The sequence below is a fragment of the Thalassophryne amazonica genome, chromosome 10 (assembly GCF_902500255.1).
Source record: "Thalassophryne amazonica chromosome 10, fThaAma1.1, whole genome shotgun sequence".
In the NCBI taxonomy this organism is placed as follows: Eukaryota; Metazoa; Chordata; class Actinopteri; order Batrachoidiformes; family Batrachoididae; genus Thalassophryne; species Thalassophryne amazonica.
In genome coordinates, this window is record NC_047112.1 from 49,002,227 (window position 1) to 49,290,584 (window position 288,358).

General features: G+C 43.9%; 4 protein-coding genes and 1 long non-coding RNA gene across 5 annotated transcripts; 2 read left to right on the plus strand and 3 right to left on the minus strand.

The window, feature by feature from the left end:
- Positions 1-28,102: 28,102 nt before the first annotated feature.
- On the minus strand, positions 28,103-161,073 carry LOC117518103 (5-hydroxytryptamine receptor 3A-like). The gene is made up of 17 exons (XM_034179165.1): positions 160,927-161,073; positions 160,801-160,845; positions 160,581-160,687; positions 150,610-150,779; positions 125,130-125,293; positions 123,993-124,203; positions 122,865-123,068; positions 122,569-122,744; positions 114,335-114,443; positions 113,691-113,851; positions 110,707-110,751; positions 102,921-103,030; positions 102,465-102,634; positions 100,271-100,431; positions 99,950-100,160; positions 32,157-32,434; positions 28,103-28,351 (listed from the first exon to the last, which is right to left on the minus strand). Exons 1-17 carry the CDS (start codon positions 161,071-161,073, stop codon positions 28,103-28,105), a joined length of 2,718 nt encoding a protein of 905 aa, XP_034035056.1.
- LOC117518758 lies at positions 107,646-108,266 on the plus strand. Its single transcript, XR_004563067.1, has 3 exons — positions 107,646-107,795; positions 107,980-108,067; positions 108,135-108,266. It is a non-coding gene; the product is annotated as an uncharacterized LOC117518758 (long non-coding RNA).
- Positions 161,074-171,161: 10,088 nt separating the features above from the next.
- si:ch211-276k2.2 (receptor-transporting protein 3) lies at positions 171,162-173,381 on the minus strand. The gene is made up of 2 exons (XM_034179979.1): positions 173,204-173,381; positions 171,162-171,562 (listed from the first exon to the last, which is right to left on the minus strand). The coding sequence occupies exons 1-2, from the start codon at positions 173,350-173,352 to the stop codon at positions 171,232-171,234; spliced, it is 480 nt and encodes a 159-aa protein (XP_034035870.1). The 5' UTR covers positions 173,353-173,381; the 3' UTR covers positions 171,162-171,231.
- Positions 173,382-179,760: 6,379 nt separating this feature from the next.
- tctex1d2 (Tctex1 domain containing 2) lies at positions 179,761-197,194 on the plus strand. Its single transcript, XM_034179980.1, has 5 exons — positions 179,761-179,959; positions 183,347-183,480; positions 189,052-189,121; positions 196,915-196,978; positions 197,064-197,194. The coding sequence occupies exons 1-5, from the start codon at positions 179,913-179,915 to the stop codon at positions 197,109-197,111; spliced, it is 363 nt and encodes a 120-aa protein (XP_034035871.1). The 5' UTR covers positions 179,761-179,912; the 3' UTR covers positions 197,112-197,194.
- Positions 197,195-216,377: 19,183 nt separating this feature from the next.
- Positions 216,378-231,884, minus strand: nmur1a (neuromedin U receptor 1a). Its single transcript, XM_034179981.1, has 3 exons — positions 231,773-231,884; positions 219,886-220,827; positions 216,378-216,846 (listed from the first exon to the last, which is right to left on the minus strand). Exons 2-3 carry the CDS (start codon positions 220,799-220,801, stop codon positions 216,461-216,463), a joined length of 1,302 nt encoding a protein of 433 aa, XP_034035872.1. The 5' UTR covers positions 220,802-220,827; positions 231,773-231,884; the 3' UTR covers positions 216,378-216,460.
- Between the last annotated feature and the right edge of the window lie 56,474 nt (positions 231,885-288,358).

Genomic DNA, 288,358 nt, shown 5'->3' on the forward strand with positions numbered 1-288,358 from the left:
TGACAGAAGATTGGGCCATGAAAAGAGTTGCAGCGAAATTCATGCCGATGGTTTCGGCACAAAGCTGCTGACGGAGCAAAAGCGCCACTTTGTTGAAGCCTCACAGGACATGTTGTGACATGCCCAGCTCTTCCACCATTTCTCGGATAGTCACATGACTGAAAAGCCACCGAAAGCCGTCTGAATCTTCCGAATGGTGGAAGAGGTGGGCATCATTTTTCGGAGTCCAGCATGTCCTGTCAGACTTCAACACGGTGGGGTATTGCTCCGTCAACAGCTTTGTGCCAAAGCCATCGGCATGAATTTCGCTGCAACTCTTTTCATGGCCAAATCTTCTGTCACAGTGGAATGTACCAAAAAAGTGCTGATGTCCACCTCTTCTGCAATTTCTCGGATAGTCACACGACGGTCCCACATCACCACAGTGTTCACTTTGGAAATGATCTGGTCATTTCAGCATGTTGATGGCCAACCGGAGCGCGGAGCGCTCTCCACCGTTGTGCGCATGTCTTTAAACCGGTTGTACCGCTCCTTAATCTGTGTGATGCCCATAGCATCGTCACCGAAAGCCGTCTGAATAATCTGAATGGTTTCCACCTGGCTGTCGCCCAGTTTCTGGCAAAATTTGATGCGGTCGCACTGCTCCAGTTGTTCCGCCATTTTCCTTGCAAAGAAAATCCGATGAGAGACTACACCCATCCTCACACAAAGGCTGCTTACAAGCAAATGACGCAATGGACAGGCGTGAGAAAATTCACGCATGCGCACGAAGGTTCAAGGTTGACTCATGCAAGCACACGTGATTCAAATCCATCAGGATTTTGAAAAAATAAAAAGGTTGGATGCTTTTCTAACAGACCTCGTATATACACACATTTTTCAAAGCAGCAACACCCACACTGTCCAGATAAAGTCTGGAAATTTTTTTAAATTTCAGAAATTCCTTTCACAACAAATGCAGATAGATGAATGAAATCAAATCAAACGTATCTTTAGGAAACTATTCAGTTTTTGTTTCACATAATTAATAATCTACAATAAAACCTTAAAATATCATCATATTTGGGGGTAGTTTGAAGTGTGTATTATCAGAATTCCTGCTTAAAGGTTTCAATTAATTATCATGTTTGTAACAGACCTTTTTTTCATTTTACAGTTTGCAAAAAAAAAAAAAAAATCTTTCAAAGGATTCAAGGATTCAAAAGAATTTTATTGTCATATGCACAAAGGAACATGTTCCCTGCACAATGAAATGTGCATTTCTGCAATTCTGCATTTAACCCATCCTAATTGCCAGTTAGGAGCAGAGGTCGCCTTTAGGCGCCCAGGGACCAGCTCCAGATGTATATCCTGCCTTAGGTCAACAGCAGGGCTGAGCAAACCATGACTGGCCTCATGACGACAGACGACACACACATAACACACAACACACATAAGCCGGCCCGGTACATGAACACATATAAAAAGCACACACAAGGTAAAACTTGGGAAAGAAAAACCTTCATTGCTGCTGCATTGAATCATGCAGCAGCAATGCAGGAAAAAACCCATCAGCACAATGAACAATGATCACACACAACAACAGGACGAGAGACGATGACCGAGATTTGTAAGAGTCCAGTTATCAGACAGAACACCCGGAGGCCGCCTTTAGGCGCCATCAACGGCCTTGATCGTCCATTCTGGAGGGAGGAGGGGCCCAGCCCTGAACAGTCCACTGTCCACAGTCAACGTCAGAGCTGGAGAAGCTGAGGGCGGGGGGAGACCAGGGGAGTGAGGCATGAGCGTTGTTCTTCTTCCAGGAGGTTTTTATCACAGCGGCCTTGAAGTGCAGCTGTGTTTTGGGAAGCCAAATGAAAATCCAGATTAGCAGACACCTGAAAGATTCCACAGTCTGAGACAGAGTGGCTTTCAATACATCTGAATTAGGAGAGGAGATGTGGTCATTACTGACGATCAATGCGGTTTTCCAGTGCAGCCATTCTTCCCGAGATGGTATCCAACGCGCGGTTAACACCTGCCGACTGAGCTGACACTGCCCTTCCAATCGAATCAATTATGTGGGGCAGCCTGAACGGGCCAATTATTACCGCTTCCACTTTCTTAATTTTCTGGTAAACCAGCGCTATGCCTGCTCCACACAGCAGGAACCCGGTCACCACTGTGCCAAATATATACACATCTTCGACGTCCTCCACAGACAGCGTGTAAAGGCACATGACCTGCCATTTCCTCCAACTGGCCATCACATAACCCATCACATGTGTCCCGGCAGGACAGGTCGGGCCCTCCGCTCCCAAGTGTCTTGTAGAAAAAATAGTGTCAATTGCATTCAGAGACCACTTTAACAGATCCATTTTTGCTGTTTCCAGAAGAGCAAAGCTGGCAGCCTCACAGACAACATGCCACAGAAGCAGGAAAGATAAGGAGGGAGGGAGAAGAGAAAAATGCGACCGTCTTGGCCGAGAGCAAGGAGGCAAAATGCTGTTCTTACCATGGAACAGCATGAAACCGAAAATGATTTCCTCTGTGTGATTTTCTGCTTTCATTTTCATCTGTTCCGGTGTTGGTGAGTTGTACTGTCAGATTCTCCAACTCGTCAGTAATGGTGTATTTTTACGTCTCCTTTAGTGGTTAACGTTGACTTCGCATTGCATCTCTGTTCTCAGTGTTTAGGTTTGCTGTTTGCAGAGTGCTTAGATTGTGTGACAGGGTTTTGTTGTATCTTCAGGCGGGGTTCAGATTTTAGCATTACCAGATGTCTTTTTAACTTACTGTATGACTGTGACCGCCAAAGCAAACATAACAGCACACATGTAACACTGACATTCAAATATTCTGCAACGTGACGATTTTGTACAGTGATGCTTTTGGACATTCATCATTTAAAGCGTTTCTTTTTTAAAATCTGTGAAAAATCTGGTGAGAAAGGCAGAATGAGCAGTCGACTGTCCAGAAAGCATCAGGAAGTGGAAAAAGTGTGAGTGACTGGGATCCAACATCAATAGGTGCAAATTCTATATAAGAACCTGAGTGAGGGTGGGTCTAATCAACAAACTGTTTTCAGACTGGGGTTTGGAAATTTTTTGGCCATGGCAACTGCCTTGTTGTTGTTATGGACACTGACTCACTAATGCAACCTTTTTCTTTTGGGTGTCATCTCTTGCTTGTTATATTTGCAGTTATCTCACCAATGCAGATAATGACTCATATATGTTTACTGTGTGTTCTGTCAGGTCTGTATTGTGCCTTTTATTTCATTTTATAAGAATGGTCACACCACTGACTCTGATCTGCTAGAGGATTTTTCCTTTAATTAAAAATGCTGAGGGTGTTTTTCTTACCACCAAGGGTGCAATGTGAACCACCAAGGTTCAGTTTGAATAAACAAATTTAGAAAGATTTTGCCAATTTACCTTCACAGATTTTCTGAATATTTTCTGGAAATCATGTATTGCACTCACTAAATAACAATGAAAAACTAGGACTGCAAGCAGTCATGGACAGGCCCTCGCGTCCCTGCACCACTGCCTCCCCGGGCCAGAGCGATTTCAAGAGGGTCCTCGTTGGAAGACTTTTAGTCGTCGCCCAATGGTGCAAGAGACTTTTTTGTACATCTATGCAAGTCACATGTGTACCAATTTTTATCTCCCTACTCCAAAAAAACCCTATGAGGAGGGGTTTCTGAAAGTTGCAAGGGGGCGCTATAGAGGCATTTTGCCCCGCCAATGGGCGATGCCCATATCCAGAGGTCAAATCCGGCTTCAGAAAGTAAAAACCCTCCCATGTGTAGCTTCTACCTGTGCACCTAAAACAGGTGATCTCAATAATTAGCTCATCCACCTGCCCAAAGAGCTGAACTAATTACAAGCAAGCAGGGGCGTAGCACCAAATTCTGGGCCCTAGGTACTAGCCATATTGAAGACCCCCCCCCCCCCCACTGTTATGTTCTTTTTTTATTAATGCAAACACCAAATTTCTAATGCGTAGTCAAACCAGGTCTAAATCACGTATACCTTAGATCACACCTGGGAGTCAGAACCCTTTTTAAAGTTGGGGGAGCAATATTGAGTCGGGGGTCTGAGGGACCAAATTGCACCATTTTCTAGAAAAATGGTGCAATTTGGTGCATTCCCATCTGTTAAAATGCACAGGAATGCACCAAATTGCACCCCCAGTGCGACGCCCCTGCAAGCAAGTGGTTTATTGGGAAGATGGAACAAATATGTGGCTGGACTTTTACTTTCTGAAGCTGGATTTGACACCTCTGCCCATATCACATGTAAGAGGTTGTCATTCTTGACCTGTGTATCAATTTTCATGATGATATAACAAAATTAAAGCCAACGAAAGTTATAACGTATTTTCATGGCGAAGGATTGATATTTGACATGCAGCCACACTGCCGCCTTTACTTGTAGCTTCACGGCGGTAATCATGTACGTTCACCATCTTGTTCTGCATGTTTTAGAAGTGGAATGAAGTTGAATGGGTTAACTATATGATATCAGTACTTGTTAAAGTATAAAAAGGACATTTCCTGTTATCACCTGGGGGCGCTATGAGTTAGGTGGGAAGTTAATATATGGGGATGTTGAGGGTGGAGCCCTCATGTCCAGTAAGTCTCAGTGAAGCATGGTGGTGGCAGCATCATGCTGTGGGGATGTTTTTCAGCAGCAGGAACTGGGAGACAAGTCAGGATTGAGGGAAAGATGAATGCAGCAACATACAGAATCATCCTGGAAGAAAACATGCTCCAGAGCGCTCTTGACCTCAGACTGGGGCAATCTGAATAAACATCTCTGGAGAGATCTGAAAATGGCTCTGCATGAAAATGCTCTGGGTCATGAACAAACCACAACACATGTCCACTTTCCCACCACACTGTCACTTTTGTCTTTGCATTTTCACTTTGTTTGCGTGTAATTTGCCCAAAAACTCGTAGAAAATTCAGTGTTTTTGTCCCTGGAAGTAGAGAAATTACATCATATGTGCCATATTTTACCCCTTTAGCGCCCGCCCTCAAATGAGACTGCGCTGCCCAATTGCTCCCAAAGGTGCATCAACAAAGTATTGAACAAAGGGTGCAAATACTTATGTACCTGTGTTACTCTGCAGCTCTAGTTTCACCATCAAAATTCCAGTATTTGCCTATACATGTATCCACTAACAGATTACTTGGTTAGTAAGCCCATTTGCCTGCTCCCTTGTTTTCACTCCGGGTCACCACAGCACATCCCAGGTGGATCTGCAGGTTGAATTGACATAATTTTTATGCTGGATGCCAAAGAGAATAATACCCCACCTCTTGTCAAAAGTTTGATGGATGACGTCACAGCCAATCAGAATCGACTACATCACTAAGCCCCACCCCTAACCCCTCCCCTAATCCCACCCCATGATGTGTCACAGTAAATCACAATCGACTGTCACTAAGCCCCGCCCCTAACCCTCCCTAATCCCGCCCCTATGACATGTCACAGCCAATCAGCGTGAGCCCGCCCATAACCCCTCCCCTAATCCCACTCCTATGACATCACAGCCAATCAGCGTGAGCCCGCCTCCTGAGTCCCGCCCATCCATAATTAGTTCACACACAGTTGTCATATCAGCCCAATTTGCATTGAATGCTAGTCTGAGCATGTATGGGCATGTCTGCCCAATTTGCATTGACTGGGGTTCACCCCTTCCATGACGCTATAATATTATAAATAAAATAAAGATTTATAAAATGTAATTATTTAATTCTTTGTAAAATGTAATTACGAGGTCTGTGAGAAAAGTATCGTACCTTTTTATTTTTTTCAAAAACTATATGGATTTGATTCATATGTTTTTACGTCAGCCAAGCTTGAACCTTCGTGCGCATGCGTGAGTTTTTCCACGCCTGTCGGTTGCGTCATTCGCCTGTGGGCAGGCTTTGAGTGAGCACTGCTCCACCCCTCTTGTCGTTGTTTCATTGCGAGGAAATGGCGGAATGATTTGGGCTTTTTTTCCATCAGAATTTTTTCAGAAACTGTTAGAGACAAGCAGCTGGAAACCATTCGAAAAATTTATCTGGCTTTCGGTGAAAATTTTACGGGCTTCACAGAGAATAAGGACTGTTACTACAGCTTTAAGGATGCCCCACAATGGCGCACGACGCGCCGCGCTCCGAGCCGCCATAGAGAGGCAGAAAACACCACATCATTTCTAAATGGATGGCTGTGTGGAGCTGGGACCATCGTGAGCAATTTCTCTGGTTATCACAAGAGCTGGACATCAGCCAATTTCTGGCAGATTTCACTTTTAACAAGAGATTTTGTCATGGAAAGCTGCGCAGAGGCTTCGCGCGTCACGACCGATTCGCTGATCGAGCGAGACAAAGGAACACCTCCGTTTCGGAGTGCCAGGGGACAAGTTGGGACATGCCTATCTTGGCTTTCAATGCTTACCAGCCCAGTGAGTATAAGAGAAATTATGGAGAGCTGGGCATGTCCCAACTTGTCCCCTGGCACTGATGAAGCCTCACGGGACATGTTCTGGCATGTCCAGGCATATCCACAATTTCTCGGATAATCACTCGATGGAAAAACCACTGACAGCTGTCTGAACACCATCTCAAAGCCGTCCTGTGAGACCAAAACGGAGGTGTTCCTTTGTCTCGCTCCATCAGCAAATCGGTCGTGATGCGCGAAGCCTCCACGCGGCTTTCCATGACAAAATCTCTTGTTAAAAGTGAAATCTGCCGGAAAATGGCTGATGTCCAGCTCTTGTGATAACCAGAGAAATTGCTCACGACGGTCCCGGCTCCACACAGTGATCCGTTTAGAAATGATGTGGTGTTTTCTGCCTCTCAATGGCGGCTCGGAGCGCGGCGCGCCGTGCGCCATTGTGGGGCATCCTTAAAGCTGTAGTAACAGTCCTTATTCTCTGTGAAGCCTGTAAAATTTTCACCAAAAGCCAGATAAATTTTTCGAATGGTTTCCAGCTGCTTGTCTCTAACAGTTTCTGAAAAAATTCTGATGGAAAAAAGCCCAAATCATTCCGCCATTTCCTGACAATGAAAATCCGACGAGGGGGCTGGACCATTCCTCCCACAAGGCGTGCTCACAGGTGAATGACGCAACCGACAGGCGTGGAAAAACATGCATGTGCACAAAGGTTCAAGCTTGGCTGATGTAAAAACATATGAATCAAATCCATATAGTTTTTGAAAAAAATAAAAAGGTCGGATACTTTTCTCACAGACCTCGTATTCATTAAACAATTGTTTAGTCTGGGAGCCCCGTGGGATTAAACCTTCAAAAAACGGTTCTGACAGAAACGCTCATTGCAGGTGGTGTGTGTGTGTGTGTGCGTGCGTGCGCGTCTCCCTTTAAAGCTGGTGCTGAGGTGGAATATCTCGCTTTTCAAACCGCGATGGCCCGACGTGTTTTAACTTCGTGCTGCATAGCCAAAACTCCGGTAAATATTACAATGGTCTCTAACGATGGGGCAGCGCCCAAGAAGGTAAAATTATACATAAATCGTGTAAAACCGCCTCTACCACTCGACCACCTGGCTGGGATAGTGAATTTTGAGTAATAAACGAATAAACGTTTTAGATCCGTGTAGCACTGTTTGATATGCATACAGTACCGGGGTGTGATGATTACAGCTCTGACCTGTCTGGAGCGAATAAACGTTTTAGCTCCCTGTAAGAGGGTGAGGGACATATACAATCTTCATTTAGCCAGAAAACAGGGTCGAAGCAGTCGCTCTGAGAGATCTCCACACATCCACGTTAAAAGGGGTATTTTCAAAGTTTGGTTATATTTGCGGGTCTATACTCTCAAAATGTTAATAATCATCTCTTCCAACTAGAAATTGAAGCTTCAAGCGTGAGCGGATTCTGCGGTGAGTGTATTTTGTAAATTGACTTTACATTCGTTTTTACAGCCTGTTTAATAATAATTATCTTGTTTTTTGTCTTACCTAATTATTATTTATATATGTTAGAAATTTGTTTAGAATTGTTATTGCAACCTGTGTAAAATATATATATTGTCTCGCCTGATAATTATTTTATATGTTATTACAGATTATTTAAAAGCGAGTTGTGTAAATAAATTGTATATTTGTTCTGTGTTTTAGAGAAATCTACGCAGACATTACAAACCTGTTTCGGACGTGCGTCAGCCGGGGAGGTATTTATTTATTTATTTATTTGTGTATGTATTTATTTTTTAGCATTTGAGGAGCGCATATAATTCTTTTAAGACCCACTTATTCTAATCAAGGGTCTCTCTCTCTCTCTCTCTCTCTTTTTCTCTGTCTTCACTTTTAGAATTCAAGCCTGAAGAAAAGGTGCTAGGTTTATTTATTTGTGTATGTATTTATTTTTTAGCGTTTGAGGAGCGCATATAATTCTTTCTTTCTCTCTCTCTCTCTCTCTCTCTCTCTCTGTTTTTCTCTGTCTTCACTTTTAGAATTCAAGCCTGAAGAAGAGGTGCTAGGTAAATTACCCTCCGTTCATAAAAACTTTCTTTCTAATGAAAAGTGAACTTGTGTAATAATTATTTTACTTTCTATCATACCTAATAATTATTTTACTTTTCGGTACTGATTCAGCAACCCTGAACGATGTTCCTGAACAGCTTAACAGAGCCTCTAAGCAATAATATTTATTGTTTAATTCTGTATAAGGTTGCATACCCTATACTTATAAAAATTCACATACATGTCTGTGTTAAAGAACCAGTGCAGACCTCTCCTCAGTCGAACCTTCAGGGGTGCAGGCAGCCGTTGACGCCCGAGGATAGATCCGCGTTCTTTGGTGAGTATTTGCAAAAGCGTTCTGTTGACATGACATGTAATTAAGCGATAATTTATTCATAACACGTAAAATCTGTATATTTCAGCCAGGAGACGTCGAGCAGCTCCCGGAGAAGGAGGAGACCTGTTGACCGGCGCTCAAACAACTTCCAGATCCAGACCTTGTTTAGCACATTCATCACAGCTGAACTGGTATTAACTCAAAAACTGAGGGATACTGATTTTTCCATTGTTTTTCAATATGTCAGAGGACAGTCAAGATAGGTCACCTGAATCACGAGTGAATCCTTATCTCACCACCTTAATTTCAGAAATAAATAATGCTTTAAATGATACGTGTCAGCCTGGAGATCCCCTACATGAGTCACCAGAGAGAACACCCCCGCACCGTATTAATCAGGCTGAATTCCAAAACCGTATACATTTGACCCCTTTAACAGAAGCGCTAAATGGTTTAAACCCTCCTTCACTCGAATCAGGAGTGAATCCTTATCTCACCGCCTTAATTTCAGAAATAAATAATGCTTTAAATGATACGTGTCAGCTTGGAGATCCCCTACATGAGTCACCAGAGAGAACACCCCCGCACCGTATTAATCAGGCCGAATTCCAAAACAAAATACGTCTGACACAGTTAACAGAGGCGTTAAACGGCTTAGCCCGGCCCGTCGAAACTGGCTTGGACGGCGAAATACCAGGAGCCTCCTCACAACCCCCCTTCCAATCAGCATGGTTTCCTCCTCGAGGGGAGAAGACGAGAGACCAGGAACGTCATCACTTCTGCGCAGTGAATTAGAATCACACCGTCAGAACAGGGATCGTGCGGGAGGGGCACCTGTCATGAGCGGGGCAGGGAGAAATCTTGTTACAATAATCAGAAACAGGTTTAATAACGTGGAAATCCGGTAAATGTTAAATTTCCATGCAACAGGTACCCCAAACTTTGCTCAGTTTTACAATGGTGTCATGACCACCTTTCAAAGCTCTGTTGAAAGAGCACTATCATATGCCAGGGAGGGTGACATTGTACAGGCAGAAATTAGAGGTGAAAGTCTCCACAATCAGGAGGCTCTTATCAGGACATGCGACGCCGATGGTGATTTGGCTGGGTTCCAAAATCTTCTTGAGCGCCTTGTTCAATGAAGCGCGAATGTGTTATCTGGCAGCTTGCTCGAATTGGTTGTTCAAGTCGTACATAATCCCACTAGTGGGGGTTATAAGCGTAAAATAACCAGCCTTCTCGACGATGAGCTGATAGTGAAAAAGGCCCGGTGTCTCAACATTGTGCGTAATGTTGATAATCAGCTATGTTTTGCAATAAATCTCATCTCACTACCCAGAAAGCCACTGCCAGGGCGTACGAGTTACAAAGTTCCGTTGGATTATCGACGAGCACACCCGTGTTGTTTGACCACCTTGGAAAATTTGAATTGGCTCTCGATTGCAAAATTGTGGTGTTTTTTAGAGCTGACGGGGAAAGAAAGCTATCCAAATTCCAGACAGCGCCGATTAATCACTCCCCTGAAAAAACAGCATTTTTATTTCTTTTCAAAAACCATTATTACGGTATCATGAACGTAAAACAGTTCCTAGGGGTGAAATATTTCTGTGATTTTTGCTTTACCGGATATGAGTGTCAGCGGGGGCACTCCTGCTCGCGGCACTGTGGTGTATGCGAGACCCCCGACTGTGGAGACAATGATGAACACCCTATTTCCTGCGCTGATTGTAACAAGAACTGTCGGTCTGAGCTATGCTATGTCAGGCATAAAGAACCGAGGTTGCGACCTGTCGCAGGTAAATCTGTAAGCCTGTGTGATTACAGGAAAATATGTCTTAAATGCAGAAGAGAGTATTATGTACCCTTCTCTAAAAAAAAGCAGCCCTCACGTCTGTAAGCACCTGTCATGTCCGTTATGCGGTGAAAAGCTTGAGGAGACAGACGAGCCCCACTTGTGCTATATGACACCAATCAAACCAGCAGAGTCTTATTCTGACAAATACGTGTTTTATGACTTTGAAACATTTATGAATGATGTCGGAGAACACGTCCCGTTTTATGGCAGCACCTAGACGATGACTGGCCGCATCTGGAAAGCATGGGGGACTGATTGCGTTGCTGAAATTTTCAAACATTTTAGAGCAAAGAAATTCGAGGATCACATCTTCATAGCGCACAATTGTAAAGGATTCGACGGTTATCTCCTTCTGCAATATTTAATCAGTCAGGGTATCACTCCTGAACTGATTATGTCAGGGAGTAAACTTCTGCAAATGTCTGATCGGGCGTTCAGGCAGAAGTACACTGATTCGCTGTCATTTTTAACCATGCGCCTCGCTCAAATGCCGAAAGCTATGGGTATCGAAGTGGAGGCGGGTATGCGGAAAGGTTACTTTCTGCACCTGTTCAGCTCAGCAAAAAATTTGGATTATATCGGTCCATATCCTGATCCTGCTGCGTATGCCGTGGTGAAAATGTCTGAGACAGAAAAACGGGAATTTGATGCGTGGTACAAAACCAGACAGAACTCCGTTTTCGATTTTAAAGCGGAGGCGATGATGTACTGCGATAATGACACTAGAATTCTTGCAGCAGCATGCACTAAATTTATGAAGGAATTTGTCAGCGAAACACGCGTGGACCCTTTCAGCTGCACTACAATTGCCCCAGCCTGTATGAAAGTTTTTAAAACGAACTTTCTTCCACCTAATACATTGGCCTTACCGTCAGCCGACAATTACCGCTAACAGTATAAAAGAGTTTCAGACGGTTCGATTCAATGGTTAGAATGGGAAATGGAGAACCGAAATATTACAATCGCTCACACACTGAACCAGGGTGAGAAAAAGCTTGGGACGTATACCGTTGATGGTTATGCGGAGGTTAACGGGGTGAAAAATGTCTGGGAATTCCTTGGTTGCTTTTATCACGGTTGTCCAACCTGTTTTCTGGCCCATGAAAAAAATCCTCTTCTGAACACCACATTCAGTCAGCTGTACGTGGTGTGTCAGATGAAATTAGCAGCTTTGCGGGCGATGGAGGGTGTCAGTCTTACCATTATCTGTGAGCACGAATGGAATAACATAAAAAAAAATAATCAGACAGTCCGACAATTTCTCCAGCAGTACCGAGTCCCGAAACCCCTTGAACCAAGAGCTGCTTTGTACGGGGGACGGACAGCCCCTGCGCGTCTGCGGTACACGTCAGGTCAGGGTGAACAGATTCATTATGTTGATGTGACGTCTTTGTACCCTTACGTTAACGTAAATTTCACATACCCCACAGGACATCCGAAAATCATCGTCGGGGATTTCCAAGACCCTCGTTCATATTTTGGTCTCATCAAAGCTAACGTGTACCCGCCGCGCGGGTTACATTTCCCCATTCTTCCTTACCGGATGCCTCAGGGAAAGCTAGTCTTTCCTCTTTGTCGCCTGTGTGCTGATCTCAACAACCAAGATGAATCATGCACACACAGCGATCAGGAAAGAGCTTTGAACGGGACGTGGCCGACCCCTGAATTTCACAAAGCTTTGGATAAAGGTTACATTGTGGCAGAGATTAACGAGGTCTGGCATTTCAAAACTAAAAGCAATAATATATTTGTGGGGTACATAAACACGTTTTTAAAACATAAACAGGAGGCATCTGGATATCCACCGGAATCTGATAAAGACTCTGAGAGCAGGGAGAAATATGTCGAGGACTACTGGATCAATCAAAAAATCCGATTGGACCCGGGGAAAATTTCCCTCAACCCTGAAAAAAGACAAATGGCAAAATTATGTCTGAATTCCTTCTGGGGGAAATTCGCTCAGAGGAATAATCTCATGCAAACCAAACTCGTCAGGAACGCTGAGGAATTTTTCAGGTTTCTATTCTCCGACCAGTATGACATCACCTATTATTCATTTCTGAATAATGATGCGGCTATGGTCCAATGGCGGTATGGGTCACAATACATAGCTCGTCCGGCTAAAGCAGATAATATATTTATTACGGCATTCACCACGTCATATGCGCCCTTGACTCTGTATGGATTTATGGAAAAGGTGGCGACCCCAGAGAGGATCCTGTACTATGATACAGATAGCCTGATCTATGTCTGCAGGGATGGTGAAACCCCGTTACCCACCGGTAATTATCTCGGGCAGTTAACAGATGAGTTGAGTGGGGACACTATTGTTGAATTTGCGGCGGCGGGACCGAAAAGTTACGCGTATAAAACCTTGAGTGGAAAAACTGTTATGCGCTTGAAAGGGATCACACAAACTGTGCTAGCTGTCAAAAAATAAACTTTGACAGTGTCAAAGACTTGATCGAGGGTTATGTAAAAAATCCTGCCAATGGGTCCATGATCAAAGCGCCACAGCAGGGTATCAAATGTCATAAAAACGGCTTCAAGCTGACAAACGCGTCATTCCAGAAAACCTTCCGAGTTGTGTATGACAAACGACGTCTTTTGCCTGATGGTCTGACTGAACCATTTGGATATTGAAAAGCATGTCTGATTTTGGAGAGCCTATCCTGTTTGACCCGAGATTGCAGACAACTTTTTCATGCCTCGTAATAGGACCACGTGGATCAGGAAAAACTTTTTTGTTAAATCATTATTGGAGAACTGTGATCATGTAATGAAAGATGTGCCGGAAAATATTGTATGGATTTACACCTCATTCCAACCCATGTACTCTGAACTGAGGGCGAAGAATAAAAACGTTAAATTTGTGCGAGGTCTGCCTGATTCTTTCGAAGACGAAAGCCTTTTTCCTGCTGGTAAGTCTCACCTGATAATATTGGACGATAATATTGGACAATCTCATTTTTCAGGCAGCTGATGACCCCGGAGTTGTGAGAGTATTTACACAGTACAGACACCATAGGAATATGTCAATAATTTTAATAACTCAATGTGTTTCATCAGGGGAAATACAGCAGAACAATCAGTCTCAACACAAGCTATATGGTGCTCTTTAAAAACCCACGTGATAAGCTGCAGATGAATATTTTAGCTCAACAAATGTTCCCCTCAAAAAAACAATATTTTTTGGACAGCTTAGAAGATGCAACCAGCGAACCATAGGGATATTTATTCCTGGACTGTACAAAATCAGTGGCCGGCTGTTTATACTGCAAAATCCAGCAGGAGACCATGAGCTCACTTTTAAAAAGGAACGCTGACATTCTTAAAACTCTAATCAAAGCCAGCCCACATCAGCGTTAAGACATTTTGAGAACGACGGCTCCTGACCTTCTGCGTGCCTTATCTGAGATTGCTCTGAATATTTTAAAGGGTAATATCATCCTGAACAGGAGACAGTTCAGCACCCTGAAAAGGAGGAGAAAAGCTTTACGGCTTTTGGCGGCTAAAAAGACCAGCTTAAAGAGGAAATGCAGGAGTCTTATACAGACTGGAGGATTTCTGTTGCCACTACTGGCTGCTGCACTGCCGATTATTACTCAGCTCATACGATGATAAATGACGTCAAAATAGACTCAGAACATATTTCTGTTAACACCCCAGCAACTTGAACAGATGACCTCAAATACGCAACGGTTGAATCCTGGTGGTGCAGACAACAGACAGTCCGCTGAAAATGATTTGGATTTTAAAATGAGGGCAGTTATAGCTGAGGATGGACAGAGTCCTTATGAGAAAATTAAAAAATAACGAGGCTCTCCGGCAGCGTTATTTAATGCTTATCAGGTAAGGGGAGAATGAAAAGTGGGCACGTGTTTCACCCTCTGAAAAGGAGTCCGTTATTACACCGAAAGAGGAGGAGTTCACGGGTACCATGAGGGAGGTGATACAGAACCTGCCCTCGAGAGACCGTAAGAATGCAGAGTATATTATGAGGAAGATTTCCACAGGTAATGCTACTTGGACCGCATCGGGTGAATTTATTTATAACAGGCGGGCAGTTAAGGGTTCCCATGCAATGGATTTCATGAAATAGCTCAGCTCTTCCTTCAAAAAATCCAACCCTCCAACAGGCTGGGGCCGTTTTCTTACTGTTTTGAATGAATATAATATTCCTGTGACCTGGATTTCAAACCCTGCAGCCCGTGAAGAACTGCAGAAATTTAAAAAAAGCCAAAGTATATCGCCGGATGAGTCACCACTCGCAACCAAATCCCCCAGCAAGAAGAAAAGAAAGGTGAAGCCGATCATTTGGGAAGAATTTCCTGCATAAACACTGCTTTCTGAGGCTAACCGGATCAGCAACATGGTCAGAGATACCCAGGCGTCAGAGCCGGTGACACTTCCAGCATGAAAGAAGATCACAGAGTTTTCAAATAAAAGAAGCAGACCTTGTTATTGTACTAATCATTTATTTAATATATAATTTGTTGTTATACAGCATGTTTATCACCACAATAAAAATCTTTACAAAAGTAACAGTCTACAGCAATTTCATTCAGTGTAAATTGTAACAGGTTTTAAACGCACGAAAACAACATGAACACTGGTTACACAAGCTCTTACAGCCTGTTCTGGTACATTGCTGATATTCCTTCACAAATTCAAAATCCATATCATCGTTCCTAACAGTGTTGCGGGTGTATAAAGACAGCACATCTTTGTAGGACAGCCCGCAGGCTCTTTTAGATAAATAAAAGACAGTGTTGCCCGCACACATCTGACATTTCATGTTGTAGCTGTCTATTATGATAGAAAATCTTTGTAATCCCGCGTTGATTTTCCAAATACTGTAGGATACCTTTGGGGTACAGATTGAAGTCCGGGCTAAATCCGAAGGAATCAAAAAACATAGCTCCACCATTTTTTTCAACAATGATCGCCAGCCAGTGTTCACCCGGTAAATGCGTCGGGTGGGTATTTACTATGAAAAAAGCAGGCGGTTTCGCTTTGATGCGATCTAATTCATCACAGTCCCACACTCCTCTGAAAATGTTTCCTGCTAAATGCCTCATCACAGCCTCCAACTCGAGGGTGTTCATGATTCAGTAAAAATCAACCAACACTTGCCGTTTGAGTTAATTTCCAGAATGGAGTCGTACCACGCGTAGACCACTAGCGTTATCGTATGCGGAGTCGCCACTATGAAACACATTTCCAGCTTTAGACTGCCAGTAGAAACTGGTGACAATGCCCCCGTATCCTCCTCCGGACTCAGGTTAAAGGCGTACAAGGCGTATCCCAGTGGGAAATCGTCACGAGTTATACAGATAGGAAGATCCTTCAAATGTCTCCCTGTGGCTGTGTACAAATGATAAAACTCTCTGACAGAGATCCCGTTGTTAAATTGCGGTTGGAAGGGTTTAGAAGGCACCTGTCTCCCATTTTGGCTTAGAGCCAGATATTCCACATTGTAGTTTTGGAAGTTAAATGGGGATAAATCCCTTTTTCCATTGATCGCATTGTGGTTCACCATACCCAGGATGATGTATTTTGGCATGACCCCCAGAAACAGATTTTCCTGATTGCAAATTCTGGAATTGTGAGGGATAACATAGGTTTTCACATTAATCCGTGATAACGGATACAGGGCGGTCCCCTTCAATAACGCCGCATTGTGGCCGAGACGAACTGCTGGGGAGACTGAGACTTTTTTTAACAAAAAGAGACGTTCCCAGGATGTTTAACTTAAAAGTGCTGTTATCAGCACACATCAGGCTGAAAGTGTCACCTGCGCGAATCATCTTAACTCTAAGGTCAACATTATTAAAATGACCTCTCGCAGAAAAAGATGTCTGCGTGTAACGAACCAAGCAGTTGGATTTCTCTCGACCGAGCGGTGAGGTGCACTCTGCTCACTAGACCTGCGTTGGGCCCATCCTCAGCCGTCACGGCTGAATCCATTGCGCCTGCCGTGTCTCTGAAAAAAAGGCCTGCTGTGAACTGAGATTTGAGTGATTCAGCTGAGAAGTTCAGTAATGTTTCAATCATAGCCCTGTAAGTATGTGTGGCGTTGGACTGCGAAATTAACCGGTCACCCAGAGTGACATCGACCTGTGAAAAAATTGTGCTCAGGGGGTAATTTATTAGCCCCATGCTGGCGTCAGCAGCCAGATTACTACCGTCAGCATTTGTAATTTTCACCCGGAGATGAATCAGCGTGTTATTTAAATCCAGGTATCTTTCTCCGTCTCCGGGGATAAAAAATTCGATCGGCCCGGTGTCAGTCAGCGCCGATATTGGAGTTATTTCCACATATTGACTGCCCTCTATCGAGAGTTGTGTCGCAGGGACGGTAAACAGGTCTAGCTCGCTCATGGCGCACTCGGGTGAATTATATCGTAACAGTCTCATCCTTAAGAAAAAATATCACGAGATGGTCTTCTCTTCTTGGCATTCCGTCGGACTGTCTCACGTTTGTGCAAGACTCTTCGTTTTTTTACCCCTGCCTATGCGTTTCCCGGGAGGGCGTTTCCTGGGGCGTCGCGAGAGTACCATGATCTCGGATCTTTCCTGCATGCCGGCTTCCTGAGGACGGGACACCCTTTCAACCACATGGCTCACCACATCGGACGCGATATTTTTGGCGGCGTTTTTCAGGTGAGGTTTGATAAGTGCGTGTTTAAATAAAGGTGTGACAAACTTGAATAATTTTGAAAATATGTTACCCAACCTTTCCTGTACATAACGGGGGCGCCGGAAAAACAGTGACCGACCTGATTTTCATAAGGAATGAATCTATAAATATCAGGTTGCATTGTTTGTGTTTTTAACCCGTCGGTTTAAAGTGTAACGTGACAATCACTTTCCCGTATGTGAATTTAAAGGGCTCGTCTTGATCTGTATGAATCTCAACACGTATCTTTTCAATATGTCTTTTAGAAACTGGAATATAATAAGCAGGGTTGAATCTTTGCGTGATAATTTCTCCAAACTTCCCTTGGATCTCGAAACAGCGGAGCAGAGGAGCAAACTGTCACCCACAACGTCTGTGTAACAGAAAAAATTATATAACCCGCCTTTTATATCAGGGAAATGCGGGGAGGTCACGGCCCCGGGCCCACATCTCAACCACTTATCAGGCTGTAACCCCAGCATGTACGCTATTGGGGTTTCAAAATGTACGTGGCAGGTACCGTCTCCTTCCCACACAACATTTTTTTTGAATATCGTCATATTTTAAAGAGATCTTTGGATCTATATTCTTCAAACGAGAGTTTATCTGCGTTGCAATAAGGTCAAAGTTGTCATAATCCTGCCTCAAAAGAAGTTGAGTGAATGGAGTTTTTGTTCTTGTTTTTGTTCTTTTTTCACCTGAAACGTAGAGCAATGCTTTTCCGGAATAGTGAGGCTAAGTGTGAGGCTAAGAAATCTCCGTCAGCGCCACAACCCACTTTCCCTCTAAATCCAGGTGTCAAGCCAAGTCCACCTGGTAGCATGAAATCGTGTTATCTGGGAATACTTTTTCATATGCCTGTTGAAGATAGATGTCATCACATTTATATGGCCATCAGTTGGTCTGCAGGAACCCAGGAGTTAAATTTTTCAGGCCAGTTCTTCCACCTGACAAATACAAATTTCTTCCCCTTGGTAAAACGTTCACAAATAATTTCTTGAACCTGATACGGTTTGTCTTTTGATATTTTAAATTCTGCAATTCTGGTTCATAAAATGAACCTTCAATGATCTCGCCGTCGTAGTCCGTTAATTTATACGCAGGTGGGAAACGTGGAATACATTCTGACACTGTGAACATTTCATCTGTAAAACTCTGTTGATATTTTTTTTTTTATCAAAAACTCCCCTGAGCTTGGAGATCCTGACTATATCACCAACCTTATATTTAAACTTCATAGGCCTTGTGCGTAGGGAAAAGTCCCATACAAATTTTGAAACACTTGATCGACATTTTGAGCATTAACCTCGTTCGGACTCATCTTAATGCTTTTATGATAAGACGCATTATAGGCTTTAAGCAGATCCTGCAGCACGTCGATGTAACGACGTGTATTGTTTTCAGTGAAAAACCTCCACATCTTCAGATCGCTGGCATTGAAAAATGTTTTATGCTGTTTTTTTTCATGAGGGCTGAAAAAACCTTGTTGAAAAATTCTTTCCCAGCATCAGTCTGCAACTTCTGTGGGACTCCGCTTTCTCTTGTAAAACGGTGGGCGAAAGCTGTTTGAGACCTCACGACCTGTTTTCGTTTTGAGAAGCCTGGCATATGCTTTTTTTTGAAAATATGTCTATGACTGTTAAGAGATACTTATAGTCGTCGTTATGAGCTGATAAAGCCTGCATATCGCAGAGATCAGCCTGGAATTGTTTCATAGGGGCTGTAACAAACACCCTATTTCTGATAAAATTCATCCTTGCGGGTTTATGTAAAGTGTAAGCATCTTCCCTGGACAAGAAGTACTCCACATCTTTCCTGGAAGGTTTAACCCCGGATTCGGCTTTGATAGCCTTCTGTGAGCGTTCCACACCGCCGAAGCTTCCAGGATTTGAAGGGTCATAATACACATTTCTCATCAATCTTTCTTCAGCCATCATGTAAGGGATCAAGTATGTGAATGACGAAAAAACAGGCAACCCTAGTTTATATATATATAATTTTATTACAAACACATGCAACTCAAAAAACAGAAATGATTGTTTTACACATTTTTTATCATTCAATTAAAAAAACAGAAAAAGAAGTTACTATTTAATCATCTGCAGGGTTTGGTGTAAAACATCCCCGCCATTATTCAGACAAATCGCTGTATTAAGTGTCTGTAGGATGGTCAGGACTTCAGATCTCTCCAGGATTTGTCTTACACTGTGACAAAGGACGTCCACGATAAATGCGTACAGTGTAAAGAGGTGGTAGGGATTAAATCGAGGAAAATTGTCAGTAACCATAACGGAAATCCTGCATAAGACAATGTAGGCAGAGTTATCCTCTATTTGCGAAACGGTTCTTAGCACGTTTTCCTCCCAAAACTCTGGAGCGGCCTGATTTTTAACGGAGGCCAGCACCCTTTCCAATACAGAAGACATTGTAATATTGTTCAGCCTGCGTGTGACAGCCTGATTTAAAAGATGCGACAGTTCATGAATGACATAACAATCCCTTACACCTCGACACAGATTAATCAAATAATTTCCCATGATAAATTGAACGTTGACATATTTTCATGCTCCAAACAGCTGGATATCTGCTTCAACACTCCACCAAAATTATCACAGTGTTTCAGCTCATTCAAGATGTCTTCAACCACACCCTAGACTCTCGCCGGTGAGGGAAATATGTAATGGATCGCCAGCAATTTGAGCACTGCAGGAATAAACCGCTCCGTCCAGAGGCTTTTTATCACATGATGGAATTGATTGGTAAAAGAATTCAGATACCTCTTCCAGGCATTCTTGCTGCGTCTGACTCGGATGCTCGACCTGACAGCCGTAACAGAGTTCCTTTCTACAGTTCGCAATCACTCCAGCCAGCAGATGGATGATGGCCAGTTTCGTTGTTTTCAAAAATTCGTCGGAGAGAAGTCCGTCCGGCTGGTCACCGATGACTGGTGTGATGTACGTCTCACCACACAGCGCTTCTTGTATCAGGTGGGGTGGAGGGATGTTTTCACCCCAGACCCTCCGCCGGAGCCGTAGGTTGACCCCAGACGTAAACACTGGGGGGTGATCCTGGTCCGTCGACTAAAATTACACGATGGTGACCAGGGTACACCCTTGGGCTTCTTCGCCCCACATCACTGATGCTTCAGCCGAGGAAAGCTCGCGGTGACCCGGCCAGGATTCTGGTGGTGAGGTGAAGAGGTCCTACGAGCAGCCTTCTTCCTCGTAGCTGGTGTAATGACCCTCACGATCGACATCCTCCTCGGGCGGGGGTGAAGCTGGAGGAATGTGAGCTGATGTGAAAGCTTGAGTCATGATGTCGGTTCTCGAATGATAGCAACATCCTGGCCCGCTGATGAATACATATAGTCGGACGGTGGGGAGTGGCCAGATTCCCTTAACAAAAGAAGGGGTCAGGTTTCTTCGGACTTCTGATCATGTCTTTATATTCCAGCCAGTGCCTAAAAAACCCGCTGATTCTGTCCTCATATGCTGAACAACTTTTTTCCCACATCGGTACCGGGGCGTTCTACAACGGCCCGCTGATTACCGTGGATGTGTTCCAAGGTCATCCGGCCGTAGTGGGTATGCCAGCAGGATATCTACAAAGGTCACTTTATACAGAGAGCTGGCGCCGGTCCATGTAATCTGAAAATACTTTTTTGTTCTCAGCACAGATTGTCTGAGGAGCTGCTAAAACATCCCCTCTCAAATAAGCAGCGACCACGGTGGACATAACGCTTTCATATAAAAGCGTTAAGTCACATAAGTCACTTTCAGGGTGTGGGGCTCGATCAAGGGTAACATGTAAAAACTCAGGGTTTCTTTATATGCTTTGAAAATATACCCCAGACAGGCTTCTGACTCAAAATTCACTACCCCAACCAGGTGGTCGAGCGGTAGAGGCGGTTTTACACGATTTATGTATAATTTTACCTTCTTAGGCGCTGCCCCATTGTTAGAGACCGTTGTAATATTTACTGGAGTTTCGGCTATGCAGCACGAAGTTAAAACATGTCAGGCCATCGCAGTTTGAAAAGCGAGATATTCCACCTCAGCACCAGCTTTAAAGGGAGATGCACACAGACGCGCGTGCAGGTGCACGCGCACACATCACCTGCAATGAGTGTTTCTGTCAGAACCGTTTTTTAAAGGGTTAATCCCACAGGGCTCCCAGACTAAACAATTGTTTAATGAATTAAATAATTACATTTTATAAATCTTTATTTTATATATAATATTATAGCGTCAGAGACTCATGGAAGGGGTGAACCCAGTCGATGCAAATTGGGCAGACATGGCCATACATGCTCAGACTAGCATTCAATGCAAATTATATATGACAACTGTGTGTGAACTAATTATGGATGGGCGGGACTCCGGAGGCGGGCTCACACTGATTGGCTGTGACATCATAGGGGTGAGATTAGGGAAGGGGTTAGGGGCGGGCTCACGCTGATTGGCTGTGACACATCATAGGGGCGGTATTAGGGAGGGGCTAGGGGCGGGGGTTAGTGATGTAGTCAATTCTGATTGGCCGTGACATGTCATAGGGGGCGAGGATAGGGGCGGGGCTTAGTGATGTACTCAATTCTGATTGGCTGTGACGTCATCCATCAAAGTTTTGACAAGAGGTGGGGTATTATTCTCTCTGATGCCCTTCCCGATGTAACTCGACATTACATGGAAAAATGTGGCAGGGGTGATGTTTGAATTGGGAACCTTCTGCACTGAAACCAAGGGCACTAACCACTTGGCCACCACCCCTGCTAACAGATTATTTGGTTACTAACCAATAGTTATTGGCACATTTAAGCACTTGTATTTTCTGATATTTTACAATTTAGGGTTTCTTCCTTGTTGAATTTACTTAGCTTTCATGACTTTACTTGCACTTTTTTAATGAATTACATTTTAATGGGCAAGTTCAATTTTTTTTAGCAACAACCACAGATACCAATTAAGCCTCTAATTGATGTGATCATCAAAGGTGAGGTACAGTGCATCAGCTTGTAAGTTGTGTTTATGATGTGATTTAAGGAAAACTTCCAACATTCACCAATTTTTGGGCATTTTTGAGTTTTCTTTTTTTAATAGATTTATGAGTGGGTCCAGGGCCTGTGGTAGGAGCCGTGCAAACAGACTATGTATTCAATACTGAGTGATATTTCATTAATATGAAGCAGTTTTAGTTTGAAATAATTACATTAACATTATATTGTTTAACTCCACAATTTGAAATGCTGTATAATTCTAATTCATGTAACATGATATCATTTCGAGATACTCCTTTATTATTTCAATAATGGGGAAATATGCAAGATGTGTGGGAGGTGGGAGTATTATGTGGAGGACATTAAACCACTTTTGGCTTGTAATATTCCAGTCAACTCGGTGATGGAGACGTATGTCTATCTCTCTGCTGTGACAGACAGTGAAGGTTGATGTAACGACATAGGAATTGTTAAATGCATTTTCATGTTGAAATGTTATTTCCTTATTTCAGCCTTGGAATCCAACTTGTTGGGAAGGTGTCGTAGCACGGACCCACAACAGGGGGCGCAAATGAACGGACAATGAGTAAGCCAAAAGGTAACAATTTACTGTTGTGACAATACACAACTAAACATACAGAAATTACAAAGTCAATGAACACCAGGTGACGTGTGGCAGGCTCGAAGATAGAAGACCCCGACGATGAGAGAGACCGCGTCCCACACGGCCTCCACCACCAACGGTCTGAAGAACACCGAGCCGCCAAGTCCCGAATCCCCAGGTGACCTCTGTCTTCGGCTGTCGACCCTGGGACTGCTGGCAGAAAGCAGGAAAAAGATGAATGAGTGTAAATCCTTACACTCAGCCGGTCTATAGTCTGTACACAGTAGGAGGAGAACCTCCACCTCCGAATCACACACTCGTGCAGCTCCTAGTTGTGACCACTTATCTGTAGCGCGGTTGTCGTCGTCACGCTCACGCCACTTCCCAGATAAGGGTGAACACCACAGGATACCGGCTGCAACAGAAGTTCAGAATCCTACACAACGTGTTAATCAGCAGAGAGATTACCTCACGGTAGTCGATTTCTCGGCGAGGAGTGGGAGTCACAATCCGGCTTTTTAAGATGGTGATGATGATGATGAACGAGTGGACAGCTGGTGCAGGGGATGAATGACAGCTGTCACTTCTTCAGGGTCCGGCGCCCTCTCGTGCTTGGAGCCCGCACTCAAGCAGGGCGCCCTTCTGGTGGTGGTGGGCCAGCAGTACCTCCTCTTCAGCGGCCCCACATAACACAACTAAACCGCGCTCATTTCTTTTTTCCCCATTTACTGGCTTTAGCAGGTAAGTGAGATGTGAGATAATGTGAGATTTTCAGAAGTCCCTCTTAGAAACATAAAAATCTTCTTTGGTGTTGCTGATCCCAGCTTCCTGATTGGTTGCCTCTGCCGTATATGGGTGGGTGGAGTATCCTCATTTGGTGTTTTTGTGGCACTATTTATGGTTTCACTCTTTTATTCAACTTGTGCTGATTTGCATACGGTACAGGCAGAAGTCAGCAGGACTGCACATCTAATTTATGCAAAAATCTGGATTTTCCAGCATTTGCTGAATCTGACATTGCTCACTCTCACAAGCCCACTGTACTAAGAAAGACAGCGGTCGGCACAATTCCAATAATCATCGAAGATAATGTCTTCATTATCGGACTATCTTTTTAGCTAACTTTAAAAACCATTATCGGACTAATTATCTTGCGATAAGTTTTTGTCAGATAATTTTTAGACCGATAAGATGATAAATAAAGCTGAACAGCTACAAATATTTATAAAACTTAAAATCAGTTGAGCACCTACCTGTTAAATGTTTCGTAACTGATGTGTAGTTCTACCCTCTGCAAAACAGAGAAAAGCTGCTTTAAGAAGAAACTGCTCTATCCTCTGTAGGCAAAGGAGAACTGGTATGTTACTGAGATCTCGCAGGGCGGCGAGTGCGCGTTTTACAATATAATAAAACGTGCGCACATCATAAAACGTGCGCACACAATATAATAAAAGGAGCGCATATTCTCTCCACATGCAAAACATTTTGCGATGACACTTCCTGGGCCAAATAAAAAACTGGAATACGAGGGCTGTCAATAAAGTATAGGTCCTTTTTATTTTTTTCAAAAACTATATGGATTTCATTCATATGTTTTTTACGTCAGACATGCTTGAACCCTCGTGCGCATGCGTGAGTTTTTCCACGCCTGTCGGTAACATCATTCACCTGTGAGCACTCCTTGTGGGAGGAGTCGTCCAGCCCCTCGTCGGAATTCCTTTGTCTGAGAAGTTGCTGAGAGACTGGTGCTTTGTTTGATCAAAATTTTTTCTAAACCTGTGAGGCACATCGAAGTGGACACGGTTCGAAAAATTAAGCTGGTTTTCGGTGAAAATTTTAACGGCTGATGAGAGATTTTGAGGTGATACTGTCGCTTTAAGGACTTCCCATGGTGCGAGACGTCGCGCAGCGCTCCCAGGCGCCGTCGTCAGCCTGTTTCAAGCTGAAAACCTCCACATTTCAGGCTCTATTGATCCAGGACGTCGTGAGAGAACAGAGAAGTTTCAGAAGAAGTCGGTTTCAGCATTTTATCCAGATATTCCACTGTTAAAGGAGATGGGACGCAGCCGGCGTGGTCGGCACAGGAAAAACACCTCCGTGTTGATAACCATTTGTAAAATCCAGGCGGCTTTTGATGGCTTTCAGTGGAGTGAGTACAACCCCTGGCAAAAATTATGGAATCACCGGCCTCGGAGGATGGTCATTCAGTTGTTTAATTTTGTAGAAAAAAAGCAGATCACAGACATGACACAAAACTAAAGTCATTTCAAATGGCAACTTTCTGGCTTTAAGAAACACTATAAGAAATCAAGAAAAAAGATTGTGGCAGTCAGTAATGGTTACCCTTTTTAGACCAAGCAGAGGAAAAAAAATATGGAATCACTCAATTCTGAGGAAAAAATTATGGAATCACCCTGTAAAATTTCATCCCCAAAACTAACACCTGCATCATATCAGATCTGCTCATTAGTCTGCATCTTAAAAGGAGTGAACACACCTTGGAGAGCTGTTGCACCAAGTGGACTGACATGAATCATGGCTCCAACACGAGATATGTCAATTGAAACAAAGGAGAGGATTATCAAACTCTTAAAAGAGAGTAAATCATCATGCAATGCTGCAAAAGATGTTGGTTGTTCACAGTCAGCTGTGTCTAAACTCTGGACCAAATACAAACAACATGAGAAGGTTGTTAAAGGCAAACATACTGGTAGACCAAGGAAGACATCAAAGCGTCAAGACAGAAAACTTAAAGCAATATGTCTCAAAAATCGAAAAAATGCACAACAAAACAAAAGTGGAACGAATGGGAGGAAACTGGAGTCGTCTGTGACTGAACTGTAAGAAACCGCCTAAAGGAAATGGGATTTACATACAGAAAAGCTAAACGAAAGGCATCATTAACACCTAAACAGGAAAAAACAAGGTTACAATGGGCTAAGGAAAAGCAATTGTGGACTGTGGATGACTGGATGAAAGTCATATTCAGTGATGAATCTCGAATCTGCATTGGGCAAGGTGATGATGCTGGAACTTTTGTTTGGTGCCGTTCCAATGAGATTTATAAAGATGACTGCCTGAAGAGAACATGTAAATTTCCACAGTCATTGATGATATGGGGCTGCATGTCAGGTAAAGGCACTGGGGAGATGGCTGTCATTACATCATCAATAAATGCACAAGTTTACGTTGATATTTTGGACAATTGAAAGGATGTTTGGGGATGATGAAATCATTTTTCAAGATGATAATGCATCTTGCCATAGAGCAAAAACTGCGAAAACATTCCTTGCAAGAAGACACGTAGGGTCAATGTCATGGCACAGGGTCAATGTCAACGAGCAGATCTGATTTGATGCAGGTGTTAGTTTTGAGGATGAAAATTTACAGGGTGATTCTATAATTTTTTCCTTGGTCTGCCACAATATTTTTTTCTTGATTTCTTATAGTGTTTCTTAAAGCCAGAAAGTTGCCATTTGAAGTGACTTTAGTTTTGTGTCATGTCTGTGATCTGCTTTTTTTCTACAAAATTAAACAACTGAATGAACATCCTCCGAGGCCGGTGATTCCATAATTTTTGCCAGGGGTTGTATATGAGAAATTGTTTAACAGCTGGACATGTTCCAACTTATCCTTAAGGCTTACAACAGAGGTGTTTTTCCTGAGGCGGAGTGTCGCAGCGGCTGCGAGCCGACGCTGCAATCCGTCCGCACGTCTTTCATTAAAAAAAATCTCCTTTAACAGTGGAATATCCGGATAAAATGCTGAAACCGACTTCTTCTGAAACTTCTCTGTTCCCTCATGTGTATATATATATATAAATATATATATATATATATATATATATATATATATATATATATATATATATATATATATATATATATATATATATATGCCTGATACCTTCCAAGATCCTGATTGTATCAGTCCCAATTTCAGTCACTCAGGAAATTCAGTCAGTTTCAGTCAGACAATAGAGAGCCAAGTGTTTCTAAAATCTGGCTTGAAGCAAGTAGGGTCACACACAAGCTTAAATCTTTCCGTCGAAATGGACATGTGAAATTCTGCATTAACGTCCAACATAACCCCTCTGAATCAAGATAGTAGCGGTACTGTTTTGACGCATAATGGACAACGTTGTGATTCTGGTGACAATAATGAGCAAATTATTTATAGTTGTAAAGAAGCCTCCTTACTTTCCCAATCAAACATACCTCAGTTTCTAGAAAATGAATGTATACCCTCAGCAGAGGGTTCAAGCATGTCTGACGTAAAAACATATGAATGAAATCCATATAGTTTTTGAAAAAATAAAAAGGACCTATACTTTATTGACAGACCTCGTATTTTACAAAAGCACATTTATCTGTAAACAACAACACACGACACACGTCACATTAACGTGTTGGCTTACATAATGAATGACTTAACCAATCAGTGTTTAGCAGAAGAGGCACATTTTACCCAGAATCCTTTGCGATCTGTCTGTGTTTTTTTACAAAACTTCAGAATTAGTGCATTATTCAACATTAAAAGATATATGTTATATTTTAACTTTGTACAAATGACAGAATTGACATTAATGGAGTTATTCTATCAGTATTCATTTTATTTATACACCAAACCACAAGTCAGCATGGCTTTATTTCCAAGACCTCCGCCTGACCGGAGCATTGTGATTGGGTAGAGAGCTGGGCTTTGCTGCTGCTCTCAGCTTGCTTCTGTGGTGGAAGCCATGTAGTAAACTGGAGCTTCTAGCAGGGGGCAGGATGCTGAAAAACAAAAGTGCTGATTCATTGTTTGGGTCTGTTGTCGCTTTTGATGCTACCACAAGCAATTGTGGTGTTAAAACTCAAATTCAGTTTGTTAGTAGTTGCAAATGTACCAGAGACAATACTGGAATTTATCAGTTATCGGTAACTTCCGATACATTTTTGGGTGGTTTATCATTTTACTTTATCAAAGATAACTTTTCAGTTATCTGATTATCTGTTATCAAAGTTAATTTTTTGGTTATCTGTGCCCACCACTGAAGAAAGGTAAGAGAACTTTAAGAGAAGTTTACAAAAATGTTCTTGCACGAGGCTCTTGTTTAAAAATGAGTAGGGATGTTAAAAAAAAAAGAAAAAAAAAAGTGAAGTTATCCTTTCATTTTGGTCAGACTCCAGTCAGGAGTGGCTGATCCAGATGCACCACATGCAGATGATGACCAGGGCATAGCAAGAGATGAGCAGAAGGTAGATACGGAAGAGCAGGAAGTCCAGGATGTAGGCTACGTGGCACCACTGGTCCTGCAGTTCGCTCTCCTTCTGCATTGATGCCAGGTGGGCATGAAGTTCACTCAGGTACTGGCAGATCTGTTGCAGCTCAGGCGGAGTAGCTGTACCTGTTGCAGAAATGGAGGGAGAGTGAGGTTTCTTGTTGTATTGGTGTGTTAAAAATGTGAATACTGATGCTGTGGTGGTCAAAAGGTGTGGTGCAACATAGAGGGGTCCTATCATCTGATATCTTATAGATGAAGGAAAACCAATTTTGGACAAAAGTTAAGTCATATTCTCAAAATGTCGACAAGATGGTGAAGCAAAATTACAGTGTTTTAACTGAGTGGTGCAATGCTTCTACTGGGTCATTCCAGTGACGCTCTTGTCAAAACTGTAATTCCAATAGTCATGGTGATGGATGGGAAAGTCCCACTAAAAATGACAAATTTGTTGTTGGTTTTTTCCTCCCACAAATTCAATATATCTGTAATGTCATGAGTTTTTCTGTACACCATGTGACCCGTATAGCAGAAAAAGTATTCACATTGCAGTTTTTTACAAAATAGGGCTTTTTCACCTAAAAAAAAACATTTCATGTGAGCGTAAAAATGTTTTCAAAATATACATGCGTATATTCAATTTGCTACTTCAAATTGCGCCATTTTTGTTCTAATCCTAACTCCAAACCTGATCCTACCCAATGCCCTCATGCAAGATTGTAAATGTTAAATGCAAAACACTCTTATACATGCATGCAAAAATTAACAGGACTGTGCATGAAATATTACATTTTACTTTTCAATAACATATGAAATGCACCATGAGAATTCAGTGGTTATTTTCACACACAGCACCCATATTCTTTAAAAAACAATTGCACTTATTCTTATCTGTGCACTGGTGGGCTTTTGGTTTGAAAATGAGGTGTGGACCTGGTGCATTGATATAATTTTTTTTTTTTTTTTTTTTTGGAGAAAGATGGGGAGCACACGGATGCAGCGGCTTTTAGCTCTACAACTTGGTGCTTGTTTTTCTTACTTTTTGCGTGTATATTCTTCGAGTTTCGTAAAGCGACCCACAGCTTCAGCCGCCAGAACCATATCCACCTCGGTCTGAGGTACAAACTGTCGGTTACATCCTGGAGGACATAACGAGAACACCGGGCTCTCTGTGGATTACCAGCCTGCCCAGCAGGCAGGGAAGGCGGCGTAGAGACAGGAAGCAGAAGCGAGGATGTCGGTCCAGCTCTGATGCTAGGCTACGTAAACAACCACACAGGCCAGCATTACCGAGCCTCTTCCTCTCAAACGCCAGATCCATCACACACAATATGGATGAATTGGAGCTACAGATGGCCACAAACAGCTTTGTGCGGAACTGCAGCGTTATTTTCATCACGGAGACGTGGCTTCACCCACTGATTCCCGACGCTGCAGTCGAGCTAGCAGGCCGCACGCTACACCGGCAGGACAGAACCAGTGATTCGGATAAGTGCAGAGGTGGAGGGCCCTGTGTTTATGTGAACCGTGAGTGGTGCTGTAGCAGCAGGATCATTGACTCTCACTATTCTCCTGATTTAGAGGTGCTGGCAGTCTCGTGCAGACCTTTTTATCTGCCAAGGGAGTTCACAGTAGTCATTGTGTTTGCTGTTTACATCCCACCCGATGCTAACGTTAGCACGCCCCTTAGCCTCTTGCTTGCCTGTGTAAATAAACAGCAGCTGGCCCACCCGGATGGCATTTGTATTGTCGCTGGTGACTTCAACCAAGCGTGTTTAAAGACTGTGCTCCCTAAGTTTGTCCAGTATGTGAAGTGTGCCACCAGAGGGGGAAATACTTTGGACCATGTTCACTCAAACATTAAACACGCGTACAAAGTCACTCCACTCCCCCATCTCACCGGATCTGACCATCTCTGCCTGTCCCTCACCTCCACCTACACCCCCCTGCTGAGGCGAACAAAGCCACAACGGAAGACAGTCCAAACCTGGCCTGAAGGAGCACTCACCCAGCTACAGGACTGCTTCTCACGGACTGTATGGGATTTATTTTTCAGCCACAACCTGCAGGAGTACACCGACACCGTACTCTCCTATATTAAGAACTGTGTTGACACTGTCACCGTCAACAAAAGGGTCAGGGTTTTTCCAAACCAGAAGCCCTGGATGAACAGTGTAGTCCAGTCCCTATTAAAAAGCCGCAACACTGCCTTTAAATCAGGGGACAGGGCCCTGTACAGTGCGGCCAGGTCCGATCTGAAAAGAGGCATCAGAGAGGCCAAGGCTGCCTACAAGGAAAAGATAGAGGGCCACTTCGCTGTAAATGACCCCAGAAGGATGTGGCAGGGAATAAATCATATAACCAACTTTCCCATCTCTGTACCCATCCCACAAACACCATCATAATGTTTGCGGATGATACCACCGTGATTGGGCTCATCTCAGGGGGGGATGAGACCGGCTACAGAGATGAGGTAAATTGACTCATGGTGGTGGCGTGGTGTTCAGCTAACAACCTGCCGCTGAACACCACAAAAACAAAAGAAATAATCCTGGACTTCAGGAAGCCCAGCAGCAACTCCACTTCCTGAGGGTGCTCAGAGAAACAATCTGGAGGAGAAGCTGCTGGTGTTGTTCTACAGAGCCACCATCGAGAGCATCCTGACGTACTGCATCACAGTGTGGTATGGGGGGGTGCTCAGCAGCAGACAGGAGAGCGCTGCAGAGGGTGATCAAAACGGCCCAGGGGATCACTGGTTGCTCTCTGCCCAGCCTGGAAGACATTGCCAGCTCTCACTACCTCAGCAGAGCTGCCAGCATCAGCAAAGACACATCCCACCCCAGCAACCACCTGTTTGACCTGCTACCCTCCGGTCGATGTATAGGTCAATCAAAACTAGGACAAACAGACTCAGGGACAGCTTTCTCCCCAGAGCGATCACTGCTGTGAACAAAAACAAATCACTCTAATTCGCATGTTCAAGTTTCTTGTGCAATATCTGTAAACCATGTGCAATATTCCTGTGCAATATGATTCCACAATTGTATATAATTCTTGTTTTACATTACCTTATGTTTATATTAGTTGTACATATACTCTGAATAATTTACTGTTAAATTTCACTATCTTTTATTTGGCTAAAAATTACCCATACCATGGAAAGCACCTTTTTTTTGGAGTTGCTCTCAAATCTCATTGTAATGCAAATTACAATGACAATAAAGGCGATTCTGATTCTGATGAAGCTCTGGAAAACAACCACACCACAGACCATCAAAAACCTGGTCTAAAGTCAGAACAATATTCAGACACACCTTACACAGGCGATTTCATGACAGGAGAATTTTCTTAAAAAGATGACCTGAAACGTCAGCTACAATTTGACAGAATGCACATCTGTGATGCGTAGATTTGATGTTTTGGTGAAAAGAAAACCCTCCTCTATACCACTTCATCATGATGCTGTATAACTGGGGATACAAAATGCAAAACATGCACTATGCACAGTTTCTCCAATCACAGCCACAGAAGCCTATAATGTCTTCTGGGTTGTCTGGGTGTCTTGGTGGCTTCTCCTTCTTGCACAGTCACTCAGTTTTTGAGAACTGTCTACTCCACACAGATTTACCATAGTCTTGTAAATGTTCATGAATCCATCCTCTGACTTGTCTGAAGAAAACTGGCAATAAAACTGATTATTTACAGGTATTATACCAAAGGGGCCCATTACTTATGCAACTCATCATCTTGGCTTTTATATTTTTAATTATTTTATATCTAGTTGTAGAGATTTGCTTTGAGTTTTAATTTAAGGAAGATCATTTTAGAAATTTTTAGATTTAGAAGCCTGATTTAGTTTTTGTATTTGAAATGGCATAAACAAATTAAAATGTGTGAAATACCAAGTTGCCCAATACATTTGGAGGGCACTGTAGTTCAAATATGATGTTATTACCCCCGACGCCGGTTGCATTTTGTGTGGGCTGTTCAGTTCTTGGGTGGATGATGCATAGGCCTGTATTATCCTCCAGTTTTTTAGATTTGTCCTCCTGAGGTGGGGGTGGGACGTCCTCCGTCCATTGGTAGCAGATGAGCTTGCTGATGTGTTTTAGCACGACCACCCTCACCCAGTGTGGAATGTCTTTGTTTTTCATGGAGTTGTTATGGAGAACATTAGTAATGATGACCGTCTCCAGCAGGCTGATAACCATCAGGGCCAGACACACCGAGAAATAGATACCTGAGAGGAAGGATGCACATTGGAGAAGCAATTCACTGCAGCACACTGAACAGGAATTTAGTACAATTTAGCTGTAAGTCTATCAGGTTTGACAGAGACATCGTTTACTGAATAATTCAGAGGGGTCCGGTACACAGAAAGGCAGATCAAAATCAGCAAACAAACCCAAAACATCAGGCGTTAGGCATGGTCAGAAAAACAGGCAGGTGGTCAAAACACAACATGGAAGCAGGACTAGAAAACATGGTATACAGAGCTAGCAGAGAAGGCACAAGGTGTAATGAACTGACGGAGAACTAGTGCAACCAGTGAAGCTTATATACACCCTAGTGATGAGTTACAGATTTGAAACAGGTGTGTGGAAAACTCCAGAACAGGGTCTGGCCCAGACAGTGTGCACTGCTCAAGACCAAGCACCAAGAGAGACAGACAAGAGAGATAGGGACAGACAGATCCCAAGCAGGAAGAACCCAACAAGAGAAATCACACACCGAAAAAAACAATCAAAACTAAACTAAGCAGAACTAAACATGATCCAAAAGTCCAGATCATGATTCTATCTATCTATCTATCTATCTATCTATCTATCTATCTATCTATCTATCTATCTATCTATCTATCTATCTATCTATCTATCTATCTATCTATCTATCTATCTATCTATCTATCTATCTATCTATCTATCTATCTATCTATCTATCTATCTATCTATCTATCTATCTATCTATCTATCTATCTATCTATCTATCTATATACATCCATTTTTAAGACCCACTTATTCTAATCAAGGGTCTCTCTCTCTCTCTTGTGCAACTGAACACATCTTAGTAGGTTTGCATATGGTTATATTTAGATATTTATATACTTATTTATTTATTTGCCCTTTGCACACTAGTTTTAAGCTGACCATCTTTTTAGTGGTTTTAAGGTTGTGAGTCCTTGGTGGTGTTTGTTAACTTGTTTTGTGTATGTTCTTTGTTAGTATTTTTAGTGTTTTTTATTGTTGTTGTTGTGTTGACTAACATGGATGCCTTTTTTCTGTTTTCTGTTTGCTGCAAGCCAAATCTACCTACGGGTACAAATAAAGTTACCTGAACCTCTCTCTCGCTCTCTCTCTCTCTCACTCACACACGCATAAATTTGTCTGAGTGCTAAAAGTGTTCCAATTCAGGTCGTTACAACACCTCTGCATTATTTTTGCAATCCATTATACCCTTGTCACACAAGAGCAAGAATGAGCCCGAATGCCGCATGAATGAGGATTCAACCCACATTCGGGCAAATTCGAGGTGCAGTTGAAATCCTCGCACACCATTCTTCCAGCAGTCGGCACATTAGTGCAGTTACAGCACATGCACGCTACACTTGTGGTAGAAAACATATTTAACGGCAGTCAAGGTGCAGTCATAATATTTGTACGGCATGGAAACGTAATTCAAAGCATTTGGAGAGTGTTCGAGGGGCTGTTTGAAATGCTGGGCGCGTCAAATTCTGGCCGAATGTCTCGAATGTGCATGAATGCACCTCCTTGTCAAAATAGAGACCGAATGCTACATGAATGATCATTCGGGCAAATTCGAGACGCACTCAAAATCAGCATGCTTGAGTGCATCCCACACAGTTGGGCACATTTGCACAATCAGCCCAAATATAGGGCACATGCACACCTCTGTCAAGGTGCATTCGAGGTGGGGAAAGTTTGAACAGTGGTCAAAGTGCAGTCTGACTGCAGTCTCAGCAGTTGAAACACCTGAATGGTGTCAGTTGCCATATCACAATGGCCAGCCAGTACAGAACTCAGCCGAATGCCCTGATGTGGCATGGATGAGCCGGAATGCACCTGAGTGTCCCCACAATGTTCCAAATGGGGGCCGAATGCAACACTGATGAGAGTTGCATGGCCAATGTGGCACCCCAGTGCAACATGATTGTGAGCCGAATGGCCCGAGTGGTCCCCCAGTGCAACATGGATGAGGCGGGAACCAGCTGCCTGTGCTTAGACCGTGAACCACATTGACTGCAACAGTGGATAGTATTGAAAGAGGGGACGCTAGCGCCCCATCCAGTGTCCGCATTGAATACCAATTGATCAACGAGAGAGAGAGAGAGAGAGAGAGAGAGAGATTACATGAAATGTCTTGTGCATTTTTTTAAACACATTTAGATACAGTTGTATGCAAACGTTTGGGCACCTCTGATAATTTTCATGATTTTCCTTTATAAATCATTTGTTGTCTAGATCAGAAATTTCAGTTTAATATATCATATAGCAGATGAACACACTGATATTTGAGAAATGAAATGTTTCTAGTATTTACAGAAAGTGTGCAATAATTATTTAAACAAAATTAGGCAGGTGCATAACTTTGGGCACCCTTGTCATTTTATTGATTTGAATACATTCAGCACTAATTATTGGAACACAAAATCGGTTTGCTAAGCTCATTGACCCTTGACCTCCTTACACAGGTGAATCCAATCATGAGAAAGGGTATTTAAGGTGGCCATTTGCAAATGTTTCTCCTCTTTGCATGTCTTCTAATGAGTGGCAATATATATATATATATATATATATATATATATATATCCGAGGTCTGTCAATAAAGTATAGGTCCTTTTTATTTTTTTCAAAAACTATATGGATTTCATTCATATGTTTTTACGTCAGACATGCTTGAACCCTCGTGCGCATGCGTGAGTTTTTCCACGCCTGTCGGTAACATCATTCACCTGTGAGCACTCCTTGTGGGAGGAGTCGTCCAGCCCCTCGTCGGAATTCCTTTGTCTGAGAAGTTGCTGAGAGACTGGCGCTTTGTTTGATCAAAATTTTTTCTAAACCTGTGAGACACATCGAAGTGGACACAGTTCGAAAAATTAAGCTGGTTTTCGGTGAAAATTTTAACGGCTGATGGGAGATTTTGAGGTGATACTGTCGCTTTAAGGACTTCCCACGGTGCGAGACGTCGCGCAGCGCTCTCAGGCACCGTCGTCAGCCTGTTTCAAGCTGAAAACCTCCACATTTCAAGCTCTATTGATCCACGACGTCGTGAGAGAACAGAGAAGTTTCAGAAGAAGTCGGTTTCAGCATTTTATCCGGATATTCCACTGTTAAAGGAGATTTTGATGGATTGCAGCAGATGGATTGCAGCAGATGGATTGCAGCGTCGGCTCGCAGCCACAGGAAAAACACCTCTGTTGGAAGCCTTAAGGACAAGTTGGAACATGTCCAGCTGTTAAACAATTTCTCATATACTCACTCCACTGAAAGCCATCAAAAGCCGCCTGGATTTTACAAATGGTTATCAACACGGAGGTGTTTTTCCTGTGCCGCCGCACCGCGCCGGCTGCGTCCCGACGCGCGGACCCGTCCGCACGTCTTTCATTAAAAAAATCTCCTTTAACAGTGGAATATCCGGATAAAATGCTGAAACCGACTTCTTCTGAAACTTCTCTGTTCTCTCACGACGTCCTGGATCAATAGAGCCTGAAATGTGGGGGTTTTCAGCTTGAAACAGGCTGACGACGGCGCCTGGGAGCGCTGCGCGACGTCTCGCACCGTGGGAAGTCCTTAAAGCGACAGTATCACCTCAAAATCTCTCATCAGCCGTTAAAATTTTCACCGAAAACCAGCTTAATTTTTCGAACCGTGTCCATTTCGATGTGCCTCACAGGTTTAGAAAAAATTTTGATCAAACAAAGCGCCAGTCTCTCAGCAACTTCTCAGACAAAGGAATTCCGATGAGGGGCTGGACGACTCCTCCCACAAGGAGTGCTCACAGGCGAATGACGTCACCGACAGGCGTGGAAAAACTCATGCATGCGCACGAGGGTTCAAGCATGTCTGATGTAAAAACATATGAATGAAATCCATATAGTTTTTGAAAAAAATAAAAAGGACCTATACTTTATTGACAGCCCTCGTATGTATGTATGTATGTATATATATATATATATATGACTGATACCTTCCAAGATCCTGATTGTATCAGTCCCAATTTCAGTCACTCAGGAAATTCAGTCAGTTTCAGTCAGACAATAGAGAGCCAAGTGTTTCTAAAATCTGGCTTGAAGCAAAGTAGGTCACACACAAGCTTAAATCTTTCTGTCGAAATGGACATGTGAAATTCTGCATTAACGTCCAACATAACCCCTCTGAATCAAGATAGTAGCGGTACTGTTTTGACGCATAATGGACAACGTTGTGATTCTGGTGACAATAATGAGCAAATTATTTATAGTTGTAAAGAAGCCTCCTTACTTTCCCAATCAAACATACCTCATTTTCTTGAAAATGAATGTATACCCTCAAAAAGAGATTCAAAGTGGTACCTTCCCCCAATCCTGAGTGTTCTAGTTCTGGTGTCAGTCAGTGTATTGAGGGTAATGGCGATAACAAACAAAGAGTTAGTGCTGAATGTTGTTTACCTCTAAACCCTTAAGAAATACATAGAAACATGCCTGCTGTAACTTTAGCCTCCGCTGTGTGCCCAAGAGGGTCCCACGGTTCCAATTCATCTCCGCCGTGGATCCTGAAGGGTCACACAGATCCAGCTTGGTCTCCGAGGTGGGGCCTGGAGAGACACACTACCTCAGCTCAGTCTCCACTGTGGGCCATGAAGGGTTGCATACTTCCAGTTCCGTCTCCGCTGTGGACCCTGGAGGGTTGTATGTATCCAGTTTCATCTCCACCGTGGCCCCTGGAGGGTTGCATGACCTCAGCTCAGTCTCCGCTGTGGGCCCTGGAGGGTCGCACAGTTCCAGTTTTGTCTCCGGTGTGTGCCAAGGAGGGTTGCACAGCTCCAGCTTCATCTCTGCTGTGGGCCCTCGAGGTTCGCACAACCTCAGCCCTGCCTCAGCTGTGGACCCTAAAGGGTCGAATGGGTCCAGCTTCGTCTTAACCGTGGGCCCTGGGGGATCACACGACTTCATCTCTGCTTTAGCCATGGACCTTGGAGGGTCACATGGATCCAGCTTTATCGCTGCTGTGGATGCTTGAGGGTTGCGCGGACTCCAACCCTGCTCCAACGTAGCCTACAGCCTGCCTATGGCCGGTCTTCATTTGTTGTAATGAACTCCTGTTGGTTGAAGAGCCAGTCCCTTTCTGGGCTGGTGCACCCAGGTTCGGGGGTGTTCCCACCTATCCGCCGCCTGCCTCACGCCCATGGTGGGGTTTTTTTGGGAGGTGGGGTTGTTTTTGGATTTTTTGTTTTGTGTGCTTGGTTTTGTCTTGCGTCCGCTGTTTTTGTGTTTTTTCTCCTGTTGTTTTTTGTTTGTTTTGTTTTTTGGGGAGTGGGGGGGTGTTGAGCTCTGTGTAAGCCTGATCCCATCAGTTCTCAGAAGCTAAGCAGTGCGGGACCTGGTTAGTACTTGGATGGGAGACGTCTTTGGAACACCAGCGGCTGTGTGTGTTTCTCCAGGTAACACTGGAATTGCGTTAGGAAGGGTGTCCGGCGTAAAACCTGTGCCAAAATATCAATGCGGATCTGGTTGTATCTGCTGTGACGACCCTGAACACAAAACAGGAGCAGCCAAATGGACTGAGGTTGAGCTGTCAGGGCCAGGTCTTGGAGGGGTGGGGGTGGGGGGAGTTCTGTCATGGTGTCATCCGTTTCTGGGGTTTTATTAATTTTTGTGTCATGCCTGTCCTCTGTGTGTCTGTTTCACTGCTGCTTGTCCGTGTGTGTGTGTGTGTGTGTGTGTGTGTGTGTGTGTGCGTGTGGGGCATGCCCCTCATCTGTCAGTTGTGTATGCTTTGGTCCTCCCTCTTCCTGCATGGGTATGAGAACACTCCTACTGTTCTGTCTTATCGGCATGTATGTGTGTTCCAGCCAGCTCTATGTCCCTGCTATTGTTGTGAAAGTGTAGTGACACGGACCCACAACAGGGGGCGCAAATGAACGGTCAATAGATGAGCCAAAAAATAACAACTTAATGTTGTGAAGGTGCACAACGAACATACAGACAATCTCAGAATATGATTACAGTCAATCCACAAAGGTGACGTGTGGCAGGCTCGAGGATAGAAGACGTCTGTCCTGAGAAGAGCCGGAACCACACGATTTCCGCCGCCACCGAACCTGGTGAATACTGGAGCCGCCAAGTCCCGAATTCCCAGGTGATCACCGTCCCCGACTGTCGGATCTGGTACTGCTGGCGAAGAACAAAGACAGTCAAATGTGGGTGTGTGTACACCCCGTAACAACAACGGTGGGAATGCCACCTCCACCTCTCACTCAATATGCTGCAGAGTACCGCAGTGATTCCTCAGGGGAAAAGAGTGCCGTCCTACACTCACTCAGCTTCCACAGAAAGAGGGACCGGTACTCCTGCAAACACTCACAATATACAGATATATTGCAAAACACAAACGGCTGAGTCTATTACCTCCAAAGAAGTACGATATCTCGGCAACGAGGTGGAGATGACGTCTGGTCTTTATGGAGTGAGATGATGTAGAGTAGATGGGTGACAGCTGTCAAGAGATAATGAGTGACAGCTGTCACCCCCGGCTGTGTCCGTGGCGGCAGCGCCCTCTCGTGCCTGAAGCCCGCACTTCAGGCAGGGCGCCCACTGGTGGTGGGCCAGCAGTACCTCCTCTTCTGGCGGCCCACACAACAGGACCCACCCCTCAACGGGCACCTCCTGGCGCCCGACCAGGCTTGTTCGGGTGACGGTGGTAGAAGTCGGCCAGGAGGGCCGGATCCAGGATGAAGCTCCTCTTCACCCAGGAGCGTTCCTCGGGTCCATACCCCTCCCAGTCCACCAAGTACTGGAACCCCCGGCCCATCCGACGGACGTCCAGGAGCCGGCGCATCGTCCAAGCCGGCTCCCCGTCGATGATCCGAGCAGGAGGCGGCGCCAGTCCGGGAGCACAGAGGGGTGAGGTGTGGTGAGGTTTGATCCGTGACACGTGAAAAACCGGGTGGATCCGCAGTGAAGCCGGGAGTTGGAGCTTCACTGCGGCAGGACTGAGGACTTTGAGGATCTTGAATGGTCCGATATATCTGTCCTTAAGTTTCGGGGAGTCCACCTGGAGGGGGATGTCCTTCGTGGAAAGCCACACCTCTTGCCCGGGCTGGTAAGCAGGGGCCGGGGATCGCCGGCGGTCTGCATGGGTCTTCGCCCTCGTCCGGGCCTTCAACAAGGCAGAACGGCAGAGCGACACACCCGACAGGCACTTCCGCAGGTGGGCCTGGACCAAGGGCACACCGACCTCTCCCTCTACCACGGGAAACAACGGGGGCTGATACCCCAAACACACCTCAAATGGGGAGAGGCCGGTGGCAGAGGACACCTGGCTGTTATGCGCATACTCGATCCAGGCCAGATGTTTACTCCAGGCCGTCGGGTGTGCGGACGTCACACAGCGCAGAGCTTGCTCCAATTCCTGACTGGCCCGTTCTGCCTGTCCATTGGTCTGCGGATGATACCCGGACGAGAGGCTCACAGTAGCCCCCAGTTCCCGGCAGAAGCTCCTCCAGACGTGTGAGGAGAACTGGGGCCCATGATCAGAGACGATGTCGGTGGGTATCCCATGCAGACGGACGACGTGGTGGACTAGGAGGTCTGCTGTCTCATGGGCTGTTGGGAGCTTCGGGAGGGCCACGAAGTGGGCCGCCTTGGAGAATCAGTCCACTATCGTGAAGATGGTGGTGTTGCCCTGGGACGGCGGGAGGCCCGTGACGAAATCCAGGCCGATGTGGGACCAGGGGCGATGAGGCACAGGTAACGGCTGGAGAAGTCCTTGGGACCTTTTATGGTCTGCCTTGCCCCTGGCACAGGTGGTGCAGGCCTGGATGTACTCCCGGACGTCGGCCTCCATAGACGCCCACCAGAAGCGCTGCCGGACGACTGCCACGGTCCTTCGCACCCCTGGATGACAGGAGAGCTTGGAACCATGACAGAAGTCCAAGACTGCAGCTCTGGCCTCTGGTGGGACGTACAAACGGTTCTTCGGACCTGTTCCTGGGTCCGGGCTCCGTGCCAAGGCCTCCCGGACGATCTTCTCCACGTCCCAGGTGAGGGTGGCCACGATAGTGGACTCAGGCAGGATGGGCTCCGGTGGATCCGACAGTGCAGTTTTGACCTCCTCTTCGTGTACCCGGGACAAGGCATCCGACCTCTGGTTCTTGGTCCCGGGGCGATAGGTGATCCGGAAGTCAAAACGCCCGAAGAACAGTGACCAGCGGGCTTGCCTGGGGTTCAGCACGCTTGGCGGTCCTGATATACTCCAGGTTCCGATGGTCAGTGAAAACCGTGAACGGCACAGACGCTCCCTCCAACAGGTGTCTCCACTCCTCAAGAGCCTCTTTCACCGCAAGGAGTTCTCGATTGCCGACGTCATAGTTCCGTTCAGCCGGGGTCAACCTGCATGAAAAGTAGGCACACGGGGTGAAGAACCTTATCAGTCTCTCCGCTCTGGGATAGCACGGCTCCTATCCCTGAGTCAGAGGCGTCCACTTCAACCACGAACTGGCGGCTAGGGTCGGGCTGCACCAAAACTGGCGCAGTAGAGAACCGTCGTTTCAACTCCTTGAACGCGGCTTCGCACCGATCTGACCAGGTGAAGGGGACTTTTGGAGAGGTCAGGGCTGTCAGGGGGCTAACTACCTGACTGTAGCCCTTAATGAACCTCCTATAGAAATTAGCGAAGCCGAGGAACTGTTGCAGCTTCCTACGGCTTGTTGGTTGGGGCCATCTCTCACCGCCGCAACCTTGGCCGGATCAGGGGCGACGGAGTTAGAGGAGATGATAAACCCAGGAAGGACAAAGACGTGCGGTGAAACTCGCACTTCTCGCCCTTCACAAACAGTCGGTTCTCTAACAACCGCTGCAGGACCTGACGTACATGCTGGACATGGGTCTCAGGATCCGGAGAAAAGATGAGAATATCGTCCAGATATACGAAGACGAATCGGTGCAGGAAGTCCCGCAAGACGTCGGTAACCAAGGCTTGGAACGTCGCGGGGGCGTTGGTGAGGCCGAACGGCATGACCAGGTACTCAAAGTGACCTAACGGGGTGTTAAATGCCGTCTTCCATTCGTCTCCCTTCCGGATCCAAACCAGGTGATACGCATTTCTAAGATCCGCTTAGTAAAGATTTTAGCTCCATGCAGGGGGGGTGAACACGGAATCCAACAATGGCAACGGGTATCGGTTGCGAACCGTAATCTCATTCAGCCCCCTGTAATCAATGCATGGACGGAGTCCGCCATCTTTCTTGCCCACAAAAAAGAAACCTGCGCCCATCGGGGAGGTGGAGTTCCGGATCAGCCCGGCAGCTAATGAGTCCCGGATGTAGGTCTCCATTGATTCGCAATCAGGTCGTGAGAGATTGTACAGCCTGCTGGACGGGAACTCAGCGCCTGGAACCAAATCAATGGCACAATCGTACGGACGGTGCGGGGGAAGGGTGAGTGCCAGATCCTTGCTGAAGACGTCAGCAAGATCGTGGTACTCAACCGGCACTGCCGTCAGATTGGGAGGGACTTTGACCTCCTCCTTAGCCTGTAAACCGGGAGGAACCGAGGATCCTAAACACACCCGATGGCAAGTTTCGCTCCACTGAACCACCACCCCAGACGGCCAATCAATCCGGGGATTGTGCTTCAACATCCATGAGAAGCCCAAAATCACGCGGGAGGTAGAAGGAGTTACAAAAAACTCAATCTCCTCCCGATGGTTTCCAGACACCACCAGAGTTACTGGTTGTGTCTTGTGTGTGATTAAAGGAGGAGGGTGCCATCTAGTGCCCGCACCTGCAATGGCAAGGAAGCGCCACCAGAGGGAGCCCTACCTCCCTTGCCCATCTGCTGTCTAGCAAATTCCCTTCTGACCCCGTGTCCACCAGTGCTGGGGCTTGAAGGGCTAAATCCCCGCTCAGGATTGTAACTGGGAGTTGTGTGGCAATCTGTGTGTGTCTCACGTGAATGTTTTGACCCCCCCTTAGCCCAGTCTCTGAGGGCGGCTGTTGTTGTGGCCGTTTGGGGCAGTCTTTCTGTATGTGCTCCTTTGAGCTGCAGAGAAAACACTCCCCGCGGACCAGCCTCCTCATTTTGGGCCCTGTGCGTTTTCCCTAACAACGTCAGCAGGGGGAGCTGTTGCCCACGAGCGCTGCGGCTGTGGAGCGTGGGGAGGGCGGTGTTATGTGTCGGACCGCAGCCCGGAGAACCAACCAGCGTTTGAAGGACCCAGTATAAAATAAGCAGAGCACGGTACAAAGGATAACAGAGTTTAATAAACATAACAGTGATGTGATAATACAACAAATAAGTGCGCGGTCTGCGAGGTGGTAATTACGGTGCGCTCCCAGCTGCACAAACGGTCCAGAGCCAGAAACAGTTCGGACCCAAGGACCCCGCCCGACACCCCCCAGGTGGCCGCGACAAACCGAGTCTGTGAAAGAAGAAATCATCATGTGAGTCCACACTCCACACACAGAGAGACCGCTCAAAGGTGTACAAACAGCAAACACTTCCTGGCTAATTACTAATCAGCTTCCCTCCCTGCAGGCATGGAACAGCCAGTTCACATAACTCAACTGCAAGTGGAAGCTGATTAAAACGACTAACATAACAGCTCAATACAATAAGGTGTGAGGGACACCACATTACTGACTGTACAAATGTTAGTCACAAAACCTAACGTACCTCAGGAAGTGTGCTGACGAGCGTGAGACCTCACCCCCTCCTCTTCACAGACCATGCATCAAACCTGGACGTTCTCTGCATCCACTGATGATGAGATGGCTCTCGAGACGACGATCTCACCCGTCTGGTCACAAGGTCGAGTCTCTGGCAATACACACTGTGTATTCCAGACTTAAATGCCACCATGTTCCAATCCGTGTAGATGCACCACAGCTGTGAATCCTGACGAGCCGCAGGTGATCAGGGTGAGGTCCTGATAACTCAGCCACACAGCCACTCAGTCACTCCCAAAATGCGCACCACCTGGAAGGAAACCAAAAGACAGAAACAAAGACAAACAAAAGCCAGCCAGGCATGCCAGCCACAACAGGCGGCCCCTTTTCGAACCCGGAAGGGAGAGGGACGGCGCGTATCCGGTCACGTCCTTCGCCTCGCTCCCGACGGCGTTCCTCCAACCGATTGTCTAACCGTATAACGAGATCGATAAGCCCATCTAAATCCCGCGGTTCCTCCTTAGCTACCAGATGCTCCTTCAGGACCGATGACAGTCCGTTTATGAAGGCGGCGCGGAGCGCAACATTATTCCAGCCGGACCTCGCAGCTGCGATGCGGAAGTCGACTGCATTTTCGGCTGCGCACCCAGCGCCCCTGTCGCATTGACAGCAGCATTGTTGAAGCAGTTCTCTCCTCTGTTAGGGTGATCAAACACTGTTCTGAACTCCCCCACAAACCCAGTGTATGCTGATAACAACCGTGAGTTCTGTTCCCAGAGCGCCGTAGCCCAGGCGCGTGCCTTACCCCGAAGCAGAGCAATCACATAAGCTATTTTACTAGCATCTGACGCGTACATGACGGGACGTTGTGTGAAGACGAGCGAACACTGCATGAGAAGTCCGCGCACGTCTCCACACAACCTCCGTACGGCTCAGGAGGGCTTATGTATGCTTCAGGGGATGGTGGGAGGGGTTGTTGAACCACCACTGGAACGTTCATATCTTGCACAGGGTCGGCAGGAGGAGGAGCTGCAGCAGCGCCCTGAGCGCTCACCGCCACCTGCGCGGAGAGAGCCTCCACCCTGCGGTTCAGGAGGATGTTTTGCTCGGTCATTTGATCCAACCGAGCCGTAAAGGCGGTGAGAATGTGCTGCAGCTCACCAATCATGCCTCCTGCAGGACGCCTGCGCTCCCTGCTCTCCCATTGGTCGTTCAACAGCCGGGGTGACGCCCTCGGAGTCCAGACGCTGGCCGAGATATCCTGTTGTGAAAGTGTAGTGACACGGACCCACAACAGGGGGCGCAAATGAACGGTCAATAGATGAGCCAAAAAATAACAACTTAATGTTGTGAAGGTGCACAACGAACATACAGACAATCTCAGAATATGATACAGTCAATCCACAAAGGTGACGTGTGGGCAGGCTCGAGGATAGAAGACGTCCTGTCCTGAGAAGAGCCGGAACCACAACGATTTCCCGCCGCCACCGAACCTGGTGAATACTGGAAGCCCGCCAAGTCCCGATTCCCAGGTGAATCACCGACCCCGACTGTCGGATCTGGTACTGCTGGCGAAGAACAAAGACAGTCAAGTGTGGGTGTGTGTACACCCCGTAACAACACGGTGGGAATGCCACCTCCACCTCTCACTCAATATGCTGCAGGTACCGCAGTGATTCCGCAGGGGAAAAGAGTGCCGTCCTACACTCACTCAGCTTCCACAGAAAGAGGACCGGTACTCCTGCAAACACTCACAATATACAGATATATTGCAAAACACAAACGGCTGAGTCTATTACCTCCAAAGAAGTACGATATCTCGGCAACGAGGTGGAGATGACGTCTGGTCTTTATGGAGTGAGATAATGTAGAGTAGATGGGTGACAGCTGTCAAGAGATAATGAGTGACAGCTGTCACCCCCGGCTGTGTCCGTGGCGGCAGCGCCCTCTCGTGCCTGAAGCCCGCACTTCAGGCAGGGCGCCCACTGGTGGTGGGCCAGCAGTACCTCCTCTTCTGGCGGCCCACACAACAGCTATCCTACTGTGTTGTGGTGTGTGTGTGTGTGTGTGTGGTGTGTGTGTGTGTGTGGTGCACATTCCTCCATCCATTCTCTTTTGTGTTTGCTGTCTATATCCTCCCCATGTATCTGTGAGCTCGGTTTTTCTGTGTTGTTATAGATTTAGGGTAATTTCTAGTGTCTATGTTTCCCAGATCATTCTTTGATTGTGAATCTTTCTGTTATCTCTTCATGTTTGCATCTCTTCACTTAAAGGGGTATTTTGGTTAAGTGTCTCTGTTATGTTCTACTATGGTTTAGATGCATGTGTGCAATTTGGTGGGGGGATAGGGGGGACATGTCCCCCCCACCTTTTCAACCAGGGGGGACAGAATATGGTATGTCCCCCCCACCTTCTGACATATATGTGTGTACTTGAAACATGCTATGCCGTCTTATGTGCAAACCATGTCAGTCTTATGTGCAAAACCATGTCAGAATAGTATCTTTGTTTCTGCAAGTTTGTGTTTTTAGTAGCATTGACTTGTTTACACCAACTGTTTCTTGTTTGTCACATTCAGAATTTTCTGGGACTGCATTGCCCAGATTTGAAACCAAAAATAGTTGCCTCTAGGGACTAGTCCTCTACACATAAGTATCAATGGACCATATGCTAATTTACTAAATTCTGAAAGTTAGAAAAGGAAATCAGGAAAAGCTATCTGGGACCTCAGAAAGCCCATCTGCAATTACTGCTTGATCTCCAAAATCAGCCTATGCAAGCGAAATTATATTCAGCATGAGTGTTGTCATTAGTGTTGTGAAAGTGTAGGAACATGGACCCACAACAGGGGGCGCAAATGAACGGACATGGAGGAATCAAATAACCTGTTTTTACTGTCGTGAAAAAGGCACAACAAATACAACCGATTACAATATGGAGATTGAGTCTAATTACAACGGTGTCGTGTGGGCAGGCTCGACGATAGGAGACGTCTGTCCAAGTCGACCGGAACCAACCCGATTTCCTCTGCCACCGAACCCGGGGAATACTGGAGCCGCCAAGTCCCGAATTCCCAGGTGGCCACTGCCTCCGCTCGGTCGGATCCGGTACTTGCTGGCAGGAAACAGAAACAGTCAGGTGTGGATGCGCTGCACCCAGCAACACGGAGGGTGGAAACACCACCTCCACCTCTACTCAAAATAGTACTGTAGGATTGGAATGTGAGTACTTATCCTACTTCGTCCAATACGGTCTTCAGCTGACCTAAGCACAAGCAACACAGTATTAATTCTCAGAATAATACAACTGGCTGAGTTCGTTACCTCTTGGTAAGGCGATATCTCGGCAAATGAGGTGGAGATGCCGTCCTGCTGATATACCCTCCTTATTGATTGGGATCAGCTGTCTCCAGTGATGGGTGACAGCTGTCATCCTGGCTGCTCCCGTAAGGGCGGCAGCGCCCTCCGGTGCCTGGAGCCCGCACTCCAGGCAGGGCGCCCTCTAGTAGTGGTGGGCCAGCAGTACTCCTCTTCAGCGGCCCACCAAACAGGACCCCCCCCTCAACGGGCGCCTCCTGGCGCACGACCGGGTTTGTCAGGGTGGCGACGGTAGAAGTCGGACAGGAGGGCCGGGTCCAGGATGAAGCCCTTCTTCACCCAGGAGCGTTCTTCGGGGCCGTACCCCTCCCAGTCCACCAGATACTGAAAACCCCGGCCCATCCGTCGGACGTCGAGGAGCCAGCGCACGGTCCAAGCCGGCTCTCCGTCGATGATCCGGGCAGGAGGTGGCGCCGGACCCGGAGTGCAGAGGGGTGAGGTGTGATGGGGTTTAATCCTGGAGATGTGGAATACTGGATGAATCCGCAGTGAGGCCGGAAGCTGGAGTCTCACTGCGGCGGGATTGATGACCTTGAGTATCTTGGTACGGGCCGATGTATCGTTCTTGCAGTTTTGGGGAGTCCACTTGAAGGGGAATGTCCTTGGTGGACAACCACACCTCCTGCCCAGGACGATACGTGGGAGCCGGGCCCGCGCCGGTCTGCATGGTTCTTCGCCCTCGTCCGTGCCCTTAACAAAGCAGAACGGGCGGCACGCCACACCCGACGGCACTTCCGTAGTGGGCCTGACCAAGTGGCACACGACCTCCCCCTCAACCACCGGAAACAACGGGGTTTGATAGCCCAAGCACACCTCGAAAGGGGAGATGCCGTGGCCTGATGACACTTGGCTGTTGTGGGCGTACTCGATCCAGGCCAGGTGGGTACTCCAGGCCGTCGGGTGCGCGGCTGTCACACAGCGTAGGGTCTGCTCCATCCTCCTGGTTGGCCCGTTCTGCTTGTCCGGTGGTCCGGGGTGGATACCCGGACGAGAGAGATGAACCGTGGCCCCCAGTTCCCGCAAAAGCTCCTCCAAACATGCGAGGAGAACTGGGGACCGCGATCGGAGACGATGTCTGATGGTATCCCATGCAGACAGACGACGTGGTGGACTAGGAGGTCCGCTGTCTCCTGGGCCTGTGGTAGCTTCGGAGGGCCACGAAGTGGGCCGCTCTTGGAAGAATCGGTCCCCCTATCGTGAGGATGACGGTGTTTCCCTGGGACGGCGGGAGACCCGTGACAAAATCCAGGCCGATGTGAGACCAGGGGCGATGAGGCACGGGCAGCGGCTGTAGCAATCCCGATGTCTTGCGGTGGTTGGCCTTGCCCCTGGCGCAGGTGGTACAGGCCTGGATGTAACCCCGGACGTCGGCCTCCAGGGACGCCCACCAGAAGCGCTGCCGGACGACTGCCACGGTTCTTCGCACCCCAGGATGACAGGAGAGCTTAGAACCGTGACAGAAGTCCAGAACTGCAGCCCTGGCTTCTGGTGGGACGTAGAGTTTGGTCTTCGCCCGTTTCCGGGGTCCGGGTCTCGTGTCAGGGCCTCCCGGACGGTCTTCTCCACGTCCCAGGTGAGGGCGGCCACGATAGCGGACTCCGGGATGATGGGATCCGGGGGGATCCGACGACTCCGTTTTGACCTCATCTTCATGTACCCGGGACAAAGCATCCGATCTTTGATTTTTCGTCCCGGGACGGTAGGTGATCCGGAAGTCAAAACGGCCGAAGAACAGTGACCAGCGGGCTTGCCTGGGATTCAGCCACTTGGCGGTCCTGATATACTCCAGGTTCCGGTGGTCAGTGAAAACCGTGAAATGGCACGGACGTTCCCTCCAACAGATGTCTCCACTCCTCAAGAGCCTCTTTCACCGCAAGGAGCTCTCGATTGCCGACGTCATAGTTTCCGTTCGGCTGGGGTCAACCTGCGGGAAAAATAGGCACAACGGGTGAAGGACCTTATCGGTCTTCCCGCTCTGGGACAGCACGGCTCCTATCCCTGAGTCCGAGGCGTCCACTTCAACCACTAACTGGCGACTAGGATCGGGCTGCACCAGAACAGGTGCAGACGAGAAGCGCCGTTTCAACTCCTTGAACGCGGCATCGCACCGATCCGACCAGGTGAAGGGGACTTTTGGTGAGGTCAGGGCTGTCAGGAGGCTAACTACCTGACTGTAGCCCTTAATGAAACTCCTGTAGAAATTAGCAAGCCTAGGAACTGTTGCAATTCCTACGGCTCGTGGGTGGGGGCCAGTCTCTCACCGCCGCAACCTTGGCCGGATCAGGAGCGACGGAAGTTGGAGGAGATGATGAACCCCAGGAAGGACAAGACGTGCGGTGGAACTCACACTTCTCGCCCTTCACAAACAGCCGGTTCTCCAACAACCTGCAGGACCTGACGTACATGCCAAACATGAGTCTCAGTCCGGAGAAAAGATGAGTATATGTCTAGATATACGAAGACGAACCGGTGCAGGAAATCCCGCAAGACATCATTAACTAATGCTTGGAACGTCGCGGGGGCGTTTGTGAGGCCGAACGGCATGACCAGGTACTCAAAGTGACCTAAGGGTGTTAAATGCCGTCTTCCACTCGTCTCCCTTCCGGATCCGAACCAGGTGATACACATTTCTAAGATCGAGCTTGGTGAAGATTTGGGCTCCATGCAGGGGTGTGAACACCGAATCCAACAGGGGCAACGGGTATCGGTTGCGAACCGTGATCTCGTTCAGCCCCCTATAATCAATGCATGGACGAAGTCCGCCGTCTTTTTTACCCACAAAAAAGAAACCTGCGCCATCGGGGAGGTGGAATTCCGGATCAACCCGGCAGCTAATGAGTCCCGGATGTAGGTCTCCATTGATTCGCGCTCAGGCCGTGAGAGGTTGTACAGCCTACTGGACGGGAACTCACTGCCCGGAACCAAATCAATGGCACAATCATACGGACGGTGGGGGGGAAGTGTGAGAGCCAGATCCTTGCTGAACACGTCGACAAAGTCGTGGTACTCCACCGGCACCGTCCCCAGATTGGGCGGGACTCTGACCTCCTCCTTAGCTTGGGAGCCGGGAGGAACCGAGGAACCTAGACACACCCGATGGCAGGTCTCGCTCCACTGAACCACTACCCGGACGGCAATCAATCCGGGGATTGTGCTTCAACATCCAGGGAAATCCTAAAACCACATGGGAGGTGGCCTGAGTCACAAAAAACTCGATCACCTCCCGGTGATTTCCTGACACCACCAGAGTTACAGGTGGGTCTTATGCGTGATCGGAGGGAGTAGGGAGCCATCTAGTGCCCGAACCTGTACGGGCGAGGTAAGCGCCACCAGAGGGAGCCCTATCTCCCTGGCCCATCTGCTGTCCAGCAGATTCCCTCAGAGCCCGTGTCCACCAGTGCTGGGGCCTTCAGGGTTGAGTCCTCATAAAGGATCGTAACTGGGAGTCGTTGGCAATGTGGGTGTGTCCCACGTGAATGTCTCGGCCCACCCCTAACCCAGTTTCTAGGGGGGGCGTTGGAGTTTAACCGCTCGGGGCAGTCTCTCATATGGTGCTCTATTGCACCACAAACAAAACAAGCTCCGTGGGCCCGTCTCCTCTGTGCATCTGGTGCCCTAAATGTTGCCCTACTCGTGTCCATAGCTTCGTCAGTAGGGGAGCTGTGGCCCCACGGAGCGCAGGGGCCGTGGAGCGTGGGGAAGGCGGAGCGTGGTCGGAACCGGAAGGGAGAGGGACGGCGCGTGCCCGGCCACGCCCTTCGTCTCATTCCCGCCGACGTTCTTCTAACCGGTTGTCTAACCATATGACAAGATCGATGAGCCCATCTAAATCCCGCGGTTCGTCCTTAGCCACCAGGTGCTCCTTAAGAACCAAAGACAGTCCGTTACAAAGGCGGCGCAGAGGGCAGTGCTATTCCAGCTGGACCTCGCAGCCGCAATGCGGAAGTTGACTGCATAGGCAGCTGCGCTCCGACGCCCCTGTCTCATTGACAGTAGCACGGTTGAAGCGGTTTCGCCTCTATTAGGGTGATCGAACACGGTTCTGAGCCCTTACAAACCCATCATATGTCAGAAGGAGCCGTGAATTCTGCTCCCAGAGCGCTGTAGCCCAAGCGCGTGCTCACCGCGAAGCAGGTTTTACATAAGCTACTTTACTAGCATCAGTCGCGTACATGACGGGACGCTGTGCGAAGACAGCGAGCACTGCATAAGAAAATCCGCGCACGTCTCCACACAGCCTCCGTAACGGCTCTGGGGGGCTTATGTATGCTTCCGGGGAAGGTGGGAGGGATCGTTGAACAACCAGTGGAACGTCTATGTTACTACAGGGTCTACGGGAGGGAGAGCCGCAGCGGCGCCCGAGGGCGCACTTCCACCTGCGCGGCGAGAGCCTCCACCCTGCGGTTTCAGGAGGACGTTCTGCTCGGTCATCAAATCTAACCGAGTCGTGAAAGCGGTGAGGATCCGCTGCAACTCACCGATTACCCCTCCTGCGGACGCCTGCCGTCCTGTTCTTCCATTGGCCGTTCAACAGCCGGTTGACGCCCCTCGGGATCCATGACGTGGCCGAGATATCCTGTTTGAAAGTGTAGGAACACGGACCCACAACAGGGGGCGCAAATGAATGGACAATGGAAATCAAATAACATGTTTTTACTGTTGAAAAAGGCACAACAATACAACCGATTACAATATGGAGATTGAGTCTAATTACAACGTGTCGTGTGGGCAGGCTCGACGATAGGAGACGTCTGTCCAAGTCGAACCGGAACCAACCCGATTTCCTCTGCCACCGAACCCCGGAATACTGGAGCCGCCAAGTCCCGAATTCCCAGGTGGCCACTGCCTCCGCTCGTCGGATCCGGTACTGCTGGCAGGAAACAGAAACAGTCAGGTTTGGATGCGGCTGCACCCAGCAACACGGAGGGTGGAACACCACCTCCACCTCTACTCAAAATAGTACTGTAGGATTGGAATGTGAGTACTTATCCTACTTCGTCCAATACGGTTCTTCAGCTGACCTAAGCACAACCACACAGTATTAATTCTCAGAATAATACACTGGCTGAGTTCGTTACCTCTTTGGTAAGGCGATATCTCGGCAAATGAGGTTGCGCCTCCTGCTGATATACCTCCTTATTGATTGGATCAGCTGTCTCCAGTGATGGGTGCAGCTGTCATCCTGGCTGCTCCCGTAAGGCGGCAGCGCCCTCCGGTGCCTGGAGCCCGCACTCCAGGCAGGGCGCCCTCTAGTAGTGGTGGGCCAGCATACCTCCTCTTCAGCGGCCCACACAACAGGACCCCCCCCTCAACGGCGCCTCCTGGCGCACGACCGGTTTGTCAGGGTGGCACGGTAGAATCGGCCAGGAGGGCCGGGTCCAGATAAGCCTTCTTCACCAGGAGCGTTCTTCGGGCCGTACCCCTCCCCCACCAGATACTGAAACCCCGGCCCATCCGTCGGACGTCGAGGAGCCGCGCACCCAAGCCGGCTCTCTCGTCGATGATCCGGGCAGGAGGTGCGCCGGACCCGGAGTGCAGAGGGGTGAGGTGTGATGGGGTTTAATCCTGGAGACGTGGAACTGGATGAATCCGCAGTGAGGCCGGAAGCTGGAGTCTCACGCGGGCGGGATTGATGACCTTGAGTATCTTGTACGGCCGATGTATCGTTCTTGCAGTTTTGGGAGTCCACTTGAAGGGGAATGTCCTTGGTGGCAACCACCTCCTGCCCAGACGATACGTGGGAGCCGGGGCCCACCGCCGGTCTGCATGGTTCTTCGCCCTCGTCCGGCCCTTAACAAAGCAGAACGGGCGGCACGCCACACCGACGGCACTTCCGTAGTGGGCCGGACGAGGGCACACCGACCTCCCCTCAACCACCGGAAACAACGGGGTTGATACCCCAAGCACACCTCGAAAGGGAGAGCCGGTGGCTGATGACACTTGGCTGTTGTGGGCGTACTCGATCCAGGCAGGTGGGTCTCCAGGCCGTCGGGTGCGCGGCTGTCACACAGCGTAGGTCTGCCTCCTCTCCTGGTTGGCCGTCTGCTTGTCCGTTGGTCCGGGGGGTGATACCCGACGCGAGAGCTGACCGGGCCCCCAGTTCCCGCAAAAAGCTCCTCCAAACATGCGAGGAGAACTGGGGACCGCGATTGGACGATGTCTGATGGTATCCCATGCAGATGGACGACAGTGTGGACTAGGAGGTCCGCTGTCTCCTGGGCCGTTGGTAGCTTCGGGAGGGCCACGAAGTGGGCCGCCTTGGAGATCGGTCCACTATCGTGAGGATGACGGTGTTTCCCTGGGACGGCGGGAGACCCGTGAAAATCCAGGCCGATGTGAGACCAGGGGCGATGAGGCACGTCAGCGTGTAGCAATCCCGATGTCTGCGGTGGTCGGCCTTGCCCCTGCGCAGGTGGTACAGCCTGGATGTAACCCCGGATCGGCCTCCAGGACGCCCACCAAAGCGCTGCGACGACTGCCACGGTTCTTCGCACACCAGATGACAGGAGAGCTTAGAACCGTGACAGAAGTCCAGAACTGCAGCCTGGCTTCTGGTGGGACGTAGAGTTTGTTCTTCGGCCTTCGGGGTCCGGGTCTCGTGTCAGGGCCTCCCGGACGGTCTTCTCTCCACGTCCCAGGAGGGCGGCCACGATAGCGGACTCCGGGATGATGGGATCCGGGGGATCCGACGACTCCGTTTGACCTCATCTTCATGTACCCGGACAAAGCTCCGATCTTTGATTTTCGTCCCGGGACGGTAGGTGATCCGGAAGTCAAAACGCCGAAGAACAGTGACCAGCGCTTGCCTGGATTCACCGCTTGGCGGTCCTGATATACTCCAGGTTCCGGTGGTCATGAAAACCGTGAATGGCACGGACGTTTCCCTCCAACAGATGTCTCCACTCCTCAAGCCTCTTTCACCGCAAGGAGCTCTCGATTGCCGACGTCCATAGTTCCGTTCGGCTGGGGTCAACCTGCGGGAAAAATAGGCACACGGGTGAAGGACCTTATCGGTCTTCCCGCTCTGGGACAGCACGGCTCCTATCCCTGAGTCGAGGCGTCCACTTCAACCACTAACTGGCGACTAGGATCGGGCTGCACCAGAACAGGTGCAGACGAGAGCGCCGTTTCAACTCCTTGAACGCGCATCGCACCGATCCGACCAGGTAAGGGACTTTTGGTGAGGTCAGGGCTGTCAGGGGCTAACTACCTGACTGTAGCCCTTAATGAACCTCCTGTAGAAATCAGCAAAGCCTAGGAACTGTTGCAACACTTCCTACGGCTCGTGGGTTGGGGCCAGTCTCTCACCGCCGCAACCTTGGCCGGTCAGGAGCGACGGAGTTGGAGGATGAACCCAGGAAGGACAAGACGTGCGTGGAACTCACACTTCTCTGCCCTTCACAAACAGCCGGTTCTCCACAACCGCTGCAGGACCTGACGTACATGCCAAACATGAGTCTCAGATCCGGAAAAGATGAATATCGTCTAGATACGAAGACGAACCGGTGCAGGAAATCCCGCAAGACATCATTAACTAATGCTTGGAACGTCGCGGGGGCATTTGGGGCCGAACGCATGACCAGGTACTCAAAGTGACCTAAGGGGGGTGTTAAATGCCGTCTTCCACTCGTCTCCCTTCCGGATCCGAACCAGCTATACGCATTTCTAAGATCGAGCTTGGTGAAGATTTGGGCTCCATGCAGGGGTGTGAACACCGAATCCAACAGGGGCAACGGGTATCGGTTGCGAACCGTGATCTCGTTCAGCCCCCTATAATCAATGCATGGACGAAGTCCGCCGTCTTTTTTACCCACAAAAAAAGAAACCTGCGCCCATCGGGGAGTGGAATTCCGGATCAACCCGGCAGCTAATGAGTCCCGGATGTAGGTCTCCATTGATTCGCGCTCAGGCCGTGAGAGGTTGTAGCCTACTGGACGGGAACTCACTGCCCGGAACCAAATCAATGGCACAATCATACGGACGGTGGGGGGAAGTGTGAGAGCCAGATCCTTGCTGAACACGTCGACAAGGTCGTGGTACTCCACCGGCACCGTCCCAGATTGGGCGGGACTTGACCTCCTCCTTAGCTTGGGAGCCGGAGGAACCGAGGAACCAGACACACCCGAGGCAGTCTCGCTCCACTGAAACCACTACCCCGGACGGCCAATCTCCGGGGATTGTGCTTCAACATCCAGGGAAATCCTAAAACCACACGGGAGGTGGCCTGAGTCACAAAAAACTCGATCACCTCCCGGTGATTTCCTGACACCACCAGAGTTACAGGTGGTGTCTTATGCGTGATCGGAGGGAGTAGGGAGCCATCTAGTGCCCGCACCTGTACGGCGAGGTAAGCGCCACCAGAGGGAGCCCTATCTCCCTGGCCCATCTGCTGTCCAGCAGATTCCCCTCAGAGCCCGTGTCCACCATGCTGGGGCCTTCAGGGTTGAGTCCTCATAAAGGATCGTAACTGGGAGTCATGGGCAATGTGGGTGTGTCCCACGTGAATGTCTCAGCCCACCCCTAGCCCATTTCTAGGGGCGGCGTTGGAGTTTAACCGCTCGGGGCAGTCTCTCATATGGTGCTCTATTGCACCACAAACAAAAAAAGCTCCGTGGACCCGTCTCCTCTGTGCATCTGGTGCCCTAAATGTTGCCCTACTCGTGTCCATAGCTTCGTCAGTAGGGAGCTGTGGCCCCACGGAGCGCAGGGGTGGAGCGTGGGGAAGGCGGAGCGCGGTCGAACCGGAAGGGAGAGGGACGGCGCGTGCCCGGCCACGCCCTTCGTCGTTCCCGCCAACGTTTCTTCTAACCGGTTGTCTAACCATATGACAAGATCGATGCCATCTAAATCCCGCGGTTCGTCCTTAGCCACCAGGTGCTCCTTAAGAACCAAAGACAGTCCGTTTACAAAGGCGGCGCAGAGGCAGTGCTATTCCAGCTGGACCTCGCAGCCGCAATGCGGAAGTTGACTGCATAGGCAGCTGCGCTCCGCCCCCTGTCTCATTGACAGTAGCACGGTTGAAGCGGTTTCGCCTCTATAGGGTGATCGACACGGTTCTGACTCCCTTACAAACCCATCATATGTCAGAAGGAGCCATGAATTCTGCTCCCAGAGCGCTGTCCCAAGCGCGTGCCTCACCGCGAAGCAGGTTTATTACATAAGCTACTTTACTAGCATCAGTCGCGTACATGACGGACGCTGGCGAAGACGAGCGAGCACTGCATAAGAAATCCGCGCACGTCTCCACACAGCCTCCGTACGGCTCTGGGGGGCTTATGTATGCTTCCGGGGAAGGTGGGAGGGGTCGTTGAACAACCAGTGGAACGTCTATGTTACGTACAGGGTCTACGGGAGGGAGAGCCGCAGCGGCGCCCGGAGGGCGCACTTCCACCTGCGCGGCGAGAGCCTCCACCCTGCGGTTCAGGAGGACGTTCTGCTCGGTCATCAAATCTAACCGAGTCGTGAAAGCGGTGAGGATCCGCTGCAACTCACCGATTACCCCTCCTGCGGACGCCTGCGCGTCCTGTTCTTCCATTGGCTGTTCAACAGCCGTTGACGCCCCTCGGGATCCATGACGTTGGCCGAGATATCCTGTTGTGAAAGTGTAGGAACACGGACCCACAACAGGGGGCGCAAATGAACGGACAATGGAGGAATCAAACACTGTTTTTACTGTTTGAAAAAGGCACAACAAATACAACCGATTACAATATGGAGATTGAGTCTAATTACAACGGTGTCGTGTGGGCAGGCTCGACGATAGGAGACGTCTGTCCAAGTCGAACCGGAACCAACCCGATTCCTCTGCCACCGAACCCGGGAATACTGGAGCCACCAAGTCCCGAATTCCCAGGTGGCCACTGCCTCCGCTCATCGGATCCGGTACTGCTGGCAGGAAACAGAAACAGTCAGGTGTGGATGCGGCTGCACCCAGCAACACGGAGGGTGAAACACCACCTCCACCTCTACTCAAAATAGTACTGTAGGATTGGAATGTGAGTACTTATCCTACTTCGTCCAATACGGTCTTCAGCTGACCTAAGCACAAGCACACAGTATTAATTCTCAGAATAAATACAACTGGCTGAGTTCGTTACCTCTTTGGTAAGGCGATATCTCGGCAAATGAGGTGGAGATGCCGTCCTGCTGATATACCTCCTTATTGATTGGGATCAGCTGTCTCCCAGTGATGGGTGACAGCTGTCATCCTGGCTGCTCCCGTAAGGCGGCAGCGCCCTCCGGTGCCTGGAGCCCGCACTCCAGGCAGGGCGCCCTCTAGTGGTGGTGGGCCAGCGTACGTCCTCTTCAGCGGCCCACACAACAATTAGCGCCATTTTGAAAATTAAATTCATGATAAATAATTTATCCTAAACTTATGATCTGTTGTTTTTCAAACTTATGCAAAAACAAATCTTGAGGAAAAAAAAAAGTATGCGATAGTTAATAATTATTAAGACCTATTCTTTCATATTTATGAATACATTTTACCATGTTGCAGTTGTTTTTTTTAATGAAAACTCAACCTCATTCTTTTTGAGTTCTACACATGTGGTGATACCTTATTTACACCAGGATGTTAATAAAATTAATGCTGGCTATTCTCAAATAAAGTACTTATATCCACAGTTTCAATTGTATAAGTCAATGGTGTCCACTTTATGGTCAACTTCAATCAATCAATCAACTTTTTCTTATATAGCGCCAAATCACAACAAACAGTTGCCCCAAGGCGCTCCATATTGTAAGGCAAGGCCATACAATAATTATGAAAAACCCCAACGGTCAAAACGACCCCTATGAGCAAGCACTTGGCAACAGTGGGAAGGAAAAACTCCCTTTAACAGGAAGAAACCTCCAGCAGAACCAGGCTCAGGGAGGGGCAGTCTTCTGCTGAGACTGGTTGGGGCTGAGGGAAAAAACCAGGAAAAACATGCCGTGAAGGGGGGCAGAGATCGATCACTAATGATTAAATGCAGAGTGGCATACGGAGCAAAAAGAGAAAGAAACAGTGCATCATGGGAACCCCCCCACAATCTACGTCTAAAGCAGCATAACCAAGGGATGGTCCAGGGTCACCCGATCCAGCCCTAACTATAAGCCTTAGCAAAAAGGAAAGTTTTAAGCCTAATCTTAAAAGTAGAGAGGGTATCTGTCTCCCTGATCTGAATTGGGAGCTGGTTCCACAGGAAAGGAGCCTGAAAGCTGAAGGCTCTGCCTCCCATTCTACTCTTACAAACCCTAGGAACTACAAGTAAGCCCGCAGTCTGAGAGCGAAGCGCTCTAATGGGGTAATATGGTACTACGAGGTCCCTAAGATAAGATGGGACCTGATTATTCAAAACCTTATAAGTAAGAAGAAGAATTTTAAATTCTATTCTAGAATTAACAGGAAGCCAATGAAGAGAGGCCAACACGGGTGAGATATGCTCTCTCCTGCTAGTCCCCGTCAGTACTCTAGCTGCAGCATTCTGAACCAACTGAAGGCTTTTTAGGGAACTTTTAGGACAACCTGATAATAATGAATTACAATAGTCCAGCCTAGAGGAAATAAATGAATGAATTAGTTTTTCAGCATCACTCTGAGACAAGACCTTTCTGATTTTAGAGATATTGCGTAAATGCAAAAAGGCAGTCCTACATATTTGTTTAATATGCGCTTTGAATGACATATCCTGATCAAAAATGACTCCAAGATTTCACAGTATTACTAGAGATCAGGGAAATGCCATCCAGAGTAACGATCTGGTTAGACACCATGCTTCTAAGATTTGTGGGGCCAAGTACAATAACTTCAGTTTTATCTGAGTTTAAAAGCAGGAAATTAGAGGTCATCCATGTCTTTATGTCTGTAAGACAATCCTGCAGTTTAGCTAATTGGTGTGTATCCTCTGGCTTCATGGATAGATAAAGCTGGGTATCATCTGCGTAACAATGAAAATTTAAGCAATACCGTCTAATAATACTGCCTAAGGGAAAGCATGTATAAAGTGAATAAAATTGGTCCTAGCACAGAACCTTGGAACTCCATAATTAACTTTAGTCTGTGAAGAAGATTCCCCATTACATGAACAAACTGTAATCTATTAGACAAATATGATTCAAACCACCGCAGCGCAGTGCCTTTAATACCTATGACATGCTCTAATCTCTGTAATAAAATTTTATGGTAAACAGTATCAAAAGCAGCACTGAGGTCCAACAGAACAAGCACAGAGATAAGTCCACTGTCCGAAGCCATAAGAAGATCATTTGTAACCTTCACTAATGCTGTTTCTGTACTATGATGAATTCTAAAACCTGACTGAAACTCTTCAAAGACCATTCCTCTGCAGGTGATCAGTTTAGCTGTTTTACAACTACCCTCTCAAGAATCTTGAGAGAAAAGGAAGGTTGGAAATTGGCCTATAATTAGCTAAGATAGCTGGGTCAGTGATGGCTTTTAAGTAATGGTTTAATTACTGCCACCTTAAAGGCCTGTGGTACATAACCAACTAACAAAGATAGATTGATCATATTTAAGATTGAAGCATTAAATAATGGTAGGACTTCCTTGAGCAGCCTGGCAGGAATGGGGTCCAATAAACATGCCGATGGTTTGGATGAAGCAACCAATGAAATAACTCAGACAGAACAACCGGAGAGAAAGATTCTAACCAAATACCGGCATCACTGAAAGCAGCCAAAGATAACGATACATCTTTGGAATGGTTATGAGTAATTTTTTCTCTAATAGTCAAAATTTTGTTAGCAAAGAAAGTCATGAAGTCATTACTAGTTAAAGTTAATGGAATACTCAGCTCAATAGAGCTCTGACTCTTTGTCAGCCTAGCTACAGTGCTGAAAAGAAACCTGAGGTTATTCTATTTTCTTCAATTAGTGATGAGTAGAAAGATGTCCTAGCTTTACGGAGGGCTTTTTTATAGAGCAACAAACTCTTTTTCCAGGCTAAGTGAAGATCTTCTAAATTAGTGAGACGCCATTTCCTCTCCAACTTACGGGTTATCTGCTTTAAGCTACGAGTTTGTGAGTTATACCACGGAGTCAGACACTTCTGATTTAAAGCTCTCTTTTTCAGAGGAGCTACAGCATCCAAAGTTGTCTTCAAAGAGGATGTAAAACTATTGACGAGATACTCTAACTCCCTTACAGAGTTTAGGTAGCTACTCTGCTCTGTGTTGGTATATGACATTAGAGAACATAACGAAGGAATCATATCCTTAAACCTAGTTACAGCGCTTTCTGAAAGACTTCTAGTGTAATGAAACTTATTCCCCACTGCAGGGTAGTCCATCAGGGTAAATGTAAATGTTATTAAAAAATGATCAGACAGAAGGGAGTTTTTCAGGGAATACTGTTAAGTCTTCTATTTCCATACCATAAGTCAGAACAAGATCTAAGATATGATTAAAGTGGTGGGTGGACTCATTTACTTTTTGAGCAAAGCCGATAGAGTCTAATAATAGATTAAATGCAGTGTTGAGGCTGTTTAATCTGCGCAGTTAGATGATCTAGTTATCTAGATTACGATTTGTTTCCCAGTGTAATCTTTACGTGCCTTAACTAAAGCACTCATTCTGCTGAATCACCTCTAAATTATTCACATTATTCACTTTGCGTGTTTTTAGGAATCCGCTAGCTTAGCGTAGCTACTAGCTCTTAGCCGATTTAGCATGGCGGCTTCTCCTGTCTCTCCCGCACTTTTCTGCTCTGGTGTGAAATGTTTAGTTATTCCTCGGCCTCCTTTAGCAGTAATGGTACTTGTAAGTGTAGCTTATTCGTAGCTTTGGAGGCCAGGCTGGGTGAATTGGAGACTCGGCTCCGCACCGTGGAAAATTCTACAGCTAGCCAGGCCCCTGTAGTCGGTGCGGACCAAGGTAGCTTAGCCGCCGTTAGTTCCCCCCTGGCAGATCCCGAGGCGGGAAAGCAGGCTGACTGGGTGACTGTGAGGAGGAAGCGTAGCCCTAAACAGAAGCCCCGTGTACACCGCCAACCCGTTCACATTTCTAACCGTTTTTCCCCACTCGACGACACACCCGCCGAGGATCAAACTCTGGTTATTGGTGACTCTGTTTTGAGAAATGTGAAGTTAGCGACACCAGCAACCATAGTCAATTGTCTTCCGGGGCCAGAGCAGGCGACATTGAAGGAAATTTGAAACTGCTGGTTAAGGCTAAGCGTAAATTTGGTAAGATTGTAATTCACGTCGGCAGTAATGACACCCGGTTACGCCATCGGAGGTCACTAAAATTAACATTAAAACCGAAAAAAACAATCAAAACTAAACTAAGCAGAACTAAACATGATCCAAAAGTCCAGATCATGATTCTATCTATCTATCTATCTATCTATCTATCTATCTATCTATCTATCTATCTATCTATCTATCTATCTATCTATCTATCTATCTATCTATCTATCTATCTATCTATCTCTATCTATCTATCTATCTATCTATCTATCTATCTATCTATCTATCTATCTATCTATATCTATCTATCTATCTATCTATATATATACATCCATTTTTAAGACCCACTTATTCTAATCAAGGGTCTCTCTCTCTCTTGTGCAACTGAACACATCTTAGTAGGTTTGCATATGGTTATATTTAGATATTTATATACTTATTTATTTATTTGCCCTTTGCACTAGTTTTAAGCTGACCATCTTTTTAGTGGTTTTAAGGTTGTGAGTCCTTGGTGGTGTTTGTTAACTTGTTTGTGTATGTTCTTTGTTAGTATTTTAGTGTTTTTTATTGTTGTTGTTGTGTTGACTAACATGGATGCCTTTTTTCTGTTTTCTGTTTGCTGCAAGCCAAATCTACCTACGGGTACAAATAAAGTTACCTGAACCTCTCTCTCGCTCTCTCTCTCTCACTCACACACGCATAAATTTGTCTGAGTGCTAAAAGTGTTCCAATTCAGGTCGTTACAACACCTCTGCATTATTTTGCAATCCATTATACCCTTGTCACACAAGAGCAAGAATGAGCCCGAATGCCGCATGAATGAGGATTCAACCCACATTCGGGCAAATTCGAGGTGCAGTTGAAATCCTCGCACACCATTCTTCCAGCAGTCGGCACATTAGTGCAGTTACAGCACATGCACGCTACACTTGTGGTAGAAAACATATTTAACGGCAGTCAAGGTGCAGTCATATTTGTACGGCATGGAAACGTAATTCAAAGCATTTGGAGAGTGTTCGAGGGGCTGTTTGAAATGCTGGGCGCGTCAAATTCTGGCCGAATGTCTCGAATGTGCATGAATGCACCTCCTTGTCAAAATAGAGACCGAATGCTACATGAATGATCATTCGGGCAAATTCGAGACGCACTCAAAATCAGCATGCTTGAGTGCATCCCACACAGTTGGGCACATTTGCACAATCAGCCCAAATATAGGGCACATGCACACCTCTGTCAAGGTGCATTCGAGGTGGGGAAAGTTTGAACAGTGGTCAAAGTGCAGTCTGACTGCAGTCTCAGCAGTTGAAACACCTGAATGGTGTCAGTTGCCATATCACAATGGCCAGCCAGTACAGAACTCAGCCGAATGCCCTGATGTGGCATGGATGAGCCGGAATGCACCTGAGTGTCCCCACAATGTTCCAAATGGGGGCCGAATGCAACACTGATGAGAGTTGCATGGCCAATGTGGCACCCCAGTGCAACATGATTGTGAGCCGAATGGCCCGAGTGGTCCCCCAGTGCAACATGGATGAGGCGGGAACCAGCTGCCTGTGCTTAGACCGTGAACCACATTGACTGCAACAGTGGATAGTATTGAAAGAGGGGACGCTAGCGCCCCATCCAGTGTCCGCATTGAATACCAATTGATCAACGAGAGAGAGAGAGAGAGAGAGAGAGAGAGATTACATGAAATGTCTTGTGCATTTTTTTAAACACATTTAGATACAGTTGTATGCAAACGTTTGGGCACCTCTGATAATTTTCATGATTTTCCTTTATAAATCATTTGTTGTCTAGATCAGAAATTTCAGTTTAATATATCATATAGCAGATGAACACACTGATATTTGAGAAATGAACTGTTTCTAGTATTTACAGGAAAGTGTGCAATAATTATTTAAACAAAATTAGGCAGGTGCATAACTTTGGGCACCCTTGTCATTTTATTGATTTGAATACATTCAGCACTAATTATTGGAACACAAAATCGGTTTGCTAAGCTCATTGACCCTTGACCTCCTTACACAGGTGAATCCAATCATGAGAAAGGGTATTTAAGGTGGCCATTTGCAAATGTTTCTCCTCTTTGCATGTCTTCTAATGAGTGGCAATATATATATATATATATATATATATATATATATATATCCGAGGTCTGTCAATAAAGTATAGGTCCTTTTTATTTTTTTCAAAAACTATATGGATTTCATTCATATGTTTTTACGTCAGACATGCTTGAACCCTCGTGCGCATGCGTGAGTTTTTCCACGCCTGTCGGTAACATCATTCACCTGTGAGCACTCCTTGTGGGAGGAGTCGTCCAGCCCCTCGTCGGAATTCCTTTGTCTGAGAAGTTGCTGAGAGACTGGCGCTTTGTTTGATCAAAATTTTTTCTAAACCTGTGAGACACATCGAAGTGGACACAGTTCGAAAAATTAAGCTGGTTTTCGGTGAAAATTTTAACGGCTGATGGGAGATTTTGAGGTGATACTGTCGCTTTAAGGACTTCCCACGGTGCGAGACGTCGCGCAGCGCTCTCAGGCACCGTCGTCAGCCTGTTTCAAGCTGAAAACCTCCACATTTCAAGCTCTATTGATCCACGACGTCGTGAGAGAACAGAGAAGTTTCAGAAGAAGTCGGTTTCAGCATTTTATCCGGATATTCCACTGTTAAAGGAGATTTGATGGATTGCAGCAGATGGATTGCAGCAGATGGATTGCAGCGTCGGCTCGCAGCCACAGGAAAAAACACCTCTGTTGGAAGCCTTAAGGACAAGTTGGAACATGTCCAGCTGTTAAACAATTTCTCATATACTCACTCCACTGAAAGCCATCAAAAGCCGCCTGGATTTTACAAATGGTTATCAACACGGAGGTGTTTTTCCTGTGCCGCCGCACCGCGCCGGCTGCGTCCCGACGCGCGGACCCGTCCGCACGTCTTTCATTAAAAAAATCTCCTTTAACAGTGGAATATCCGGATAAAATGCTGAAACCGACTTCTTCTGAAACTTCTCTGTTCTCTCACGACGTCCTGGATCAATAGAGCCTGAAATGTGGGGGTTTTCAGCTTGAAACAGGCTGACGACGGCGCCTGGGAGCGCTGCGCGACGTCTCGCACCGTGGGAAGTCCTTAAAGCGACAGTATCACCTCAAAATCTCTCATCAGCCGTTAAAATTTTCACCGAAAACCAGCTTAATTTTTCGAACCGTGTCCATTTCGATGTGCCTCACAGGTTTAGAAAAAATTTTGATCAAACAAAGCGCCAGTCTCTCAGCAACTTCTCAGACAAAGGAATTCCGATGAGGGGCTGGACGACTCCTCCCACAAGGAGTGCTCACAGGCGAATGACGTCACCGACAGGCGTGGAAAAAACTCATGCATGCGCACGAGGGTTCAAGCATGTCTGACGTAAAACATATGAATGAAATCCATATAGTTTTGAAAAAAATAAAAAGGACCTATACTTTATTGACAGCCCTTGTATGTATGTATGTATGTATATATATATATATATGACTGATACCTTCCAAGATCCTGATTGTATCAGTCCCAATTTCAGTCACTCAGGAAATTCAGTCAGTTTCAGTCAGACAATAGAGAGCCAAGTGTTTCTAAAATCTGGCTTGAAGCAAAGTAGGTCACACACAAGCTTAAATCTTTCTGTCGAAATGGACATGTGAAATTCTGCATTAACGTCCAACATAACCCCTCTGAATCAAGATAGTAGCGGTACTGTTTGACGCATAATGGACAACGTTGTGATTCTGGTGACAATAATGAGCAAATTATTTATAGTTGTAAAGAAGCCTCCTTACTTTCCCAATCAAACATACCTCATTTCTTGAAAATGAATGTATACCCTCAAAAAGAGATTCAAAGTGGTACCTTCCCCCAATCCTGAGTGTTCTAGTTCTGGTGTCAGTCAGTGTATTGAGGGTAATGGCGATAACAAACAAAGAGTTAGTGCTGAATGTTGTTTACCTCTAAACCCTTAAGAAATACATAGAAACATGCCTGCTGTAACTTTAGCCTCCGCTGTGTGCCCAAGAGGGTCCCACGGTTCCAATTCATCTCCGCCGTGGATCCTGAAGGGTCACACAGATCCAGCTTGGTCTCCGAGGTGGGGCCTGGAGAGACACACTACCTCAGCTCAGTCTCCACTGTGGGCCATGAAGGGTTGCATACTTCCAGTTCCGTCTCCGCTGTGGACCCTGGAGGGTTGTATGTATCCAGTTTCATCTCCACCGTGGCCCCTGGAGGTTGCATGACCTCAGCTCAGTCTCCGCTGTGGGCCCTGGAGGGTCGCACAGTTCCAGTTTTGTCTCCGGTGTGTGCCAAGGAGGGTTGCACAGCTCCAGCTTCATCTCTGCTGTGGGCCCTCGAGGTTCGCACAACCTCAGCCCTGCCTCAGCTGTGGACCCTAAAGGGTCGAATGGGTCCAGCTTCGTCTTAACCGTGGGCCCTGGGGGATCACACGACTTCATCTCTGCTTTAGCCATGGACCTTGGAGGGTCACATGGATCCAGCTTTATCGCTGCTGTGGATGCTTGAGGGTTGCGCGGACTCCAACCCTGCTCCAACGTAGCCTACAGCCTGCCTATGGCCGGTCTTCATTTGTTGTAATGAACTCCTGTTGGTTGAAGAGCCAGTCCCTTTCTGGGCTGGTGCACCCAGGTTCGGGGGTGTTCCCACCTATCCGCCGCCTGCCTCACGCCCATGGTGGGGTTTTTTTTGGGAGGTGGGGTTGTTTTTGGATTTTTTGTTTTGTGTGCTTGGTTTTGTCCTGCGTCCGCTGTTTTTGTGTTTTTTCTCCTGTTGTTTTTTGTTTGTTTTGTTTTTTGGGGAGTGGGGGGGTGTTGAGCTCTGTGTAAGCCTGATCCCATCAGTTCTCAGAAGCTAAGCAGTGCGGGACCTGGTTAGTACTTGGATGGGAGACGTCTTTGGAACACCAGCGGCTGTGTGTGTTTCTCCAGGTAACACTGGAATTGCGTTAGGAAGGGTGTCCGGCGTAAAACCTGTGCCAAAATATCAATGCGGATCTGGTTGTATCTGCTGTGACGACCCTGAACACAAAACAGGAGCAGCCAAATGGACTGAGGTTGAGCTGTCAGGGCCAGGTCTTGGAGGGGTGGGGGTGGGGGGAGTTCTGTCATGGTGTCATCCGTTTCTGGGGTTTATTAATTTTTGTGTCATGCCTGTCCTCTGTGTGTCTGTTTCACTGCTGCTTGTCCGTGTGTGTGTGTGTGTGTGTGTGTGTGTGTGTGTGCGTGTGGGGCATGCCCCTCATCTGTCAGTTGTGTATGCTTTGGTCCTCCCTCTTCCTGCATGGGTATGAGAACACTCCTACTGTTCTGTCTTATCGGCATGTATGTGTGTTCCAGCCAGCTCTATGTCCCTGCTATTGTTGTGAAAGTGTAGTGACACGGACCCACAACAGGGGGCGCAAATGAACGGTCAATAGATGAGCCAAAAAATAACAACTTAATGTTGTGAAGGTGCACAACGAACATACAGACAATCTCAGAATATGATTACAGTCAATCCACAAAGGTGACGTGTGGGCAGGCTCGAGGATAGAAGACGTCTGTCCTGAGAAGAGCCGGAACCACACGATTTCCGCCGCCACCGAACCTGGTGAATACTGGAGCCGCCAAGTCCCGAATTCCAGGTGATCACCGTCCCCGACTGTCGGATCTGGTACTGCTGGCGAAGAACAAAGACAGTCAAATGTGGGTGTGTGTACACCCGTAACAACAACGGTGGGAATGCCACCTCCACCTCTCACTCAATATGCTGCAGAGTACCGCAGTGATTCCTCAGGGGAAAAGAGTGCCGTCCTACACTCACTCAGCTTCCACAGAAAGAGGGACCGGTACTCCTGCAAACACTCACAATATACAGATATATTGCAAAACACAAACGGCTGAGTCTATTACCTCCAAAGAAGTACGATATCTCGGCAACGAGGTGGAGATGACGTCTGGTCTTTATGGAGTGAGATGATGTAGAGTAGAGGGGTGACAGCTGTCAAGAGATAATGAGTGACAGCTGTCCACCCCCGGCTGTGTCCGTGGCGGCAGCGCCCTCTCGTGCCTGAAGCCCGCACTTCAGGCAGGGCGCCCACTGGTGGTGGGCCAGCAGTACCCTCCTCTTCTGGCGGCCCACACAACAGGACCCACCCCTCAACGGGCACCTCCTGGCGCCCGACCAGGCTTGTTCGGGTGACGGTGGTAGAAGTCGGCCAGGAGGGCCGGATCCAGGATGAAGCTCCTCTTCACCCAGGAGCGTTCCTCGGGTCCATACCCCTCCCAGTCCACCAAGTACTGGAACCCCCGGCCCATCCGACGGACGTCCAGGAGCCGCGCATCGTCCAGCCGCTCCCCGTCGATGATCCGAGCAGGAGGCGGCGCCAGTCCGGGAGCACAGAGGGGTGAGGTGTGGTGAGGTTTGATCCGTGACACGTGAAAAACCGGGTGGATCCGCAGTGAAGCCGGGAGTTGGAGCTTCACTGCGGCAGGACTGAGGACTTTGAGGATCTTGAATGGTCCGATATATCTGTCCTTAAGTTTCGGGGAGTCCACCTGGAGGGGGATGTCCTTCGTGGAAAGCCACACCTCTTGCCCGGGCTGGTAAGCAGGGGCCGGGGATCGCCGGCGGTCTGCATGGGTCTTCGCCCTCGTCCGGGCCTTCAACAAGGCAGAACGGGCAGAGCGACACACCCGACGGCACTTCCGCAGGTGGGCCTGGACCAAGGGCACACCGACCTCTCCCTCTACCACGGGAAACAACGGGGGCTGATACCCCAAACACACCTCAAATGGGGAGAGGCCGGTGGCAGAGGACACCTGGCTGTTATGCGCATACTCGATCCAGGCCAGATGTTTACTCCAGGCCGTCGGGTGTGCGGACGTCACACAGCGCAGAGCTTGCTCCAATTCCTGACTGGCCCGTTCTGCCTGTCCATTGGTCTGCGGATGATACCCCGGACGAGAGGCTCACAGTAGCCCCCAGTTCCCGGCAGAAGCTCCTCCAGACGTGTGAGGAGAACTGGGGCCCATGATCAGAGACGATGTCGGTGGGTATCCCATGCAGACGGACGACGTGGTGGACTAGGAGGTCTGCTGTCTCATGGGCTGTTGGGAGCTTCGGGAGGGCCACGAAGTGGGCCGCCTTGGAGAATCAGTCCACTATCGTGAAGATGGTGGTGTTGCCCTGGGACGGCGGGAGGCCCGTGACGAAATCCAGGCCGATGTGGGACCAGGGGCGATGAGGCACAGGTAACGGCTGGAGAAGTCCTTGGGACCTTTTATGGTCTGCCTTGCCCCTGGCACAGGTGGTGCAGGCCTGGATGTACTCCCGGACGTCGGCCTCCATAGACGCCCACCAGAAGCGCTGCCGGACGACTGCCACGGTCCTTCGCACCCCTGGATGACAGGAGAGCTTGGAACCATGACAGAAGTCCAAGACTGCAGCTCTGGCCTCTGGGTGGGACGTACAAACGGTTCTTCGGACCTGTTCCTGGGTCCGGGCTCCGTGCCAAGGCCTCCCGGACGATCTTCTCCACGTCCCAGGTGAGGGTGGCCACGATAGTGGACTCAGGCAGGATGGGCTTCCGGTGGATCCGACAGTGCAGTTTTGACCTCCTCTTCGTGTACCCGGGACAAGGCATCCGACCTCTGGTTCTTGGTCCCGGGGCGATAGGTGATCCGGAAGTCAAAACGCCCGAAGAACAGTGACCAGCGGGCTTGCCTGGGGTTCAGCCGCTTGGCGGTCCTGATATACTCCAGGTTCCGATGGTCAGTGAAAACCGTGAACGGCACAGACGCTCCCTCCAACAGGTGTCTCCACTCCTCAAGAGCCTCTTTCACCGCAAGGAGTTCTCGATTGCCGACGTCATAGTTCCGTTCAGCCGGGGTCAACCTGCATGAAAGTAGGCACACGGGTGAAGAACCTTATCAGTCTCTCCGCTCTGGGATAGCACGGCTCCTATCCCTGAGTCAGAGGCGTCCACTTCAACCACGAACTGGCGGCTAGGGTCGGGCTGCACCAAAACTGGCGCAGTAGAGAACCGTCGTTTCAACTCCTTGAACGCGGCTTCGCACCGATCTGACCAGGTGAAGGGGACTTTTGGAGAGGTCAGGGCTGTCAGGGGGCTAACTACCTGACTGTAGCCCTTAATGAAACCTCCTATAGAAATTAGCGAAGCCGAGGAACTGTTGCAGCTTCCTACGGCTTGTTGGTTGGGGCCAATCCTCTCACCGCCGCAACCTTGGCGGATCAGGGGCGACGGAGTTAGAGGAGATGATAAACCCCAGGAAGGACAAAGACGTGCGGTGAAACTCGCACTTCTCGCCCTTCACAAACAGTCGGTTCTCTAACAACCGCTGCAGGACCTGACGTACATGCTGGACATGGGTCTCAGGATCCGGAGAAAAAGATGAGAATATCGTCCAGATATACGAAGACGAATCGGTGCAGGAAGTCCCGCAAGACGTCGGTAACAAGGCTTGGAACGTCGCGGGGGCGTTGGTGAGGCCGAACGGCATGACCAGGTACTCAAAGTGACCTAACGGGGTGTTAAATGCCGTCTTCCATTCGTCTCCCTTCCGGATCCAAACCAGGTGATACGCATTTCTAAGATCCAGCTTAGTAAAGATTTTAGCTCCATGCAGGGGGGTGAACACGGAATCCAACAATGGCAACGGGTATCGGTTGCGAACCGTAATCTCATTCAGCCCCCTGTAATCAATGCATGGACGGAGTCCGCCATCTTTCTTGCCCACAAAAAAGAAACCTGCGCCCATCGGGGAGGTGGAGTTCCGGATCAGCCCGGCAGCTAATGAGTCCCGGATGTAGGTCTCCATTGATTCGCAATCAGGTCGTGAGAGATTGTACAGCCTGCTGGACGGGAACTCAGCGCCTGGAACCAAATCAATGGCACAATCGTACGGACGGTGCGGGGGAAGGGTGAGTGCCAGATCCTTGCTGAAGACGTCAGCAAGATCGTGGTACTCAACCGGCACTGCCGTCAGATTGGGAGGGACTTTGACCTCCTCCTTAGCCTGTAAACCGGGAGGAACCGAGGATCCTAAACACACCCGATGGCAAGTTTCGCTCCACTGAACCACCACCCCAGACGGCCAATCAATCCGGGGATTGTGCTTCAACATCCATGAGAAGCCCAAAATCACGCGGGAGGTAGAAGGAGTTACAAAAAACTCAATCTCCTCCCGATGGTTTCCAGACACCACCAGAGTTACTGGTTGTGTCTTGTGTGTGATTAAAGGGAGGAGGGTGCCATCTAGTGCCCGCACCTGCAATGGCAAAGGAAGCGCCACCAGAGGGAGCCCTACCTCCCTTGCCCATCTGCTGTCTAGCAAATTCCCTTCTGACCCCGTGTCCACCAGTGCTGGGGCTTGAAGGGTTAAATCCCCGCTCAGGATTGTAACTGGGAGTTGTGTGGCAATCTGTGTGTGTCTCACGTGAATGTTTTGACCCCCCCTTAGCCCAGTCTCTGAGGGCGGCTGTTGTTGTGGCCGTTTGGGGCAGTCTTTCTGTATGTGCTCCTTTGAGCTGCAGAGAAAACACTCCCCGCGGACCAGCCTCCTCATTTTGGCCCTGTGCGTTTCCCTAACAACGTCAGCAGGGGGAGCTGTTGCCCACGGAGCGCTGCGGCTGTGGAGCGTGGGGAGGGCGGTGTTATGTGTCGGACGCAGCCCGGAGAACCAACCAGCGTTTGAAGGACCCAGTATAAAATAAGCAGAGCACGGTACAAAGGATAACAGAGTTTAATAAACATAACAGTGATGTGATAATACAACAAATAAGTGCGCGGTCTGCGAGGTGGTAATTACGGTGCGCTCCCAGCTGCACAAACGGTCCAGAGCCAGAAACAGTTCGGACCCAAGGACCCCGCCGACACCCCCCAGGTGGCCGCGACAAACCGAGTCTGTGAAAGAAGAAATCATCATGTGAGTCCACACTCCACACACAGAGAGACCGCTCAAAGGTGTACAAACAGCAAACACTTCCTGGCTTAATTACTAATCAGCTTCCCTCCCTGCAGGCATGGAACAGCCAGTTCACATAACTCAACTGCAGTGGAAGCTGATTAAAACGACTAACATAACAGCTCAATACAATAAGGTGTGAGGGACACCACATTTACTGACTGTACAAATGTTAGTCACAAAACCTAACGTACCTCAGGAAGTGTGCTGACGAGCGTGAGACCTCACCCCCTCCTCTTTCACAGACCATGCATCAAACCTGGACGTTCTCTGCATCCACTGATGATGAGATGGCTCTCGAGACGACGATCTCACCCGTCTGGTCACAAGGTCGAGTCTCTGGCAAATACACACTGTGTATTCCAGACTTAAATGCCACCATGTTCCAATCCGTGTAGATGCACCACAGCTGTGAATCCTGACGAGCCGCAGGTGATCAGGGTGAGGTCCTGATAACTCAGCCACACAGCCACTCAGTCACTCCCAAATGCGCACCACCTGGAAGGAAAACCAAAAGACAGAAACAAAAGACAAACAAAAGCCAGCCAGGCATGCCAGCCACAACAGGCGGCCCCTTTTCGAACCCGGAAGGGAGAGGGACGGCGCGTATCCGGTCACGTCCTTCGCCTCGCTCCCGACGGCGTTCCTCCAACCGATTGTCTAACCGTATAACGAGATCGATAAGCCCATCTAAATCCCGCGGTTCCTCCTTAGCTACCAGATGCTCCTTCAGGACCGATGACAGTCCGTTTATGAAGGCGGCGCGGAGCGCAACATTATTCCAGCCGGACCTCGCAGCTGCGATGCGGAAGTCGACTGCATTTTCGGCTGCGCACCAGCGCCCCTGTCGCATTGACAGCAGCATTGTTGAAGCAGTCTCTCCTCTGTTAGGGTGATCAAACACTGTTCTGAACTCCCCCACAAACCCAGTGTATGCTGATAACAACCGTGAGTTCTGTTCCCAGAGCGCCGTAGCCCAGGCGCGTGCCTTACCCCGAAGCAGAGCAATCACATAAGCTATTTTACTAGCATCTGACGCGTACATGACGGGACGTTGTGTGAAGACGAGCGAACACTGCATGAGAAAGTCCGCGCACGTCTCCACACAACCTCCGTACGGCTCAGGAGGGCTTATGTATGCTTCAGGGGATGGTGGGAGGGGTTGTTGAACCACCACTGGAACGTTCATATCTTGCACAGGGTCGGCAGGAGGAGGAGCTGCAGCAGCGCCCTGAGCGCTCACCGCCACCTGCGCGGAGAGAGCCTCCACCCTGCGGTTCAGGAGGATGTTTGCTCGGTCATTTGATCCAACCGAGCCGTAAAGGCGGTGAGAATGTGCTGCAGCTCACCAATCATGCCTCCTGCAGACGCCTGCGCTCCCTGCTCTCCCATTGGTCGTTCAACAGCCGGGTGACGCCCCTCGGAGTCCAAGACGCTGGCCGAGATATCCTGTTGTGAAAGTGTAGTGACACGGACCCACAACAGGGGGCGCAAATGAACGGTCAATAGATGAGCCAAAAAATAACAACTTAATGTTGTGAAGGTGCACAACGAACATACAGACAATCTCAGAATATGATTACAGTCAATCCACAAAGGTGACGTGTGGGCAGGCTCGAGGATAGAAGACGTCTGTCCTGAGAAGAGCCGGAACCACACGATTTCCGCCGCCACCGAACCTGGTGAATACTGGAGCCGCCAAGTCCCGAATTCCCAGGTGATCACCGACCCCGACTGTCGGATCTGGTACTGCTGGCGAAGAACAAAGACAGTCAAGTGTGGGTGTGTGTACACCCCGTAACAACAACGGTGGGAATGCCACCTCCACCTCTCACTCAATATGCTGCAGAGTACCGCAGTGATTCCTCAGGGGAAAAGAGTGCCGTCCTACACTCACTCAGCTTCCACAGAAAGAGGGACCGGTACTCCTGCAAACACTCACAATATACAGATATATTGCAAAACACAAACGGCTGAGTCTATTACCTCCAAAGAAGTACGATATCTCGGCAACGAGGTGGAGATGACGTCTGGTCTTTATGGAGTGAGATAATGTAGAGTAGATGGGTGACAGCTGTCAAGAGATAATGAGTGACAGCTGTCACCCCCGGCTGTGTCCGTGGCGGCAGCGCCCTCTCGTGCCTGAAGCCCGCACTTCAGGCAGGGCGCCCACTGGTGGTGGGCCAGCAGTACCTCCTCTTCTGGCGGCCCACACAACAGCTATCCTACTGTGTGTGTGTGTGTGTGTGTGTGTGTGTGTGTGTGTGTGTGTGTGGTGCACATTCCTCCATCCATTCTCTTTTGTGTTTGCTGTCTATATCCTCCCCATGTATCTGTGAGCTCGGTTTTTCTGTGTTGTTATAGATTTAGGGTAATTTCTAGTGTCTATGGTTTCCCAGATCATTCTTTGATTGTGAATCTTTCTGTTATCTCTTCATGTTTGCATCTCTTCACTTAAAGGGGTATTTTGGTTAAGTGTCTCTGTTATGTTCTACTATGGTTTAGATGCATGTGTGCAATTTGGTGGGGGATAGGGGGGACATGTCCCCCCCACCTTTTCAACCAGGGGGGACAGAATATGGTATGTCCCCCCCACCTTCTGACATATATGTGTGTACTTGAAACATGCTATGCCAGTCTTATGTGCAAACCATGTCAGTCTTATGTGCAAAACCATGTCAGAATAGTATCTTTGTTTCTGCAAGTTTGTGTTTTTAGTAGCATTGACTTGTTTACAACAACTGTTTCTTGTTTGTCACATTCAGAATTTTCTGGGACTGCATTTGCCCAGATTTGAAACCAAAAATAGTTGCCTCTAGGGACTAGTCTCTACACATAAGTATCAATGGACCATATGCTAATTTACTAAATTCTGAAAGTTAGAAAAGGAAATCAGAAAAGCTATCTGGGACCTCAGAAAGCCCATCTGCAATTACTGCTTGATCTCCAAAATCAGCCTATGCAAGCGAAATTATATTCAGCATGAGTGTTGTCATTAGTGTTGTGAAAGTGTAGGAACATGGACCCACAACAGGGGGCGCAAATGAACGGACAATGGAGGAATCAAATAACACTGTTTTTACTGTCGTGAAAAAGGCACAACAAATACAACCGATTACAATATGGAGATTGAGTCTAATTACAACGGTGTCGTGTGGGCAGGCTCGACGATAGGAGACGTCTGTCCAAGTCGAACCGGAACCAACCCGATTTCCTCTGCCACCGAACCCGGGGAATACTGGAGCCGCCAAGTCCCGAATTCCCAGGTGGCCACTGCCTCCGCTCGTCGGATCCGGTACTGCTGGCAGGAAACAGAAACAGTCAGGTGTGGATGCGGCTGCACCCAGCAACACGGAGGGTGGAAACACCACCTCCACCTCTACTCAAAATAGTACTGTAGGATTGGAATGTGAGTACTTATCCTACTTCGTCCAATACGGTCTTCAGCTGACCTAAGCACAAGCAACACAGTATTAATTCTCAGAATAATACAACTGGCTGAGTTCGTTACCTCTTTGGTAAGGCGATATCTCGGCAAATGAGGTGGAGATGCCGTCCTGCTGATATACCTCCTTATTGATTGGGATCAGCTGTCTCCAGTGATGGGTGACAGCTGTCATCCTGGCTGCTCCCGTAAGGCGGCAGCGCCCTCCGGTGCCTGGAGCCCGCACTCCAGGCAGGGCGCCCTCTAGTAGTGGTGGGCCAGCAGTACCTCCTCTTCAGCGGCCCACACAACAGGACCCCCCCCTCAACGGGCGCCTCCTGGCGCACGACCGGGTTTGTCAGGGTGGCGACGGTAGAAGTCGGACAGGAGGGCCGGGTCCAGGATGAAGCCCTTCTTCACCCAGGAGCGTTCTTCGGGGCCGTACCCCTCCCAGTCCACCAGATACTGAAAACCCCGGCCCATCCGTCGGACGTCGAGGAGCCAGCGCACGGTCCAAGCCGGCTCTCCGTCGATGATCCGGGCAGGAGGTGGCGCCGGACCCGGAGTGCAGAGGGGTGAGGTGTGATGGGGTTTAATCCTGGAGATGTGGAATACTGGATGAATCCGCAGTGAGGCCGGAAGCTGGAGTCTCACTGCGGCGGGATTGATGACCTTGAGTATCTTGTACGGGCCGATGTATCGTTCTTGCAGTTTTGGGGAGTCCACTTGAAGGGGAATGTCCTTGGTGGACAACCACACCTCCTGCCCAGGACGATACGTGGGAGCCGGGGCCCGCCGCCGGTCTGCATGGTTCTTCGCCCTCGTCCGGGCCCTTAACAAAGCAGAACGGGCGGCACGCCACACCCGACGGCACTTCCGTAGGTGGGCCTGGACCAAGGGCACACGACCTCCCCCTCAACCACCGGAAACAACGGGGGTTGATACCCCAAGCACACCTCGAAAGGGGAGAGGCCGGTGGCTGATGACACTTGGCTGTTGTGGGCGTACTCGATCCAGGCCAGGTGGGTACTCCAGGCCGTCGGGTGCGCGGCTGTCACACAGCGTAGGGTCTGCTCCATCTCCTGGTTGGCCCGTTCTGCTTGTCCGTTGGTCCGGGGGTGATACCCGGACGAGAGACTGACCGTGGCCCCCAGTTCCCGGCAAAAGCTCCTCCAAACATGCGAGGAGAACTGGGGACCGCGATCGGAGACGATGTCTGATGGTATCCCATGCAGACGGACGACGTGGTGGACTAGGAGGTCCGCTGTCTCCTGGGCCGTTGGTAGCTTCGGGAGGGCCACGAAGTGGGCCGCCTTGGAGAATCGGTCCACTATCGTGAGGATGACGGTGTTTCCCTGGGACGGCGGGAGACCCGTGACAAAATCCAGGCCGATGTGAGACCAGGGGCGATGAGGCACGGGCAGCGGCTGTAGCAATCCCGATGTCTTGCGGTGGTTGGCCTTGCCCCTGGCGCAGGTGGTACAGGCCTGGATGTAACCCCGGACGTCGGCCTCCAGGGACGCCCACCAGAAGCGCTGCCGGACGACTGCCACGGTTCTTCGCACCCCAGGATGACAGGAGAGCTTAGAACCGTGACAGAAGTCCAGAACTGCAGCCCTGGCTTCTGGTGGGACGTAGAGTTTGTTCTTCGGCCCGGTTCCGGGGTCCGGGTCTCGTGTCAGGGCCTCCCGGACGGTCTTCTCCACGTCCCAGGTGAGGGCGGCCACGATAGCGGACTCCGGGATGATGGGATCCGGGGGATCCGACGACTCCGTTTTGACCTCATCTTCATGTACCCGGGACAAAGCATCCGATCTTTGATTTTTCGTCCCGGGACGGTAGGTGATCCGGAAGTCAAAACGGCCGAAGAACAGTGACCAGCGGGCTTGCCTGGGATTCAGCCACTTGGCGGTCCTGATATACTCCAGGTTCCGGTGGTCAGTGAAAACCGTGAATGGCACGGACGTTCCCTCCAACAGATGTCTCCACTCCTCAAGAGCCTCTTTCACCGCAAGGAGCTCTCGATTGCCGACGTCATAGTTCCGTTCGGCTGGGGTCAACCTGCGGGAAAAATAGGCACACGGGTGAAGGACCTTATCGGTCTTCCCGCTCTGGGACAGCACGGCTCCTATCCCTGAGTCCGAGGCGTCCACTTCAACCACTAACTGGCGACTAGGATCGGGCTGCACCAGAACAGGTGCAGACGAGAAGCGCCGTTTCAACTCCTTGAACGCGGCATCGCACCGATCCGACCAGGTGAAGGGGACTTTTGGTGAGGTCAGGGCTGTCAGGAGGCTAACTACCTGACTGTAGCCCTTAATGAACCTCCTGTAGAAATTAGCAAAGCCTAGGAACTGTTGCAACTTCCTACGGCTCGTGGGTTGGGGCCAGTCTCTCACCGCCGCAACCTTGGCCGGATCAGGAGCGACGGAGTTGGAGGAGATGATGAACCCCAGGAAGGACAAAGACGTGCGGTGGAACTCACACTTCTCGCCCTTCACAAACAGCCGGTTCTCCAACAACCGCTGCAGGACCTGACGTACATGCCAAACATGAGTCTCAGGATCCGGAGAAAAGATGAGTATATTGTCTAGATATACGAAGACGAACCGGTGCAGGAAATCCCGCAAGACATCATTAACTAATGCTTGGAACGTCGCGGGGGCGTTTGTGAGGCCGAACGGCATGACCAGGTACTCAAAGTGACCTAAGGGGGTGTTAAATGCCGTCTTCCACTCGTCTCCCTTCCGGATCCGAACCAGGTGATACACATTTCTAAGATCGAGCTTGGTGAAGATTTGGGCTCCATGCAGGGGTGTGAACACCGAATCCAACAGGGGCAACGGGTATCGGTTGCGAACCGTGATCTCGTTCAGCCCCCTATAATCAATGCATGGACGAAGTCCGCCGTCTTTTTTACCCACAAAAAAGAAACCTGCGCCCATCGGGGAGGTGGAATTCCGGATCAACCCGGCAGCTAATGAGTCCCGGATGTAGGTCTCCATTGATTCGCGCTCAGGCCGTGAGAGGTTGTACAGCCTACTGGACGGGAACTCACTGCCCGGAACCAAATCAATGGCACAATCATACGGACGGTGGGGGGGAAGTGTGAGAGCCAGATCCTTGCTGAACACGTCGACAAAGTCGTGGTACTCCACCGGCACCGTCCCCAGATTGGGCGGGACTCTGACCTCCTCCTTAGCTTGGGAGCCGGGAGGAACCGAGGAACCTAGACACACCCGATGGCAGGTCTCGCTCCACTGAACCACTACCCCGGACGGCCAATCAATCCGGGGATTGTGCTTCAACATCCAGGGAAATCCTAAAACCACATGGGAGGTGGCCTGAGTCACAAAAAACTCGATCACCTCCCGGTGATTTCCTGACACCACCAGAGTTACAGGTGGTGTCTTATGCGTGATCGGAGGGAGTAGGGAGCCATCTAGTGCCCGAACCTGTACGGGCGAGGTAAGCGCCACCAGAGGGAGCCCTATCTCCCTGGCCCATCTGCTGTCCAGCAGATTCCCCTCAGAGCCCGTGTCCACCAGTGCTGGGGCCTTCAGGGTTGAGTCCTCATAAAGGATCGTAACTGGGAGTCGTGTGGCAATGTGGGTGTGTCCCACGTGAATGTCTCGGCCCACCCCTAACCCAGTTTCTAGGGGCGGGCGTTGGAGTTTAACCGCTCGGGGCAGTCTCTCATATGGTGCTCTATTGCACCACAAACAAAACAAGCTCCGTGGGCCCGTCTCCTCTGTGCATCTGGTGCCCTAAATGTTGCCCTACTCGTGTCCATAGCTTCGTCAGTAGGGGGAGCTGTGGCCCCACGGAGCGCAGGGGCCGTGGAGCGTGGGGAAGGCGGAGCGCGGTCGGAACCGGAAGGGAGAGGGACGGCGCGTGCCCGGCCACGCCCTTCGTCTCATTCCCGCCGACGTTCTTCTAACCGGTTGTCTAACCATATGACAAGATCGATGAGCCCATCTAAATCCCGCGGTTCGTCCTTAGCCACCAGGTGCTCCTTAAGAACCAAAGACAGTCCGTTTACAAAGGCGGCGCAGAGGGCAGTGCTATTCCAGCTGGACCTCGCAGCCGCAATGCGGAAGTTGACTGCATAGGCAGCTGCGCTCCGACGCCCCTGTCTCATTGACAGTAGCACGGTTGAAGCGGTTTCGCCTCTATTAGGGTGATCGAACACGGTTCTGAGCTCCCTTACAAACCCATCATATGTCAGAAGGAGCCGTGAATTCTGCTCCCAGAGCGCTGTAGCCCAAGCGCGTGCCTCACCGCGAAGCAGGTTTATTACATAAGCTACTTTACTAGCATCAGTCGCGTACATGACGGGACGCTGTGCGAAGACGAGCGAGCACTGCATAAGAAAATCCGCGCACGTCTCCACACAGCCTCCGTACGGCTCTGGGGGGCTTATGTATGCTTCCGGGGAAGGTGGGAGGGATCGTTGAACAACCAGTGGAACGTCTATGTTACGTACAGGGTCTACGGGAGGGAGAGCCGCAGCGGCGCCCGGAGGGCGCACTTCCACCTGCGCGGCGAGAGCCTCCACCCTGCGGTTCAGGAGGACGTTCTGCTCGGTCATCAAATCTAACCGAGTCGTGAAAGCGGTGAGGATCCGCTGCAACTCACCGATTACCCCTCCTGCGGACGCCTGCGCGTCCTGTTCTTCCATTGGCCGTTCAACAGCCGGTTGACGCCCCTCGGGATCCATGACGTTGGCCGAGATATCCTGTTGTGAAAGTGTAGGAACACGGACCCACAACAGGGGGCGCAAATGAATGGACAATGGAGGAATCAAATAACACTGTTTTTACTGTTGTGAAAAAGGCACAACAAATACAACCGATTACAATATGGAGATTGAGTCTAATTACAACGGTGTCGTGTGGGCAGGCTCGACGATAGGAGACGTCTGTCCAAGTCGAACCGGAACCAACCCGATTTCCTCTGCCACCGAACCCCGGGAATACTGGAGCCGCCAAGTCCCGAATTCCCAGGTGGCCACTGCCTCCGCTCGTCGGATCCGGTACTGCTGGCAGGAAACAGAAACAGTCAGGTGTGGATGCGGCTGCACCCAGCAACACGGAGGGTGGAAACACCACCTCCACCTCTACTCAAAATAGTACTGTAGGATTGGAATGTGAGTACTTATCCTACTTCGTCCAATACGGTCTTCAGCTGACCTAAGCACAAGCAACACAGTATTAATTCTCAGAATAATACAACTGGCTGAGTTCGTTACCTCTTTGGTAAGGCGATATCTCGGCAAATGAGGTGGAGATGCCGTCCTGCTGATATACCTCCTTATTGATTGGGATCAGCTGTCTCCAGTGATGGGTGACAGCTGTCATCCTGGCTGCTCCCGTAAGGCGGCAGCGCCCTCCGGTGCCTGGAGCCCGCACTCCAGGCAGGGCGCCCTCTAGTAGTGGTGGGCCAGCAGTACCTCCTCTTCAGCGGCCCACACAACAGGACCCCCCCCTCAACGGGCGCCTCCTGGCGCACGACCGGGTTTGTCAGGGTGGCGACGGTAGAAGTCGGCCAGGAGGGCCGGGTCCAGGATGAAGCCCTTCTTCACCCAGGAGCGTTCTTCGGGGCCGTACCCCTCCCAGTCCACCAGATACTGAAAACCCCGGCCCATCCGTCGGACGTCGAGGAGCCGGCGCACGGTCCAAGCCGGCTCTCCGTCGATGATCCGGGCAGGAGGTGGCGCCGGACCCGGAGTGCAGAGGGGTGAGGTGTGATGGGGTTTAATCCTGGAGACGTGGAATACTGGATGAATCCGCAGTGAGGCCGGAAGCTGGAGTCTCACTGCGGCGGGATTGATGACCTTGAGTATCTTGTACGGGCCGATGTATCGTTCTTGCAGTTTTGGGGAGTCCACTTGAAGGGGAATGTCCTTGGTGGACAACCACACCTCCTGCCCAGGACGATACGTGGGAGCCGGGGCCCACCGCCGGTCTGCATGGTTCTTCGCCCTCGTCCGGGCCCTTAACAAAGCAGAACGGGCGGCACGCCACACCCGACGGCACTTCCGTAGGTGGGCCTGGACCGAGGGCACACCGACCTCCCCCTCAACCACCGGAAACAACGGGGGTTGATACCCCAAGCACACCTCGAAAGGGGAGAGGCCGGTGGCTGATGACACTTGGCTGTTGTGGGCGTACTCGATCCAGGCCAGGTGGGTACTCCAGGCCGTCGGGTGCGCGGCTGTCACACAGCGTAGGGTCTGCTCCATCTCCTGGTTGGCCCGTTCTGCTTGTCCGTTGGTCCGGGGGTGATACCCGGACGAGAGACTGACCGTGGCCCCCAGTTCCCGGCAAAAGCTCCTCCAAACATGCGAGGAGAACTGGGGACCGCGATTGGAGACGATGTCTGATGGTATCCCATGCAGATGGACGACGTGGTGGACTAGGAGGTCCGCTGTCTCCTGGGCCGTTGGTAGCTTCGGGAGGGCCACGAAGTGGGCCGCCTTGGAGAATCGGTCCACTATCGTGAGGATGACGGTGTTTCCCTGGGACGGCGGGAGACCCGTGACAAAATCCAGGCCGATGTGAGACCAGGGGCGATGAGGCACGGGCAGCGGCTGTAGCAATCCCGATGTCTTGCGGTGGTCGGCCTTGCCCCTGGCGCAGGTGGTACAGGCCTGGATGTAACCCCGGACGTCGGCCTCCAGGGACGCCCACCAGAAGCGCTGCCGGACGACTGCCACGGTTCTTCGCACCCCAGGATGACAGGAGAGCTTAGAACCGTGACAGAAGTCCAGAACTGCAGCCCTGGCTTCTGGTGGGACGTAGAGTTTGTTCTTCGGCCCGGTTCCGGGGTCCGGGTCTCGTGTCAGGGCCTCCCGGACGGTCTTCTCCACGTCCCAGGTGAGGGCGGCCACGATAGCGGACTCCGGGATGATGGGATCCGGGGGATCCGACGACTCCGTTTTGACCTCATCTTCATGTACCCGGGACAAAGCATCCGATCTTTGATTTTTCGTCCCGGGACGGTAGGTGATCCGGAAGTCAAAACGGCCGAAGAACAGTGACCAGCGGGCTTGCCTGGGATTCAGCCGCTTGGCGGTCCTGATATACTCCAGGTTCCGGTGGTCAGTGAAAACCGTGAATGGCACGGACGTTCCCTCCAACAGATGTCTCCACTCCTCAAGAGCCTCTTTCACCGCAAGGAGCTCTCGATTGCCGACGTCATAGTTCCGTTCGGCTGGGGTCAACCTGCGGGAAAAATAGGCACACGGGTGAAGGACCTTATCGGTCTTCCCGCTCTGGGACAGCACGGCTCCTATCCCTGAGTCCGAGGCGTCCACTTCAACCACTAACTGGCGACTAGGATCGGGCTGCACCAGAACAGGTGCAGACGAGAAGCGCCGTTTCAACTCCTTGAACGCGGCATCGCACCGATCCGACCAGGTGAAGGGGACTTTTGGTGAGGTCAGGGCTGTCAGGAGGCTAACTACCTGACTGTAGCCCTTAATGAACCTCCTGTAGAAATCAGCAAAGCCTAGGAACTGTTGCAACTTCCTACGGCTCGTGGGTTGGGGCCAGTCTCTCACCGCCGCAACCTTGGCCGGATCAGGAGCGACGGAGTTGGAGGAGATGATGAACCCCAGGAAGGACAAAGACGTGCGGTGGAACTCACACTTCTCGCCCTTCACAAACAGCCGGTTCTCCAACAACCGCTGCAGGACCTGACGTACATGCCAAACATGAGTCTCAGGATCCGGAGAAAAGATGAGTATATCGTCTAGATATACGAAGACGAACCGGTGCAGGAAATCCCGCAAGACATCATTAACTAATGCTTGGAACGTCGCGGGGGCATTTGTGAGGCCGAACGGCATGACCAGGTACTCAAAGTGACCTAAGGGGGTGTTAAATGCCGTCTTCCACTCGTCTCCCTTCCGGATCCGAACCAGCTGATACGCATTTCTAAGATCGAGCTTGGTGAAGATTTGGGCTCCATGCAGGGGTGTGAACACCGAATCCAACAGGGGCAACGGGTATCGGTTGCGAACCGTGATCTCGTTCAGCCCCCTATAATCAATGCATGGACGAAGTCCGCCGTCTTTTTTACCCACAAAAAAAGAAACCTGCGCCCATCGGGGAGGTGGAATTCCGGATCAACCCGGCAGCTAATGAGTCCCGGATGTAGGTCTCCATTGATTCGCGCTCAGGCCGTGAGAGGTTGTACAGCCTACTGGACGGGAACTCACTGCCCGGAACCAAATCAATGGCACAATCATACGGACGGTGGGGGGGAAGTGTGAGAGCCAGATCCTTGCTGAACACGTCGACAAGGTCGTGGTACTCCACCGGCACCGTCCCCAGATTGGGCGGGACTCTGACCTCCTCCTTAGCTTGGGAGCCGGGAGGAACCGAGGAACCTAGACACACCCGATGGCAGGTCTCGCTCCACTGAACCACTACCCCGGACGGCCAATCTATCCGGGGATTGTGCTTCAACATCCAGGGAAATCCTAAAACCACACGGGAGGTGGCCTGAGTCACAAAAAACTCGATCACCTCCCGGTGATTTCCTGACACCACCAGAGTTACAGGTGGTGTCTTATGCGTGATCGGAGGGAGTAGGGAGCCATCTAGTGCCCGAACCTGTACGGGCGAGGTAAGCGCCACCAGAGGGAGCCCTATCTCCCTGGCCCATCTGCTGTCCAGCAGATTCCCCTCAGAGCCCGTGTCCACCAGTGCTGGGGCCTTCAGGGTTGAGTCCTCATAAAGGATCGTAACTGGGAGTCATGTGGCAATGTGGGTGTGTCCCACGTGAATGTCTCAGCCCACCCCTAGCCCAGTTTCTAGGGGCGGGCGTTGGAGTTTAACCGCTCGGGGCAGTCTCTCATATGGTGCTCTATTGCACCACAAACAAAACAAGCTCCGTGGACCCGTCTCCTCTGTGCATCTGGTGCCCTAAATGTTGCCCTACTCGTGTCCATAGCTTCGTCAGTAGGGGGAGCTGTGGCCCCACGGAGCGCAGGGGCCGTGGAGCGTGGGGAAGGCGGAGCGCGGTCGGAACCGGAAGGGAGAGGGACGGCGCGTGCCCGGCCACGCCCTTCGTCTCGTTCCCGCCAACGTTCTTCTAACCGGTTGTCTAACCATATGACAAGATCGATGAGCCCATCTAAATCCCGCGGTTCGTCCTTAGCCACCAGGTGCTCCTTAAGAACCAAAGACAGTCCGTTTACAAAGGCGGCGCAGAGGGCAGTGCTATTCCAGCTGGACCTCGCAGCCGCAATGCGGAAGTTGACTGCATAGGCAGCTGCGCTCCGACGCCCCTGTCTCATTGACAGTAGCACGGTTGAAGCGGTTTCGCCTCTATTAGGGTGATCGAACACGGTTCTGAGCTCCCTTACAAACCCATCATATGTCAGAAGGAGCCATGAATTCTGCTCCCAGAGCGCTGTAGCCCAAGCGCGTGCCTCACCGCGAAGCAGGTTTATTACATAAGCTACTTTACTAGCATCAGTCGCGTACATGACGGGACGCTGTGCGAAGACGAGCGAGCACTGCATAAGAAAATCCGCGCACGTCTCCACACAGCCTCCGTACGGCTCTGGGGGGCTTATGTATGCTTCCGGGGAAGGTGGGAGGGGTCGTTGAACAACCAGTGGAACGTCTATGTTACGTACAGGGTCTACGGGAGGGAGAGCCGCAGCGGCGCCCGGAGGGCGCACTTCCACCTGCGCGGCGAGAGCCTCCACCCTGCGGTTCAGGAGGACGTTCTGCTCGGTCATCAAATCTAACCGAGTCGTGAAAGCGGTGAGGATCCGCTGCAACTCACCGATTACCCCTCCTGCGGACGCCTGCGCGTCCTGTTCTTCCATTGGCTGTTCAACAGCCGGTTGACGCCCCTCGGGATCCATGACGTTGGCCGAGATATCCTGTTGTGAAAGTGTAGGAACACGGACCCACAACAGGGGGCGCAAATGAACGGACAATGGAGGAATCAAATAACACTGTTTTTACTGTTGTGAAAAAGGCACAACAAATACAACCGATTACAATATGGAGATTGAGTCTAATTACAACGGTGTCGTGTGGGCAGGCTCGACGATAGGAGACGTCTGTCCAAGTCGAACCGGAACCAACCCGATTTCCTCTGCCACCGAACCCCGGGAATACTGGAGCCACCAAGTCCCGAATTCCCAGGTGGCCACTGCCTCCGCTCATCGGATCCGGTACTGCTGGCAGGAAACAGAAACAGTCAGGTGTGGATGCGGCTGCACCCAGCAACACGGAGGGTGGAAACACCACCTCCACCTCTACTCAAAATAGTACTGTAGGATTGGAATGTGAGTACTTATCCTACTTCGTCCAATACGGTCTTCAGCTGACCTAAGCACAAGCAACACAGTATTAATTCTCAGAATAATACAACTGGCTGAGTTCGTTACCTCTTTGGTAAGGCGATATCTCGGCAAATGAGGTGGAGATGCCGTCCTGCTGATATACCTCCTTATTGATTGGGATCAGCTGTCTCCAGTGATGGGTGACAGCTGTCATCCTGGCTGCTCCCGTAAGGCGGCAGCGCCCTCCGGTGCCTGGAGCCCGCACTCCAGGCAGGGCGCCCTCTAGTGGTGGTGGGCCAGCAGTACGTCCTCTTCAGCGGCCCACACAACAATTAGCGCCATTTTGAAAATTAAATTCATGATAAATAATTTATCCTAAACTTATGATCTGTTGTTTTTTCAAACTTATGCAAAAACAAATCTTGAGGAAAAAAAAATACATATGCGATAGTTAATAATTATTAAGAGCCTATTCTTTCATATTTATGAATACATTTTACCATGTTGCAGTTGTTTTTTTTAATGAAAACTCAACCTATCATTCTTTTTGAGTTCTACACATGTGGTGATACCTTATTTACACCAGGATGTTAATAAAATTTAATGCTGGCTATTCTCAGAATAAAGTACTTATATCCACAGTTTCAAATTGTATAAGTCAAATGGTGTCCACTTTATGGTCAACTTCAATCAATCAATCAACTTTTTTCTTATATAGCGCCAAATCACAACAAACAGTTGCCCCAAGGCGCTCCATATTGTAAGGCAAGGCCATACAATAATTATGAAAAACCCCAACGGTCAAAACGACCCCCTATGAGCAAGCACTTGGCAACAGTGGGAAGGAAAAACTCCCTTTTAACAGGAAGAAACCTCCAGCAGAACCAGGCTCAGGGAGGGGCAGTCTTCTGCTGAGACTGGTTGGGGCTGAGGGAAAAAAACCAGGAAAAAGACATGCCGTGAAGGGGGGCAGAGATCGATCACTAATGATTAAATGCAGAGTGATGCATACGGAGCAAAAAGAGAAAGAAACAGTGCATCATGGGAACCCCCCCACAATCTACGTCTAAAGCAGCATAACCAAGGGATGGTCCAGGGTCACCCGATCCAGCCCTAACTATAAGCCTTAGCAAAAAGGAAAGTTTTAAGCCTAATCTTAAAAGTAGAGAGGGTATCTGTCTCCCTGATCTGAATTGGGAGCTGGTTCCACAGGAAAGGAGCCTGAAAGCTGAAGGCTCTGCCTCCCATTCTACTCTTACAAACCCTAGGAACTACAAGTAAGCCCGCAGTCTGAGAGCGAAGCGCTCTAATGGGGTAATATGGTACTACGAGGTCCCTAAGATAAGATGGGACCTGATTATTCAAAACCTTATAAGTAAGAAGAAGAATTTTAAATTCTATTCTAGAATTAACAGGAAGCCAATGAAGAGAGGCCAACACGGGTGAGATATGCTCTCTCCTGCTAGTCCCCGTCAGTACTCTAGCTGCAGCATTCTGAACCAACTGAAGGCTTTTTAGGGAACTTTTAGGACAACCTGATAATAATGAATTACAATAGTCCAGCCTAGAGGAAATAAATGAATGAATTAGTTTTTCAGCATCACTCTGAGACAAGACCTTTCTGATTTTAGAGATATTGCGTAAATGCAAAAAGGCAGTCCTACATATTTGTTTAATATGCGCTTTGAATGACATATCCTGATCAAAAATGACTCCAAGATTTCTCACAGTATTACTAGAGATCAGGGAAATGCCATCCAGAGTAACGATCTGGTTAGACACCATGCTTCTAAGATTTGTGGGGCCAAGTACAATAACTTCAGTTTTATCTGAGTTTAAAAGCAGGAAATTAGAGGTCATCCATGTCTTTATGTCTGTAAGACAATCCAGCAGTTTAGCTAATTGGTGTGTATCCTCTGGCTTCATGGATAGATAAAGCTGGGTATCATCTGCGTAACAATGAAAATTTAAGCAATACCGTCTAATAATACTGCCTAAGGGAAGCATGTATAAAGTGAATAAAATTGGTCCTAGCACAGAACCTTGTGGAACTCCATAATTAACTTTAGTCTGTGAAGAAGATTCCCCATTTACATGAACAAACTGTAATCTATTAGACAAATATGATTCAAACCACCGCAGCGCAGTGCCTTTAATACCTATGACATGCTCTAATCTCTGTAATAAAATTTTATGGTCAACAGTATCAAAAGCAGCACTGAGGTCCAACAGAACAAGCACAGAGATAAGTCCACTGTCCGAAGCCATAAGAAGATCATTTGTAACCTTCACTAATGCTGTTTCTGTACTATGATGAATTCTAAAACCTGACTGAAACTCTTCAAATAGACCATTCCTCTGCAGGTGATCAGTTAGCTGTTTTACAACTACCCTCTCAAGAATCTTTGAGAGAAAAGGAAGGTTGGAAATTGGCCTATAATTAGCTAAGATAGCTGGGTCAAGTGATGGCTTTTTAAGTAATGGTTTAATTACTGCCACCTTAAAGGCCTGTGGTACATAACCAACTAACAAAGATAGATTGATCATATTTAAGATTGAAGCATTAAATAATGGTAGGACTTCCTTGAGCAGCCTGGCAGGAATGGGGTCCAATAAACATGCCGATGGTTTGGATGAAGCAACCAATGAAAATAACTCAGACAGAACAACCGGAGAGAAAGATTCTAACCAAATACCGGCATCACTGAAAGCAGCCAAAGATAACGATACATCTTTGGAATGGTTATGAGTAATTTTTTCTCTAATAGTCAAAATTTTGTTAGCAAAGAAAGTCATGAAGTCATTACTAGTTAAAGTTAATGGAATACTCAGCTCAATAGAGCTCTGACTCTTTGTCAGCCTAGCTACAGTGCTGAAAAGAAACCTGAGGTTATTCTTATTTTCTTCAATTAGTGATGAGTAGAAAGATGTCCTAGCTTTACGGAGGGCTTTTTTATAGAGCAACAAACTCTTTTTCCAGGCTAAGTGAAGATCTTCTAAATTAGTGAGACGCCATTTCCTCTCCAACTTACGGGTTATCTGCTTTAAGCTACGAGTTTGTGAGTTATACCACGGAGTCAGACACTTCTGATTTAAAGCTCTCTTTTTCAGAGGAGCTACAGCATCCAAAGTTGTCTTCAAAGAGGATGTAAAACTATTGACGAGATACTCTAACTCCCTTACAGAGTTTAGGTAGCTACTCTGCTCTGTGTTGGTATATGACATTAGAGAACATAACGAAGGAATCATATCCTTAAACCTAGTTACAGCGCTTTCTGAAAGACTTCTAGTGTAATGAAACTTATTCCCCACTGCAGGGTAGTCCATCAGGGTAAATGTAAATGTTATTAAAAAATGATCAGACAGAAGGGAGTTTTCAGGGAATACTGTTAAGTCTTCTATTTCCATACCATAAGTCAGAACAAGATCTAAGATATGATTAAAGTGGTGGGTGGACTCATTTACTTTTTGAGCAAAGCCGATAGAGTCTAATAATAGATTAAATGCAGTGTTGAGGCTGTTTAATCTGCGCAGTTAGATTGATCTAGTTATCTAGATTACGATTTGTTTCCCAGTGTAATCTTTACGTGCCTTAACTAAAGCACTCATTCTGCTGAATCACCTCTAAATTATTTACACATTATTCACTTTGCGTGTTTTTAGGAATCCGCTAGCTTAGCGTAGCTACTAGCTCTTAGCCGATTTAGCATGGCGGCTTCTCCTGTCTCTCCCGCACTTTTCTGCTCTGGGTGTGAAATGTTTAGTTATTCCTCGGCCTCCTTTAGCAGTAATGGTACTTGTAATAAGTGTAGCTTATTCGTAGCTTTGGAGGCCAGGCTGGGTGAATTGGAGACTCGGCTCCGCACCGTGGAAAATTCTACAGCTAGCCAGGCCCCTGTAGTCGGTGCGGACCAAGGTAGCTTAGCCGCCGTTAGTTCCCCCCTGGCAGATCCCGAGCAGCCGGGAAAGCAGGCTGACTGGGTGACTGTGAGGAGGAAGCGTAGCCCTAAACAGAAGCCCCGTGTACACCGCCAACCCGTTCACATTTCTAACCGTTTTTCCCCACTCGACGACACACCCGCCGAGGATCAAACTCTGGTTATTGGTGACTCTGTTTTGAGAAATGTGAAGTTAGCGACACCAGCAACCATAGTCAATTGTCTTCCGGGGGCCAGAGCAGGCGACATTGAAGGAAATTTGAAACTGCTGGTTAAGGCTAAGCGTAAATTTGGTAAGATTGTAATTCACGTCGGCAGTAATGACACCCGGTTACGCCAATCGGAGGTCACTAAAATTAACATTAAATCGGTGTGTAACTTTGCAAAAACAATGTCGGACTCTGTAGTTTTCTCTGGGCCCCTCCCCAATCAGTCCGGGAGTGACATGTTTAGCCGCATGTTCTCCTTGAATTGCTGGCTGTCTGAGTGGTGTCCAAAAAATGAGGTGGGCTTCATAGATAATTGGCAAAGCTTCTGGGGAAAACCTGGTCTTGTTAGGAGAGACGGCATCCATCCCACTTTGGATGGAGCAGCTCTCATTTCTAGAAAGCTGGCTAATTTTCTTAAATCCTCCAAACCGTGACTATCCAGGGTTGGGACCAGGAAGCAGAGTTGTAGTCTTACACACCTCTCTGCAGCTTCTCTCCCCCTGCCATCCCCTCATTACCCCATCCCCGTAGAGACGGTGCCTGCTCCCAGACTACCAATAACCAGCAAAAATCTATTTAAGCATAAAAATTAAAAAAGAAAAAATAATATAGCACCTTCTACTGCACCACAGACTAAAACAGTTAAATGTGGTCTATTAAACATTAGGTCTCTCTCTTCTAAGTCCCTGTTGGTAAATGATATAATAATTGATCAACATATTGATTTATTCTGCCTAACAGAAACCTGGTTACAGCAGGATGAATATGTTAGTTTAAATGAGTCAACACCCCCGAGTCACACTAACTGTCAGAATGCTCGTAGCACGGGCCGGGGCGGAGGATTAGCAGCAATCTTCCATTCCAGCTTATTAATTAATCAAAAACCCAGACAGAGCTTTAATTCATTTGAAAGCTTGTCTCTTAGTCTTGTCCATCCAAATTGGAAGTCCCAAAAACCAGTTTTATTTGTTATTATCTATCGTCCACCTGGTCGTTACTGTGAGTTTCTCTGTGAATTTTCAGACCTTTTGTCTGACTTAGTGCTTAGCTCAGATAAGATAATTATAGTGGGCGATTTTAACATCCACACAGATGCTGAGAATGACAGCCTCAACACTGCATTTAATCTATTATTAGACTCTATTGGCTTTGCTCAAAAAGTAAATGAGTCCACCCACCACTTTAATCATATCTTAGATCTTGTTCTGACTTATGGTATGGAAATAGAAGACTTAACAGTATTCCCTGAAAACTCCCTTCTGTCTGATCATTTTTTAATAACATTTACATTTACTCTGATGGACTACCCAGCAGTAGGGAATAAGTTTCATTACACTAGAAGTCTTTCAGAAAGCGCTGTAACTAGGTTTAAGGATATGATTCCTTCTTTATGTTCTCTAATGCCATATAACAACACAGTGCAGAGTAGCTACCTAAACTCTGTAAGTGAGAGAGAGTATCTCGTCAATAGTTTTACATCCTCATTGAAGACAACTTTGGATGCTGTAGCTCCTCTGAAAAAGAGAGCTTTAAATCAGAAGTGTCTGACTCCATGGTATAACTCTCAAACTTGTAGCTTAAAGCAGATAACCCGTAAGTTGGAGAGGAAATGGCGTCTCACTAATTTAGAAGATCTTCACTTAGCCTGGAAAAAGAGTCTGTTGCTCTATAAAAAAGCCCTCCGTAAAGCTAGGACATCTTTCTACTCATCACTAATTGAAGAAAATAAGAACAACCCCAGGTTTCTTTTCAGCACTGTAGCCAGGCTGACAAAGAGTCAGAGCTCTATTGAGCTGAGTATTCCATTATCTTTAACTAGTAATGAGTTCATGACTTTCTTTGCTAACAAAATTTTAACTATTAGAGAAAAAATTACTCATAACCATCCCAAAGACGTATCGTTATCTTTGGCTGCTTTCAGTGATGCCGGTATTTGGTTAGACTCTTTCTCTCCGATTGTTCTGTCTGAGTTATTTTCATTAGTTACTTCATCCAAACCATCAACATGTTTATTAGACCCCATTCCTACCAGGCTGCTCAAGGAAGCCCTACCATTATTTAATGCTTCGATCTTAAATATGATCAATCTATCTTTGTTAGTTGGCTATGTACCACAGGCTTTTAAGGTGGCAGTAATTAAACCATTACTTAAAAAGCCATCACTTGACCCAGCTATCTTAGCTAATTTAGGCCAATCTCCAACCTTCCTTTTCTCTCAAAAATTCTTGAAAGGGTAGTTGTAAAACAGCTAACTGATCATCTGCAGAGGAATGGTCTATTTGAAGAGTTTCAGTCAGGTTTTAGAATTCATCATAGTACAGAAACAGCATTAGTGAAGGTTACAAATGATCTTCTTATGGCCTCAGACAGTGGACTCATCTCTGTGCTTGTTCTGTTAGACCTCAGTGCTGCTTTTGATACTGTTGACCATAAAATTTTATTACAGAGATTAGAGCATGCCATAGGTATTAAAGGCACTGCGCTGCGGTGGTTTGAATCATATTTGTCTAATAGATTACAATTTGTTCATGTAAATGGGGAATCTTCTTCACAGACTAAAGTTAATTATGGAGTTCCACAAGGTTCTGTGCTAGGACCAATTTTATTCACTTTATATATGCTTCCCTTAGGCAGTATTATTAGACGGTATTGCTTAAATTTTCATTGTTACGCAGATGATACCCAGCTTTATCTATCCATGAAGCCAGAGGACACACACCAATTAGCTAAACTGCAGGATTGTCTTACAGACATAAAGACATGGATGACCTCTAATTTCCTGCTTTTAAACTCAGATAAAACTGAAGTTATTGTTCTTGGCCCCACAAATCTTAGAAACATGGTGTCTAACCAGATCCTTACTCTGGATGGCATTACCCTGACCTCTAGTAATACTGTGAGAAATCTTGGAGTCATTTTTGATCAGGATATGTCATTCAAAGCGCATATTAAACAAATATGTAGGACTGCTTTTTTGCATTTACGCAATATCTCTAAAATCAGAAAGGTCTTGTCTCAGAGTGATGCTGAAAAACTAATTCATGCATTTATTTCCTCTAGGCTGGACTATTGTAATTCATTATTATCAGGTTGTCCTAAAAGTTCCCTAAAAAGCCTTCAGTTAATTCAAAATGCTGCAGCTAGAGTGCTGACGGGGACTAGAAGGAGAGAGCATATCTCACCCATATTGGCCTCTCTTCATTGGCTTCCTGTTAATTCTAGAATAGAATTTAAAATTCTTCTTCTTACTTATAAGGTTTTGAATAATCAGGTCCCATCTTATCTTAGGGACCTCGTAGTACCATATCACCCCAATAGAGCGCTTCGCTCTCAGACTGCAGGCTTACTTGTAGTTCCTAGGGTTTGTAAGAGTAGAATGGGAGGCAGAGCCTTCAGCTTTCAGGCTCCTCTCCTGTGGAACCAGCTCCCAATTCAGATCAGGGAGACAGACACCCTCTCTACTTTTAAGATTAGGCTTAAAACTTTCCTTTTTGCTAAAGCTTATAGTTAGGGCTGGATCAGGTGACCCTGAACCATCCCTTAGTTATGCTGCTATAGACGTAGACTGCTGGGGGGTTCCCATGATGCACTGTTTCTTTCTCTTTTTGCTCTGTATGCACCACTCTGCATTTAATCATTAGTGATCGATCTCTGCTCCCCTCCACAGCATGTCTTTTTCCTGGTTCTCTCCCTCAGCCCCAACCAGTCCCAGCAGAAGACTGCCCCTCCCTGAGCCTGGTTCTGCTGGAGGTTTCTTCCTGTTAAAAGGGAGTTTTTCCTTCCCACTGTAGCCAAGTGCTTGCTCACAGGGGGTCGTTTTGACCGTTGGGGTTTTACATCATTATTGTATGGCCTTGCCTTACAATATAAAGCGCCTTGGGGCAACTGTTTGTTGTGATTTGGCGCTATATAAAAAAAAAATTGATTGATTGATTGATTCTCAGCATCTGTGTGGATATTAAAATCGCCCACTATAATTATCTTATCTGAGCTAAGCACTAAGTCAGACAAAAGGTCAGAAAATTCACAGAGAAACTCACAGTAACAACCAGGTGGACGATAGATAATAACAAATAAAACTGTTTTTTGGGACTTCCAATTTGGATGGACAAGACTAAGAGACAAGCTTTCAAATGAATTAAAGCTCTGTCTAGGTTTTTGATTAATTAATAAGCTGGAATGGAAGATTGCTGCTAATCCTCCGCCACGGCCCGTGCTACGAGCATTCTGACAGTTAGTGTGACTCGGGGTGTTGACTCATTTAAACTAACATATTCATCCTGCTGTAACCAGGTTTCTGTTAGGCAGAATAAATCAATACGTTGATCAATTATTATATCATTTACCAACAGGGACTTAGAAGAGAGAGACCTAATGTTTAATAGACCACATTTAACTGTTTTAGTCTGTGGTGCAATTGAAGGTGCTATATTATTTTTTCTTTTTGAATTTTTATGCTTAAATAGATTTTTGCTGGTTATTGGTGGTCTGGGAGCAGGCACCGTCTCTACGGGGATGGGGCAACGAGGGGTTGGCAGGGGGAGAGAAGCTGCAGAGAGGTGTATAAGACCACAGCTCTGCCTCCTGGTCCCAAGGCTGGACAGTCACAGTTTGGAGGATCCAAGAAAATTGGCCAGATTTCTAGAAATGAGAGCTGCTCCATCTAAAGTGGGATGGATGCCGTCTCTCCTAACAAGACCAGGTTTTCCCCAGAAGCTTTGCCAATTATCAATGAAGCCCACCTCATTTTTTGGACACCACTCAGACAGCCAGCAATTCAAGGAGAACATGCGGCTAAACATGTCACTCCTGGTCTGATTGGGGAGGGGCCCAGAGAAAACAACAGAGTCCGACATTGTTTTTGCAAAGTTACACACTGATTTAATGTTAATTTTAGTGACCTCCGATTGGCGTAACCGAGTGTCATTACTGCCGACGTGAATTACAATCTTACCAAATTTACGCTTAGCCTTAGCCAGCAATTTCAAATGTCCTTCGATGTCGCCTGCTCTGGCCCCCGGAAGACAATTGACAATGGTTGCTGGTGTCGCTAACTTCACATTTCTCAAAACAGAGTCGCCAATAACCAGAGTTTGATCCTCGGCGAGTGTATCGTCGAGTGGGGAAAAACGGTTAGAGATGTGAACGGGTTGACGGTGTACACGGGGCTTCTGTTTAGGGCTACGCTTCCTCCTCACAGTCACCCAGTCAGCCTGCTTTCCCGACTGCCCGGGATCTGCCAGGGGGGAACTAGCGGCGGCTAAGCTACCTTGGTCCGCACCGACTACAGGGGCCTGGCTAGCTGTAGAATTTTCCACGGTGCGGAGCCGAGTCTCCAATTCGCCCAGCCTGGCCTCCAAAGCTACGAATAAGCTGCACTTATTACAAGTACCGTTACTGCTAAAGGAGGCCGAAGAACAACTAAACATTTCACAACCAGAGCAGAAAAGTACGGGAGAGACAGGAGAAGCCGCCATGCTAAATCGGCTAAGAGCTAGTAGCTACGCAACCTAGCGGATTCCTAAAAACACACAAAGTGAATAATGTGTAAATAATTTAAAGGTGATTCAGCAGAAGGAGTGCCCCAATCAAGGCACCAAACAGGCCATGAAGCAGGCCAGGCAACGCACGACAACGGTGCTAAAATAAAATAAAAATCAACTAAACACGCTGTGGAGCAGCACAGATAACGCACGACAACAGTGCTAAAAGAGAAAAAAAAAATAAAATAAAAAAATAAATAAAAAAAAATAAAATAAAAACGAAAGCGTTGGCAAGCTAACTAGCTTGCCAACGCCGTTAGAGGTCTTCCTTAGGCGTTGGAGCACAGTAAAAAAAAAAAAGAAAAAAAAAAGTAAAAAGGTAAAAAAGTAAAAAAGTCTTGAAAAAGACTGTTAATTCAAGTCCAAAGCAGCAGGTAGCAGTCTCTGTGTAAACAGTCCCAAAAGAGAGCCAAAATTCTGATGCCAACACCATCTCTGGTCTTCTCAAAACATTTAAATTACTGTTCTGGATGCTCAGAATGCATCTGAGCTTATCTAGAAACCATTGGCTTATGGGGGTCTAAAGCTGCCCCCAGACCCCCAGCCTATGGGCTTTGGCCCTGCGGGCCTCGCACTTTATCCCCCCAATTTCTAGTTCTAAATTGCGCCCTTGTTTAGATGTAACTGTTTTCTGCCCCCTGGTGTTCAGTGGTGGGCACACTTCTGATAATTATCAAAGATAAAGTTTTCATTATTGGATTATCTTTTCAGATAACTTTGAAAACCATTATCGGATTAATTATCTTCTGATAAATTTTTGTCCGATAACTTTTAGACCATTAACGTGCTAAACAAAGGTGAACAGATGTGTAGTTCTATCCTCTGCAAACAGAGTAGAGCTGCTTCTAGAAGAAACTGCTCTATCCTCTGCAGGCAAAGGAGAACTGGTCAAAAAAAAGACTCATTTCTTTTAACCCCATACTGATATGCGGCCAATATCACCCAAGTCATCCAGGGGCATAGATTTTTAACTTATGTAAGAGCCAGGCTGAGAAATATGCTTTTGCTTTAAATTTGTAGCAGCCACTACAACTTATGGTTCAAATTTTAACCAAACTTATTTCGTACAAGTTATTTAAATTAACGTTACTTCTGAAGTTTTATAAAGTGAAAATATCAGATATATGTTTTAGTTTTAAAGTAATGTGCTAATTTTTAAGGTTTTAGTGTGGGCATGCTGTGTCCAGGTGCATTATGGGTGATAGGGTAATCTCAGTACGTTCACAACAGGAGAATGCATTTGAGACACTCTGATCAGGACAACAGCATTAAACTCTAGTGCCTAAAACTCTTGTGAATATATTCTCTGGATTTATAGATGTTGTTATTGTGTTTGCTTTTATTAAATTCCATGCATCGTAGCATAAACGTAGCAAGTAGCAACACAGATTATCTGGAATTTTGTTTTCAAGGACTATACTGCCATCTACTGGACAGTAGTGTTCATGGCAGTATTCAGACTGAAGCTGGGCAGACATTTATTTTCAATCACTGTACTCGGTTCCAGCTCAGCTGTACCACAGAACCGCAGGGTGTAAAAGTTCAGAGCGCCTGATTTATGTTCTCACACACGTACGTTCAAAAACCACACGTCGGACTCATGTTTCCAGAAGCAAAATGTAAACAGAAGCTTTTTTTTTCCAAACTTAATTTACAAAAACTCTCGATGGGAGACATCAAAGTTAAAAAAAACAACAAAAAACAAAACAAAACAACCACAACAACAACAAAAAAAACATTACAAGAAAGGTCTGTGATGTTTGCACAGGCACAGTGTGAGAGTTTGGACGCTTGTAGTGCTTCAGCAGCGGGATACCCTCACAACGACTGACCAGAATATCAAACGGGTTTGATTTTCATCTGACTATACAATTGGTGATCAGGAGGTGGTCGTGAGATGTTAAATGCAGCTCGTTACTCCATGTATACTAAACGATGCAGGACGCATGATTAACCTGAAACTTAGTGCGATCCAAAAAATTCTCGCATGAATGAAAAATCAGCCAAAAAAGGGCCAAAATTCGCACTGGCACCAGTAGCTCATGGCAGTGTTCTATTTATTTTGACACCGGTTATATCAGATGATTATCTAATTACAACTTGGCTTTTTTTTTTTGTTTTGAAAATGGCTTTTTTTTTTTTAAATAAAAAATGGCATAGTTTACAAGAGTACATTTATCTGTAAACACCAACACACGACACACCTCACATTAACGTCTTGGTTTACATAGAATGAATCAACCAATCAGTGTAGTGGAGGCACATTTTACCCAGAATGCTATCTGTCTGTGTTTGTTACAAAACTTCAGAATTAGTGCATTATTCAACATTAAAAGATATATGTTTTATCTTAACTTTGCACAAATGACAGAATTGACATTAATGGAGTTATTCTATCAGTATTCATTTTATTTATACACCAAACCATAACTCAGCACTGCTTTATTTTCCAAGACCTCGGCCCGACGGCAGCACTGTGATTGAGTAGAGAGTTGAGCTTTATGGCTCCTCTCAGTTGTGTCTGTGCTGGAAGCCATGTAGTAAACTGGCGCTTCTAGCAGTGGGCAGGATGCTGAAAAACAAAAGTGCTGGTTCATTGTTTGAGTCTGTCGCTTTTGATGCTTCCAAAAGCGATTGCGTGTTAAAACTCAAAATCAGCTTGTTAGTAGTTCCAAGTATACCGGAGACAATACTGGAATTTATTGGTTATCGGTTATCTGTAACTTCCGATACATTTTTGGGTGGTTTATCATTTTCTCTTTATCAAAGATAACTTTTCAGTTATCTGATTATCTGTTATCAAAGTTAATTTTCTGGTTATCTGTGCCCACCACTGCTGGTGTTCCCTTTTTGTTAGCACATGTACAAGGTCTGTTAGCAAAGTATCGGACCTTTTTTTTTTTTTTCAAAACCCTAATGGATTTGAATCACGTGTGCTTGCATGAGCCAACCTTGAACCTTCGTGCGCATGCATGAATTTTTTCACGCCTGTCGATTGCGTCATTTGCTGGCAAGCAGCTTTTGTGTGAGGACATGTGTAGTGCTCTTGGCAGATTTTCATTTCAAGGAAAATGACGGAACGACTGGAGCAGCACTACTGCATCAAATTTTGCCAGAAACTGGGCGACAGCCAGGTGGAAACCATTCGGAACATTCAGACGGCTTTTGGTGACTTTTCAGTCGTGTGACTATCTGAGAAATTGTGGAAGAGGTGGGCATGTTACAGCATGTCCTGTGAGACTTCAACACAAAGGTGCTTTTGCTCCGCTGTCAGCAGCGTCGGCAGGAATTTCACCGCCACTCTTTTCATGGCCAAATCTTCTGTCACAGTGGAATGTGCCGAAAAAGTGCTGATGTCCACCTCTTGTGCAATTTCTCGGATAGTCACATGACGGTCCCGCATCACCACAGCGTTCACTTTGGAATGATCCGGTCATTTCAGCATGTTGATGGCCGACCAGAGTGTGGCTCGCTCTCCACCGTTGTTCGGCCATCTTTAAACCGGTTGTACCACTCCTTAATCTGTGTGACGCCCATAGCATCGTCACCGAAAGCCGTCTGAATCTTCTGAATGGTTTCCACCTGGCTGTCACCCAGTTTCTTGTAAAATTTGATGCAGTAGCGCTGCTCCAGTCGTTCCGCCATTTTCCTTGCAAAGAAAATCCGCCGAGAGCACTACACACGACCTCACACAAAGGCTTCTTGCCAGCAAATGACGCAATCGACAGGCGTGAAAAAATTTACGCATGCGCACAAAGGTTCAAGGTTTGCTCATGCAAGCACACGTGATTCAAATCCATCAGGTTTTTGAAAAAAAAAGATCTGATACTTTTCTAACAGACCTCGTATTTGTCTGCCTAATCAGTACACCTGTGTCGAATTAGTTCAGCTGGTTATTTAAGGTCACATTTTGTGTTAGCCTTCACGGGTCCATTGTTGTTCGTACTTCTCATGTGTTGGTGGTATGTATATCCAATATTACAGATCATTGGAATTCTTTATGTTCAATTGTTAGTTTGTGTGTTCAGTTAATTCCCAGGTCAATCAATCAATCAATCAATTTTTTTTATATAGCGCCAAATCACAACAAACAGTTGCCCCAAGGCGCTTTATATTGTAAGGCAAGGCCATACAATAATTATGTAAAACCCCAACGGTCAAAACGACCCCCTGTGAGCAAGCACTTGGCTACAGTGGGAAGGAAAAACTCCCTTTTAACAGGAAGAAACCTCCAGCAGAACCAGGCTCAGGGAGGGGCAGTCTTCTGCTGGGACTGGTTGGGGCTGAGGGAGAGAACCAGGAAAAAGACATGCTGTGGAGGGGAGCAGAGATCGATCACTAATGATTAAATGCAGAGTGGTGCATACAGAGCAAAAAGAAAAAGAAACAGTGCATCATGGGAACCCCCCAGCAGTCTACGTCTATAGCAGCATAACTAAGGGATGGTTCAGGGTCACCTGATCCAGCCCTAACTATAAGCTTTAGCAAAAAGGAAAGTTTTAAGCCTAATCTTAAAAGTAGAGAGGGTGTCTGTCTCCCTGATCTGAATTGGGAGCTGGTTCCACAGGAGAGGAGCCTGAAAGCTGAAGGCTCTGCCTCCCATTCTACTCTTACAAACCCTAGGAACTACAAGTAAGCCTGCAGTCTGAGAGCGAAGCGCTCTATTGGGGTAATATGGTACTACGAGGTCCCTAAGATAAGATGGGACCTGATTATTCAAAACCTTATAAGTAAGAAGAAGAATTTTAAATTCTATTCTAGAATTAACAGGAAGCCAATGAAGAGAGGCCAATATGGGTGAGATATGCTCTCTCCTTCTAGTCCCCGTCAGTACTCTAGCTGCAGCATTTTGAATTAACTGAAGGCTTGAAGTATTTTAGTCTTTTTGTTTGCACTCCCAGTTTTGCTGGTTTCTTCTCCGTTTCTTCTTCTGCGGTCAGAGTTAGGTTGGATTTCGGTTGAAACCTTCCCCACTCCTGTTGTGTTTTGGATACCACCCCCGAATTGGATAAAGACTGTATTTTTGTAGACACATTTCTCACACCTGTTTTTGTGCTTTTGACTCACTGACTGTATATTAAACTTTGGCTTCTTTTTTTTTAACTCATCTTTGTCGTCGTTGTTCTGCATATTGGGGTTCTACCTTTGATTAGTTCCTAGCTCCAAATACTAGCCATTCTTTCAGGTATCTATAATATAACTAGATAGGGTCTCTTTGAAAAAGAGTTTTGAGTATCTGGCTGACAAACCATGTTTCATTTTGAAATTTTACCTCTATATTCCCTGTAATTGCCCTGAGGTGACTAACCTGAATAAAAAAAAACTGCTTTGACAGTTCAGTAGTCACAAAAAAAATGACAATAAGCTCAAAATACAGTTACCGTATATCAAACTGGGGTCCATGTGGACCTCATGAGAAAAACATATTATGGAGCCAAAAGTATTTAATCAAACTGGATCAAAATTACTGAACTTAAAAATAACCATATAGGTGATAATTCCATAACATTTCAGCTGAATACATTCACAAAATATATCAATAGGGTTTATGCAACATTTATGGCAATTTGTGTACCATGTTACACCTTAGGTTTCTACAGCAGATTTCTCTTTGAACACTTTTATTTAAACTGCTGTTCAGCCTGTACTGGAAGTGTATATTTTCTGTACAGTATGTGAATTGGAAATTCTTGATTTGGACTTGGACCATATCGGAATTCTGTTTGAAAACTTAAATATTTTGATAATACTTTTTTTAGTCATTATATTTGTATATTGATTGTATTACTGTATGATTATGTTTCTGATATTTTTGGAACATTTGATTCTAACCCGGGTCAGGTTGTAGGCAATATCACCACAACTGACCTATGATGGGCGTGCCATTGGCAGTGCTGGGCAGGAGGTCATTCATGATGAGCAGGAAGACGGTGTATCCCAGAATGAGGGTCATCTTGAAGGAGGCACGGTCCACGCTGTGCGGCGGGAGGTAGAAGGACAGGATGTCAATGAGCATGAGGAAGGAGCTGGGGATGAGCAGGTTGACCACATACAGCACCGGGCGCCGCTTTATCACCACCTAGCCATCATCCAGGGGATGACAATAACATTAATGTAAAACATATGTGAAATATGTACTTGTGTTTGTGTGACTGCAGCACGTTGTCATGCGTTCAGCTGATTTCTCACCCAGAAAGTGATGATATCCCATTCATCGATCCCAAACTGGAGAATGGACGTTTCTCCCAGGATGTCCACCAGCTCCCATTCCCCACTGGCTTCCAGGTAACGCTTGGAGTTTACAGACATTTCTTTAAAGGACAGAGCTGGACTGACCCTCACGTCCTTGACTGCAAAAGACAGACACTGTGCCAGTCGGACCAAATAGGGAAATAAAAACAGTAAAAACATTTCCACTTGTAATAATGACTTAAATCACCTGTGCACTTTTACACACTGAATCACAATGTGAGAGAATTCTGTCATGCAGTTTTTCAAAATGGTTGGTTATCCATTTGGCTGCTCCAATTTTTTTGTGTTTGGGGTTGCCACAGCAGATACAACCAGATCCACATTGATATTTGTCACAAGTTTTACGCCGGATGCCCTTCCTGACGCAACTCCAGTGTTACCTGCAGAAACACACAGCCACTGGTGTTCCAAAGAGGTCTCCCATCCAAGTACTAACCAGGTCCAGCACTGCTTAGCTTCTGAGATCTGACGGGATCAGGCTTACACAGAGCAGAACGTTTACACCTAATTTGAAGGAACTTTTTACAAGGTCCAGTGGTTCCAAATATCAGAACTGTGAACTCACTGATCATCCCAATTTTTGTTGGTGTGCACGAACGAAATAGAAACCAAAGCCATCTGTAAAATTAAAGTAAAACATGCACATTACCCCTGTCTGCAAAGATTACATCTGATTATTTACATTGTTTGGATGATGGGTGTTGGCCAAGTGATTAAAGACGCTTGTTTCCAGGACAGACAATTCCTGTTCAAGGCCACATCTTGTGCCGAATCAACACCTAGCTCCACCTCATATATGCTGTGGTGACCACAAGTGAGAAGCTGAAGGAACTTCACTCTTGTAGGTCATGATGTTTTTGAACATGTTCAAAATTTTCCCAATTGGCCACTAGATTCTGCAAAGCCACTATTACCACAGATTACACACTATAGCATGCCCTGACTGAGTGACTGGTTTTAGCCTTATTTTAGACTTATAAAACACTGAATGGACCTGCACCACCTTATGTGAACCCGTGGTCTCAGGAGTCAGGTTTACTCTGTTCTTCAGGCTAAGAAGAAATCAGCTGGTTGGGAAACTTTTCCCTTATTAAATAGTCTGCCGGTAGATGGGCTGAATCTAATTTTTTCTGTTATTTATAATATTCAATCATTTACTATACCCGCTTATTCCAATTAAGGGTCATGGGGGAGCTGGAGCCTATCCCAGCAGTCAGTGGGAGAGAGGCAGGGTACACCATGGACAGGCTACCAATGTATTGCAGGGCCACATATAGACAGACAAAAACACCTAGGGACAATTTAAAGTTTGTAGTTCACCAAACCTGCATATCTTTGGAAGTGGGAGGAAACCTGTCAGAAAAAATTGCAGTTTGTGAGTACGGCTGTAGGAAGAGATGACAGACAGCTTGCTTCAATTGAAGTCTTTATTGCCCGGGGAGTGAGCAGTATGAACTTGTACTTCCTCTCACTAAAGAAGATTACTTTCTTAGGCTTATATACAGTTCACAGATAACATGGATGGTGGTTACCTTAGCAACAGTTTTCAACCAGTCATATATGATAGCCCCCCCATAAGAATGTTTCCTCAGCCCACAGCTGCTCAGTTATCTACCCAAGGCCAGATCTTGAGGTCTTCTCTCTTTTGCAATAAGTTTGCACTTTCACATGAAGCTTCAACAATGAGCAGTCTCATTAAAATGCAAGTATTAACAAGGGATGTTCGAATTACTTATAATCACACAAAAATAAGTGACACACACATTTTCCTGACATTTCACATAACCCCATAATGATAAAAAAATATACATTTTCTTAGAAAACCCATGCTAACTCCACACAGAAAGGACCACGTGGGAAGCGAACCCACAACCGTACATCTGTGAGGCAACAATGCAAACCACTAATCTAACCATGTATAATATACATGTTAGATTTTTACCTAAAAGTGCGATGAAAACTGAGTTATTATTATTCAATTTTGGCTTCTGCTGCATCGATTCTTTGTTGTGCATAATGTGAGGAAACATGAATATATAAATATAGATTTTCATTTAGCAGAATTTTCTTTCAGAGGAAGATCAGCTTTGTAATCATATTATTAGCCTAACATTTACAGGGCTGCTCTTACTTGTGTGCATGTAGGAGCCAAATGTAAATGTGCAGTTCTGCACATCAAAGGGAAAACAGAAGATCTTCAGGTTGCATGCTGAGACCAGGCGCAACATCCTGTCCCAGCGGATGTGACCTGTATGGTTCACATAGACGTAAGGGCACGCTTGGGAGACGTCATCGTCCACACTGAATATTTGAAGGGTGAAGTAAAAGAAATTAACAGAAAATGCAGTGATTAAAAAACACAGGAGGGAACCTATCATACATTACATTCACAGTTCACACAAGATGATTCAGACATCTCAGAAAGGATGGATGATTTCCTACATTTCTATTTGGTTTGGAGTCCATTCTGGACCTCCAGAAACAGAACAGTCTGAATCTGTTATTTTGGGCACCACATCAACATCTCACTCTCTAATGCTAAACCAAATAGACAAACAAACACATTGAACTTAATCAGAAAACTCACAACTCATAAACAATGATATCTGGAGACCAGAGGTCATTCACAGGGAGCGAAATCTTGGTGACACCATCACACTCATCAGGATCCCAGACCAGGAACTCATGGTGCCAGTACTGCAAAGCAACACAAATCAGGAGCAATACGAACTATTTTTTAGATCAGTTACACTTTCTATACACTGGGTAAAATAAGTAATGAACACGTCACCATTTTTCTCACTAAAAATATTTCAAAAGGTGCTATTGACATGAATTATCCATCAGATATGAGTAACAACCCAAGTAATCCATACAGTGCGTCCAAAAATTGTTCACAGCGCTACACTTTTTCCACTCTACCATACAGGCCTGATTGGTGGATTGCTGCAGAGATGGTTGTCCTTCTGGAAAGTTCTCCTCTCTCCACAGAGGAATGCATGGAACTCTGATAGAGTGACTATCGGGTTCTTGGTCACCTCTCTGACTAAAGCCTTTGTCCACAATCACTCGGTTTAGATAGGGGGCCAGCTCTAGGAAGAGTTCTGGTGGAACCGAACTTCCTCCACTTATGGATGATGGTTGCCACTGTGCTCATTGGGACCTTCAAAGCAGCACAAATGTTTCTGTACCCTTCCCCAGATTTGTGCCTCGAGACAACCCTGTCTCTGAGGCCTACAGACTATTCCTTTGACTTCATGCTTGGTTTGTGCTCTGACATGCACTGCCAACTGCGGAACGTTATAAGTAGACAGATGTGTGTCTTTCCAATCATGTCCAATCAACTGAATTTACACCAGATGGACTCCAATTAAGCTGTTGAAACATCTCAAAGATGATCAGTGGAAACAGAATGCACCTATGCTCAATTTTGAGCTTCATGGCAAAGGCTGTGAATACTTGTGATTTCTTAGATTTTTTTTTTTTAAATAAATTTGCAAAAATGTAAAAAAAAAAACAACTTTTGTCATATTCTCATTATAGGTTATTGTGTGTAGACGTCTGAGGGAAAAAATAATAATTTCATCCATTTTGGAAAAGTATGGAAAAAGTGGAGTACTGTGAATACTTTTGGGATGCACTGTAATACAAAGAAATCAAACCACAAATATCTATATGTATATTAAGTTATGTATAATAATGTGAAATGGCACAGGAAAAAAGTATTGAACACCTGAAAAAGAGAGGTGCAATGAGACACTGAAAGGCAAGACACCATCTGAAATCTATCAGTAACTAGAAAGCAATCCAAAAATTAATATCAGCTGGTTCAGTCCAAAGTGATGGACTATAAAAAGTTGTCTCATCACCAAGGTGTCACACAAGAAACATCTCATGATCGGCAAATACATGCGGGAAAGTGATCAGCTGTTCATGAATGCACACATGCAGCTGAGTGCACGTGTTCCAGCCTCAGACACGCACGGCGGTACAGTTAGCTGTCCTAAACACACACACACACAATGTGGTGTGTGGATGAACCACCCACACATATGTGCAGCGCTTCGATCAACTGTTATCCTGGCTGGACTGAAAGGTGCAGGAGGGGCACCACAAGATCGCTGGAGGCCTGTACAAAGTGCCGGACACCTCCAATTTCACATGGATGCGGCCATGGTGCCAACTACGTATCATGTTACTGATCCATATGTAATGACTACTGACACATCTGTCAAAAGGGAGAATAAATAAAAGTATAAAGATGATTAAATGTTTGCCCACTTGCACCCCCCCTTGTGCCTTTCACTCCAGCCCGGCTGCAGGCTGGCTGGCATGCACCGAACGGGTCCATCTGGAGCTATTCCAAAGGTGACTATTTATTGTATTCATACTGTGATGGCTTGGTAATACAGTTGTGATGTCAGCCCTTCATATGTGTCACTGTGAAATGATCACTGGGTTGGATGTGATGTGTATTACAGAGTACGAGGTCACTTATCTAACATTCCTCAGCAGTCGAGTGGCTATGGTTCAATGGAGGTACGGTCCTCGGGATGTCACCCGACCGGGTAAAGCCGTCAATATTTTTATTGCGGCGTTTACAACAGCGTACGCTCATTTGACCTTGTACGGTTTTATGGAGGCTGTGGCAAATCCTGACAGGATCCTGTATTATGATACTGATAGCCTGATTTACGTTTGTAGGCAGGATGAAACCCCGCTGCCTACCGGTAATTATTTGGGTCAGCTCACCGATGAGTTGAGTAGTGACGTCATCACAGAGTTCGCAGCAGCAGGGCCTAAAAGTTACGCTTATAAAACCGCAGGAGGTAAAACAGTCATGCGGGTGAAGGGGTTCACTCTAACACATGAGAGCTGTCAGAAAACAAACTTTGACAGTGTCAAAGATCTGGTTGAGGGTTATATAAAAGACTCCGCCCTCGCAGTATCTATCAAAACGCCGCAGCAGGGAATTAAATGTCATAAAACCAGTTTCAGTTTGACAAACATATCATTTCAAAAATCCTTCAGGGTGGTGTATGACAAGTGACGTCTTTTAAAGGACGGGGAAACCGAGCCATTTGGATTTTGAAACATGTCTCACTCTGGCACTACAGTTGATTTTGACCCCAGACTTCAGCCTCCATTCTCTTCTCTCATCGTTGGACCGAGTGGGTCGGGGAAGACTGTGTTTGTGAAAACATTGCTGGAAAATTGTAGCCACGCTATGAGATATGTGCCTGACAACATTGTATGGCTGTATACGTCTGAACAACCTCTGTATTCTGAACTGAGAGTGAAGAATAAAAATATAACATTTTTACAAGGTTTCCCTGATTCCTTTGAGGACGAAAGCCTTTTCCCTGAAGGTCAGAGCCATCTGGTTATTTTGGACGATCTCATCTTTCAAGCAATGGATCATCCTGAAGTTGTAAGAATTTTTACCCAGTACAGACATCATCGGAATATGAGCGTTATCATGATCACACAGAACATATTTCATAAAGGAAAATACAGTCGAACCATCAGCTTGAATTATAATTATATGGTGCTGTTTAAAAACCCCAGAGACAAGTTACAGATGAACATTCTGGCTCAGCAAATGTTCCCCGGCAGAAAACAATTCTTTTTGGCGGCTCTTGACGATGCTACGAGCGTACCTTACGGGTATTTATTACTGGATTGCACGCAGGACTGTCCAGATCACTTCAGACTGAGATCGGGATTACTCCCGCATGATTGGCCCGCAGTTTATTTACAGAAAGATAAATGGATATGAGCTCTCTTTGAAAAAGGAACGCCCCCGCAGCGGCAGCACATCCTGAAGACGTGTAGGTCGGAGCTTCTGAAAACTTTATCCGAGATCGCTTTGAATATATTAAAGGGGAATATCGCATTGAGCAACTCTCAATTCCGTACCTTAAAAAAACGAAAGAGTGTTTTACGTCTTCTCACAGACAGACAAGCCAGTTACAAAAGGAAGCGCGGAGCGCTGATTCAAACAGCGGCTTTCTCCTGCCTCTGCTAGCCGCGGCCTTGCCCGCTATAATGAGTCTAATACTGCCCAGAGGACAAAGGCGTTCAAAGCAGAGCAAAAGATGTTTTTACTGACTCCTCAACAGCTGCATCAACTCGGCCATTCCGTCCTGCCGAGCAGTAATAACATCAGACAGACTGCTGAAAATGATCTAGACTCACAAATGCGGGCTGTGTTGGAGGAACGCACTCACTCCCCTTATGAAAAAATTAAAAAGTATGAGGCTTTGCTGCAGCGCTGATCAAATGGGGAACACGAGTCGCATGTTTCAGCCCCGCAAGAGACACGCGTTGCTAAACAACCTGAGAAGGAGGGGGAGGTGGGGGATGAGACTGTCACAGAGGTCCTGAAGAACATTCCCTCCAGAGATTGTAGAAATGCTGAATATATTATGAGAAAATTGTCGATGGGTGATACGCGCTGGAGTTTGTCGGGGGAATTTATTTACAAGGGGAAAGTCATGAGGGGGTCTCATGCCATAGATCTTATGAAACATCTCGGATCTTCGTTCAAGAAATCGAGCCCCCGTACAGGCTGGGAGAAGTTCCTCAATACTTTACAGGAGCAGAACATTCCAGTGATGTGCGTATCAAACCCGCAAGCCCGTGAGCAGTTTCAGAAGCTTTAAAAAGGATGGAGCAGCTCGCCGGATGAAATCCGTCTTTCAACCAAGTCGCCGGCCAGGAAGAAACTTAAGAAAAAAAAAGACTTCCAACACTAGGAAGGTTTCTCGCCATAAAAGGATGGCTGTGTGTGTGTGTGTCAAATAAGAAACAGACTGGATATTATGATCAAGATTTTTTTTTTAATACATTACCATCAGACATGTTTTTTTACCTTGTTACTAATAAAACATCGACTGAAACTAATCATCGGTTTTCATCACTTTTAATCGGCAGATGGCTAAAAACAACTTTCAACATCAACACGTCTGTACTTAATAACAACGTTTTAAATTATGCAAACGTGATAAAACTTTAAAGATATGATCAAGAGGTTCTCCTAAGACAGGGGTTACATTTTCACACGAAAAAAACATTAGTTTTGAAGATTTGACAAGCTTTCCTGTCCGGCCCCCCACTGCAGTATTTTTCCTTCATTCCAGCTGCTGGCCGCTGACCGCAGCAGACGTTCATTTAATGAACTCGGAATGAAGTTTTCTTTTTCTTCAGAGTGCGAAAGTCTTTCATGGTAAGTGATTTAAGTAATCTTTTGATAGAAATGCTTCTGGTTTTTTTTTTTGTTTTTTTTACAAGGATCCTTGGTGGTAAACATTTTTTAAATGATGTTTTTTGTTAGATAGAGCCCCACAGAGAGAAAAGTTTATTCTGGTTACGATGGAGCAGAAGAATTCACCCCGACAAATTAACCCCAGAGGATAATTTAGATGACACGACGCACCAGGGAGAGAGTCTCCTTTATGAGGTAAGAAAATCAGGTCATAACTTTTTTTTTAAGTGTAAATATTTAATTAATAAGTATCGTCTGTGTTACAGTTTGTGGATATTCTCTGTTAGGAGTTTATTTAACGCTGTTTAATCAAGCTTTTCCCCAGACACAGCAGCAGAGATGTAAACCCTCTGAAATTTCATTTACATTAAAAATACAGGTTAATAACGCAGAGCTGATGTGTTATAACCGACAGAGGTCTATCGAACCGTCAACAGAGCGCCGCAGGGAGGGACTCGCGTTACACGGTAAGAAAAAAAAATCATGATGTTTTCTAAAGTGTAAATATTTATTAAGTCGCATCTTTTCTTTCAGTTTGTGGCGAGGTGAGACCATCGCTCCTACACGATGCCCGGAGGTTCGAGGATATTTTGGACTGGTATTAATAAATGTTTTTGAGAGAGAATAATTGCGATGCATAAAAAGTTTATTCTGGTTTAACGAGAAGAAGAAGAAGAAGAAGAAGAAGAAGAATTCAGCCCGACAAATTAACCCCAGAGGGTTATTAGACGACACGAGGAGCCAGGGAGAGAGTCGCCTTTATGAGGTAAGAAAAAAAGAAAAACATTGATTTAATATTGTAGCGGGATGAAGGACCCGGGTCCTGATTGAAAAGACGTTCCCGCTAGCTTGGCTAACGGGGAATTCCCCTTTGGCTGACCTGGTAGAGGAATGGTCTTTAGTGCCATCCAGGTTTGATCCCACCACCGTCCCGGCCACAAAGGTCCTGCAGTCATAATCTAACTAAAGTGTTTAAAGGTCCATAATGTAAGAAAAAAAACATATTGGCTATGTAATGTCAGACGTTTCCCCTCTCAGACAAAAATTTATGCCGTCAGCATCAGCTCAAAAAGTAAGATTTTGTGGAGCTTTTCACAACCAAATAACCATTTATAACATAAAACCCTCCGCTAGTTAGATTTCTCAATAAATGACCGCTGACAGTTTAACGATACTATCAAAGATACGGTGTGTGTGAGTTATGTGAATTGTAAAATTACATGTTCAGTGTGTTTTCAGGGGAACTTCTGCAAAACAACCACATTTAAATCTTTATCCACATTAAAAACGGCTTGAGATTTATAATTACACTCTGAACAAATGAACAGATTCTACATGACACGCTTTCCTCTTGTCATACTGACAGCAGTGTGTCGGCTCCGAGGCTTTTAATGTTTTTTGACAGAATTTGTCAGAAATGTGTAACTTTCAAGTGCTTGGTGCAGACTTTTACAAATCATAAAACAGCAGAGTAACAACAGCGAATTTTAACATTATAACCAAAATATGTAAAATATAATAAGTTGACTTTACTAAAAAAATATGCGAGCTTGCTGCCTTATAAAAATACCTTTGAGCAGACTCGCCACAGGGGATTATATGCAGCTGGAGACATCATAATCATCTGTCAGCTAATTGGTGACGATGGTGACCCTTTAATAAACATGGACGCATGCTTTTTTCTTCATGTGAGTGGACCAAATACTTTTTTCTTAATGTTTTCCTTCATGTATGTTGTGTTTAATAAACATGAACATGTACTTTTTTCTTCATATAAGTGGAACAAATACCTTTTTTCTTAATGTAAGTTGGGTTTAGTAAACACAAACGTATACTTTTTTCTTCACGATTCCCTTTATGTAAGCGGGCTTTAATAAGTGTGAACAGTTGCTTTTTTCTCTGTGTGTGACTTTAATGAATGCAATAAACCACATATTCTAAAACTTATACAGCCTGTGTTCTTTCCTATAATATTGTTGAAAAGGCTAAATTGTTTTTCAAATGAGGTTTTTTTTGTGAAAAAAGGTTCTCATTTGAAGTATGCATGCACACACACACACACACACACACACACACACACACCATCACTGCTGTAAAAACAACCCCTCCCTCTCTGCCATTCGGTGTGATGTACACACACACACACGCCCGCACCTCCCTGTTCTAAACCCCACCCCCCCTTCCTGTCTACCATTTGGCATGACACACACACACACACACACACACACACACACACACACACACACACACACACACACACACACACACACACAGGGTCATGTTCCGGGGTATTAAAATATTCATGTTTAATTAGTAAATTAAAGAAATCCTCTCCTAATTGCGTAAAAGATAAGGGTATTTTTTAAATTGTTCTTTAATTCAGGAATTAAAAAATATAAAAGGATATGCTTTAATTTAAGAATTAACAATGTATGAACAACAAATTAACAATGTAAAGGGGTATTAAAATATTAGACGCTGTTTTAGATATTCAGGTTTAATTATTTCATAATTAGTTCATTCTTTAATTAATACATAAAATCACCCCATAATTACATTAAAAAAAGATTCGGGTATTTTTTAATCGTTCTTTAATTCAAGAATTAAAAAATATAAAAGGATATTAAAATATTAGATGCAGGTCGGAGGGGCGGGGAGGTGGGGCTTGAGGCGGCGCTTGGAGGTGGGGCTTGGAGGCGGAGCGACCTTTGACCTTTAGGTCGTAAATCAGGGGGCCCAACCCTTTGATGTGACATAAGGTGGGTTAGTTTTCTCTCTAATGGGTCAAAATTACACCCGAGTAATGAATGTCACTAATTTCTCTACACAGGAGGTGTTTTGAAGCTGTCTTTACCAACAAAGGCTTTTGTATGAAGTTTTAAATAAATTTCAGTAAGTGTATTTTTCACTGCATCATTCCATTTTATTACACATAACTTAAGTTCTGTTCTTATTTATTTTGGTTTCTTTGCATCTGGGGATTACTGGGGTTACTACTGACATCTAGTGAAAATTTCAAGTGAATAGCACCTTTAGAATTATATTCATTGAGAAAAATGATAATGCGTCCGATACTTATTTTACCTGCTATATATAATTTTCTTACCAGCCTCAGCCAGAGGAAAGTAGTGAGTATCTGAGTCTTCTCATTCTGAAAGGCAGAGTAGAAAAGTAAAGCTGTACCAGTTCCACTTTTTGCTCAAGTCAAAAAACACGTTTATTTCACACAATTACCTCCACCAAGAAGGTCATGTTTTCACTTGCTTATTTGTTTGTTAGCTGCATTACACAAAAACCAGTAAACTGGTGTTAATGAAACTACGAGGTCTATTAGAAAAGTATCCGACCTTATTATTTTTTTTCAAAAACCATATGGATTTGAATCACGTGTGATTACATCAGACATGCTTGAACCCTCGTGGGCATGCGAGAGTTTTTTCACGCCTGTCGGTTACGTCATTCGCCTGTGGGCAGTCTTTGAGTGAGGAGTCGCCCACCCCCTCGTCATTTTTTCATTGTTTAGGAATGGCTCAGAGACTGCTGCTTTGTTTGATAAAAATTTTTTCAAAACTAAGGCACAACTGAGTGGACACCATTTGATAAATTCAGCTGGTTTTTGGTAAAAAAAATTTAACGGCTAATGAGAGAGTTTGGTCTGTAACTGTCGCTTTAAGGATGGCCCACGGCACCTGACGGCGATCTGTGCTTCGAGGCGGCAGCGTCTCGCCGTTTCAAGTTGAAAACTTCCACATTTCAGGCTCTGTTGATCCAGGAAGTCGTCAGAGAACAGAGAACTTTCAGAAGAAGTCGGCATGAGGAGTTTATTCGGACATTCCATTGTTAACTGACATTTTGTAATGAAAGAACGTGCGGGCAGAGTCGCGTGTCGGGCCGGACCCGACTGCGGGGGGTCGCGACAGGAAAAACACCTCCGTTGGAAACCTTAACGGGCAAGTTGGAACATGCCCAAGCTGTTAAACAATTTCTCAGTTACTCACTTGTTGAAAGCCATCAAAAGCCGCCTGAATTTTACAAATGGTTTTCAACACGGAGGTGTTTTTCCTGTCGCGGCGCACACAGATTTGCCGAGTCGTCACGGAAACGACTCGGCGAATTTGCGCGCACGTCTTTCATTAAAAAATGTCCTTAAACAGTGGAATGTCCGCATAAAGTCCTCATGCCGGCCTCTTCTGAATCTTCTCTGTTCTCTCACGACGTCCTGGGTGAATTAAGCCTTAAATTAGGATGTTTTCAGGTCGAAACAGGCCGACCGCGACGGTGCCTGGAAGCGCTGCACGACATCCTGCTCTGTGGGAAGTCCTTACAGCGACAGAAACACCCCATAATCTCTCATCAGCCATTAAACTTTTCACCGAAAACCAGCTTAATTTCTCGAATAGTGTCCACTCGGATATTCCTCACAGGTTCAGAAAAAATGTTGATAAAGCAACGCGCGCCGTCTCGAGCAGCGTGTGAAACAAAGGAATTCAGCCGAGAGTGTTATGTGTCGACGCGGGTTGAGGAGCGGACCTGCGTCAGACGGAACCCAGCGCTACAAATAACCAGAAAAGCGGTTCCAAAAACAATATATTTATTTCACCCGCTGTGTTTAAAAGGTGTAAAAACAAAAATAGCGTCCTTCTGGTGGAGTGACTGTTGGTACGCTCTCCAGCGCCCGCAAGGATCAAAGCCCGGCGCTCCTGGACCCACTACCACCGCCAAACACCCCCCAGGTGGACACGACAAACCGACTCTCTGTGAAGCAAAGAAGAGGCGAGGTAAGTCAGCAGTTACAACAATAACTTTCAAAAGACACACGCTATCAGCAACACATTCAGGTCTGTATCTTTTTAACTTTATGCAAATGAGCAGCTTCTCACAACAGGTGGAGGATCACTTATCCTGCACGCCACAGCAGTGAGAAGCAAGCTGCACAATTCTCATCACAATTCAAGTATACTGTGTAACAAAACACCAAGTTACTATCAACAATTAGTCAAACACTTAATCACCTTTGATGTGTGCTGACAGCAAGTGTCCTCACCCTTCCTTGCTTCACGGGCTCGATGTGTCAAACCCAGGCGCGGTCCTCAGCGTCTCACAAACGAACATCACAAGGTCGAGTTCCCGGCAGTTCTGCTTGAATCACACATGCCTTAAATGCAGAACGCCATCCAATTATCTGCTTCAGCTGAAAGTCTTTAAGGTTGCATGTGAGCACCAGTCACAGGTGCTTCACATGATGTTGATGAGGATGAGGACTCTTCAGCCAGCACCTTCTCCACAGAAGAATCAGTTTCCATGCCACCTGAAGAGCAAAGAAAAGAAAAGAACACCAAAACATCCAGCCACACCCCCCAACACACAACAGAGAGGGTGGGACCACATCTCACTCAAGGCCTGCCCACAGGGAAATGACGTCACCGACACGCGTGAAAAAACTCACGCATGCGCACAAGGGTTCAAGCATGATTGGTGTAATCGCACGTCATTCAAATCCATATAGTTATAAAAAAAAAAAAGGGTTGGTTTATTATCTAATAGACCACGTATGTGCAGGGGTGGGGCACATGTCAAGAAAGACCTGTTAAATCAGGGGTCACCAACCCTGCTCAGGTGTGCTCAGCCAGTCAAGAGTAAGGAAACTCCAGGCTTGACTACCCAGGCCCACATGGAAAACATGCAGGACAAGCGATCTGAAGGAGCAGGGTTCATGACCTCTGCATTAAGTCTGGGTCTGGATCCCGATGAAGTCACAGATCCACGAATACTTTTTGCTTTCATTAGCATTATCAGACATGATATTTTTGGATGTTGTGAATAATTTCACCAAAATGAATGTACTGATTTTCGTGAGAAAAACCATCAACATATACCCCGTGTTTGTTGATCCATAGGCATACATTGATCTAGATCAAGATAACGGTCCAGATCTGGTGGTCTTATGAATCATCAGTGATGTTTGTAATCTCCTGGTCTGGATTACAGCAAACATGTTTTTTTGCTGACAGTCCCTGGAGGTCTTCAGCACTTCTGGCTGCATTTTCCTGCTCATTACTTTAATTATGAGTCATAAAGTGAGGGACTCACCACGCCCAGAACAGCATACAGGGTGAAGGAAATGTTGGTTGCTGTGGGATTGCTGAGGTTGACCACAGGCCTAAAAGGTTTCAGGGTAAACACATCCAACAAGGACTCATACGTTGGTCCACTGGTGCCTTTACAAGGCAGTTTACCGTAAGACAGAGACACTGTCGAAAGACAAACATCAGCTGAAAGGTTTTCTCTATAATTTAAAATGCATCAGTATTGTTGCAAGATTTTTAGGCTTTTTTTTTAATTTAGGCACACCGATGTGCAAAGCAACAGTCAGATCAAATCAAATTTCCATGCGCAAAGTGGAAACGATGACAAAATTAGCAGATTTCACTAAAAATAAAAAATGGAATTGTTGGATCAACATAAAATGCTTTAGTTGGTAACAATCAATTCAATTAGCTTGATTTATTGTAATCTTACACATTATATTTGTACCTAATTTGTCAACTTAATTTGGACAAACTTCCAAATTCCAACTTGTTATCAGTTGAGTCATTTAGGTTTTCTTTTTTACAGTGTAGCACAAAAAACAAGTTGCTAATGGCTGAGAAGCAGAGCGAAAAGTAATCAACTAAAAAAATCGACAGAATATCAAACTAGAAGCAGCAAAGTGCTAAATGAAAGAATATTATTACCTAACATGAAGAGAAAAGCTGCTATGAAGCTGATTTTGTGCTGTGATGAACCCATTGCTGGACGGAATGTCCTCCACCAATCAGATGACATGGACAGCGAGGACAGCTGCTGTGCACAGATACAATACGTGAGGCTACAATTAGTCACCCAATTAACACTACCAATATGCATTTGTAAAAGGTTCAAAGTCAAATTTACATTTACAACCTGATTAAAAATGAAAAAGTGAATCGTCATATTCAGAAATTTTCAAGAACATGATTTTTGAGACCAAAACGAAGCCCTTACCTGTGCCGAGCTCGTGAAACACAAGGACAGAGGGTTCTGACTCATAAACACACAGGTACAACTTGTTTTCCAACACCTTCAGTAACCACTCAGCCACTTAATTTTTTTTAACACCTCCACCTATGAGGGTTACGTTCACGTCCGACCTGCCATTTTGTATACTGTAGAATGTTAGTTCTGTTTAAAGTTGTTTTTCCTAATTTATACACTGTGACACGATTACTTCAAAACATTTAAGTTTAGCTACCTCAGATGATCCAACCAGCCAAGCTAATTTTGATGTAGTAAAAGAAATGTGGCTATTTACAAGTAGTGTTAAAATATCTCAAATGGTAAATGGACAGCATTTATATAGCGCTTTTCCATCTGCATCAGATGCTCAAAGCACTTTACACACTAATGCCTCACATTCACCCCGATGTGAGGGTGCTGCCATACAATGTACTCACTACACACCGGGAGCAACTAGGGGATTAAGGACCTTGCCCAAGGGCCCTTATTGATTTTCCGGTCAGGCTGGGATTTGAACCGAGGATCCTCTTGTCTCAAGCACAATGCTTAACCACTAGACCATCACCTCAAATGAGCATAATAATGTAATGTCCTAATAATCTTAATGATTTTGCACACTACATGAAAAAAACAAGCATAGGGAATGATCCAGTGACCCTTTGGATTTCTTCAGTTCAATTCAAATTATTTACACAGTGTCAAATCACCATATAAGCAGGGGTGCACATAACTGGTACTCATTGTGCTCGCGTGTGCTAAACATCATTGATGCACAGCAGAGGGAAACACCTTTCCTACAATCGGTCATTGCTTTCCTCTTATGAAGTGCTTCCCTCGTGTTCTCTGCTCCGTATAATTTATTTTTAACACACTCAAGCACCATGAGTACCAGTTATGTGCATCCCTGCATATAAGTCACCCCCAAGGCACTGCACAAGAGTCTTGTGTAGTCTTACCCACCCCATGAGCAAGTACGTTGGCAGCACTGGTAAGGGAAAAACTGCTTTCTTTTAGTTATGCTGTGTTTACACATAACGCCGACAAGTCACGAATGCCACAAAGTATACATTCTTGGCCGCTGAACACGAATGTGATGATTCGGGGCAGAGGCGTCAGGTCTCTTCAGGAATTGCTGCAACCTGTTACCATGCGTTACGATTCATGGCACATGTTGGTGAATTATCAGGAACCATTACGCATGGTCAAGAATAATGTACCACGCTGTTGCGCACTGTTCTGCGTTGTTCCGCACTATTGCGTGTAACAGTGCATCGTTACATTCTGTCACATTGGGAATGAGGTGAATTGTCTACACACACACACACACACACACACACACACACACACACACACACACACACACACACACACACACACACACACACACACACCCATATTCACCCTACCATCAGCTGCTGAGCATTTCAGATTGCTCCAGTTTGCTCCTCAAAATCTAGATTAAGCCACAGCAGAAGAACTTTGTGATTGCATGCTTAGTTGGGCTCTGTGCCATGGAGTGGTGCAGAGAGGAGGAGGAGACGGAGAGAGAGCCAGCTGTGTGGCTCCACGCGGCTCTCGTCTCACTCGTTTTCCAAATCATCAGGCGCAGCAGCAGCAGGTGGAACACCTGCAGGAGCGCACTGATGACCATTGGAACGAGACTTAGCTGACTTGGTGTCACTGTCCTTCTTCAGCATACTGCAGCAATGAAACTGAATGCAGTGCAGCAGGGTTTAATTGTGCGCACGTCAGAGAAGAACACTGTCATGCTCTATTAAGGATCAACACTAATCAAGACAGATCAACACGCTCAGTTGCGATCTCCACGACATGAGGCGAAATGAGGGTGGTGCGTGACATTCATGGATTTTTTGAGAGGCAAAAACATGCTCCATGAAAATCACGAATATCACACATCAACACACACTATTAAGAAACCTATTCAGATGTGTTAAGTCATGTTAAGAATGTCAGGAATGTGCCAAGAATGAGGCAAATATGACATTCGTAATGCGTCCTGCCTATGTGTAAACGCAGCATTACCGTATTTCCTTGATTAAAAGCCAGAGTGTTTATTTTCTTCCCAATGCTGCTTCCTGCCTGCACTGCAAAATGGTATTAAGTTTCACACATATCCCTGGCTGTGGTGAACCAAAGACAACCACTCAATCAGAGCCCTCTGCGTGGCTGCGAACACTCTCTGTAGCCTGACATGCACCTGCTAAATGAAACCGCTAAGGGCTGTGATTGGTCACTTTTCTGGTTTCACTTCGTCCTCTCCCGTGCTATTTATAGTTTTTGCAGTGCGCCCGTCAATTACATTTTGATCATGGATCAAATACGTTTTGGCAGAAAAGTCCGCAAATATGACCAACTTTACAACACGGAGTCAGAATAAGACGATCAAATGATGTGCAATTCATGGAGGAAAGTTGCACGTACTGGTAATGTTAGTTTGGAGATTGATGAAGGAGCTTATTGAGGGACAAACTGACCAAATTTAGTCCTTTTAATGCACATAATGTCCGGCGCTTATTTGAGGCAGGCGTTTATTTTTTTCAGATAAAGTTTTGACCTGATCATTAAATGAGGCAGTTCCCGATTAAAGGTTAGTAATTTAATCAAGGAAATACAGTATATGATGAAACCTCAAGCAGACCAGAATCAATCAATCAATCAATCAATCAATCAATCAATCAATCAATCAATCAATCAATCAATCAATCAATCAATCAATCAATCAATCAATCTATCTATCTATCAATCAATCAATCAATCAATCAATCAATCAACTATGAGTCAAATGATAACCTGTGTGTTAGAGGAAATAGAGTGCTTACATTGGCAGCCTAAAAAGAAGAAGAATGTTGAAGGGAAAAAAAGATTTTACATAATGTATTAGTTTAGTGTATTTTATCACTTTGATATTTTGTTAACCCTTGAATGGTCACTCAATCATTGGGTAGAGCATATTTATCTACTACATACTATTGAAAAATGTGAGGATATTAAGGTTTTAATCACAAACACGATATTCACAATGGAAGGATATGCTACAGGGCCGTAAGCTAGCATGCTAACAATGTTCATTTCACTCATTATCCCGACATGCTTTAGGAAACTGCAAAGAACACTCAAAACAAAAAACTCACACGTTATTTGGTGCTTCCAGTATCCCAAATAGGATTTTTTTTTTTCCTGTTATATTCATTCTGTGTCATCATAAATCCAATTTATTTAGATTTTGGAGTCAATCAATCAATTCAATCAATCAATTTTATTTATATAGCGCCAAATCACAACAAACAGTTGCCCCAAGGCGCTTTATATTTTAAGGCAAGGCCATACAATAATTACGTAAAAAACCCAACGGTCAAAACGACCCCCTGTGAGGGAGAGAACCAGGAAAAAGACATGCTGTGGAGGGGAGCAGAGATCAATCACTAATGATTAAATGCAGAGTGGTGCATACAGAGCAAAAGAGAAAGAAAAACTCAGTGCATCATGGGAACCCCCCAGCAGTCTAAGTCTATAGCAGCATAACTTAGGGATGGTTCAGGGTCACCTGATCCAGCCCTAACTATAAGCTTTAGCAAAAAGGAAAGTTTTAAGCCTAATCTTAAAAGTAGAGAGGGTGTCTGTCTCCCTGATCTGAATTGGGAGCTGGTTCCACAGGAGAGGAGCCTGAAAGCTGAAGGCTCTGCCTCCCATTCTACTCTTACAAACCCTAGGAACTACAAGTAAGCCTGCAGTCTGAGAGCGAAGCGCTCTATTGGGGTGATATGGTACTATGAGGTCCCTAAGATAAGATGGGACCTGATTATTCAAAGCCTTATAAGTAAGAAGAAGAATTTTAAATTCCATTCTAGAATTAACAGGAAGCCAATGAAGAGAAGCCAATATGGTTGAGATATGCTCTCTCCTTCTAGTCCCCGTTAGTACTCTAGCTGCAGCATTTTGAATTAACTGAAGGCTTTTCAGGGAACTTTTAGGACAACCTGATAATAATGAATTACAATAGTCCAGCCTAGAGGAAATAAATGCATGAATTAGTTTTTCAGCATCACTCTGAGACAAGACCTTTCTAATTTTAGAGATATTGCGTAAATGCAAAAAAACAGTCCTACATATTTGTTTAATATGCGCTTTGAATGACATATCCTGATCAAAAATGACTCCAAGATTTCTCACAGTATTACTAGAGGTCAGGGTAATACCATCCAGAGTAAGGATCTGGTTAGACACCATGTTTCTAAGATTTGTGGGGCCAAGTACAATAACTTCAGTTTTATCTGAGTTTAAAAGCAGGAAATTAGAGGTCATCCATGTCTTTATGTCTGTAAGACAATCCTGCAGTTTAGCTAATTGGTGTGTGTCCTCTGGCTTCATGGATAGATAAAGCTGGGTATCATCTGCGTAACAATGAAAATTTAAGCAAAAAGAACCCTTACTTTATTGACAGACCTCGTAGTGCTATGTGACAAAAACGATTAATCCAGGTTTTGAGTATATTTGTTATTGTTATTGTTACATGGGAAACAAGGTACCAGTAGATTCAGACCAAGACCAAGACCAAGCATTCATGATATGCACACTCTTAAGGCTATTAAATCAGGCTATTAGTAAAAAAAAAAAAGTAGAAAAGGGGGTGTTCACAATAATAGTAGTGTGGCATTCAGTCAGTGAGTTTGTCTATCCATGAAGCCAGAGGACACACACCAATTAGCTAAACTGCAGGATTGTCTTACAGACATAAAGACATGGATGACCTCTAATTTCCTGCTTTTAAACTCAGATAAAACTGAAGTTATTGTACTTGGCCCCACAAATCTTAGAAACATGGTGTCTAACCAGATCCTTACTCTGGATGGCATTACCCTGACCTCTAGTAATACTGTGAGAAATCTTGGAGTCATTTTTGATCAGGATATGTCATTCAAAGCGCATATTAAACAAATATGTAGGGCTGCTTTTTTGCATTTACGCAATATCTCTAAAATCAGAAAGGTCTTGTCTCAAAGTGATGCTGAAAAACTAATTCATGCATTTATTTCCTCTAGGCTGGACTATTGTAATTCATTATTATCAGGTTGTCCTAAAAGTTCCCTAAAAAGCCTTCAGTTAATTCAAAATGCTGCAGCTAGAGTACTGACGGGGACTAGAAGGAGAGAGCATATCTCACCCATATTGACCTCTCTTCATTGGCTTCCTGTTAATTCTAGAATAGAATTTAAAATTCTTCTTCTTACTTATAAGGTTTTGAATAATCAGGTCCCATCTTATCTTAGGGACCTCATAGTACCATATCATCCCAATAGAGCGCTTCGCTCTCAGACTGCAGGCTTACTTGTAGTTCCTAGGGTTTGTAAGAGTAGAATGGGAGGCAGAGCCTTCAGCTTTCAGGCTCCTCTCCTGTGGAACCAGCTCCCAATTCAGATCAGGGAGACAGACACCTTCTCTACTTTTAAGATTAAGCTTAAAACTTTCCTTTTGCTAAAGCTTATAGTTAGGGCTGGATCAGGTGACCCTGAACCATCCCTTAGTTATGCTGCTATAGACGTAGACTGCTGGGGGGTTCCCATGATGCACTGTTTCTTTCTCTTTTTGCTCTGTATGCACCACTCTGCATTTAATCATTAGTGATCGATCTCTGCTCCCCTCCACAGCATGTCTTTTTCCTGGTTCTCTCCCTCAGCCCCAACCAGTCCCAGCAGAAGACTGCCCCTCCCTGAGCCTGGTTCTGCTGGAGGTTTCTTCCTGTTAAAAGGGAGTTTTTCCTTCCCACTGTAGCCAAGTGCTTGCTCGCAGGGGGTCGTTTTGACCGTTGGGGTTTTACATAATTATTGTATGGCCTTGCCTTGCAATATAAAGCGCCTTGGGGCAACTGTTTGTTGTGATTTGGCGCTATATAAAAAAAATTGATTGATTGATTGATTGATCAATTTTGTGGAACAAACAGGTGTGAATCAGGTGTCCCCTATTTAAGGATGAAGCCAGCACATGTTGAACATGCTTGTCTCTTTGAAAACCTGAGGAAAATGGGCCGTTCAAGACATTGTTCAGAAGAACAGCGTAGTTTGATTAAAAAGTTGAATGGAGAGGGGAAAACTTATACGCAGGTGCAAAAAATTATAGGCTGTTCATCTACAATGATCTCTAATGCTTTAAAATGGACAAAAAACAAACAAACAGATGTGTGGAAGAAAACAGAAAACACCCATCAAAATGGATAGAAGAATAACCAGAATGGCAAAGGCTCACCCATTGATCATTTCCAGGATGATCAAAGACAGTCTGGAGTTACCTGTAAGTGCTGTGACAGTTAGAAGACGCCTGTGTGAAGCTAATTTATTTGCAAGAATCCCCCGCAAAGTCCCTCTGTTAAATAAAAGACGTGCAGAAGAGGTTACAATTTGCCAAAGAACACATCAACTGGCCTAAAGAGAAATGGAGGAATATTTTGTGGACTGATGAGAGTAAAATTGTTCTTTTTGGGTCCAAGGGCCGCAGACAGTTTGTGAGACGAACCCCAAACTCTGAATTCAAGCCACAGTTCACAGTGAAGACAGTGAAGCATGGTGGTGCAAGCATCATGATATGGGCATGTTTCTCCTACTATGGTGTTGGGCCTATATATCGCATACCAGGTATCATGGATCAGTTTGGATATGTCAAAATACTTGAAGAGGTCATGTTGCCTTATGCTGAAGAGGACATGCCCTTGAAATGGGTGTTTCAACAAGACAATGACCCCAAGCACACTAGTAAACCAGCAAAATCTTGGTTCCAAACCAACAAAATTAATTCCTCGCAGATGTGAAGAAACCATGAAAAACTGTGGTTATACAACGAAATACTAGGTTAGTGATTCACAGGATTGCTAAAAAAAAAAGCAGTTTGAACATAATAGTTTTGAGTTTGTAGCATCAACAGCAGATGCTACTATTATTGTGAACACCCCCTTTTCTACTTTTTTTTACTAATAGCCCAATTTCATAGCCTTAAGAGTGTGCATATCATGAATGCTTGGTCTTGCTGGATTTGTGAGAATCTACTGAATCTACTGGTACCTTGTTTCCCATGTAACAATAAGAAATATACTCAAAACCTGGATTAATCTTTTTAGTCACATAGCACTACTATTATTGTGAACACTACTGTAAGTCGCATTTGCATTTGAATTGGGAAATTTTTCTGTATTTTCTGGTCTATTATTAGACAAAACAAGTATTCTAGGGATATTAAATATCATTCAAGAGAATTGGAAATGATTCAACCAAATACCAACATAAAGGGTAATTTCAAAATGAACAATTTTTACAATATTTCACCACTTTTTCTTCATACTTGGGTAATTTTTCAGTGTCATGGAGAAACTTTCTTGGATCCTGTGACAAAAAAGATGCACAGTTCTAAATGTAATTCACAACATGATTTGCCAAAAGACAAACAACAAAACAAAACAACAAAAAAAAAAAAAACGCTGAGTGAACCTGTGGTTATGAGAAGTATCCGATTCCTGGAAGACAAACTGAAGCTTCCAAATATTTGTTATTTAACTGACAGCGAGTAGGCAGAGCAGAAAACCAACATCTGATAAAGTCAATGAAAACCCTTCAGAAAACAAACATTGCATGAAGACATCATAAAAAAGAAATGAATAACAGAAAAGCAAAGAAGAAAAAAGCATCTTTTATGCATTAAAAATGACATACAGAAAATACCTGACTCAAATGTAAAACTACACATCGTGTTTAATCTTTCATTGCTCATTAAATAGACTGCAAATAATCACTCACTCAAAAAAGTCAAAATCAACTACAAAAAATCATGAGACATTGCGTGAGTTCACCCAGATGATGATGGTGAGGAAGCTGACAGATATGAAGAGGATGTAGAGGCCGAACAGCAGGCAGTCTGCAATGAAACCCACCTGGTTCCAGTCCTCCGAGTCCTGGTTTCCACTCAAGTACTGGTCCACGTGGACTCGGATAGCCTGGAGGTCTTTGCTCAGCCTCCTCAGCTCCTCCGGGCTTGCGTTATCAGCCAACGGCCCCTTCTCCTCTGAAGTCTGATGCTGGTCTGCAGCTAGCTGGGAAATTTCTATTCCTGTTACAGACGAGGCGTTAGGATGTTCAAGAGATAAACATTTCAATCATTAATCACAATCTCTGAATAAATCATAAAAACACCTTTTTATTTGATGACTTTTTTTGTCTGATGTCCTACCTTGTGTGACAGGATTTTGATGGACTGAGCCTTTTGGTTTTCTGGTCTTCGGGGGAAGCAGCACCATGTGCCCCAGGATGTGGAGAACAAACACCCTGAGCCAGCGAGGGACTGGAGACCGTTTGAGAGAGCCACACAGCAGGTTTGTAATGAGGATGAACAGACTGGCCACCATCAGGACCAAGCGCAGAGACAGGAAGACATCTGAAACAAGAGCAATCAGAGATTTCTGATGTCCACCAATCCGGATCCAGATCACCTCCAAAATGCAGTGGAGTCTTCCATGCCCTAATATCTATCTATGGTGCAAATTTGATGAGAATCCGTGAAGTTATTTTGCAATAATCCTTCAAAGTCTATATAAAGTGAAATCTTGATCCAGATCTGGATCACCTCCAAAATTCAGTGGGGGCTTACATGCCCTAATATCTATCTGTGGTGCAAATTTGGTGAGAATCCGTGAAGTAGTTTTGATGGAATCCTTCAAAGCCTATATAAAGTGAAATCTTGATCCAGAATCTGGATCCAGATCTGGATCGTCTCCAAAATTTAATGGAGTCTTCTTTGGCCTAATATGTGTCCGTGGTGAAAATTTGGTGAGAATCCATGAAGTCGTTTTTACGTAATCCTTCAAAGCCTATGTAAAGTGAAACTTGATCCAGAATCCGGATCCAGAACACCTTCAGCATTTAATGGAGTCTTCTATGGCCCAATATGTATCTGTGGTGAAAATTTCGTCAAAATCCGTGCAGTGGTTTTGATGTAATCCTGCTAACAGTAATCCTTCAAACCCTATATAAAGTGAAACTTGGCCCAGAATCCGGATCCAGAGCACCTCCAGAATTTAATGGATTCTTCCATGGCCTAATATGTATCTGTGGTGAAAATTTTGTCAAAATCTGTGCAGTAGTTTAGACGTAATCCTGCTAAGTCAGACAGACGGTCAAGATGATTTTATTACTTCCTTGGCGGACGTAACAAAAGGCATCAGAGCTCTAAAAGCTCTAAAACCCTCTGATATAAATATACAAGTGTGCCAGCTGACCAAACGTCAGCAGCAGGAAACACAACACAGTGACACAACAGAAACACAAGCGCAAAAATGAAAGAGTTCAGATTTAAACTGACTGATGAGAGGTGTGCTATTTCCTGTGATGGGCAGCAGGTCGTTCATGATGAGCAGGAAGACGGTGTAGCCCAGGATGAGGGTCATCTTGAAGAGGGATCGATCCACACTCTGAGGGGGCAGCATGAAGCCGAAGAGGTCCACAGTGATGAGGAAGCTGCTGGGGACCAGGAGGTTGACCAGGTACATGAGGGGCCTCCGCCTCACTGAGACCTGATGACATGTTGGCAAAAATACATAAAACACGCAGTAAATGCTGCATTTCTATAATGGCAGAGTATGACACCAACCTTCGAGGAAAAAAAAAAACCCATTACAGAATTCCTGTATCATGACAGCAGTCTATATTTATGAAATATATTTTTATTTTTTATAAAGTAATGCAAGTTTGAAGGCATGAAAATGTGTTTTTATGAGAGATTAGACCCCCAACCCCAAAAAGGTATTACTCAAAAACAATGCATCTAAACTTTTAAAAATAATTTTAAAAATGGCAAACTATCGAATATTTATAAAAATGTGAACAACTAAAATATGTGATGACTTATCTTTAAAAATACAAATAAAATAATTTGCCATTTGAGGTTTGCAACTTGAGCAGTTTATTGAAATATGTATATATTGTAATAACATAAATATAATGAAATAGAAAAAAGTCACATTTGATTTTTGTTGGAATATGAATATTTGTGCATTTAAAAATGTATTTCTCTGTTTACATGTTAAGGATGAACTCCACTACCCCACCCCCACTCTCCCTCAAACTCTTCAGGTCCAATGTTACATCCAGTATGTGGTGATGGGGAGGGGCCTTTTTGATGGGATTTTGAGAATTAATGGGATGAAGGAGGCAGTGTTGTAGCAGCAACATGTCACTCCAGGAGCTGAGGTGAATGACTGCTCCCATAACCACTTGTTTGCTGTGATATTTTGTGTGCAGATCTGTGTTCTTGCCAGAAAACCTCTCACTTCTCTGTCATTTTAATCACAGTGCACCAGGTTCCTGTGCAGTCAGTTCATAAAGATTCTCTTTGACAGATAAACAGCAAAGTGAAGTTGGCTCTACATGTTTAATGTCAATGCTGCATTTAAGGTGAATGTTTAATTTAAAAAACTTAAGTTGTAAAGTAATTTCTTACGTAAAAGCGAAGCTCATCAAAGAATCCTCCAGTGGAAGATGGCAGTTGGCGTTTTTCTGCTGTGATTCCAACTAGTTCCCATTCACCTTTTGTTCCCATTGCTTTTTTAGAATTTTGCAGAATTGTCTCTGTGGTTTTTGAAAGTTCAATCTGTAGAGAAGACGCTGGCAAGAAAATATAGTCAAAATGTGAGTTACATTAAAAGACTAGAGCACCGCACTCATAGAGCGCAAACCTCAGCCAACACTAGTTTCCAATTCCACAAATTTTTCCTTGGAAAAAATTTTCAAGGTAAAAGTCCTGCTGGAAGTGGCTGTGCATAAGTTAAAATATTCTCAAGGTCAGGCAGTACCCCACTGCCCCCTGGGGGCTGTTTGTGGGCGGTGAAAACATCGCAGAACAAATACATGTAATTTGGTCACTTTTCAAAGGGATCGGACTCATCAGTAAAGTCAATCTAATGTACAATGGTTCATTTCAGTTCAGCTTGGTGTATAAATATCATTGTTCCAGGCAATGATAGGTATGAGCTGGCTGAAAGAAGGAAGCTAGAGACAAAACCAAACCAGCTGATTTCAGTAGAACAGCATACAGCCCGAGCATGTTTTCATTGAGCAACCAGTCACGGAAGAATAAATTCTCCCCTTCGGATTCAACACTTCGCCGGAAGTGACGTGTACCCGACCACACCAATAATACAAAATATAGATCAAAAGAACTTTTCAATGTTAAAATCAAATGTCCGCTAAATCTGCAATACAGATCAGATGCAGATCAAACTTAGTCTATTCACTGAGAGTGCCAACCACCTCACTGTCACAAATGAGAGTGACTGATACACTTTTGATTGAGATATAATGCAAAATGTACAACAAATGGGCTTTTCAATATTAAATTCAAATGTCCACAAAATCCACAATCTGTATCAGATCCGGATCAAACTTTGTCAGGCAATAAAGGATACCATTCTATATAACGCTCTCAAATATGAAACAAATTCTATCTTTTTGAAAGTTATGAATTTTTGGAAATTCAGTTTTTCAATTTTCCAAGATTTTTCCTGACTTTTACCTTTGACCTATGACCTTGAAAATTTGATCAGTTCTTGCCAACCAGGATATAAATTCTCTGTTACAAAATTCTTAATTATATATGAGAAATTATGGGTTACAGGCTGTTCACAAACAAACAAATAAACAAACAAACAAACAAACAAACAGGTGAAAACATAACTGGAGCCCACAAATTTTCATATATTGTTATGAAATTTTTACTGAAGATTCATATTGCTGATTCAATTTTCAAGGTCATCAGTCAAAGGACAAAGTCAGGAAAAATCTTGGAAAATTGGAAAAATCCCTTTCTAAAAAAAAAAAAAGAAAAAAAAATTCATTAAGCCTTCTCTAAGTGCCCCTTCACACATAACATGATTGAAGCAGACTTGCGCACAAAGGAGGAATTGCATGCTGTGAAAAATCAGCGATGCCTCCAACACGTTGTACACCTGTCGCTACAATTATTCGTGCACACCAGCGGCTGAAAGACAGAGAGTGCCGTGTGAGAGCCCATTCGATCCCTCTCGCGGCAGGTGTCGGCCAAATTCCACACATGAACATCCAACACCGCTCGCTGGACACTTAGAAAATGTGTGGCCATTCGCGTTGTTAGCACGAAAACAGTCAGCAGATGACCACTTTCGAGCTGGTTGTGAAATTTGTCTAAGTGCCCTCACGAGAGTGGCATTACAAAAAGCAACACACATGTGGCGTGCATCCCCACGCTCCCCCAACACATGTGGCGTGCCAGGGGTGGGGGGGGGGGAGCACACTTGCATAAAATGCTAAAAGTATGTGCACATATGATCACATGGGGGCCGGACAGCCATGTCTGAGCACACACAGCATGGTGAACCGCCTGTCAGCTGATCGCAGCACAATGACAGCTGGAAATGATGGCCCAGTGCACACGACGTGTCACATTAAAAAGAGACCACCGCCAGGACAGGTAAATAATAATTATGACAATACATACTGTACATACTCAATTACATAACAAATAACTAAAATGAATGACCAAATAACACAGAAACAGAGAGTGACACATTGGTCTGGGCGCTGAATGGACAGGGGTGCATGTCTGCCAACAGCAGCTGCTGTTGAGATCTCTGCTGCTGGATGTCCCAGCTGGGGAACACGTACCGTGGTTTGAAGGACATGAACTTTCAACTTTCCTCTGTGAGGCACGTGTCTCTGCCTGCTGTCCTCACGTGGAAATACATAAAACATCTTTCGCCTTTGCGCCGGAATGCAGCGGCCGCACACAGTGCACCCCAGCAGGCTGCTGGCTGGCCCGACATGCATGTTCATACATCATCTAATTTCTCTTTTTTTGAAAACATACGTTTATCGTCTTGTTGATTTTAAGCATTTCATGCTCCTGTTATAAGACAGCGATTGCAGAGCAGTGGCATTTGTTTTGTTTATTTAACCAGGGTCATTTAACTCCAGGGTTCTGTATTGGGTCCTCTTTTATTTATTTTTATATCAACCCAGTGAATTTCACTAATTATACACAAATATCTCATCTATCAGTGCCCAGTGATTGTATTAATTATTTATATACCCGGGTGGACATAATAAGACATAATGAGAGTGCACTGCTTCATTCATGTTATTTCATGATTGTACGTCTGTGACCATGGGTCATCTACAGAGGAACAGATGGCTCATACTTGTATTGTTCACTCGATAAGAGGAATTCAATAAAATGCGGTGTTTTTTATGGTTTATGGTTTTAATTTTTTTCTCCGCAGCAGAGGTGCAATGTGGTGCAACACGTTCCACACATTTCGTGCACGCTCATGTGCATGCACAAAAACATTGCCGAGGTGTCATGCATGCCTGCGCAATCGTGCATCCCTCATGACAGCAGGTGGAATGTTTCATGGTTCCCCATTTCGTATCTGGTTCGCGGATTTTCTTCCGGTTTCTGCATCTTTCATGTTATGTGTGAAGGGGCCCTAATGGAGGACTTACACCAAGAACTGTGAATGTGCACTGTGAAGTTCCTCTACTTACACAGGTGTACGTATGAGTTGAAGCTTAAAGAACATTTCTGGATGTCATAGGGGAAGGTATAGATGTCTAGCCTGCAGAAGCTGACCACTTTGACAGAATGACCATCCAGAACATCGCCATCGGATGTCAGATAAACGTACGGTGCAAACGGTGCTGAATTCTTCCCCATACTGCAGAAAGACACAAAAGTGTCAACTTAAATAACAGCATTCAAACCTTTCTCAGTAACACTAAACAACCTCTCCATGTCACTTGGACTTCCGGTGGCTTTCCTGCAGTGAACACTTTCACTTTGCAGTGCCTGGCAACTATGTTTTATATCTACGTGTCTATGAGAAAGTCCTCCAACCTTATCCGATTTTGGAGAGTGTAACCATGAGGCTTGGAGAGAAAGTGGCAGCGGGTAACAATAATGTATGGCTTTAATCACAGGCTCAACATGAAAGCTGTGGTGTGGAGACAGTACATGAAACAGTTGCCACTCCTTCGAGTTAGCAATGTCTTTGCTATTGTAGTTGGACAAATGAAATAATCAAGAATCACATGTGACGATGGCTAGTGAATTTTTACTGACTGTTGTGTCAAACTCATAGAACTTGTAAGTACTGAAGCCTATGAAGTTGCAATACGATATTCTGTGAGGTTACTGTGTGCCAAGTCAATGGGATGCGGTTGTGTTGCAGGATTTGTATTTACAACTTAGTTTGTCAAATCTGGTTTCAACTTATGTTGTATTTTTAATGCTTGCTTACTGACCACTGTGTTTGTTATAACGCAATCAAATGGAAGTATGGCTGACTGCCAATCTCAACAAAATAAGGAAATAATAATAGTAGTGCGTCCCCTACATTGCTTCAGAGGTAACTAATTAAAGATATGGATAATTAAATGGTTTAAATTTCTGTTCTTTCAGGATGTTCTTTCACCAAAACATCAATTTAGGCTTGCATCTCAGATGTACCTTCTGGCAAATTGTAGTTGAACTTTCAGGTCTTCTTTTTAAGAAAATACTCTATACCACTTCATCATGAAGCTGTATAGGTGGGGATACAAAATGCAAAACATGCACTGTGCACAATTTCTCCCATCACAGCCACAGAAGCCTACAACTTCTGGGTTGTTTGGGTGTCTTGGTGACTTTCCCCACTCTTCTCCTTCTTGCTTATTCAGTCAGTTTTTGAGAACTTGGAAATGTTCATGTATCCATCCCTGTCTGAAGAAAACTGGCAATAAGCTGATTAGTTACAGGTATTATACCAAAGTGGCCCATTACTTATGCAACTCATCTTGACTTTTATATTTAACCAGTTATATCATGATGTAGAGATTTGATTTGAGTTTAAGGAGAATAATTTTAGATTTTTTTTTTTTTTTTTTTGCAGTTTTTTTATTTGAAATGGCATAAACAGATTAAATGCGTGAAATACCAAGGGGCCAAATACTTTTGGACCGAACTGTAAGTTAAGCTAGAAAGAGACTTGTAGCCTCATTTTTGTCAAACCCTACATAAGACACCCCTGTGAACCAAACAGCTTTTTTGGGTTCAAGCTCAATAACAAGTACCTTGAGATCTTCTGCAAAACAAGAAGCAAGTAGCTTCTCTCCTGCAATTTTATATTAAAAACAAGCCCACGTTATTTCTGCTGCACAAATTTCATTAGGAGAGATTTTATGTTAATAAACACAGCAGCATGGTGATGTCACAGATATGCAAAGGATTCTGGAACAACTGTAATGACAAATGATTGTCTGTTCTTTCTGTTAATTGAAACATTTCATGCTGGCAAACTTGCTAAAGCTTCTTAAAATTATGTCCAAGTGACTATGATTTCTAAATTAAAAAGCAACATGCAATACCCTGAAAGTTCTTTACAAATGGTTGAGTTCAAAACTACTTGAGGAATCCATAGATTCAACAGTACACTTTAGCCTCTGAAACATTGAGACTTTGACATTTTTGCTTCTTTGTTTTGCCTCAGATATTTTGTCCCCTCTTACCACTCAGATATCAGCTGCTATCAACCCCATTGCCCCCCCCCCCCCCCCTTCTATGGCTACCAGGTGCTACAGCTGCCTGGTGCCTGGCTCCCTTACAGACCCCCCCATGTTTCTCCCTCCATTCCTCACCGCAATACCAGTAACATCCTTCACCATTCCTATCCACACCTCATAAATGAAATGTTTTACATTTTTGCATCACTGTCTTTTGCAACTAAGTCCTATTATTTTGATAGAGACTGCAACACACCAGCATAATCACTGCCAATGACTCTACAGACATGGCCAGGTCAGTGGGGCCCCCAACTATCCTCTCCATGCAGCAGTAAGATGGTTACCTTCAGGAGATAAGGATGGACCACACATCTTCCTGGATGGTTGTAGTTCGGATTCAAAGCACTTCCATGAACTTGGCAGACAAATACTAAGTACTTGTACATGCTTCCCAATCTGACCTGACCACGAAGAAATGTGACAAATTTGGCAGCTATGACATAATTTTGGCAGTTATACTGGAATGGTGAGGGAATGTCAGCTATGGGATTTTGGCATTGTGGCACATTTCTCTGTGCAGGATCCAGCATGTCTCCGTGTTGAAGACCCCAGCTCCTGGATAAGACCAAGTGTAAACCTCTATTTGACCTGGCTGTTTCAGATAGATTAACACTTTCAGTAAATGGCAAAAAACCAGCTGTCTGCCTGTATGGCTGCCATCCACAACCCAAGAGAGGTCCAACCCAAAACTCCTCAGTTTTGAGCAGGTTAGAGCTCAGTCCCTTGCTCAGGGACACTTCAACATTTCACCACCCTGAGGTTCGGCATCCAGGTCTTCACACTATTTCTTACATAAATGTAGCTGATGTATCAACAAAATCATGAATGATTCACAAATAAAAGGAAAAATGATGTCAAGTCCAGTCAAGGGAGTAAGTGATGTTCCATGGAGTGGGTGGGACTTACAATTCATTGATCACTATATCTGGTTCCCAGAGTTGCTTTCTTGGAAAGGTAACCAAAGAATTATTACATTGTTGTGTGTCCCATCTGATAAACTCATTTCTCCATTTCTGTAACACAAAACAACATACAGGTGTCTTTCCGATTATTATATTTTAATGGTTGCACTTTCACAAGTGTTCATTTACACCCCCGTCCCAATTTTAACACATACACTTGACCATATTTAATAATAATTAAAAGAAAATCTATTATTAGCTTCAAGCAGAGTGATATATATTTTTCTTGGTATTAAACTTGTGCAACTGATTGTGAATGAAGTACTTCCCAGATGTATGTAGTCAATATTTGGCCTTTTTTATCCTGAAACAGATACAATCATGTCATTTGAAGACATTTTTATATAAAGTTGTTTAACAATACTTAACTTAAAATATATATTTGTATAGTATAAATAGTAATAGAGAACAAATAATACCGAACACCAAGTGAAACCGAGGTTGGGTGATGACAGATATACAAATAATCAATAACTCCATCTGCCACATCCGCCACGGGGACCCCTAGAACCGAAGGGTGCCGCCATTTTGAGAGGTCACATGATGTCTAAAATAGTGTGGGGAAAGAATTGATTTGGTTGTGGCAACGTTACTTCCGGTTTGCTTCCGCATCAGATCAGTTACCCGGCGTGACAATACTCGTCTGTAGACGTGTTTTACAAGTGTTTTACAATAGAGATACGTTGTGTATTTGGGAGGGGTATTTGCTCTTGAGTTCTAGATTTAAATAATTAATTGTTTGAATTTAGTTATATTTCTGTTGTTAGGGCCTTAGTGTGGCCTTCAGATGTTCAGAGGGTTTGGATGATATCGCCCGGGATGTGTGCATTGTGAATTGCTGTCTGCCCCAGGACGGGCCATGCTGCTGATTATTTCCCCCCAAAGTAACACATGATACAGATGTATGTGATGCATGATCCTCTTGGTGTGTCATCATGCTTTATAAACTACTGGCCTGTGCCAAGGAGGGCCATGCTGCCCAAAGTTTGCATTCTGCACAGTAAACTCGCCAGTGTTAAATTAACACTGACAGTGAACATATGGTCCCACTCTGGCCAGAGTAGGACCATATGTACACTGGCAGTGTTAATTTAACACTGTCAGTGTTAGCTTTACACTGGTGATTCTACTGTGTATGTTTTGTTTTTAACATCATCATGGATTTAAATTTTCTTTCTTGCTTTGTTGGTACAACCCACTGCCTCGCATTGCCCTGGCATTTAAACAACTAAAACAGTGGCTAAAATGTAAAAAAACTTGCGTCTAATTAAACTGTCCACTATTTAAACAATCCATCCAGCTCGACTATTGTCACGCCAGCCGGCGTTTCTAAGCACATTGCTAAGACCTCACAGAAGGAGTGCCCGGATATGCGACCGAATCAACAGATGAAAAACGCATTTCGGATTTCAAAGTAAATAGAGTGTAGTGCCGAAATTGGCCACATAGCGCGCCACTCAGATTTCTGTCGGCTGAGAATCTGCAATATTCTTTAAATATGAGGCAAATTATTCACGTAAGTGTGAAAATAACATGCGGAATTAAGAATATTTCATTCTAGGCCATGTTTCCTGCCAATTTATTTCTATGAATCAAACTTAATGGGCTTTTGTTTCAATCACATTGTGATCAAGTTGTGATCACCAGTGTCCCCATCCATTTCAATAAATATTTTGTTGAAATTCACATCCTGAGCAGTCTTCAAAATTTATATCAACCTACATCGATGTTCGGTCCAAGGATTTGCCTTAATTTTATGAGATGATCCTAATACTGTTTGTGGTGTGCACAGCGCTCTTACCACACCCAGAATGCCAAAGAGGATGAACTCCAGCTTGACGATGGTCACGGTCGACATGTTCATGAGAGGTCGGATGGCGGTCAGGTTGGTAACTGGCCTGATGGCATCCATCAGGCCAGTCGTGTTTGGGCGCACGCAATCCACCTGAATACAATTACATGAGGCTACACAGCGACAAACATGTTATAGAGGGTCATATTATGCATATTTTCAGCAATTACCACCTGGATTAAGACATACATTAAAAACCTGTAGCAAAGAATATTACACACATGCTGCATTGAGTACTTTCAGATTTTCACATGATCCTGAACATAAATATTGCACCACTACAACCTGTGGATTCATGAAAATCAGCACGGTAGTTGATTTATGCAAAGACTGAATAAGCATGCCATAAGGTTGATAAAAGTAATGATAATAACATTAATAACATCAGGAAATTTCTCAGTTCCATCAGAGATCAATTTTCCCTTCATGTACACGCACACATTACAGGACTGAAAATGAAAAATTATGCTTCAAAATCATTGGCTTGTTTAAATGATTGAATTACTGTAATTAGCCTTCAAAAGTATTTGAAACTTTTCATTTTATTTACAAACTATATACATGTTATATTATTTTTACTTTTTGTGAATAGACTCCAGCCCCCTGTGACCCTTAATTGAAGTAAGCGGGAATAGAAAATGGATAGATGGACTTTGTGTAATCAAAAAGATATTATGACAAAAATCAATGATAATGTTTGAATAAATCTATTTGTTTCCACATCGTTGCTACAACTTCAAAAAACATGAAGATGTTTTGATAAAATAATAATAAAAATGTGACCACTTCTTTATACTGATCTGCTGCACCTTACTGACTGTCACCTTTAACTCTTAAAAAATAATAAAATAGTGAGCCAGATGTTGCAAACCCAGAATTGAGATAATTCACCTTTTCATTAATAAAGAAGTCAAAAGTGTTACTTATCATATTGTACATGTCCTCACCGTGCATAAGAAGAAAGATGGAGATGAATAGAAATGAAGAAGGCTTGAGTTTCAGCAGGCGACACTAAAAACATTAACATTTGGTCAAAAACCATCATCAGTTTTGAATAGTGTGTTGGTGATGGCGCCAATGATATATATAAATAAGAATAAAATGAATAATTTCTGAATATTTGTATCATAAATTTAGATAAAAAATTTAATAGTGTATCTGTTGGCTTCTCCCTTTTTCACTTGGGGTTGTTACAACAGATACAATATGGATCTGTACGTTAATTTGGCACAGGTTTTACATCGGATGTCGTCTACTGATCAAACCCCACATCTCATGGAACAGGCAGGGGTGGTGTCGAATTGTGAACCTTTTGCGCTCAAAACAAGCACATGAACTACTTTTCCACCACACTGCCCATGACAGCTGTTCTTAATACTGTTTAAAAAAGCAGAAAGCTTGCTTTTGTTGAATTTTAAATACAGTAAGGAAAATAAGTTTTTGAACACCCTGCGATTTTGCAAGTTCTCCCACTTAGAAATCATGGAGGGGTCTGAAATTTTCATCTTAGATGCATGTCCACTGTGAGAGACATAACCTAAAAAAAAAATCCAGAAATCACAATGTAGGGTTTTTTAATAATTTATTTGTATGTTACTGCTGTAAATAAGTATTTCAACACCTGTGAAAATCAGTGTTAATATTTGGTACAGTAGCCTTTGTTTGCAATTACAGAGGTCAAACATTTCCTGTAGTTTTTCACCAGGTTTGCACACACTGCAGCAGGGATTTTGGTCCACTCCTCCATACAGATCTTCTCCAAATCTTTCAGGTTTGGAGTTTAAGCTCGCTCCAAAGATTTTCTATTGAGTTCAGGTCTGGAGACTGGCCAGGCCACTCCAGGACCTTGAAATGCGTCTTACGGAGCCCCTCCTTAGTTGCCCTGGCTGTGTGTTTGGGGTCATTGTCATGCTGGAAGACCCAGCCATGACCCATCTTCAATGCTCTTACTGAGGGAAGGAGGTTGTTTGCCAAAATCTCACAATAATAACCCCATCCATCCTCCCTTCAATACGGTGCAGTCATCCTGTCCCCTTTGCAGAAGAGCACCCCCAGAGTATGATGTTTCCACCCTCATGCTTCACGGTTTGGATGGTTTTCTTGGGGTTGTTCTCATCCTCTAAACATGGTAAGTGGAGTTGATTCCAAAAAGCTCTATTCTGGTCTCATCTGACCACATGACCTTCTCCCATGCCTTGTCTGGATCATCCAGATGGTCACTGGTGAACTTCAAATGGGCCTGGACGTGTGCTGGCTTGAGCAGGGGGCCTTGCTGCCCTGCAGGATTTTAAACCATGACAGTATCATGTGTTACTAATGTAATCTTTGTGACTGTGGTCCCAGCTCTCTTCAGGTCATTGACCAGGTCCTCCTGTGTTGTGTGGGCCGCTCAGAAGGGAATCTGCTGGATAGCAGATGGGCAAGGGAAGTAAGGCTCCCTCTAGTGGTGCTTCCTTCACCATTGAAGGTGCGGGCACTGGATGGCACCCTTCTTCCTTTAATCACACATAAGACATTACCAGTAACTCTGGTGGTGTCTGGGAATCATCGGGAGGAGATTGAGTTTTATGTAACTCCTTCTACCTCCCGCGTCATTTTGGGCTTTCCATGGATGATTAAACACAATCCCTGGATTGACTGGCCGTCTGGGGTTGTGGCTCAGTGGAGCGAAACCTGCCACCGGGAGTGTTTACGATCCAGCAGGCTGTATAATCTCTCACGGCCAGAGCGCGAATCAATGGAAACCTACATCCGGGACTCATTAGCTGCCGGGCTGATCCGGAACTCCACCTCCCTGATGGGTGCTGGTTTCTTTTTTGTGGGCAAGAAAGATGGCGGACTCCATCCATGCATTGATTACAGGGGTCTGAACGAGATTACGGTTCGCAACCGATACCCGTTGCCCCTGTTGGATTCAGTGTTCACGCCCCTGCATGGAGCCCAAATTTTCACCAAACTTGATCTTAGGAATGCGTATCACCTGGTTCGGATCTGGAAGGGAGACGAGTGGAAAACGGCATTTAACACCCCGTTAGGTCACTTTGAGTACCTGGTCATGCCGTTCGGCCTCACTAACACCCCCGCGACGTTCCAAGCTTTGGTTAATGACGTCTTGCGGGACTTCCTGCACCGATTCGTCTTCATATATCTAGACGATATACTCATCTTTTCCCCGGATCCTGAGACCCATGTCCAGCATGTACGTCAGGTCCTGCAGCGGTTGTTGGAGAACCGGCTGTTTGTGAAGGGCGAGAAGTGCGAGTTCCACCGCACCTCTTTGTCCTTCCTGGGGTTCATCATCTCCTCCAACTCCGTCGCCCCTGATCCGGCCAAGGTTGCGGCGGTGAGGGATTGGTCCCAACCGACAAGCCGTAGGAAACTGCAACAGTTCCTCGGCTTTGCGAATTTCTATAGGAGGTTCGTTAAGGGCTACAGTCAGGTAGTTAGTCCGCTGACAGCCCTGACCTCCTCTAAAGTCCCCTTCACCTGGTCGGATCGGTGTGATGCCGCGTTTATGGAGTTGAAACGTTGGTTTTCGACTGCGCCAGTTCTGGTGCAGCCCGATCCTAGCTGCCAGTTTGTTGTTGAAGTGGATGCCTCTGACTCAGGGATAGGAGCCGTGCTGTCCCAGAGCAGGGAGTTCAACAAGGTTCTCCACCCATGTGCCTATTTTTCACGCAGGTTGATCCCGACAGAACGGAACTACGACGTGGGCAATCGGGAACTCCTTGCGGTGAAAGAGGCTCTTGAGGAGTGGAGACATCTGTTGGAGGGAGCTGCGGTACCATTTACGGTTTTCACGGACCATCAGAGCCTGGAGTATATCAGGACCGTCAAGCGGCTGAACCCCAGGCAAGCCCACTGGTCACTGTTCTTCGGGCATTTTGACTTCCGGATCACCTACCGCCCTGGGACTAAGAACCAAAGATCTGACGCCTTGTCCCGGGTTCACGAAGAGGAAGTCAAGACCGAGCTGTCAGATCCCCCGGAACCCATCATACCCGAGTCCACTATCGTGGCCACCCTCACCTGGGACGTGGAGAAGACCGTCCGGGAGGCCCGGGAGTTCCAGTACTTGGTGGACTGGGAGGGGTATGGACCTGAAGAATGCTCCTGGGTGAAGAGGAGCTTCATCCTGGACCCGGCCCTCCTGGCTGACTTCTACACCCATTTTCATCAGCCATCCCATAAAAGCTGGACAGCATCTCCACCTTGCTGCCGAGATATCATCTACCATAGAAGGTAAACGCTCAGCCATCTTTTGTGCCTTCCGCACCTATTTTCACAGCTAAGCTGGGAGTTGTAACGTTTCTTGACTTCTAAGCTTGGAGCTGTTAAATTGTGACTTTGAGTTTGCAGACGTAGCCAAATTCATTTTCAGCTGAGTTGGAGGAAGTGGGAGGAGTCGGCATTTCCCGCTCCACACTTCTGCACTCGTTAAGTGAACATTGGTATCTGCACGAACACTAAAGGAACTGAGATCTAGAGGTGGAGGTGTTTTCCCACCCCAAGGAACTGCACCTGTGTGTTGAGGGTTTGCTGGGTGTGAACCCACACTCACCCTGTCTCTGCTTCCTGCCAGCAGTACTGGATCTGACAGCTGGAGACGGTGGCCACCTGGGGACTCAGGACTTGGCGGCTCCAGTATATTCCAGATCCGCTGGCAGTGGAAATCATGGGGGATCCGGCTCTTCTCTGGACAGACGTCTTCTATCCTCGAGCCTGCCCGCACGTCACCTTTATATATTGAGATGTATTCCAAATTCTGCAACTGTCTGTATTTCGTTGTGCACATTTCACAACAGTAAAGTGTTATACTTTTGGCTCATCCGTTGTCCGTTCATTTACGCCCCCTGTTGTGGGTCCGTGTCACTACACTTTCCCAACATCCTGTGTAGTTCTGAGCTTTGTCAGAATCATCCTTACCCCACAAAGTGAGATCTTGCATGGAATCCCAGACTGAGGGAGATTGACAGTCATCTTGTGTTTCTTCCACTTTCTAATAAATAATCATAACAGTTGTTGTCTTCTACCAAGCTGCTTGCCTGTTGTCCTGTAGTCCATCCCAGCCTTGTGCAGGTCTACAGCTTTGTCCCTGGTGTACTTAGACAGCTCTTTGGTCTTTGCTATGGTGGACAGGTTGGAGTATGATCGATTGAGTGTGTGAACAGGTGTCTTTTATACAGGTAACAAGTTCAAACAGGTGCAATTAATACAGGTAAAGAGTGCAGAATAAGAGGGCTTCTTAAAGAAAAATTAACAGGTCTGTGTGAGCCAGAATTCTTGCTGGTTGGTAGGTGTTCAAATACTTACTTGCAGCAGTAACATACAAATAAATTATTTAAAAAAAATCATACATTGTGATTTCCGGATTTTTTAGATTATGTCTCTCACAGTGGACATGCACCTAAGATGAAAATTTCAGACCCCTCCATGATTTCCAAGTGGGAGAACTTGCAAAATCGCAGGGTGATCAAATACTTATTTTCCTCACTGTACACCTGAGAAGTGAATTTGTCTCTTGATGACAACACAAAGGTTTCTTTGATTTTATCACCATGAAATCCTAACTTTGTTTTGTATTTTTTATCATGTTTCAGAACTGCTTGTAATGTTTATTAAAAAAAGTTACATTTTTAAACTGTAAGTTGTAAAATAAAAAACGGTGCCATATTTACGACCACAAAGGAAACCAGCTTTATTTGAATTGGAAATAATTAATTAATACCTTTTTCCTGAAGTAGATGACTGAATTGTTGATTATTATTTATTTGAAAAAAGAAAAATTGATAAAGTATTACAATTTAATATAATTAAATTGCTATATGTTAAATAACTAAATGATAACAGCTTTAAACATAAAATGTGATCATGGTTTATGCATGAAAACATGTATGACTAAATCACTTTAATAAATCTCTGACTGACAAAAACAATGATTGTGAATTAAAAACTGGATAAAATTAATTTCCCCCCCCAAATAAAATTTATTTATACGCGGCAGTTTTCTCCATTTTAAAATGACAAGATATCACACCAAAGTTCAAAACAGCTGCTAACTATTGTAGAACTGTTTTCATGTCGAACAGTAACACACACTTACTTGTTATTTAGACATTTAAATATTTAATAAAATAAATATAAATACATCTAAATGTAATCAATATAGTATATAAATGTATCACCTATGTGAAAATCAGTGTAAAATCCAATAAACATTGTAACTACTTTAAGCTGGCGGTCATCTACTGTCACTATGACTATCATCACCCAGATAATGATGATGGTTAGGAAGCTGACTGATATGAAGAGGATGTAAAGGCTGAACAGCAGGCGGTCTATGATGAAACCCACCTGGACCCAGTCGTCTGAGCTCTGGTTTCCACTCACGTGTTGGTCCATCTGGAGCCGGATGGCCTGGAGGTCTTCGCCCAGTCTCCTCAGCTCCTCCAGGGACTTGTCATCCACAGGTGCATCCCTTTCCTTTGAGCGTGTCTCATCAGCTTTACTCTGGGTCATTACACTGCTCGCTATCACCTCTGTGTGTGTGTGTTTTTAAGAGAAAGGCAAAATCTGAGTGACAGGAAAACTCAGTTTGTGTAAAAAACAAACAAATAAACAAAGACCAAGCACACACTGCAAAAAACAACAACAACCCCCACCCCCCCGCTATTTCTATGTTAAAAAAAAATTTGGCTAGAACAATTCTCTAAACAAAATTCATAACCGCAGCCTGCAACTCTGTACAGTTTAAAGTTATTGCAATTTACAAAATAAATAAATAAATAAATAAAATATATCAAATGACATTTTGCACTTGTAAATAAAAAAAAATTCATCCATTCAGTTTATATACCCATTTACTTCAATCAAGGGTTACATGGGTGGGGAAGGTGGGGTGCTAGAGGTAGAGGTGCGGTACGTTCTGGATAGGTCACCAGTCATTGGCAGGACAGTAAATTAACCCTACGAATGATGTACCCTCACGTAAAAAGTCACATGACCTAATTAAGCAGATGTAACACTCAATCTGCTGCACTCTGAGGCTCTCTTTAAATGAGTGTTGAATGTGGAGACTTTATACAATTATAGACTTTTGATTTTGGTGTACCTGTGATTATGCGGAGCTGGTCAGGTCTTGACTAGCTCCGCATAATCACAGGTACACCAAAATCAAAAGTCTATAACTGTTTTGTTATGTGGTAAACAAGAAAATTGGGACTCTATAACTGTTTTGTTATGTGGTAAACAAGAAAATTGGGAGTTTGTCAAACATACTAAAACTGAAAAATCAATCTCAAGTTTTAACTCTATTATTACTGTCATACTGCACCAACTGACATCCCATCGATTGACTGGAGATGCCTGTTAAGTCTGTGACGAAGCGTCATCAGGCTTGTTTTCTTATAAAGTTCAGCATTCGCCTGTCTAGCGTCCGCGTAAAATCGACCGAGTACTCTGCAAGCATCCATCTGTCATAAATTTCAAAGTTGGGTGCATGTCCCTTTTTAGTGACACACTTGTGAAACAGGTTGGCTGCTGACTGTGTATTTCTGCGGGTGTTCTTCGCATCTTTTTCGTGTAAAATTTGTTTTAAGTCAGCGTAGCTAACAGACGCAAATCTGTCTTCTGCCATCTTGTCAACAAACTGACAGCCAAAGTAGGCATTGTATCGCATTATCTGCTTGGTTGTTATCGATAGAAGGCGTCGCTCGATTAGCTAGTGCTACGCTGCACACGAGGTGTACTTGTTTCGCACATGCGGTCTACTCGGCTCCACCAGCGGTCAACTCGGCATGAAGTCAGAAGTTGGCAGAATCCCATACCATATAATAACAACCTTTATAGCACTATAGAACACCAGGAGTCCAGGTTGATACACTTTCCACCTAAAGTCCTAAAGACCCTTTTCTTTTGTTTTTTTGCAACTGACACAATTAGAACAATTGCACCAACACCAACAAAATTGTTGCAAAAAGCAAGGCATTATGGAAAAAAAAATACAACTGGACAGACATTGAAATGGAAGATCTGTACAAATTTTTTGGACTTCTGCTATACATGTCATTGGTGTCACTGCCAAGTCTCCAGGACTACTGGAAACAAAATAATATTTTGTTTGTGCTCTTTCCAGCAAAAGTAATGTCCAGAGACAGATTTAGATCAATATTCTGGAACATCCACCTAAGTGATCCAGATAAGGATGTAGAAAATGATAGAAAAAAGGGAACACCAGCTCATGATAAACTGTTTCAAGTCAGGCCTCTTTATGATGACATCCTCAGTGCCTGCCAGGCTTATTACCACCCGGGGAGGGAGCTGACAGTGGATGAAAGGATGGTGGCAATGAAGGTAAAAACTGGAATGACTCAATATTTGAAGGACAAGCCAACAAAATGGGGCATGAAACTTTTTGTGTTGGCTGTTTCAAGTAATGGCTACACACTCAAGTTCACCATTTACACTGGCAAGACTGTGATCACAAGTGAGCACGGGTTGTTATACGATGTGGTCATGAACCTGATCCAGCCATCCTTGCTTGGTACTGGTACCACATTTACATGGACAATTTTTGCACAAGTCCCAAACTGTTCATGCACCTGGATAACATGAAGTTTGGGGCATGTGGCACATACAGGGAGAACAGATGAGGATGCCCAAGAGGGAGGGCAAATGCACTCACAAAAAAATCTGAAAGAGGATCTATAAGATGGATAAGAGAGGGGCCTCTGGTGTTTGTAAAGTGGATGGATGCACGTGAGGTGTCTGTGTGCTTCACCACCCATTATGCATTTTCGAGTGCGGAGAAGGGTGAAGGATGAAAAGGATGGACGCTGGATGGTGAAAGACATTCCCTGTCCTACCCCAGTGTTGGCTTATAATAAAAACATGGGTGGAGTCGACCTATCTGACCAGCTCATGCAGTACTACTCCACCTTTTGGAAAACTGCACGCTGGTACAGGACAGTGTTGCTGCACTTCCTTGACATTGCAACCACAAATGCATTCATCTTACATTGTGAGATCAGCAGTGTCAAGCAAGTGCAGCCCATGGCACACAAGGACTTTATGGTGGAGCTTGTGTGTCAACTGTGTGGCACAGACAAAACAGGTATCCCATAGAACAGGAGCCAGAACCACGTTGATGTGCCAATTGTGACAGGCACAGATCCTCGCCAAAAAGTCACAAAAAGGCAGATTGAGGTGCCAATGGTGCCTTCAGGTGGACAACAAGAGGAGTGACACACCGTGGAAGTGTCAGGCCTATGATGTGCCCCTCTGTGTTGTGTTGGAGAGGAATTGTTTTTTGAGTGGCACAAATAATTTGTGTTGCATCTTATTTTGACATCTGATTAGGGTGATTAAGATTAGGCTTAAAACTTTCCTTTTTGCTAAAGCTTATAGTTAGGGCTGGATCAGGTGACCCTGAACCATCCCTTAGTTATGCTGCTATAGACTTAGACTGCTGGGGGGTTCCCATGATGCACTGAGTGTTTCTTTCTCTTTTTGCTCTGTATGCACCACTGTGCATTTAATCATTAGTGATTGATCTCTGCTCCCCTCCACAGCATGTCTTTTCCTGGTTCTCTCCCTCAGCCCCAACCAGTCCCAGCAGAAGACTGCCCCTCCCTGAGCCTGGTTCTGCTGGAGGTTTCTTCCTGTTAAACGGGAGTTTTTCCTTCCCACTGTTGCCAAGTGCTTGCTCACAGGGGGTCGTTTTGACCGTTGGGGTTTTTCCGTAATTATTGTATGGCTTTGCCTTACAATATAAAGCACCTTGGGGTAACTGTTTGTTGTGATTTGGCGCTATATAAATAAAATTGATTTGATTTGATTTGATTGTTTTGTAAATAGTTTAGCATTAGCATTTCCTGCACTATATGGTTTTGAAATGTACAATTTATATTTACATTCTAAATCTTATTGTGATATCTCACTGTTTTGTAACTAATTGTACAAAAAAATGTCTGGAGTATTTCCTGCATTTATGTAAATAGCTGTATTTAACTTTTTTTTTGCTACATTTGTACATATGTTTTTGAAATTTACAATTTATATTTACATTTTAAGTTATGAAAAATGGTTCATTAAACAAGTTTGTGGTTTTCACAGTAAAAAAACCCAACAAACTTTCTTCTACTTACATTTTATGTTTTTGTGTGATTTTAGGTTCACTGTGTTAATACAGTAGGCCAGAATGAAGGAGAAACTGTAAAGTCACACAGGTGAGGTTGTGCTGAAAAAAATGACACCAAACAAGGCCAGGTAAACACTTTTTCAAGGTAAATTATAAATGTAAAACCAAAAGTATCCAAAAACGGCCAATTATACCCCGGACTCCAGAGGGTTAAAAAGCTTTTTTTTTTTTTTTTTTTTTTTTTTTTGCAACATTACATGCTGTCTTTAAACAAATTACTTTGCATTCAATGAGATTTTGTTGCAGCATTCCCATTTTGCTGAAAGCTTTTTTAGTATATTTGTACAAATTATGTTAATATGAGGCGTTTTAAAAAATTATGCCTGCTTAGAACTGCGTAGGATTTACGTATATCAATAGCATTCTGCAGTTCATCACATTTACACACTAACTGCCTTTATCTTTTATTAATTTTAGCTGTAAAATTTACAATATTTTCTTTGAAAATATTTACATATTTTTTACTGTTTTTTAAACAAAATTATCCTGGCAAACACAGCTGCAAGTTCTTTTCATAAAAACATAATTTTTCTCAGAGTGCATATTATTTTGTACAGTATTCTCACAACTTCACACTAAACCCTAAAACTAGAGTAGCACTCATCAGAGTGATACATGTCTTTTTCCCCTCAAAATGACAGTTAAATATTTCAGATTCTCGCTATTAAAATGTTATTTTAGCACTTTTTCCTAGGCTTTTTAAGGGTCTGGACACAGCTGAATCCTTCCCTTTCAGAGTAACATAACTCAAAAGCTGGTGTCATGTTGTAGTTCACTAAATCAGAAGTGTATATAATGAAAGTAAAAGCAATTTTATTTTGCTAATGTCATATCCCATAGATGTGTCTGCCACCTGCTGGATGGTTATTGGATACTGGATTGATGATGGTCATATGATGATGTTATATATCTGGTAATCAGTCCTTGCTCATTTTTCTCAACTTCACTGTCAAATGCAGTGTTTTACCATAGTTTACCTGATTGTTTCAGGTCTTTACATTTTGGCAGCAGGCAAACAAGATAGGCCAGAAAGTGCAGAACAAACACTTGAATCCAGCGTGGGATGGGCGGAAAGTCAGCAGACCCATGCAGCAGGTTGGTTATGAGGATTGTTTCCAGCAGACTGGCCACCATCAGAGAGAGACACAGACAGAAGAAGACGTCTGGAAAGAGAGCGAGAGAGAGAGATTGTGCTGTAAGGATCACAATCTAAAACCACAGTCACAAAGCTCAAACAAATGTCTTGTATTTTTTATGGGAATGTATTATAAATAAATTCAAATTTACATTTTGCCCGCAAACCAATGTCTGTGTTTTGACTCTGGCATGCAAATCTGAGCCTGAACAATTTTTGCACATAAAATATTGGCATAAAAACTCGTAGACTCTGTGTTCTGATGCCACTGATCCATGCATCAGTGTATGCACTGTGTTCTGAAGGATTCAAGGATTCAAAGGATTCAAAAGAATTTTATTGTCATATGCACAAAGGAACATGTTCCCTGCACAATGAAATGTGTTTACTGCATTTAACCCATCCTAATTGCCAGTTAGGAGCAGAAGTCGCCTTTAGGCGCCCGGGGAAATAATAAAACATAATAATTACAATACTGGTCTGGATTTTTGAACCTACTGTGCACCCAGAAAGTATTCACAGTGCTTCCCTTTTTCCACATTTTGTTATATTACAGCCTTATTCTAAAATCATTTAAATTAATTTTTCCCACGAAATTCTACACACAATATCCCGTAATGACAATGTGAAAAAGTTTTTTTTTTTTTAAGATTTTTGCACATTTATGAAAAATCACATCTACATAAGTATTCACAGCCTTTGCCATGAAGCTCAAAATTGAGCTCAGGAGCATCCTGTTTCCACTGATCCGTCCCATCAAGTCTATGGCTGATGCAGAGACCCTGATTCATGCATTTGTTTCTTCTAGACTGTACTACAGCAATGTTCTATTTTCTGGTTTACTGCAGTCCAGCATTAGGGCTCTGTAATTGGTTCAAAATGCTGCTGCCAGACTTTTGACAGGAAGAAAAAAGTTTGACCACATTACACCCATTTTGGCATCTCTTCACTGGCTTCCTGTCCCACTGAGATCAGATTTTAAGGTTCTGCTACTAACCTATAAAATTATTCAAGGACTAGGCCCTCCTTACTTAGCTGACCTACTTAAACCCTATGTACCAGCCCGGGCTCTGCATTCTCAGGGTGCAGGACTACTTTGTGTCCCTAAGGTGAATAAAAAGTCTGTGGGTCACAGTGCTTTCTCTTATTGTGCACCTGCTTTGTGGAATGATATCCCTGCATCAAAAAACAGTCAGATTCTGTAGAGACTTTCGCGTCCAGGCTAAAGGTGCATTTATTTTCCCTTTTGTATGGCTAGCATACTGGCATAGTGTGGTACTATGCTTAAAATCATTTTATTAGTAAACAGAGCGGGTCTCTGCCTCAACTTTAAAGTCTGGGTCTGTTAGTGAAGCTTAGGGCTAGTGGCCGGTGATCACCTTAGTATTTCTCCTGCTTTCCTGTTGACTAATGCTGACAAATTATACCTTAAGTGTAGTTTTTCTGGCAGACTGATCCTGTTTTCTTTTTCTCTTTGTCCGAGATGTGGCTGGATCCACATGGTGGATTGGCCCGCATCAAAAACCGCCAGTGGTGAGAAAGCTCATAAATTGATACTGCCAGCTCTGTCTTTCCACTTGCTTGCATGTTTTATATAGATATTGGTGGAACTAAATCTTTTGTGATGAAATACCTGAATAAACAAGCTGGCCAACTTCTGGACTGAAGTGCCAAATAGGTCTGTTTATACATATAATTGCCAAATATAATGTATTAAAACCCAATTAAAGTTTCATTGAAATCCAAAAAGTGCTTTATCTGCATTTACAAGACTCATGGACAGATAGATGGATGAACGGGCGAACAGAATTATTTCTTCTGACCCTTTGTGGGTATGAGATTGTTTGTACTCACTGATGAGTGGTATGGTGTTTCCAGTGATGGGCAGCAGGTCGTTCATGATTATCAGGAAGATGATGTATCCCAAGATGAGGGTCATCTTGAAGGATGATTGGTCGATATTCTGAGGAGGCAGGAGGAAGCTGAAAAGGTCTACTGTGATGAGAAAGTAGCTGGGGATCAGGAGGTTCACCACGTACAGGGTGGCCCTGCGCCGTACTCTGATCTGCACAAATAAGATTGTCAGATTCCTTTTCTGTGCTTGTTTGAAAACTAACCTTGTTTCAATGGATAAAAGTCATGAACTTAGTGTTGAAGGCCATGCATAAGAAATGTAAGCTTCAAGCTCTTTTGCAGTCTTTTGACTGATTTATCTGGAACACTGAGCAGTATTTGACACCTGCATTGTAAGAGACATTTGAAACTTAAAGCAAAATAATGTCTTTGGAGGGCTCTGATTTTTTTTTTTTTATTTTGCACGAGAACAGCAACACAAAATGGAATGTTGTTGTTATAATTTACCTCCATCAAGTACTTTTTTTTTTAATTGCTACATCTCTCTGCAGGACTTCCCAGAAACTGAAGAACCAGCTTCCACAAAGCTTGTTGAAAAGACATGGGCCCTGTTTTGTTGTTCTACCTTATATGATCTATTGCACATAGCACAAGTGGATTTGGGGTGTGTTCAATTCCACTTGCGTAATCTGAACACAAAGTGGGGAGCTGGGTGCAAAGGAGTTGTATTTACAACCCCTGGCAAAAATTATGGAATCACCGGCCTCGGAGGATGTTCATTCATTTGTTTAATTTTGTAGAAAAAAAGCAGATCACAGACATGACACAAAACTAAAGTCATTTCAAATGGCAACTTTCTGGCTTTAAGAAAAACTATAAGAAATCAATAAAAACAATTGTGGCATTCAGTAACGGTTACTTTTTTAGACCAAGCAGAGGGAAAAAAATATGGAATCACTCAATTCTGAGGAAAAAATTATGGAATCATGAAAAACAAAAGAACGCTCCAACACATCACTAGTATTTTGTTGCACCACCTCTGGCTTTTATAACAGCTTGCAGTCTCTGAGGCATGGACTTAATGAGTGACAAACAGTACTCTTCATCAATCTGGCTCCAACTTTCTCTGATTGCTGTTGCCAGATCAGCTTTGCAGGTTGGAGCCTTGTCATGGACCATTTTCTTCAACTTACACCAAAGATTTTCAATTGGATTAAGATCCGGACTATTTGCAGGCCATGACATTGACCCTATGTGTCTTTTTGCAAGGAATGTTTTCACAGTTTTTGCTCTACGGCAAGATGCATTATCATCTTGAAAAATGATTTCATCATCCCCAAACATCCTTTCAATTGATGGGATAAGAAAAGTGTCCAAAATATCAACATAAACTTGTGCATTTATTGATGATGTAATGACAGCCATCTCCCCAGTGCCTTTACCTGACATGCAGCCCCATATCATCAATGACTGTGGAAATTTACATGTTCTCTTCAGGCAGTCATCTTTATAAATCTCATTGGAACGGCACCAAACAAAAGTTCCAGCATCATCACCTTGCCCAATGCAGATTCAAGATTCTTCACTGAATATGACTTTCATCCAGTCATCCACAGTCCACGATTGCTTTTCCTTAGCCCATTGTAACCTTGTTTTTTTCTGTTTAGGTGTTAATGATGGCTTTCGTTTATCTTTTCTGTATGTAAATCCCATTTCCTTTAGGCGGTTTCTTACAGTTCGGTCACAGACGTTGACTCCAGTTTCCTCCCATTCGGTCCTCATTTGTTTTGTTGTGCATTTACGACTTTTGAGACATATTGCTTTAATTTTTCTGTCTTGACGCTTTGATGTCTTCCTTGGTCTACCAGTATGTTTGCCTTTAACAACCTTCCCATGTTGTTTGTATTTGGTCCAGAGTTTAGACACAGCTGACTGAACAACCAACATCTTTTGCAACATTGCGTGATGATTTACCCTCTTTTAAGAGTTTGATAATCCTCTCCTTTGTTTCAATTGACATCTCTCGTGTTGAAGCCATGATTCATGTCAGCCCACTTGGTGCAACAGCTCTCCAAGGTGTGATCACTCCTTTTTAGATGCAGACTAAGGAGCAGATCTGATTTGATGCAGGTGTTAGTTTTGTGGATGAAAATTTACAGGGTGATTCCATAATTTATTCCTCAGAATTGAGTGAGTCCATATTTTTTCCCTCTGCTTGGTCTAAAAAAAGTAACCGTTACTGACTGCCACAATTTTTTTCCTGATTTCTTATAGTGTTTCTTAAAGCCAGAAAGTTGCCATTTGAAATGACTTTAGTTTTGTGTCATGTCTGTGATCTGCTTTTTTTCTACAAAATTAAACAACTGAATGAACATCCTCCGAGGCCAGTGATTCCATAATTATTGCCAGGGGTTGTACTAGGGATGGCATAATACCGATACTGGAACCTTCAGTATCTGCCAATATTGGTACCAATACAATGAAGTTTTTCTTGTCTAAAAACAAGTAATCTGTTTATAAATACATATGTCTTGATGTACTTTGAGAACCTAGCTCTTTAACAAAATATCAATATTTCTACTCCCCCAGTAAAAATATATGTATAGCCTACTACATGACTTACATTGTGAGATCAGCAGTGTCAAACAATATCAAATCAAATCAAATCAACTTTATTTATAAAGCACTTTAAAAAAAAAACAGCTGCAGCTGAAACAAAGTGCTGTACACAAGGGGACATATAAAAGGTAACAAACCACAAAGTACAAATAAAAAAAAAAACAAGCCCCCCCCCCCCAAAAAAAATAACTAAAACAAGTAAAATCAGTTAAAAGAACCAAAACAGATCAAGATCTCATTTTGGGTTAAAAGCCAGTACATAAAAGTGGGTTTTAAGATTAGTTTTAAAAACAAAAAGTGAAGAGGCCTGCCTGATGTGGAGTGGTAACTCGTTCCACATCTTTGGAGCCACAACAGAAAAAGCTCTGTCCCCTCTGAGCATACGCTTGCACCTCGGCACCTCCAGGAGGAGCTGATCAGCTGACCGGAGGTGGCGAGCAGGGGCGTAACAATGAAGCAGCTCAGAGAGGTAGGGCGGGGCAAGGCCATTTAAAGATTTAAAAACAAATAAAAGAATCTTAAAATGAATTCTAAAATGCACAGGCAGCCAGTGGAGGGAGGCCAGGATTGGTGTAATGTGCTCCCTCTTACGTGCACCAGTTAGCAGACGGGCAGCAGCATTCTGAACTAGCTGGAGATGTGCAAGGGAGGACTGGCTAATTCCATAATAACGTGCATTACAGTAATCCAGCCGGGAGGTAATAAAAGCATGGATTGCTGTTTCAAAGTGCTGATGTGCAAGAAAAGGCTTAATCTTAGCAAGCTGTCTTAAGTAAAAGAAACTTGATCTGACTACTGCACTGATTTGGTGGTCCAGTTTAAAATCGTTGTCCATCTTAAAACCCAAGTTTGTGACAGTAGATTTCGAAAAGGCTGATTGTGCTGGGTGGAAGACAGGGCCCACGGTCTGTCACAGAATTGCTAATTTTGTGGCAGATCCACAAAGACGGACTGACTTCATCAGTTTTGTATAATTTTATATCAAAACTCCACAGAATATTTTAAAGAAAATGGGCTCCCCTGGGTGCGACGTGATGCTATTTGTCAGGTTTCTAGTACTCACATACACTCATCTTCAACCGCTTACTCCAGTTGGGGGTCACAAGGGTACTGGAGCCTATCCCAGCAGTCATGGGGTGAGAAGCGGGGTACACCCTGGACAGGACATCAGTCTGTCACAGGGCCACAAATAGACAAACAAACACATTTACACCCGCACCTATGAACAATTTACTGCTTCTGTCCACCTAACGTGCATGTCCTTTGATGTGGGAGGAAACTGGAGCAGCCAGAGGGAACCCACACAAACACGGGGAGAACTCCACGATACATGGAGAAATGTGACAGGGGTGGGGTTTGAACTGGGAACCTTCTGCACTGAAACTAAGCGCACTAACCACTTGGCCACCACCCCCTAGGTCTCTAGTAATATACACAATTTTTACATTCTATGAATTATATTATGTTGGGACAGAGCATACGTACATCAAATTCAAGCTGATCAAAGCAGAACTCCTGATCACATCCTGGTCTGTATTTGTAGGTGATGTCCAGCAACTCCCACTCCCCAAAAGTGGTCATCAGCTTCTTTGAACTTGCTGTAATATGTTCTACCTTCCTTTTCAGACTGAGCTTTAAATCCATGGCTGGAAAAGAAGGACAGGACGGATAAGGAGATGTTTTCATCTGAAGGCTGTAATAAGTAATCTTAGATTTTGTGAAGTGTCTCACCAAAGTGGGCATAGGACTTGAAGGTGAGAGGACAATTCTGTGTGTCAAAGGGGAAGGTGTAGATGTTGAGGTTACAGGAGCTGACCACTTTGACTGGTTGAGCATCCTGGACAGTGCCATTGCAAAACAGGTACACATATGGGACATAGGGGGCTGTGTTTTCATCCATGCTGCGGGACAGGAAGGGACAGAAGAGTTAGTAGCGAAGGTCTGAAATGAATCCTGAACAAAGATGTTTAGTCCACCACTGGAAATGAAAAATTAATGTAGCCTTATACTACTATTTGAGCAAAGTTTGTTTGTGCACCAAACTTGGTAGGTGGATGAAGACTGACCCTTAAAGTAAAAGTCATGGATATCGGGGGTCAAAGGTCTTTTTTCCCACTTGCACCACATATACAGTGGGGCAAATAAGTATTTGATACACTGTCGATTTTGCAAGTTTTCCCACCTACAAAAAATAGAGAGGTCTGTAAGGTTTGTATCGTAGGTACACTTCAACTGCACTCTTTACCTGTATTAATGGCACCTGTTTGAACTCGTTACCTGTATAAAAGACACCTGTCCACACACTCAATCAATCACACTCCAACCTGTCCACCATGGCCAAGACCAAAGAGCTGTCTAAGGACACCAGGGACAAAACTGTAAATCTGCACAAGGCCGGGATGGGCTACAGGACAACAGGCAAGCAGCTTGGTGACAATAACTCTTGGTGCAATTCTTAGAAAATGGAAGAAACACAAGATGACTGTCAATTTTCCCAGGTTTTGGGCTCCATGCAAGATCTCACCTCATGGAGTAAGGATGATTCTGAAAAAGTCCAGAACAACACAGAAGGACCTGGTCAATGACCTGAAGAGAGCTGGGACCACAGTCACAAAGATTACATTAGTAACACATGATGCTGTTGTAGCGGCTGCACTCTGCGTTGTGTTGTTATGACTCCGCCAATTCGCTCCCCTCGGGACGCAAATTCACGAGCTCCGGCATGGGAGTCGGACTCTCTAACCAGAAGGCTAAAACCCAGGGCTCTGGCCTTGTGACCAGAGAATCCTTTTGAGCTGTTGGGAGTGAGGTTTACTAACTACATCTGCACAGCGACACCTGCTGGCCTCCGTTACACTGTCATGGTTTAAAATCCTGCAGGGCAGCAAGGTCCCCCTGCTCACGCCAGCACATGTCCAGGCCAGTTTGAAGTTCACCAGGGACCATCTGGATGATCCAGAGGAGGCATGGGAGAAGGTCATGTGATCAGATGAGATCAAAATAGAGCTTTTTGGTATCAACTCCACTCGCCATGTTTGGAGGATGAGAACAATCCCAAGAAAACCGTCCCAACCATGACGCATGGAGGTGGAAACATCATTTTTGGGGGTGCTTTTTGTAAAGGGGACAGGACGACTGCACCGTATTGAAGGGAGGATGGATGGGGTCATGTATTGTGAGATTTTGGGAAAGAACCTCCTTCCCTCAGTAAGAGCATTGAAGATGGGTCATGGCTGGGTCTTCCAGCATGACAATGACCCCAAACACACAGCCAGGACAACTAAGGAGGGGCTCCGTAAGAAGCATTTCAAGGTCGTGGAGTGGCCTGGCCAGTCTCCAGACCTGAACTCAACAGAAAATCTTTGGAGGGAGCTGAAACTCCAAACCTGAAAGATCTAGAGAAGATCTGTATGGAGGAGTGGACCAAAATTCCTGCTGCAGTGTGCAAACTTGGTCAAGAACTACAGGAAACGTCTGAGCTCTGTAACTACAAACAAAGGTCTCTGTACCAACTATTACTTTCTCTTTTTGTATTGTATCAAATACTTACGTCATGCAATAAAATGTAAATTAATTATTTAAAAATCATACAATGTGTTTTTCTGAATTTTTTTTTTACATTCTGTCTCTCACAGTTGAAGTGTACCGACGATAAAAATGACAGACCTCTCCATTCTTTGTAGGTAGGAAAACTTGCAAAATCGACAGTGGATCAAATACTTATTTGCCCCACTGTATAGGTGGATTTCTGAGTTGTCCAGCTAGGGTCACATTTGCCAAAGATCAAATCATTGGTGTCAAGGTCACTGGGGTCAAAAGTCAAAATTTTTTATTTGAGTCAAACACATACACTGAACAAAAATATAAACACAACACTTTTGTTTTTGCTCCCATTTTTCATGAGCTGAACTCAAAGATCTAAAACATTTTCTATATACACAGCAGACCTATTTCTCTCAAATATTACTCACAAATCTGTCTAAATCAGTGTTAGTGAGCACTTCTCCTTTGCCGAGATAATCCATCCCACCTCACAGCTGTGGCATATCAAGATGCTGCTTAGAGAGCATGATTCTTGCACAGGTGTGCCTTAGGCTGGTCACAATAGAAGGCCATTTCAAAATGTGCAGTTTAATCACACAGCACAATGCACCAGATGTCGCACGTTTTGAGGGAGCATGCAACTGGCATGCTGACTGCAGGAATGTCCACCAGAGCTGTTGCCCGTGAACTGAATGTTTATTTCTCTACCATAAGTCGTCTCCAAAGGCATTTCAGAGAATTTGGAAGTACATCCAACTGGCCTCACAGACCACGTGAATACTGAAAAATATCTCCCAACACGTGAATGCAGGTCTCAGAAAACGTGACTATCAGTGTATATATATATATATATATATATATATGTATTTTTTCAGTTTAAGTATTTTATGGATTTCAGTTTACTGCAATCACTGCAGGAAATCTTGATCGCAAACCCTATCACCGCAAAAATTATTATTATTATTTTTTTTTGGCGGGGGTCGGGGAGTCACTACAACCGGTGAGGTTTTGAGGTGAGCCCTGAGCAGCTCTCGCTTCTGGTGTCAAGCGCCCAGCCCCACTGGGCGTGACCTACTCTGGGGACAGTGACAGGTGTGGAGTTTGACTGGGATGGTACACCTGTCAAACGGTAACTTAGGTGTCAACCTCAGGGAGGACAGAAACCTCCGCTAGAGACTTAAGTTAGAATGATATCCACAGATCCGAAGTTCACGGCTCAACAATCTTAAGAGAAACAATGTCGAAAAACAAACAACACTAGTTACTAACCTCAGGAAGGTAGACAATGAGCTACAACCATTATTTTTATCCATATGAGCCGTTCTCTGAGCTGGAAAAATAATATTGATCTTAACGCTCAGAAACGGAAGTGTAAGGACCGTCAACAAAGTGGAAAAAGAAAAGAGACACCAGAAAAATATTCAATAAATTCAGGTGTGGTGTCATCAAATTCACTGATCACATCAGTCGTCTCCTGCTGGTCATACTACAGCACTCAATTCAATTCAATTTCAATTTATTTCCTTTATATAGCACCAAATCACAACAGAGTTGCCTCAAGGCGCTTCACACAGGTAAGGTCTAACCTTACCAACCCCCAGAGCAACAGTGGCAAGGAAAAACTCCCTCTGAGGAAGAAACCTCAAGTAGGCCAAACTCAAAGGGGTGACCCTCTGCTTTGGCCATGCTACAAACATAAATTACAGAAATAATTCACAGAACAATTCACGGATGAATATACAAGAATTGTTATAATATACAAGAATTGCACCAACAGAATAGACTGTTGGTGCACAGGACAGGAGGGTCGCCAACACAAATACAACTCCCATCTCTGGATGGAGCTGCACCTTAAACAGAGAAAAAAACAGAATCAGGCATCAGAAAGACAAAAAATACTGTATAATTTGCCAGCATTAATCAACAAGAAAAACAAGAAATACTAAAGTGATCGCCGGCCACTAGCCCTAAGCTTCACTAAAAGACCCAGAATTTAGGTAAAGTTGAGGCTGCGGCCCGCTCCAATTACTAATAACATAAATTAAAAGAGTAAAAAGCGTAAAACAAAACTGTACCAGTATGCTAGCCATATGGAAGGGAAAACAAGTGCGTCTTAAGTCTGGACGTGAAAGTCTCCACAGAATCTGATTGTTTTATTGATGCAGGGAGAACATTCCACAGAACAGGGGCATGATAAGAGAAAGCTCTGTGACCCACAGACTTCTTATTCACCCTTGGGACACAAAGTAGTCCTGCACCCTGAAAACGTAAAGCCTGGGCTGGTACATAAGGTTTAATTAGGTCAGCTAGGTAGGGAGGTGCCAGTCCATGAATAATTTTATAGGTTAGTAGCAGAACCTTAAAATCTGATCTCACTGGGACAGGAAGCCAGTGAAGGGATGCCAAAATGGGTGTAATGTGGTTGAACTTTCTGCTTCGTGTCAAAAGTCTGGCTGCAGCATTTTGAACCAATTGGAGAGCCCTAATGCTAGACTGTGGTAAACCAGAAAATAGAACATTGCAGTAGTCCAATCTAGAAGAGATGAACGCATGGATCAGGGTCTCAGCATCAGCCATAGACAGGATGGGACGAATCTTCGCTATATTTCGCAGGTGGAAGAAAGCAGTCCTAGTAATATTTCTAATGTGGAGGCCAAAGGACACCAAAGGATCAAAAATTACCCCAAGGTTCCTCAATTTGTCAGTGTGATGTATGACACACGAGCCTAGGCTGAGTGTTAACTGGTCAAATTGATGCCGATGTCTCACTGGACCAAGAACCATCATTTCTGTCTTATCAGAGTTTAAAAGTAGGAAGTTTCTAGACATCCAACTTCTCACTGCTGCAAGGCAATCTTCCAAGGATTTTATGTGAACGAGATTACCAGCAGTTATTGGCATATATAACTGAGTATCATCTGCATAGCAGTGAAAGGTAATCCCAAAACACCACAATATGTGCCCAAGGGGTGCTATATAAAGGGAGAAAAGCAGGGGGCCTAAGACAGACCCCTGTGGAACCCCAAATTTCATGTCACTAAGGTTAGAGATAGTGTTACTGTACAAAACACAGTGAGAACGACTGGTCAAGTATGACGTCATCCATGCAAGGGCACTCCCAGTAATCCCAAAATGATTTTCCAGCCTATCAAGTACAATATGATGATCCACTGTATCAAATGCAGCACTGAGATCTAACAGCAACAGAACCATAGTGGTGTCCGAATCCATTGTAAGCAGAAGATCATTCACCACTTTAGTAAGAACCGTCTCTGTGGAATGATATTTTCTAAAAGCAGACTGCAGTGGCTCAAAGAGATTATTCTCAGTAAGATAGTCTACGAGCTGCCATGACACCACTTTTTCCAGAATTTTAGAGCAAAATGATAGATTTGATATCAGCCGATAGTTTTTCAATACAGTAGGGTCAAGATTAGGTTTCTTAAGTAATGGTTTAATCACTGCAGATTTGAAACATTTTGAACAGATCCAGAAGTTAAAGAAAGATTAATAATTTCCAGCACAATCGGCCCAAGAGTGGGCCACAGGTCCTTAAACAGTTTTGTTGGTATAGGATCAAATAAACAGTTTGTGCTTTTTGTTGACATTACGAGTTTCGTCAGCATGCCTAGAGAGATACTATCAAATTCTGTAAATCTAGGTAATACCTCAGTAGTGGCGCCCACCTCAATAGCATGGTGTAGTGGCTGGGTTAAGGCATGCTGGGATATGTTCAACCTAATGTCATCTATTTTCTTCTCAAAGTAATCCAGGAAATCTTGTGCTGTAAAAGGAGAACGAGCTACAGGTGGTTGTCCATGAATAAGTGTTGCCACCGTGTCGAACAAGAACTTTGAGTTATGCTTGTTTTTGTTGATCAGATCAGAGTAGTAGGTCCGCTTTGTAGCCAATAATGCATGCTTATAGTCTAAGATAGCATCACGCCATGCAAGGTGGAATACTTCTAATTTTGAATGACGCCATTTCCGTTCTAGACCTCTTGCTTTATGCTTGAGGTCACGCAGGTAATCATTGAACCAAGTTGACTGTGATTTGGGGGAGCACGGTTTCAACACAGGTGGTGCAATCATGTCGAGTGTAGTTTTGAGCACTGAGTTTAAACTATCCACAAGTCTGTCTACTGACTGGGTATTTGTCAAAAGTGAGACTAAGACATCAGGCAGTCTAGCTTCTAGTTCAGTCTTAGTTGAGGAGTTGATGCATTGCTGCAGTGATAAATAAGGTTGTTGTTCCACTAAACACGGCAGCGAAACTGTAAACTTAATAAGTGAGTGATCAGAGACCACTGATGTAAGAGGCATGATGTCAATATTCATGACAGCAATACCACATGTGAGAACCAGATCCAGGGTATTCCCAGTAATGTGTGTCAAATCCCGAATGCATTGCCGAAATCCTAATGCATCCACAATTTTCATAAATGATTTGCAGAGGGGCTCAGAAGGCTTATTTATATGAACGTTAAAGTCACCAATGATCAGAATGTTATTTGCACTAGTTGAGAAGTTAGAGATGAACGCACCAAATTCATCTAAGAATGCACTCAGTACTCAGTTCGGAAAAATGTCATTGTGAAAAAACTTTAGAAAAGTTTTCATTGTTTTATATATTTTTCTGGTGTCTTGTCATTTTTGCACTTTGTAGATGGTCCCTACGCTTCTGTTTCTCAGCTGCCTGCTTGTTCAGATCAATGTTATTTTTCCACCTTAGAAGACGGCTCATATGGCTAAAAATAAGGTCGCTGTCTACCTTCCTGAGGTTAGAAACTAGTGTTTGTTTTTCTACAACGTTTCTTTTAAGATTTACTGAGCCATGAACTTCGAATCTGTGAATATCTTTCTAACTTTACTGAATCCCCAGGGAAGGTTGCTGTCCTCCCTGATTTGACACCTACGTTACCATTTGACAGGTGTACCACCCCAGTCAAACTCCACACCTGTCATTGTCCCCGGAGCGGGACGCAAGAATTTTATTCGTAGGATATTTCTGGTAGTATATAAATTCTCAGCCAATCAGAAAGTCAGTACCCACTATGTCATTCACATCATTAGCATACGATTAAGATACCAATGCACACGTGCTGAAACGTAAACAATCACTGGCCACCACTTCAAGTTGGACCAATGCAATGCATTCTGCATAAAATGTACTGATAAATAAATGTGTCCTTATTCTGCAGATTGCAATGCTTTATGCTGCTGCTGTGCTGAACATGTTGAAGTTTCTTAGAGCTTGTTAAAATTATATCCGTAGGTGTTTTTGATGTCTAAATTATGAAACAACATGACACCATAAGTGAGTGGTTGGGTTGTATTATGTGCTTCAAAATGACAAGCTTCATGCTGTTGGAGTGTTGTAATGTTGGAATAATCCCAGAAATTCCTCCTGTTTGTTCACAAAAAGCAGATAACTTAATAATTGAAATTTTTTCTGGGGTCTGACTTGCTGTGCATTTCAATCTTCAAACTAGCGTATCACTCCATAGTGTAAATAACTTTTAACGAAGGTGTCACTCCATAAAAAAAAACACTATGAAAACACAAAGTTGTTTAAACTAACATATCACTCCATAAAAAAAAGTTTAATTTCTTTTATGGAATAGAAATATTAGCTTAAAGTGATTTAAATTAATGTATCACTCCCTATAAAAAGTTTTAATTACGTTAGTTTAAATAACTTTAAGCAAATGTAAACTAACGTATCACTCCATGAAAAACACTATATGAAAACACAAAGTTATTTAGACTAATGTATCACTCCATAAAAAAAAAACTTTAAATTTTTTATGGAGTGATACTGTCATGTTCGGCCCCAGCTTGGGGTTTAGGACTTAGCCCTTGGTGGATTTCCTTTGTGATTTTCTGGTTCTACTTTTCTTCACTCAACAAAAATATAAACGCAACACTTTTGGTTTTGCTCCCATTTTGTATGAGATGAACTCAAAGATCTAAAACTTTTTCCACATACACAATATCACCATTTCCCTCAAATCTTGTTCACAAACTAGTCTAAATCTGTGATAGTGAGCACTTCTCCTTTGCTGAGATAATCCATCCCACCTCACAGGTGTGCCATATCAAGATGCTGATTAGACACCATGATTAGTGCACAGGTGTGCCTTAGACTGTCCACAATAAAAGGCCACTCTGAAAGGTGCAGTTTTGTTTTATTGGGGGGGATACCAGTCAGTATCTGGTGTGACCACCATTTGCCTCATGCAGTGCAACACATCTCCTTCGCATAGAGTTGATCAGGTTGTCAATTGTGGCCTGTGGAATGTTGGTCCACTCCTCTTCAATGGCTGTGCGAAGTTGCTGGATATTGGCAGGAACTGGTACACGCTGTCGTATACGCCAGTCCAGAGCATCCCAAACATGCTCAATGGGTGACATGTCCGGTGAGTATGCCGGCCATGCAACAACTGGGACATTTTCAGCTTCCAAGAATTGTGTACAGATCCTTGCAACATGGGGCTGTGCATTATCCTGCTGCAACATGAGGTGATGTTCTTGGATGTATGGCACAACAATGGGCCTCAGGATCTCGTCACGGTATCTCTGTGCATTCAAAATGCCATCAATAAAATGCACCTGTGTTCTTCGTCCATAACAGACGTCTGCCCATAACATAACCCCACCGCCACCATGGGCCACTCGATCCACAACACTGACATCAGAAAACCGCTCACCCACACAACGCCACACACGCTGTCTGCCATCTGCCCTGAACAGTGTGAACCAGGATTCATCCGTGAAGAGAACACGTCTCCAACGTGCCAAACGCCAGCGAATGTGAGCATTTGCCCACTCAAGTCGGTTACGACGACTAACTGGAGTCAGGTCGAGACCCCGATGAGGACGACGAGCATGCAGATGAGCTTCCCTGAGACAGTTTCTGACAGTTTGTGCACAAATTCTTTGGTTATGCAAACCGATTGTTTCAGCAGCTGTCCGAGTGGCTGGTCTCAGATGATCTTGGTGGTGAACATGCTGGATGTGGAGGTCCTGGGCTGGTGTGGTTACACGTGGTCTGTGGTTGTGAGGCTGGTTGGATGTACTGCCAAATTCTCTGAAACGCCTTTGGAGACGGCTTATGGTAGAGAAATGAACATTCAATACACGAGCAACAGCTCTGGTTGACATTCCTGCTGTCAGCATGCCAATTGCACACTCCCTCAAATCTTGCGACATCTGTGGCATTGTGCTGTGTGATAAAACTGCACCTTTCAGAGTGGCCTTTTATAGTGGGCAGTCTAAGGCACACCTGTGCACTAATCATGGTGTCTAATCAGCATCTTGATATGGCACACCTGTGAGGTGGGATGGATTATCTCAGCAAAGGAGAAGTGCTCACTATCACAGATTTAGACTGGTTTGTGAACAATATTTGAGGGAAATGGTGATATTGTGTATGTGGAAAAAGTTTTAGATCTTTGAGTTCATCTCATACAAAATGGGAGCAAAACCAAAAGTGTTGCGTTTATATTTTTGTTGAGTGTATATATATATATATATATATATATATATATATATATATATGATGAATGATATTCACACTTTGTGAGACCTCTGTTCACGTTTTGGGAGATAGTTTTTCAGTATTCACGATTTGCAGCTGATTCATGTTTTGGGGGTTAGCAATGTTTACCTCCAAAATCTTCTGAGACCAGCCACCCAGACAGCTGCTCCAACAATCAGTTTGCAGAACCAAAGAATTTCTACACAAAGTGTCAAAAACCATCTCAGGGAAGCTCATCTGCATGCGCGTCATCATCATCGGTGTCTCGACTTGACTGCAGTTTGCCGTCGTAACTGACTTCAAATTCATTCATCAGAGTGATGGACGTGTCTGTCTCAGATCTGTTGATCAAATTCTACCAGTACTGATGTGTGGATGAAGGATGATCCCAGAGTTGCCTTAAACGGGTTCATTTTGGTAAAAGTTCAGATACTGGTGTTGAGGTCACCGGGGTTGAGGTAAAGGAACCTGAGCTGTCACAAATATATCTGTGGATTTTGGGATTACCCTCATAAGGTCAGCAATTTGGATGAAGGGCAAAAACATTGGGGTCAAAGTTCAGATTTCAACTAAGAAATTAATTGTATTGTTTATGAAGAAGTTTATATCCTTGAACTCACAACTCGCTGATGATCATGTCTGGGACCCAAAACATTGTTCTGGGCAGAGAAATCCTATCAGTGCCACACTCGATGGGGTCCCAGCTGACAAATTCATTCTGCCATTCCTAAAACAACAGAACCCCCGTCAGTGCACCGAGCGAACCAGCAACAAAACAAAACCAGCAACCAAATTCTTTGTATTCATTTTCAGTCTGCTTTGGAAAATCATGGTACTTACAAACTTTAGCCACAGGTAAGTCATCAAGAGTTGAGCCTTTTCATCCTGAAACGTAAAAGAAACTGATTTAAATTTTAAAAAAAAGCTGGTAGTGTTGTGTCATCTTGACATGAGAAGTGAACATACCACTCCCAGAATCCCGTACAAAATGAAGGAAATTTCAACATTTGTTGGAGTTGACATCTCTATGACGGGTCGCATGGAGCTCATGTTAAAGACCGGGTGCAGAGCGCTGATGAGGGCAGGGGACGTTGGTTCAGAACAGTTCAACATGATGGTACCACACGGGGCTGACGAGAAGATGACAATAAATCCAGTCCGAAATTACACTGAGAAAACTGACGTCAAATTGTCGATCCGCAACCGGCAAAGTACAGAATTGTCTTCAATTACTGGTAATCACTAACCATTGTTTTATGTCCTACTTGTCAGAAAAACTCATAGTTTGGAGTTATCATATGTTGCTCACATTGTTGTATGACATTTTGCTCAACATTCTGCAGCTTTTCTGCCCGCTAACGCAAATGTGCAGGAAAAGTATATTGATTGCATGAGCCATATATTCACAGATCTTACTGAAGAAGCCCAAGTTTTTCTTCACTCAAATTAAACTTTTTGTTCCTGAAAATACATCACTGTTTCTCAGTAATCACTGAGGCTCCAGGGCAGCTGTTCAGCTGAAATTGCCTCTGGGTTCCAGGTTTGCAAGGCAGCTTATGCAACATGTGCAGTCAGAATGATAATTCTGCTAAATTTCAATGTTAGATTTACAATAAATAAATAAATAAATAAAATACATAAGCAAACAACCAAATAAATAAATAAAAACACATAAACAAACAAAAAACAAATAAATGAACTAATTCATTAATTCATTCATTTTAAAACCGTATAAATCTAAAACACAAAATGCCAAAAATTACAAGTGTATCAAAATCAGTTATCCAATACGGCATTCTGACCTGTAGACATATAGACATCAACATGACCAGATTATTTTTATATTTAAAATTATATCAAATATATAAAATGACAAAAATGCATATGCTATAACTGTTTGATTCTTGAATTAACATATAATTAACAGTTAATGAAGCCCTCACCTGGGAGAGTGTTTTCAGACATTTAAAATACAAAAATACAGAACTCCAAAAATGTTTATATGCAAACTACAATCCATCAAATACAAAATAGTATTTTGCACTACCATTTGTATTATAAAAGCATTTATCAGGAATACTGCCCATCTTTGAATCTTACCTTGCAGGAGGATGATAAGCACAACCAAAGGCAGGAGGCGCTACAATCAAAACAATTCAAAAATATGTACATAGCTGAATTAATTACTTGTAGTGACATGTAAAAACATAGTGTACTCCTAACTGACACTGAGCCTCAGAATGAACACTTCATAGCACATATCCTGTGCAGCATGAAAAGACAATTCACCTTTAGCACCAAATCTCTGGACGCCATTGAGAAGAGATTGAAGTCTTTTTGTCCCTACATTCACCAGACATAGAAAAGATTTACACATAACTTCAAGCATTATTACACAGTTTTTTTTTTGTTTTTTTTTTTAAATTATGCTTGCTATAAGTTGAAGGAACATGCTCAAAGTATTGACCAGAACAGTGTCTTCTCATGTTATCCATAAAGACCAAACACGTACCTGCCACCTGTCTCCTCAGATGACTCTAGACATTGTGAGTTCCGTGGAAGCACCCTTGATATAGATAGCTCAGTGTAGCCCAAGCGTGATGTGGGCAAACCCTCGTGCAAATTATGTGGGAAGTGGACAACTTTGTCTCGCACCTTCTTGGTTTCAAACAAAACAAAGTTCAACCGTGGTGAATGTTTGTGACCTCAGTGTGTGACTTACAGAGGGTGAAGCAAAACCTCAGTGTCACACCTGCTGGTTGTACGCAAATAGACTGCAACACCTGACCCTCGCTCATCCACCACACAGTGTTAATACACACGCACACACACCAAAATAGTTTGAAATCTGAATTATTGTTTCCCTGACTATGGAGACTTTACATTTAGACAGTAGTTTTATCAGAATTTGAGTCCATACTCTATTTTTTTTAACTCATAATGTGATCTTTGCAGGTTTTATTATATAGTTTATACTAGCATGTTGCCCGTGGGGATCCACAGGTTCTAGATTGGGTAGTGTTTATAAAATAGGTACCTGACATTTTTCAAGGGTGGTAAAAATTTATGTAAAGTTTCTATAATGAGTTGGAATGCAATGTGAGTCCAGAATGTTTTTAGAACCTTAGACCTTAACAGTTTTTAGAGGAAGAACTCTCAATCATTTTATTTCCTGTTAATTATGTATTTTTTAAAAATGTTAATATACTGGTTTAATGTATTTACAAATTGTTTAGGTTCTTGTTATCATATACACATACTATTGTTGTTGTTATTATTATTATTATTATTATTATTATTATTATTATCATTACTATCAGTATTATCATAATTATTATTTTATTTTTACTCCTATTTTGTCATTTTATTTTTAAATGGACCACAATGGAAATAAGTCAAAGTTAGATCTGGTGGGCCTCGGCTCTGGAACCACTCTCCTTGATATGAGTTGGACCTTATTCTTCTCTGGAGTTGCCCAGGGGGTGAGGTGCTGGGTGGGTGTGAGGATACTCACTAGTCCCCAGCTGAGCACCGCTACATTGGAGTTTACCCCGGTAGATGAGGGTTGCCTTTGGGGTGGCGGGGGGTGGGGGGGGGGGTGGGGGGGCTCTGACTGTTGTTTGTGTGTATCTACTGAACAGCAGTTTCGAGTATTTGGCATTCTTGGAGTCCCTGAATGGAGTCCTGTATGGGTCTCTGGTGGGGGACTCCAATGTTCTCCTGGGAGACTTCAACGCACACGTGGGCAATGATGGAGACACCTGGAGAGGTGTGATTGGGAGGAATGGCCTCCCCAATCTAAACGCGAATGGTCATTTCTTATTGGACTTCTGTGCTAGTCATGGGCCGTCCATATCGAACACCATGTTCGAACATAAGGATGCTCATAAGTATACATGGTACCAGAGCACCCTAGGCTGAAGATCGACGATCAATTTTGTGATCGTATCCATCTGATCTAAGGCCGTGTGTTCTGGACACTCGGGTGACGAGGGGGCAAAGCTGTCAACTGATCACCATCTGGTGGTGAGTTGGATCAGAGGGTGGGGGACGACTTTGGACAGACCTGGTTAGCCCAAATGGATAGTGCGGGTGAACTGGGACCATCTAGAGGAGCCCATTGTCTGACAGATCTTCAACTCACACCTCTGGTGGAGATTTTCTAGCATCCCTGTGGAGGTTGGGGACATTGAACCAGAATGGGCAGTGTTCAAAGCTTCCATTGCTGAAGCTGCAGTGTGGAGCTGTGGCCTGAGTGTCTTAGGTGCCTCAAGGGGTGGCAAGCCTCGAACACTGTGGTGGACACCGGGCATCGGGGAAGCCATCCAACTGAAGAAGGAGTACTTCCAGGATATGTTATCACGGAGGAGTCTGGAGGCAGTTGTAAGGTACCGACAGGCCCAAAGGGCAGCAGCCTCTGGTGTGGCGGAGGAAAAGCAGTGGGTGTGGGAGGGGTTCGGAGCAACCATGGAGAAGGACTTTCGGTCAGCACCAAGGTGCTTGGGCCATGAGGCACCTCAGGAGGGGAAAACGGGGAACCATCCAAGCTGTCTACAGTAAGGGTGGGACTCTGTTGACCCCAAATGAGGATGTAATCCGGCGCTGGAAGGAACACTTTGAGGAACCCCTGCATCAGACCAGAGTGCCCTCTATAGTAGGGGCAGAGCTGGAAGATGATGGAGGATTTTCAACAATTTCCCTGTTGGAAGTCACTGAAGTAGTCAAACAACTCTGCTGATGGAGGATTTTCATCAATTTCCCCGCTGGAAGTCACTGAAGTAGTCAAACAACTCTGCAGTGGCAAGGCCCTGGCGATTGATGAGATCCATCCAGAAATGCTGAAGGCTCTGGGTGTGGAGGGACTGTCTTGGATGAGACGTCTCTTCAACACTGTGTTGAGGTCTGGGACAGTGCCTAAGGAGTGGTAAACTGGGGAGGCGGTTCCCATATTTAAAAAGGGGCACCAGAGAGTGTGTGCCAATTACAGGGCCATCACACTACTCAGCCTCCCTGGTAAAGTCTATTCCAGGGTGCTGGAAAGGAGGGTTCGGCCGATAGTCGAACCTCTGATTGAAGAGGAACAATGCGGGTTCCGTCCTGGTTGTGGAACAATCGACCAGCTCTTCACTCTCACAAGGATCCTGGAGGGTGCCTGGGAGTATGCCCATCCAGTCTACATGTGTTTTGTGGACTTCGAGAAGGCATATGATCAAGTACCCTGGGAGATACTGTGGGAGATGCTGCGGGAGTATGGAGTGAAGGGGTCCCTTCTCAGGGCCATCTAATCTTTGTACTCACAAAGCAAGAGCTGTGTTTGAGTGCTTGGCAGAAAATTGGACTCGTTTCCGCTGGGGGTTGGCTTCCCCCAGGGCTGCACCTTGTCACCAATCCTATTTGTGATATTCATGGACAGGATATCGAGGCTTCGTTGGTTGGAGGGGGGTTTCCAGTTTGGTGGGCTTAGGGTCTCATCAATGCTTTTTGTGGTCATGATGATGATGTGGTCCTGTTGGCTTCATCAGCCTGTGACCTCCAACACTCACTAGAGCTGAGTGTGAAACAGGTGGATGAGGATCAGCACCTCTAAATCTGAGGCCATGGTTCTCAGTAGGAAACCAATGGATTGCCTACTCTGGGTGGGGAATGCGGTCTTGCCCCAAGTGAAAGAGCTCAAGTACCTCGTGGTCTTGTTCACGAGTGAGGGGACAATGGAGCATGAGATTTGCTGGAGAATCGGCCAGCAGGGGCAGCATTGCATTCGCTCTACCGTACTGTTGTGATGAAAAGAGAGGTGACTAAAAAAGTTCTCGATCTACTGGTCAATCTTTATTCCTACTCTGACCTATGGTCTTGAGGGTTGGGTCATGACTGAAAGAACTAGATTGCGGGTACAAGCGACCGAAATGGGCTTCCTTAGGAGGGTGCCTGATGTCTCCCTTAGATGTATTTATGTGGAATAAATAAAAAATAAAAACCAGCCAGTACCTGTGGGACCACATCGCCGCTTATGTGGAATAATTAAAAAAAGAAAAAACACACCACCTGGGATGCAAATTCACATCTTTCAAAACCTCTGATTCCCAGTCAGAGACTGTACCACTAAGCTACAGAGCTGTGTTTTGAAAGCTGCAGGAAGCTGCCTCATATCAGGAAGGACATGGAAGTATTACAAAAAAAAATTTAAAATCCCACACCATATAAAAGCACCGCATTTATCAAGCGATGATGAACCATGGTCACAGACATACAGTCATGAAATGACATGAATAAGAAGCAGTGTGCTCTGATGTCCACAACTACTGGTCCGCTGTGTCCAATCGGCCGCGTACATGTTCTGCCAGACACACGTCTTGTGGACGCCGCGCCACAGCACAGACACTGCGTCATGTGGAACAGAGCTCACGTGGGTGACGTGACGGTCAGATCACCCGCTGCGTGTTCTGATCTGATGGTCCATTTCAACCTGGCAGCCTGTCAGTGTCCGCTCCATTCACGCGCTCGCTTGCTGCAGCTTGTCACCACCACGGCGATATATGTTTTTATTTATGTCCACATAAATACAGCAATCAGACACATGCGCCTCACAGTGGACAGTTGTTAGTCCATGACTGTTCAAACACAGTAGGTGTTGTATAGCTGGAATGTCCAGAATGACAGATCACCACAGTTGCTTCTGTCAGAAGCCACGCCTCCCGTGAGTGGAGTGCACACACTCAACATGTCAGTGTGTGTTTGCAAAGTCACACTCGTGGGGAACTTAGACAAATTTCACAGCAGTACGACAGTGGTCGTCTGCAGTCTGTTGTTGTGTGAAGAATGCGACTGGCCACACATTTTCAGCTGTTTTTAGCGAGGAGACACATAGCAGCTCAGAGATTTAAATAAAGGGGGAAAATTGAAAAAATGTCTTTGTAAAGCTCAGTGCAGGTGTGCTGTCATCACCATGCTTTGAGAGATAATAATGCATTACTTTGCTGCCGGTAACATGTAATGGGCGGTCATGTGTACCGGCATCACTGGTGGCAAAAGACATCAAAAGCACTACACTTTTCACTCATGGTACCAACATAACACTTAACTAAACTGACTAAACCAATTAAATGACAAAACACAATAAACCAATAACACTAACAGCACTGTTAAATAGGGATGGGTATCGAGAACTGGTTCCTTTCAGGTATCGTTAAGTAATGATTCGATCCACCGACATCAATAACCTTTTTGCTTAACGATTCCCTTATCGGTCCTTCAGAGTGGTCGTTGTTTTTGGGGGTGTTTGTCAGGAAAATGATGATTTCTCTACATTACAGACCCTGCAGCAGGTCTGTATTCAACTTTTCTGCAGCGCGGCTTTACTTTGAACCTTGAACCAATCGCAGCAGTGATTCACACTGCTTCGATCTGGTGCTTTGTTGAGTCATTGTTTTATTTTGCTTTATCTTAATTTTTCCCTGCTAAAACCCTAAAGAGCATACATCTGTGAGAATTATTTACCTTTTTTATGTTAAACCAACCTGTTATGGTCTTCTGAAACAGTTGATAGATGTATTTTATGACTTAAAAACGGGACCGATGCTAACATGTTAGCATCTCTATGGTGTTTTCAATGTTAAAGTTAGCATTAAGCTGTTCACATCTCAGCATGTTTGTGTGCATTTGTTTTCTGTATAATAATGGCTCAGCGTTCGTCATAAAAAAGTCAAATTGTATTTTTTAATTTATTTTTATTCATATATTAATAATAATAGCAATAATAACAATAATAGTCATAATAATAACTAATAATGCTACAATACAATTTTAGAGAAAGAGACAAAAAGAACCTGATGAAACAAAAACAACAGAAAAGATAAAACCAACCAACAATGAAAATAAATAAATACATATAGAAATAAATAAGTGTCTCCTGTGAACACCTAGTGACTCTTACACCTCCACTTCATCCCTGTTTTATTTAAGTTTAATGACAATTTGTTTTGGTCAAACCATATTTTCAATGTGTTAATTACTTCACTGATTTCCTCAGGAACTATCTGCCAAGCTAGAAAACTACTGCATCCTAGTAAGAGCAGAATACTACTGGAATGAATTTGAATAAGGAAAGTTGTATTTTTCTCACCTAAACGGATGCTGCACTCACTGCAGTTTATTGTCTGGAATAGTCCCAGATTGCATTTCAATCAATCAATCAATCAACTTTTTTCTTATATAGCACCAAATCACAACAAACAGTTGCCCCAAGGCGCTCCATATTGTAAGGCAAGGCCATACAATAATTATGAAAAACCCCAACGGTCAAAACGACCCCCTATGAGCAAGCACTTGGCAACAGTGGGAAGGAAAAACTCCCTTTTAACAGGAAGAAACCTCCAGCAGAACCAGGCTCAGGGAGGGGCAGTCTTCTGCTGAGACTGGTTGGGGCTGAGGGAAAAAACCAGGAAAAAGACATGCCGTGAAGGGGGGCAGAGATCGATCACTAATGATTAAATACAGAGTGATGCATACGGAGCAAAAAGAGAAAGAAACAGTGCATCATGGGAACCCCCCCACAATCTACGTCTAAAGCAGCATAACCACGGGATGGTCCAGGGTCACCCGATCCAGCCCTAACTATAAGCCTTAGCGAAAAGGAAAGTTTTAAGCCTAATCTTAAAAGTAGAGAGGGTATCTGTCTCCCTGATCTGAATTGGGAGCTGGTTCCACAGGAGAGGAGCCTGAAAGCTGAAGGCTCTGCCTCCCATTCTACTCTTACAAACCCTAGGAACTACAAGTAAGCCCGCAGTCTGAGAGCGAAGCGCTCTAATGGGGTAATATGGTAATATTTCAGAGCTTCTAGAATTCAAATGTTTTTGTGCGGGTGGTGTTGGGGGGTAATTTTGGATTTCAGCTTTTTTGTTTTTTACCACTTTCATCCCTGAATATGTCAATCGTGAATCACTTTTGTGCAGATTAAAGTCACTAACTGGTACTCGTCTTGTTGGGAGAAAGAAACGAGAATCATCTGTTCTGTTCACACAGCTCCAAACACTGCGCGGCTCTCTGCCGAGTCAATTTATAACGATAGAGTCCAGTCGGAGTTAATAACTTTAAAGCGAAACGCCATTTAAATCAAATGACACCTCTTTCCAAATGTTGTAATACAAACAAACTGCAATCGATCAAAACGTTTTTTTTCCTCCCAAAACGAGACATCCTGCGCTGACGTGCAGCAGCCGGCTGGGCTCAGCTCAGAGGTATGGAGAGGCATTCATGCCAAAATGTCTGAAAAGAAATGCTTTTGACAAAAACTACAGATTTTATTTATTTATGTCCAGAGATCAAGGATCCAGTGACCAATTTAAAATGTTGCTGACATAGGAAACCTGTAAAGCCCACTTTTAGTACACAGAACATTCACAAGAGGTATCAATAAGGGAATCGGTAAGGAATCGGATCAATAAGCGGAATCGATAATGGCATCGATATTGATAAAATCTTATCAATACCCATCCCTACTGTTAAACTAACATGAACCACAATAGCAACATTTAAATCCCAAAACCCTGAACTCCCATGGTGCATTGCAGCACAATATCCATGGTTCAGTGGTTACCTAAAATCATTAATTTCTCAAAAATTATTTGACCTATCAACTTTCCCTTTTTGGCAGCTTTCATCCTTAACCCAAAATACATAAGCATACAAAATTGCAAATATCAGCTCGCCGCGGTTTCTCTGTGATTGAAGCCATACACACACATAAACGCATGCATACATGCACACTGGCCACTTGGCTATTACTATATAGATTCAACAGGTATATACTGTAAAACATTACACCTCTAGGTGGAGTCAGTGAGAGCATCATCAGTATACCAGGAAGATTTTGCACAAAATGTTGACATAAGGCTGCAGAAACTTGTTTCCATTCATCCATAAACCAAAGATGGTCCAAGATTGATGTTTTCAGTCCACCTCCACCAGGCAGGTTATGTTTTCACCTGCATCTCTTTATTTGTCATTAGAATTACTCCATACCCAAGGGGCACCCCCCGCCTTTTTACTTTTATTTTTTTGGAAATCACACATGGGATGTAAAAAGTTATCAGACAAAATGAATTCTACTGTCTGATGTTCAAGGATCATAACCTTGGGTGCACAATCGCTCAGCAGGCTGCTGGAAATCTTCAGGATGTGTTTTAACGATGTGTACTATAAAAATGAGGCTTTGAACACATGGCGAGTTTCCGATCACGCAGTCATAATTTAATGCCATTATTCCCATCTGACTGTATATCTGTGCAGTAGTTTTCATGCTTGGAATGAAATAAACAATAAAGAATTGATGTACATTGCCAAAAAAATAAATAAATAAAAAATAAATCAACCAAAGAAACAAACAAAACACACCGTTGTCCTCATTTTTACACAATGTTCTATCCCAAATTTTGATGGATTTGTTTCAGTAAAACCTCTGTTACAGGTGACACTCCTGTAAATAAATATAAGAGAAAAAATGCCAAATATAATAGATTTATACAGAAATACAGCTGTTGTGAAGCACATTCTGCCTTCTTGGATTACTGTTTGCAGCTGTTAGGTCACTTGTTGGCCAATTAATTGACTATACTTACTTTTAGACATTTCTAGTCTTCATTAGATCACTGCTGCTATATGTCAGTACTTCAAACTGCTCCCTACTCCCGTCCTCAGAAAGTGACATCGTAAAAAGAAGTGGAAAAAACTACACACAAATCATGTTCCTTATTTTCTTTCATACATAACAATGAAACTGAACTCAGTTTCCAAATATTGGACATGGTATTGGACAATACATTATCAGTAAAATCTTCTTCCAGAAATGTAATTTAGTTACCGTGCGTATAATATGAAAAATATGTACACTTGCTCAATAAGTTTAATATTTTTTAGATATTAAAAAATGTATTCATTTGTGTTTATTTTTGAACATATATTAAATTTTGTACTTAAAGTTCAGGAGTGACAGTAATGTAGAGCAGGAATGCAGGCTTTAATAATTTATTGCACATAACATTTTCAATACATTCATGTAATTCATGACTATCATGCCTATGATTTGTTATATATTTGTTAAAAAAGTGCTTAAGAAAAACTGTGTTGGTCTTCAGGTAAGTCATACTTTCCTTCAGAATCCACAGGAAAAGCTTACAAATCAAACAATTAAATAGTTTGTGTTTTGTTTTCTTAAACCAATGAAACGCCCACTCATAAATACCAGTTAAGACAACAACATCAACACCATCAGCGGACTCATTCCTTTGTGCAGACACCAAGAATACAGCCCTCACAGTGGTCCGGTTCGTGTGGACTTTGGACATTAACTCTCTCAAATGGCCTGTTTCTGTTGGTGGGGGGTTCATTGTAGCACTTGATTCTGATCTTCTCCATCAGTTTGTCCAGGAGGACTTCAGTATTCTGGCTGGTGATCACCGGCTTCTCCATTGGGGCGTCGGAGCAAAGCTTGCAGTTTTGGCGGAAGAGCCTCACTTTGACGGTTCCCTGTCCACATCTCAGCTGCATGTGGAAGAGGACCATCACACGGTTAGAAGGCCATCCTCTTCCACATTTACTGCATTTGAACCTGAAGAGAACACAATGGAGTGCGGCCATTATTGTGGTACAGAACACAGAATTTTTTCAATTTTTTTGGTTAAATGATATTTATTTGTTTATTTTACTTTCAATTACATCTAAATAGATCCTTGTCATTTGATTGGTGGATTCTATGTCACGTGACATTCATTAGTTGTCTCATTTTATGGGTGATGTCCCTATTGTGCATTTTGGTACTATTTTCCACCGTGCATTTTTATCTCACACATTTCGCTTGGTTGCATGCCTCCATTAGTTTTTCATAAAAATGCTTCCATGATGATACAAAATCACAGTGACATCTTCAGTAGCTTTTGAAGTGCTGTCAGATGAAGAATTGGGCAAGTTCTTGTCACGATTTTTCACTACAATGAAGAAATCTGATGTGACACACACACACACACACACACACACACACACACACACACACACACACACACACACACACACACACACACACACACACACACACACACACACACACACACCTGAACTTCAGCCAGAGTGAACTGTTGGGTCCTGCTGCCCTCCGATTCCTGCTCTGAGGTGAAACACCTCTGTAATGTTAAGTGAGATGTCAAATGATACAAATCTATTTAGTTGTCATTTAAAACAAATAAATGTTTTCTACTTGTGTAGTGGAAACAATATATGCACAAGTTGAAAGATGGAAGGTATTACTCAACTTGGCTGGTACCATGTCGAATAGAATGTTCTACCTTTCAACTCATGCAAATATTTTTTTATCACTGCACTCATAAACATTCATTATTTGCATACTAATTAATTTAATATTGTTGATCATATTTGCCCTGAGATCTGGTTGTGGTTTGTACATAGTACCTGCCTTGTTCTGTTTCCTTCTGTGGTTCACTTCACCCTGAAGCTGTACGTATAACTGGTGGTGCAACATAACAAAGTTGCATTCTGCCAAGTTTCTCTATTCACATACACATTTGTGTAACTCCACAGGCATCCTGGTGGCTTCCCTCACCTGTCCTCTTCTTGCAGTCAGGAATTTGTTGAGAACTACTGACTCCAGAGAGATTTTTCAGACAGATACAGTTTGGTTTTCTTAATGACTGATTTAAATGAAGTCCAAGACATATTCAGTGACTTGGAAATGTTCATGCATCCACCGCCCCCACATGCCTAAAGAAAACTAGCTCCAAATTTAGGAGTACCAATTATTGTGATACAGGAATGTAGTGTACATATTCATAAAGATTTGTGCATTATTTCTTGGGAAATTTTCAAAAATATCAAAAAATGCTCCCCCCCCCCCCCCCCTTGTGTTAAAAAGTGAAAAAAAAAGAGAACCCTCTTTATCCCCCCCCCCGAATTGGATATGCCTCAAAAGTTAATGGTTTATTCTTTGGCCATACCCAATTCTTTCACCAGAATTCAAGAAAATCTGTTGAGTAGCTTTTACATAATCCTGCTAACCTGCAGACGAACAGCACAGCTTTAAACATTACTTTCTTGGTAATGTTTAAAGAGGGTAATTTTAGAAATTTTAAGACTGAGAATCCGGAATTACTTTTTCTTAAATGCCGTAAATAAACCAAATAAACCACGAGTGTGAATACTAGTTATAGGTATGTATACACAGTTGTTGAAATGTACTGACCGTGCGGTGGTGTTCCTGATATATTTCTTCCATTCCTGGGCGGGGGATTCTGCTACAATAGAATCATCAAACTCCAGCCTCCAGGTGTCTCCTCGTTGGAGCTTTTGTATTTTACTTTGGAAGACATAAGTCCAGTTGGGTGAAGCCATCCTGTTGGAACTGCTGATGACTGAAACAGAGACTCTGTCAGCTGATGTGTTCTACACCGAAACAGCTTGTGACAATGACACATCGTCCTCAGGATGACAACATATAAAGGCTGGAGGAAAAGGAAACTTAAGGAAATCCTTAAGTTTAAGTTTCAATTTTCCTCATATTACATTCTGAGCCTGGTAAATATGTACATTATGTAATGTCTAGAGGACAAAAGGTTCAATCCCGTTATCAGTACGGCACATCTCCCAAAAAGGTCACAGTTTTAAGGTCGCAGTAATGTTTAAATCATGGAACTTTAGTGCTGAGTTTCCTCACAAAACATAGGGGGGATAAAACCCCTAAACACTTAAACATGAAAGGCATCACAGGGCTGATGGACACCCTGCACACTCTACACAGCACAACTACTGTATAACTATAATAAATTATATAAATGTATTATAAACATACTCGCAAATATACATGTCTGTAATGTTTTTTTTTAACTATGTATGACTTCTGTGTGACTTCATTATGAACTCATTCATACCAATCAATCACAAATATATTTCTGATCAATATATGCTTCAGATAATCCATCGAGGCTTCTTGGTTGTTGAGATATACAAAAAAGGGTGTTTTTCAGACTATGTTTTCCTTGACTTTTGACCAAACTACTCCAAAATCTAATCATATCTAGATATCTGTCCAAGTAATATTCCCACCAACTTTGAAGGAAATCCATGCAGCCGTTTTTGAGTTACCTTTTCCACAGTCACACGCCAGTGAAAACAATACCTTGCTATCACCGCTTGGGAGACAAGCAGGGTAAAAATTTAAAAGATGGAATAATCACGACATACTCACCAACTGGCTTTAGGATCTACTGTTTTCACATTTTGCTTGAAGCCTTTACATTTTGCATAATCACAAGCATGTGAACCTGACAATATTCATAATCACTGCTGCAGACCTCATGGATTTTTAACAGAACACTAGACATAATTCAGTATTGTGGTTTTCTTGTTTCATGGCTGAATGTTGCACTTAGTGACCAGACAGGTGGGAGGTCAAGGTGAAGGATCAGCATTTGTCTTGCTCACATCACTATCACAAAGTTGACCTTGAAGTATTCAGAATATAGGGTATACGAGGTCTCTTAGATAATAAACCGACCCTTTTATTTTTTTTTAACTATATGGATTTGAATGACATGCGATTACACCAATCATGCTTGAACCCTCGTGTGCATGCGTGAGTTTTTCACGCGTCGGTGACGTCATTTCCCTGTGGGCAGGCCTTGAGTGAGATGTGGTCCCGCCCTCTCGGCTGAATTCCTTTGTTTCACACGCTGCTCGAGACGGCGCGCGTTGCTTTATCAAAAAATTTTTCTGGACCTGTGAGGAATATCCGAGTGGACACTATTCGAGAAATTAAGATGGTTTTCGGTGAAAGGTTTAACGGCTGATGAGAGATTATGGGGTGTTTCTGTCGCTGTAAGGACTTCCCACGGAGTGGGACGTCGTGCAACGCTTCCAGGTGCCGTCGTCGGCCTGTTTCGACCTGAAAACATCCTAATTTAAGGCTTAATTCACCCAGGACATCGTGAGAGAACAGAGAAGATTCAGAAGAGGCCGGCATGAGGACTTTATGTGGACATTCCACTGTTTAAGGACATTTTGTAATGAAAGACGTGCGCGCAAATTCGCGGAGTCGTTTCCGTGACGACTCGGCGAATCTGTGTGCGCCGCGACAGGAAAAACACCTCCGTGTTGAAAACCATTTGTAAAATTCAGGCGGCTTTTGATGGCTTTCAACAAGTGAGTAACTGAGAAGTTGTTTAACAGCTTGGGCATGTTCCAACGTGCCCGTTAAGGTTTCCAACGGAGGTGTTTTTCCTGTCGCGACCCCCCGCGGTCGGGTCCAGCCCGACATGCGACTCTGCCCGCACCTTCTTTCATTACAAAATGTCCGTTAACAATGGAATGTCCGAATAAACTCCTCATGCCAACTTCTTCTGAAAGTTCTCTGTTCTCTGACGACTTACTGGGTCAACAGAACCTGAAATGTGGAAGTTTTCAACTTGAAACGGCGAGACGCTGCCGCCTCGAAGCGCAGATCACCGTCAGGCGCCGTGGGCCGTCCTTAAAGCGACACTTACAGACCAAAATCTCTCATCAGCCGTTAAAATTTTTACAGAAAACCAGCTGAATTTATTGAATGGTGTCCACTCAGTTGTGCCTTACAGTTTTTGAAAAAATTTCGATCAAACAAAGCAGCAGTCTCTGAGCCATTCCTAAACAATGAAAAAAACGACGAGGGGGTGGGCGACTCCTCACTCAAAGACTGCCCACAGGCGAATGACGTAACCGACAGGCGTGAAAAAACTCTCGCATGCCCACGAGGGGTCAAGCATGTCTGATGTAATCACACGTGATTCAAATCCATATGGTTTTTGAAAAAATAATAAGGTCGGATACTTTTCTAATAGACCTCGTATACATGAAAATGATAATGACTGCACAGTGACATTGATGTGTGAAAGTAAAGCACTTTGAGTGTCTGCCTTAGATGGAAAAGCACAATATAAATGCAGTTCACTAAGAATATCTTGCATTTCAGCAGAAGTGAAAATGAAACTGTAATTTGTTGCAACACTACACCTGCTGGCCTTGTGTGTAAGTCCAGCATTGGTCTGCTACTGGTGTGTGTGTGTACAAGATATTTGAAAAACGGCTGGACAAATTTATTTCAAATGTTGTGAGAGTATTATTTGGAAAGATATCTATTGGTGATGATATTTTGGAGTAGTTTGGTCAAAGATCATTTGATGAAGTCATACTTAGTCAAAATACCATTACATACAAATGTAAATTTACATGTATATTATATCATGGTGTGTATGCCTTTAATGTTGACATTTTACTTTAGTAAAACTCAGTCAATAAATACCTAGAACTCCTTCTGAGATGCCATGGCTGTCTTGGTGGCTTCCCTCACTGGTCTCATCCTGCACAGTCACTCAGTTTTTGAGAACTACCTACTCCATACAGATGTACCATACAATGTCTTAATAATTAATGTAAATGAAATCCAAGACAGCTTTACTGACTTTCAAATGTTCATGTATCCATTCTCACTTACATGTATACCACCAAAGACACAGGCCAATATTTTTCTTTACATACGAGGTCTGTCAATAAAGTATAGGTCCTTTTTATTTTTCAAAAACTATATGGATTTCATTCATATGTTTTTACATCAGACATGCTTGAACCCTCGTGCGCATGCGTGAGTTTTTCCACGCCTGTCGGTGACGTCATTCGCCTGTGAGCACTCCTTGTGGGTGGAGTCGTCCAGCCCCTCGTCAGAATTCCTTTGTCTGAGAAGTTGCTGAGAGACTGGCGCTTTGTTTGATCAAAATTTTTTCTAAACCTGTGAGACACATCGAAGTGCACACGGTTCGAAAAATTAAGCTGGTTTTCGGTGAAAATTTTAAGAGCTGATGAGAGATTTTGAGGTGATACTGTCGCTTTAAGGACTTCCCACGGAGCGAGACGTCGCGCAGCGCTCTCAGGCGCCGTCGTCAGCCTGTTTCAAGCTGAAAACCTCTACATTTCAGGCTCTATTGATCCAGGACGTCGTGAGAGAACAGAGAAGTTTCAGAAGAAGTCGGTTTCAGCATTTTATCTGAATATTCCACTGTTAAAGGAGATTTTTTTAATGAAAGACATGCGGGCGTATTGCAGCGTTGGCTCGCAGCCGCTGCAACGCTCCGCCACAGGAAAAACACCTCCGTTGGAAGCCTTAAGGACAAGTTGGAACATGTCCAGCTGTTAAACAATTTCTCATATACTCACTCCACTGAAAGCCATCAAAAACCGCCTGGATTTTACAAATGGTTATCAACACGGAGGTGTTTTTCCTGTGCCGCCGCACCGCGCCGGCTGCGTCCCGACGCGCGGACCCGTCCGCACGTCTTTCATTAAAAAAATCTCCTTTAACAGTGGAATATCCGGATAAAATGCTGAAACCGACTTCTTCTGAAACTTCTCTGTTCTCTCACGACGTCCTGGATCAATAGAGCCTGAAATGTGGAGGTTTTCAGCTTGAAACAGGCTGACGACGGCGCCTGAGAGCGCTGCGCGACGTCTCGCTCCGTGGGAAGTCCTTAAAGCGACAGTATCACCTCAAAATCTCTCATCAGCCGTTAAAATTTTCAACGAAAACAGCTTACTTTTTCGAACCGTGTCCACTTCGATGTGCCTCACAGGTTTAGAAAAACTCACGCATGCGCACGAGGGTTCAAGCATGTCTGACGTAAAAACATATGAATGAAATCCATATAGTTTTTGAAAAAAATAAAAAGGACCTATACTTTATTGACAGCCTTCGTATGTATGCATAATTTATCTCACAATCACACATACAGATGATGATAAAATTATTAGCCTCTTATGAAATTTAATGTTTTCTTCATTTTCTTTCTCAGCAAGGGTGGTGGCCAAGTGGTTAGTGTGCTTGGTTTCACTGTGGAAGGTTCCCGGTTCAAACCCCACCACTTCCACATTTCTCTGTGTAATGTAGAGTTGTGTCAGTAAGGGCATCCGGTGCTAACATGCAGATCTACTGTGGTGACCCTGAGTGAGAATGAGGGAGCAGTCGAAGGGGCTTTTATTTTTCTTTTCCAATACTGAGTGTTATCTTACAATGTACAAACAGTATAAAAATCTCAGTAAGGGTTTGAGTTGTCACTTAAGAAAGCATCAGATCAATCACTTTTTTTGTCCCAAGAAGGGAAAGTAGATGTGCGGCAGAAGGACAAATGAAATGAAATATAGATCACAGGATAAAGGACAATAAAATGACACAAACAGTGAGCTAATAAAACAATCTGAACAAAAAGTAATATAAAACAAGCAAATAAAAGCTACCTTTTCCTTCTGGGAAGAAGGAGGGAGATGACAGAGGGTACAAAAGAATATTTGAACCTGTTTGTGTTGACTGGTGGGAGTCTGGGGAGGATGTAAAAGGCAAGAACAACCTAACAGGATATATTTTGCTTTCTTAAGGTTTATTTATTTATCTATTTATTGCAAACATCCTGCAAAGAATCCTCTGCACAATCAGTTATTTTGCTGTTAACATTTACCACCTGATTCAGTAAGTTTTCTGTTTGGCCTCATGATACTGAAACCAACAGATAAAAGAATGCGAGAACAGACTCCACAATGACAAAGATCAAACAGCATCATCCGGGTTCTGCCAACTTGAAATTTGGGGTTTCCTGAGACAAAAAATAAGTTGGTGGCTTTTTTTACACACAGTTTCTATATTATACCAGCCAAGTGGCCACCGTCTGTTTGTGGGTGTGCAAAAATTAAAAGCACCTGCTTGCAGCAGAATGCAGAAAAAAACAAAAAGGTCTGTGTGCATGCGACTGGGGAGAGTTGACATTTGCCGTTTGGTATGATTATGTACTTTGGGTCAAGAGTGAATGCTGCAAAAATGGAAAGCTGATAGTCGTGACGGCCAAGCACTGGACAATTACTTGGATGCCTAGTTCTACATTATCCATCTTTGCGTGTTTGATCATTCTTTGGTGTAGTTTGTTTATTTTACTTTTTTTGTTATTAGTATTATAGCTAAAGCAGACTGTCACCCCTCTGAGTCTGCCCTGCTTGAGGTTTCTTCTGACAATTAAAGAAAAACACCTGAGGGAGTTCTAACTAATTGTCAACATGCTTGCTCTGTCGTTATCCTTGAATTATGTTGTGATTTGGCGCTATAAATAAATTGAATTCCCAAGTATTTGTATGACTCCACTATTTTAATGTTCTGGTCATCAGTCACTGTAATATGATTAATTGGACTGCATTTATACAGCACTTTTCCATCTGAATCAGAAGCTCAAAGCACTTTAAAATGATGCCTTGTATTCACCCATTTGCTCTCACACACTCACACACCAATGTCAGGGTCAGTACTGTGTGGAGGGATGCATTCTGAATGCCCTTCTTTATTGTGGCTTCCACATGATTAAAAAACAAATATTTGAAGATGGATATATTTTGTAAACAAAATCAATCAGAGGTGTCACCAGATAAAATTTTTCAAAACACGAAGTAATCATTACTAATTACTGCACAATTAGTTGGGTCAAAATATAAATAATATAATTAATAGTACTCTTATTTCGAAAGTGCATAGGAAGAACATTCGTCGTTATGGTAACGCATACCATGACCACGCAGCAAAATAGAGGCTTTAGAAGCTTTGAACCCGCAGCTCGAAACTACACTATGTAATGTCTATGGTATGCACTCATTGCGCTCGTAGAGGACGTCTGCTGGAGAAGAGTCGGTAGTGCAACCAAGAGAATAGAGTCGACGGAGAGAAACAGTGCGACGTCATCAGTAGCGTGTTTAAGGGAATGAACCAAGCTTCGGCACCTGGTACACACTGCTTCATGATAAGGAACCGGTCGAGTTCCACACACGATTTGCATTGTTGTTGTCAGAAGTAACCGCTAATCTCGTGTTTTTTTTTTGTGGTATCGGTATTTTGACAAACGATGGAGGCATCACATACATACCAAATACGACCGAATCATCAGAACAAGTAAGTTAGTTAGCCTTTAGCTTTAATTTTGCTAGTGAGAACCACGTCCTTTTGTAGTCTTGTTTGGCACTATACACACACACACACACACACATATGTATGTATTCAGCGACTTGGAAATGTTCGTAAAGGAAACTTCAGATGTGTTTTACTAAAGGGTACCCATACTTCTGCATTCAGTTAATTTGTCTGTTTTTGTAATTTAATTATATCATTTTGTTTCTCACCGTGAGTTTAAAGGGAACTGTTTTTATGAACGTTAACACAGGAGCCAGAATTACTTTTTTTAAACTTAATGTCCTAAAAACTTAAAATGTATAAAAGCCAAGTTAGACAAACCCACATTTTTATTTAAAATTCAACACTAATTTAAAAGACAAGTATAAAAACACAATACATTTGACAGTACATATAAAATTCTGAGGATAACACACACACACACACACACACACACACACACACACGCGCGCACACACACACACACACACACACACACACACACCACAACACACACACACACAAAATCCAAGACTTAATTCCACTGTGGTTCTTAACAAATAAATAAATAAATGTGTACACACACACACACACACACACACACACACACACAACATATATATATATATATATATATATATATATATATATATATATATATATATATATATATATATATGTATATACACACATACAACCCCAATTCCAATGGAGTTGGGATGTTGTGTGAAATGTAAATAAAAACAGAATGCAATGATTTGCAAATCCTCTTCAACCTATATTCAATTGAATGCACCACAAAGACAAGATATTTAATGTTCAAGCTGATGGACGTTTTTGTTTTGTGCAAATATTTGCTCATTTTGAAATGGATGCCTGAAACACATTTCAAAAAAGCTGGGACAGGGACAACAAAAGACTGGGAAAGTTGGTGAATGCTCAAAGAACACATTTTTGGAACATTCCACAGGTGAACAGGTTAATTGGAAAAAGGTGAGTGTCATGATTGGTTATAAAAGGAGCATCCCCAAAAGGCTCAGCCATTCACAAGCAAAGAGTGGCGAGGATTCACCACTTTGTGTGAACAACTGCGTGAAAAAATAGTCCAACAGTTTAAGAACATTGCAAAGGAATTTAGGGATTCCATCATCTGTAGTCCAATATATAATCAGAAGATTCAGAGAATCTGGAGAATTTTCTACACGAGTGGTAAGGCCGAAAACCAACATTGAATGCCTGTGACCTTTGACCCTCAGGCGACACTGCATTAAAACCAGAGGTGTCAATCCGGCTTCAGAAAGTAAAACCCTCCATGTGTTGCTTCTACCTGTGCACCTAAAACAGGTGATCTCAATAATTAGCTCATCCACCTGCCTGAAGAGTTGAACTAATTACAATCAGCTGGTTTCTTGGGAAGATGGAACAAATATGTGGCTGGACTTACTTTCTGAAGCTGGATTTGACACCTCTGTTAATAACTGACATCATTGTGTAAAGCATAGGTGTCAAACTGATTCCAGAAAGGGCCAAGAGGGTGCAGGTGGTCTTTGTAACCACCAACTCCAGCAGGTGATTTCACTGATAAACTCTTCCCATCTGCTCAAAGTGATGTTCATCAGTGAAATCACCTGCTGGAGTTGGTGGTTACAAAGAAAACCTGCACCCTCTTGGCCCTTTCTGGAATCAGTTTGACACCTATGGTGTAAAGGATCTTACTGTGTGAGCTCAGGAACACTTCAGAAAACCATTGTCAGTTAACATAGTTCGTCGCTATATCTACAAGTGCAAGTTAAAACTCTTCCTTGCAAAGTGAAAGCCATACATCAACAACATCCAGAAACGCTGCTAGCCTTCTCTGGGCCCAGAGCTCATTTGAAATGGACAGACGCAAAGTGGAAAAGTGTGCTGTGGTCTGATGAGTCCATATTTCAAATTGTTTTTGGAAATCATGGACGTCGTGTCCTCAGGACAAAATAGGAAAAAGACCATCCAGATTGTTACCAGCGCAAAGCCAGCAACTGTGATGGTATGGAGGTATGTTAGTGTCCATGGCATGGGCAACTTACACATCTGTGGTGGCACCATCAATGCTGAAAGGTACATCCAGGTTTTGGAGCAACACATGCTGCCATCCAAGCAACGTCTTTTTCAGGGACGTCCCTGCTTATTTCAGCAAGACAATGCCAAGCCACATTCTGCACATGTTAGAACAGCGTGGCTTTGTAGTAAAAGAATACGGATACTAGACTGGCCTGCCTGCAGTCCAGACCTGTCACCCATTGATAATGTGTGGTGCATTATGAAGGGCAGAATATGACAATGGAGACCCTGGACTGTTGAACAACTGAAGTCGTACATCAAGCCACAATGGGAAAGAATTCCACCTACAAAGCTTCAACAATTAGTGTCCTCAGTTCCCAAACACTTATTGAGTGTTGTTAGAAGGAAAGGTTGCTTGATTGAGGGGGGGGTCTGGGGCGGGTCAGAAAACTAGTCAGTGTCTGGTGTGACCACCATTTGCTTCACATAGTGCAACACATCTCTTTCGCATAGTGTTGCTCAGTAGCCAGACACCATCGAATGTGAGCATTTGCCCACTCAAGTCACTTACGATGATGAACTGCCGTCAGGTTGAGACCCCGATGAGAATGACAAGCATGCAGATGAGCTACGCTGAGACAGTTTCTGACAGTTTGTGCTGACATTCTTTGGTTCTACAAACCAAATGTTCTTGCAGCAGTCCGGGTGGCTGGTCTCAGACGATCTTGGAAATGAACGTGCTGGATGTGGGGGTCCTGGGCTGGTGTGGTTACATGTGACCTATGAGGCCGGTTGGATGTCCTGCCAAATTCTCTGAAACACCTTTGGAGACGGCTTATGGTAGAGAAATGATCATTTTATTCACCAGAAATTGCTGTGGTTGGCATTCCTGCAGTCAGCATGCCAATTGCACCCTCCCTCAAAACTTGCAACATCTGTGGCATTGTGCTGTATGATAAAACTGAACATTTTAGAGTCGCCTTTATTGTGGCCAGCGTAAGGCACACCTGTGCAATAATCATGCTGTCTAATCAGCATCTGGATATGCCACACCTGTGAGGTGGGATGGATTATCTCAGCAAAGGAGAAGTGCTCACTAACACAGATTTAGACAGATTTGTCAACAATATTTGAGAGAAATAGGTCCTTTGTGTGTCTATAGAAAATGTTTCACATCTTTGAGTTCAGCTCATGAAAAAATGGGAGCATGTGACCAACATTCAAGAGATTTCCAGCACTCCCATACCATACTCATATTAACTGTTTCTGCTTATAGCCATTCACAGTGTGGGTGAAAGCTGACTGAAGTCTTTTTTTTTGTCTTTTTGATGACTGATAATTATTCGGCAGGTTTAAGGCAGCTGTTGTGAAGACATGTATTCATGAAATTGTGAGAGAGCGGCTACCTGGACTACGGTATGACCCAGAGGAAGTCCCACAGTTGTCTTGTTCTCTGGCAGAGTATATTAAGGACAAAGTGAAGAGTGAGTGATCCACTTTTGCCATTCACACGGTCTGTGCTTTTTGCTCCTTTGCTGCTTTATCTCAGAAGTGTGCAGTGCAGTAAGTGTTCCAAATGATGGTTATATGTAGTATTTTAATTGGAGTGAGATAGTGCCAAGTTAAAACTAAAGTAAGAATTGATCAGCAATATTTGGGCCCAGGCGGCACGGTGGAATAATAGTTTAGCACTGATGCCTCACAGCAAGAAGGTTGTGGGATTGCTTCCTGTCCTTTCGGTGTGGAGTTTGCATGTTCTCCCTGTGTTTGCTTGGGTTCTCTCTGGGTGCTCCGGCTTTGTCCCACATCCAAATATTTGTCTGTCTTTATGTGGCCCTGTGACATACTGGCATCTTGTCCAGGGTGTTCCCCGCCTCACACTCTATGACTGCTGGGATAGGCTCCAGATTCCCCCTCTCCCCCCCGTGACCCCTAGTTGGAGTAAGCAGGTATCGAAATGGATGGATGGAATATTTGGACCCTGTCTTTGCAGTATACATTTAACATACATACAGTGCATCTGGAAAGCATTCATTATTTCACTTTTTCTACATTTTTTTTATGTTACAGCCTTATTCCAAAATGGAGTAAATTAATTTTTCACTCAAAATTTTCCTCAAAATGCCCTATAATGACAGCATGAAAAAGTTTTTTTTTTTTTTTGTAAATTTATTAAAAATAAAAAACTAAGAAATCACAGGTACATAAGTATTCACAGCCTTTGTTGATGCACCTTCAGCAGCAATTACAGCTTCAAGTTTTCTTGAATATAATGCCAAAAGCTTGGCGCACCTATCTTTGGGCAATTTTGCCCATTCCTCTTTGCAGCACCTCTCAAACTCCATCAGGTGGGATGGGGAGCATCGGTGCACAGATATTTTCAGATGTCTCCTGAGATGTTCAATCGGATTCAGGTCTGGGCTCTGGCTGGGCCACTCAAGAACATTCACAGAGTTGTCCTGAAGCCACTCCTTTGATATCTTGGCTGTGTGCTTAGGGTCATTGTCCTGCTGAAAGATGAACCGTCAACCCAGTCTGAAGTCAAGCGCGCTCTGGAACAGGTTTTCATCCAGGATGTCTCTGTACATTGCTGCATTAATCTTTCCCTCATCCTGACTAGTCTCCCAGTTTTTGCTGCTCAAAAACATCCCCACAGCATGATGTTGCCACCACCATGCTTCACTGTAGGGATGGTGCCTAGTTTCCTCCAGACATCATGCCTGGCCTGCACACCAAACAGTTCAGTCTTTGTCTCATCAGACCAGAGAATTTTGTTTCTCATGGTCATAGAGTTCTTCAGGTGCCTTTTGGCAGACTGCAAAGATGGTTGTCCATCTGGAAGGTTCTTCTCTCTCCACAGAGGAATGCTGAAGCGCTGACAGTGACCATCGGTTTTTTGGTCATCTCCCTAATGGCCCAGTCACACGGCACTTAATGAAGGACAACGAAGCCCGGATGAAACAAGAAATCTGGACTTTCGTTGACTTGCGTTGGCAATCGTTTAACCTTTGCGCAGCTTCGTTCCTGCATCTGGCGCTTCATCAGGATTTTTAAACTGTTGAAAAATTTGAACAAGGGCAACGAAAACCTCAATTTGTCTGTGTTTTGTTTGCTGCTGTTCTTGATGTTTTTTTAATCGCTTGTTTAGTTTTTGTAATGTTATTGTTTAATTGACTTCATTGGAGCAGCTGAATGTTTTCACACAGTGCAGAAGCCAGTTTCTGAGCACTGAGGCTGCTGCGGTGTTCATGTACCGTTGGAAATTACAGGGCAAACTCAGCCTGCTCAGCTGCATCTCATAGTGGAGTGCCCCAGCATGCAATCATTTCGAATTGATGCAAAAGTTTCATATTTGGTATCAATTTGAAGGTAAGGATTCATAGAACAACTGTGGTTCAAGCTCTCCTGTCAAATTTATAATTTTTAAGAAATATTTTTATATTTTTATTTATTTTATAAAATATTTCAATATAATTATATTTTCACATTTTATATAGCAGAAAAATAAAGAAACATATCAAAATGATACAATTTACCATGCATTTTTATGAGAGTTTTGCCTATATACTTATCCCCTTTGGTGTAGGTTACTCATCATGATCAGGACACTTTGCACTCTGTGTCTACAGAATGGATGGAAATTCCCAGCATGAGGTGGAAGATAATGTCCATATACTAGCTACAAATTTTGCACTTTTCACTATCTGGATTTTCATATAATCTTGGATATTAAAATAAATATATGTTAATAAGAGTTTATGGAATAATTCACAAATAACAACAACAACATGCATTAATTATTTTAATTTGGTTTATAAGAGAATTCAAATATATCAATATTTCAACTCCACTTGATTATTCAGAAAGTATTACCTAACTAGAAGCACTCAGAGAGTGCAAACCTCGGCCAAGGCCATGGGGTCACTGACGCCATAACATCTACACGCTGTGGAATCATTGAACCTAAAAAAGTCTAACGATGTTTGCTCAGTAGTAAAAAAAAGTTTCATCTGCTGTGACTGGATAGCATGTATCCTTAGCGCTTGGCATCACAGTTTATTGCAACTTGCACCTTTCCCAGAAGCTACTGTCATCTGAGCACTGATATTGATATTGCATGTGCTTATAGACTTAAACAAATAAGAGACAAGATTCAATTTATTATTCAACTAAACTGCAAATATATGATTTTTTTAACATTTATGAAACACTTCTCTAAACAAGGCCATAGGGTCACTGACCCTAAAGAGATTCCCTCCTTGGCACAGTGATCTATTTCTTTTTGTCTTTCTCTAAAATTGTGTATAATAATCATTAGATTATTAATATATAAACAAAAATAAATTTAAGAAATATTACAATTTGAAAACAAATGCACCCGAACGTGATGCTAACTTTTAACATTGAAAATGCCATAGACATGCTAACGCGTTAGCATCGGGATCCGGATCGTGATCCGGATCACCACTAAAATTTAATCACTTGTTCCTCTTGTCATTTCCAACCACTCCACAAAATGTCATCAAAATCCGTTCAAAACTTTTTGAGTTATCCTGCTGACAGACAGACAAACAAACAAACGCGTCCGAAAACATAATCTCCTTGGCGGAGGTAAAAATCCATGTCAAAACCTATATTACACAGAAATTATATAAGATAGCCTTTATCCTAACACCCCAAAATTACAATTTTTTAAGGTGGCCATTAAAAAAATAGGTTAAAAACAAGACCATTCAGAGATTTCTGACGGCTGCAAGTTCAGATCCGGATAACCTCCAAAATTCATTGGAGTCTTCCATGCTCTAATATCTATCTGTGGTGCAAATGTGGTTAGAATTCCTGAAGTAGTTTTGATGTAATCCTTCAAAACTTATATGAAGGGAAATCTTGATGTAGAATCTGTATCCGGATAACCTCCAAAATTCATTGGAGTCTTCCATGCTCTAATATCTATCTGTGGTGCAAATGTGGTTAGAATTCCTGAAGTAGTTTTGATGTAATCCTTCAAAACTTATATGAAGGGAAATCTTGATGTAGAATCTGTATCCGGATCACCTCCAAAATTCAGTGGAGCCTTTCATGCCCTGATCTGTGGTAAAAATTTGGTGAGAATACGTGAAGTAGTTTTGAAGCAATCCTTCAAAGCCTGTATAAAGGGAAGTCTTGATCCAGAATCTGGATCCAGATGGCTTCCAAAATTCAGTGGAGTCTTCCATGGCCTCATATCTATGTGTGGTCCAAATTTGGTGAGAATTTAATTTAATTAGCTTATAATGCGCCAAATCACAGCAAAAGCCATCCCAAGGCGCCTTACATAAAACAAGTCAACATAAAATTGAATAAATAATTAAAAATGAATAAAAAATTAAAATACATAAAAACAGAAGTAAAAGAATAAAACAAATAAAAATAAAAACTATCCATAAGAAAGAGAATAAAAATAGGTTTTGAGTCTTGACTTAACAATGTCCACAGACTCAGACTGCCTCACGGTCGCAGGAAGACTGTTCCACAGGGTGGGTGCATGATACGAAAAGGCTCTTTGACCTGCTGACTTCTTCTTCACCCTGGGAACACAGAGAAGTCCCGCATCCTGCGACCGCAAAGCCCGGGCCGGCACGTAGAGTTCCACCAGATCACCCAGATAAGATGGCGCCAGTCCATGAACAACCTTATAAGTCAATAACAAAACCTTAAAATCTTAGAATCAGTGAAGTAGTTTTGAAATAATCCTTCAAAGCCTATATAAAGTGAATTCTTGATCCAGAATCCAGATCTGGATCACCTCCAGAACTTAGTGAAGTCTTCCATGCCCTAATATCTACCTGTGATGAAAATTTAGTTAAAATCCGTGCAGTAGTTTTGATGTCATCCCGCTAACAGTATCTTTCAAAGCCTATGTAAAGTGAAACTTGATCCAGAATCCGGATCCAGATTTGGATCACCTCCAAAATCTAATGGATTCTTCCATGGCCTAATATCTATCTGTGGTGAAAATTTTGTCAAAATCCATGCAATAGTTTTGACGTAATCCTGCTAACAGACAGACAGACAGACAAATAAATAAATGCTGATCATTTTATTACATCCTTGGCAGATGTAATAATAATGGGAGAGCTTGACACTCGAACCATAATTGTTCTATGCTCTGTATTTCCTACAAAACAATACCAAAAATGAAACTTTTGCATCAGTTTGAACTGAAAATATAAAAATTACATTTGCATGGCTCCCCCACTATTGAGATTTTTTTTTTTCGGGAGTGCACATGAGACAACAGCAGCATGATCACAATGACAAAAAACAAACAAACTCAGCAACCTGTCTTGTAGTTTTATGTAATATGATCCTTTCCATGATGACAGCCTGTCTGTCCCACCCATGGGTGGGGCTTATCCAAAGAAATAATTTTTTAGGCTTATTACAGAGCTTGTACAAGCTTCCTCTGAGAAAGTATGCTTATTACTTTGATGTTACATTTATTACACTGCATTGCAGCTGCTATGAAGAGCAGTCAAAGATTTCAGATTGTCACCCTAAATAATGAGTTTTGTAATTTTTCACTCGTGCTTAGCCACTTTTGTATATTAGTCAGTACTTGAGTAGGCACATGGAAACACTATTTTACCCATCAGATCCAAAGGAATCATTCAGTCCAGATAATTTTATGCATATTTGTGAGCCATTACCTGAGTGTATGCATAATTGTCAAGTCAGTCAGATCAGTAGTTTTTGAGTTAAGCAACATGTGGCAAGGCAAAAATATATCACTGTACTGTGCTACAAATGATCCATTTGACATGCTGCTGGGAAAGAATTATGTTTGAAAGGTCTGGCTTTTTACTCTTCAAACATCCCATATCAGGTGCTTTTGTATTTGACATAAACTGCTATGTTTGGTGGAGGCTGATGAGAAAAAGAAGTAGAATTTCAATTTAATATTTAAATGTAATTAGAGGAAATAATGAATGGACTATAATGGCATTAAAGTACATAAATGATCTAAAATTTAAATCAGTCTGACAATGGCAAATTATTTGTCTCTTCTTCACCAGCTTTGGGGTTTGACAGATATAAGCTGGTTGTGCAGGTGGTGATTGGAGAACAACGTGGACAAGGGGTCAAGTAAGTCAACATAATCTACTGGTAAACAAAAGGCGGTTGTTGTTGTCTTCCTTTTTCATTCTGCTTGATACAATGATGATGATTATTGTACTGGTACATCAAAAAGCCTTTTGTTGGGGTGATGTGAACATAGAGCTAAAAAAAACAAAACAAATTCTCTTTATGGGAACAAAACAGTTGTCAGGGTATTTGTCAGTAAATTCACTGAAGCCTTTTGTGTTCTGATGCTGCTTTTGGAAATAAAAACAACTAGCTGTGTTCTAACCTAACTAGGGCTGCCACAAATGACTATTTTGATAGTCGATTAGTCAATGATGATTTTTGTGATTAGTTGACTAGTCGGATCATACGTAATTTCCTAAATTTAAGGTCTGCAGCATTTTCCGAGATACATCAGGGGATGAAAACATGAACATTTCCAAATCAGTGACTGTTTCTTAGACTTCATTTACATCAGTCATTCAGAAATACAAACAGTGTGGTACTTTATAGTAAATCTGTGTCAGGTAGTCAGTTCTCAATAACTAAATGCCTATACTGGAAGGAGAAAAGTGAGGGAAGCCACAAGACACAACTCTGGAAGAACTTTTGGCTTCTGTGAGTGGAGAAACTGGAAATAGTGCAACATTTTGGTTTTTATCTTCATTTTACAGTACATATAGTCCCAACTTTTTCTGATTTGTGGTTGTTTCTGTTGCATTTCTGAAATTAACTGCTATAAAGAAAAGTGTGAACATTTTATTGTGTTTTAAAACTTTGTGGAGCAAACACCAAACTCTTATAAAGAAGGAAAGAATACATGGACATGTGCAGGAAAACTTTGATATAAACTGAACAGAACAATGCAGGCTGATTAGACTCCCCATAATTTTTGTATAAATAAATCAGAATAAAATAAGAGGTAACTCACTTTGAAATGAATAAAACATATAGCTGCAGCTTATAATAACTTTGAAAAATAACAAAAATCAGCAGCTTGTATTTTTATTCTGACTCCAGTTCATTTTAGTGTGATGAAGTCATTTTTAAAAGTATTTTTTTTTCTCCTCATCACTCACGTTTTGTGCTTGAACACTAATTTTTGCTCAGTTCATTTATATATTCTCATTTTTTTCAGGATGCTTTTAAGGATATTTAACCGTTTATTTCATCTCATTATCTCATAAATTCAGTATACGATGCGCACATGGTGTGAACAGGACGGTGCCATCAGAATGCACGGTTTTGTTTTGTTTTTTGTTTTAAAAAAACGCCTTCACTCGGGTTAAAATCCTCTCTCTCTCTGCTTCGTGCTCGCTGTCTCACGTGCACTGGTTCTCAGCAGAATGTAATGTCTCGTGCCTCCGGAATCTCCCTCCCCTACCCCCTCCCTCGTAGTCTGTAGCCAGTTGACTACACACACACACACACACACACACACACACACACACACACACACACACACACACCGACAGCTCCTTCGGTAAACTGCGCATTTTAGACGGCTATGAACAAGTCGGCCACTGTTTTAATCGGCCGTCTTATCCAAATTTGAACGTCCAAATGATGGCAGGGCAGCTCACTGCCTAAAACTATGAATTGAGAGAAAAACAGACTTAAAATAAACGACTCGTCGACTACTAAATTAGTTGCAGACGGTTTCAATAGTCGACGTAGTCGTGACTGGTCGACTAGTTGTGGCAGCCCTAGTTCTAACCACACTACCACATTGGCATTTCGGTAAATAGACTATTGCTAGTTCTGCTTAGAAAATTTAAAGTGGTGGGGGGGTCGGGAGGTGTTATAATATTTTGGAGATGAGATGTCGGTATCTTTTGATTGTGAGGGTAGCGATAGGAAAAAGTCATGAAAAACCCAACTGTGGCTGCCAGTGTGATAATAAATTACAATAATCATTATTCTGTTTGGTAAAGGGGGAGTCTTTACAGGGGCTTGGTAAAATGCATTCATGCTCAAATTCAAATGTGTTTGAGATAGGGTCATAGAATGTCCACTTTAAAAGTGGTAAAACTCAAAGAAAACCTCTTCAAGTTATCATGGGCTCAGGCATCATTACCATGTTCAGTAAAGTGGATGGTCCTTAGAGGATCTTGATCAATCCTGGTGATGCTCAAATTCAAAGTTGTCTGAATACACTTATTTGGGTTGTCTAGCTCATATTTACACTGTAAAACTCAATGAGTTAGTGGAACTCAAACCATTTGAGGAAACCGATTGCCTTAAACCATTTGAGTTGGCCAACTTAAAATAATTTTCAAAAATGTAATTTAAAGTTTTAGTAACTTAACAATTTATAGTTAATTAAACCTATGTAAATATAGCTTATGTTTTTCAATAAAAAAGTGACAAATTTCTGCCTAAAATTTTGCATTACATTTTGGATTAGATTTTGATGCATTGTTTGGTTTACTTGTTGACTGCGTTGTGTTGTTATGACTCTGCCCATTTGCTCCCCTCGGGACGCGAACTCACAATCGCCGGCCTAGAAGTTGGACTCTCTGACAAGAAGGCTAAAACCCAGGGCTCTGGCCTTGTGACCATAGAATTCTTTTGAGCTGTTGGGAGTGAGGTTTAGTAACTACACATGCACAGCGACACCTGCCGGCCTCCGTTACATAAACTCAATTAAAATGAGTGAATGGAATGCACTGGAAATACATCACCAACACTTAAATGCCCCAAAACCTTAGGGCCCTGTCCCACTGGCGTTTAGGAGGATTTGTGGATGGAATGCACACAAAAGTGGCCCACATCCGCCAAACAACCGCAATAACCGTGTAACATTCCTGTATGAGTCGGCTGCCATCCGAACACGTCCATGATCATCCGCAGAGGCACGCATGTCCGCAGCCAGGATTTTTGAGCGGCTCAAAAATGGTATGTCGCGCATGCAGACAGAGTGGGCACGGATGGAGCGAGTGCATCACGGCCGCTGTGCCCCTCATGGGGGCGCCTCCGCGGTCAACTTCGCTTCTGTTCCCTGTTATATCCGCTTTTCTTCCTCATGTATTCGCTGATCCACCCTGGGACATTTGTCATTTCCGCCCACCTTTGTTGCGGACGCTCAGCTTTTGTCTCCTCATTTCATGCGCAAATCCTCCTAAACGCCAGTGGGACAGGGCCCTTAAATGCACTTAAAGGAACTGAGTTGTTATGACAACAATTCATTTTTGAGTTAGTTAAATTAATGGAAATGAGTGACTATAACTTTTTTCAAAGTTTGAGTTACATTTAACAGTGTAGAGAAAATCTGCTAAAGTTTGTTCATGTTATCGCCACAGAAAAGTTTGATGGATGCACTGATGGAGCGCATATCTATGTCCCTCTTTTGCCCCAAAATAGCAGTAACTATCATATCAACAAGCATTCTCTCTTTATAAAACTGCTCTACAGAAGCATAAACCTTACTTACAACAGAGCCTTACCTTTTATAGTGAGCTGTATGACAACATTGCATTCTTCACATACACTGAACTCACATTAATAATTTATTGACAAGCAGCTAAATATTATAGCCTATCCAGTACAGTGCTCTCCATGCCTGTTTATGGCAGGAACTAACAGAGCTGTGACATCATCACAAAAAAACAAAAAAACACCCAATTAAAGAATTGACCAGTTGTTCTGCTTGCAGGAAGGAGAATTAATAGTTTGCCAGAAAGCAAAAGAAGAAGAATTTGATCACAGCACCATTTTCGGTCTCCTTGTCTGACATTTGTAGAACCTTGCTAGCAGAAACAGTGAGCAGTAGCTGCTAACTGATGTGGATTGACTACATCTGTACTTTCTGATCATTTTATTACAAATATCTGAGATAATGTAGCTTGCTGCATTGACGGACCATCTAAGAAGTTTGTGCTGTAGTATTTCAGTTGACTGAAATACTACAGCACTACAAATACTACATACTACAAGAAAGACATGAAAATTTCACTAGAAAGTAAAATTGTCATGTCTTTTTTATTCATATGTTGCCTCCGTTAGCAGATATCAGTAGCTTGTTAAGGTTCTCTCCACTGTTGCTCCTTAGTTACAGTAGAACTATGCCATGAGCCACCAGTCATGGAAACCACTGCCCAGTCCACAAAATCAAGACATTAACGACGGCTTCACGCATGCCTATGAACAAAACACCGGTTAAAACAATGTCGTCCAGTGAGCCGATACCGATATCTCTGCAGCTTCTCTCCCCCTGCCATCCCCTCATTACCCCATCCCCGTAGAGACGGTGCCTGCTCCCAGACTACCAATAACCAGCAAAAATCTATTTAAGCATAAAAATTCAAAAAGAAAAAATAATATAGCACCTTCAACTGCACCACAGACTAAAACAGTTAAATGTGGTCTATTAAACATTAGGTCTCTCTCTTCTAAGTCCCTGTTGGTAAATGATATAATAATTGATCAACATATTGATTTATTCTGCCTTACAGAAACCTGGTTACAGCAGGATGAATATGTTAGTTTAAATGAGTCAACACCCCCGAGTCACACTAACTGTCAGAATGCTCGTAGCACGGGCCGGGGCGGAGGATTAGCAGCAATCTTCCATTCCAGCTTATTAATTAATCAAAAACCCAGACAGAGCTTTAATTCATTTGAAAGCTTGACTCTTAGTCTTGTCCATCCAAATTGGAAGTCACAAAAACCAGTTTTATTTGTTATTATCTATCGTCCACCTGGTCGTTACTGTGAGTTTCTCTGTGAATTTTCAGACCTTTTGTCTGACTTAGTGCTTAGCTCAGATAAGATAATTATAGTGGGCGATTTTAACATCCACACAGATGCTGAGAATGACAGCCTCAACACTGCATTTAATCTATTATTAGACTCTATTGGCTTTGCTCAAAAAGTAAATGAGTCCACCCACCACTTTAATCATATCTTAGATCTTGTTCTGACTTATGGTATGGAAATAGAAGACTTAACAGTATTCCCTGAAAACTCCCTTCTGTCTGATCATTTCTTAATAACATTTACATTTACTCTGATGGACTACCCAGCAGTGGGGAATAAGTTTCATTACACTAGAAGTCTTTCAGAAAGCGCTGTAACTAGGTTTAAGGATATGATTCCTTCTTTATGTTCTCTAATGCCATATACCAACACAGTGCAGAGTAGCTACCTAAACTCTGTAAGTGAGATAGAGTATCTCATCAATAGTTTTACATCCTCATTGAAGACAACTTTGGATGCTGTAGCTCCTCTAAAAAAGAGAGCTTTAAATCAGAAGTGCCTGACTCCGTGGTATAACTCACAAACTCGTAGCTTAAAGCAGATAACCCGTAAGTTGGAGAGGAAATGGCGCCTCACTAATTTAGAAGATCTTCACTTAGCCTGGAAAAAGAGTCTGTTGCTCTATAAAAAAGCCCTCCGTAAAGCTAGGACATCTTTCTACTCATCACTAATTGAAGAAAATAAGAACAATCCCAGGTTTCTTTTCAGCACTGTAGCCAGGCTGACAAAGAGTCTGAGCTCTATTGAGCTCAGTATTCCATTAACTTTAACTAGTAATGACTTCATGACTTTCTTTGCTAACAAAATTTTAACTATTAGAGAAAAAATTACTCATAACCATCCCAAAGACGTATCGTTATCTTTGGCTGCTTTCAGTGATGCCGGTATTTGGTTAGACTCTTTCTCTCCGATTGTTCTGTCTGAGTTATTTTCATTAGTTACTTCATCCAAACCATCAACATGTTTATTAGACCCCATTCCTACCAGGCTGCTCAAGGAAGCCCTACCATTATTTAATGCTTTGATCTTAAATATGATCAATCTATCTTTGTTAGTTGGCTATGTACCACAGGCTTTTAAGGTGGCAGTAATTAAACCATTACTTAAAAAGCCATCACTTGACCCAGCTATCTTAGCTAATTATAGGCCAATCTCCAACCTTCCTTTTCTCTCAAAAATTCTTGAAAGGGTAGTTGTAAAACAGCTAACTGATCATCTGCAGAGGAATGGTCTATTTGAAGAGTTTCAGTCAGGTTTTAGAATTCATCATAGTACAGAAACAGCATTAGTGAAGGTTACAAATGATCTTCTTATGGCCTCGGACAGTGGACTCATCTCTGTGCTTGTTCTGTTAGACCTCAGTGCTGCTTTTGATACTGTTGACCATAAAATTTTATTACAGAGATTAGAGCATGCCATAGGTATTAAAGGCACTGCGCTGCGGTGGTTTGAATCATATTTGTCTAATAGATTACAATTTGTTCATGTAAATGGGGAATCTTCTTCACAGACTAAAGTTAATTATGGAGTTCCACAAGGTTCTGTGCTAGGACCAATTTTATTCACTTTATACATGCTTCCCTTAGGCAGTATTATTAGATGGTATTGCTTAAATTTTCATTGTTACGCAGATGATACCCAGCTTTATCTATCCATGAAGCCAGAGGACACACACCAATTAGCTAAACTGCAGGATTGTCTTACAGACATAAAGACATGGATGACCTCTAATTTCCTGCTTTTAAACTCAGATAAAACTGAAGTTATTGTACTTGGCCCCACAAATCTTAGAAACATGGTGTCTAACCAGATCCTTACTCTGGATGGCATTACCCTGACCTCTAGTAATACTGTGAGAAATCTTGGAGTCATTTTTGATCAGGATATGTCATTCAAAGCGTATATTAAACAAATATGTAGGACTGCTTTTTTGCATTTACGCAATATCTCTAAAATCAGAAAGGTCTTGTCTCAGAGTGATGCTGAAAAACTAATTCATGCATTTATTTCCTCTAGGCTGGACTATTGTAATTCATTATTATCAGGTTGTCCTAAAAGTTCCCTAAAAAGCCTTCAGTTAATTCAAAATGCTGCAGCTAGAGTACTGAAGGGGACTAGAAGGAGAGAGCATATCTCACCCATATTGGCCTCTCTTCATTGGCTTCCTGTTAATTCTAGAATAGAATTTAAAATTCTTCTTCTTACTTATAAGGTTTTGAATAATCAGGTCCCATCTTATCTTAGGGACCTCGTAGTACCATATCACCCCAATAGAGCGCTTCGCTCTCAGACTGCAGGCTTACTTGTAGTTCCTAGGGTTTGTAAGAGTAGAATGGGAGGCAGAGCCTTCAGCTTTCAGGCTCCTCTCCTGTGGAACCAGCTCCCAATTCAGATCAGGGAGACAGACACCCTCTCTACTTTTAAGATTAGGCTTAAAACTTTCCTTTTTGCTAAAGCTTATAGTTAGGGCTGGATCAGGTGACCCTGAACCATCCCTTAGTTATGCTGCTATAGATGTAGACTGCTGGGGGGTTCCCATGATGCACTGTTTCTTTCTCTTTTTGCTCTGTATGCACCACTCTGCATTTAATCATTAGTGATCGATCTCTGCTCCCCTCCACAGCATGTCTTTTTCGTGGTTCTCTCCCTCAGCCCCAACCAGTCCCAGCAGAAGACTGCCCCTCCCTGAGCCTGGTTCTGCTGGAGGTTTCTTCCTGTTAAAAGGGAGTTTTTCCTTCCCACTGTAGCCAAGTGCTTGCTCACAGGGGGTCGTTTTGACCGTTGGGGTTTTACATAATTATTGTATGGCCTTGCCTTACAATATAAAGCGCCTTGGGGCAACTGTTTGTTGTGATTTGGCGCTATATAAAAAAAATTGATTGATTGATTGATAACTAGCTGTCACATCTAATAAAGTAAAATATAGTGAATATTTCACAGAAGCAGTTATTCTTAAAAGGTGGTACGGTATTGCGTTGTACTGAGTGTTCTTGCAGTATTTTCTGTGTTTGAACCTTGGGAAATAGTAGAAGAAATCCTGTTGTATCTTTCACCAGGATGTGCTCCAGGTTCTTGTGGGATGCCGACACAGACAATTATGCAGAAGATGTTTTCACGAACGTAAGCATCTGTGTTCTTCATTCAAGCATGAGTGGAAATTAAACTTCACAGATACCTTTTTTTAAAATTGTATTTTCTTTCGCAGGAAAGTCTGTTCTGTGTGGCGGCTGTTTTCGGAGCATATTACTACTGAAGACATGCTGGATGGCATCACTGGCACTTCAGGCTGAAGTAACTATATTTCACATCATATGTTAATACAGAAAATTTTCACATTAAAAAAACAACTGACAAAGCACTTGCAAGCCTCTTCAATTATTTGCAGGTGCCTTTTTTTCAGGATATTACCAAATTAATGGTCAGTAGCTGTTTTTTATTCCCGCTGAACACTGTGTCCTCTGTTTAATCAATCAATCAATCAATTTTTTTTATATAGCGCCAAATCACAACAAACAGTTGCCCCAAGGCGCTTTATATTGTAAGGCAAGGTCATACAATAATTATGTAAAACCCCAACGGTCAAAACGACCCCCTGTGAGCAAGCACTTGGCTACAGTGGGAAGGAAAAACTCCCTTTTAACAGGAAGAAACCTCCAGCAGAACCAGGCTCAGGGAGGGGCAGTCTTCTGCTGGGACTGGTTGGGGCTGAGGGAGAGAACCAGGAAAAAGACATGCTGTGGAGGGGAGCAGAGATCGATCACTAATGATTAAATGCAGAGTGGTGCATACAGAGCAAAAAGAGAAAGAAACAATGCATCATGGGAACCCCCCAGCAGTCTACGTCTATAGCAGCATAACTAAGGGATGGTTCAGGGTCACCTGATCCAGCCCTAACTATAAGCTTTAGCAAAAAGGAAAGTTTTAAGCCTAATCTTAAAAGTAGAGAGGGTGTCTGTCTCCCAGGAGAGGAGCCTGAAAGCTGAAGGCTCTGCCTCCCATTCTACTCTTACAAACCCTAGGAACTACAAGTAAGCCTGCAGTCTGAGAGCGAAGCGCTCTATTGGGGTGATATGGTACTACGAGGTCCCTAAGATAAGATGGGACCTGATTATTCAAAACCTTATAAGTAAGAAGAAGAATTTTAAATTCTATTCTAGAATTAACAGGAAGCCAATGAAGAGAGGCCAATATGGGTGAGATATGCTCTCTCCTCTGTTTACTGTCACATAAATTACTGTACATATTTGTAGTTGTGTAAAGAGAGATTTTGTTTTTTTTAATTTACATTGTGAGTATATAACAGAAGAATAAACACATATTGTGCAAAAAGGCTGTTTGCTGTTGAGAATACTACACCCTTCATAGATCACACGAAGACCTTTCATATCCTTCATATCATATCCTATTTTAATGCTTCCAGTGAAACATCCCACTTAACCAAAATATTTTTCCGATAGTGTATGCAGCACTTTAAGAGTTTCTTTGCTGAAATTAATAAAATCCAGGTCAAACCGGAATTTTTTTTCACATCCTACAATTACATTAAACAGGACAAACCTTTGAAGGGTGCATATATGTATATATACACACACACACACACACACACACACACACAAAAGCAAACAAAAAAAAATTGACAGTAGCTTTTGTACATTTGCAAAAATGCGTAATGGAAAATAGGACACAATGATGACAACCAGGAGTGGTTAAAATGTAAAATATGTATGTAAAGATGAAATAAAAATTTGGTGCATATTTAGATTTAGGTATTTTATAGTTTCGAGAACATGGCATCCTGATAGTTATTAAAATATGTAAAAAGAAACTCACGCTTATTACCTTGACTCTCTAAATAAATACAAAATAAATACCTAAACCATCTAAAAAAAAAAAATTGTATTTAATTACATGGAGTACCACCCACCACCATGTACCTGCATGTACAATCAGGTACATACAGTATTGGCCCGTGTCTCATATTCTTGAATTTTACGTGGCATATACATCCACCACAGTAAGTGTTGCCCAATACCTGTGACACAATTTTCATACTGCATCAGGAGAATTTTTTTCTTAAATTGGTAGATAGATTTATTTATTTATTTATCTTGTTCCCCATTAGCTGCATCAAAGCTGCAGCTACTCTTCCTGGGGTCCACACAAGTCAACAAACACAATATACAATAATCAGAAATGCATTCAAAAACATAAAAAAGGAAAAAATAAAACACAACAATCAATCAAATTCCAATCAAATTAATCATCACATCTGGTCAGTCTATATATGATGATGACATCATGATGGAAGTACGTCGTAAAAAGTTCTTTTGTCCCACTGAAACATTGCAATGTAAAACCACACTAACTCAACCAAACATATACAAACATGAACTTTGATTTAGACGTTGTTTCAGACTTTCATGTATGGAAACACCCTTAATCTCAGCATTACAGTCACACCACATAGTGCACTTTTTGTTTCCACCTTGGACCAGACTTCACAACAGGGATTAGTGTTTGTGGCCAAGGATAGGGAAGTGTGGGATGAGCTGCTTGGGTTGTTGCCACGTGACCTTTTTTATCGCAGAAAAATCTTAATGGAAAATATAGAAATTGCTTAATTTTGAAAAATATTCAGACTAATTGCAAAAACTGCAGAGTCACAGTAGTAATTTCTGCACATTGATTATTACACTCTCTGTAATGCATTTTCAGTTATTTTGAGACTGTTGAAATATTCTGACAGACTCCATTTGCGGAACAGTCGAAGTGCATTTATTTGTTAAATGTAGTTATTGCACTCCAGGAAATGTGCCTGCATATCCAAGACACAGGTTCTGATAAACACCTCATAATTGAATGTAATTTAGATCTTTAAAATTCAGACAAATTGTTCAGGTCAGGCCTATTTGCAGTATTCGACCTAGAAACTCTACACACAGTGCAATTATTTCAAAACAAATAATTAGGTCTATGAGGGTAGGCTGAAAAGTTCTAAGGCTGACTATGATGCAGTTGTCAAATTGAACAAATTCAGGGTTATTTTTCTACATAGTCTCCCTGTAACTCCACACACTTCTTCCAGCGGTGCTTGAGTGCTTCGATTCCCTTGGAATACAAGCTTTCATCTTGAGAGTCAAAATAGTCCTCAACGGGAGCCATCACCTCATCATTGCTCTGATAGTGCTTCCCAGCCAAGTTTTTTTTCAGGTTTGGGAACAGATGAAAGTCCGAGAGTGCCAAGTCAGGGGAGTATGGTGGGTGATCTACCAGTTCGAATCCACACTCGTGGATAGTGGCCATGGCCACTGTTGACTTGTGAGCTGGGGCATTGTCTTGATGGAACAGCACCCCTTTCGTCAGCTTTCCTGGTCGCTTCTTTTTGACAGCCTCGTGTAACTCTCAGTAGGTTAGAATAGTACTGTCCATTTATGGTTTGTCCCTTTTCAAGATAGTGCACGAACACAGTGCCCTTGGCATCCCAGAAAACTGAAACCATGACCTTCCCCGCAGACGAAACGACCTTGGCCTTCTTTGGAGGTGGTGACCTTGGGTGTTTCCACTGCATTGATTGTTTTTTTGTCTCTGGTTCAAAGTGGTGAACCCAACACTCATCCTGGGTAAGAAAACGTTCCATGTAATTGGCTGGATCCTCTTCAAATTGCGCCAAGTTTGCCTTTAACATGACTAGCCTGGTGCGTTTCTGATCAGGCGTCAGAAGACGTGGCACCCACCGAGCTGACACCTTTGACATTCCAAGTTTTTCATGCAGAATGTGTTCAATTCTCTCACGGGATATTCCCATAGCATCTGCTAGCTGATTAATCGTCGATCGTCTGTCGTCCATCACCATTTCATGAACAAGGTCAATGTTTTTCTGGGTTGTGGCTGTTGCAGGCTGCCCAGACCTTGGTTCGTCTTCAAGGCTCTCTCTGCCCCTCTTAAATTCAGCTGCCCACTTCTGCACTGTAGATATGGAGGGAGCTTCATCCCCTAATGTAGCAACCATATCCGCATGAATGTCCTTGGGCTTTAACCCCTTATGCAGGTACTTAATCACACCGCGATGCCAGATTTTGTCCATTTTTGCCGTTTCCCCTCTACCACGAACTTTCAAACTTGGCTATGAACCACAAACTACCTCACAACCTGGAAGAAAATAACACAGTCATCAGAAGAGTTGAACTTAATGCATGCCAAGTTTTATTGAAATGGCATTTCTCCTTCTTGGTGAGCCTTAGAACTTTTCAGCCTACCCTCGTACTGCAGAATTAAACAGTGGTGTAGGACATAGTGATTAACTTATGGGACATTCAGGACCACAGGCAATAAGGCTAGAGTATAAGCAGATACTCAGTATTCAAGTTATGCAAATTGGAGCATCCCTAAAAACACCCATCAAGTTCCCTCGCTGAAGTAATCATCATCTATTAGTGATGCTGGAGAAATGGGTCTCAAAAATTGCGTGCTATGCATCATCATCTCTGTGAGCTTTCACTCGGGACAAAATCAGTTTTAACCTTCAGCATTTAGAGTAAATACTGTATATAGATGAACCAAATTTGCCTTTAAAAATACTGAAATCTCAGCTACCAATACATCAAATATGCCAAATATCTATGTTGTTAAAATTGTCTCATTAATATTTGTAAATGCACACAGGGTGATCTACAAATAATCATTGATTTGCAAATGTGTTCAGATATCCACAAATGCAAATTTCATATTTGTAACTTGTAAATTGGTCTTTGCAAATAATGTTGTATTTGCAAATATAAAACTTAATTTGTAAAAAAAAAAATTACATTTGTAAAACTGGAAATTGTATTTGTGAATTGAGTTTCAGCATTTGTGGATCACCAATTACACGCATTCATCGCTTTCCTCTGCGACGTCATTTTGAGACATTCTTTTCGCGAACACAGATCCACAAACAAATGCCGACTGATTTACAAATACACACTCATGCACACTGGATATCCACTAGATGGCAGTGTGGTTCCATTCATTGATGTGGCAAACTGAAAGAAGTAGCTTCTTTCAGAGACTCTCTTTTAGTGAAGCTTAGGTTTAGTGGCTGGCGATCACCTTAGTATTTCCCGTTTTTCTTGTCGTTTAATGCTGGCAAATTATGAGGTCTGTGAGAAAAGTATCCGACCTTTTTTAATTTTTCAAAAAATATATGGATTTGATTCATATGTTTTTACGTCAGCCAAGCTTGAACCTTCGTGCGCATGCGTGAGTTTTTCCACGCCTGTCGGTTGCGTCATTCGCCTGTGGGCAGGCTTTGAGTGAGCACTGGTCCACCCCTCTCGTCGTTGTTTCATTGCGAGGAAATGGTGGAATGATTTGGGCTTTTTTTCCATCAGAATTTTTTCAGAAACTGTTAGAGACAGGCAGCTGGAAACCATTCGAAAAATTTATCTGGCTTTCGGTGAAAATTCTACGGGCTTCACAGAGTAAGGAGTGTTACTACAGCTTTAAGGACGGCCCACAATGGCGCACGGTGCCCCGCGCTCCGAGCCGCCATCGAGAGGCAGAAACCACCACATCATTTCTAAACGGATCGCTGTGTGGAGATGGGACCATCGTGTGCAATTTCTCTGGTTATCACAAGAGCTGGACATCAGCCATTTTCCGGCAGATTTCACTTTTAACAAGAGATTTTGTCATGGAAAGCCACGCGGAGGCTTTGCGCGTCACGACCGATTCGCTGATGAAGTGAGACAAAGGAACACCTCAGTGTTAAAGGACAAGTTGGGACATGCCTAGCTCTCCACAATTTCTCTTATAGTCACTTGACTGGTAAGCACTGAAAGCAGAGATAGGCATGTGAGTGGTGAGGCATGTGAGGCGGTGTGAGTCAGTGGAAAAAGACGTGACAGCGCAGCGGCGTCAGGATGAAGAGGCGCGAGCAGAGGAACTGTGAAATACTGGTCAGTCACTATTAATAATTTCTTATGTGTCCAACCTCGTACGTTGATCGTTAAAATTAAATTTGTTAGTTCTAAAAGCCATCATAATTATTTATAGGAAAACGTTCTATTTTTATTTCTCAAACAAATGCTTGGGCCTGAAAACAGGTTGGTCTTATTTTTCTACTCAGGTTTGAACTTTGAGAGTGTTTACACATGAGAGAAAAGTGAGAAAATGTTCATGCCTGATTGAGAAAAGTGTATAAAGTGTGTAGTGAGGGGTTTTACAGCTTTAAAACGTCTATAATAATTGTAAAACATAACGCTGGCCACTTCGCGGATTTCACCTATCGCAGGCTGTTTTTAGAACGTAACTCCCGCGATAAATGAGGGACCACTGTATTCGTTTTGTGAATTGTTTCTGTGAATTGTTCTGTAATTTATGTTTGTAGCATGGCCCAAGCAAAGTGTCACCCCTTTGAGTCTGGTCTGCTTGAGGTTTCTTCCTCAGAGGGAGTTATTCCTTACCACTGTTGCTCTGGGGGATAGTAAGGTTAGACCTTACTTGTGTGAAGTGCCTTGAGGCAACTCTGTTGTGATTTGGCGCTATACGAGGTGTATTAGATAAGAAACCGACACTTTTTTTTTTAACTATATGGATTTGAATGACGTGCGATTACACCAATCATGCTTGAACCCTCGTGCGCATGCGTGAGTTTTTTTCACGCGTGTCTGTGATGTCATTTCCCTGTGGGCAGGCCTTGAGTGAGATGTGGTCCAGCCCTCTCGGCTGAATTCCTTTGTTTCACACGCTGCTCGAGACGGCGCGTGTTGCTTTATCAAAATTTTGTCTGGACCTGTGAGGAATATCCGAGTGGACACTATTCGAGAAATTTAGCTGGTTTTCGGTAAAAGGTTTAACGGCTGATGAGAGATTATGGGGTGTTTCTGTCGCTGTAAGGACTTCCCACGGAGTGGGATGTCGTGCAGCGCTTCCAGGTGCCGTCGTCGGCCTGTTTCGACCTGAAAACATCCTAATTTAAGGCTTAATTCACCCAGGACATCGTGAGAGAACAGAGAAGATTCAGAAGAGGCCGGCATGAGGACTTTATGCGGACATTACACTGTTTAAGGACATTTTGTAATGAAAGACGTGCGCGCAAATTCGCCGAGTCGTTTCCGTGACAACTCGGCGAATCTGTGTGCACCGCGACAAGAAAAACACCTCCGTGTTGAAAACCATTTGTAAAATTCAGGCGGCTTTTAATGGCTTTCAACAAGTGAGTAACTGAGAAATTGTTTAACAGCTTGGGCATGTTCCAACTTGCCCGTTAAGGTTTCCAACGGAGGTGTTTTTCCTGTCGCGACCCCCCGCGGTCGGGTCCGGCCCGACATGCGACTCTGCCTGCACGTTCTTTCATTACCAAATGTCCGTTAACAGTGGAATGTCCGAATAAACTCCTCATGCCGACTTATTCTGAAAGTTCTCTGTTCTCTGACGACTTCCTGGGTCAACAGAGCCTGAAATGTGGACGTTTTCAACTTGAAACGGCGAGACGCTGCCACCTCGAAGCGCAGATCGCCGTCAGGCGCCGTGGGCCGTCCATAAACCGACACTACCAGACCAAAATCTCTCATCAGCCGTTAAAATTTTTACCGAAAACCGGCTGAATTTATCGAATGGTGTCCACTCAGTTGTGCCTTACAGTTTTTGAAAAAATTTTTATCAAACAAAGCAGCAGTCTCTGAGCCATTCCTAAACAATGAAAAACCGACGAGAGGGTGGGCGACTCCTCACTCAAAGACTTCCCACAGGTGAATGACGTAACCGACAGGCGTGAAAAAACTCTTGCATGCCCACGAGGGTTCAAGCATCTCTGATGTAATCACACGTGATTCAAATCCATATGGTTTTTGAAAAAAATAATAAGGTCGGATACTTTTCTAACAGACCTCGTATAAATGAAAATAAATTGAATTGAAATTGACTGTTCCTCAGTGTGGTCCGGGTGTGAGGGGACTGCTAAACCACTCACACTGGCCAGAGAGAGACAGTAGCCGGGCGAATAGCAAACTTCGACTGTGGGTGCCCGGCCTCTGGGTCAGTAGTCACTCCCGGTTGTTATGACACCTCACGGAGCAGCTGAATGATCCATTGTTATGATGCCTCATGGAACAGCTGATTGATCGAAGCTGGACACTGGTTAAAAGATGTCTCCGTTAATCAACGTACGAGGTCCAGATTTCTTGTTTCGTTTTGGCTTTGGTGTCCTTCGTTAGTGCCGTGTGACTGGGACTTTACATTCATTGCTAGGAAAGTTCAACGACCAAAATACCAACATTCTGGGCTCAATGAACATCTTTTCACTATTATTTGATTTCTTTGTGCAATTGACATCATTATTCAAGCATTCAAAAGGCTATTCCTACCACCACACAACTCCAACCACACACGAGAAAGTTTTTTGACAGTTCTTGTTTTGAAAGAAACCGCCTCTCCTTAACCGGATGGAGTTGTGATGTCATCACGCATGTGCGTAGGTGCTGTCTAACGGGTCTTGAAAATTGTCCATTAACCAAGAGTTAGAAGACACAAGATGGTATTTTGAGCTGTGCATAATCATTTCTGCTACCTTGGCATGTACAGTGGTATCCTGAGTGAAATATCTGTGGCAAGAACACATCCACCAGAATAAGTGTTTTTGCTCATCAACTGTAGTAATGTCATTTGTTTAGTCAGTTGAAGATGCATTTCTATTAATCAGCAGTGTACTGTTATAATACAAAAACAAACCAGTACATTAGTTTTCGCTCTGTGTGTTGGGAGTTCTTAAAGCTTACAACCGAAGTGTAATTGTTTAAAGGGTTTTCCCCCAATGTACATGCAATTGTCTGTGAAAATTGCCTGTGAAATTGAGTTTCTCCACAGTGCACATCTAATTGTTTAAAAGCCTTTAAAAAATACACATGTAGTTGTTTAAAAGGCTTTTGAACAATGAACTTCTAGTAAGTGTTTAAAAGCCTTTTTATCACTCACTCACTCTCAATTAAAGGGTCACAGTGGGGCTGGAGCTGCCTTTTTAGCAATGCATGTGTAATTGTTAAATTTGCATACATCTAAAATACTGAACTGTCTAAAATCAGATTGCAGGCCCTTGGGAAGTGCTGGACTAATTAGCAGGGCATTAGACATAATGGAGTCAGACAGTGAGTCAGACAGTGGACTTGCAAAATTCCTGTCAGTACCCCTGTAAAAACTGCAGTTTATTCAGGTCTGAAATTTTGATATAGATGGAGGTGAGGACCAGTGAACATCTTATTTTGGGCCACAACAATTTGCAGTTATTATTACATGTATTAGCATCATGGGACATGTCTGGACTTATACAGGCAGGCACATGTAAAGTAGGTCTTTTGTTGGCATGCAATTTATAAAGGCTTGTTGATAATCACACTGTCCTTGTGGTCACTAAGACCACTGTTGCTTTTATTTGGGATAACCATTACAAAAGGACATCTTTACCAACCTGAGGGCACTCAAAATAATGGATACATCAACCAAGGTGAAACACACCCTTCAACCATACTGTCCCCAATGCACCAACTTCTTGAATGAAAAAGCAAAATGACTGTCATGAAAGAGTGTGTGATTTAGCCAAAACACCAACTAAATTTAAAAGTGAATAATCTCCAAAGAGGTTACATTCATCCTCTCATTTGTTAGCTGCCTTGACTTTCAGCACAATGGGCCTCATGTATCAAAGTTGCGCACTTGTGGCGTAAATTTACGGTGTAAATTTGAAGTACACCAAAGTTGCCGTGACATGTATCAAGCAGTGCGCACCTGCCCATTTCCAGCGTACACCTGACGTGACCTTGATAAATGCGGCGGGTGAAAACAATCGTAATTATAATAAACACGCCCATAAATATTCAGACTCCGCTTCAGACACACCCTCATTTTACGACATGGAAGCCAGGAAGACGGCAAAGAAAAAGAACTCCACCAATCACGACACGTGCCAATAGAGCGTCAAAAGCGGCCGTCGTATCGTTTTGTAATATAATCAAAAAAGTGTTACAGTGGTCCCTCGTTTATCAAGGGAGTTACGTTCTAAAAATAGTCCGCAAAAAGCGAAGTCCGCGACATAGTCAGCATTAATTTTTACAATTATAGACGTTTTAAAGCTGTAAAAACCCTGTAAAACCACTTTATACACTTTCTCAATCAGGCATGAACATTTTCTCACTTTTCTCTCGTGTGTAAACACTCTCAAAGTTCAAACCTTAGTAGAAAAATAAGACCAAACTGTTTTCAGGCCCAAACATTTGTTTGAGAAATAAAAATAGAACGTTTTCCTATAAATAATTATGATGGCTTTTAGAACTAACTAATTTAATTTTAACGATCAACGTACGAGGTTGGACACATAAGAAATTATTAATAGTGACTGACCAGTATTTCACAGATCAGGCCTCTGCGTCCTGACGCCGCGCCTTTTTCCACTCACACCTGGCTGCAGGTGTCTGTTTCCGAGTGACAAACAGTTATGAGTAGTTGTTGGTGCTCTTTTTTCTTCTGGGCGAGAAGATTCTTATAAACAGACATGCAGAACACTGTTAAAAAAAAAAAAAAAAAAAGGCATGCAAAACTGGACTAAAAACTCTGCGAAATGACGAGGCCGCGAAAGGTGAACCGTGTTATACCGAGGGACCACTGTATTCTGTTTTCACATGTCAATAATTCTTGACGTGGATATTTGCTCGCTCAGTTAATAAGACACGCCTAATTTTTCAGATTTCTTTATTCTTAAAATGTATTTCTTTATTTTATTGTGAGAAACGAATGGAGACGACACAACCTGATTGCAGCACGGGCGAAGGGAATGACAACACTACAGTTGTAATTATCAATTTCATTGTGTTGTGTGGGCCGCTGAAGAGGAGGTACTGCTGGCCCACTACCACCAGATGGCGCCCTGGTTGGAGTGCGGGCTTCAAGCACGGGAGGGCGCCGGAGCCACTGGGAGTGACAGCTGTCACTCATCCTCAGCACCAGCTGTCACTCATTCATCTCATCACCATCACCATAAAGGCCGGACTGCAACTCCACCTCCTCGCCGAGAAATCAGCTACCATTCAGGTAATTTTCTCTGCTGACTCAAAACATTGAGTATTAATCTGAACTTCTTTGCAGCCGTTTTCCTGGTGTGTCCTTATCTGTGGGATTGCCGTTTGGTGTGATCAGCGACGGCTTCGCCTCACACCCCAAACCAGATAAGTGGTGAAACAAGAGCTGCACGAGTGTGTGATTGGAGGTGGAGGTGCTCCCTCCTAACTAAACACTGACTGTGGGATTACTGAGTGTGCGAACTCACACTCATCAGGACTGTCTCTGTTTTCTGCCAGCAGTACCGGGTCTGACTGCTGAAGACAGCGGCCACCTGGGGCGCAGGGCTTGGCGGCTCCGGTGTTCTTCAGCTCCGTTGGTGGTGGAAGCTGTGTGGGGATCCGGCTCTTCTCTCGCCAGGCGTCTTCTATCGTCGAGCCTGCCCACACGTCACCTGGTGTATGATTGACAGTCCACCATATTGTTATTGTCTGTACGTCGTTGTGCGATTCACAACATTAAATTGTTACTTTTGGCTTATCCATTGTCCGTTCATTAACGCCCCCTGTTGTGGGTCCGTGTCACGACACTTTCACAACAGGATTTCTCGGCCAACGTCATGGATCCCGAGGGGCGTCAACCATCGCTTGAACAGCCAATGGAAGAGCGAGGTGCACAGGCGCCAGCAGGAGGCGTGTTGGGTGAGCTGCAGCACATCTTAACCGCCTTTACCGCTCGGTTGGACTTAGTTACCGAGCAGAGCAGTGTTCTCAATCGTAGGATGGAGGCTCTCACTGCCCAGGTGGAAGCGCGTGCTCAGGGCGCTGCTGTAGCACCTCCTCCTGCTGACCGTGTGCCAGAAACAGACATTCCGCTGGTCGTTCAACGAACCCCCCCACCTTCCCCTGAAGCATACATAAGCCCTCCGGAGCCGTACGGAGGCTGTGTGGAGACGTGCGCGGACTTCTTGATGCAGTGCTCGCTCGTCTTTTCACAGCGTCCCGTCATGTATGCAGCAGACGCCAGCCGGGTGGCTTACGTTATAAATTTGCTTCGAGGAGAGGCACGCGCCTGGGCTACGGCGCCTACCGGTTTATACTGAGTTTGTGAGGGAGTTCCGACAGGTGTTCGACCACCCTCATAGAGGCGAGACAGCTTCAAGTGTGCTGCTGTCGATACGGCAGCGGCGTCAGAGCGCAGCGAAGTATGCAGTCGACTTCCGCATCGCGGCAGTGCGAGCCGGCTGGAATGCTGTTGCGCTCCGCGCCGCCTTTGTAAACGGACTGTCTCTGGTCCTTAAGGAGCACCTGGTGGCGAAGGACGAGCCGCGGGATTTAGATGGGCTTATCGACCTGGTTATACGGTTAGACAACCGATTAACGGAACACCGACGGGAGCGAGACGAGGGGCGTGGTCAGGTACAAGCCGTCCCTCTTCCTCCCGGGTCCGAAAGGGAGCCGACTTCCCCACGCTCCACTGCCAGGGCTCTCCACGTGACAACAGCTCCCCCTGCTGACGTTGCTATGGAAAGGAGCAGGGCCAAAAAACGATCAGATCAGAGACAAAGGAGGCTGATCCGTGGAGAGTGTTTTCTCTGCAGCTCTACCAAGCACACACAGAGAGAATGCCCCAAATGGTCAAAACAGCAGCAGTCGTCCTTAGAGACTGGGCTAAGGGTGGGTCACAACACCCACGTGGGGAAACCCCGACGATCTGCATGAATCCCAGTCACGATCCTGAGTGGGGATCTAACCCTTCACGCCCCAGCACTGGTGGACACGGGGTCGGAGGGGAATCTGCTGGATAGCAGATGGGCAAAGGAGGTTGGGCTCCCTCTAGTGGCCTTACCGTCACCATTGTCGGTGCGGGCGCTAGATGGCACCCTTCTTCCACTAATCACACACCAGACACAGCCAGTGACGTTGGTGGTGTCTGGGAATCACAGGGAGGAGATTGTGTTTTATGTAACACCTTCTACCTCCCGAGTGATTTTGGGTTTTCCATGGTTGTTAAAACACAATCCCCGGATTGATTGGCCGTCTGGGGTTGTGGTTCAGTGGAGCGAAACCTGCCACTGGGAGTGTTTAGGATCCTCGGTTCCACCCGGTGTGACAGCTAAAGAGGAGGTTTTAGTCCTCCCCAATCTGGCGGCGGTGCCGGCCGAGTACCACGACCTTGCTGACGTCTTCAGCAAGGATCTGGCACTCACGTTGCCCCCGCATCGTCCGTACGATTGTGCCATTGATTTGATACCGGGCGCTGAGTACCCGTCCAGCAGGCTGTACAACCTCTCACGTCCAGAACGCGAATCAATGGAGACCTACATCCGGGACTCGTTAGCTGCCGGGTTGATCCGGAACTCCACCTCCCGATGGGTGCTGGTTTCTTTTTTGTGGGCAAGAAGGACGGCGGACTCCGTCCATGCATTGATTACAGAGGGCTGAACGAGATCACGGTTCGCAACCGATACCCGTTACCTCTGTTGGATTCAGTGTTCACGCCCCTGCATGGAGCCCAAATTTTCACGAAATTGGATCTTAGGAATGCTTATCATCTGGTTCGGATCCGGGAGGGAGACGAGTGGAAGACGGCATTTAACACCCCGTTAGGTCACTTTGAGTACCTGGTCATGCCGTTCGGCCTCACCAATGCGCCCGCGACGTTCTAAGCATTGGTTAATGACGTCTTGCGGGACTTCCTGCATCGGTTTGTCTTCGTATATCTAGACGATATACTCATCTTTTCTCCGGATCCTGAGACCCATGTCAAGCATGTACGTCAGGTCCTACAGCGGTTGTTGGAGAACCGGCTGTTTGTGAAGGGCGAGAAGTGTGAGTTCCACCGCACTTCTTTGTCCTTCTTGGGGTTCATAATCTCCTCCAACTCCGTCGCCCCTGATCCGGCCAAGGTTGTGGCGGTGAGAGATTGGCCCCAACCAACGAACCGTAGGAAACTACAACAGTTCCTCGGTTTTGCAAATTTCTACCAGAGGTTCATCAAGGGCTACAGTCAGGTAGTTAGCCCCCTGACAGCCCTGACCTCCACAAAAGTCCCCTTCACCTGGTCGGATCAGTGCGAAGCCGCGTTTAGGGAGTTGAAACGCCGGTTCTCGACTGCACCGGTTCTGGTGCAGCCCGATCTCAAGCGCCAGTTTGTTGTTGAAGTGGATGCCTCTGACTCAGGGATAGGAGCCGTGCTGTCCCAGAGCGGGGAGTCCGACAAGGTTCTCCATCCATGTGCCTACTTTTCCCGCAGGTTGACCCCAGCTGAACGGAACTATGACGTCGGCAATCGGGAACTTCTTGCGGTGAAGGAGGCTCTTGAGGAGTGGAGACACCTGTTGGAGGGAGCATTGGTACCATTCACGGTTTTCACGGACCATCGGAACCTGGAGTACATCCGGACCGCGAAGCGTCTGAACCCCAGGCAAGCCCGCTGGTCGCTGTTCTTCGGGCGTTTTGACTTCCGGATCACCTACCGCCCCGGGACAAAGAACCAACGATCTGACGCCCTGTCCCGGGTGCATAAAGAGGAGGTCAAGACCGAGCTGTCAGACCCCCCTGAAACCATCATCCCCGAGTCCACTGTCGTGGCCACCCTTACATGGGACGTGGAGAAGACCGTCCGGGAGGCCCTGACACGGAGCCCGGACCCGGGGACAGGTCCGAAAGACAAACTGTACGTCCCACCAGAGGCCAGGGCTGCGGTCCTTGACTTCTGTCACGGTTCCAAGCTCTCCTGTCACCCAGGGGTGCGAAGGACCGTGGCAGTGGTCCGGCAGCGCTTCTGGTGGGCGTCTATGGAAGCCGACGTCCGGGAGTATGTCCAGGCCTGCACCACCTGTGCCAGGGGCAAAGCCGACCATCACAAGGCCCAAGGCCTCCTCCAGCCTCTGCCTGTGCCTCGTCGCCCCTGGTCTCATATCGGCCTGGACTTTGTCACGGGCCTCCCGCCGTCCCAGGGCAACTCCACCATCTTAACGATAGTGGACCGGTTCTCCAAGGCGGCCCACTTCGTGGCCCTCCCGAAGCTCCCGACGGCCCAGGAGACTGCAGACCTCCTGGTCCACCACGTCGTGCGTCTGCATGGGATTCCAGCAGACATTGTCTCAGATTGTGGTCCTCAGTTCTCCTCCCAGGTCTGGAGGAGTTTCTGCAGGGAACTGGGGGCCACCGTCAGTCTCTCGTCTGGGTACCACCCCCAGACGAACGGGCAGGCAGAGCGTGACCTCCGCGCACCCGACGGCCTGGAGTGACCATCTGGCCTGGATCGAGTACGCTCATAATAGCCAAGTTTCATCTGCCACCGGCCTCTCCCCGTTTGAGGTGTGTTTGGGGTACCAGCCCCCATTGTTTCCGCTAGTGGAGGGAGAGGTCGGGGTGCCCTCGGTCCAGGCCCATCTGAGGAAGTGCCGTCGGGTGTGGCGTACCGCCCGCTCTGCCCTGCTCAGAGCCCGGACGAGGGCTAAGGCCCATGCAGACCGCCGGTGTTCCCCGGCCCCTGCATACCAGCCCCGGCAGGCGGTTTGGTTATCCACAAAGGACATACCTCTGCAAACGGAATCCCAGAAGCTGAAGGACAGATTTATAGGACCCTTCACCATCGTGAAGGTCCTCAGTCCAGCCGCAGTGAAGCTGAAGCTGCCAGCTTCACTACGGATACATCCAGTATTCCATGTCTCTAGACTCAAACCCTGCCACACCTCTCCCCTCTGTGCCCCCGGACCGGCGCCGCCGCCTGCCCGGATCATCGACGGGGAGCCGGCTTGGACTGTGCGCCGACTCCTGGACGTTCGTCGAAAGGGCCGGGGGTTCCAGTATTTGGTGGACTGGGAAGGATATGGACCCGAAGAACGCTCCTGGGTGAAGAGGAGCTTCATCCTGGACCCGGCCCTCCTGGCCGAATTCTACGCCCAGCACCCGGACAAGCCTGGTCGGGCGCCAGGAGGCACCCGTTGAGGGGGGGGTCCTGTTGTGTGGGCCGCTGAAGAGGAGGTACTGCTGGCCCACCACCACCAGATGGCGCCCTGCTTGGAGTGCGGGCTTCAAGCACGAGAGGGCGCCGGAGCCACTGGGAGTGACAGCTGTCACTCATCCTCAGCACCAGCTGTCACTCATTCATCTCATCACCATCACCATAAAGGCCGGACTGCAACTCCACCTCCTCGCCGAGAAATCAGCTACCATTCAGGTAATTTTCTCTGCTGACTCAAAACATTGAGTATTAATCTGAACTTCTTTGCAGCCGTTTTCCTGGTGTGTCCTTATCTGTGGGATTGGCGTTTGGTGTGATCAGCGACGGTTTCGCCTCACACCCCAAACCAGATAAGTGGTGAAACAGGAGCTGCACGAGTGTGTGATTGGAGGTGGAGGTGCTCCCTCCTAACTAAACACTGACTGTGGGATTACTGAGTGTGCGAACTCACACTCATCAGGACTGTCTCTGTTTTCTGCCAGCAGTACCGGGTCTGACTGCTGAAGACAGCGGCCACCTGGGGCGCAGGGCTTGGCGGCTCCGGTGTTCTTCAGCTCCGTTGGTGGTGGAAGCTGTGTGGGGATCCGGCTCTTCTCTCGCCAGGCGTCTTCTATCGTCGAGCCTGCCCACACGTCACCTGGTGTATGATTGACAGTCCACCATATTGTTATTGTCTGTACGTCGTTGTGCAATTCACAACATTAAATTGTTACTTTTGGCTTATCCATTGTCTGTTCATTAATGCCCCCTGTTGTGGGTCCGTGTCACGACACTTTCACAACACATTGTCTAAAACGATCACACCACATAAAGTTAAGCTCAGCGCTGCTCTGGCTCCAGGCTCTAGAGAAAAAGGCGTACAGCGCTTTCTTTGCAGTCAGCGCTGTGGCCACGGATCGTGCTCGATAGACCAGCAATCCCGCAAAAGCGGGATTTGTATTGATTATTATGTAGTATAATCAGGAAAGTGTTATTTATGTAACATATGCATTGATTTGTATAATGGCACTGTTTATCAGGCCGATCATATTCATTTTTATGTGGATTCCAGTGCTGGTTCATTTTGGTGTATAATTTACGCCACCTCTCGACCTGGTGTATATTTTCAGTGCAGCGTACGCCAACGACCACATTGATAAATGCCAAGTAGCGCAGCCATTTTGGCGTACACCCCATATACGCTCAAATATCGCCGTACGCACGTTGATACATGAGCTCAATGTATGTAATCTCAAAAAGACGAGAGCAGATTTCAATTTATTTTAATGGAGTTGTAGGACTGGGTTCTAAACATGTTCAAATTTTAAAGATGTGGATTCAGCATTATTTTTAATTCATATATTTTAAATCTGAGTCCCAAGACCTTCACTTTTACCTTAGTTTTCTCACAATCAAATCACTTTGATGGCCTTTGGCTGACCCCTCAATCATTACACAAACTTTTTTGCAAGGTCAGTTCAAAATGTTTGCACACATACCACTGGCCAGCTAAAGGACTGAACATGTGCTATTCCACTGATGTGGTACAGGTCAGATCAGGTCTGCTTCCATGCACTGCTGCCATGCATTCCATACATACACAGTTCCATGGTGTGATGGATGCATATTGCATCCATCACACCATGGAACTGCCTTGGGTTCTGGATGACAACCTCCCAATCAAAGAAACAGCCCTTCTCCACATCTTGAAAGTAACTATCTTCCATAGCCAGGTGAGCCATGGTGTTCCTTGTGTCTTCTCCAACTGCTGGGGTCAACAACATTGAGGCAACTGCATGCTAGAACATGCACAGAGAAATATGCCGCATTGCTAGAATGCCACAGCTAACATTTCCTCACAATGCAAGTGATATTCCTCATCAGAGTATTCCTAAATATCTTTTAGTAAGAGGTGTTGCAGTGGAGCCCAAGGATCCTCCAAAGAGACCTCATCTATAGACAGCTAGTCTAGGCTGTCTGTACAAATGTCAATATTCTACAACTGCCGTAAAGTCAGGCTGTGTTTGGGTCCTCAGCAGCAAGTCAGACCTGTTTCCGAGGGGGTTGGCCTCTACCAGGGCTGCGCCTTGTCACCAGTCCTGTTTGTGATATTCATGGACAGGATATCGAGGCGTAGTTGGGGAGGAGGAGGGTGTCAGTTTGGTGGTCTCATCACTGCTTTTTGCAGATGATGTGGTCCTTTTGGCTTCAATGGCCTGTGACCTCCAGCACTCACTGATTTGGTTCGTAGATGAATGTGAAGTGGCTGGGATGATGATCAGCACCTCTAAATTTGAGGCCATGGTTCTCAGCAGGAAACCAATGGGCTGCCTGCTTTGGGTAGGGAGTGAAGTGTTGCCCCAAGGGAAGGAGTTCAAGTACCTCTGGGTCTTGTTCACGAGTTAGGGGACAATGGACCATGAGATTGGCGCAGCAGGGAAGGTATTGCATTTGCTCTACCGTACTGTTGTGACGAAAAGGGAGCTGAGCCAAAAGGCGAAGCTCTTGATCCACTGGTCAATCTTCATTCCTACTCTCACCTATAGTCATGAGGGTTGGGTCTTGACCGAAAGAACTAGATCGCGGGTACAAGCGCCAAAATGGGTTTCCTCAGGAGGGTGGCTGGTGTTTCCCTTAGAGATAGGTGAGAAGCTCGGTCATCTGTGAGGAGCTCAGAGTACAGCCGCTCGCTATTCGCATTGAGGCTAGCTGAGGTGATTTGGGCATCTGGTAAAGATGCTCCCTGGGTGCCTCCCTAGGGATGTGTCCATATGGGAGGAGACCCCAGGGAAGACCCAGGACTAGGTGGAGAGATTATTTCTCCACAGTGGGCTGGGAACACCTCGGTATCTCCAGTCAGAGGTGGTTAATGTGGCCCAGGAAAGGGAAGTTTATGGTCCCTTGCTGGAGCTGTTGCCCCCACGACCTGATCCCGGATAAGTAACTGAAGATGTATGTATATCGTAAAGTACCACATCTACAATGAAGAATATATGCATATGAACATCTTGAATACAAAACACAAATGCAAACACTATTTTTTGTTTTCATCTGAACATAACATATTGTCATTGTACTGTACATCCTCACAGAATGGTGTAAATGATGAAAATTTATAATTTAGAATATGATTTCACATAACTACTGTACATTGTGTGGTTTATCCATCACTTCACATCAGACACAATAACACAGTCATGGTAAACATAATACAACACTTGAACATTTCCTGTCTTTTTTTTTTACATATTGTACATACACTATCATATACATATACATACACGGTCGTCTCGAAACATTTTAAGTACTCACCATACAAATATTTCCCAGTACCCACACACTGTATATATCACTATATATATATATATATATTGTCTGGATGAGGTGCAGAAGAAACAGTCATCACGTCTGTATGTATTCTAAAGCTTTGAAATGCACCACCTGCACTTCAGCAGAATAATGTGCTTTTGTGGGCAATTCCCAGCTCAGGCTGTTTTGGGTAGTTAGAAGATGCACCTGTTGGAAATGGCTTTTAATATGTGCTGATAAATGTCTTGTCTCAGAACAACAAGCTTTCAAAACACCACCTAGTTCCTGGTTGTCATAGGCGCTGTACCTATTTTTCTAACACTGAAAACTACTCTCATTTTTCTTCCTCCTGTTTCCCTCTTCTGCCTGGGCTTCAACCACAGCACATCCATTATTGAGCAGCGTGTCGCTCAGAGTGCTGCGGACGGTTATCCGCGTCACACTGAGCGACTGCGTCCTGGGAGTGACATGGTGAGTCCGGTGGCACATGACCTCCTTAAACATTTCCCTAAAACGAGTGGACATAAGGTTGTATAGAACCGGGTTGACTGCCGAGCTGAGGTAGAAAAACACCCCAGAGATGATGTGGACATACTCGAAGATTTCCCGGTGGCTGTCAGTCCAGTCGCTGATGAAACTCCACATGAGACGGTCAGTGTGAAATGGGGCCCAGCAGATCCCAAAAACCACCACTAAAACAACTGGGGGAAAAAAAACAGAGAGGAAGAAAGACTTAAATAACAGAAAATTGATTGACCCTGCTGACTTGCAGTGTCTGCATTCACCTACAGTTTGTGTCGACCCTATGACCTGATGTGGGGAATACCTGCTGACCACAAAGCTGTATGTACATGTAGTTTAACATAATCAATTTTGTGAAATTGTATTTTTTTTTTTTCCAAGGGTCTACTGTAGTAGGTATCGATACTAGAAGTGAAGCTTTTGACAAAAAGCTAATCACAAACCACACTGGTCGCATTTGTCCTTTCTTTCCTTGCTTATTAGGCTTGCGGCCTAATCATGGGATCCCCAATACGTTGCTGCACCCCAGTTTACACACAAGTACCTCTGAGTGCTGTGTGGAGACAGAGTCTCTGAAGTCTCCTTAGTGAATTATGGTATTCATCAGGGATGTGTTCTGGCTCCCACACTGTTCACTGCTTGCATGGACTTGGTGCTGATACAGTTATGGATTTCTGCAACTCCGGTAACTTTGTATTTAGCCATCAGAGGTTTGTCTGTTTGTGGCGAAAGTGCTGAACTTGTCGAACTATTCAATCTTCTTAGAAGTGACATTCACGTCTGTGGCTCCACTACAGTTGAGATTGAGAGTTGCCTCGGAAAAGCTTGTGTATTCATGACGTCACTGGACAAAGGTGTTTGGTGATGCCGACACTTTTGTAGAAGAATGAAGGTCCAAATCTTTTGGGTCCTGGTGCCTCCTGTCTTATTTGGAATGCAATGTCAAAAGAACAGTTACTTAGTGGAGACACATGTAAGGTATACTATTTGCATTGTGGGAGAATGTCATCTTCTTTCGGCCATGTGGCATGCTTCTCTGGGCGCGGCCCAGCACACATTCACTTCAGTGATAAAGATGTCAGCAAATGGAAAAGGCCAAGGTGATGCCCAAGTGTCACCTGGCTGTGAAGGATAGATTACTTATTTTGGAGATGAACCAACTAGCTCTCTGAGAGGTTGTCATCCAGGGCATGATGCGATTCATGATTCCAGACGTGACCTTACCGACCAGTTGTCTGCCTTGGTGGCTGGAATCCAGTATCCAGGGTGGTTGTGTACTCTTGTGAATGGAGCAATAGGGGGCACCAACGCATATTCCAATACCTGACCTGACCTTTTAACCATATTCATGAAAAGTTTGTGGTCAGAGTTTTGTTTATAACAGGGTAGTTTCTACATTCACAGACAGACTTGTGGCAGTTTGAGGATGTGTGACATAAAGCCCACCATATTGTACTGTAAAAGAAAGAATTTTTAGAAAGCAGTTTTATACAATATGATGTCTTTGATATGCTTTCAGATTGCGAGCAAAACAATTTTTGCTCCAGTTTAACCCCAGGAGTATTGTATTTTTGCTATTATTCAACATCAACAGCTAGTAAAGGCTTTACTTGGAATATTTTCCTGTGGAATCGCTTGCATTTTCCTTAGCTCTTTACCCTTATTCTATTCTAAACACAGCAAAAGTGCATATCATGGCTCATGCTACAATGTTTCAGTTTATGGGAAGGCACCGTGCCTTTAGGTAATGCAAATATACACTCAACAAAAATATAAATGCAACACTTTTGGTTTTGCTCCCATTTTGTATGAGATGAACTCAAAGATCTAAAACTTTTTCCACATACACAATATCACCATTTCCCTCAAATATTGTTCACAAACCAGACTAAATCTGTGATAGTGAGCACTTCTCCTTTGCTGAGATAATCCATCCCACCTCACAGGTGTGCCATATCAAGATGCTGATTAGACACCATGATTAGTGCACAGGTGTGCCTTAGACTGCCCACAATAAAAGGCCACTCTGAAAGGTGCAGTTTTGTTTTACTGGGGGGGGGGATACCAGTCAGTATCTGGTGTGACCACCATTTGCCTCATGCAGTGCAACACATCTTCGCATAGATTTGATCAGGTTGTCAGTTGTGGCCTGTGGAATGTTGGTCCACTCCTCTTCAATGGCTGTGCGAAGTTGCTGTATATTGGCAGGAACTGGTACATGCTGTTGTATACGCCGGTCCAGAGCATCCCAAACATGCTCAATGGGTGACATGTCCGGTGAGTATGCCGGCCATGCAAGAACTGGGACATTTTCAGCTTCCAAGAATTGTGTACAGATCCTTGCAACATGGGGCCGTGCATTATCCTGCTGCAACATGAGGTGATGTTCTTGGATGTGGCACAACAATGGGCCTCAGGATCTCGTCACGGTATCTCTGTGCATTCAAAATGCCATCAATAAAATGCACCTGTGTTCTTCATCCATAACAGACGCCTGCCCATACCATAACCCCACCGCCACCATGGGCCACTCGATCCACAACATTGACATCAGAAAACCGCTCAACCACACGACGCCACACACGCTGTCTGCCATCTGCCCTGAACAGTGTGAACCAGGATTCATTCATGAAGAGAACACCTCTCCAACGTGCCAAACGCCAGCGAATGTGAGCATTTGCCCACTCAAGTCGGTTACGACGACGAACTGGAGTCAGGTCGAGACCCCGATGAGGACGATGAGCATGCAGATGAGCTTCCCTGAGACCGTTTCTGACAGTTTGTGCAGAAATTCTTTGGTTATGCAAACCGATTGTTTCAGCAGCTGTCCGAGTGGCTGGTCTCAGACGATCTTGGAGGTGAACATGCTGGATGTGGAGGTCCTGGGCTGGTGTGGTTACACGTGGTCTGCGGTTGTGAGGCTGGTTGGATGTACTGCCAAATTCTCTGAAACGCCGTTGGAGACGGCTTAAGGTAGAGAAATGAACATTCAATACACGAGCAATTATCTCAGCAAAGGAGAAGTGCTCACTATCACAGATTTAGACTGGTTTGTGAACAATATTTGAGGGAAATGGTGATATTGTGTATGTGGAAAAAGCTTTAGATCTTTGAGTTCATCTCATACAAAATGGGAGCAAAATCAAAAGTGTTGCGTTTATATTTTTGTTGAGTGTATTTAGAAAAGAGAAAATTGCAAATTTTTTGAGGATACTCACACAACATTTTAGTAACCTGCCGGCGTCTGATCTTTTGTTGCTGCATACGGATGTTGCAGAAGCTGTCTTGTCCAAAGCCAGATGTCGTCTCCAATGCTTGATTCACCTTTTCCCGTTTCAGTTGCAGTCCAATTAGCACATAGAGAATGGTGATGGTGAACATGGGCAAAATGAAAAATACCAAAGTGGTCAACTGAATGGTCAGGTTGTACATCCAGCGTGGTTTCACCAGTGTGCATATTGCTGAGGCGGGGAGGTCCTTACTTAAATTATCAGGGCTGGTGAGGTGATGAGGAAGGGTGGCAATGCCATGAAGAACTGTGTTTGGCACAGCGCACAGCACTGACAGGGCCCACACTGTTAAGATGACCCGCTTGGCATGAGTGCGTGTAACAACATACTTTGCTTGTAGGGGGTGCACCACAGCTATATAGCGCTCCACGCTTAGCGCCGTCACATTGAGGATGGAAGCCAAGCAGACCATCTCAAATAGGAAGGTTTTGAAGTAGCAGCCTCCCTCTCCAAGCAGAAATGGGTAGTTCTGCCACAGCTCATACAACTCTAGGGGCATACCGGGCAGCAGCACTAGCAGGTCCGACAGTGCCAGGCTGAACAAGTAGTAGTTTGTCGGCGTCCACATCACTTTGTTGCGGGCGATGACTGTGCATGTTAGCACATTCCCCACCACGCCTCCCATGAAGATTACCAAGTAGATGAGACAAACAGGGACAAACACTGGTGAGCGACGAGGCCCCAGGTATTTCTCTAGGTAGTCTTCTTCTGTCAGGCATGCATCATCAAGCTTGATGTGGCTGCCATTGTTCTCCAAAGTCAGATCTTCACACGTTTCTCCTGGAAGACAACTCCACTCAGTTTTTTGCACCATTCGGTCGAAGGAGCAGTTGTAACTGGACATCTTAATGAAGTATTCAATCTTGTGATCTGGAAACAAAATTAAACCGTGAATGGAAACCAATGCGACTTTTCAGAAAAGAATGAGAATTTTAACAGATGTACAAACATCTGTTATATTTCCATGCCAGTCATCTGTACGTACTATGTCAGAAAGAAGTGTGATATCAATTTTAAGCTTTATGATAGGAATGGGTGGTATAGATTTAAAAATGTATGGTGGGGTTTCAAGTTATTTTCTGTGACACCATTCATCACACTTGCTGAACTCCAAGGGCCATGCATGAAAACTTTCTGTCAGGTGGAGGTAGATGTTTCTAGTGTTGAAACCTCAAACTAGGCAGCTTAAAGAAAACAGCTGCGCACCTTTTAAAGGACCTGACATTAAAAAAAACAAAAATTGTAGTACTTGAAATGCTGTTGTGTGCACATGACATATGACGTATATGACATGATATCGGGGGAGGTGATGGTCTAGTGGTTAAGCGTTGGGCTTGAGACCAGACGATCCTTGGTTCAAATTCCAGCCTGACCGGAAAATCACTGAGGGCCCTTGGGCAAGGTCCTTAATCCTCTAGTTGCTCCCACTGTATAGTGAGCACCTTGTATGGCAGCACCCTGACATCAGGGTGAATGAGGCATTATTGTAAAGCACTTTGAGCATCTGATGCAGATGGAAAAGTGCTATATAAATGCAGTCCATTCACATATGATCTCTTGTCACTGTTTGATTTGGTTTGATTAATTCATGTACATAAATAAATGTATGGTTAAAATATTCATTCCTGGATGATGTACAGAGCTGCAGTAACTACAGAGGCATAAAGGTGATTAGCCACAGCATGAAGTTAAGGGAAAGAGTAGAAGAAGCTAGGCTTAGAAAACAGGTGAAGATCTATGAGCAACAATATGGTTTCATGGTGAGAAAGGGCACTACAGATGCAATGTTTGTTCTGAGAATACTAATGGAAAAGTATAGAGAAGGCCAGAAGGAGTTACATTGTGTGTTTGTGGATTGACAGGGTGCCAAAGGAAGAGTTGTGGTATTGTATGAGGATGTCTGGAGTGGCAGAGAAGTATGTGAGAGTAGTGCGGGATATGTACAAGGATAGTGTGACAGTAGTGAGATGCGCAGTAGGAAAGACAGATTAATTCAAGGTGGAGGTGAGACTAGACCAAGGATCAGCTCTGAGTCCTTTCTTGTTCGCAATGGTAATGGACAGGTTGACTAATGAGATCAGACAGGAGTCTCCATGTACTATGATGTTTGCAGATGAGATTATGATCTGTAATGAGAGTAAATGCACTGTTGAATGAGAATCAGTTGGAGGAAGTGTTGTTTTAATCATTCATATTACATGTAGGCACATACAAGTACGTAAAACTGACATTCATAATACTTTATATATATATATATATATATATATATATATATATATATATATATATATATATATATATTATGACTTTTCCCCTCCACATCTAGGAGGGCAGCGCCCGAGCGGTCAAAATTTAAAAATGCTCCAGTCGTGATGAAAACTATACCACATTATTTTTCTGATCATAACAATTCCCAAAAGGTATAGTTTGGACTATCTAGGACTGAATGTTCTGGAGTTATGGGGTAAAAATTGCAAAAATTGTGACAAAGATCAGTTTCAGTTTGTTCAGGGGTCAAAAGTTGAAGTAGCTCCCATTTTGTTAAAAAATATGCACAAAGAGCTGGAGTGCACAGGCTGACATGGAATGTGGGTTGAATTCTCACGGACCTTGGCAGACGAATGGACCAACGAACCTGGGAGCGAGTTTTCTAGGCAGTCCCCAGATAGGCAGGTGACACGTGGAAAGCCAGATCTTCTAGCCCGGGGTGTAGACCGGTTCTGTGGATCTCTTCTTGTCGGCTGCAACCTTATAGATGGCTGAAGCACGCTGGATGGCCCGACAGGCCCACTCCCAGGTTCATCAGCAGCGGAGGTTGAGGGACAAGGCTCAGGGCACACGTGAGTTTAAGTCTGTAGGGGGAAACAAAGAGGGTTGAAAATCATGTATGACATGAAATGGGAGTAGCCTTTAAGTCTGTAGGGGGAAACAAAGAGGGTTGAAAATCATGTATGACATGAAATGGGAGTAGCCAGTACAAGATGAAAGCAAGCAGTTATGTCCGAGTTCTATCCTTAACTGTGAAGCCCAAGTGGCCGGGTGCTGAAATGCGAGAATACATAGACCTTTCTCTAACTCCTGATTGATTCTTTCAGTTTGTCCATTAGCTTGCAGGTGGTAATCCGAGGTGAGGCTGGAGGAAACCCCTAGTTGACGGCAGAACTCCTTCTAAAACTGTGAAATGAACTGAGGTCCTCGGTCGGAAACAATGTCCTGAGGGAAACCATGTCATTTAAACACATTGAACAACAATGCTTCAGCAGTCTCTTTGGCAGTAGGCAGTTTAGGTAGGGGCATGAAATGTGCCATTTTAGACAATCTATCAACCACAGTAAGAGTTATAGTATTTCCCTTAGTGGGTGGTGGCCAGTCATAAAATCGATGCTAATATGCAACCATGATCGCGTGGGAAAGGTAACGGCAGAAGTTTGCTGGCCGGTGAGCAAGTGGACGACTTATGCATGGTGCAGGCTTGACAAGCTTTAACATAGTCAGTAATATCGGGTAGCATACGGGGCCACCAAAACCTCTCCCAGATGATCTTAATGCCTGGGTGACATGCAAACCGGCTGTCATGTCCCCAACGAATGACCTCCCAGTTTAACACGTCCAGTACAAATAAGTTCCCCTACGGACTCCCTGGAGGGATGGAAACATCACGGGTGGAAGACCTGACCTTTGTCTCAATAACTCTGGTAATGGTGGAAACAAATCATGATGCGGGATGAATGGTACTTGGTTCTGATGGAACATACGAGGGGTCCATTTGGCGGGAGAGCGCATCCGGTTTCCCTTTTTTAGAGCCTGGGCAATACGAAAGTACAAAATTAAAATGGCTGAAGAAAATGGCTCAGTGGCCCTGTCTGGCATTTAATCTTTAGCTGTGTGCAGATATTCCAAGTTTTTATGATTAGTCCACACTAAAAATGGCACTTGTGCCTCCTCAAGCCAATGGTGCCACTTCTGCAAGGCCACTTTCACCGCCAACAGTTCCTGGTCACCAATGTTATAGTTATGTTCAGCATCAGATAATTTCTTAGAGAGAAAGGCAGAGAGGTGTAATCTTTAATCAGCAGGATCAATTTGAGACAAGATTACTCCAACACCTATGTTGGAAGCATCAACTTCGACCACAAACTGTCAGGTGGGGTCAGGAAGGAGTCAGATGGGGGCCGCAGTAAGGTGTTTTTTTTAGGACCTGAAAAGCCTCGTCACACTCTGGCGAAATGCCCGGAGGGACAAGGTGACATCATGAAGAGGTGCGGCCACGGTATTGAAGTTACGGATGAATTTTCGATAGAAATAAATTAACTCAAAATGCAGCTCACACTGGGTGATGAAAGGCTTGACATCTCTAGACTCTCTGGAGAAATGCTCAGGTCGTGACAGATGATTACAGAAACCAGGCACAGCTGTAGACGCCGGTGGGGCTGCACTCAGTCCCGGAAGTGATTGACTGGATATGGCGGGTGACGAGTCAGTAGTGGCCTGATGAGACAGTATAGCAAGAAGTTGTTCCATCTGAAAACTCATGGATGACATGAATGTGTTTTGCCACTTGGTGAGGTCGCCAAATCAAGAGCTCAAATTGGTAAGATGGTCCTCTTGCTGTGCTAGCTGGTGGCTATGATGGCGTACCACCAACTGGAACGCATATGAATCCGCTGTGTCCATTGTTGGCCACATCGTTCAATCAGGTCTGGTGGACAAAGATGTCTGGACACAAATGCGGGACTCGACAACACAGCTCTGGTTTTTAAGATCGTTTACTGAATAAAATAGCGGGGTCCAGTAAACAGAGAGGCAGTCCAAAATCAACAAAAAATCAGAACCATCAGGCGTTAAGCGTGTTTGGATAAACAGGCAGGTGGTCAAAACACAATGCGCAAGCAGGACTAGAAAAGATGGAATACAGAGCTGGAAACAAAGGCACAAGGTGCTACAATCTGGCGGAGAACTAGTGCAACCAGTGAAGCTTAAATACACCCAGGTGATGAGCTGCAGATTAGAAACAGGTGTGTGAAATGCTCCAGAACAGGATGTGGCCCAGACAGTATGCACCGCCCACCACCAAGCACCAAGAGAGACAGACAAGAGAGATAGGGAAAGACAAAGCCCAACCAGGAAAAACCCAACAAGAGAAACCACACACAGAAAACCAAATAAAATTAAACTAAGCAGAACTATTGTTTTGTGACTACTGGAACTGCCCTTGCATGGTTGACGTCTTATTTGTCTGGTCATTCCCACTGTGTTTTTGTGCAGTGACACTACCTCTGATTTTAGGGGCATGAAGTTCAGGGTTCCGCAGGGATCTGTTCTGGGTCTGCTGCTGGTTTCCCTGTAGATAGCACCCCTTGGGAACATATTGCTGCGTTTTGGGGTTGCTTTTTATTGATATGCTGATGACACTCAGTTGTATATGCCGATAGCTGCTGGAAATCCTGACCACATAAAATCTCTAGAAGACTGCCTTGCAGCAGTGAGAAGTTGGATGTCTAGTAACTTTCTGCTTTTGAACTCTGATAAGACTGAAATGATGTTTCTTGGTCCAGCAAGAAATCGGCATCAATTTCATCAGCTGGCGCTTAGCCTGGGTTCATGTGGTATACATCATACTGACAAAGAGAGGAACCTTGAGGTACTTTTTGATCCTATGTTGTCCTTTGACCTCCACATTAGGGACATTACGAGGACTGCTTTCTTCCATCTAAGAAATACAGCAAAGATTTGTCCCATCCTGTCTATGGCTGATGCTGAGACTCTGATTCATGCTTTTATTACTTCCAGACGGGATTATTGTAATGCTTTATTTTCTGGTTTACCGTAGTCCAGCATCAGGGGTCTTCAACTGGTTCAAAATGCTGCTGGCAGACTTTTGACACGAAGCAGAAGGTTTGACCATATTACGCCAGTTCTGGCATCCCATCACTGGCTTCCAGTCTCTCTCAGATCTGATTTTAAAGTATTATTATTGACCTATAAAATTGTTCATGGACTGGCTCCCCCCTACTTGGCCGGCCTGGTTTAGTCGTACGTGCCGGCTCTGCGTTCACAGGGTGCAGGCCGATTGTGTGTCCCTAAGGTGAAGAAAAAGTCAGCGGGTTACAGAGCTTTCTCTTACCGCGCCCCAGCTCTGTGGAATGATCTGCCTGCACAGATCCGACAGTCGGAATCTGTGGAGACTTTTAAAGCCAGACTGAAGACACACTCATTTTCCCTTTTTTATCATTAGTATTTTACATGATTGTGTGTCTTGTTTTATTTCTTTTTTATTTTATTCCTTTTATTTATTTATGTTTTAAATTTTTTATTGTGTTTTGATCTTAATTCATTTTATGCTGCTTTTTAAATGTTTGTGAAGCGCCTTGAGGCGACTAGTCGTGATTTGGTGCTATATAAATTAACAAATTTGAATATGAATTTTGACCTAAACAGAACAAAACGTAATACAAAAAGTCCAGATCATGACACAAACAAACACATTCATACCGACACGCACACCTATGGACAATTTCAATCTTCTAAACCACCAAACCTGTTGTGTGGGCCGCTGAAGAGGAGGTACTGCTGGCCCACCACCACCAGATGGCGCCCTGCTTGGAGTGCGGGCTCCAAGCTGTCACTCATCACCATCACTACAAAGGCCGGACTGCAACTCCACCTCCTCGCCGAGAAATCAGCTACCGAACAAGGTAATTTTCTCTGCGGTGATTATTATTGTGACTTAACAGTGGTCTGTGTGCAGCCGTGTTCCTGCGAGGTCTATTTAAGGCTGGATTGGCGGACAGTGAGAGGACGACGGACTTCGTCTCTCACTCCATCCAGGAAGGAGACCAACAGGAGCTGCACGGGTGATATTGTATCTGGAGGTGGAGGTTCTCCCTCCCGGAGGAACTACTCAGGGAATGATTACTGGGTGTGTCTTCACACACCCACCATTAACTGTTTCTGTTTCTGCCAGCAGTACCTGGTCTGACAGCTGGAGATGGTGGCCACCTGGGACCCAGGACTTGGCGGCTCCGGTGTTCTTCAGATCTGTTGGCAGTGGAAGCCGTGTGGGATCCGGCTCTTCTCTGGACAGACGTCTTCTATCCTCGAGCCTGCCCATACGTCACCTTGTGTATGATTGACTGAACTCCTCAACTGCAATTATCTGTATTCCGTTGTGCAATTCACAACATTAAATTGTAACTTTTTGGCTCATCCATTGTCCGTTCATTACCACCCCCTGTTGTGGGTCCGTGTCACTACACCTTCCCAACAAAACCTGCGTGTCTTTGGATGTGCGAGGAAGCCAGAGCATCCGGAGGGAACCAACACAAACACGGAGAGAACATGCAAACTCCACACAGAAAGGCCACAGGTGGGAATCGATCCCATGACCTTCATGCTGTGAGGCAACAGTGGAACCTCTAAGCTACTATGCTGCCCATGGTGTTCAACCAGGTTTGTATTAAAAAAAAATTTATATATATATAAATTTTAGGTTATCTAAAACACTGTCAATGAACCATTATGTTACTCCAAATTATTTTAAATTTGAGTCATAATTCACTCATTACCTCCACCAAGGAGGTTATGTTTTCGGTCGCGTTTGTTTATTTGTCTGTCTGTCAGCAGGATAACTCAAAAAGTTTTGAACGGATTTTGTTGAAATTTTGTGGAGTGGTTGGAAATGACAAGAGGAACAAGTGATTAAATTTTAGTGGTGATCCGGATCACGATCCGGATCCCGATGCTAATGTGTTAGCATGTCTATGGCATTTTCAATGTTAGAAGTTAGCATTAAGCAGTTGCAGCTGTCATCACGTTCGGGTGCATTTGTTTTCAAATTGTAATATTTCGGTGGTGGCCAAGTGGTTAATGCGCTTGGTTTCAGTTCAGAAGGTTCCAGGTTCAAATTCCACCCCTGCCACATTTCTCCATGTAATGTGGAGTTGCGTCAGGAAGGGCATCCGGCGTAAAACTTGTGCCAATTCAACATGCAGATCCACCTTGGATTTGCTGTGGCGACCCCAAGTGCAAAAGAAGGGAGCAGCCGAAGGGACTTACTTACTATTTTTGTTTATACGAGGTCTCTTAGATAATAAACCAACCCTTTTATTTTTTTTTTAACTATATGGATTTGAATGACATGCGATTACACCAATCATGCTTGAACCCTCGTGCGCATGCGTGAGTTTTTTCACGCGTGTCGGTGACGTCATTTCCCTGTGGGCAGGCCTTGAGTGAGATGTGGTCCCGCCCTCTCGGCTGAATTCCTTTGTTTCACACGCTGCTCGAGACGGCGCGCGTTGCTTTATCAAAATTTTTTCTGGACCTGTGAGGAATATCCGAGTGGACACTATTCGAGAAATTAAGCTGGTTTTCTGTGAAAAGTTTAACGGCTGATGAGAGATTATGGGGTGTTTCTGTCGGTGTAAGGACTTCCCACGGAGCGGGACGTCCTGCAGCGCTTCCAGGCGCTGTCGTCGGCCTGTTTCGAGCTGAAACCATCCTAATTTAAGGCTTAATTCACCCAGGACATCGTGAGCGAACAGAGAAGATTCAGAAGAGGCTGGCATGAGGAATTTATGCGGACATTCCACTGTTTAAGGACATTTTTTTAATGAAAGACGTACGCGCAAATTCGCCAAGTCGTTTCCGTGACGACTCGGCAAATCTGTGTGCGCCGCGACAGGAAAAACACCTCCGTGTTGAAAACCATTTGTAGAATTCAGGCGGCTTTTAATGGCTTTCAACAAGTGAGTAACTGAGAAATTGTTTAACAGCTTGGGCATGTTCCAACTTGCCCGTTAAGATTTCCAACGGAGGTGTTTTTCCTGCCGCGACCCCCCGCGGTCGGGTCCAGCCCGACATGCGACTCTGCCCGCACGTTCTTTCATTACAAAATGACCGTTAACAATGGAATGTCCGAATAAACTCCTCATGCCGACTTCTTCTGAAAGTTCTCTGTTCTCTGATGACTTACTGCGTCAACAGAGCCTGAAATGTGGAAGTTTTCAACTTGAAACGGCGAGACGCTGCCGCCTCGAAGCGCAGATCGCCGTCAGGCGCCGTGGACCGTCCTTAAAGCGACACTACCAGACCAAAATCTCTCATCAGCCGTTAAAATTTTTACCGAAAACCAGCTGAATTTATTGAATGGTGTCCACTCAGTTGTGCCTTACAGTTTTGAAAAAATTTTTATCAAACAAAGCAACAGTCTCTGAGCCATTCCTAAACAATGAAAAAAATCGACGAGCGGGTGGACGACTCCTCACTCAGACTGCCCACAGGCGAATGACGTAACCGACAGGCGTGAAAAAACTCTTGCATGCCCACGAGGGTTCAAGCATGTCTGATGTAATCACACGTGATTCAAATCCATATGGTTTTTGAAAAAATAATAAGGTCGGATACTTTTCTAATAGACCTCGTATATTAATAATCTAATGATTACTATATACAATTTTAGAGAAAGAGACAAAAAGAAATAGATCACTGTGCCAAGGAGGGAATCTCTTTAGGGTCAGTGACCCTATGGCCTTGTTTAGAGAAGTGTTTCATAAATGTTAGAAAATTCATATGTTTGCAGTTTAGTTGAATAATAAATTGAATTTTGTCTCATTTGTTTTTGTCTATAACCACATGCAATATCAATATCAGTGCTCAGATGACAGTAGCTTTTGGGAAAGGTGCAAGTTGCAATAAACTGTGATGCCAAGCACTAAGGATACATGCTATCCAGTCACAGCAGATGAAACTTTTTTTTACTACTGAGCAAACATCATTGTTAGACTTTTTTAGGTTCAATGATTCCACGGCGTATAGATGTTATGGCGTCAGTGACCCCATGGCCTTGGCGGAGGATTGCACTCTCTGAGTGCTTCTAGTTTCATATTGCATCTATTACGGGACATGAACCAATGCAACATGTAAATGCTTTTATATATAATGCACCCCCTCAAAAAACCCCAGAACATTACCTTGAATATTCAGTCAAATGCCAATGTATGAACAGGAAGTGCTTTGTGACAGTAATCCAAATGTAGCAATAGATACGTTGAATTTTGATAACATTATTACCTCCACCAACAAAGGTGTGAAAGGTAATGTTTTCGCCCTGGAGCTCACAATTTGTCATACGTCATTATGACATTTTTACTGAAGATTTGCATTCTGGTCGGGATGAACTGATTCAATTTTCAAGGTCTAAGTCTGGAAAATCTTGGAAAATTTGTTGTGAAAGTGTAGTGACACGGACCCACAACAGGGGGCGCAAATGAACGGACAATAGAAGGAGTCAAATTTGAACACTTTACTGTTGTGAATGCTACAACCATACACAGCAGATTATAGAATGATACAAAGTCAATGGATAAAGGTGTTGTGTGGGCAGGCTCGACGATAGGAGACGTCCGTCTAAAGAAGAACCGGAACCACACGATTTCCTCCGCCACCGAACCCGAAGGATACCGGAGCCGCCAGGTCCCGAGTCCCCCAGGTGGCCACCGTCTCCGCGTGTCGGATCTGGTACTGCTGGCGAAGAGCAAAGACAGTCAAGTGTGGGTGTGTGTACACCCAGTAACAACAGTGGTGGGAATTCCACCTCCACCTCAAATCACACACTCGTGCAGCTCCTGTTTCAGCACTTATCTGGAAAGAGTGAGAGGCGAAGACGTCGGCACTCTCACAAACCACCAATCAGCGGACAAGGCTCCACAGGAAAGCGGCTGCAAAAAGAGTTCAGACTAAGATACAGTTTAGTTTATGGCTGAGAATATTACCTCCTTAGAAGAACGATATCTCGGCGACGTGGTGGAGGTGTCATCCTGCTTTTATCTGGGGTGAAGTGCAGATGATCGGTGACAGCTGTCATAGTTGATGAGTGACAGCTGTCACCTCGGCTGTTCCTGTGAGGCGGCAGCGCCCTCTCGTGCCTGAAGCCCGCACTTCAGGCAGGGCGCCCTCTGGTGGTGGGCCAGCAGTACCTCCTCTTCTGGCGGCCCACACAACAAAATTGGGAATATCCCTATCTTCAACATTGAACGAATTTCCAAAAATTCATACCTCTTTCAAAAAAGATCACATTTCTTTCATATTTGACATTGTTATGTAGGATGGTATCCTTTATCGAATGACAAAGTTTGACCAGGATCTGATCCAGATTACAGATCTTGTAGCCATTTAAATTTAATATTGAAAACCCCATTTAATGTATATTTTACATTATATCTTAACCAAATGTGCCCCAATCACTCTCATATTTGAAAGTGAGGTGCAGACTGGCACTCTCTATCACTTGACAAAGTTTGATCCAGATCTGATTTGGATTGTGGATTTTGTGGACATTTGAAGTGAATACTGAAAAGCCCATTTGGATACATTTTGCATTATTTCTCAATCAAAAGTGCCTCAGTCACTCTCATTTTCTGTTATGGATTTACCTACACCACAAAAATTGGATGAAGGTTCCAATTTTATGCCTGTTTGTCGATCTTTCAGTTATCAGTCGGAAACCAAGCGCCACAAAACAGTTGTCCATAACAGATATAACTTAGGTTCTGTGAAAATTAGTTGAAAATGAATTCAGAAGCCAAAAACGTTGAGAAATGTAACTTATGAAAAGCCACTTCTATCAGGACTTTGACCTTGAATTTTTTTTACAAGGTAAAAATTTGTGGAATTGGAAACTAGTGTTGGCAGAGGTTTGTGTCTATTTGTCTATTTGCCTCTATTTGTATTTCCAAAACAGATAATTTCATCACAAATTGTCATTTTACAAGCCACTCTTCCTATCTAGTTGCATAAACAGCATCAATACCCTTACCTGAAATCCGTTCTTGCTTTAATTTGCTGATGTAATTGAGAAGCTGGAGTCTGGTGCGCAGAGTGGAGAATGTGCTGCTCCTTCAGTTCACTCTCATGCTGTTGTGTTGCTCACTCCTCAAGCCCTCAATACATTCTCTCTCTCTCTCTCTCTCTTTCTCTCACGCACTCTCTCTCTCACTCACACACACACACAAGCCATATATCCCCTAAAATCGGTCCGCTCTATCTTCACTGCACGTGCCCCATTTGGGACCACAGCAGCACGTCGGAGTCTGACTCTCTACACCCAAAGCAATCAAAGGGAATAATGTGACAATTAACCATTAGATGACAAAGTAAATCCTCTTAAATCATTCTAAAATCATTTTAAGCAGAAACAAGGTGATAACTGGCGAGTCGTTACTAGGGATGGGTATTGATAAGATTTTATCAATATCGATGCCATTATCGATTCTGCTTATCGATCCGATTCCTTGTCGATTCCCTTATCAATACCTTTTGAATTTTGTACTAAAAGTAGGCTTTACAGGTTTTCTATGTATTTCATTGAGTCTTAAAGTAAATAAATATGAAATTAGTCACTGTATCCTTGATCTCTGGACATAAATAAAAATAAACAAAACGGTGTTTCGCTTTGAAGTTATTAATTCCGACTGGACTCTATCGTTTTAACTTGACTCAGCAGAGAGTCGCGCAGCGTTTGGAGCTGTGTGAACAGAACGGAGGACGATTCTCTTTTCTTTCTCGCAACAAGACAGGAGTCCCAGTTAGTAACTTTAATCCGCATTAAAGTGCCTCAAGATTGACATATTCAGGGATGAATGTGGTGAAAAACAAAAAAGCTGAAACCCAAAATTACCCCCCAACACCACCTGCATGAAAATGTTTGAATTCTAGAAGCTCTGAAATGCAATCTGGGACTATTCCAGACGATAAACTGGAGTCAGTGCAGCATCCATTTAGGTGAGAGAAAAAAAAAAACAACTTTCCTTATTCAAATTCATTCCAGTAGTATTCTGCTCTTACAAGGATGCAGCAGTTTTCTAGTTTGGCAGATAGTTCTGGAGGAAATCACTGAAGAAATTAACAAACTGAAAATATGGTTTGACTGAAACAAACTGTCATTAAACTTAAATAAGACAGGGATGAAATGGAGGTGTAAGAATCACTAGGTGTTCACAGGAAACACTTATTTCTGTATGTATGTATTTATTAATTTATGTATGTTCATTGTTAGTTGGTTTGATATTTTTTTCTGTTGTGTTTCTATTCAGGTTCTTTTCATTAGATTATTAATATATAAACAAAAATACATTTAAGAAATATTACAATTTGAAAACAAATGCAACCGAACGTGATGACAACTGCAACTGCTTAATGCTAACTTTTAACATTGAAAATGCCATGGACATGCTAACGCGTTAGCATCGCACCCGTTTTTAAGTTATAAAATACATCTATCAACTGTTTCAGAAGACCATAACAGGTCGGTTTAACATAGAAAAGGTAAATAATACTCACAGACGTATGCTCTTTAGGGTTTTAGCGGGGGAAAATTAAGCGAAAGAAAGAAAGAATGAACGAAGCAATAGATCGAATCATTGCTTCAATCTGCGAACCACTGCTTCGATTGGTTCAAGGTTCAAAGCAAAGCCGCGCTGCAGAAAAGTTGATTATGGACCCGCTGCAGGCTCTGTAATCAATGTAGAGAAGTAAGTAAGTAAAATTTATTTCTAAAGCACATTTAAACACAGTTTGCACTGACCAAAGTGCTGTACATAGTTAAAAATAAATAAGTAAATAGACAGGAAATATACAAAGAAACAACATCAGCAGCAAGATACAAACACAACAATCATTGACATGACAAAAACATGGCATAACCACTTAGCGGTTAATTAGTAGGGAATGCTAGTGTAAAAAAGTGTGTCTTGAGCTTGGATTTAAAAACAGTAATAGATGGGGCATCTCTGATATCAGGAGGCAGATGGTTCCACAGTCGGGGACCAGCGACTGCAAAAGCTCTGTCTCCTTTTAACTTGAGGCGAGTTCGGGGGCCATGAAGGAGACCTTTACTGGAAGATCTCAGAGACCTGGGAGCAACAGCAGGATGAATGGCAGTAGCTATGTAGTTAGGGGCCAGGCCATGAAGAGCTTTAAAAACCATTAACAATAATTTAAATTGGATCCTGTACTGGACAGGAAGCCAGTGTAATGTGGTTAGGACAGGTGAGATATGTTCATGTTTTTTCCTGTTAGTAAGCAACCTAGCAGCAGCATTTTGGACCATTTGAAGCCGTGACACCAGTGTTTGAGGGAGACCAAAGTAAAGGGAGTTACAGTAGTCTAGACGTGAAGTTATAAAGGCATGGATAACTTTTTCCAGGTCACTGTAACACAGAACAGATTTGAGTTTTGCAATAATTCTTAGTTGATAGAAACTAGTTTTAACAACAGAAGAGATTTGTTTGTCAAAATTGAGTTTGGAGTCTAGAATTACACCCAGGTTTCTTGCATAGGTTTTGACAAATGGAGTGAGGGAGCCAACATTCCTGGAGATGGAGTTAATGGATTTTAGGGGCCCAAAGATTATGACCTCAATTTTATCCTCATTTAACTGGAGGAAGTTAATGGCCATCCAGATTTTAATTTCTTTCAGGCAATCCAGGAGAGGCTGCAGGGAATTTCCAGATTTGAGAGGAAGATACAACTGAGAATCGTCGGCATAAAAGTGGAATGAAATATTAAATTTTCTGATTATGTTCCCCAATGGAAGCATATATAAACAGAAAAGAGAACCCAGGATGGACCCCTGAGGGACCCCATAAGACACAGGGGCAGGGGGTGAGGAATACTGGCATATAGACACAGAAAAGGTTTTTTGCTGGAGGTATGAGTGGAACCATTTTAATGCAGAACCCTTAATGCCAACCCACTGTTCAAGCCGGGTCAGCAAAGTTCTGTGGTCTACAGTGTCAAATGCTGCACTCAAATCCAACAGGATCCAACAATTATCATTTTCCTGACAAACACCCCCCAAAACAACAGCCACTCTGAAGGACCGATAACAGATTAAGCACAAAGCTTATTGATGTTGGTGGATCGAATCATTTCTTAACGATACCCGAAAGGAACCGGTTCTTGATCCCCATCCCTAGTTGTTACTGATGCATGGAAATGACATAGGTGCAGTAGCACGTCTTGCTGCTGTGCCGCTCTGATCGCTTCCCCCGTCTTTTATTATGAAATAATGCTGAATTTATGTGGAAATAATTGTTGTACAAACACTTCAGATATCTATTGTTGAGATAGATGATGACTGGAGTGCAGCTTTAAGCAGAAAAGAGGTGATAATCAGTGAATCACTGGTGACTCTCATAAATTACACTGCTGAGCTCCGAAATGACGCATGCTCAGTGAAGACAAGGTGGACCAATTTTTAGGGGGGACCGTTTGGTCTGTGACACCGGTCTCAAGCCTGGATAAATGAGGAGGGTAGACGGAGACAGGGCATTCACTGTAAATTTTGTCAAATCCCAGCCACATGAGTTGTGTTGGCTGTACATTCTGAGTTCCAGAATGTATGAAATGTGCAGTAGGAATGACAGATTAATTCAAGGTGGATGTGGGATAACATCAAGGATAGACTCCCTTTCTTGTTTGCAATGTTGACAGATGAGATCAGTCAGGAGTCTCCATGGACTGTGATGTTTGCAGATGACATTGTGATCTCTAGTGAGAGTAGAGAGCAGGTTGAGGTGAGCCTGGAGAGGTGGTGATATGCTCTGTTGTGCAGGGGAATGAAAGCCATTTGGAGCAAGACTGTGTGAGTACATGTGTGTGAATGAGAGAGAGCCTTGTGGAACAGTGTGGTTACAAGAAGTAGAGCTGGTTAAGGTAGATGAGTTTAAAAACTTGGAGTCGATCCAAAGTAATGGAGAGTGTGGTAGAGAGGTGAAGAATAGTGTGTAGGCAGGGTGGAGAAAGGTGGCAGGAGTGTTTTGTGACTGACGAATATCTGCAATAATGAAGGGGAAAGTTTAGAAGACAGTAGTGAGACCAGCTATGTAGTGTGGCTTTGAGGCAGTAGTGCGAACAAAAAGACAGGAGGCAGAGCTGAAGATGCACAGATTTTCTTTGGGGGTGTTGAGGATGGACAGGATTAGGAGTAAATATATGCGAGGGACAGTACAGGTATGTTTAGAGACAAAGTGGGAGAGGCAAGATTGAGATGGTTTAGACATGTACAGAGGAGGGAGAAGGATGCTGAGGATGGAGCCACCAGGCAGGAGAAGAGGGAGGCCAAAGAGGAGGTTTATGGATGTGCTGAGGGAGGACATGGAGGTGGTTGGTGTGACAGAGGAAGATACAGAGGACAGGGTGAGCTGGAAACCGTTGATGTGCTGTGGCGACCCCTAACAAGAGCAGCCGAAAATATCACAATATAACAATAAAATATTTATTTGCATTATTATAGTACGTTATTGTTGTGTTTCATCACGACTGCAAGAAAAACTCAAATGTAAAGGATATGGTGGTTTGCTCTCACTGCGGTATTGTATCACGTCCTGTTCCGGAGCACAGCTGTGTTTTGTTGTATCTGTTAGCTGTTTAATCTGCGCAGTTCACAGTGTAATCTTCACGTGCCTTAACTAAAGCACTCCCTCTGCTGAATCACCTCTAAATTATTTACACATTATTCACTTTGTGTGTTTTTAGGAATCTGCTAGCTTAGCACAGCTACTAGCTCTTACCCGGTTTAGCATGGCGGCTTCTCCTGTCTCTCCTGCACTTTTCTGCTCTGGGTGTGAAATGTTTAGTTATTCCTCGGCCTCCTTTAGCAGTAATGGTACTTGTAATAAGTGTAGCTTATTCGTAACTTTGGAGGCCAGGCTGGGCGAATTGGAGACTCGGCTCCGCACCTTGGAAAATCCTACAGCTAGCCAGGCGCCTGTAGTCGGTGCGGACCAAGGTAGCTTAGCCGCCGTTAGTTCCCCTCCAGCAGATCCCGAGCAGCCAGGAAAGCAGGCCAACTGGGTGACTGTGAGGAGGAAGCGTAGTCCTAAACAGAAGCCTCGTGTACACCACCAACCCGTTCACAATTCTAACCGTTTTTCCCCACTCGGCGACACACCCGCCGAGGATCAAACTCTGGTTATTGGCGACTCTGTTTTGAGAAATGTAAGTAAGTAAGCTTTATTTATATAGCACTTTTCACAGACCAAGGTCACAATGTGCTTCACACGATATAAATAGACAATAAAAACAACACATACAAATATAGAACAATAAAATAAATTGACACTAAAATGCCAGTTTAAAAAAATGTCTTTAGTTGCTGTCTAAAAACATCCACAGAATCCAGTGAGCGAAGAGAACAGGGAAGCTCATTCCAGAGCTTTAAAAGATCTGTCCCCTCGAGTTTTAAAACAAGTTCGGGGAACCATCAGCAGGTTCTGATTGGAAGACCTCAAACTCCTGCTGGAAACATAAGGCTGGATCAGGTCCTTAATGTATTCCGGTGCCTGCCCATGTAGAGCTATAAAGGTCAGCACGAGGATTTTGTAATTTATCCTGTAAAAAAACAGGGAGCCAATGTAAAGACTTGAGGACAGGAGTAATATGCATTCTCCTGTGGGCGCGGGTAAGAAGTCGTGCAGCAGAATTTTGCACTACCTGCAGGCGGGCCAGCTCTTTCTTACTGAGGCACGTAAAGAGACTGTTACAATAATCAAGTCGTGAAGAAACAAATGCATGCACAATCATCTCTAGCTCATTAAAAGCCACCATTTTGCGTAATTTGGAAATGTTTCGAATTTGGAAAGAACAGTTCTTAACGAGCTGCCTAGTGTGATGTTCCAAAGACATCCCTCCATCCAAAATGACACCCAGGTTACGCAGGCTGCCTTTAACAGAGCTGCTCAGATTACCAAGGTGATTCTTTATGACAGACATAGCACTATCTGGAGCTACAATCAATGTCTCAGTCTTATTAGAATTCAACTGCAGGCTGTTTTCATTAAGCCATTCTGTAATTTTAGTGAGACAACTAATGAGAGAACAAATTTTCTTTGCTTCAGTTGTCTTAAAAGAACAGTACAACTGCAAGTCATCGGCATACAAATGGTAGGATACATCGCAGAACTGCTGGATCAGCTTACCAAGAGGAAGGATATACAGCAGGAACAAAATCGGACCCAGGACTGAGCCCTGCGGGACACCCCACAAAAGATCAGCAGATTCAGACATCACATTGTTCACAGAAACACTAAAAGTTCTACCAACCAAGTAAGAGCTAAACCACTCTAATACAGGACCTGACATGCCAACCGTATCCCGCAATCTATTAATCAAAATGCCATGGTCAACGGTATCGAATGCAGATGACAGATCCAATAAAACCAGCACAGAACATTTACCACTATCAGCGGCCATCATAATGTCACTAGCCACCTTCAACAGGGCAGTTTCAGTGGAATGAAACTCACGGTACCCGGACTGAAATGTGTCATAGATGTTGTTAGTCTGCAAAAATGATTTAAGTTGGACACAGACCACCTTTTTCCAAGACTTTAGCCAAAAAGCAGGTCTTTGATATTGGCCTAAAGGTCTTCAGTTCCATAGAGTCCAATCCTGCTTTCTTTAGCCGTGGTTCCACAACAGCATGTTTAAAAGAACAAGGAAACACACCAGTCGACAAAGACATATTGAAAATTTTAACAATACAAGGCCCAATAGAGTCAAAAACATTCATAAACAATCTAAAAGGAACTACATCCAAAATACCAGAGGTTGGTTTCATTATGTTGATGACAGATAGAATGTCCTCAATTGTAACAAGCTTAAAAGAGGTCCAGCATTGAGTGGGAGGTCCCAAATACCAGGAATCACAACAAGAGGGCAATGAGAGCGGCAAACTATCTTTTATGACTCTGACTTTGTCAATGAAGAAATTAAGGAACTCATCACTACTTGTTTTAGGAAGAACAGGAGTTACAGCAGCAGCAGGTGACACAATAGAGCTGATTGTGTCAAAGAGCACTTTGGGATTTCTCTTATTTGAGGCAATCAGCCGATAAAAATAGATCTTAGATATTAGATCTCTTAAATGTAGCCTGTGGACCTCCAATTTTGTTGATTTCCATAAACGTTCAATCTGGCGACATAATCTCCTTTGATTCATAATCACATCATTGATCCAAGGACAGAATCGGCCATGGGAAACCTTATTAGCTTTAAGTGGTGCTATCTGATCCAAAATAATAGCACAATGGCTGTTAAAACAGTGCATAAAGCCATCAATTTAAGTAAATTCACTAAAAAGTAAAGGGTCAAATTTATCACAGAACTGCATAGCGACTGCGTCTGTGATAATCCTCCTCTCCACCCTAGTAAGTACTGATCTAGGCTCAGGTGGGGCCATCAGATCAAAGAAAACACGGCAATGGTCACTCAGAAAAACATCCTCCACACACACATTGGCAATATGCAAGCCCAATGCAAAAACTAAATCCAAGGTGTGACCTTTAGTGTGGGTGGGGCCTGACACGTACTGCTTAAAATTAAAAGCCTCAACCATTGATATAAGTTCCCTAGCTGGGCTGGAAGTGTCATCATCAATGTGTAAATTAAAATCATCAATAATCAAAACCTTTTCCAGACGAATTATAGATGTCAAAAAATCAGTAAAATCATTAAGAAAAGTCCCAGCATGACCTGGAGGGCGATAAATCAATATGCAATAAAATTTATTCGAGGAACCAACTTCCATCATAAGCGCCTCAAAAGAGGGGGGTGTTCTGCGCTCGTGAGTCTGCATGTGTACCTGTCCCGGTACACCGCAGCCAGTCCTCCACCACGGCAGCAGGGGTGGGGCTTCCCAACAGCCAAGCAACCCACAGGACAGAGCTCATTTAAATGAATGAACTCATTTTCCCTCTGCCACGTTTCTGTGATGTAAAGAAAATCCAGGTTTTTCCTGACGAAAAGCTCATTAATAGAGAGCGCTTTATTTGCTATGGAGCGGGCATTCAGTAGTCCAATCCGACTCAGCGTTAACGAATCCGTTGAGCCGACGGGGCGCAGCGGGACTGCCTGCAGACATCTCCCATGATCACGTGACGCCCAGCTGTACCAGCAGGACTGACGTTGCTCTGTGGATGTACACACAGAGAGCCAAGATGAACCCGAAGTCCAGGCACATTCATCAGGAATCCAGGGACGTACAGGCCAAACCTCATTATGCAGATGGGTGGTGGGATGTGTAAACAGGGCAGCACAGCCAGCCATATCCTGCAGGAGGAGGACCTGGCGCAGCCATCTACACCTCCGATGTATATGGGCCGCCTCCCATACTTCACGCCTGACCCAAACCTGGACGCCTGCTCTGCAGCCTCTTCTTCTCCTCCTTTTAGGATTACCTGGACATCGCAACAACATCAGGTATTCCTGGGAGGAAGGAGGGCAGATGAACGGGGGAGGAAAAGTTTGTTTGTAGCGATCCCAGTCATTAAAGAGGCATTCCATTGACTCTTTAATTTTGAAAAGAGAGCCGCGGTCGTACGTCCTTACAGCACAAACACAACCGCTGCCTGTCAAAGCTAATATAACAGCACACACGATCAGAACCAAAACAAAAATTTGACGCGGCAACAGATGAGCAGCAGCCAAAACAAACACAGGCACCATCTTGTCACCTTGTCGACAAAGACTAGTACTGAAATGCTAGAAATGTGAAGTTAGTGACACCAGCAACCTTAGTCAAATGTCTTCCGGGGGCCAGAGCAGGCGACATTGAAGGAAATTTGAAACTGCTGGCTAAGGCTAAGCGTAAATTTGGTAAGATTGTAATTCACGTCGGCAGTAATGACACCCGGTTACGCCAATCGGCGGTCACTAAAATTAACATTGAATCGGTGTGTAACTTTGCAAAAACAATGTCGGACTCTGTAGTTTTCTCTGGGCCCCTCCCCAATCGGACCGGGAGTGACATGTTTAGCCGCATGTTCTCCTTGAATTGCTGGATGTCTGAGTGGTGTCCAAAAAATGAGGTGGGCTTCATAGATAATTGGCAAAGCTTCTGGGGAAAACCTGCTCTTGTTAGGAGAGACGGCGTCCATCCCACTTTGGATGGAGCACCTCTCATTTCTAGGAATCTGGCCAATTTTATTAAATCCTCCAAACTGTGACTACCCAGGGTTGGGACCAGGAAGCAGAGTTGTAGTCTTACACACCTCTCTGCAGGTTCTCTCCCCCTGCCATCCCCTCATTACCCCATCCCCATAGAGACCAGCAAAACTCCAGCAAAAATCTATTTAAGCATAAAAATTCAAAAAGAAAAAATAATATAGCACCTTCAACTGCACCATAGACTAAAACAGTTAAATGTGGTCTATTAAACATTAGGTCTCTCTCTTCTAAGTCCCAGTTAGTAAATGATATAATAATTGATTAACATATTTATTTATTGGTTACAGCAGGATGAATGTTAGTTTAAATGAGTCAACACCCCTGAGTCACACTAACTACCAGAACGCTCGTAGCACGGGCCAAGGCGGAGGATTAGCAGCAATCTTCCACTCCAGCTTATTAATTAATCAAAAACCCAGACAGAGCTTTAATTCTTTTGTAAGCTTGACTCTTAATCTTGTCCATCCAAATTGGAAGTCCCAAAAACCAGTTTTATTTGTTGTTATCTATCGTCCACCTGGTCGTTACTGTGAGTTTCTCTGTCAATTTTCGGACCTTTTGTCTGACTTAGTGCTTAGCTCAGATAAGATAATTATAGTGGGCGATTTTAACATCCACACAGATGCTGAGAATGACAGTCTCAACACTGCATTTAATCTATTGTTAGTTTCGATTGGCTTTGCTCAAAATGTAAATGAGTCCACCCACCACTTTAATCATACATTAGATCTTATTCTGACTTATGGTATGGAAATTGAAGACTTAACAGTATTCCCTGAAAACCCCCTTCTGTCTGATCATTTCTTAATAACATTTACTCTGATGGACTACCCAGCAGTGGGGAATAAGTTTCATTACAGTAGAAGTCTTTCAGAAAGCGCTGTAACTAGGTTTAAGGATATGATTCCTTCTTTATGTTCTCCAATGCCATATACCAACACAGGGCAGAGTAGCTACCTAAACTCTGTGAGTGAGATAGATTATCTTGTTTTACATCCTCATTGAGGACAACTTTGGATGCTGTAGCTCCTCTGAAAAAGAGAGCCTTAAATCAGAAGTGCCTGACTCTGTGGTATAACTCACAAACTTACAGCTTAAAGCAGATAACCCGTAAATTGGAGAGGAAATGGCGTCTAACTAATTTAGAAGATCTTCACTTAGCCTGGAAAATTTTCTGTTGCTCTATAAAAAAGCCCTCCGTAAAGCTAGGACATCTTACTACTCATCACTTATTGAAGAAAATAAGAACAACCCCAGGTTTCTTTTCAGCACTGTAGCCAGGCTGACAAAGAGTCAGAGCTCTATTGAGCCGAGCATTCCTTTAACTTTAACTAGTAATTGTTGTGAAAGTGTAGTGACACGGACCCACAACAGGGGGCGCAAATGAACGGTCAATAGATGAGCCAAAAAGTAACAATTTAATGTTGTGAAGGTGCACAACGAATACACACACAATCTCAGAATCTGATAACAGTCAATCCACAAAGGTGACGTGTGGGCAGGCTCAAGGATAGAAGACGTCTGTCCTGAGAAGAGCCGGAACCACACGATTTCCGCCGCCACCGAACCTGGTGAATACTGGAGCCGCCAAGTCCCAAATTCCCAGGTGATCACCGTCCCTGACTGTCGGATCTGGTACTGCTGGCGAAGAACAAAGACAGTCAAGTGTGGGTGTGTGTACACCCCGTAACAACAACGGTGGGAATGCCACCTCCACCTCTAACACACACTCGTGCAGCATCTGTGTAACCACTTATCTGATGGACGTAGGACGAAACAGTCGCGACCCACGCCGGTCCTCTGGTTGACAGCTGCAAAACAATAGCTCTTGGAATCAATTAATACAGGCAGAGAAAGTTACCTCCATAGAAGTACGATATCTCGGCAACGAGGTGGAGATGACGTCTGGTCTTTATGGAGTGAGATGCTGTAGACTAGATGGGTGACAGCTGTCAAGAGATAATGAGTGACAGCTGTCACCCCCGGCTGTGTCCGTGGCGGCAGCACCCTCTCGTGCCTGAAGCCCGCACTTCAGGCAGGGCGCCCTCTGGTGGTGGGCCAGCAGTACCTCCTCTTCTGGCGGCCCACACAACAGTAATGACTTTATGACTTTATTTGCTAATAAAATTTTAACTATTAGAGAAAAAATTACTCATAACCATCCCAAAGACATATCGTTATCTTTGGCTACTTTCAGTGATGCCGGTATTTGGTTAGACTCTTTCTCTCCAATTGTTCTGTCTGAGTTATTTTCATTAGTTACTTCCTCCAAACCATCAACATGTCTATTAGACCCCATTCCTACCAGGCTGCGCAAGGAAGCCCTACCATTAATTAATGCTTCGATCTTAAATATGATCAATGTATCTTTATTAGTTGGCTATGTACCACAGGCTTTTAAGGTGGCAGTAATTAAACCATTACTTAAAAAGCCATCACTTGACCCAGCTATCTTAGCTAATTATAGGCCAATCGCCAACCTTCCTTTTCTCTCAAAAATTCTTGAAAGGGTAGTTGTAAAACAGCTAACTGATCATCTGCAGAGGAATGATCTATTTGAAGAGTTTCAGTCAGGTTTTAGAATTCATCATAGTACAGAAACAGCATTAGTGAAGGTTACAAATGATCTTCTTTTGGCCTCAGACAGTGGACTCATCTCTGTGCTTGTCCTGTTAGACCTCAGTGCTGCTTTTGATACTGCTGACCATAAAATTTTATTACAGAGATTAGAGCATGCCATAGGTATTAAAGGCACTGCACTGCGGTGGTTTGAATCATATTTATCTAATAGATTACAATTTGTTCATGTAAATAGGGAATCTTCTTCACAGACTAAGGTTAATTATGGAGTTCCACAAGGTTCTGTGCTAGGACTAATTTTATTCACTTTATACATGCTTCCCTTAGGCAGTATTATTAGACAGCATTGCTTAAATTTTCATTGTTACGCAGATGATACCCAGCTTTATCTATCCATGAAGCCAGAGGACACACACCAATTAGCTAAACTGCAGGATGTCTTACAGACATAAAGACATGGATGACCTCTAATTTCCTGCTTTTAAACTCAGATAAAACTGAAATTATTGTACTTGGCCCCACAAATCTTAGAAACATGGTGTCTAATCAGATCCTTACTCTGGATGGCATTACCCTGACCTCTAGTAATACTGTGAGAAATCTTGGAGTCATGTTTGATCAGGATATGTCCTTCAATGCGCATATTAAGCAAATATGTAGGACTGCTTTTTTGCATTTGTGCAATATTTCTAAAATTAGAAAGGTCTTGTCTCAGAGTGATGCTGAAAAACTAATTCATGCATGTATTTCCTCTAGGCTGGACTATTGTAATTCATTATTATCAGGTTGTCCTAAAAGTTCCCTGAAAAGCCTTCAGTTAATTCAAAATGCTGCAGCTAGAGTACTGACGGGGACTAGAAGGAGAGAGCATATTTCACCTATATTGGCCTCTCTTCATTGGCTTCCTGTTAATTCTAGAATAGAATTTAAAATTCTTCTTCTTACTTATAAGGTTTTGAATAATCAGGTCCCATCTTATCTTAGGGACCTCATAGTACCATATCACCCCAATAGAGCGCTTCGCTCTCAGACTGCAGGCTTACTTGTAGTTCCTAGTTCCTTGTAGAGTAGAATGGGAGGCAGAGCCTTCAGCTTTAAGGCTCCTCTCCTGTGGAACCAGCTCCCAATTCGGATCAGTGAGACAGACACCCTTTCTACTTTTAAGATTAGGCTTAAAACTTTCCTTTTTGCTAAAGCTTATAGTTAGGGCTGGATCAGGTGACCCTGAACCATCCCTTAGTTATGCTGCTATAGACTTAGACTGCTGGGGGGTTCCCATGATACACTGAGTGTTTCTTTCTCTTTTTGCTCTGTATGCACCACTCTGCATTTAATCATTAGTGATTGATCTCTCCTCCCCTCCACAGCATGTCTTTTTCCTGGTTCTCTCCCTCAGCCCCAACCAGTCCCAGCAGAAGACTGCCCCTCCCTGACCCTGGTTCTGCTGGAGGTTTCTTCCTGTTAAAAGGGAGTTTTTCCTTCCCACTGTCACCAAGTGCTTGCTCACAAGGGGTCGTTTTGACCGTTGGGGTTTTTCCGTAATTATTGTATGGCTTTGCCTTACAATATAAAGCGCCTTGGGGCAACTGTTTGTTGTGATTTGGCGCTATATAAATAAAACTGAATTGAATTGAATTGATTTGCAAGTGTTGTTTACAGAGAGATTGAATGTCTGCAATATGGCTTCCACATTCCCTTTCCTATATTTCTACATAAACGCTTGTTATTGTTGTATTTTTTCCTGATATTGTGGTTTTAGCTTTCAGTCTGGTGAGGTATTTAGAGCAGCGTCATCGTAGTGATGCAATGAATTGCAAATTCATTTTTGATAGTTTATCTTCATTAAGGAGAACATTTTCCCTGAAAAGGTCTTGCTTAGAAGCAGAAATAAAATCTGAATCACTCCAAAGTTTCCCTCCATATTGTGTGACAGTGCGCATGAAGCAAGAATCGTATGCAAAACGTGTAAAATCGTAGCTAAAATCGTGGGTTTGAATCCCATGGCATTGAAAAAAAATTAACCGGGGTTATTTAATTGTGGGCTTCTGTATTGCGTCCCCTTTTATGTATTATTTATATCAACCCAGTGATATTCATGAATTATGCAGCTGGTTTTCATATGATTTTCCTCCACATCAGCGGCGCGATGTGGTGCACCGCGTCCCATGGAACGCTGCTCGAAAGACACCGTCGCATGCACAAACTGTCACACCGGGATCGTGCACACCTGCCCGTCGGTGCGATGTTTTGTGGTTTACTCATACGAGCTGTTTCTCCGTGAGCCTAAAGTGTGCTCTATGGAGTAACTGTTGCAGAAGGTCTAAAGCGGGTCTGGCATTGCTGATTTGACACTTGATTCTATAGGTTTTTAGTAAAATAAATAAATAAAAATATCAAAGACCCAATGAAAACGTGCATGAAAATGTATAACCTGTAGTAATTGTAGCATTGTGGAATGTAGTGACCAACTGGGACGTTTTGAACAAAAACATGATAAAAAATAGTGACACATCATGATCCATAACAGTGAATATACTGATGTAATCTGTGCATGTAGGTGGTAAATGGACTGCATTTATATAGTGCTTTTCCATCTGCATCAGACGCTCAAAGCACTTTACACCTCACATTCACCCCAATGTCAGGGTGCTGCCATACAAGGCGCTCACTACACACCGGGAGCAATAGGGGATTAAAGGCATTGCCCAAGGGCCCTTAGTGATTTTCCAGTCAGGCGTGGATTTGAACCCATGATCTTCTGGACTCAAGCCTAACACCTTAACCACTAGACCATCACCTCCCCTAATGGTGGTAATAGGCATCTTTTACTTTAATTTTTTATTCCTGCACTTGCTGTTGTAATGACAGTGTTGGAGAATGCCGTCTAACCTGCAGGTCCAATATCTCTCATGCATGTTCAGCTGAGTTGACATCTAGTGATTGTGAAGGTCATGGCACGTTTCACATTATTTTCATATTCATCAAAGCATTCAGTGACCCCTCATTTCTTATGGATCATTTGCTGTGTTATTGCATTCATTTATTCAGTTTTTTCCTTTGTCACCCATCTGTATCACCTGTTTGCACCGTGTGGACTACACCACCAACAGGTTCACCAAATAAAGCAACTCAACCAACTCCTGATGGTGTTTCTGGACATTATTTAAAAGCTAAAAACTTGTTGAGTGTGGCATGTGAAAGACACTGATTTGAGCTTTTCTTTCTTACGCTCTGTGGGGATCTCACAACCTCCTCACATTCTCCTTGACTTTCACTAGGAACTGGATTGTCTTCCTGTTCTGTTGAAGGCAAGGGTGAGCAACAAGGGCCAAGATGGTACAGGCCTTCCTTGCAACTGATCATCTCAGCAGTTTTAATGATAAGGTCCTCCAATCCAGTCGATAAAATTACTGGCTGGGTAGCAAGGAAAACTTGCAGGAGTTTGGGCCTTCCTGGTACGTCATTGCCCACCACTAGCCGAAGGCATCAGTCATCCTTTATTGCACTGAGTTTGGTGACAATTCCTGTGACAACAGTTGCAAGTAGCTGCTTAACTGTTGATCAAGCACTTGGTTGTGTACATGGCAGTTTTTGGCGGGCTGTTGGGACAACAAAGATGCACCTTGATGGGTGACTGGTCCCATGAAGAGAAGGAGAATGGAAAGTCATTTGCTGCTTCACAGTTGGGAATCTAGCACTGTCTCACCGTCCGTGACTCACGCAAGAGGTCAGTTTCAGCAAAGTTCTGGTTCAGGGCAAAATGTAAACAAACCTTGTGAAATATGGACAACAAGACAACATTGGGGCACGGCAGAAGTCTGTCACAGGTGCTACACCTCCTCTAGATAACCCTCTCAACTTGGGAGAACATGTCATCATCATAATTGTCCATGAACTCGCTGGATCAATGCCATCTATGTCCTCGCTAGCCATTGATAACATGCGCTGTGAGATGCCAGAACTCTGCTAGCACTGTGGTGCATTCTGGGAAGCACAGGGGGCCGCCAAAGGGATTATGGGAAACAAAGTACCAAATTGAGAATGTTGTGATTCCTGCTCATTTGCTGGCTGTCTGCGCTCTCTCTCTTTTTCTCTAGTAAGGTTCCATTTTCAGAAAAGAAGCTTGTTTAAAGTGCCCAAGGCATTTTCTGCTAAAAGCAGACAGACTGATTACTATGCACTTTGACCTGCCGAGTTCAAAAACTGCTGTTGGCATGCTGTGTCTTTACTCCTTCACCCCATAATTTGCATAAAGCAAAATGGCTACCAATTACATCAAAATTTCCACAGTTTTGGTTGTATATGTATTATAAAAGCAAACTAAACATCCTTTTCTATGTATTTTGACCTGCTGAATTCAAATGTTGTTGGCAAGCTGTATCTTTAACCCTTCACCCCTAATTTGCATACAACTAAATGGCCACTTTTTTCATGAAGCTTTTCAAAAGTCTGCTTGTGTTTGCATTACAAGAGAAAATAAAATTTTTATTTCTATGTATTTTGACATGCCGAGTTCAATTGTTGTTGTTGGCAAGCTGTATCTTTACTCCTTCACCCTAATTTGCAAAAAACAAAATGGCCGCCCGCTTCATCAAATTTGTCAGAAGTGTGGTGCTATTTGCTTTGGATGAGAAAATACAACTTATATTTTTATGTAATTTGACCTGCTGAATTTAAATATTGTTGTTGGAAATCTGTATCCTTACTCCTTCACCTCATAATTAGCAATAAAATTAATTAAGTGACTGCCTGGTATTATTACTGGTAAAAAAGGAAGTCATCTTTGATTTGACCAAGGCAAGCAAATGAGCAAAATGAAGTAAAAAAGAATGATAGTTTAAAATGAAACACATTTCTTGGATAAATATGCATGTCTCTAAAGGTCAAATGTGGGTAAAACTGTTCTAATATTTTGCTTTTGCTGCCATGAGATCACCACAACAAGCAAGACCAAGGTGCAGACCACGATCAAACTCTGCAGCCTTCAGTATCTTTTCATTCATCTTGAAGGTCTCAACATTGTGCAGAGTCTTGTTAGCCTTCTCCTCCTGATAGAATATGCGAAGGGCCCATTTGAAAGTAATGGAGGCACTTCTGAGTCTTGCAGCTGGACCAGTGGAGGGACCTGCAATGGGTTCCTCAGTGTCTTGAGACAACGACCTTTTCTCTAGTCTCCTAATATTTGTCTTGTTGGTGAACCAACTGTAACAGGGTCAGTGTCATTTTAGAGATGTCTCATCAGAACTCAGTATCCTCTCTGTTGTGAGTTTGTTCATATCTTTGAGCTTGTGATGGACTCTTGCACTATCCTGCAATGTAGCCCTTCCTTTGTCAGTACCCTGAACAAGATTTTCTTTAGTCCTATCAAATGATGGAGACATCACCATCCACTGAAGAATCTCATTTCATGTTGCCTAAGGCCTCCATTTTTCAATTCAAGACAACAGAGATTGTTACCTAAATAAGTATTGAGAACATTCAAAATGTTCTGATCACCACTGAAGTATGCAACAAGAGAAAGTGCTAACAAGAGGAAATCACTCCACAATTGAAGTAATGGGCGCAACTAAACCTAAATGCTAGAGAACACAGAGATTCAACTATATTACCTACAGTGCTTAATTTGTAAAGTGGGAGATCCCGGAGCCCAGAGGATGGGTGGCTCCGGTGCAGAAAAAAAAAGAAGGGGGGAGGGGCTTGCGAACAACGCTGTGCGCCACACCGAAAATAAAGTGGGCATGTATTGTAGGCCTAATAACACTAGTCACACCAAATCCGGATAGAGTACAAATTCCTGTTTAATGAGGTACAGTGGTCCCTCGTTTATCGCGGGAGTTGCGTTCTCCGCGTTCACACCGGGCGCAATGCGAGCGACTGCAGCCACAGGTTGCCATGTAATCCCTATGTAAGGACGCGTTTTGGCGCCAAACCGCGCGACGCGAGTGAAGCGACACGAGTGAAGCGATTTTGAGCATTTTGCGCGTTTGTGGCGCGATATTGCGTCGCATCACATCGCGTTCCCTTCCTCCCCAAGTTGAAAAATCTGAACTTTTTCGTCTCGTCGCGCCGTGATGACCAATCAGGGACTGAATATGTAGTGACGTGGAGATGTTTGGAGTTTCACTGAGAATGTGAACATGTCCTGTATCTGGTAGCAGCCTATGAGCAGGACTCATGTCTCTTTTGTCCTTTATTTCACAATCATGACAGAGTTTTTGGAGCGAGCAGCAGCCCCACAGCAGCGGGAGTGGAGTTTCTTTTTATTTTTATTTTACGTGCGCGCGCGAGGGAATCATCCATGGAGATTATTTTACTTATTAACTACAGAGATGTATAATAAAACAAATTGTGACTGGTTTCTAAAGAAAATTCTGACAGTTTTTTTCTTGGGAAAGCGCGAGGAGCAGCCTCACAGCAGCCTCACAGCAAGCCACGGAGTTTCGTTCGTTCTTTTTTTTTTTTTACGTGCGCGTGAGCGAGTGAATCGTCTGTGTGGAGAATATTTTATTAATTAACTACACAGAGGTATAATAAAACGAATGGTGACTGGTTTCTAAACACAATTATGACAGAGTTTTTGGGGGGAGGAGTTTTTTTTATTATTGTTTACATGTGCGCGTGTGAACGGGACAGTTGGTCCTCAAACTGGGTCCCGCAGAGGCGGAAGGACCGCTGAAAGCGGCCGTCATCTAGACGCAGCTCCTGCAGCAAATAATGATACTCTCTGTATTGGGAGCTTTCCACAACAACTCGCTCCGTGTGATCAAGGTCCGTCATGATGACTTGACGCCGAGCGGAATGGAAGCTCCTCCTATTTGATGACGCACCGGGGCGAATTTTCGCAGCGAAAGTCCACCCAAGCAAAGCGACACACTGGGCGAAGGAGGCGCGTCCGTCGCCATGCGACCCCCGCGAATTTGTAGCATCTGATTGCGCCCGGTGTGAACGCGGCATAACCCACGAAGTAGCGCTATTTTTTACACTTATTATAGATGTTTTAAGGCTGTAAAACCCCTCACTACACACTTTTCTCAGACAGGCATTAACATTTTCTCACTTTTCTCTCTTGTGTAAACAATCTCTTTTTTCTTCTGTGCGAGAAGATTATAAACAGACACACGCAGAACACAATGCGCGGCTCTCCCTTTGCTCACTGCCTCCGGGGGTACGGATGCGGGACTCGAAAAGATTCCAAGTCCTCTCTCGGTGGCCACGGAGCTCTGCAGCTACAGTCAACATCCAGATCAAAACAGCAAGCGTAGCCTGTGGACCTGTTGCCAGATTTGGCGCAATTCCGCACAGCAGACAGGAGGGCGGCGGTGTGATTGGCAGTGAGAGCAATCGCCGTGATTTTGTTTTTATATTTTTTTTAGTCGAGAGGTGGCGGATCACAGATCCAGTATAAATAGCTGGCGGAGCCAACGACAGAGGTTCTGGAGTGCGCGCCCGAGGTTCCGGAGCGCGCTCCGGCTTGCTCCCCCTCAAATTAAGCCCTGATTACCTAACACCTTCAAGATTATATGCAAATCAGTCTAGTAACAAGGGACACTGGTAACCTAACACAGTGTTCATAAAGAGAATCAGCAGACAAGAGACAACACAAATCTAATCTAATGTTACTAAGTATAATATATTATGCTACAAAACCAATACCACAAGACTGGAACTTGTCCACACAAACCAACACACTAGAACATGAACATGCACAGATATAGATAAACAAATTATCTCAGAGTCTCCTTAACATGAGTGTGAAAGGATGAACTCCACAAATATATCAGGGAACTAGAAGCACTCAGAGAGTGCAAACCTCTGCCAAGGCCATGGGGTCACTGACGCCATAACATCTACACGCCGTGGAATCATTGAACCTAAAAAAGTCTAACAATGATGCTTGCTCAGTAGTAAAAAAAGTTTCATCTGCTGTGATTGGAAAGCATGTATCATTAGCGCTTGGCATCACAGTTTATTGCAACTTGCACTTTTCCCAGAAGCTACTGTCATTACAACATAATGACATAATCTGTGTCCACAGAAATAACATTACAACCTTATGACATACAAAGTAATATTTATCCTACAGTGAAACAAATAACACATTACCAATTTGATAATAACATTACATTAAATATATAAAAAATACTAAACCACTGTAACAGGTATTACATAAAAATAAAAGGAAAGTACATGTAATTTTTTTAAAAAATTAAACCTTCAAGGAAATGTTTACTGCATCGTGATCCGAAAAATAAACATCAGTAACTTTGATTTCTGCAACTGAAATATTTCTTGTGTATACCTGGTCTAGTAGGGTTCCGTAGTCAGCAGTAGGTGCGTGGACTTGTTGAGTGAAGCCCAGACCCTCCATACACGTGATGACACTGTGCTGTGGTGATTCCAGGAGATCAAAGTTGAAGTCTCCCACAATGACCGTCGGGCTGTCACCAGGGAGTGATCTCACGAGGGCTTTTAACTTCTGAATGAAGGTTGCAGGGGCAAAAGATGGAGGCCTGTACAAGGTGAGGATGTTTACTGTTGTGGAGGTTTTCTTGACAGTAACTGCTATGTACTCTACCCCAGTAACCTTTGAGCAGAGCTCCTTGGACAGAACCTCCTGTGGGAAATGGTCATCACTCCACCCCCTCGTCCCACTGAAGCAGCTCTGTCTGCTCTGAAGCTTCGAGCCCCTGGGTAGATTAAGTTGATGTCTTCCTGTTTCTTCAAGAAGGTTTCGACATAGCAGAAGACATCGACTGCTTGTACTGTATCATTTGCCTTCAGATCTTCAATGTGTTCAAGGTAAGAACGTACGTTGAGAAGACAAATGTTCAAAGAGCCTACGGAACTTGCTTTTTCAGTGCTGGGCACAAGTTGCTGCTGTTGAAGGCGGGTCATCTCTTTCACCACCGCAGGGTTGACCCGGATAGCAGCAGGGTCAAATCCCAGAAGATAAAGGCCATCCAAACTCTTGATGCGGCTAAGGGAAACGTACGCCTGACCTGGCATGAAGCGGCCGTTGCCTTCCATGGACACAACAACTTTGTCCATCGTCTTCCCTTGCACTTTGTGGATGGTGAAGCCCCACGCTAACGACAGAGGGAACTGTGTTCGCTTGGCTTCCACAGACCGCCTCCCTCTTCCAACAAAAAAACTGCACAGCTTGTCTTGTGATAGGCACTGCTCTGGGATACGTCTGTCGATACTGGCTGTCAGTGATGGATTTTCTACCCACCCTGTCGCTGTCAAACTCGACAAGTATGGCACGGACATCACTTCCTGTGTGGTCAATCCCAACAATAGTGCCACACACACCATTGGCCAGCCCATCAGAAACGTCGATGTTGGCTGTGACCATCACTCTTGCTCCAGCAGCTACTGACACCATGTATCTCAACCCTCCAGTGTCAGATGGTTTGGTCGAAATCGTGACATCAACGATTCCCGTCTGGACATCTTTCCTTTGGTCAATCGCTTTGAAGTCAAACACTTGTGTGGGAAGTTTCCTGAGGTGTTCACTGTTGTGGTCATTAGCTTCCTTATTGGTCTTGAAGACATGCAAAGCTGCAGCTGGGTAGTTCTTGTCAGTCTTTGCAACAACTCTTGACTTCAACAATGTGATGTCCTCTGGTGTACAGCTGGCAGTTCTCACCCTCATCAGCAGTTGTGCAAAGATTTTGTCATCCCGCTGGCGCATGCTCTCTGTCAGTTCAAGCATCTGGAAGTTTTCTTCCCACAGAGAGTCGTGTAGTCGTGCATAGCTGAAACACACAGAAACACAATTAAATACAGGGAATAGTTGAATGAAAAAACAACAACAACAAAAAAACAACAATAGCTCAAGTACATACCTATCAGAAGGCCTGGCAAACACATGGTTTTGGCCGACAGGCTGGAGCTGGAAAAGATCTCCAACAGCCAAAACACTGACTCCTCCAAATCTTGAATCTGGGTCAGAATTACCACAGATGTCCTGCAGGCGGCGATGGCTGTCACGTGGTCGAAGTGGGCCTGGAAGGAGGGGAAATCACTCATCAGATCACGCTGTTCCTCTCGCCATGGGAAGTACAACATGAGTAGGTTTCTGTACTTGTCTTCCCCCTCTTTCTTTTCTTTGTGAACCCTTTAATAAAATAAAAGGCATTTGACACATTTAGAAACTGGAAAAAAAAAATTTTTTTATACAAATATGCATTTGGAAACAGAAATAAATATGAAATTTATAATCAGTTACTCACCTGATTATACAATCGCGCTTCTGCTTCCTCATATGACCGAGTCCGTTTTTCAAAGTGATGGCATTAGGATATCTGCTGTTGGATTCATCCTCGTCATTGACCCCATCATCATCACTGTCATCTAGCACGTCAGGAATGTGGTCAGCTGACTCATCAGACCCATCACTTCCTCCAGTGGTGTAGGTGGCTGAGAACTCTGCCAGGGACATGTTCTCAAGCTCATTTGGTCGAGCTGAATATCTGTCCAGTGGTGAGGTGCAGAAGGTGTTTTCATCATCATCGTCCATCTCCTGAAGTTGGTTCTGTGGCTTAAGCATCGAGACACGCTTGTCTTTGGGCGCCGTGTTGACAAAGACTACTTTTCTGCTGGCCCTTTTCAGAGGCAGGGAAAGCAGTCTGTAGGCAGCCTCCTGGGCGCTGACTTCCCAGTTGTTAAGAAAAGCCGACCCAACTTTTCTCAGCTTAGATTTCAGGTCGTCATCTCGGTTCTCTTCTGCAACTTTCTTTAGTAGCTCGCTCATGGCTCTTTCGCTCTTCATCATGTAGCTGGTGACGTACATGATGCAAGAGTACGGGTCTGTTATGAACTGCAGGTCCATGTTGGCTCGCCACGTTTGGAGGAATTTGGGGTTGTAATGGGTGATCCATCTCTCAGCTGGCTGACGTTTCAAGACAATACTGGTGCCCGACTTCATCAGCTTCAGCATTCCCTGATAAATCTGAGGGTGCACCTGAGTCTGCTGCAATAATGCGTCATAGCTGATGTCCTCAGGAGTCTGCTTGTCCGCCATGACTTTCCACACTCGATCCATTAGTTCCCCCTTCATCTTGAGGGCTCTCTCTGCGAGCTTGGGGTCCTCATCCGACTGTCTGGCGATCAACATCTCACTGCTTGGGGGGTGAGGGAACCTGAACCTGCAGAATCTACTTTCACGGCAAGAGGCAGAGTGGACATGTTTCTGCACAGAGAGGACGGGTTTTCTCAGTTCACCATCTTCTTCCCCTGGTACAGCACATGTTTGGTGTTTGTCAGTGAAGCTGATCACTTCCTCATCGGTGTTTATGTTCAGTTTTGGTGCATCTTTCACCCAGAGAATGGTGTGAGCATGAGGAGATCCTCTTGCTTGGAATTTGATCCTGATCATGTAGTCCTGAAGTTGCCCGATGGGATTTGCTTTGCCTCCAATGAATTCCTTGAAGAACAAATCCAGGCGGTGTTTGAACTGCCGGGCAGCTGTCACAGGGTTTGAGGGCAGCCAGTTGCATTTCTCCTCCCATGGCATGTTTTTCCAACTTCTGCTGTCAGATGCTTCCCATACTGGTGCGCGATGCTCTGGATGACTTCAGGCCACTGCATGTCAGCAGCTGACAGGGTGAGAAACCACGTGGGAATTCCTAGCTGTCTCACCATGGCCAGCAAGTCCAACAAAACCGTGTTCCAATACGCAGGAGATCCCCGGAGGTTCTTCATAAACCTGAAAGCTGCATCAGTGCAGAGCATTGCCTGGACATTGTCCTTGTTCTTCATGAGACCAGCATTAATCTTTTGCCGTTGAGAGGTGTGCCCTCTGGTTTGCCTAAGAGAGATCTGGATGTCATCCCTAACTTGCTTCGCTTCTACCGCGTACTGAGCAGCAAGGAGGTTGTCAATATCCCTGGCAAACCTGAAAAATCAAAATAAAATTTTATTTTGCATCATTTTTTACAATATAAAAACAGTACACATATACACAATTATTGATGTAAATAAAATGTCAATAAAATTAATAAAATGTATAAGTTAATATAGGTCACCCAAGAGCCCTATGGTGATTGTGTTGGCGCTTCTGTGCTGCTGAGGATGAATGTCATGTGGCCATTCAGGGGTAATGGTGTTGATGACCTCGATGTTGATGTCCAGCATGTCAGAGACAGCTTGTACTGCCAGGTTGTCTGCCCATTCACCATTACTCAGAGTATCAATATATTCTTTGAACTCTTGGCGCTGTTGCTGACTCAGTGTGTTGCGGGTAGGTGAGAGTTGGGGGCTGTGGGTGAGCTGAAAAACCCCCCCGGAGTAGTAGGCCTTGAGCTCTGTAGCTTCCAAGTATTCCACCAACCTTGTCCTTATTTCTGGTCCAGTCAAAGCTTGCACGCCCGCCGCTGGAAGGGATACAGAGACAGCGTGGAAGAAGTAGTCGCCGTCACCAGGCACATCTTTGATGTTCAACTTTCGCCTGTTTGCCAGATCCCTCAAAACTGAATAGTCATCAGCATTCGGCAGAGGTGACTGGAGGGCTGGAGTCACAGCTAAACTAGTGGTGTTGTCAGTCACTGCAGTGGTGTCATCGGCAGGGCTCACCTACATATCTTCATGACACGCTTTTGCTATTGCCTCCCACAGTTCTGGGTCATCATCTTCCCACTGGTGTTCCCAGTCAGGGCAGATAGTTACATCTTTGTAGAGAGGGTTGTTTTGTTGTAGCCACTGCAGTGCCTCCATTACCTTTTTATGGCTGTCATTACATCATCAATAAATGCATAAGTTTACGTTGACACACTCAACAAAAATATAAACGCAACACTTTTGGTTTTGCTCCCATTTTGTATGAGATGAACTCAAAGATCTAAAACTTTTTCCACATACACAATATCACCATTTCCCTCAAATATTGTTCACAAACCAGTCTAAATCTGTGATAGTGAGCACTTCTCCTTTGCTGAGATAATCCATCCCACCTCACAGGTGTGCCATACCAAGATGCTGATTAGACACCATGATTAGTGCACAGGTGTGCCTTAGACTGCCCACAATAAAAGGCCACTCTGAAAGGTGCAGTTTTATCACACAGCACAATGCCACAGATGTCGCAAGATTTGAGGGAGTGTGCAATTGGCATGCTGACAGCAGGAATGTCAACCAGAGCTGTTGCTCGTGTATTGAATGTTCATGTCTCTACCATAAGCCATCTCCAAAGGCATTTCAGAGAATTTGGCAGTACATCCAACCAGCCTCACAACCGCAGACCACGTGTAACCACACCAGCCGAGGACCTCCACATCCAGCATGTTCACCTCCAAGATTGTCTGAGACCAGCCACTCGGACAGCTGCTGGAACATTCGGTTTGCATAACCAAAGAATTTCTGCACAAACTGTCAGAAACCGTCTCAGGGAAGCTCATCTGCATGCTCGTCGTCCTCATCGGGGTCTCGACGTGACTCCAGTTCATCGTCGTAACCGACTTGAGTGGGCAAATGCTCACATTCGCTGGCGTTTGGCACGTTGGAGAGGTGTTCTCTTCACGGATGATGCAAAGGAGATGTGTTGCAGTGCATGAGGCAAATGGTGGTCCCACCAGATACTGACTGGTATCCCCCCCAATAAAACAAAACTGCACCTTTCAGAGTAGCCTTTTATTGTGGACAGTCTAAGGAACACCTGTGCACTAATCATGGTGTCTAATCAGCATCTTGATATGGCACACCTGTGAGGTGGGATGGATTATCTCAGCAAAGGAGAAGTGCTCACTATCACAGATTTCGACTGGTTTGTGAACAATATTTGAGGGAAATGGTGATATTGTGTATGTGGAAAAAGTTTTAGATCTTTGAGTTCATCTCATACAAAATGGGAGCAAAACCAAAAGTGTTGCATTTATATTTTTGTTGAGTATATTTTGGACACTTTTCTTATCCCGTCAATTGAAAGGATGTTTGGGGATGATGAAATCATTTTTCAAGATGATAATGCATCTTGCCACAGACCAAAAAACCAAAAACTGTGAAAACATTCCTTGCAAAAAGACACATAGGGTCAATGTCATGGCCTGCAAATAGTCCGGATCTTAATCCAATTGAAAATCTTTGGTGGAAGTTGAAGAAAATGGTCCATGACAAGGCTCCAACCTGCAAAGCTGATCTGGCAACAGCAATCAGAGAAAGTTGGAGCCAGATTGAGGAAGAGTACTGTTTGTCACTCATTAAGTCCATGCCTCAGAGACTGCAAGCTGTTATAAAACCCAGAGGTGGTGCAACAAAATACTAGTGATGTGTTGGAGCATTCTTTTGTTTTTCATGATTCCATAATTTTTTCCTCAGAATTGAGTGATTCCATATTTTTTTCCCTCTGCTTGGTCTAAAAAAGTAACCGTTACTGACTGCCACAATTATTTTTCCTGGTTTCTTATAGTGTTTCTTAAAGCCAGATAGTTGCCATTTGAAATGACTTTAGTTTTGTGTCATGTCTGTGATCTGCTTTTTTTTCTACAAAATTAAACAACTGAATGAACATCCTCCGAGGCCGGTGATTCCGTAATTTTTGCCAGGGGTTGTAGAAAAGCTCCGGGATGGTACATGGTCCCTCTCAAAGACTCAGAGAGGTTATTACACTCAAGTTCAGATGACAATGGCGATCACTGGACTCAAGTCCTGTGAATTTTATGTATGGTCACCACTGGATGATGCTACTGCGGTTGTGCCCTTTGACGAACAGTACTGGATACAGGTGCGAGACTCCCTCTGCTCCTTCTTCAGAGATGACATCCTTCCAGCAATCTTGGGTCCCACGCAAGCATCAGCTCGGCAGGAAGCAAACATGGATGTTGAGGTAGGAGGAATTCCTCAAATCAAATTTGGTATCAAACCAATGTCAAATTAGAACCTTAAACATGTTTAACTGAACAGTATTTACTTAGTGTAGGTCTTTCGCCATTGTAGCAGCCCTGTGATCCCAACACCAGTTACGCTGATGATTCTGATGACAGCAGACAACTGCACAACCTTCACGTTGGGTCCTCACTTGCCAATGAGATCCCCAAGGACAAGGTAATTAATAAGATAATTTTGTATACTGCTTTACGAACAGTGCTGTAATTCTTGAACTTTGAACAAATAATAATTACATTGTATGACATTTTGTAATTGTACAGTGATGCATTTGCTTTGCAGGAGAACAGGGTAAATACTGTCTCGTTGCCTGGCTCCTCTTCTAACAGCTGTGATGAAGTATCAACTGACGTTACAAATAGTTACTATTACATATAGTCTTGCTGTGATTGCCTTGAAATATTGCAGAGTACATACTTCACATTCATTGTCACAGAAGAGGGACAAGCAATGGTGGGCACAGATAACCAAAAAATTAACTTTGATAACAGATAATCAGATAACTTAAAAGTTATCTTTGATAAAGATAAACCACCCAAAAATCTATCGGAAGTTACAGATAACCGATAAATTCCAGTATTGTCTCTGGTACACTTGCAACTACTAACAAGCTGATTTTGAGTTTTAACACCATGATCGCTTCTGGAAGCATCAAAAGCGACAACAGACTCAAACAATGAGTCAGTACTTCTGTCTTTGAGCATCCTGCTCCCTGCTGGAAGCTCCTGTTTACTACATGGCTTTCAGCACAGACGCAAGCTGAGAGGAGCTACGAAGCTCAACTCTACTGAATCACAATGCTTCCGTCAGGCGGAGGTCTTGGAAAATCAAGCAGTGCTGAGTTATGGTTTGGTGTAAATAAAATGAATACTGATAGAATAACTCCATTAATGTCAGTTCTGTCTTTTGTACAAAGTTTAAAATATATCTTTTAATGTTGAATAATGCACTAATTCTGAAGTTTTGTAACAATTTTTAATACTGCCATGAACACTACTGGCCAGTAGATGGCAGGAGAGACCGTGCAAATTTGCCAAAACAAAATTCCAGATAATTCATGTCTGCTACACCTGACCATTGCTTCTGTGTTTTCATTGCTTCAGATTTCATTTGCAGAAGACACATACAAGCCAAGCTAAGAAAAAGACCCTTCAAAAAGCATTTTTCTGTTCTGAGAGGAAGTGCTGCAGAGATTTCTCCAAGCATGACACAGTCCAAGCCATACCTTGCACGTCATTGTGACTCTCCCAAGTGGTACTGTGCATGCTTCATGTGTTCCAGTATCCAGTACACTGTCATTCATCTGTTCCTTGTGTGCTAAGAAATGCCACTGAACGTTTTGACAGTGGTGAGCACACTTCCGATAATCATCGAAGATAATGTTTTCTTTTCGGATTATCTTTCTAGATAACTTTAAAAACCATTATCGGACCAATTATCTTCCGATTAATCTTTGTCCGATAACTTTTAAACTGATAAACAAAATAAACAAAGCTGAACAGCAACAAGCATTTTTAAAATTAGTTTAGCACTCACCTGTTAAACATTTTGTAACAGACGCACAGGTATAACCTTTGCTAACAGAAGAGAGCTTCTTGTATAAAAAGCATCTCAATCCTCTGCAAACAAACAAGAACCAGCCCCAAAAGAAAAAAAAAAACATTTCTTTTAACACCATACCAATAGGCTGCTGATATCACCTAAGTCATCCAGAGGCATACGTTTTTAACTTATGGTTCAAATTTTAACCAAGCAAATTTTGGACAAGTTATTTAAAATTACTGTCATGTCTGAAGTTTTATTAAGTGAAAATATCAGATATATGTTTTAGTTTTAAAGTAATGTGCTAATTTTTAAGGTTTTGTGAGCTCATCCTGTGACCCGCAGTGCATTTTGGGTAGGATGATGTAATCTCAGTACATCACGACAGGACAAAGGCATTTCAGACACTCTGTTCAGGCTCCACAGACAACAGCATTAAACTCTAGTGCCTAAAACTCTCTTGAATATATTCTCTGCGTTTATAGATGTTGGTTTTATTGGCGTTTGTTAAATTCCACGCATTTTAAATGTAGCAGACAGGGATTACTGTATCTGGAATTTTGTTTTCAAGGCCTCTTCTGCCATCTAGTAGTGTTCACTAAGCGTGTGGGAACCAGTAGATAGCAGTGTTCTATTTATTTTGACCCCGGTTATGTCAGATGATTGTCAAATCAACTTTTTGGCTTTGCAAATGGCTTTTTTTGTGTGTGCAATTAATGTATACATTATACAAGTTTCACTTTTTTAATGGAATTACAACCTTATTTCTTTTTCAAATTCTCCCATTTTTTGCATCCAGCCTTATTTCCTTTAGAAATTTCCTTGAGAAATAATATCAGTCTATTAGGACGTCAGGTTATGTGTTACACATATACATGTGTGTGTATATATTTTCCAACTTATTCCCATTGATGAAACTTTTCATTTTCTGCCTGAAAGCTTATTAGATGAGTGTGTTACAGACCTTGAAATCCAACAGCAGGGATTGATATTATCCAAAGATTTATGAACATACAAATTAATATGCTTACACTTTATCATGATTTTCTCCGTTGTGAGATATAAAAGTGTCTTATCGTAGCATTCGTGTGTATATGCATTATAACGCAGCGCACGAGCGATGTTACGATATTCTTCAGAACGACAACATACGCAACATGCATCCAGCAGCAGACACGCTGCTGTCATAGACAACTGCCTGTAAAGTTTTTTGGCAAGTTATAACTTTCTAAACAGCGTAATTTGTAATGAAAGCCGCTTCATTTGTGCGGCTCTTTCTGCGCCATGTTTGTTTTTTCAGAGACAGAAGTAAGCTCCTCCTACCCCTCCAAACGGAGGGATTTGTAGCCCTTCGCCTTCCCCTCCGCCTCGCTCCAAAAACAGGCACTTTTACCCAGAATCCTTTGCGATCTGTCTGTTTGTTACAAAACCTCAGAATTAGTGCATTATTCAACATTAAAAGATATATGTTATATTTTAACTTTGTACAAATGACATAATTGACATTAATGGAGTTATTCTGTCAGTATTAATATTATTTATAATCAAAACCATAAGTCAGCATGACTTTATTTTTCAAGACCTGCGCCTGACCGGAGTGTCATAATTGATAAGAGAGTTGACTTTATGGCTGCTCTTGGAGTGCCTCTGTACTGGGAGCTCTGTAGTAAACAAGAGTTTCCAGCAGGAGCAGAATGTTGAAAGAAAAGTGTGGTCTTTGTTGTGGTCTGTTTTTATTTTTATTATTATAAGCTATTAAATTTCTTCTACTAGTAGTTGTAGATATGTCAGAAGTAATATTGGAATTTATGGTATCGGTTATCTGTAACTTCCGATACATTTTTGGGTGGTTTATTGTTTTATCTTTATCGAAGATAACTTTTCAGTTATCTGATTATCTGTTATCGAAGTTAATTTTTTGGTTATCTGTGCCCACCACTGCTTTTGGAACTATGACCAGTCCAACAGTGCCATAAAGAAGGTGTCATGTAGGCCTAACATGGTTTCACATCAGCAAACGTGAGTCGTGTATGACACTTGGAAGTTATTCATGCACTCACAGAAATATTTAACCCTGACTTTTAAGATTTATGTAATTTTATTACATGACAAATTCCCATTTACTTTTTATTAGATCATTTTAATACAAACCTACCGAATAAACCTTACATGATGCATATTCATTAATCCTATTTATTTGAAATGCATAATCCTCAGCTTTATGTATTTAGTATTAATAAAATATAATTACTCTAAATCAATAATAATGACAGTGTTTATTTAAAATGCATAAAGTATATTGTCTGAATTGCATAATAATTGTTACCTATACAAGATAAATGGCATAGGTAACATAATTATTATGCAAAAAGCTGAAGATTATGCATTTCAAATAAATAGGATTAATGAATATGCATCATGTAAGGTTTATTTGGTAAGTTTGTATTAAAATTATCTAAAAAAAGTAAATGGGAATTTGTCATGTAATAAAATTACATAAATCTTAAAAGTCAGGGTTAAATATTTCTGAGTGTGGACATTTTCATGGACATTTGTAATGTTTGCTCGCCATGCCCAACTCGTGTAATTTCTGATGCTAGAGTCTGACAAAGTGTAAAAGCCTTTATGAATTTTATTTCTAGAAAAACGTAATATTTCAAGAACTATAACTGTAATTTGTTGTATGTATTAATAACTCTTTATGTGGAACAGTTTTGAAGTTTGTAGCCAACTCCACAAGTAACTGCAGATAATGACCTGAATATTTGTGTTGTGGCTGGCGTGCCTGGCTGGCTTTTGTTTGTCTTCTGTTTCTGTCTTTTGTTTTTCCTTCCAGGTGGCTTGCGTTTAGGACTGAGTGGCTGAGTTACCAGGACCTCACCCTGATCACCTGAGGCTGATCAGGTGCGGCTTGTCAGGACTCACAGCTGTGGTGCATCTATACGGATTGGAACATGGTGGCATTTAAGTCTGGAGTACACAGTGTGTATTTGCCAGAGACTCGACCTTGTGACCAGACGGGTGAGATCGTCATCTTGAGAGCCATCTCATCATCAGTGGATGCAGAGAACGTCCAGGTTTGATGCATGGTCTGTGAAAGAGGAGAGGGTGAGGTCTCACGCTCGTCAGCACACTTCCTGAGGTACGTTGGGTTTTGTGACTAACATTTGTACAGTCAGTAAATGTGGTGTCCCTCACACCTTATTATATTGAGCTGTTATGTTAGTCATTTTAATCAGCTTCCACTGCAGTGAGTTTGCGAACAGAGTGTTCCATGCCTGCAGGGTGGGAAGCTGATTAGTAATTAAGCCAGGAAGTGTTTGCTGTTTGTACACCTTTGAGCGGTCTCTCTGTGTGTAGAGTGTGGACTCACATGATGATTTCTTCATTCACAGACTCGGTTTGTCGCGGCCACCTGGGGGGTGTCGGCGGGGTCCTTGGGTCCGAACAGGTTCTGGCTCCGGACCGTTAGTGCTGCTGGGAGCACACCGCAATTACCACCTCGCAGACCGCTCACTTATTTGTTTGTATATTTATCACGTCACTGTTATGTTTATTAAACTCTGTTATCCTTTGTACCGTGCTCTGCTTATTTTATACTGGGTCCTTCAAACGCTGGTCGGTTCTCCGGGCTGCGTCCGACACTTAACAATTTGTCTATCACTACAGAATATCAGTGCTTTCTGCGTGTTCACTTATATAAACTTTTATGGTCCATGTGCACTATATTATATACTCTCATGGGCATAGTAGCAAGTGCATTGCTATGTGCATATTTCATTGTAAAATTTGTTTTATTAATTATAATGTAGATATTATTTGCAAAATGAAAGTTCAAGTTGTCTGTACTTTTGAACACAGAACACTTTAATGTACATAAGACTGAAATTTTTTGATAAATATATAAATTAAATATGTACAAATTTACAATTTCATACATTGTACATGGGCTTTTTACAAACTCATAAAATATGTACAGCTTTATCTACTATATGGAAGTTGATTCAATGATAAATGTTCTTGCTCAAAAATATAAGTTTCCTTTCATAGATCAAATAACTTTTGAAACTTTTTACTTGGGATTTCACATCACATTTCACTAAGAAAGAAAGTTATTTGGGAGTACTTTCCTGTGAATTGTTGAACACTTCCATGGTGATTTAATCATAAACATGAACAATAGGAAGGCCAAAATTTCAGTCTGGAATGGCACAACTAAAGTTTTGTAGAAGTCTAATTTGAAAATGTCATTACTTTCATAAATTGGCTAACAGCCCTTCACATAAAAGTTTGGTATGAGAAGTTCAAATTTGGTACACATGTAGGTATTTTTAAAATGATACAAGATAACCCACACTAGAAAAACGTGGCCATTAACACTTATAATCATCAGATGTGATCGTATGGGATCAAACATGAAAATGCAAATACTGGACTACTGCACAAACAACCATAGTACTAGTGCAAATTCTAGTAAAATTGCTCTGTCAGCCATTCAAACAGCAGAAAGTAGTCCATTTCAATAACAGGTCTCCACCAACGTGTGACAGAGTATTTCATAGGTTAACTACTAATTTTGACAATTGGAGCAGAGAAATTGACAAGGTAAGCACAACTAATGAAAATCTGTTCTAAAATGTCCTGCATTGAAAGCTTCGCCCTGCTGTCCAGTATCTTGAAGGTGCGGATTCTCCTGATTATTCTCTCCACATGAATCCTCGCCATTGCAACTTGCTCACAATGTGGCAGCTCTTGTGACAGCTGTTGTCTGCCTCTGCCCTTGAACGCTGGTATAAGGAGTTCAACACCCAGCTCCTTCAGGTCCTCCGAAATGCTGAATCCTCTATCAGTCATAACAGATGAGCCACTTGGCAGTGACTTCATCAGATCCTCAGAGGCCAGTGTTATCAGTTTATCAGAGGCACGGCCACCCCACGCATTAGAGACATAGTTCACTGTCTGGTACGGTGACAGGCCAACCAGGAATTTTAGGGTTTTGCACCCTTTATAATTACAGAACATCTCCTTACGTGCTTGTAAGTTGGCGGCCTGCTCCACCCAGAGTTCAGGACAGTCCAGGACTATGAAGAGATCTGGTTAGTTCTTAAGGCATTCCGGGATGCCCTGGTCTGGCTGCACTTGAGGTACTGAGAATAAGTGGCGGAGCTCAATTGCCAGGACAGTCACATACTTTGTGAATACTCTGCTGATGTAGGTGTCGCTGACCTGGAACAAACGCTTCAGCTCCAGGCTGCTGAAGCCTGTCCTCAGCTTCACTAGAACCAGGAACAGCTCCTCCCTGTTGCTCAGCAATCATTCTGGTCCTCGTTTGTGATCCACGTCAACTTCCGTCAGAGGCGTTTTTGGTCCTTTCCACACTTGCACCTGCAACCATTATACAGATATAATGCACATCTCATGTTTTGCTATCATTGATGACAAATCACAGATATTTCATGAATATGCGCCATTTTTCAAGCTACCAACTACATTACATTGTCTACTCCCCTCCTTTCCAAGTAGAGTGACAGGCACATGAAGACATCCTTGTTATCAAGGCCAGTTCAGAGAGGATATTCATGGCTCTCCAAGGAGTTGACACTGAAGATCCTCCCCTCCAGTGAACTGATCTTCTTCTCCAGCAGTCTGCACTCCTGCCTAAGCAACTCCAGTTCGGTGGGTGGGCCAGCCAAGGACATTGTCTTGACATAGTCATGGTCAGAGAACCACACTGGGTTCTTGTAGTCCCTGCAGTCATCTGCTGGCTTGACTATCTTTGGCCATCCTGGTGCTGGCTTCTCTTGACCACTTGTCTTTTTTGGCCTCTTCCTGGATTTCTCATGCAGTACCAGCTTGCCAGCTTCTGCTGCTGTCCTGCTCGTTTGTGGTGTGACTTTCTTTTTGTTTGGGAAGAGTGTGGGTATGTACCCAGCACTTCCTGGCATGCTGGTCTTCACACCTGAAACAGAATTGTTCTATAGTTAGAACATAACCATGATAATGCAACAAGTTGTCACAATGGAAGCAAGATAAGCCAGCAAACAGGTGAAAAAGCATGAATTATTCAGTGTGTGATCAATTACTAACAGCCATTAAGGTGAAAACCATACCCCCAACAAAATGATCTGAGCAGATCCTACTGTAGGCACTGGGGACCCACTTGCCTCTTGGTATAGAGTTGAGCCAAGATCGCATCCGTTGTGTGTCATTGTGGGGGAAGGTGAAGTAAGCTCTCTTGACTCCCGTCTCCTTGTCCTTGCCGACACTGTTACTGTATTCTGGCAGTCCAGTCCAGTCGAAGATTCAAGCTTCTCTACTATGCATTCTGGCACAATGCAAAACAAGCCATTGTACCTTTTCTTCGCCTGAAGAAAAGCATAAGAAAAGCGGATTAATGAGCATCATACAGATACACCATTAAACATCTTACATTTATATTTACAGTATCTATGGCATTTTAAGTTTATGTTGTATAGTTATTGTGTAAAACAGGGGTCTAGGGCACACATTGACACTGATTGCACTAATAAATATTTAACCCTGACTTTTAAGATTTCTGTAATATTATTACATGACAAATTCCCATTTAATTTTTTTAGATAATTTTAATACAAACCTACCAAATAAACCTTACATGATGCATATTCATTACTGTAATAAATCCTATTTATTTGAATGCATAATCCTCAGCTTTATGTATTTAGTATTAATAAAATAGAATTACTCTAAATCAATAATAATGACTGTATTTATTATATTTATTTATAATTATGTTACCTATGCCATTTATCTTGTATAGGTAACATAATTATTATGCAATTCAGACAATATATGTATTTTAAATAAATACTGTCATTATTATTGATTTAGAGTAATTATATTTTATTAATACTAAATACATAAAGCTGAGGATTATGCATTTCAAATAAATAGGATTAATGACTATGTCAGTGAATATATCTTGGACTTTATTTACATCAATTATGAAGAAATACAAAATTTTCTTTCACCAAAACATCAAAGCTTGGCTTTCCTCTTAAATGCACTTTCTGTCAAATTGTAGCTGAACTTTCAGGTCTTCTTTTTAAGAAAATCCTCCTTTACACCACTTCACCAGGAAACTGGATTTTATATTTTTAATTAATTTATATTAAGTTGTAGAAATTTGCTTTCAGTTTGAGTTAAGGAAGATGATTTTAGAAAAAAAATGTATTTGAAATGGAATAAACAAATTAAAATGTGTGAAATACCAAGTGTTCCAATATTTTTGAGGGCAACTGAGAAACACTGAAGAGCAGCATCTTACATCTCATTTATACCATGATCAGTGAGCATTCCATGTCTAACTGGTGTGCATTATTTTCATGTATATGCACACGTAGTTCGGCAAGTTAAGTCACTGTTATAATCACTCCGCTCTGGTCATCACCATAGCAACGTGCAAATCAGTTGACGCAGATAAGCTGTGTTTTGATAGGTGAATGACACAAACGCGATAAAACATGGATTTCCGAGTGAATTTTAATATTGTTGGCCAAAATAAAATGTTTGAGGAATGGAAAGAGGAGAGCAAACGAGAAGAACAGCAAAAGCAATGGCGTAAAAATTTAACATCGGACGAACTGGACAAGATTGAAGATGGGAAAGAAGAAGAGAACGGTTCTATCCTTGCGGGCGGCTGAGCGCTCCCCATCAAAACAGCGAGCATAGTTTTTGGACCTGTTTGCCAGAGTTTGTTACAGCTCCATACAGCAGAGGGGGGGGGGGGGGGGTGAGTGGCCCGCTCCGGTGCGAGCCCGCAGACTCGGTAAGCGCATCAGAGACAAAACATAAAATAGTCCCAAATACTCACACATTTTTATCAAGTTCTGTTAAATAAATATTTGTGTGTTAGCTCACTGTGTGGGACCATGGTATAAGCGGATTAAACAACTCGAAGCCGTGCATTCAAACCGTATAATGCACGGCTTCTCGTTGTTTAATCCTTATATATAGTGCAGCAGATAAAAGAATATTTAGAATAGAATCCTGCAAATGGGGATACGAGCATCAAATTCAGCACAAATAATGCATAGACGTGAACTCTTTTTAAAAAAACTGATTGGCCACTTGAGTTTTCAATAGGCAGCCAGGTAGGGGTCAGTTGAAGGGGTTAAAATTAAAAGTTGCTCCAATCATATAGAAACTACACCACATTATTTGCCTGATAATAAAGATTCCAAAAAGGTATAGTTTGGACAATCTGTGACTGAATGGTATGGAGTTATGAGGTAAAAGCAGCAAGAATGGTGACAGGTCAGTTTCAGTTTGTACAGGGGTCAAAAGTTAAAGTTGCTCCAATTTTGGGAAAAAATGATGCAAATTATTGGTTGAGTTAATCAGGTTTTAAAAAGTAACAGTTTGCATCATGTGTCATGCTTAGTTCAAGTTACAGGGTAACATATGTCACAAGTCATAGAACCCAATGCACATTGACCTTGTTTGACCTTTACTTTGGAGACCAAGCTTTCAGCACTGTCAAAACTATTTCATTTATTAATCCTATTAACTCAACCAATAATCTTTACCACTTTTTTTTTTTTACCAAAATTAGAGCAACTCTTTACCTTTTGACCCCTGTACAAGCTGAAATTGACCTTTGTCACCATTCTTGCCATTTTTACACCCAAACTCCATAACATTCAGTCATAGATAGCCCAAACTATACCTTTTTCGAATCTTTATCATCAGACAAGTAATGTGATGTAGTTTTCAATTTGATTGGAGCATTTTTAAATTTTGACCCCTGTGTAATTCTTCAATTACAATTCTTACATTTCAATGAAACCCTGGCCTCCACTCTAACTCCACCCATGCCAGGAAGTGTTCAACATTTGACATTTCCTGTTTCACTGACTGAAAATTTGGCACTTCGTGTTTGAGTGTGAGGTTGCCACTGAGTTCCCGTGAGATTCCATGGGATCTCGTCTGTCAATCCAGGAAGTGTTTGACATTTGAACATTTCCTGTTTTACTGTGGATTCAAAATTTGTCACTTCTTGTTTAGGACTCCCTGTATCATGATCGAGCTTTACGATGCTTCACTCGTATAAATGCAGGGGGCTGTTCCCACTGTGTCTACACGCAGAGATGCAAGACCTTTACCCATCCGCCCTCAGGCCACAATATTTCTATTCAAGGGGCAAACACATGCAGTACTACACATGTGATCTCCATTATCCGATGACCTTGCGGGTTTGCATATATTGGGAAAATGTCCAGGGAACTCAGAACCAGGATTGGTGAACACAGGAACAAGATCAGATCAGGGGATGCGCAGTTGCAGCCCTGTTGCAGCCCATTTCAAAAAAGCAGGCCATAGCGTCAGTGCACTGCATTACCTGGGAGTGGAGAGAGTGGAGCAACAGTGCATAGGGGGTGACATAGATAGAAGACTCCTTCAAAGGGAGACATACTGGATTTACTGGGAATGAGGGCCAAGCACAAGCACTAATGACGATCAATGCAGTTGTTAATTTGCAAGTAAAACTATTTTAAATTAAATAATTTATTCCAGGCACATGCACAATGAAGAAATTAATTACACTTGGAAATCAAGCTATTCCATTATTCAAGCTAACTGCTGTGGATCAAACGTCACAGAGAAGAATATAGTGTAACAGTTGTATGTAAAAGTTTGGGCACCCCTGATGAATTCCATGATTTTCCTTTATAAATCATTGGTTGTTTGGATCAGCAATTTCAGTTAAATATATCATATAGCAGACAAACACAGTGATATTTGAGAAGTGAAATGAAGTTTATAGGATTTACAGAAAGTGTGCAATAATTCTTTAAATAAAATTAGGCAGGTGCATAAATTTGGGCACCCCACCAGAAAAAAAAAAATACATTAGTATTTAGTAGCTCCTCCTTTTGCAGAAATAACAGCATTCTAGGCACTTCCTATAGCTTCCAATGAGAGTCTGGATTCTGGGTGAAGGCATTTTGGACCATTCTTCTTTACAAAACGTCTCAGGTTTGATGGTTTCCAACCATGGACAGCTCGCTTAAAATCACACCACAGATTTTCAATAATATTCAGGTCTGGGGACTGAGATGGCCATTCCAAAACATTGTACTTGTTCCTCTGCATGAATGCCATAGTCAATTTTGTTGCAGTGTTTAGGGTCGTGTCTTGTTGAAAGATCCAGCCCCGGCGCAACTTCAACTTTGTCACTGATCCATGAACATCACAGCATGATGGATTGTTTTCAAGAATCTGCTGATATTGACTGGAATGCACGTGACCCTCAATTTTAACAAGATTCGCAGTACCTGCACTGGCGACACAGCATGATGGAACCACCTCCAAATTTTACTGCAGGTAGCAAGCATTTTTCTTGGAATGCTGTGTTCTTTTTCAGCCATGCATTCCGCCCCTTGTTATGTCCAAATTACTCAATTTTAGTTTCATCAGTCCACAGCACCTTATTCCAAAATATAGCTGGCTTGCCCAAATGTTCTTTAGTATACCTCAAGCAACTCTGTGGTGTATGCAGAAGAGGCTTCCTCTGCATTACAGCATCATACAGCATCTCTTTGTGCAAAGTGTGCTGTGTAGCTGAGAGATGCACAGAGACACTATCTGCAGCAAGACCATGTTGTAAGTCTTTGGAGCAGGTCTGTGGGTTGACTATAACTGTTCTCACCATCTTTCACTTCAGCTTATCTGTGATTTTTCATGGCCTGCCACTTTGGGCCTTAACCGTCTGGGGCCGATGCTGTTGTATACGACGGCTAAGACCAAGCTTTACTAAATTATAAATAACTTTTGAATATGAGACAGAAATGTACTTGTCTTTTGTTTTGCTGAAAAGTTAATTCCGAAGACTTTCGAACCAGCCATCGGCCAACTCTGTACTCCTCATAGAAGCTGTGTGATGATGTATGCAATGTGAGTGTCCAATCGGAATTGATTCACTGTCACATGATTTTCCAAAATCCAATCGTAGGGCAGATTTACCTCACGTGAAAAGCCAAAGATTGTTTTCAGGAGTGATATGTTACTAGTTGGCCTGTTTGAATAGCCCCCTGGGTGCTCCAATGAGTACATACTATTAGTACATTCTCAGTGTGCCCTGTGCCATTACACGCAGCGATCAGTGAAAGCAGGAGCACACGGAGAGGCTCTGATGACAATCTCACGTGCTCAGACAAAGAGTAACTATCAGGATTGCTCCACTAGTTTGCATGTGAATATTACTGGATAACTCTGCTGCTTTCTCTGCGTAAAGCACTGTTTACCATATCAATGGACAACAAAACGCATAGACCATTTTGTATATATTGTTCAAAATGTGCATTTGTGTTTATTGTTTGAACCTTTTTTGTTGTACAGACTTTCACACAAGACCTCAAATTACCTTTATAAAGTGTCAAAACAGTTATTTATTATAGTTTGCCGTGTGTTTTGAATAAATGTGTGTGTAAAATTATTTTTCGCTTTATTTTTTCCTTGCCTATTTTTGATTGTAAACCTTTATTACACTTATAAAACACAACAAAAAACATATATATTCTGAAAGCACAGGTTGTTCTGAAAAAAAGAGAGACATAAAACTTGATTGTGGGATGCAGGGAGAGCTGTTAACAGCAATAATAAAACATTTATGGCAGGCGAGTGAACTGTCCAAAAAATGCCCTCGGACCCCAGAGGGTTAACTAGTTACTGTGCCTGTGGTCTTCCATTTCCTCACTATGTTCCTCACAGTGGAAACTGACAGCTGAAATCTCTGAGATAGCTTTTTGTATCCTTCCACTAAACCATAATGTTGAACAATCTTTGTTTTCGGGTCATTTGAAATTTGTTTAGAGGCTCCCATGTTGCCATTCATTACAAGACATGCAAAGGGGAGAAACATTTGCAAATGGCCACCTTAAATACCCTTTCTCATGATTGGATTCACCTGTATAAGGTGGTCAAGGGTCAGTGAGCTTACCAAACCAATTTTGTGTTCCAATAATTAGTGCTAAATGTGTTCAAATCAATAAAGTAACAAGGGTGCCCAAAGTTATGCACCTGCCTAATTTTGTTTAAATAATTATTGTATACTTTCTCTAAATACTAGAAACTTCATTTCACTTCTCAAATATCAGTGTGTTCATCTGCTATATGATATATTTAACTGAAATTTCTGATCCAGACAACCAATGATTTATAAAGGAAAATCATGAAAATTATCAGGGGTGCCCTAACTTTTGCATACAACTGTATATCGAGATCCAGTGGGCAAATAGTAATTGTTTTTAAAGTAAAATGTTCTAATTGTGTTTGTGCATTTCAAAAAGTGTGCTACATTCTTGTGATTCACCCTGCACAGGTTTTGCATAGGGATGGGAGCAACACATGAATATTGGCTTTGCCCAAACTAGAGAAATGGCATTAGAGTTGGTTGGTTTTGGATTCAAGTACAACAGCCTGGTTTTCCCTGGAAATCAAGTGATCACTTCCAGTATTGCACGTAGACCTCCATTGTAAGTTGAAGAATAAAGGCACCATTTCATGCACCTGCACTGCAAGAATAAATCATATTCAAACATACCAAATGCACAAAATACATTGTTTCTGCAGAACTGTACAAATGGCGTTTAACCTGTTGTCAGGTTAAATACCATGCTGGACGATGGGTACTATGCCTGATGTTCCAGTTCACATCCAATGAATTGAGGAATTCCAGAAGATATTTAACACTTCATCATCATGTTTGGCCAACCCTAGCAATTAGATGAAAAATCCTCTGCACTCATCCAGGCTGTGTATGGCATTGTTATATGTACAACCCCTGGCAATAATTATGGAATCACCGGATGTTCATTCAGTTGTTTGTTTAATTTTGTAGAAAAAAAGCAGATCACAGACATGGCACAAAACTAAAGTCATTTACTCTGATGGACTACCCAGCAGTGGGGAATAAGTTTCATTACACTAGAAGTCTTTCAGAAAGCGCTGTAACTAGGTTTAAGGATATGATTCCTTCTTTATGTTCTCTAATGCCATATACCAACACAGTGCAGAGTAGCTACCTAAACTCTGTGAGATAGAGTATCTCGTCAATAGTTTTACATCCTCATTGAAGACAACTTTGGATGCTGTAGCTCCTCTGAAAAAGAGAGCTTTAAATCAGAAGTGCCTGACTCCGTGGTATAACTCACAAACTCGTAGCTTAAAGCAGATAACCCGTACGTTGGAGAGGAAATGGCGTCTCACTAATTTAGAAGATCTTCATTTAGCCTGGAAAAAGTCTGTTGCTCTATAAAAAAGCCCTCCGTAAAGCTAGGACATCTTTCTACTCATCACTAATTGAAGAAAATAAGAACAACCCCAGGTTTCTTTTCAGCACTGTAGCCAGGCTGACAAAGAGTCAGAGCTCTATTGAGCTGAGTATTACATTAACTTTAACTAGTAATGACTTCATGACTTTCTTTGCTAACAAAATTTTAACTATTAGAGAAAAAATTACTCATAACCATCCCAAAGAGGTATCGTTATCTTTGGCTGCTTTCAGTGATGCCGGTATTTGGTTAGACTCTTTCTCTCAGATTGTTCTGTCTGAGTTATTTTCATTAGTTACTTCATCCAAACCATCAACATGTCTATTAGACCCCATTCCTACCAGGCTGCTCAAGGAAGCCCTACCATTATTTAATGCTTCGATCTTAAATATGATCAATGTATCTTTGTTAGTTGGCTATGTACCACAGGCTTTTAAGGTGGCAGTAATTAAACCATTACTTAAAAAGCCATCACTTGACCCAGCTATCTTAGCTAATTATAGGCCAATCTCCAACCTTCCTTTTCTCTCAAAAATTCTTGAAAGGGTAGTTGTAAAACAGCTAACTGATCATCTGCAGAGGAATGGTCTATTTGAAGAGTTTCAGTCAGGTTTTAGAATTCATCATAGTACTGAAACAGCATTAGTGAAGGTTACAAATGATCTTCTTATGCCCTCAGACAGTGGACTCATCTCTGTGCTTGTTCTGTTAGACCTCAGTGCTGCTTTTGATACTGTTGACCATAAAATTTTATTACAGAGATTAGAGCATGCCATAGGTATTAAAGGCACTGCGCTCGCGGTGGTTTGAATCATATTTGTCTAATAGATTACAATTTGTTCATGTAAATGGGGAATCTTCTTCACAGACTAAGGTTAATTATGGAGTTCCACAAGGTTCTGTGCTAGGACCAATTTTATTCACTTTATACATGCTTCCCTTAGGCAGTATTATTAGACGGTATTGCTTAAATTTTCATTGTTACGCAGATGATACCCAGCTTTATCTATCCATGAAGCCAGAGGACACACACCAATTAGCTAAACTGCAGGATTGTCTTACAGACATAAGGACATGGATGACCTCTAATTTCCTGCTTTTAAACTCAGATAAAACTGAAGTTATTGTACTTGGCCCCACAATTCTTAGAAACATGGTGTCTAACCAGATCCTTACTCTGGATGGCATTACCCTGAGCTCTAGTAATACTGTGAGAAATCTTGGAGTCATTTTTGATCAGGATATGTCATTCAAAGCGCATATTAAACAAATATGTAGGACTGCTTTTTTGCATTTACGCAATATCTCTAAAATCAGAAAGGTCTTGTCTCAGAGTGATGCTGAAAAACTAATTAATGCATTTATTTCCTCTAGGCTGGACTATTGTAATTCATTATTATCAGGTTGTCCTAAAAGTTCCCTAAAAAGCCTTCAGTTAATTCAAAATGCTGCAGCTAGAGTACTGACGGGGACTAGAAGGAGAGAGCATATCTCACCCATATTGGCCTCTCTTCATTGGCTTCCTGTTAATTCTAGAATAGAATTTAAAATTCTTCTTCTTACTTATAAGGTTTTGAATAATCAGGTCCCATCTTATCTTAGGGACCTCGTAGTACCATATCACCCCAATAGAGCGCTTCGCTCTCAGACTGCAGGCTTACTTGTAGTTCCTAGGGTTTGTAAGAGTAGAATGGGAGGCAGAGCCTTCAGCTTTCAGGCTCCTCTCCTGTGGAACCAGCTCCCAATTCAGATCAGGGAGACAGACACCCTCTCTACTTTTAAGATTAGGCTTAAAACTTTCCTTTTTGCTAAAGCTTATAGTTAGGGCTGGATCAGGTGACCCTGAACCATCCCTTAGTTATGCTGCTATAGACCTAGACTGCTGGGGGGTTCCCATGATGCACTGAGTGTTTCTTTCTCTTTTTGCTCTGTATGCACCACTCTGCATTTAATCATTAGTGATTGATCTCTGCTCTCTTCCACAGCATGTCTTTTTCCTGATTCTCTCCCCTCAGCCCCAACCAGTCCCAGCAGAAGACTGCCCCTCCCTGAGCCTGGTTCTGCTGGAGGTTTCTTCCTGTTAAAAGGGAGTTTTTCCTTCCCACTGTAGCCAAGTGCTTGCTCACAGGGGGTCGTTTTGACCGTTGGGGTTTTACATAATTATTGTATGGCCTGCCTTACAATATAAAGCGCCTTGGGGCAACTGTTTGTTGTGATTTGGCGCTATATAAAAAAATTTATTGATTGATTGATTGATTGATTGATTGATTTCAAATGGCAACTTTCTGGCTTTAAGAAACACTATAGGAAGTCAGGAAAAATAATTGTGGCAGTCAGTAACGGTTATTTTTTTAGACCAAGCAGAGGGAAAAACATATGGACTCATTCAATTCTGAGGAATAAATTATGGAATCACCCTGTCAATTTTCATCCCCAAAACTAACACCTGCATCAAAACAGATCCGCTCGTTAGTCTGCATCTAAAAAGGAGTGATCACACCTTGGAGAGCTGTTGCACCAAGTGGACTGACATGAATCATGGCTCCAACACGAGAGATGTCAATTGAAACAAAGGAGAGGATTATCAAACTCTTAAAAGAGAGTAAATCATCACGCAATGTTGCAAAAGATGTTGGTTGTTCACAGTCAGCTGTGTCTGTGTGTGTCTAAACTTGGGACCAAACACAAACAACATGGGAAGGTTGTTAAAGGCAAACATACTGGTAGACCAAGGAAGAAATCAAAGCGTCAAGACAGAAAACTTAAAGCAATATGTCTCAAAACTCGAAAATGCACAACAAAACAAATGAGGAACGAATGGGAGGAAACTGGAGTCAACGTCTGTGACCGAACTGTAAGAAACCGCCTAAAGGAAATGGGATTTACATACAGAAAAGCTAAACGAAAGTCATCATTAACACCTAAACAGAAAAAAACAAGGTTACAATGGGCTAAGGAAAAGCAAGCATGGACTGTGGATGACTGGATGAAAGTCATATTCAGTGCTGAATCTCGAATCTGCATTGGGCAAGGTGATGATGCTGGAACTTTTGTTTGGTGCCGTTCCAATGAGATTTATAAAGATGACTGCCTGAAGAGAACATGTAAATTTCCACAGTCATTGATGATATGGGGCTGCATGGCTGTCATTACATCATCAATAAATGCACAAGTTTACGTTGATATTTTGGACACTTTTCTTATCCTATCAATTGAAAGGATGTTTGGGGATGATGAAATCATTTTTCAAGATGATAATGCATCTTGCCATAGAGCAAAAACTGTGAAAACATTCCTTGCAAAAAGACACATAGGGTCAATGTCATGGCCTGCAAATAGTCCGGATCTTAATCCAATTGAAAATCTTTGGTGTAAGTTGAAGAAAATGGTCCATGACAAGGCTCCAACCTGCAAAGCTGATCTGTACTTACATTGAACTTACTAAACATAGCACGCATGCACACATGCAATATATACATAATTGGCGTGTGAATGAGGTACGTTCAAACTATTTCAAGCTGTGTAACAATTAATTTAATTTTGCTGAGTTTCATCATCATGACATCAAATAATTTTCACAATTACACATTTGGTAATGCAGTTCAGATTGTATGATCAGTTGATTTTTCTGTCCATTCATAACTAGGAGCGCAGAGTGGATTTGTTTTTTTATTTTTATTTCTCCTTCCCTTTTTGTGAAAACCAATTAAAGGACTTAGAGGACACTTAAGCTGGGCAGACACTGTACGATATTTTCAATCGTTGTACTCGGCTCCAGCTCAAACTGTGCGACAAAACTGCAGGGTGTAAAAGTTCAGAGCGCACGATTTATGTTCTCGCTATACAACCCGATGCTCTGATGCGATCTGACTGCTCACATTGTACGTTCAAAAACCACACGTCGGACTCGTGTTTCTGGAAGCAAAATGTAAACAGAAGCTTTTTTTTTTCTTTTTTTTTCATTTTTATTTACATTCCTTATTTTTACAAAAACTCTCGATGGGAGACAAAGTTTGAAAAAAACAAAAAAACAATACAAGACTTTACATGAGTTGAAGAATAAGGGGGGGGGGGGGGGGGGGGGGGGGGAGAAACAGAAACTGTTCTCCCAAAGAGATGATCACTGTTTATGCTCTCTCCGGTGTTTGCACATCAGCTGGTAGATGCTTGTAGCGTTGCTTCAACAGCGTGATACCCTCACGAGGGCCGACCAGAATATCAAACAGGTTTGATTTTCATCCGACCATATGATTGCCGATCAGGATATGGTCGTGAAGAGGTTAAACGCAACTCATTACTCCATGTATACTACACGATGCAGGACGCGTGATTAAGCTAAAACTCGGCATGAGCCAAAAAAAATTCTTGCACGAGTGAAAAATCAGCTGAAAAGGGTCAAAACTCGCACAGTGCAAGTCCAGCTTTAGAGGACTGTGTCATACCTTTAAACAGCGTCAAACCCGCCTCCTCACAAAGAAAGTTTCTGTCTCCTCATGTTGTCTGGAACATGGGAAAGGGCTGTTGTATGACCAAGCAGAGCAAGGTCCAAAATGTGTTGGGACCCACAGGGATACAGCGAACAAGAACAATCCATCAACTAAGGAGAAACTATGACCAACTTAAATAGTGACACATGACAAGGAAACAAGTGGTGACAGGTGCTGGGATTGTGATATGGAACAGCTGTGAGGAACACTGAGTGACATGACAACACCTGCAAAGACACAGACACAGACTGACAAAGTGAAACACCAAACTACAAGGAACCCAAAGTGAGTATAACTTACACTATAAAGAAGCTCAAGACTAGTGCATAAAACTAAAGGAGAACTCAACCAAATCCTTGTGCCAGAAAACTAAAGCAGAACTCAAAAAATGGCAAAAGAATAAAACAAAGGAACAGGGACCACAAAACCACAATGATCAATGAGGTTTTTACACAGTTTCTCCAATCACAGCCTCAGAAGCCTGAGGCATGCCTGGTTGGTTTAGTGGTTAGCACTGATGCCTCACAGCAAGAAGGTCACAGGATAGGTTCCTACCCTTTCTGTGTGGAGTTTGCATGTTCTCCCCGTGTCTACGTAGGTTTCCTCCCACAATCAAAAACATGCTGTGGTCATCTTCCAGCGACAACTGATGGAAATCAGCGTATTCCTAAATGGTTAATGTCATTTTTTTGTTGTTGTTTTTTGTTAAACCCCTTGAATTAAAGCTGAAAGTCTATGTGACAAGAACATCTTCATTGTTTTATGTCAACTACATTGTGATGGTGCAAATGGAGGCAGATGGAGGCAAAAATACAAAAATTGTGCCACTTTCCAAATAATTATGTAGTTCACTGTAAATGTTTTTTTTTCCATTATTTTAAAGTATTTTTTCCATACCAGAGTTTTCAGTAAGACAGAAAATAAACTGTCAAATACTTTAGGCAAGATTATTTCACAAGAGGCACAAACATTCTTGTTTTTCAGAAATCTCACATCCCCATAAAGCCTGAATAATGATTCAGTAATTAGTGCAAAGGGCGTGTTACATATATTTATATTTCTTGGTGATAGAATAGAAGTGAATAATTTAACAGGACATGGGTATCACATTATATTTCTCCTGCATGAAGTATAAGTGTGCTGAGCAGATGTTCATACTGATGCATGTTAATTAGTGGTCACGCTGACCTTTTCACATGTGTTTGCACACAACTTTCCATATATACTTTCTCTTAATTAATACTTGCTCCTCCACAAATGTTTTCATATATGTGGAAATAATTTAGCTGTGGGAAACAGAGACACCCAAATATTTAAAGATTATTAAAGTGGCCATGTACTGTCTTCTTCTTTTTTAATCTTTAGCTGAGTTTGAATATCATGGGTAAACGTTTAAATTAGAGGGATAAATCCCCCCCCCCCCGCCCGCCCCCAATTTCATATTTAACATTTACAAAACTGCAATTAACTGTGCGGGTAGTTTAAAAAAAACACTAAAACACTTAAAAACATGATTGTGGTCATTTTAACTTGCAGTGTGAATACAATCCATGTTGTTATTTTGAAGTTGAGAACATTCATCTAGGATGTGGTGCTCAGGATATCCTGTATGAATACATTTTTAACCTGCAGTATGGCAATAAATTACCTATGTTATGTGTATGTATGTGTTGTGACAAGCTGACAAAAGAGTATCAGGTGGTTAAATAAAGGTTAAATAAATAAAAAATAAATTCTGGAGTAAGCTTTAATGAGTATGTATTATGTGTAATATTGATGCAGGGAAAATGACTAGAATTGCTGTTGTGTTGATCTGTATTTTGTAAAGTAGTGACTTCAGTTTTACTGCCTGAATGCTTCGTCATGATAAATATCTCACCACTTGTTTCGTGATTCAATTACAAGTCTCAGTTTCATAAATCTCAATTTATCCTTTTTTAATTAGCCTGGGTTTTTTTTTTTTTCTTCACATCAGGTTTTCCATCCTGAGATATTCTGTCAGAGCAAATTCATAGAATGGAAATGTTTTTTCTCTCAATGTGGTAGGTCACATGACAGTCACTTTGACATTGTATAGTCTACTAATATAAGAATATACATGAATGAGATTGATTTCTTTCAACTTGGTCCAGAAATGATTTAATAATCTTACTTTCACCCTGGCTACTGTGGCTGTTTCATTTTATTTATATTATTTGATATTTTCGTGGAGAAGTGCTCCATAAAAGCGGTGCCGCAGGTGGGTTAAGAGCAGGCTTTAATATTAATATCTTTAATACGATGTGAGCGTGTTTCACCCCTGATTATTTCCCATCTTTAACTTCATAATGAAATTAATTAAGGATCAGACTAGTATCTTGTGTCGTGGCAGACATAGTGTGTTTGACAAACTGATGGTATTATTTTCTATCTGGACTGGGAGACGAACAGTCCGTCTATTATAAAAATAGTTTGATCCTCTTCTGTATTTGTTTTGACAAATATTGGCTGTACAAATGTGAGACTGAGTTTGAATAAATATAACAGCACAGGAAACAGATTCACGGTGAAACTCTCTTGAAAACATTGATCATGCCCATTGATTTCTGTTTATGTTTGGGTGTTGGACACTTACCAAGATGGCGGCACTCTGACCACAGCCAGTGAATGAGCGGACCCCGCGGTCCTCCATTGAGTAAATAGAAATCAATGCTATAGCCTCAGGGAAAAATGCCAATGGCAGGCAGAAAGAAAATGTTTCTCTTACCATTGATGTCTTCATAACAGCACAATGCACCTGTTGTTGTGGTTAACAGCAAAAGCATCAATGATTTGGTTCCTGTCCAGGGCCTGTGATCTAAATGCGAGGAGTGCCAGGTCACTGGTTTGTCCATCCCCACTGCTGTTCCTCAGGTAGTTCTTCGGGTAACGCAGACTTCACTTGTTTCAGTTCCACTCACTGATATTTGGGTAGCAAAAACTGAACCATTTCAGCAACTTCAAAGAGACGACACTCGACAGGGGTGGTGACCAAGTGGTTAGTGCAAGTGGTTTCAGTACACAAGGTTCCCGCTTCAAACCCCATGCCTGCTGCATTTCTCCATGTAACATGATGATGCGCCAAGAAGGGAATCCGGTATAAAAATTGTGCCAAATCAACATGCAGGTTGATCTGCTGTGGTGACCCCGAGTGAAAACAAGGGAGCAGCCAAAGGGACAGACAAACTACACTCACTACAGTGCTGATGTCATCATGACGTCATAAAACATGATGTCATGTTTCGAACATGATTTATTCAAACTCAGTCCCACATTTATACAGCGCATGCTTAGTGGCTCATGCAGCTGTTATGAACACACACACACACACACACACACACACACACACACACACACACACACACACACACACACACACACACACACACACACACACACACACACACACACACACACACACACAGAGCTGAGTGATCATTCCAGCCCCGTGCGTATGCGCGAGTGTGGGGCACACGTGCGCACGTGCAACTGGACACCTTTGCTGAAAGATTACTGGCAGTGGCCAAGCAGTCACACCATGTGTTAGTTAGATAGAGCCTTTCCAGCGAACTTTAATTTCTTTTTTCTTTTTTAGGAGCACAACGCAAGTCTGTACACTGTGATGTCGGTTGGATTATCACATGGGATTTAATTTTTGCTGTGGTTATTTTCAGCAGCAGGGTGAGGCTTTTCACCACAGGCTGTGGTTTACTTGCCGTGCGCTCTGCACTGTCCTGCATCCAGGCTGGAGGTGAGTTTCATGTTTAATAATCTCACAGCCTGGCGATACAGTTCCACGTCACACCTCCTCCAGAGTTTAGATGGTGATCAGGTAATTTTGTGTATATTACAGTGGTGAGATCGATTCAGCTCCGTGCCTGATGTGCGCTATGACGCATTACTGCGCATAAGACCATGGAGAGGCGCAGTGGCGCACGGTACTTTTGGTTTGATTGGGCAGTGCTCACACCCACTGTTCATGATGAATGCATGCCACATACATGTTGTTACACATCAACATTTCCTTTGCCCCCCCCCCATATGGAGCTAAATCAAGGCCAAAAGTTTTGTAATCTGAAAATAAAAAAAGATTGAAAAAATAAATTTTGAAACTGAAAATTAAAGTGCGCTCCGGGAGTACTGGCTCCGGGATCCTTTGCTAAGGGCTATCCGGTCCCTGTACGACCGCAGCAGGAGCTTGGTTCGCATTGCCGGTAGTAAGTCAAACCTGTTTCCAGTGCACGTTGGCCTCCGCCAGGGCTGCCCTTTGTCACCGGTTCTGTTCATTATTTTTACGGACAGGCGCAGCCAGGGTGTAGAGAGGGTCTGGTTTGTTTGCGGACGATGTGGTTCTGTTGGCTTCATCAAATCAGGACCTTCAGCGTGCACTGGAGCGGTTTGCAGCCGAGTGTGAAGCGTCCGGGATGAAAATCAGCACCTCCAAATCCGAGGCCATGGTTCTCGACTGGAAAAAGGTGCTTTGCCCTCTTCAGGTCGGTGGAGTGTCCTTGCCTCAAGTGGAGGAATTTAAGTATCTTGGGGTCTTGTTCACGAGTGAGGGACGGATGGAGCGTGAGATCGATAGGTGGATCGGTGCAGCATCTGCAGTGATGCGGTCGCTGTATCGGACCGTCGGGGTGGCGAGAGAGCTGAGTAGGGAGGCAAAGCTCTCGATCATGAGTACAAGCAGCCGAGATGAGTTTCCTCCGCAGGGTGGCTGGGCGCTCCCTTGCTCGGTCACTCGGGAGGAGCTCGGCGTCGAGTCGCTGCTCCTCCATGTCGAAAGGAGTCAGTTGAGGTGGCTCGGGCATCTTTTCCGGATGCCCCCTGGATGCCTCGCTGGAGAGGTGTTCCGGGCACGTCCCATTGGGAGGAGGCCCCAGGGAAGACCCAGGACACGCTGGAGGGATTACATCTCTCGGCTGGCTTGGGAATGCCTTGGGGTTCCCCCGGAGGAGCTGGGGGAGGTGTGTGTGGATCGGGAGGTCTGGGCGGCTTTGCTTGAGCTGCTGCCCCCGCGACCCGACTCCGGATAAAGCGGAAGAAAATGGATGGATGGATGGATGTATATATATACATCCATCCAATTTAATGACAATGTAACAAAGTTGACCGCCCGTAAATCCACAGCCACCCGGAAGAGCGCTCCGGCTACCGGCGGTGTTTAGAAGCCTCACCGTTACAGGCCTGGCACCGTGGCGCTGAGAGAGATCCACCGCTACCAGAAATCCATTGATCAGCCTCGCCGGCCTCCTGCTGGGCATCACAGCGGAGCTCTGAAAGTGGAGGTCGGTCTTGAAGTCCTGAGCGATTTCTCTCACCAGGTGCTGGAAGGGCAGCTTGTGGATCAGCAGCTCGGTGGATTTCTGGTAGCAGCGGAGCACCACAGTGCCGGTGTTCTGTAAGGGCAAGGCTTCTTCACACCGCCGGTAGCCGGAGCACTCTTCCGGTCGGCTTTGGAGTTGGATTTACCGGCGATCTGTTTGGTTCTGTCCATATTAAAGCTTTCTTCAGCAGATAGTAGCAGTAGTGTCAACTATTTTAGTATTTTGAAGAGACAACATATGATTCAGCTATATATAAATATTTACATATATAAACAAAATACTGACCAATGAATACATTATATTTCTATATAAAACAACAATAGAAGTTATATATCAAGTTTTAAATACATACACACATATATATATATATATATATATATATATATATATATATATATATATATATATATATATATATATATATATATATATATATCCATCCATCCATTTTCTTCCGCTTTATCCGGAGTTGGGTCGCAAAGCCGCCCAGACCTCCCGATCCACACACACCTCCCTCAGCTCCTCCAGGGGAACCCCAAGGCGTTCCCAAGCCAGCCGAGAGATGTAGTCCCTCCAGCATGTCCTGGGTCTTCACCAGGGCCTCCTCCCAATGGGACGTGCCCGGAACACCTCTCCAGCGAGGCGTCCAGGGGGCATCCGGAAAAGATGCCCGAGCCACCTCAACTGACTACTTTCGATGTGGAAGAGCAGCGGCTTGACTCCGAGCTCCTCCCGAGTGACTGAGCTCCTCACCCTATCTCTAAGGGAGTGCCCAGCCACCCTGTGGAGGAAACACATCTCGGCCGCTTGTACTCGCGATCTCGTTCTTTCGGTCATGAGCCAAATCTCATGACCATAGGTGAGGATCGGAACGTAGATCGATCGGTAAATCAAGAGCTTTGCCCCCCTACTCAGCTCTCTCTTCACCACGATGGTCCGATACAGCGACCGCATCACTGTAGATGCTGCACTGATCCGTCTATCGATCTCACGCTCCATCCGTCCCTCACTGGTGAACAAGACCCCGAGATACTTAAACTCCTCCACTTGAGGCAAGGACACTCCACCGACCTGAAGAGGGCAAAGCACCTTTTTCCGGTCAAGAACCATGGCCTCGGATATGGAGGTGCTGATATATATATACTCAACAAAAATATATACGCAACACTTTTGGTTTTGCTTCCATTTTGTATGAGATGAACTCAAAGATCTAAAACTTTTTCCACATACACAATATCACCATTTCCCTCAAATATTGTTCACAAACAAGTCTAAATCTTTGATAGTGAGCACTTCTCCTTTGCTGAGATAATCCATCCCACCTCACAGGTGTGCCATATCAAGATTAGACACCATGATTAGTGCACAGGTGTGCCTTAGACTGCCCACAATAAAAGGCCACTCTGAAAGGTGCAGTTTTATCACACAGCACAATGCCACAGACGTCGCAAGATTTGAGGGAGCGTGCAATTGGCATGCTGACAGCAGGAATGTCAACCAGAGCTGTTGCTCGTGTATTGAATGTTCATTTCTCTACCATAAGCCGTCTCCAAAGGTGTTTCAGAGAATTTGCCAGTACATCCAACCAGCCTCACAACCGCAGACCACGTGTAACCACACCGGCCCAGGACCTCCACATCCAGCATGTTCACCTCCAAGATCGTCTGAGACCAGCCACTCGGACAGCTGCTGAAACAATCGGTTTGCATAACCAAAGAATTTCTGCACAATCTGTCAGAAACCGTCTCAGGGAAGCTCATCTGCATGCTCGTCGTCCTCATCGGGGTCTCGACCTGACTCCAGTTCGTCGTCGTAACCGACTTGAGTGGGCAAATGCTCACATTCGCTGGCGTTTGGCACGTTGGAGAGGTGTTCTCTTCACGGATGAATCCCGGTTCACACTGTCCAGGGCAGATGGCAGACAGCGTGTGTGGCGTCGTGTGGGTGAGCGGTTTTCTGATGTCAATGTTGTGGATCGAGTGGCCCATGGTGGCGGTGGGGTTATGGTATGGGCAGGCATCTGTTACGGACGAAGAACACAGGTGCATTTTATTGATGGCATTTTGAATGCACAGAGATACCATGATGAGATCCTGAGGCCCATTGTTGTGCCATACATCCAAGAACATCACCTCATGTTGCAGCGGGATAATGCACGGCCCCATGTTGCAAGGATCTGTACACAATTCTTGGAAGCTGAAAATGTCCCAGTTCTTGCATGGCCGGCATACTCACCGGACATGTCACCCATTGAGCATGTTTGGGATGCTCTGGACCGGCGTATACGACAGCATGTACCAGTTCCTGCCAATATCCAGCAACTTCGCACAGCCATTGAAGAGGAGTGGACCAACATTCCACAGGCCACATCTGACAACCTGATCAACTCTATGCGAAGGAGATGTGTTGCACTGCATGAGGCAAATGGTGGTCACACCAGATACTGACTGGTATCCCCTCCAATAAAACAAAACTGCACCTTTCAGAGTGGCCTTTTATTGTGGACAGTCTAAGGCACACCTGTGCACTAATCATGGTGTCTAATCAGCATCTTGATATGGCACACCTGTGAGGTGGGATGGATTATCTCAGCAAAGGAGAAGTGCTCACTATCACAGATTTAGACTGGTTTGTGAACAATATTTGAGGGAAATGGTGATATTGTGTATGTGGAAAAAGTTTTAGATCTTTGAGTTCATCTCATAGAAAATGGGAGCAAAACCAAAAGTGTTGCGTTTATATTTTTGTTGAGTGTATGTCAGAATTCTGTATTTGTCATCAGGGTTTTTGGGTGGTGGTTGGGAGTGGGGGGCAGTACAACCTGAACAGGAAACACACAAAGTGAATAATGTGTAAATAATTTAGAGGTGATTCAGCAGAGGGAGTGCTTTAGTTAAGGCACGTGAAGATTACACTGTGAAACAAATCGTTATCTAGGTAACTAGATCAATCTAACTGCGCAGATTAAACAGCTAACAGATACAGCAAAACACCGCTGTGCTCCGGAACAGGAACTGATACAATACCGCAGTGAGAGCCAACCAAATATTGCCGAGTAAGCCTCCAATATTATCTTCGGTAGACTTCCAACTACGAACAAGCTGATTCTGAGTTTTAACAGCACGATCGCTTCTGGTAGCATCAAAGGCGATCACACACCCAAACAATGAGTCAGAGCGCCCTGCCCTCTGCTGGGAACTCCTGTTTATTACATAGGTTCCAGCAGTGAAGCTCAATTCTCTATTCAATAACAGCCTCGCCGTGAGGCGGAGGTCTTGGAAAATAAAGCAGTGCTGACTTATGGTTTGGCTTATAAATAAAATTAATACTGATAGAATAACTCCATTAATGTCAATTCTATCATTTGTACAAGGTTAAAATATAACATATATCTTTTAATGCCGAATAATGCACTAATTCTGAAGTTTTGTAACAAACACAGACAGACACCAAAGGGATTAGGGGTAAGATGTTCCTCCGCTAACACTGATTGGTTGACTCATTTATTGTATGTAAAAACCAACATGTTAATGTGAGGTGTGTGTGTTGGTGTTACATATGTGTTTTTATAAAATATGTCATTTTTTTATTTGTAAAAAAAAACAAAGGCATTTTCCAAAAAAAAAAAAAAGCCAAGTTGTACTTAGAAACAAGAGTCTGACGTGTGGTTTTTGAATGTACAATGTGAACAGTCAGATCGCATCGTGCGCTCTGAACTTTTACACTGTGCAGTTTTGTCATACAATTTGAGCTGGAGCCGACTGAAAATATTGTACAGTGTCTTCCGAATTTTAGGGCGAATACTGCCATGAACACTACTGGTCAGTAGATGGCAGTAGAGACCGTGAAAACTTGCCACAACAAAATTACAGATAATCCGTGTCTGCTACGTTTAAGATGCGTGGAATTTAATAAACGCAAACTGAATTTCAGACATCTTATATATATTACTCTGGAACAAAGACGACAGACAGTGTTTGCCATAAGCAGGACTCTAATAGCAAACAGGAATTGATTGCAATGATTCCAATTGAAAATAATTGAGAAGCAGCCTGAGCTTCTGGCATTTTTACATAAAACAAACACAACGTCTATAAACCCAGAGAATATATTCATGAGAGTTTTAGGCACAATATACAAAGAGTTTAATGCTGTTGTCTGTGTGGAGCCTGATCAGAGCGTCTCAAATGCATTTCTTCTGTCATGAATGTACTGACATTACCCATAATGCCCCTGGAGACAGCATGTCCACACTAAAACCTTCAAAATTAGTGCATTACTTTAAAACTAAAACATATATCTGATATTTTCACTTTATAAAACTTCAGACATGACGTTAATTTAAATAACTTGGCTGAAATTAGTTTGGTTAAAATTTTAACTATAAGTTAAAACTCTATGCCTCTGGATGACTTGGGTGATAATGCCAGTGTATTAGTATGGGGTCAAAAGAAATGAACATTTTTTTTTCTGTGACTGGTTCTCCTTTACCTGCAGAGGCTAGAATGGTTTCTTTTAGACCCAGCTCTCCTCTGTTTAGAGGCTAGAACTGCACATCCACTACAAAGCATTTAACAGATAAGTACTCAAGTGATTTTACATTTTATTATTGTTTGTAACTATTAAGCTTTGTTGAACACATCTGCAAAAATATGTTAGCGGTAGTAGAGAAGCTTGAATCTTCGACTGGACTGGGTTGCTTGACGCGAGGACGTTTTGCTTCAAATTGCAGAAGCTTCTTCAGCTAAAATTCTTGCTCTGGAAGTCTGACTTCTGTCTGACTCTTGTAGAGATGAATAAACAGAAGCCAAAGCTGGAGTTTTAAACCTAACCAGACCCCTCCTACTGAGAGGCAGACTGCTATAGGCTAGTGACTAAAAAATAGCTCTAATTAGCAACTATTGTGCTCTAGTTAGCACTCTCCTAATGACAGGGCAGCTGTCCCTCCTAATAATGGGATGGATGCCTTTCCTGATTGCTCTCTTGATGACTCTCCTGATGACGTGAATGACTCATTACCATGAACAAAAGACTGAAACTCCTTTGACCTGAGTACCCCATTGTAAACAGGGGATAAAGCGTGTCTCAGACCCCCCTCCCCTTCCTTGTCCTCAAACGTGTGGTTAGTGTCTTTAAGGTGGAGATGAACTGCAGACTGAGGTCCACTGGCGCCCTCTCTGCGGTGCTGGTATAGCCTTTTGTTTTAAAGGTTGCTTAGTCTCACCTATGTAGTGTTCGTTACAGTTTT

Bases quoted from the DNA above. Each gene is read 5' to 3' on its own strand.
- LOC117518103 (XM_034179165.1), bottom strand. From the start codon at position 161,073: ATGTTGAACTGTTCTGAACCAACGTCCCCTGCCCTCATCAGCGCTCTG. The intron at 102,635-102,920 runs GTGAGTTTTCTG...TCAAATATTCAG, and splicing joins GATATCATTGTTTATGAGTT to TGTGGACGATGACGTCTCCC. The intron at 32,435-99,949 runs GTCAGTTGTGGT...CCTTCCTCTCAG, and splicing joins CAATGGCACGCCCATCATAG to GTATCTATTTCTCGGTGTGT.
- si:ch211-276k2.2 (XM_034179979.1), bottom strand. From the start codon at position 173,352: ATGGCTTCACCCAACTGGACTTATGTCTTCCAAAGTAAAATACAAAAG. The intron at 171,563-173,203 runs GTCAGTACATTT...TGTTCTCTTCAG, and splicing joins ATCAGGAACACCACCGCACG to GTTCAAATGCAGTAAATGTG.
- tctex1d2 (XM_034179980.1), top strand. From the start codon at position 179,913: ATGGAGGCATCACATACATACCAAATACGACCGAATCATCAGAACAA. The intron at 183,481-189,051 runs GTGAGTGATCCA...CTTCTTCACCAG, and splicing joins TATTAAGGACAAAGTGAAGA to CTTTGGGGTTTGACAGATAT. The intron at 189,122-196,914 runs GTAAGTCAACAT...ATCTTTCACCAG, and splicing joins CAACGTGGACAAGGGGTCAA to GATGTGCTCCAGGTTCTTGT.
- nmur1a (XM_034179981.1), bottom strand. From the start codon at position 220,801: ATGTCCAGTTACAACTGCTCCTTCGACCGAATGGTGCAAAAAACTGAG. The intron at 216,847-219,885 runs GTGAGTATCCTC...TTTTTCCCCCAG, and splicing joins GCAGGTTACTAAAATGTTGT to TTGTTTTAGTGGTGGTTTTT.